At 40.3% G+C, this 278753-nt stretch overlaps 32 protein-coding genes and 3 long non-coding RNA genes across 54 annotated transcripts in view; 18 read left to right on the top strand and 17 right to left on the bottom strand.

The window, feature by feature from the left end:
• Positions 1 to 684, bottom strand: part of LOC5515738 (amidase) — an 8856-nt gene extending 8172 nt beyond the window's left edge. For 2 of the 3 annotated variants that reach the window (XM_032385442.2, XM_048723324.1), the window contains exon 1: positions 361 to 684. In XM_032385442.2, the coding sequence (XP_032241333.2) occupies positions 361 to 472 (112 nt within the window). In that variant the 5' untranslated portion in view covers positions 473 to 684. The remainder of the gene's footprint in view (positions 1 to 360) is intronic. The other variant, XM_032385441.2, reaches the window with a different exon arrangement.
• A 949-nt stretch (positions 685 to 1633) lies between these two features.
• On the bottom strand, positions 1634 to 11211 carry LOC5515737 (solute carrier family 23 member 1). Its single transcript, XM_001635793.3, has 12 exons — positions 11056 to 11211; positions 8243 to 8347; positions 7947 to 8104; positions 7704 to 7786; positions 6402 to 6481; positions 5999 to 6155; positions 5436 to 5460; positions 4823 to 4943; positions 4169 to 4310; positions 3585 to 3838; positions 2957 to 3242; positions 1634 to 2466 (listed from the first exon to the last, which is right to left on the bottom strand). Exons 1-12 carry the CDS (start codon positions 11077 to 11079, stop codon positions 1928 to 1930), a joined length of 1974 nt encoding a protein of 657 aa, XP_001635843.2. The 5' UTR covers positions 11080 to 11211; the 3' UTR covers positions 1634 to 1927.
• A 632-nt stretch (positions 11212 to 11843) lies between these two features.
• On the top strand, positions 11844 to 39473 carry LOC5515799 (ubiquitin carboxyl-terminal hydrolase 40). 5 transcript variants are annotated; one of them, XM_048724093.1, is made up of 38 exons: positions 11844 to 12121; positions 12248 to 12312; positions 12445 to 12558; positions 13044 to 13169; positions 14518 to 14556; positions 14761 to 14907; positions 15358 to 15548; positions 15615 to 15687; positions 16301 to 16441; positions 16679 to 16747; positions 16816 to 16955; positions 17492 to 17643; positions 17739 to 17796; positions 17869 to 17965; positions 18166 to 18243; positions 18620 to 18713; positions 18865 to 18935; positions 19264 to 19401; positions 19673 to 19742; positions 20054 to 20094; positions 20212 to 20285; positions 20580 to 20667; positions 20982 to 21053; positions 21384 to 21438; positions 21518 to 21571; positions 21677 to 21765; positions 22916 to 23002; positions 23455 to 23491; positions 23768 to 23904; positions 26844 to 26918; positions 27941 to 28024; positions 35048 to 35142; positions 36757 to 36822; positions 36933 to 37002; positions 37240 to 37389; positions 38677 to 38784; positions 38920 to 39020; positions 39317 to 39473. In XM_048724093.1, the coding sequence occupies exons 1-38, from the start codon at positions 11920 to 11922 to the stop codon at positions 39390 to 39392; spliced, it is 3624 nt and encodes a 1207-aa protein (XP_048580050.1). In that variant the 5' UTR covers positions 11844 to 11919; the 3' UTR covers positions 39393 to 39473. The 5 variants fall into 5 exon arrangements, with proteins under 5 accessions (XP_048580050.1, XP_048580049.1, XP_048580048.1 ...); XM_048724092.1 differs by having other exon boundaries at positions 17721 to 17796; positions 20215 to 20285; XM_048724091.1 differs by having other exon boundaries at positions 17721 to 17796.
• LOC116620027 lies at positions 24232 to 27318 on the bottom strand. 2 transcript variants are annotated; one of them, XM_032385527.2, is made up of 3 exons: positions 25240 to 27313; positions 24997 to 25164; positions 24232 to 24735 (listed from the first exon to the last, which is right to left on the bottom strand). In XM_032385527.2, exons 1-3 carry the CDS (start codon positions 26120 to 26122, stop codon positions 24569 to 24571), a joined length of 1218 nt encoding a protein of 405 aa, XP_032241418.2. In that variant the 5' UTR covers positions 26123 to 27313; the 3' UTR covers positions 24232 to 24568. The 2 variants fall into 2 exon arrangements, with proteins under 2 accessions (XP_032241418.2, XP_048580054.1); XM_048724097.1 differs by lacking the exon at positions 24232 to 24735 and adding an exon at positions 24777 to 24896 and having other exon boundaries at positions 24949 to 25164; positions 25240 to 27318.
• Positions 39474 to 41877: 2404 nt separating the features above from the next.
• On the top strand, positions 41878 to 50523 carry LOC5515797 (RNA-binding protein 45). Of its 3 annotated transcripts, XM_032385520.2 has the most exons (3): positions 41878 to 42214; positions 47279 to 48472; positions 50389 to 50523. In XM_032385520.2, exons 1-2 carry the CDS (start codon positions 41924 to 41926, stop codon positions 48449 to 48451), a joined length of 1464 nt encoding a protein of 487 aa, XP_032241411.2. In that variant the 5' UTR covers positions 41878 to 41923; the 3' UTR covers positions 48452 to 48472; positions 50389 to 50523. The 3 variants fall into 3 exon arrangements, with proteins under 3 accessions (XP_032241411.2, XP_032241410.2, XP_032241412.1); XM_032385519.2 differs by lacking the exon at positions 50389 to 50523 and having other exon boundaries at positions 41879 to 42214; positions 47279 to 49225; XM_032385521.2 differs by lacking the exons at positions 41878 to 42214; positions 50389 to 50523 and adding an exon at positions 44036 to 45028 and having other exon boundaries at positions 47279 to 49225.
• Positions 50524 to 54251: 3728 nt separating this feature from the next.
• LOC116620020 lies at positions 54252 to 66587 on the bottom strand. The gene is made up of 2 exons (XR_004296969.2): positions 66433 to 66587; positions 54252 to 56057 (listed from the first exon to the last, which is right to left on the bottom strand). It is a non-coding gene; the product is annotated as an uncharacterized LOC116620020 (long non-coding RNA).
• On the top strand, positions 57558 to 59321 carry LOC5515734 (pancreas transcription factor 1 subunit alpha). Its single transcript, XM_032385496.2, has 2 exons — positions 57558 to 58521; positions 58796 to 59321. The coding sequence occupies exons 1-2, from the start codon at positions 58140 to 58142 to the stop codon at positions 58957 to 58959; spliced, it is 546 nt and encodes a 181-aa protein (XP_032241387.2). The 5' UTR covers positions 57558 to 58139; the 3' UTR covers positions 58960 to 59321.
• Positions 66588 to 66795: 208 nt separating the features above from the next.
• On the top strand, positions 66796 to 69815 carry LOC125560906. The gene is made up of 2 exons (XR_007306941.1): positions 66796 to 67193; positions 68472 to 69815. It is a non-coding gene; the product is annotated as an uncharacterized LOC125560906 (long non-coding RNA).
• A 2432-nt stretch (positions 69816 to 72247) lies between these two features.
• On the bottom strand, positions 72248 to 80990 carry LOC5515732 (protein AF-10). Its single transcript, XM_048723252.1, has 10 exons — positions 80752 to 80990; positions 80577 to 80656; positions 80134 to 80188; positions 77678 to 77787; positions 77462 to 77565; positions 76984 to 77080; positions 75685 to 76628; positions 75432 to 75520; positions 73488 to 74572; positions 72248 to 72659 (listed from the first exon to the last, which is right to left on the bottom strand). Exons 1-10 carry the CDS (start codon positions 80981 to 80983, stop codon positions 72609 to 72611), a joined length of 2847 nt encoding a protein of 948 aa, XP_048579209.1. The 5' UTR covers positions 80984 to 80990; the 3' UTR covers positions 72248 to 72608.
• A 4702-nt stretch (positions 80991 to 85692) lies between these two features.
• Positions 85693 to 94228, top strand: LOC5515796 (kielin/chordin-like protein). Its single transcript, XM_032385531.2, has 8 exons — positions 85693 to 85829; positions 85897 to 85962; positions 89040 to 89064; positions 90729 to 91040; positions 92085 to 92288; positions 92479 to 92655; positions 93255 to 93382; positions 93932 to 94228. The coding sequence occupies exons 2-7, from the start codon at positions 85915 to 85917 to the stop codon at positions 93380 to 93382; spliced, it is 894 nt and encodes a 297-aa protein (XP_032241422.2). The 5' UTR covers positions 85693 to 85829; positions 85897 to 85914; the 3' UTR covers positions 93932 to 94228.
• Positions 93950 to 97039, bottom strand: LOC116620028. Its single transcript, XM_048724139.1, has 5 exons — positions 96882 to 97039; positions 96044 to 96335; positions 95554 to 95751; positions 94529 to 94699; positions 93950 to 94164 (listed from the first exon to the last, which is right to left on the bottom strand). The coding sequence occupies exons 1-5, from the start codon at positions 96960 to 96962 to the stop codon at positions 94088 to 94090; spliced, it is 819 nt and encodes a 272-aa protein (XP_048580096.1). The 5' UTR covers positions 96963 to 97039; the 3' UTR covers positions 93950 to 94087.
• Positions 97040 to 101930: 4891 nt separating this feature from the next.
• LOC5515794 (dnaJ homolog subfamily C member 22) lies at positions 101931 to 104033 on the top strand. The gene has a single exon (XM_032385508.2). It carries the CDS (start codon positions 102012 to 102014, stop codon positions 103101 to 103103), a length of 1092 nt encoding a protein of 363 aa, XP_032241399.1. The 5' UTR covers positions 101931 to 102011; the 3' UTR covers positions 103104 to 104033.
• A 150-nt stretch (positions 104034 to 104183) lies between these two features.
• Positions 104184 to 106517, bottom strand: LOC5515731 (peroxisome assembly protein 12). 2 transcript variants are annotated; one of them, XM_048723340.1, is made up of 3 exons: positions 105437 to 106517; positions 105020 to 105092; positions 104648 to 104782 (listed from the first exon to the last, which is right to left on the bottom strand). In XM_048723340.1, exons 1-2 carry the CDS (start codon positions 106325 to 106327, stop codon positions 105069 to 105071), a joined length of 915 nt encoding a protein of 304 aa, XP_048579297.1. In that variant the 5' UTR covers positions 106328 to 106517; the 3' UTR covers positions 104648 to 104782; positions 105020 to 105068. The 2 variants fall into 2 exon arrangements, with proteins under 2 accessions (XP_001635840.2, XP_048579297.1); XM_001635790.3 differs by lacking the exon at positions 105020 to 105092 and having other exon boundaries at positions 104184 to 104782; positions 105437 to 106514.
• Positions 106518 to 107552: 1035 nt separating this feature from the next.
• On the bottom strand, positions 107553 to 119744 carry LOC5515793 (E3 ubiquitin-protein ligase TRIM71-like). Of its 3 annotated transcripts, none has more exons than XM_048723338.1 (2): positions 119302 to 119744; positions 107553 to 109974 (listed from the first exon to the last, which is right to left on the bottom strand). In XM_048723338.1, exon 2 carries the CDS (start codon positions 109761 to 109763, stop codon positions 107607 to 107609), a length of 2157 nt encoding a protein of 718 aa, XP_048579295.1. In that variant the 5' UTR covers positions 109764 to 109974; positions 119302 to 119744; the 3' UTR covers positions 107553 to 107606. The 3 variants fall into 3 exon arrangements, with proteins under 3 accessions (XP_048579295.1, XP_048579294.1, XP_048579293.1); XM_048723337.1 differs by lacking the exon at positions 119302 to 119744 and adding an exon at positions 110056 to 110777; XM_048723336.1 differs by lacking the exon at positions 119302 to 119744 and adding an exon at positions 110191 to 110777.
• Positions 113244 to 115503, bottom strand: LOC116620022. Its single transcript, XM_032385511.2, has one exon. It carries the CDS (start codon positions 114696 to 114698, stop codon positions 114102 to 114104), a length of 597 nt encoding a protein of 198 aa, XP_032241402.1. The 5' UTR covers positions 114699 to 115503; the 3' UTR covers positions 113244 to 114101.
• A 3058-nt stretch (positions 119745 to 122802) lies between the features above and the next one.
• Positions 122803 to 134539, top strand: LOC5515792 (coiled-coil domain-containing protein 177). Of its 2 annotated transcripts, XM_032385505.2 has the most exons (20): positions 122804 to 123069; positions 123177 to 123224; positions 124492 to 124604; positions 124983 to 125006; positions 125446 to 125569; positions 126152 to 126253; positions 128437 to 128560; positions 129100 to 129216; positions 129585 to 129876; positions 130148 to 130333; positions 130816 to 130935; positions 131013 to 131066; positions 131322 to 131447; positions 131544 to 131617; positions 131764 to 131871; positions 131963 to 132065; positions 132268 to 132377; positions 132879 to 132987; positions 133893 to 133957; positions 134049 to 134539. In XM_032385505.2, exons 1-20 carry the CDS (start codon positions 122991 to 122993, stop codon positions 134146 to 134148), a joined length of 2178 nt encoding a protein of 725 aa, XP_032241396.2. In that variant the 5' UTR covers positions 122804 to 122990; the 3' UTR covers positions 134149 to 134539. The 2 variants fall into 2 exon arrangements, with proteins under 2 accessions (XP_032241397.2, XP_032241396.2); XM_032385506.2 differs by lacking the exon at positions 123177 to 123224 and having other exon boundaries at positions 122803 to 123069.
• Positions 134361 to 136891, bottom strand: LOC5515730 (thymocyte nuclear protein 1). The gene is made up of 9 exons (XM_032385509.2): positions 136737 to 136891; positions 136557 to 136594; positions 136410 to 136475; positions 136251 to 136319; positions 136006 to 136101; positions 135867 to 135928; positions 135247 to 135349; positions 135062 to 135143; positions 134361 to 134725 (listed from the first exon to the last, which is right to left on the bottom strand). Exons 1-9 carry the CDS (start codon positions 136777 to 136779, stop codon positions 134679 to 134681), a joined length of 606 nt encoding a protein of 201 aa, XP_032241400.1. The 5' UTR covers positions 136780 to 136891; the 3' UTR covers positions 134361 to 134678.
• A 1295-nt stretch (positions 136892 to 138186) lies between these two features.
• Positions 138187 to 146539, bottom strand: LOC5515791 (estradiol 17-beta-dehydrogenase 8). 2 transcript variants are annotated; one of them, XM_048722442.1, is made up of 9 exons: positions 146443 to 146539; positions 144152 to 144471; positions 141592 to 141630; positions 141229 to 141285; positions 140318 to 140403; positions 139936 to 140020; positions 139634 to 139676; positions 139443 to 139517; positions 138187 to 138623 (listed from the first exon to the last, which is right to left on the bottom strand). In XM_048722442.1, exons 1-9 carry the CDS (start codon positions 146489 to 146491, stop codon positions 138607 to 138609), a joined length of 771 nt encoding a protein of 256 aa, XP_048578399.1. In that variant the 5' UTR covers positions 146492 to 146539; the 3' UTR covers positions 138187 to 138606. The 2 variants fall into 2 exon arrangements, with proteins under 2 accessions (XP_048578399.1, XP_048578396.1); XM_048722439.1 differs by lacking the exon at positions 141229 to 141285 and having other exon boundaries at positions 141535 to 141630.
• Positions 146540 to 146822: 283 nt separating this feature from the next.
• On the bottom strand, positions 146823 to 148414 carry LOC5515729 (low molecular weight phosphotyrosine protein phosphatase). Its single transcript, XM_001635787.3, has one exon. It carries the CDS (start codon positions 148381 to 148383, stop codon positions 147910 to 147912), a length of 474 nt encoding a protein of 157 aa, XP_001635837.2. The 5' UTR covers positions 148384 to 148414; the 3' UTR covers positions 146823 to 147909.
• Positions 148415 to 148427: 13 nt separating this feature from the next.
• On the top strand, positions 148428 to 158057 carry LOC5515790 (histone acetyltransferase KAT2A). The gene is made up of 18 exons (XM_032385504.2): positions 148428 to 148664; positions 148773 to 148948; positions 150364 to 150550; positions 151028 to 151401; positions 151666 to 151815; positions 152084 to 152148; positions 152348 to 152422; positions 152749 to 152822; positions 153066 to 153277; positions 153731 to 153857; positions 154618 to 154728; positions 155289 to 155369; positions 155432 to 155494; positions 155666 to 155780; positions 156457 to 156490; positions 156569 to 156635; positions 156818 to 156902; positions 157366 to 158057. Exons 1-18 carry the CDS (start codon positions 148434 to 148436, stop codon positions 157548 to 157550), a joined length of 2412 nt encoding a protein of 803 aa, XP_032241395.2. The 5' UTR covers positions 148428 to 148433; the 3' UTR covers positions 157551 to 158057.
• A 1094-nt stretch (positions 158058 to 159151) lies between these two features.
• Positions 159152 to 177856, bottom strand: LOC5515788 (trichohyalin). The gene is made up of 15 exons (XM_001635785.3): positions 177285 to 177856; positions 176591 to 176768; positions 176428 to 176486; positions 176235 to 176336; positions 175355 to 175826; positions 174588 to 174819; positions 173699 to 174025; positions 172942 to 173198; positions 172041 to 172184; positions 171063 to 171220; positions 163774 to 163962; positions 163245 to 163305; positions 160354 to 160411; positions 160129 to 160227; positions 159152 to 159757 (listed from the first exon to the last, which is right to left on the bottom strand). Exons 1-15 carry the CDS (start codon positions 177505 to 177507, stop codon positions 159545 to 159547), a joined length of 2772 nt encoding a protein of 923 aa, XP_001635835.3. The 5' UTR covers positions 177508 to 177856; the 3' UTR covers positions 159152 to 159544.
• LOC5515789 (transcription factor E2F3) lies at positions 167300 to 170084 on the top strand. The gene is made up of 3 exons (XM_048722428.1): positions 167300 to 167691; positions 169351 to 169491; positions 169751 to 170084. The coding sequence occupies exons 1-3, from the start codon at positions 167453 to 167455 to the stop codon at positions 169920 to 169922; spliced, it is 552 nt and encodes a 183-aa protein (XP_048578385.1). The 5' UTR covers positions 167300 to 167452; the 3' UTR covers positions 169923 to 170084.
• Positions 177857 to 178529: 673 nt separating the features above from the next.
• LOC5515726 (bis(5'-adenosyl)-triphosphatase enpp4) lies at positions 178530 to 180496 on the top strand. Its single transcript, XM_001635855.3, has one exon. It carries the CDS (start codon positions 178618 to 178620, stop codon positions 180082 to 180084), a length of 1467 nt encoding a protein of 488 aa, XP_001635905.3. The 5' UTR covers positions 178530 to 178617; the 3' UTR covers positions 180085 to 180496.
• On the bottom strand, positions 180066 to 207510 carry LOC5515725. The gene is made up of 30 exons (XM_032385501.2): positions 207379 to 207510; positions 207029 to 207184; positions 206440 to 206636; positions 205092 to 205275; positions 204844 to 204903; positions 204687 to 204760; positions 204146 to 204358; positions 203709 to 203871; positions 203387 to 203544; positions 202923 to 203150; positions 202049 to 202193; positions 200601 to 200645; positions 199761 to 199934; positions 199026 to 199177; positions 194552 to 194693; positions 193840 to 193878; positions 188623 to 188725; positions 188364 to 188557; positions 188047 to 188106; positions 187807 to 187938; positions 187319 to 187576; positions 186822 to 186984; positions 186479 to 186660; positions 186097 to 186284; positions 183667 to 183805; positions 183344 to 183508; positions 182895 to 183023; positions 182383 to 182492; positions 181830 to 182046; positions 180066 to 180952 (listed from the first exon to the last, which is right to left on the bottom strand). The coding sequence occupies exons 1-30, from the start codon at positions 207467 to 207469 to the stop codon at positions 180810 to 180812; spliced, it is 4404 nt and encodes a 1467-aa protein (XP_032241392.2). The 5' UTR covers positions 207470 to 207510; the 3' UTR covers positions 180066 to 180809.
• On the top strand, positions 189677 to 193324 carry LOC5515787 (lactadherin). The gene is made up of 4 exons (XM_032385503.2): positions 189677 to 189783; positions 190992 to 191375; positions 192237 to 192562; positions 192707 to 193324. The coding sequence occupies exons 2-4, from the start codon at positions 190997 to 190999 to the stop codon at positions 192851 to 192853; spliced, it is 852 nt and encodes a 283-aa protein (XP_032241394.1). The 5' UTR covers positions 189677 to 189783; positions 190992 to 190996; the 3' UTR covers positions 192854 to 193324.
• A 7292-nt stretch (positions 207511 to 214802) lies between the features above and the next one.
• On the top strand, positions 214803 to 215726 carry LOC5515722 (histamine H2 receptor). Its single transcript, XM_001635853.3, has one exon. The coding sequence runs from the start codon at positions 214803 to 214805 to the stop codon at positions 215724 to 215726; it is 924 nt and encodes a 307-aa protein (XP_001635903.1).
• A 1335-nt stretch (positions 215727 to 217061) lies between these two features.
• LOC116620007 lies at positions 217062 to 218918 on the top strand. The gene is made up of 2 exons (XR_004296962.2): positions 217062 to 217341; positions 218767 to 218918. It is a non-coding gene; the product is annotated as an uncharacterized LOC116620007 (long non-coding RNA).
• Positions 218919 to 219856: 938 nt separating this feature from the next.
• On the top strand, positions 219857 to 223517 carry LOC5515785 (protein Dr1). The gene is made up of 7 exons (XM_032385499.2): positions 219857 to 220006; positions 220989 to 221075; positions 221569 to 221663; positions 221948 to 222016; positions 222095 to 222130; positions 222419 to 222490; positions 222816 to 223517. The coding sequence occupies exons 1-7, from the start codon at positions 219958 to 219960 to the stop codon at positions 222966 to 222968; spliced, it is 561 nt and encodes a 186-aa protein (XP_032241390.1). The 5' UTR covers positions 219857 to 219957; the 3' UTR covers positions 222969 to 223517.
• Positions 223518 to 224297: 780 nt separating this feature from the next.
• LOC5515721 lies at positions 224298 to 229088 on the top strand. 2 transcript variants are annotated; one of them, XM_048723614.1, is made up of 5 exons: positions 224298 to 224572; positions 225503 to 225689; positions 226381 to 226723; positions 227191 to 227247; positions 228514 to 229088. In XM_048723614.1, exons 1-5 carry the CDS (start codon positions 224439 to 224441, stop codon positions 228837 to 228839), a joined length of 1047 nt encoding a protein of 348 aa, XP_048579571.1. In that variant the 5' UTR covers positions 224298 to 224438; the 3' UTR covers positions 228840 to 229088. The 2 variants fall into 2 exon arrangements, with proteins under 2 accessions (XP_048579571.1, XP_001635901.1); XM_001635851.2 differs by having other exon boundaries at positions 224300 to 224572; positions 228511 to 229088.
• A 753-nt stretch (positions 229089 to 229841) lies between these two features.
• LOC5515783 (thioredoxin-related transmembrane protein 2) lies at positions 229842 to 234125 on the top strand. The gene is made up of 8 exons (XM_001635850.2): positions 229842 to 230073; positions 231355 to 231421; positions 232548 to 232661; positions 232740 to 232816; positions 232893 to 232999; positions 233157 to 233222; positions 233620 to 233749; positions 233858 to 234125. The coding sequence occupies exons 1-8, from the start codon at positions 229921 to 229923 to the stop codon at positions 233960 to 233962; spliced, it is 819 nt and encodes a 272-aa protein (XP_001635900.1). The 5' UTR covers positions 229842 to 229920; the 3' UTR covers positions 233963 to 234125.
• Positions 234126 to 234254: 129 nt separating this feature from the next.
• Positions 234255 to 246659, top strand: LOC5515782 (protein Wnt-3a). 2 transcript variants are annotated; one of them, XM_048723615.1, is made up of 6 exons: positions 234255 to 236545; positions 236668 to 236912; positions 239737 to 240002; positions 240414 to 245634; positions 245803 to 245913; positions 246382 to 246659. In XM_048723615.1, the coding sequence occupies exons 1-4, from the start codon at positions 236478 to 236480 to the stop codon at positions 240882 to 240884; spliced, it is 1050 nt and encodes a 349-aa protein (XP_048579572.1). In that variant the 5' UTR covers positions 234255 to 236477; the 3' UTR covers positions 240885 to 245634; positions 245803 to 245913; positions 246382 to 246659. The 2 variants fall into 2 exon arrangements, with proteins under 2 accessions (XP_048579572.1, XP_032241388.2); XM_032385497.2 differs by having other exon boundaries at positions 245803 to 246659.
• A 10726-nt stretch (positions 246660 to 257385) lies between these two features.
• LOC5515781 lies at positions 257386 to 259238 on the bottom strand. Its single transcript, XM_048724347.1, is given in 2 exon segments — positions 257386 to 258284; positions 258536 to 259238. Coding segments are annotated over 2 exon segments (912 nt in total). The 5' UTR covers positions 258579 to 259238; the 3' UTR covers positions 257386 to 257415.
• Positions 259239 to 262460: 3222 nt separating this feature from the next.
• On the bottom strand, positions 262461 to 264418 carry LOC116620019 (QRFP-like peptide receptor). The gene has a single exon (XM_032385491.2). The coding sequence runs from the start codon at positions 264146 to 264148 to the stop codon at positions 263000 to 263002; it is 1149 nt and encodes a 382-aa protein (XP_032241382.1). The 5' UTR covers positions 264149 to 264418; the 3' UTR covers positions 262461 to 262999.
• Positions 264419 to 268835: 4417 nt separating this feature from the next.
• Positions 268836 to 272260, top strand: LOC5515720 (putative tyramine receptor 2). The gene has a single exon (XM_032385534.2). The coding sequence runs from the start codon at positions 269666 to 269668 to the stop codon at positions 271760 to 271762; it is 2097 nt and encodes a 698-aa protein (XP_032241425.1). The 5' UTR covers positions 268836 to 269665; the 3' UTR covers positions 271763 to 272260.
• A 5-nt stretch (positions 272261 to 272265) lies between these two features.
• LOC5515719 (slit homolog 2 protein) overlaps positions 272266 to 278753 on the bottom strand; it is a 6513-nt gene continuing 25 nt past the window's right edge. The window contains exons 1-10 of one of the 4 annotated variants that reach the window (XM_048724230.1): positions 278584 to 278753; positions 277877 to 277948; positions 277095 to 277163; positions 276716 to 276805; positions 275984 to 276147; positions 275687 to 275797; positions 275343 to 275531; positions 274880 to 275008; positions 274306 to 274561; positions 272266 to 272492 (exon numbers count right to left, since the gene is read on the bottom strand). The exon at positions 278584 to 278753 is cut by the window's right edge and continues 25 nt beyond it. In XM_048724230.1, coding sequence (XP_048580187.1) covers positions 272333 to 272492; positions 274306 to 274561; positions 274880 to 275008; positions 275343 to 275531; positions 275687 to 275797; positions 275984 to 276147; positions 276716 to 276805; positions 277095 to 277163; positions 277877 to 277948; positions 278584 to 278744 — 1401 coding nt within the window. In that variant the 5' untranslated portion in view covers positions 278745 to 278753 and the 3' untranslated portion in view covers positions 272266 to 272332. The remainder of the gene's footprint in view (positions 272493 to 274305; positions 274562 to 274879; positions 275009 to 275342; positions 275532 to 275686; positions 275798 to 275983; positions 276148 to 276715; positions 276806 to 277094; positions 277164 to 277876; positions 277949 to 278583) is intronic. The other 3 variants (XM_032385563.2, XM_048724232.1, XM_048724231.1) reach the window with 3 other exon arrangements.

Raw genomic sequence — 278753 nt, 5'->3', positions numbered from 1 at the left:
TCACACCTCGATTTCTTATAGAATGAGACAGTAAATACAAGGAAAATGCAAATTAGTGGACGGGTATTCTGACCTTTGCTCGCGTAGACACGAACTTACAAAATTGGAGTTGACCCTACAATCCGCACTGCCATTTACACCGTCCGATAAAGACCCAGTTTCGATTAGAACACACGCGCATTGAATATACAATATTCTATTCGAAAGCCTGGTATATAAAAAAAATTAGGTTTAGCTGCAGCCGATCTAACATTCAATATCCACACATATCCATGCTGTAGCCTTCGCTAGGCCTAAGGGCTGTAAGATGCTAGCTATTGCCTAGCAAAAAGGGTATTGTAGTTACGATGAAGATCTCACCTTGGTAGTCGGCTATTGCGGAATCATCTAGCTGAAATCCTAGCTTATCAGAAAGCTGTTTTACGGTTTCTTTTGTCGGTGACGGTACGGCTCGATCTCTGTATAAAGCCATGGCTCACGAGCAGTGTATCGGTAACGCATCAACACACATGTGGTCTCGTTTTACTTGTAACGCAATCACGTTACTTGTAACGCAATCATATTAGGCACGACGGGACCATGATAGCAATTAGGAGAGCTTTAAATTCGTCGTCTGGCTTCTATTCGCTGAGCGTCATGTAGGTTAGACTCCTTCGTTGACCGCTGCGAAGGAGTCTGCTTGTAGGATAATGAAGTCACTTTTCATTTGCCGAAGGGATCGCTTATTTGTTGTTTGACAGCAGGAGCCTGGGGACGAGGCTGGTGAAGGTTTATTATGCTCCCGACTCGCGCATAAATCGGGATCGCAGTTTTTTGGCAGCAGTCTCGCATGCTAATTACTGTTCTCCAAAGTCTGACGAACAATTAATATGCTTGGCTCTCGCATTTGTATCGGATTGTTCGTCTAATACCTGATTCAGTCACCCTTATCTCCTGTGTCCCGTTTGGCTCTCGTGTTCAATATAGTATGTCAGTAGTTCTCATATGCTAAATGATTATAAGCGGTTTTATAAAATGAATCAATAATTAATCAGTAACAAAACTTGTCAAGGAGGGCAGATTTTTTTGGGAAAAAATTCACGCGTGCTGGAAGCCACCCCTCCCCCCCCCCCCCACAAGAGGAAATCAGACAACCATGGTCACAGAACAAAACATATCAAGAAAATTTAGCCAAAAATTGTCATTTGTGCCAAACGCGGTCACTTCCATACAAGGAAACTAATATACTACTTCCATATAAGAAAACTAATGTATTCCTTATTTCTGGATAATCTGCATGATTGTCATTTTTAAGGTTACTGTACTGCAGGTACTTCGTAAACTAGTAGACTTGATTATTTGTTTTTAGAAGAGAAAAACACTAACTGAGACTTTTAATAAATGGAAAAAGCCTCTGAAAAGAAACTAAGATTCCTCGGTACCAGGCACCAAAAACGACAACGTTTTCTTTATATGTCCTGCAACACATTTCAGAGAAGATAACAGCATCCACACTCTTTCAATCACACTTCTTACTAAACAAAAACCTACAAACCAGAAACCGATCACCGTCAATTCGAAAGGGATGAATGGTTTTTTACCTCAAGATTTGCGACTACTGATTCTCCGAGCATGACCCAAGCAAAAGAACGCATTTGATTTTCACTGTTTCTTAATTAGAGTTTAGTACAAGATGGTGGATTTTATTATATTTTGCGATATAATGTCTGTCAGACTACAAACTGGGGAAATCTCCGTTTACAGAGCACTCCTGCTGTTCTCTCTAAGTGTTGTTTTGTACTTATCCTGTATATCTTATATCCTTGTAATGATAAAGTAAGGACAACGTGTATCCTTTACTGGTATTCGGGGTTTGTTTAGCGTAGTAGAACATTTACAACATTATACTGATTACTTCAAAGAGATCTAGAAAGTCCCGTTCAAAAGTTCAGAAAGCCGTAATATCAGCATCCACTTTCTCTTCTTCCTTAACGCCACTTGCATCTGAATTATTCTTATCATCTGCTGCGTCCACGACATCCAACTTCTCATCAGACCTAACGTAATCTTTGCCATCATGCCTTGCTCCCTTGAAATCATCCAACTTTCCGTCGAGCTTTGCGCCTTCGACTTCTGCTTTGCCGTCATGCTTCTCGTCAGGGATCGGCTCCATAACTATGGCAACGTTAGTGGCGCCATCAGTGTTGCTCTCAGGGGGATAGTAAGGAAGAAACGGCACGTATTTGGCAAAGGGCTTGTACCCGAGGCTTTTCAAGCAGCACGGTAGATCATAGACGTGGATTGGCGCAACCTGGAAGTCCTCGTCTTCGCCTCCCTCTTTCCCAGATCCTCGCTTCCTCCAGGCTGTGATCCCACGCTCCTTTGCGGTCCCCGGTATAGTATTATCCAAAAAGAGTGCAATGAGCCCACCGACAGCGATATTTGTGGTCAGCAGCACCTTGATTATTTGGTCTACCTCCATCGATCCTGAAGGAAAATGGTCAAATAATTAGGATGTCGTAGTTAGAGGAAACAAGTCAATCGCCATATTGGACATTTGTCCCTACACCATGTAAGCTAGTACTTAGTCCCCCCGGTCTGGGAAAGGCTAACCCTCGTTCCTGCTAGGGCATCTCTCGAAAGCACAAGGATTTACGGGCGCTGGAAACGAAGTTGTCATCGTAAATGCTAGTAACGAGTATCCAGTTTATGGAAATGGAGAAAGCTTTCATTCCTTTTTAAAGTCCACGGGAGGGCCTCTGACACCCAGCATAGATCATCATCGGAAACCCAGGCCGTCGAGGTCACAGGCGCGAGAATGAGGCGGAACAAGGCCAGCGGAGGGGGGGGGGGGGGGAGAGGAGGGAAGAAGAAAGCCCCCTCCCGTCTCCGCCGTCTTGCTCTCGCGCCCCCTTACGCTGACCGCGACGCCCTGGGTACCCGAGGATGGCCATAGATAGACCCAATAACGACTTACCCGTTTGGATTAAATTCTTGTCAGCTTCAAACATAGCTTTCAGGGAGAAAGGTATAGCCATCCCCGCAACGATAGACACGCCCACGATAAACATATTCCTGGCAGAAGTCATGTCCACGTACTGAAGATTAGAGATCCCCACTGCCGTTATCATCCCAAACATGACCAGGAACACGCCCCCAACGATGGGGTCCGGGATGGTGGTGAAAAGCGCCCCCACTTTGCCTACCACACCCATCACCAGGGCGACAAGAGCACCGAACTGGATCACTCGGAGGCTGCCAACCTGTGGCACAAGGTAAAACGTGGAACCTCGCACTAGGGACGCCTTATTATTAGGAAAGTCTCGATAAATGAAAGTTCCAGGAAAGTTCCTTCGATTTACTCATGTTACTTGTTGCGTGACCAACAACCGCACACAATTTTTGTTACGTATTGTGTGACTGACATCCTCACACTAGTATTGTTACGTGACAGACATCCAAATACAACTTTTGTTACGCATTGCGTGACTTCACACTTTTTGTTTCGTGACTGAGTTACTTACACCACTACTTACTACACTTCTTTTGCTACCATATTGCTTGACTGACGTATACTACTTTTTGTTGAGTGTTGCATGACTGACCTTGGTGATACCAATGGCGCCAATGTTCTCACTGTAGGATGTGGTTCCGCTTCCTGTACCCCAGGCCCCTGTGATAATACAGCCAAGCCCCTCGATGCCTATACCGCGGTTGATGGCGTGTGTGGGCGGGGGAGGTGCACCGCACATGCGCGCACATGCGTAATAGTCTCCCACAGACTCCACAATGGAAGCTATGACGCCAGCGAGCATTCCAAAGACCCCGGCAACACTGACAGTTGGAAGACCCCACTGGCCTAACGAGACAAGGCGATTCAAACACGTTGTATGAGTAAAAGTTGCAGCCCAGCATTGGCCGAACGAGGCATTTCTATGAATCACTTGTTTCTAGGATACTCACTTTAAAAGGGTATTCTGAATTACTTGTTTAATAACAAGGGTGGCTTCTCTGGACCACTTGGGTAGGGTACTCCGAACGACTAACTTACTTACCGGGGTAGGGTACTCTAAACCACTTTACTTGCCGGGGTAGGGTACTCCGAACGACTTAACTACATACCGGGGTAGGGTACTCTAAACCACTTTACTTGCCGGGGTAGGGTACTCCGAACCACTAACTTACTTACCGGGGTAGGGTACTCTAAACCACTTGGCCTTCTGAAGAGTTCCAACCTTGGTATCAGTCCGACCGGCGTTGCCCACAGGGAGCCCATCAGCCGCAGTAACAATGGCACAAACCATCCAGGATACACAGATAGCAAGAATGATCTGCAGAAAATGATATAAGGCTCGGTTCACACATGATACAATAACCTTAGCAGATGTTCTCCACAAGAAAATATCGATCGGTTCATCGGTTCACGGTTCATACAAAATATAAAACCCAAGTCACACAAATTGTTAGAATGATCTACACACAAGAGCATAAGGGCTGGTTCATACACTGTATGAAAACCACGACACGTTTATAGCGAAAACTACACTCAAGAAAACATCGCTCTGTTACCACCACTGGGGCGTAACAAAGGTATATTTTTTTTACAAGTACGCGGCCAAACCCCCTCCACCCCCCACCCTCGTAAAATTTACACAGCAGCTCCAAAACATTCGTTCCATTATAAATCAAAACCAAGATGATCGGATTTTGTGATTCCACCCTGAGTTCCCTGCCATAACCCTGGGAAACCTGACTTCCCAGCAGGTATTAAGTTCATCTCAATATCTCAGTCATACAAGCGAGTTTCTGATGCACATAGTGTCTGAGCTTAGCAGGCTTTTACCGGGAACAGACGAAAGACTGGGTAGAAGTTCATATGGCATCCACGCTCTTTCGAGTATCCCGGAAACGGAATCTTAATATTCTGCAGATATTGCGAGAATAAAGCTATCAAAACCACAGTCCTAGAAAAAAAAAAAAACAATTAGGCACGGTAAGAAAAAGCATGGTTGTATATTAGGTTATGCACTAGTCATTTGAAACCCCCACCCCAATGGCCCCGGGGAAGTGTGGGGTTAAGGTGGGGGTTTAGAGCCCTTTTGAACGAGAATCTGTCCCGAAAGGTGATAGCCTGCGAGCCGGCTCTCCAGTGGGTTAATTCGGATATTTCGGTTTTCGGGGTTTCGGGATTCCTGTGGCGAGCAAAAACAGCTCACCACAGGATTCCCTAAACCCCGAAAACGATCATTACCCCGAAAACACACAGGAGAGCCGGCTCGCAGGCTAAGGGGACTGGGGCTTTTCTTAGTTTTGTACAGGGTCAAAGTCTAATCCCCCACCCTTCCCCGGGACAATGGGGTTGAAGGTTTCAATTGACTAGTGCATTACTAAAACGTTCAGCGGCCCAAATCATTCCGTATGTGTCCTCTCCGGTTGTTAATATTTAATTAACTTACATGATCGCAACTCCCCATTGCTTTGCTGAAAAATAAATATAAATAAAAAATAAGAAGAACATAAAGCAAAATAAGTACCGGAAAAAAGTAACTAAACCATAAAATGTGATATGAAATTATTTCTTATATTCTTTACTTTCCCTCTACTAGTTTCTTTTGGATAGCGCATGACAATACTAAAGAGACCAAATATTTTTACAAGATTAGGAAGAAGCTAGAGTGACATAAGATGCCGGTACTAGCTCCGGTACGAGGAGCTATTACCTATACGACAAAGGTGGCCATTCCCCTTAAATTCTACCTTTCCTTTAAAGAAAGCCAATCACGCCGCCATTGAACAAAGCATCCATTTCCATCGGCTCATTCGAGCGAGTAAACAATATATTTTCACTCAAATATCGTCAATAACATGTCAGACTTCATTCGTGGATTGTTATTTTGAAGTTGCCTTACGAATAAACCGTTGTATTTTCAATGATAAACACTAACAAAGATGTGGGTGATCGATATTCTTTAACTCTCACTAAACGCTAGATCCGCCCTTCAGTCACGTGATCAGTCACCTGAGTGGTACGCTGCGACCTCGAAGAGAGCAAGTCCAATCAGCGTGATGGTGGGCGCTATGGCAACGGGACCGATGAACCTCAGTAACACACCCATTAGGCCAGTCACACCGATAAGGACTTGAAATAGGGACGCGACCATTATAGCACCTTGGATCTGGAAAAAGAAAAAAAAAGGTCGCTAACTAATAACGATAGTGAAATAGTGTGCCTGTAAAAATGATAATATATAATATTACCTATGATGCGGTTCCCATAACGTTCCTTAAGTAACGTTGGGTCCCATCTCAAAAAGCTCTATACAAACGCCTTAGACAAAGTGGGCATTCTCGATCACTTTTAGATATTAAGACCGGTTAATATTATCTGCAAAATTTATAGCCTGGGTTCCTGGATGACGTACCTCGAGCATGCGCGGTTTCCATATCTCGTTCATGTCTATTGCAGTCTCGTTAGCTCCCAATGTCGCATTGGAGGAAGGTTCTTGGAGAAAAGATATAGAAAACATGTTACAGCACGACTGTAAGGTCATACATCTCGGCACACACTAGTACCCCGTGGCTCTAAGTTTAACCCGAGGCGCCCAAAGGGTTACAGGAGATCACAAAAGAAATAAGAAATAGCTACGAATCCTAATTACATCCTCCCCAGAAACATTGCGCGCCACCAGAACGGTCTTTCCGCCCTACAACCCCTCTGCGAGGCAAATGATATAGTGACAAGATAGCATAAGATGAGAGAGGGACACTTTAATATTATTACCCGCGCGCCATGTCGATTCCCATCCTGGCTATTTTTAGTAACCATCACCCCACCACTGCGCGTGAGCATTTTTACTTACCCTATACCCCCGCGCTTTGCCATTTCCTGTATCAAGGATACAGGAAGTTGCGGTTTATTAAGGGGATGTAGTACTTAGAGAATTGCAATATTTCGAAAACGTTAAAAAAACTTTATTCAATGTCAAGAGCGGAAAACCTTGTGCTTCAAACACCGCTTCCGCTTTAACTTGTTGCTTCTTCGTGGTTTCTCAACATTCATTATCTTCCTAATGGTCAAAAGAAATCTGTAAGTTGGACAAGATATTGATTTTTGGGAATATTCCAGTGAATTGAGAAGGAATCCAAGAAAAAATAGATTTCATCTTCGCCGCTCAGACAAACAAAACGTCCATTTAAAGATTCATAAAACTATCCTTGTAGCGAGGGAATGCATTTTGGTGATGATCAAAGCCAGCAAGCTTAAGTGTCTGAGCTTCTCAAATAGTGAGAAAAAAAAGAGGGAGATATTACTGTACTTCTTCGATGTTGTTTCTAGACATTTCTATAACTATTAAGTATATTATAAAAGCTTGAGTCGGGATTTGAATCAAACGCGGCATCACAGCCATTTTATTATCGCTCTTCGCTATTTTCTTTCTTCTTCACTTGACTTCGCCCCTCAGACAAACAAAACAGCCAAACTATTAAGGGATTTAGCTTTCTGAGAGTATATTTGCCAATCATGCTTACTTACGTTAGACTTGTTTTCTTCTTCCGAGATGATCTCTTTTCATTCAAAGTGTCCCTCTCTTATCTTTTTCTCTTTTGATAGTGGTTAACACTTTTCCCATAACATCAAAGTTATGTTAATAGTGCCTCCTAAAAACCTCAATTCAAGATCTAATCAACATGTAGTGTTTTTCGCAGCATGCGAGCCCGCTTACCTGGACACTTAAACTTGTCGAGAGTCAGAATGGCGGTGGCTGGAGCGATAAACGTGAAGGTCGATCCCTGTACAATGGGAAGCCTACAGGGGAAGGGGAGGGGGATCCAATTAGCTTGTAAGACCAAAAAAACGAGATAGAACAAAAGGAAAAGAAATAACTTCAAGATCAATTTCAGTCCTCACGCAGTACGCTCAAAACGAAAACGTATTTTCAAAAACGATTTTGAAGAGCATCTCTTACCGTACACCGAAAGTCGTCTGCAAGAGTGTAGCAATGCCAGACGTGAAGAAAACTGTCGCTATGACTTCACTCAATGCAAGGTCGTTGGTTTCAAAGCACATGTATTTTCTTAGCGCAAGAGGAACAGCCAAGTTCGCACCAAGCATGGTCAGGTAATGCTGTAGGCAACAAAGGATAATTATCTATTGGATGAAATCTCTCTGTACAGAGTTGCACAGGTGCCGGAGGGCGTTCTATTGATCCACCTTTAACAGATACTGGGGGGGGAGGGGGGGGTTTGGTCTATGTATACCTACCTGGAAACCCAATAGAATACACAGATACCAGGGGGGCGTTTCGTTGATCATGTACGCTAACCCCCCGACGCGCTTCTTCATCTTTCGCTTCCCTTCGGTCACGGCCTGCAAGTAAAACCTCATCAGGGTAACGATGTTGCGTGACTCTATAGCATAATGCCTGGTAGACATTAGTGACATAACGACATAATGCAAGAGACCATGATACAAGAGAACGAATCCCCGTGGCCCATGTCGTCCATGAAAGCTATTTTTAGATTGCGCGAGTTTGTCAATAGCATCCATATATGGTTCGTCGCGCCATATTTGGTTATGGGCACCACGAGCTAGTACAATTTCACAAAATTTTTTTCCCTCTGCACTTCTTTACTTCGTTCGCGACCTGTTTTTATCTTTTTAGCTGCTCTTCAAGGCTCATGATCACAATGCTACTCATAGGGTGGTGTCCTGGTATCTGTTAAGTTATCTAATGTCCAGTTATCTAAATGTTATAAATAAATAATTGAACGGGGAGACGGTGAATTTGGAGTTCATTCAAGATGCATAGTGCAGACTCCTAAAACGTTCTTTTTCTCTGCAATTCGGTGAGATAGAATACCTAGGCATTCTCAGAGTCTATGTTAGGTATTTTAATACAAGAATGCCTTTATTTTTCTTTGATTTACAACATTTTTTAGATGAATGAGCTTCAATTCTACACGCAAATGTTCAGAAATCATGCTGGAATAAGATTTACTTCATTATATAGACTTGAAATCTTTTATATGTGAAATACCTGTCTTAATAACCACAGTATCGGTGTGAATATAATGGTAATAAGTTCTGGATGTAGAATTGTGTTTTATAAACACAGATTTATGATTTGATTGCTGTGTTATAATTTGCGAATCAGCAGTGAAAATTTGATCCCAGAGCCTAAAATCACGCACTCTACGCACTTCAATGTCCCAGAAACGGTGATTGGATCCAGCGTACTCTATGGAAGAATATTTTCACAGCATTCGTAAAAAAGGAAGGTATTTTCGGTCAAAAAGATTTCCAAAACAGCCTTTGCCGGTTCACATTGCTCAAGATGTGATCGCGCGTAGACTCATGTTGCTAGGAAACGTGATCGCTAACCAATCAGAGGTGTATCTAAAAATAACTGCTTGTTCTAAAAATAGCTTTCGCGGACGTCATCATTGGAACATACCCTAAAGCTCCATCTACACTACCAATTTTTAGTTAACAATTTTTATGTGACAATTTTTATTTGCTAGTGTAGATGGAGCAAAGTTTGCAATTTTTATGTGGCAACTATAGTTGCTCAAAAGCTAGCAGGTTTGCTTTTTCTCGGCAATTAAAGATTGTCACTCATGAAAAATTGCTAGTGTAGATGCCAACAAATATAGTTGTCAATTAAAAATTGTCAACTAAAAATTGTTAGTTTAGATGGGGCTTAATACGGGGGATTCGTCGTTCTCTTACATCATGGTCTCTTGCATAATGACATAGGCGCGTGCACCCTTATCTTCTTATGTTCAAGAGTGGAGGGTTCGACACTTTGACATAAGCCCAACTCAACGACATGAACATAACAACACAAGAGAAAAAACATGTTTTTTTTTTCTTTTATGTCGTGCGTGCGCCTATGTTGTTATGTCGTTGTGTCACTAGTGTGCACTAGGCATGAGACTGCAAAGCGTGACTGATAACTTGCGTGTCGTTTTGCGCGTTTTTTTATAACTTGCGTGTAGTTTTGCGCGTTTTTGATCAAAAACTCATTAACATACTTGACAAATCTCATCCTCGGGGACCCAGGGCGTCGCGGAGATTGGGCACACAGGGAGCGCTTGAAAAAGAAAGAGCACTGAAAGACGTCTTTCAGCCTGTTTCTTTCTCGCGCCACGCTCCCTGTGTGCCCAATCTCCGCGACGCCCTGGGTCCCCGAGGATGAGATTTGTCAAGTATGTTAATGAGTTTTTGACGGAAGTTTTAATGTAATACCAGATGTATGTGGCACTTCGGTTAATTTCTTGACATCGTAATGATAGCCTCGCGAACAAATAACACATGCTGTCTACCGCCTATTAGAGGTAGCCCCAATAACAAGTCAAATATCGATATGAGCCGAAACGAAACATGTTTTTCGTCACCGACATCAAAGAATTTGAAGTAATCTACCAACCAAAATTTGCAATTAAAACATTGAAGTAAACAAGCAACCGAGTTTGTTGACTCTTAAAGCTGATCACAATTCAGATCACGAAAAGGCCCAAAACAGATAGACAGCTCCATAAACAAACTAGCTATTCCATTTGGGTTCTCTATTTTTAGTTGAAGTTGCTGTTAGTTTTTTTGTGAGTTTATGTTGTTTGTCGTAGATAATAGGATAAATAGTTAATTCTAAATAATAATAAACATTCAAAAGAGAAAAATGCTAGCCCTCAACCCCGCCTTTCGTGTCGAATAATTCGATAGAAAAGATAGAAGATGAAACCATTACCGGTTTGGCAGTAGTCTTTAGTGGTGTGAGTTTATGCACAAAATTTGTTTGTTGTACTGCAGCGATGGAATGCAAACTGTATGCATGTGTACCGAATAAATAAATTTTAGCTCCTTGACTTAGATCTATCTAGCACAATTTTTCAGGGGTCAACTTTAGCCAATACTAGTATTATTCTCTTCCAACAGCTCCTATCCCTAGTGAGTTTTGTGGGTTCATAGGGATGATCTCCCTAAAGGGGAGTTTCTTGTTTGGAAGCAAAGTTTGTCCTCATATGGCATACTAATATTCTAGAAGAGCGGCAATTCTGGATATTTCAAATGCTCACCTCGATATCAGAGCTGCAATCCATATTCGTAGTTACTCCAAAATGAACATGAAACCTTGTGCTTCAGCAGAAAGCGTGAACGCAACGGTAATCCCTTTTCAGCTTCTGTGACGGTTGGCTGATAAGAGTTTGTTTATGTGACGCCTTAGCAGCCGGGCCAAGTCCTCTTGACCTTCAAGCATTCAACCGCAGCGAAAAAAGTTTATTGTCCCGGCCCGCATCCTTTTTCGAGGTCGCATCAACAGATCAATATATATTTTTATATTTTATTTAATTATTTCTGCTGCTTTTTTATTGTTTGTTCGCCAGAAGTTCAAATTTCGTGCGTTAGCGGTGCCTGGGCATTGAAATAAAGACAGACGTTCCCGTTTCAAGGCTTTTCCTACGATTTTTTTCATCCGTTTGCAACATCGCGGGAATTTCCTTTGTGAAATAAAAAGGGCCGCATGCTTCCTGCTTTGATCTTATCAGGACGATTAACGTGTTTTTATTTTTACTTGGCCTAATATCACCACTCATAATTGTCATCTTAGTTCTAACATACGCCAGACCAATTTCAAGGTTTGCTTTAATGTTGAGTGATAATAACGGATGAAACAAATTTAAAGATGAACCTTTCCTAGTATAAGATGTTTTTATTTTCCCCGTTTTCTCTGGGTGAAATAAGGCGAATCATAGTTATCGTGTTCCCCCTTATAAAGCCTACCTACCCCCGCTAACCAATACCCATTTCGGTCCTTGGTGGTCAGCCTGTGTCCTATGTCTCCCCAGCCCTTTGCCATATTCATTGGAACGCCTGGAAGAAAAGTGATGTTGGCAAGTCAAAACACTGATTGGAATAATGATAGTTTGGTATAGTTTCTGATGTTCGGAGATTTGTTTTTGGACGAAAAGCCAAATGCATCGTGCGAGGAGAAACCACCAATCTCCAAGACAAGTGACAGCACATCAAATAGCCCAGCCCGTGAGAGAGGTTCTACGGGCTTCTGTGGCCTTCAAAACCAAGGGGGGACATGTTACTTGAATTCGCTTATTCAGACACTTTTTCTTACTCCGGAATTTACAGGTATTTTGGCTTTGTCTTTAATGATCTTTGAACCCCTTGTAGTAGTGTAGCTTACATTTTTAATTATCTTATTTTTTTCCTTTTTTTACTGCGTTTCCTGTTTCTTGTTGTTCTTGTTTTCTTCAGAAAATATATTAAAACTTGAAAAAGACGAACTCCTTGCTAATGATCAGAGCAAACTTGGAGTTAAGGTAATGATGATTGTTTTGCAGTGCAGTTGATCGCGTCAGATTATAATTTTATTGTAAATACTAATTGTAAAAAGAATAATTGTCATATGCCTAATGTCACAATGTCAATGTCTTCATATTATTTTACCTTAGACCAGGGTTATACCCCTTCAGCTACAAAAAGTGTTTGCTAAACTGCTGTTACTAGAGCAAGAAAGTACAAGTACACAGGATCTCACAGAAAGCTTTGGATGGTCTACTGCTCAGGTAAAAAAAACAATAGGTAGGTGACGACATGCTCCTTATCAACAAGTTATTTCTTCATGTGATGGATTTTTGTATGATAAAGCAGGGCAGATGATAATAGATATTTGATAACTTGTCTTCAAAATTGCTATCATTAACTTTTCCAACAACAGTGTTTATTTTCACCTAACATAATTTTTTTTCCATATCTATTCTACATATAGCCTACTTGCAGGAAGTCGGGTTCTGTCTTTAAATTAAGCTAATTGCAGTCCCGCTGGATGGAGAAAATAAGAGAGGGGGATTTTTCTCTGAGACACAGTTTCCGCACTGTATTTATAACCATTATCAAAAAGTGTTTCTGTTTGGTTCTAGTGAAATTAGATAATAAGCGAAGAGTAAACTGCACAATCTATGCACTCCCTTTTTCTAGAAACACCTGTTACACAGGCAACCTGTTCGTGGTCTGTATATCTGATGATGCTGGATGATTATGTTTTCTCTAGTCAGGACAGCAACATGATGTTCAGGAGCTCAACAGAATATTATTCAGTGCCATTGAGTCTTCACTCATAGGGACTTCAGGAGAGCATTTGATCCGCTCCCTTTATCATGGAACATTTGTTACACAGGTATGAGCTACATACACTACTATATTTTGATGTGTGCAAGATGCCTTGTGCTCTGTTATTTTGAGCCTGGGGTTGTCCTCAAGCTTTCGCTGCTATTTAATTTTGCTGACTGGGAAGTGGTAACCACTTTGTAAACTTCTGGCTGGTGAACACAATATGGTAGTTTAACACATTGACCCCTCAACCGGTTTGTAGCTCAGGTTCTTTGACAAACTTAAAATCGAACAAGAAAAAAAAAAGCAGAATCACCCCTCAACAAAACGCTCAAAATACCACACATGAAAAAGATCAGCATACACAGCCCAAGGTATACATAGATACCTTTATTCTGATCCTCTGATCCATTCCCATGGCCTCAAAACACAATGTACACTCCTTGAAGTTTTGTGAAACCACCTGGATGCCATTACGGATTACAAAGCATTCTGGGAGATCCAGGGAAAAATTTATGAGGGCAGGGCTCGTCAACACCCCTCTCCCCAAAGTCGGATGGTTTTTTCACCCCAAAGCAAAACAAATCAATTCCAGGTCATAACAGGCCCAGAATAGCAGAGTAAACAATTTTTAAACAAGTTGGTTTCAGAAAAGACAGCATTTAGTAGAGCTGTGATTAATTAGAAAATTATTTTCTCATCCAGGCAAAGCCAAACAAGATTATATAACTGAAAATATGGGGGAGGTATCTGTTTTCAGCCTGTTTTTTTTTTTGTAAATTCAGCTAAAAAATTGTTGCAAATTCAACTCATAAATATAGGAGTCAATGGGTTAATGAAGAAGTTTTTTTTGTTAGGCTCAACTTTTTTAGCCAACATGCAGAGGAATTTCTTACAGACAGAGAAAACCTTTGAAAACCCACAAAACCTTTGTTTTTATATTTTTCTATTAAGTAGAATTTTCTTGAAGGCAGAAAAAGATGGTCAAATATATGCCTGTCACAATGCATTCTAAGAAAGGTGGTCGATGAAGGTTTTCTTTATCCTATTTTTTGGATTGTTATCCTTGAGTCCAGTCCCTTGAATTTTTTACCAAGAAAATGATATTTATCAATATCATTTTGACAATCCTTACTCCATAAAGTTGTCAGGACAGTTTCCTGAGGCCTGGGTTGAGAAGTTATATTTTGTCGACATTTAAGCTCAGGAGATTGGGTAACCACTTCCCACGTTATCGAAATTAAATGAATTATAGTATTGTATTGGTGATTGACTTTAAACAAGCTGCTGTGTAATATTTTCTTGGTACCCAGTAAACAGAGCTCATAGGCAAGCCTTTGGTTTCGAGGAGTAAGGGGAAAATGTATTATTTACAGTATTATCAGAATTGTTTAAGTTGAAAACTCTTGTTGCAGGTTGTTTGCCAAGAGTGTCAGACAATCAGTGAAAGAGAAGTATGTTTTAGTGCCTTTTATCTTTTCTATTTGTCTAGAATAACAAAAATTTGATATTTTTTCAAACAATTCACATTTTTTTCGAGTACTCACAAGGTTTCAGCTTTTTTCAACAACAACATTTTCATTTCAAGTTCATTTAACTGATATTTGATATTTTTTCATAGCTGACAGTTCCATACATTTTGTTGTGTGGCTTTTCAGGAAGACTTTCTTGACCTCCAAATGGTTGTTTCTGGTAGTGGAAGTCTCGAGCAAAGCTTAAAGTTCTCATATCTTGATGCTGAGATTCTTTCTGGTAGCAATCAATACAGATGTGGTCATTGTGATAAACTTGTTGATGCAGCCAAGGCAAGCCACTGTATAAAAAGGATTACAATGAATAAATAACTTAAGCATATATTAATTTGATTTGTGACGAAGATTATGATACTGAGAGAGGTGATGGTGATGATAATGATGATTATGTTGATGGTTTTGAAAAAGGCAGATGACGATAATCATGATTGATATACTATGATGAAATGACGACAAAAGCACTGATGGTGATGGTGGTAATGTTGTTGATGTGATGATGATGCTATTGCTAATGGTAATGCTAAGAGGAGCGACGGTAATGATAACAATGTTAGGGATGATGGCAATGGTGCTATGAGAGTAATAGACAATGAAGATGGTGATGAGAACTAACAATTATTTGCAGTGATGATATTGATAGGTTGCACTGATAAATGACTGATGATGACAATGATGATTGTAATAATTATGAACCCTAAGAGTCATAGCTTGTTGTACTTTTAGTTCTCCAGACTGAGGGCTCTTCCACCAGTCCTTACATTCTCCTTGTTGCGATTCACTTACGACATTAAGACATTTGACAGAATCAAGGATACAAGAAAGTTTACATTTCCCATGCTACTTGACATGTCTCCATTCTGTACACACCCAAGCGAGAATGATCTTTATGAGCTGTTTTCAGTTGTGATTCACAGGTATGCAAAGTCTTAAATAAATTATAGGGGATCTTTTTATGAAGTGACTGGATGTTATTTTATCAGGGGGAGCTGTCACGGGGGCCACTACCATGCCTATGTCAGAGATGATATTGGACTTGGCAAATGGACTACACCAGTAAGAGTTCATTAAAGTATTCTTCAAGGCGATCATCAGGAAGGAGGGTTTAATGTGCACTAGGAATTTTATCATTTTAAGAATTGTCATCAAAGTGTACAGAAGTACGCAGTCTACCCCCTTCAGATGCCTGCACAATATTGCTGGGAGTCGATGATAATGAGGTCGATCAAGCAATTTCGGTCAACTTTGTTTTTTTTCAGGTTATAAGTTCTTGCTTTAAGAATAGAAATTTTCTTAAAGTGCAATCATTAGTGGCTTTATTAATTTCATCCTACATGTTTTTTTTTTAGTTTCAGTTATTTTGTCTGTGCAAAATGTAATTGTTAAATAAATAGAAAAAGAATTAGGAAGCACTATAACTGTTACTCAGTTTTAATTTGAGCTTCCCTCTAGCTTTCACTCTTTCCTCTCTACCTTGAGAGTTCAAGTTAACAGGATTCCATTGCATAACAAATTCATGGCACATAACTAATGGTAAGGCAAAACGATTTCTAAGAATCTCAGTCAGTATGGACTACTGCATGGAACATATTTACTTTTGAATGAAAAATAGAACATCATTTTTTGATAGCTAAAAAAAATTGATTGGTGTAAATCATTCTATTTTCAGGAAGAGGAAGAAATTCATTTGAGACCATCATCAACTGGTACTAGTTCTGATGATGTTGTAAGCTGTTCAGATCCTGTAGTGCTGCTGATGCGTTTGCTTCAGAGAGCTGGTGGGAAGACATCTATCAACAGGCTTTGTCAGGTAGGAGAATATTGGAAAATGGTGCTTTGGATAAAAGAGAAATATAAGCACATTAATGAGACTAGCTGCTGGGATTATCAGGAAGGTGGCAAATGACGAGGAACTGTTGTATGGAATGATTCTAGGAAGTCACTGCACACATGCTACACCAAACGATTGAAAAAAATATGCTGTTGGTTTTGTTAGTTTGAGAATTATTACTGCTATTGACTTAAAAACATTGTAATTTGGTTTTAGATTTTGCTCAAGGAAACAGGGCGAACGTGGAATAAGCGTTTCAAGACCCAGTGTGGACCAATTCGCAAGGTAAGCTGCCAGTAATAAATAACAAAATCAATGAAAGTTGTTGCTAGTTTTTTCTTTTTCCTTTGCAGTTTCTTGTTAGGTATTCCGACATCTTTGCTGTTAATGATGGCGAAGTTGAACTGGTCAGTTCTGACTATAACCCAGAAATGTTTGAGTGTGGAAACACGACACGACAAATGACAAGAAATACAGGTTCTCCACCTAAAAGGTAAAATTAGAAAAATTACCAATGCAGGACCACATATGTATTCTCGTGACAGAGATATATGTTCTTAAATCATAGTTGAATGAAGGAGATAGTTACAAAACCCGATGAACTTCAAAGGGTATAAACAACAGGTACTCCCTGCCTTGTCGCATGATCACGATCCTGCAAAAATCAAGCCAAGAAAACATGTGTTGCGGCATTAATACAAAGAGCAGAGGTTACATTCACTTATATTATATTATCTCATCCTGTACCCTCGACTTGTTCATTTACACAAGCACGTAACAGGGCAAGAAAAACAAGGGCAAGAAAAACAAACAAACAAATAAACAAAGAGTTCGACCTTTGAAGTTCGCCGAGTTTTTCGTAACCATTCCCCTCTATTAACTATTCTTGAATGTAGCACTTCTAGGGAGTTTTATTACCCAGCTACTTTCAGTAGCTATTTTTCGACGGCAGAGTCAGAATTTCATTTAGTTAGAAGTTCGGTTTTTCAAATTCAGCTATTACAGTCAATGCACTCAATGTTCTTATAGTTCTGATGTGAACGGCAACTGGTTTGACTTCAATGACCATCGAGTATGGTGCATCAACCAGTCTGATATTCAGCGACAATTTGCAGGGAAGGAGAGTGCCTACATGCTCTTCTACAGAAGAAAAAGTACGCACTCAACAGCGCCCAAAAAAGGTAAATTAAACGATTTCAGTATGACACTTTTCATACGCTTACAATAATACTAGCTTTGGTTTATTTCCCTCTAACAGAGAGTTTGCTGTCCTTAGTGCCACCCTGGCTGTTAGATGAAGTCGAGCAGTTGAACAAGGAGTTACACCATGCAAGGTATACAACCATGCGATGGATGAAATGCTTGATGTTTTACTCAAATTAAAGCTTACCAACCTTACTTTATAGGAAGGAGTACGACATACAACAGAACCTTATCAACGTGGCCGTTCACTTTGCTTCTGATTTCGCTATTTCTGATGATGGGGTTTTGACCCGGAGACAGGTAAACAGTCAATCGGGCTAGTACACTAGGTGCATAAATCACCATCGCAAAACGTGAAATAACCATGAACATTATGAAATAAACAATAGCCAACTAAGTGGTTATGGTAGTAACAAGAAAAGATTTATTTACTGATTCTATTTTGCTACAAACGACTGTTATCTTTGCAGTTTTATTCTGATCTCTAACTTTGCACCTAGGGTCTATCTGTGTCAGATGTTGTCACCGTTGACCGAAGAAAACTGGTCAGTGAGTTTATCAAAGAAGACGTTTACAAGGTAGGTGACTATCGCATCATACCATTCCTTGATCTACCTTACCAATATCAATAAACTATCAGTCATTTGAAATGTTGATTGTTCCATCTTAAATCAGGTGTTGTGTGAATATATGATTGTCACACAAGCTTTTATAAGATGCTCCTAAACTTATAAAATCAACATGACTTCGTTTAAATGCTTTCCCTGTATTCAACAAGCTTCATTGATGCACTTGGTTCTCAAGGGTTCCGTTGTAAGATATGTTACTACAAGTGTTTCTCGGCTCAAGGAGAACGTTTTTGGCTTCAGTCCTCTAGATATAACTCACATATCTGCCCCGTCAACATTTCCCCGAAACATTCAGAGAAGTGGTTGATACCAGCTGTTACTTTAGGTTTGTACGAGATCAGGCAGGGTGCTCGATCGCTGCAGAGTCCATTCAGCGAGAAGTCTTCCAGTAGGCCTTCATTTATACGAAGATGTGACCGGTATGACCCTCCTGAATGAAAACTAGACAAACATTTATCGCTGTTTTTAGGTTGCTTAGAATCTACGTGTTCATTAGCACAGATAATCGAACGTGATAATATCACAAGGTTTTTGACAATCGCTTATGCACGTTTTTTTCTTGTATGTTAGAGAAAAATGTTTCGTTATCAGAATGTGACAGCTGCAGTGAGTTGGAGGTGTTCGTATGGGATGGCAAGCAGGTTTGTAAGCAGGCGCTATTTGGGTGTAATTCACAAACACCATTGCAATATTTACTGGCGTACCTTCCCTTTTAATCCTGTTTTCTTTTTCATTTTGTATACTGGTATTGGTTTAAAATATCTTTCTGACAAGCTGCAGGAAAACTAGGTCTGCGTAGGCATTCTGGAGATATGAAAAAAAAACCCACCCCCACTCCACCACCCCCTTTTCTGACGTGCTTGGAATTGGCAAAGCATCGTCCATGTTGTCTGGGCGTCTATTGAAGTACTATGGAGCTAACAGAGAGGGTAAACTTTCGTAACTCGAAAATACCTTATTGTATTGTAGGTTGATGGATATACACCTGAGTGTGGGCTGGGGAACGAACCGGTTCTTCTTCACTTTGTCCACTGCAAGGAAGGGAGTAAGGAAACGTCGGAGACAACCAAAGCTTTCAAGAAATGTTCTACATTCATAGATCTCAAGGTAATACTTGACTTGTATCAAGTTTGATGGTTACGACAATGATAAATACTATCCATTAAATTAATTAAGGAACTGGCAGGACTACTCAGAGTTCACAAACTTTAGGGCTTTTTTCATTTCATACATTTTCAAATTCTTCACTTGCCGTGAACCTTTCTATGCCCTCCTACTAAATATCCCTATAAGAGTCATTAGAATTATCTTGCTCTCTAATCTTACGTCATAAACGAGAGTTTTTTGACAGGTTATTCAGCTGCCTTTTTATTTATAGAAATTTTCCAGTGATTTGACGGGTATAGCTTCTGGAAATCTCGATATTTCCTTGATCACATCTTCAGAAGGTAAGAGCGTCTGCTATTTTTAAGTATAATGATATGTTTGAAAGTGAAAAGGACGCCTAGGGTTTTGAGGTTATGTATCGGACACTCGGGGACCAACTATCCCGACACGTCCGATATAAGGCGAGTAAAAAGAGCTCCACTTAACTGGGATGGTTATTTTAGTTATTCCGCATGATATCGAGCTTTCTGAAATGTAGTCACTCTTAAAACGTGCAAGTGCTCCTTTGAAATAATGATGATGATGATGATGATGATGATGATGATGATGATGATGATGATGATAATGATGAAATGAGTATTTGTGTCTTCAGGTCCTGTAATAAAGAATAAAAAACTTCTGAGTAACGCTGAGGTACGTTACCGCGTAACTGTGTTTGTATTTTCATTCTATTCTCGAAAAAGATAAGAATCTTTGCGTAAAAATGCTTTATAACTGAAACTTTGTTTTAGATGTTCTCTTTTGAATCAGCAGAATGAATCCACAATCAAGGATTTGTTGCTTAGCAATGGGAGCCGACTGTTCATAAAGAAAGATATTTTAAGGTTTGTCTTCATTTTTCGTTTTTTGTTATAACTATGCTTTTGTAGCGATACTGCGCTTTCGGTGCTTTTTTAGTATCTTCAGGTCCCCCTTTACATTTGCCCGGAAGCCTGGATTTTTGTGTCGTTTTTATCGCGACAAATTCAGCCTCGAGGTATCGTAGCCTCCATCTTGGATTTGGGCAAAAGAAAAGAGCATAAAAGAGAAGAGGGAGGGGAGGGGAGGGGAGGATTAAATAACTCGCATAAGATGCGTCGGCCAATATAAAAACTTGGCTGTGGTGATGTTATTTCTAGAGAGAGTGAGACACAAGTGGGACCGTCACAGTCAAACTTTAACTCATCTACTTCGCATCTCACACTTGTTGTGGAGAATCGCTGTCTGGTGAGTGATGAACACCTATTCACTTCAACTAGCTGATAATGTAGATGTAGTACAAGTCCGCCTGGACCAGCTCTGATGCTTGTTATGTACACCACCATTTAGTGCCAGTGTAGGGTTAGGGTTATTTACACTTATGTCATCTTGTGGTAGATCTGTCGCATTTCAAGCAAACTCCTCTATTTGAAGTTGGCTTTACCTTGCCTGTAATAGTGATTTGGTTGTATCGTTATGATTGCCAAACCGAAAAGGGCTTGTGTGACGAAACACATGACAGGTGAACGTCCGATTGGTGGATTTTTCTGTTTTTTCAACAGGGAGACGTTTTCAGTAAAGTTCCTGAAAGCTCGTCTTTCCCAGTGATGTCTGTCGAATTTGAAAATTGCAAGGTTAGTTTCAAAGAAAATCCTTTGGAATATAACTCAGAAACAATTGAATCGAAACAGCGACACAGCAGAATACGCCGCCTCAACGTTCCCACTTGTAACCCGCCCGAGCTATGCTCGGTGCTATATTAAAATGCACTTCCGCTTTGTTCTTAGCTTAAAATCTAATCAAAACCAACTGAAATTTTTTAGTAAGTCAATTAAAAAAATTGAAAGCGTAAAAATACTCCAAATCGATACTTGTAGGTATACTTGTAAGTTTGCCAATGGATCAAACTGTCCATACTTTTGGTTTTCGCGCTGTAACTATCTTTTCATGCTGATTCTGTTTAGACGGTTTTCGAGTTGAAGCGCAAGATTGTCTCAACGATCAACGTCGATTTGTCAGGTAGGGTCTCCCTAAACGTTAACACCGCACAAGAGATGAGAGTATGGAAATACTTACTCCCTTTATGATTTGATTACAGAGTCCGAGTGTATACTCCGATATGACGATACGCCACTGGGGTGTGGCCGACCTGGTGAGTCTGATAGACCACACCTATAGTTATTTCGAATTCATCATCACTCATCACTTGAAATTAGTTATATTCGAGGTCCTTTTCTCAGTGTACTTTCTTCTTTAGTGTACGAACACGAACTAGTCGAGGAGGCTTGTATCTCTGATGGACAAAGGCTTCTGTTAGAGCCAGGGACTCCCCTCCAACCCGACCAGGTGACTATAGGAGGACCACAGTCCTAGCTATAAACAATAGACAGCGGCGTAGCCAGGAGTTTTAACAGGAGGGGGCATTTTCTCTTACATGATGATAATGTCTCATACATTTACAGTATGTTTGGCTGCTAATAGGGGGAGGGGGGGGGGCAACGTCCCTGATAGACATGCATTGGTATCCAGGCGCCTACAACCCTCTCCTTGGCCGCCAAAAAGTTGGTCATTTCTTATTGAAGAATCGTCCACTATTCATTTTTCCAATACCTTAACTACCCCCACCCCCTAAGGCGTACACGCCTGGGTATCTGTGATAACGCTCAGGGATTCCTTGTGCCAAAATCTAAGTTATGCATTTGCGTACCCTTAAAATGAGTACCCTCGAAAATAGCAAATTAACTTTTTTAATACAGCTCACCTATATACCCGCATCTAGTCTTTTGTACTTCTTTCCAGGCAAGCTGATATTTACCATTATTAGATGACATTTTATGTATTATGTATGGTCCATTTAAACACGAGGTTCCGCTATAAAAAAAAAAAGCTCCTCCCACCCCCGGGCTCAAGAACAATCAGTTGTCAATCAGCCGTCAATGAGTCAACATGTCAGGACAATTGCCCTTGAGCGCTAAATTCAAATTTCATATTCTAAACCAAAATAAATATAATTCCTAGAGTTATCTATCTAAATATGTTTCTATCTATCGTAAAATAATGCTATACCAAGCTGTGTGCGCTCTAAAATACGAGCATTTTCATCACAGCGCGAGAATAATTTATGCAGGTACGATAGATTATGGATAGCGCAAAATTTAAAATTTTGCACCAAAAACGTGAGTGGACAGCAAATAACAAATTTATCAACCTATTAACACAGCTGTCTTGTTACCTGTGCAAAAATAGTTTTATTCAAGCCGACTTGGGCTCAGAGATAAGCAATTTTACAGGAGACTTAAAATATGTGACCGTTAGCGTGGCAGTGTTCTGATTATAATTGCAAATTTGAGCCCAGGTGTGGGAGGAGCTTTCCCTTTTATAGCGGAACATCGTGTTTAAGGCCCGTAGCAGGGAATGGGGCAATGGGGGCACGTGCCCTCACTCATTTTCAACAATTAGATGGTATTTTATTATGTACGATCCATTTGGCTTTCAGTTAGCCCTGAGGTTCTACGTTATGGCCACAGGCCACCCACGGACCGAGCGAGAATTCATTGCAAACAAGACGAACACAGTCAAGCAGGTAGCCATCATTACATTGATTCGTTTTTTGGCACTTCTATAGACACCAAGCAAGGGCGTGTCTAAAGAAAAACGTAGTGGGGGGGGGGGGGGGGGCAGAGTAGTAATTCACTGACCACGGATAAATTGAGAAATTGAGTTCAAATCGTCATCCTTAGCTCTGGTAATATTTCACTAGAACCATCTAGGAACCTTTTCTATCCAAATGCATTCATCCATGCACTATCTTCCAACTACCAACAAAAGAGTCAACCGGAGGTGTAATCATCTCGTCGCATCAGCGGGGTGGGGTTCGGACCCCCTGGACCCTCCCCCCCTGGACACGCGCCCGCCAAACCCTTTCTAGCCATCTCACGTTTGACGCGTCTCTCTTTGGCCTAGTTATAGCGCTTTTTTTATCTCATTATATTTTCTCACATACTCAATTTTTTATTCTGTCAAATTCCATTTCAGTGTGTACAAGGATTGATAAAGACGACTGAACTTCAAGGTAAAGTAGTAGTTCTCATTTTAAAAACATGGTCAGATCTGTAAAGTGAAATGTTTCATTCAATTGTCTGGGGACTGGCGGCTATGAAAGACTAATTGGAGAGATCTGCGAAAGTGAAATGTTTTATTCCGTGGTCAGATCTGCGAAAGTAAGGTGTTTTATTCCGTGGTCAGATTTGCGAAAGTCAAGGGCTGTATACCATGATCAGGGGACTGGCGGCTGTGTAAGACTTATTGTTCAGGTCTGGAAAAGTGAAATTCTGTATTTAATGATCAGGGGAGTGGCGGCTGTGTAGAACTAACTGGTACGGGGAGCTCGCGGGTGAGCTGGATGACGAAGACGCCTCGCTTGAGGAAGAGAATATCAAAAGTGGTGACGCAGTGGTACTTGCAGAGGGAAAACTCCTACCGAAGGTAACGCAGGGCAGGGGGTTGGGGAAAGGGGATGGGGTGGGGTTGGTTAGGGGAGGAGGGGGGGGGGTCGAGGCAGTATTCCAATGGCACTGTTCATTTTTTTTTTCAATTGTAGAAAATCCACAATAAAATCACGGAGCTCTCCTGGCTGTCAAAAGTAATCACTGCATCCCCCTGTTATTTTTTTCTTAGAAATTCTTAGAATTTTCTTAGAAATATGCGTTTGTGGCACGCGCACAGGGGGCACCAAGGTATAATGTCAACTGCTCTAAATAAAATACATTTTGTTAAAGTAGATTTTTTAGAACCAGAAACATGACGAGCGAGTGAAATGATTTGCTTTTACTAATTGGTCACCGATCACTTGTTTGATAATGGTGAGGCAATCTAACATTATTAATATCCATCTCTGAAGCTGATATTTCGTGTTTTTGTACTAGGGTTATTATAAAAAGGCACCTATATGTTAGTGCCTACAATTAGGGTATTTGAAAGCGACAGCAATTAACGCTAGATCGGTGTGCATGCACACTAGCTCAAATGTACAAAATGGTTGGTAGTTCTGCTCGAATTGTCTGTATCATTTTATACTGAGAGTTACAAGGAAGTGTTGCAAAGTCTGTGGAGAGTTGCTAAGACCAGTTGCCATGGTGATGTCCACTTTTTAGAAGTCCAGGGCATCTTTGAAGTCCTCTCCGCCGTAGATGTCATCAGGTTTTGGTTTCCCCTGCGAGCCCTCAGGCTGGTCAGCGGTTGCCTTCGCCTTGTGTCGTAGTTTGTCGAGCCTCTTCTTGCGCTTTGACAGACGCTTCTCGTGAGCATCTTGAGATGCTATGCATAGGGAGACAAATACAGTGTTGTTGGTTCTGTGCAGTGATTGTCTTATGCTTACATATCTATAAGGAGACAAATATAATTTGACAAATAGACGGAAGGAAGGACGGACGATTAGACTGACAACTTGACACGTCAATACAACTACGACTTGACAACTACGACTTGACACGTCAATACAACTACGACTTGACAACTACGACTTGACACGTCAATACAACTACGTCAAAAGATCCAAAAGACAGGCAGGCCACTCACGTTTCTCAGCGAAGTCGATCTCCCACATGACGGCGGACTTGGCCCCGTTGCTGCGCAGTCTCTCATCCGGCAGGTCCGCGGTGTTCTTGCTCCGCTTGAGCTTTTCACGGAGCTTCTGGATCTTGCGCTGTTTTCTCTCTTGGCGCCGACGGTGAGCAGCTTCATTTGCTACGACGGAAAATGAATTGATAATAAATAAGATGCATGTTTATCACTCCGTGTTTTGTCGATTATTTGACTTACAGCTCTCGCCAAAGTCGACCTCCCAGGAGACTGGGTCGTCAATCAGGAAAGGTGCGGCATTCCTCGGCAGCCGTTTCCCTTCAGACGTCTCATTGTCCTTTGCCATTCCTTTGTTGAACCAGTTTTCCAGCACGTACTTCTTATCAGCTTGTTGCCGGCTGGTGCTTGCATAACCAATACCAGCTATACCTAGGTCGGGGGTGGGAGACCGGGCTCTGTCCCCTATTTGTGACGAGCTGCTGGCGTTCTCCCCGGTGGGGAAGGCAGCTAGAGCGTAGCTAGGAGAGAGGACTCGAGTAGGGCATGGAGTTGAGGTGGCGGGAGCATCACGTGGCGGGGCAGCCATGCGCTCAATGACGTCTTCCCAGTTCTGAACGCCAAGTAGTGTTGACATTGCACCTTCGCGCTGGTACGCACTGACGCATTGTGTCACAGGCGAATCATCCTCCGACCTAAACCTGTCAAGCGCGGATTGCATAGCCGAGACAGCTCTCGATACCGCTGGCGAATAGCCTTGCTTCTTGCTACTGACCAGACTTGTGGGACCTTTTGGTAGGCTAGGAAAGATCCCTTTATGTGTCTTCTCGTCCCGATCATCTGCGCCTTTAACCAAGATCAATTGCCCCTTATTAGGCTTGCTGAGTCGCGGGTACTTCTTGCTTTCACTCTGCTTTTCCACAGCATACACGGAGTAGTCAGGCGTTCCCTTCCCGGCATCAGGGATCTTCATATCCGAGGTGCCGACCTTACGGCTCGCTCTCATTTCCATTAGTCCCGCGGGTTCCCCCGCTGCTTGTCCCGGGGCTTGCGGTTTCTCACCCGCAAAACCGAAACCAGGGATACATGCCAAACAATTCGAAAAAAACTGACGCAAATTTTCCATTACGAATTTCAAAAGCTTACAGTTTACGTGCACACAAAACTACAGCGTGTCTAAAACGTTCTGTCGTTTGAGCTAATTTGCGCTACGTGACGTCACAGTCCATTATGGATGATGACATTCGTGTTCGCGCGCTCTCGCACTTCGCGCGCGGACTGTCAGTGTTCCTTTGGATGTCCGCGCAACAGCAAATAACTGGGTACGGGTTTTATTAAAGACGAAAATTTGGCAGAGTCGAATACCAGTTTTTTGTGCATTGTTCTCATAAGGATATATACACTGAATATCTCTTATTGACCGAATGCGTAGGCCTTACGGGAGCTTATGGACCTTAGCTCGCGCCGAGCCATAAAACAACGGAAAAATTCGAGGCTCCATTAGTTCACCAACAGCCTAAGCAATCGGATTCAATTATATTTTTATTAAACAGTTGCGTTGCGGTGTTTCTGAGCGGGTCTTGTGGATGTACGGTCTGCTACTCAGCCAAAGAGAGCGCACACCGTAGCTGTATTATAAATATTTGCTGTCTACTGGATAGGAGAGCCCGTATTCGAAAAAAACTGTGACCGAGGTCTGAAAAACGTTTACCGAGGCCTACCTTGTTGATAACTTGTATTTTTTTCCGACATTCAAAAGTTGTTTAAAGCGAAGAGATAGGAAAATACGGTATGTGGTATAAGTAAACGTAAACATTCAGTTTATCAGGTAAACTGCTTTTTTACAGGGTTTTATAAGATTATCGCTTCGACTGTCACCAGAAAATGAAGATAGTTCTGACGGATTGCACCGGGAGAGTCAGGTAATCGATCAAACGGCATCGAAGCATGACTGTTTTTGCGACCATTTCTGATTACTCCATGTATAAAGTATGTCTCACACATGAAATATGGCAAGCTTTTGCTGTTTGTGATCGTCCATTATGCAACGTCGGATCCAGGGGCCTCGTGGGCTCAACTGGCTTCTTGCACTAAGAAATCACGTGACTTTTTGTGTGGCAAACACGCGCGAGCTCCGGCTTTTGGCGGCAAAATAGCAACATCACAAAGCAACTAATTCACGCTTACGAATCAGCTAGAAATATTTTTTCCCAATAAGGCTTATTCTCATTGAAATATTTCGCTTTTACACCGCTCTCTGGCGTGACAGCACACCCATCTCTGGCTTTAGTTTGGCTTGAATTTGCCACCTAGTGACAAACCGACATGGGCGCGCGCACTCTGTTTAGCCCGACATAGACAAAGACATAACGACGTAAGAGAAAAAAACATGTTTTTTCTCTTATGCCGTTATGTCCATGTCGTTATGTCGGGCTTGTGTCAAAATGTCAAACCATTCATAATTGAAAATAAGGAGGTCAGAGTGCGCGGGTCGTTATGTCACTAGTGTGCACCAGGCATTAGTGAAAATCGCCTATAGAGGACTTTAGATGACTGTGTTGTTGTTGTCATAGATTGAACCTTTGGAAAATAACATAATCCGCTTTAGTGAAGAAGGTGATCGTGCCTACAAAATACAAAACTGCAGGTTTTGTCTTGTGACACATTGCCATCCTGAATAACAGTATCAGCTTTCCTATCATAACAGTCTCCACCTAGGCGCAGGCATTCCACTTTGGGTTTTGTGTTGGCCAAACGACAGTAGAGCCCAGTATGTAAATACAAGAGGAGAACATTTTATCACAATGCCGTCTTATTGGGCGGTCGGCCAAATGCAATGTTAGCTTTTTAACTGACAAGACGTTTTGTTACCCTCAACCAGGCAATAAGTGTGCCGATTTGTACTCTCTACAATACAAGATTTGATATTTCTGTCTATGTTTAGTTTTCAGGCTCTTTAGGAGATGTCGAGATCTCTCAAGATAGCACGTTACTTCAACTAAAGGAAGAAATAATGCGCCTTACACAGGTACAGTTCTAACTAACCTATCTAACGAGAGACCTTGCACATGTTCCTATCTAACGAGAAACCTTGCACATGTACCTATCTAATGAGAGACCTTGCACATGTACCAATCTAATGAGAGACTTTGCACATGTACCTATCTAATGAGAGACCTTGCACGTGTACCTATCTAACGAGAGACCTTGCACATGTTCCTATCTAATGAGAGACCTTGCACATGTACCTATCTAATGAGAGACCTTGCACGTGTACCTATCTAATGAGAGACCTTGCACATGTACCTATCTAATGAGAGACCTTGTACATGTACCTATCTAATGAGAGACCTTGCACATGTACCTATCTAACTATGATCCTTGCACATGTACCTATCTAATGAGAGACCTTGCACATGTACCTATCTAATGAGAGACCTTGCACATGTACCTATCTAACGATGGACCTTGCACATGTACCTATCTAACGAGAGACCTTGCACATGTACCTATCTAATGAGAGACCTTGCACATGTACCTATCTAATGAGAGACCTTGTACATGTACCTATCTAATGAGAGACCTTGCACATGTACCTATCTAACTATGATCCTTGCACATGTACCTATCTAATGAGAGACCTTGCACATGTACCTATCTAATGAGAGACCTTGCACATGTACCTATCTAACGATGGACCTTGCACATGTACCTATCTAACGAGAGACCTTGCACATGTACCTATCTAACGAGAGACCTTGCACATGTACCTATCTAATGAGAGACCTTGCACGTGTACCTATCTAATGAGAGACCTTGCACATGTACCTATCTAACGAGAGACCTTGCACATGTACCTATCTAACGAGAGACCTTGCACATGTACCTATCTAATGAGAGACCTTGCACATGTACCTATCTAATGAGAGACCTTGCACGTGTACCTATCTAACGAGAGACCTTGCACATGTACCTATCTAACGATGATCCTTGCACATGTACCTATCTAATGAGAGACCTTGCACATGTACCTATCTAATGAGAGACCTTGCACTGGTACCTATCTAATAAGAGACCGTGCACATGTACCTATCTAATGAGAGACCGTGCACATGTTCCTATCTAATGAGAGACCTTGCACATGTACCTATCTAACGAGAGACCTTGCACATGTACCTATCTAATAAGAGACCTTGCACATGTACCTATCTAATGAGAGACCTTGCACATGTACCTATCTAATAAGAGACCTTGCACATGTACCTATCTAATGAGAGACCTTGCACATGTACCTATCTAATAAGAGACCTTGCACATGTACCTATCTAACGATGGACCTTGCACGTGTACCTATCTAATGAGAGACCTTGTACATGTACCTATCTAATGAGAGACCTTGCACATGTACCTATCTAATGAGAGACCTTGCACATGTACCTATCTAATGAGAGACCTTGCACATGTACCTATCTAATGAGAGACCTTGCACATGTACCTATCTAATGAGAGACCTTGCACATGTTCCTATCTAATGAGAGACCTTGCAGGTGTACCTATCTAATGAGAGACCTTGCACATGTACCTATCTAATGAGAGACCTTGCACATGTACCTATCTAATGAGAGACCTTGCACATGTACCTATCTAACGATGGACCTTGCACGTGTACCTATCAAATGAGAGACCTTGTACATGTACCTATCTAATGAGAGACCTTGCACATGTACCTATCTAATGAGAGACCGTGCACATGTACCTATCTAACAATAATCCTTGCACATGTACCTATCTAATGAGAGACCTTGCACTGGTACCTATCTAATAAGAGACCGTGCACATGTACCTATCTAATGAGAGACCTTGCACATGTACCTATCTAATGAGAGACCTTGCACATGTACCTATCTAATGAGAGACCTTGCACATGTACCTATCTAATGAGAGACCTTGCACATGTACCTATCTAATGAGAGACCTTGCACATGTACCTATCTAATGAGAGACCTTGCACATGTACCTATCTAATGAGAGACCTTGCACATGTACCTATCTAACGAGAGACCTTGCACATGTACCTATCTAACGAGAGACCTTGCACATGTACCTATCTAACGAGAGACCTTGCACATGTACCTATCTAATGAGAGACCTTGCACATGTACCTATCTAATAAGAGACCTTGCACATGTACCTATCTAACGAGAGACCTTGCACATGTTCCTATCTAATGAGAGACCTTGCACATGTACCTATCTAATGAGAGACCTTGCACATGTACCTATCTAATGAGAGACCTTGCACATGTACCTATCTAATGAGAGACCTTGCACATGTACCTATCTAACGAGAGACCTTGCACATGTACCTATCTAATGAGAGACCTTGCACATGTACCTATCTAATGAGAGACCGTGCACATGTACCTATCTAATGAGAGACCTTGCACATGTACCTATCTAATGAGAGACCTTGCACATGTACCTATCTAATGAGAGACCTTGCACGTGTACCTATCTAATGAGAGACCTTGCACATGTTCCTATCTAATGAGAGACCTTGCACATGTACCTATCTAATGAGAGACCTTGCACATGTACCTATCTAATGAGAGACCTTGCACATGTACCTATCTAATAAGAGACCTTGCACATGTACCTAGACCTTGCACATGTACCTATCTAATGAGAGACCTTGCACATGTACCTATCTAACGAGAGACCTTGCACGTGTACCTATCTAATGAGAGACCTTGCACATGTACCTATCTAATAAGAGACCTTGCACATGTACCTATCTAATGAGAGACCTTGCACATATACCTATCTAATGAGAGACCTTGCACGTGTACCTATCTAACGAGAGACCGTGCACATGTACCTATCTAACGATGGACCTTGCACATGTACCTATCTAATGAGAGACCTTGCACATGTACCTATCTAACGAGAGACCTTGCACATGTACCTATCTAACTATGGACCTTGCACATGTACCTATCTAATAAGAGACCTTGCACATGTACCTATCTAACGATGGACCTTGCACATGTACCTATCTAATAAGAGACCTTGCACATGTACCTATCTAACGAGAGACCTTGCACATGTACCTATCTAATGAGAGACCTTGCACATGTACCTATCTAATAAGAGACCGTGCACATGTACCTATCTAATGAGAGACCTTGCACATGTACCTATCTAACGAGAGACCTTGCACATGTACCTATCTAATAAGAGACCGTGCACATGTACCTATCTAATGAGAGACCTTGCACATGTACCTATCTAAAAAGAGACCGTGCACATGTACCTATCTTATGAGAGCCCTTGCACATGTACCTATCTAATGAGAGACCTTGCACATGTACCTATCTAATAAGAGACCTTGCACATGTACCTATCTAATGGGAGACCATGCACATGTACCTATCTAACGATGGACCTTGCACATGTACCTATCTAATAAGAGACCTTGCACATGTACCTATCTAATAAGAGACCTTGCACATGTACCTATCTAATAAGAGACCTTGCACATGTACCTATCTAACGATGGACCTTGCACATGTACCTATCTAATGAGAGACCTTGCACATGTACCTATCTAATGAGAGACCTTGCACATGTACCTATCTAATTAGAGACCTTGCACGTGTACCTATCTAATGAGAGACCTTGCACATGTACCTATCTAATGAGAGACCTTGCACATGTACCTATCTAATGAGAGACCTTGCACATGTACCTATCTAATGAGAGACCTTGCACATGTACCTATCTAATGAGAGACCGTGCACATGTACCTATCTAACGAGAGACCTTGCACATGTACCTATCTAACGAGAGACCTTGCACATGTACCTATCTAATGAGAGACCTTGCACATGTACCTATCTAATGAGAGACCTTGCACATGTACCTATCTAATGAGAGACCTTGCACATGTACCTATCTAACGAGAGACCTTGCACATGTACCTATCTAATGAGACCTTGCACATGTACCTATCTAATAAGAGACCTTGCACATGTACCTATCTAATGAGAGACCTTGCACATGTACCTATCTAATAAGAGACCTTGCACATGTACCTATCTAATGAGAGACCTTGCACATGTACCTATCTAATAAGAGACCTTGCACATGTACCTATCTAATGAGAGACCTTGCACATGTACCTATCTAATGAGAGACCTTGCACATGTACCTATCTAATGAGAGACCTTGCACATGTACCTATCTAACGAGAGACCTTGTACATGTACCTATCTAACGAGAGACCTTGCACATGTACCTATCTAATGAGACCTTGCACATGTACCTATCTAATAAGAGACCTTGCACATGTACCTATCTAATGAGAGACCTTGCACATGTACCTATCTAATAAGAGACCTTGCACATGTACCTATCTAATGAGAGACCTTGCACATGTACCTATCTAATAAGAGACCTTGCACATGTACCTATCTAATGAGAGACCTTGCACATGTACCTATCTAATGAGAGACCTTGCACATGTACCTATCTAATGAGAGACCTTGCACATGTACCTATCTAACGAGAGACCTTGTACATGTACCTATCTAACTATGATCCTTGCACATGTACCTATCTAATGAGAGACCTTGCACATGTACCTATCTAACGATGGACCTTGCACGTGTACCTATCTAATGAGAGACCTTGCACATGTACCTATCTAATGAGAGACCTTGCACATGTTCCTATCTAATGAGAGACCTTGCACATGTACCTATCTAATGAGAGACCTTGCACATGTACCTATCTAACGATGGACCTTGCACATGTACCTATCTAATGAGAGACCTTGCACATGTACCTATCTGACGAGAGACCTTGCACATGTACCTATCTAACGATGATCCTTGCACATGTACCTATCTAATAAGAGACCTTGCACATGTACCTATCTAATGAGAGACCGTGCACATGTACCTATCTAATGAGAGACCTTGCACGTGTACCTATCTAATGAGAGACCTTGCCCATGTACCTATCTAACGAGAGACCTTGCACATGTACCTATCTAATGAGAGACCTTGCACATGTACCTATCTAACGAGAGACCTTGTACATGTACCTATCTAATGAGAGACCTTGCACATGTACCTATCTAACGAGAGACCTTGCACATGTACCTATCTAACGATGATCCTTGCACATGTACCTATCTAATGAGAGACCTTGCACATGTACCTATCTAATGAGAGACCTTGCACATGTACCTATCTAATGAGAGACCTTGCACATGTACCTATCTAATGAGAGACCTTGCACATGTACCTATCTAATGAGAGACCTTGCACATGTACCTATCTAACGAGAGACCTTGCACATGTACCTATCTAATGAGAGACCTTGCACATGTACCTATCTAATGAGACCTTGCACATATACCTATCTAATGAGAGACCTTGTACATGTACCTATCTAATGAGAGACCTTGCACATGTACCTATCTAACTATGGACCTTGCACATATACCTATCTAATGAGAGACCTTGTACATGTACCTATCTAATGAGAGACCTTGCACATGTACCTATCTAACTATGGACCTTGCACATATACCTATCTAATGAGAGACCTTGTACATGTACCTATCTAATGAGAGACCTTGCACATGTACCTATCTAATGAGAGACCTTGCACATGTACCTATCTAATGAGAGACCTTGCACATGTACCTATCTAATGAGAGACCTTGCACATGTACCTATCTAACGAGAGACCTTGTACATGTACCTGTCTAATGAGAGACCTTGCACATGTACCTATCTAACGAGAGACCTTGCACATGTACCTATCTAACGAGAGACCTTGCACGTGTACCTATCTAATGAGAGACCTTGCACATGTACCTATCTAATGAGAGACCTTGCACATGTACCTATTTAATGAGAGACCTTGCACATGTACCTATCTAATGAGAGACCTTGCACATGTACCTATCTAATGAGAGACCTTGCACGTGTACCTATCTAATGAGAGACCTTGCACATGTACCTATCTAATGAGAGACCTTGCACATGTACCTATCTAATGAGAGACCTTGCACATGTACCTATCTAACGAGAGACCTTGTACATGTACCTATCTAATGAGAGACCTTGCACATGTACCTATCTAACGAGAGACCTTGCACATGTACCTATCTAACGAGAGACCTTGCACGTGTACCTATCTAATGAGAGACCTTGCACATGTACCTATCTAATGAGAGACCTTGCACATGTACCTATCTAATGAGAGACCTTGGACATGTACCTATCTAATGAGAGACCTTGCACATGTACCTATCTAATGAGAGACCTTGCACATGTACCTATCTAACGAGAGACCTTGTACATGTACCTATCTAATGAGAGACCTTGCACATGTACCTATCTAACGAGAGACCTTGCACATGTACCTATCTAACGAGAGACCTTGCACGTGTACCTATCTAATGAGAGACCTTGCACATGTACCTATCTAATGATAGACCTTGCACATGTACCTATCTAATGAGAGACCTTGCACATGTACCTATCTAATGAGAGACCTTGCACATGTACCTATCTAATGAGAGACCTTGCACGTGTACCTATCTAATGAGAGACCTTGCACATGTACCTATCTAATGAGAGACCTTGCACGTGTACCTATCTAATGAGAGACCTTGCACATGTACCTATCTAATGAGAGACCTTGCACATGTACCTATCTAATGAGAGACCTTGCACATGTACCTATTTAATGAGAGACCTTGCACATGTACCTATCTAACGAGAGACCTATGATGAAATCCACGTAAGAAGCATGCATTGGGCAAATTTGGGATCGGTCAATGGAATGCGGTAGATAACAGGTTCTTTATGTTGTTCAATTTAACAAAATTAACAAAAAAAATAAACAATTTATCCCGCCCCGACTTGCCGCGCTAATTTAGGAATGTCTACGTATACTTGAAAAGGAAATAAATTTAGATTGAATTATCCTGTCATCGGGAAACGGCAGTGATACCCTTCCGTCTGTAATTTTAGAGTATGAACATACCTTCACCGCATCACCTCAGAGTACAGGAAGTCATACATGGAGTACCCGGCCGGGTCTTGCGAATGCCTGGACACACCTTGAGGTATCTTGAAACGTGTTGACATAGACATCTTTCACCGGAAAAGGGCGAATATCTGACATCTAGAAACACGAGGCATCAAAGCAACGCTAAAGCCTAGGACAAACATCGTTCTTTTATGTACTGTTCCAATACTGCACAGAGCAAAGGAACATTGAACGAATTGATAAATTTTACATGCATTTATACAAAAAATGGTGTCTTAACTTGGCCTTACAGTCTCAAAAAATGGGAGGGGTCTGTACAGGACCCGAAATGATCCCAGGACCTGAAACGATCCCAGGACCCGAAATGATCCTCAAAAGTACCCCAACTGATACCGGGACCCGAAATGATCCCCAGGAGTCCCCGAAATGAACCCCACGGAATTGCAGTAATAGACAAACAAAAGGAATGTGGAAGGATTGGCTTTCAGTTTTAAAAACATATGAAACATTTTAGCGTCATTTTTGTTACTATCCACCATAGTATTTAGATTTTTATATACGACTGCGCTGGAAATACAGCTTTCGACAGCTTGGTTGAGTCAGCAATTGGGGCCAAATAAAAATTCTCGTGATGGTAATTTGAAGAACCAGGCGTGAATAAATCATTTATACATAACAAGCCATAAAAGAAAGTCTCCACAGATAAGACATGCCTCTGCTTCCCCGTAGGAAAATGTTTGTTTGTGTTCGGTGAATGAAAGACCTATCATAAAGAGAGATAGAGAGAAATCATGCAGTGGTGTACGCACTACTACATAAGGAAATTCAAAACTCACATATTGCTTTCAACAAAATCTCTTAATATTTTGTAACGGTAGTGAAAGGGTTGTTCGAGTGCATTACTCAGTGTGCTTTTGTCATTCCATCTTCTCGGCCAAACCGGCTGTCGGTAAATATTCGCTCGTGTGAACATGGATTTCGTGATGAAATACACGTTTGGTTGTCAAATGAATATAGATTTTTAGGGGAGATGTTTACCGGAAACGAGATTTATAGTGTCAGAGTCATGTGTTGGAACTGCAAATGTTTCGAAGGTCAAAAGTTTGGTTGTTCTGAGCTAGGCTGTGCTTTGGCTGTGCTATGTTTATGTTGTACTTCTTTCAGTAGCAATGAAAAGTAGTGTATTTGTTTTGGACTCTGTTTATGGGTTTACCGCCGGGGCAATGTAATAAATAGAAGTATTGTATTGGAATTTAAGTTTTTTAAGTCATGTTATTTAGAAATAGATTCGCTGTCAACCCTTAATTATGCTTTAAGAATTGGAAGTGCTTTCTTCTGCTTTCCCTTTGTCCATTACCGCAATTCCGTGGGGTTGATTTCGGAGACTCCTCGGTATCGTTTCGGGTCCCGGGATCAGTTGGGGTACTTCTGGGGATCATTTCGGGTCCTGTACAGGCCCCTCCCATTTTTTGAGACTGTAAGGCCAAGTTAAGACACCATTTTTTTGTATAAATGCATGTAAGAGAGAGAGAGAGAGAGGACCCTGCAAATGGCTGCCGCGCCAGAGGGGGTAAAATACCTGGACATACATTGAGGTGTCAAATCATTTCAGTCATTATGCCCTAGGGAGCGAAAAGACCATTTTTCGAAAGGGATTCTTGTACTTTTACCACTATACTTCTTGTTTCAGATATCATAAGCTGAAGACATCAAGTGAGCTCAGTGTGCAAATACTAAAAGAGGAAGAACACTTAAGGTACACTTGTATTACTCTCAAATTATTTAGTGTATGCGGTGAAAAAAGTAACCTAAAAACCTTTCGCTGGATGTCTTGTACTTGAATACTTTAATTTTGAATACTTTCAGCCCGTCAGCGATCCTATTGAATTTGCGGAGACGTGTACCGAGTACAAGAACTTACTCACGATCAACTCAGGTATGTTTATCTTCTGAATTCCATGTATTTGCATTTAGGACGGTACATGAAGGTATGATACCTAATCACATGTCCTAAGAAGTCACGAGGGAGTTGCATCATCTTAGCCGATATTGGTGTACCCAGGGGATGTCTCTAGGCCCTCTCAAACATTCTGTGTAGAGCCGATCAACTCATTCTGAGTATAATGTGAACTTGTGTCTGTTTATTTTCTACACTTCACCTCGTTATCATCAGGTGATCTTCGATCCAAAAGAACGCGCCACACCGCAAGCTCTTCGGCAGTACATCGGAAGTCGACTCGCCCTAAATCCAGACAACATACGATTTGCCAAGTACTTAAGGCAAAAGCACGAGTGGCTGGAGCTCAGTAAACCTCTCAAGAAGGTAAATTATCTCAGGGTCCGGTATCCATCGTATCACGTGCTCTGATAGTCTCCCATGAGCCCCTACGATCAGGACCCCGACCCTAATCCCTATACTACGATCAGGACCCCGACCCTAATCCCTATACTACGATCCGGACCACGACCCTAATCCCTATACTACGATCCGGACCACGACCCTAATCCCTATACTACGATCAGGACCCCGACCCTAATCCCTATACTACGATCCGGACCCCGACCCTAATCCCTATACTACGATCCGGACCACGACCCTAATCCCTATACTACGATCAGGACCCCGACCCTAATCCCTATACTACGATCCGGACCCCGACCCTAATCCCTATACTACGATCCGGACCACGACCCTAATCCCTATACTACGATCAGGACCCCGACCCTAATCCCTATACTACGATCAGGACTCCGACCCTAATCCCTATACTACGATCAGGACCCCGACCCTAATCCCTATACTACGATCCGGACCACGACCCTAATCCCTATACTACGATCAGGACCACGACCCTAATCCCTATACTACGATCAGGACCCCGACCCTAATCCCTATACTACGATCAGGACCCCGACCCTAATCCCTATACTACGATCAGGACCCCGACCCTAATCCCTATACTACGATCAGGACTCCGACCCTAATCCCTATACTACGATCTGGACCCCGACCCTAATCCCTATACTACGATCCGGACCCCGACCCTAATCCCTATACTACGATCAGGACCCCGACCCTAATCCCTATACTACGATCAGGATCCCGGAACCAGACCGATCCTTGCGTATGATCTTTTTCTATTTTGACAAAAAAAAAATGATGATAAATGTGTTATTTATACCAGCTTAATTTGGGTTTATATCGGGAAATACTGTGACCTTGCTTGGAAATTTTTTATACGTATTCTGTCGTACAAGTCAACGCAGTACCATCTACTGAGAAAAGCCCGTGAACCGTTTTTTGTCAGAGACAGGATAACGATATAACAATCTATTTTAAATATACTTTGTTTATTCGAATATTCTTACAAGTATAGTTCAGTATTCATGATAAATAAATAAAAGAGTTCAGCACAAGTCCGGTTGCATAAGTGTTGTAGAACGTATTGTTCTTGAAAAATGCGCACTATCAAAAATTCATCTTGAAATATTAGTTTAACTATTTAAACTATCTAAACAAGGCACCGGGTAACTATTTAAACAGAAACATAGGGACAATCAATTCCGTGACAATGATTAACTAGACCTTGACTTTTTATTACCACAACAGGATTCTTGTCTTGAAGCAGATGGTGAGAAGTATAAAAGAAAGACAAAAGAAGTCAACCTTCGCCACTCCCCGTTCCATCTTCAGGATGGTGACATCATCGGCATCAAGGCATGTATTTATTAGGAGTCATTTTTTTTCCAAATGGCTTGAGTTACCTGCACGCGAGTTATTTGGTGCTGATGCCCTTCTTATGGTACTTTAGGAATATCAAGGGAACTTCTACTATCGTATCTTTCTTTTTAGGAAATCGGACAATTCGGTGATGACAATAACGATTTCAGCACTGCAGAAGATGACGATGCAAGAAACCGACTAAGGCATATCGAAGAAGAAAATTTAAAACGGTGAGATATGCCCATTTCTCCTTGGTGGTAGCCATCACTGCTTGATGTGTTTTACATCAAATTGACGGGAATGCTTAACATTTTAAGTCTTTAAAAAAGGAAATTAAAAATATGTTTTTAGCTAAACGGTACAGGGAAGTGTTCTGTAGCTCCTTGTCTTCGAATTCCGAAAATGACTTGAAAAGCTTATTTCCCTTGTATCCCTGGGTTTTCATTTGATAACAGATGAGTTTATTTCCTGCGTGAGTATAGGGCTTATACAGGTCTTTACTGATTGATTTCCTGTTCTCATCTAGACAACGCGAGAGAAGGTCAGGTCGGTCAAGAAGACAAGAAGAAGTTCTTCGAATACACGTAGATGACTTTTCTTAAAACACAGCATTGTCACTTTGGAACATGATTTTGATGTTAACACGAAAATTATAATTAATAAATTTTATTTTTTCCTCCTTATCTTAAGGACTCCAATTTTCCTGAACTTTTGCATGCCCCCTCCCTTCCCCTCTGAGGACTCCAACTCCTGAACTTTTGCATGCCCCCTCCCTTCCCCTATGAGGACTCCAATTCCTAAACTTTTGCATGTCATTCCCTTCCACTCTGCGGACTCCAGTTTCATGCCATTCCCTTCCCCTCTGAGGACTCCAATTCTTGACCATTGCATGCGACCCTCCATCCTTTACTCTGTAATTTTCCGATGTCTCCACCACTCTCTAAACATGAATTTATTTTCGGTATTAATGTGATTGTTGTTGTTTCTTTTGTTGTCTTCTCCGTCACATGACTTTAGTATGTCCTTATTATGCAGTTTTTGGCGTCATGATTTTCACTTGACGCCTTCCAGCTCACTGAACTAGTTGTCCTTAGATCGATGATTTTCGCCAATTATATTGTATATTAACCGCCTATACTGTTATTACTATTATTACTCAATAAACTAAACCAGCTGGATGGCTATCCTCCTACATGTTGTCTCTCTTATTTTATAATAAAGACAATAAATATTTTGGGTATTCCTTGGTGTTACGGAGAGCTTTGTTTTTGGTGCTCAAGGCCTTTGCCTTTGTATTTCATTGTCTCGTTCTAAGGTCTTTGTTTTTGGCTTTTGTTCCATTGTGTTTTTGGTGCTGGTGTTCCGTAACATCAAGAAACTACCAATATTTTCTATTCGGCTGAACGCAGTGAAAAAGAATAGAATTACCAGCCTTACCTCTGTGGGTATAACTCTAGCTTCTTTGTAGTCGAAACACACACCCAAGAAGACTTTGTGGTACCAGTTTCACAGAAGCATTACGAAGAACTAAGACACTCGAAGCTCCGCCACCCTTGATATTATTTTAATGATGGACAAATCGCGAGCTTTTCTTAGTCTTTCTTCCATGTTTATTTGTCCTGTCTATTGTACACAAAAGAAGTCATACGCGCGTGTATTACGATTAAAGCACAATATTTGGAGCTCAAAGACCTGATGTGTCTAGATAGACCTCGATTGCTGTGCGTAGCGTTGACAGGGCTAAGAACCTGGTTATTGTCGCTCCCTATTAATGCACGGTTGTCTTTGCAGCCTTTGCATTGCACAGTTAGCAGCTGTAGCCAGGATTTTTAGCGGGGGGGGGGGGGTTGTTTACCTTTTTAGCGTTTTCTCTTAGGTAGCTCGCTTTTGTACTCAATTTTCCTTCATTAGAGCGGGCCTTCCAGTCAAGTAGGGGGGGGGGGGAGGGGGTTCTTCGGAGCCCCCTGGCTACGGGCCTGGTTGTTAAATTGCGGTGCTGGGACCGAAATAGTCTAGTCGTGGAGCTTTTAGTTGTCATAGGATATTTCAGCGCGTGCTTGGGTGTGTGGTCTGCCTTTCATCTAGGTCCTGAAGTGGCCAAGTCCGAGTTGTATAATTCGGAAACCTAGTTTTTCTTCAAAGCTTTCTAATTTTCTGTTAAGGCCGGGCCATTTTTATTTGGGACATGTTAAGGCTGAATATGTTCTTAAAACGGTGTTCTTAAATATATAAAATATGATACCAAATTACTGCTTATTAGGCCAAGTAAAAAAAAGACATGTTTATCGTCCCCGCCCGCATCCTTTTTTCGGGGCCGCATCAATATTTTATGTTATTTTTATTTAGCTATTTCTGCTGCTTTTTTTTATTTTTTGATCCTCAGAAGTTCAAATGTCGTGCGTTAGCGGTGCCTGGACACTGAAATAAAGGCAGGCGTTCCCGTTTCAAGGCTTTTCTTACAATTTTTTTTCACCCGTTCGCAACATCGCGGAAATTTCCTTTGTGAATCGTACAAATCTTTGATAACCCAAGGAGAAAAAATTAATAAAAGATAATAAATAAAAAGGGCCGCATGCTTCCTATTTTGATCTTATCAGGACGATTAACATGTTTTTATTTTTACTTGGCCTTAGGAAGAGAATTATACAAATGATCAATAGCAATAATATTTGGTTGTTATTATGAGCACAGTTTGATTCTGCATTTTAGAACGCATTAGGACTAGAAAAGCAATACTTTCTTGCTATTTGAGCCTCGGCATATTCTTAGCATGTTCTTAAAATTTGGTGAAATCTCAGGCTGGACGTTCTTATAAAAAAAAGAGTGTGTTAGACTTCTGGGACAGACTCTTGTGGTTTTTCTCACAATGTTGCGGAGCTCTCCAGTCCAGCTCTCCAAAATGTATTAATTCTATTTCTTTACAATAGTAACAGATAAGGGATTGAATTTGTTCATGCATTGTGATTTCTTACTACCAGAAAGAGACCTCTCTTGCTACCAGATAATACATTAAACTCTTGCGAATCTGTTTGGAAGAGAACTCCCTGCTTGGCATGGGCTCCCTGTGGCTCCCTTACTCCCAGAAGTCCATGGGGTCATAGTCCGTCTTGCAGTCTTGCAGTTGCCGGCAAAGATGGCTTCGAGTCAAATGATGGATACCAGCTCAAATTCCGGCCGAATAGACGTGGATAATCCACCTTTTTCTAGAGTCTTTATCGTTTGTAGTAAGCGACATAATGCAGAGGATATAAGATCAGCTTTCGAACAGTACGGGACCATTGAAGACGTGTGGGTTGTAAAAGACAAAGCCACTAAGGAAAATCGCGGAGTTTGCTATGTAAAGTTTGTAAAGGCATCGTCAGCAGCTCTCGCTTGCGAAGAAATGGACGGACGAAACATTGGAGATGATCCCAAGCCTATTAAGGTATTGACTGGAAGAGAAAGATCTTTTTCACGTATTACATATTGTGGTTTAGAGTAGTTAAAATTTGTAAAGGAACGCGTGTTAATTTACGCGTCTCTGAGTACCATGTGCCTTGTGGCGAAATTCGTTAAAAAAAACTTGTTACAACAGATTAAAGGAGTCGTGCGTCGGTGTCCGTAGTTATAGAATGCTTGCTTTCTGTATTTTTATTTTTTCGTGAACTTGTCGAATATGGAAGTCTCGATGGCTAATGATATAGCGGTGTCTAGATATTCGCCGTCAACACCAAAGATTTAGAGAGTTGAATTATTCATGTTCTACCAGCTGATCACTTCTAATACCTCGGCGTAAATTATGACCAAGAAAAACTGAATATATTCTTAAATTGGTGATGATCTACTGCATAAGTCGGCTTTGTTTTGACTTTGGATTATCAGACAAGAGGGAAAATTTGTTTAGGAAATGTTACAAGGAAGTCCAATCTAAAAACACAATGTAATCTTTTTATCAACTGTTTTAAACACCAAGGACCTGCGAGCAGAAATATTATCTGAAATAAAGTATCCACCGTAGAACTGTTACAATTTAATTCTGTTGATACCTTTATTGCATTTTCTTAATCCTTCAATTTTGATGCTATAGTTAAGATTTGCTTTAAAGTTATATTTTCTATAAAGTGTCGCTGTGACATGTGAACAAATACAGCCATATTATTTGTTTTCCTTTTCTTTAAAAACTGCTTAAAGGTTTATCCAATCGAATGAAGATTGATAAGCATTGTCACATTTTTTTTGTTTCACACTACTGTAACTACTTAGTAAATAGTAAGTCTCCTAAATCATCAGATAGAGCAAGTTATAAAGCAAGTTGGCACTCAAGGATAGAAAGAATTCTCATACTGCTACACTAATTATCAAGCTACCATTCCTTAATTTTGATATGCCCCCCATAAAGCCAAGCAAAACTCCCAAATTACTGAATTCCAAAGCAGCTGTTTTACAATGCAAAGATATTTACAGCTTGGAGCCATCAAATGAAGAATACCATTTTGAGTGGTGCTACATTCATCCCTTGTTTATATTTATTTATGAATGTGCTATTTTGTCTTGAACAAGTTGTACCTTCACTAGCAGGCTTTGAGTCTTTCTATATATATTTTTTTTCAGGCAACATATTGTTTCTTTCTGTTTTCTGTAGTTGCACATGTGTTCAAGGCTCCCCATTTTGTGTAAATATTTTAAAGAGAACTTAAAAACATTTTAATGTTAATTTTTTTTGCTGATTCCAAGTAAGATAATCCTGAAACAATTAGTGCAAGCTTCACTTTGTAAGGTAAACCCTTAATAATACTGAACTACAGTATTTCAGCTGTACTTTTAGCTAATAGTGAGATTCAAATAACCATGTTGCTGCCACTTAAGTTTTCAAAAAAATGATAACTGTTTAAAAAAAATGTGAAATGGAGAAATATCAAATTGATTGTAAGCATAATTTTGGTTCTCACACAAATAATGCAAAATTAACAATTAGTTCAAATATATTTTGTTTCTCTGAATGCAGTAGACTGAAAATTTGAGGCCCCTTCAGTAATATTCTATTGGTGGTACATGCCTTTACATCAATGGAACACCAGTAACGGAGTGGTAGAGATAAAAAATCTTTTGTCCTTCCTATTTGATTTGAAATGCAAGGAAAAAATATATTTATAGCTAGTTGTAAGAAGCTCTTTCTTTATAATACAGTACCCTATGCTCTAAGTTTCTAATTGATCTATTATTTAAAATAAGAGAGCTTGTATATTTGTTTGAAGATGTTTGGGTATACAGTTTTTTCTTGCTTCTCTGCTAGTTTTAATTGCCTAGAGGTTATCTTAAATATCCAGTTGATTAGCACATAGAGATTGTCACTGATAAGATTAAGAAATAGAACAGTATCAAACAATTACTATTTAATTGTGTACATCTACTTGAGGACTTCTTACACAATTAATTCTTTTTCAATTTTCTCCATTCTTCCTTCTTGGGTTTACCTGATTCCTCTGTAACACTATACTTTCATTTAAGTGGAATACCAGTTGTTAGAGAAGTAGATATCCGATTTCTAAATTCAGTTTACAGGTGCACCCAGATAGGATCACTTCACATGGATTTTCTATGATCTATGCATTTCTGAATTATTAAATTGCTTCTGGGAAAAAAAATAATTAAAATAAGACAAAGTGCAAAAAAAATATGTGTGAGTTTCTTCACCACTAATTGACTGCAATAAAAGAAGCTCTAGTTTGTCAATTTTTATTTCTGTGGAGAGGTGTTTCTTAAGAGAACACCCAGCATTTAACAGCATACCAATGAACCACGGTTTTAGAAGACTCTTCAATGCTTTCAATTTTTTATTCTTTTCTCCTCTCTAAACAATAATAATTCTATCTTCAACAGTTTTATTGTGTCTTGTTGTCATGTTTTATGAGGTAGCTATTTCTACAAACATTTTACTCAAAGCACAGTTCTATATATTGAATGAAGCTCACACCACAGGTATGGGTAAATCGGTTATAAATACTGCATTCTTATTGGCTGGTAGTGTCAACATCATTTGTCAGTGACCACACAGGTGTTCTGTAATCACTATAGATACCCTGTAGACCTTGAAGCAAATCAGATCCGCAGTCCCTGTTAATCAGAGCACAGGTTGTTGGCACCCCAAGACCTCTAGTGAGACATGATGCTTACTCCTGAAAGTATTCAAAATTTAGTCACCTTTAGAGACATTGAGTTCTATAGGAGACAGCAGCTTGCCTTACACTTCCGTCTCAAGGTAAAATATAGACCATTACAACAGAGACTATACAGTTACATAAAGTACTGGGCTACTGAATGAAGAGGGGACTTTAATTTGTTCTAGATTCATGCGATACCTGATTGATAAAACATATTTTCGTTACTGAGATGTACAGTATTTTTTATGTCTAGTAGTAATACTGGTAGCTTAAACTAGAGTTTTTCAGATGGTTGACTTGTATAAGTTGTGATTTTCAAGTGTCACTATTTTTTTTATGTACAGGCTTGTGATGTAGTGTATGAACAGGTTTTGTCTTTCACTTAAAAGTCTTATTTCCCAGAGATTCCATATTGATGTAAGGATCTCACACAAGCTATTTCAAGGTGTATTTGACTGGTATGATATTGTGTAGTGTGTGGTAACACACAAAGAAAACTACTGTAACTTATGTCTGTCTCGGAGGTATAAGATATATTGTCCTTTAGGGGCATTTTACAAGCACATTTTATTATGGACTTTCTACAGTACAAATTGCTTTTTTTTACTTGAAAGACACACCTGATTTTATGAATTTATGGTCTAAAGTGCTACGGTGCTCAAATGCACTATTTGCATTGGTCAGTTCTGCTAAGTGAATTAGCAGATTATCCCAATAATGCTTTTTCTTTCTATTCGATCCATCACAGTTTATTTTCATTATGCAAATCCCTAGACCAACATTCTAATTACAACATGCCTGATAATCAAAAAGCTAGAGAAAATAAATAGGGTACAACTTTAATATTTTCTGAGAATAATAACAGGATCATTTTTGTATGGCTTTTGATTACTTTCTCAAAATTCCCAACTTGCTCAAACTATTTTTTATCATGTAGATTATGAACACAGTTTAGTAAATGCATTCTTATTTTGAATAAAAAAATCTTTCGTGCCCTGTGCTATGGAGTGCATAAGCCACAGTTTAGTAAATGCATTCTTATTTTGAATAAAAAAATCTTTCGTGCCCTGTGCTATGGAGTGCATAAGCCTTTCTTGCTGCTTCCTTGAATGCATTTTTGGTGAATGTTGATGTGACAACTACAAGAAAAATATTGTCTTACATATACACCATGAACAGTACACCACAAAACAAAGTTACAGTGACTAAAACAAGCTCATTGGCTTAACCAGCTATGAACTATCTACTTCAGGTTTAAAGAAGAATGCTAATACTGTCAAAAACAGATTTATTTATAATTTACATTATCTGTATGGATTTACTGTTTTGTGACAAAATACTTCAGCCCACTATGGTGAAAATGACCGAAACTAAAGAAAGCCCTAATTTTATACTCAGACCAAGCTGAATTCACCATAAACATGGGTTGGAGAATAGAATGTTGTGTTTTAGTCTCCAAAAGCAAGGTCTTGTTCAAATTTCCTTTTCCTCTCTGCTGTGGTTTTCTCAAAAAGCCTTACCTTGATTTACTGTATACAGTTAGAACTGCCTTGTAAGGTATGTAGCTAAGGATAAAATAAGGAAATGTGAAACCTAGTTAAACAGCTTGTAAAGACGATTCATTTTTTGGTATGAGTAGGGTGTTACGTCAACAAGGTTTTCATCTCAATCATTTTTCATTTAATTCCTTTATCACGGAGGCTGTTATTCGAAGGAACATCCTTTAACAACAATAACCCATTAGCAACTTCTTGGATGATATATATAATCTATGAACGCACCATTCAACTTGTTTGCATCAAGACAGAGTCAACTTGTTTGCATCAAGACAGAGCACAGGGCACAGACACAAGTACTCTACTTTTGACCGCTTTTCGCACAAAATCATTAAGGGATGCTCACATGACTCGCAGATAACATGAAGTGTATCAACGGAATCGTGCGGCTATACATATATGCCGAGTGTTCTAGGCTTTCCTGTGCTGTATATTCCTATACTTGTTCCACACTCACCCCATTCACGTTCTATGATTTTATGTATCATAGACTTCCGTAGATTTCCAAGATGATACTAGAAAAACAGACAACGCAGTATTTTTGCTTGTGTAATTCTACGAACTAAAGGATTACAGATTTTATGAGATTAGGTACCCACAAACAGCTTCATATAGCTTGTAGACTGTTTTTGGGGGCATGATATTGACTAATTCCATCCACTTCAGCGAGAGAGCCTTAATTGTGGACAGTTTTAAAATAACCGACAAGAATTACTATATTACTGTCAACCTAACATCATGACACACTTGTTCTGACTTCAAACTGTAACTGAATTTCTCTGTTCATTCCAGGCAATGATTGCCCAATCTAAACACTCTGGGGGGAAGTCAGACTTTCAAGACCAAACGACTATGACAAGACTGTTTGTCATCTGTCCTAAAGACTTTAATGACGAAGACCTACGCTCAAAGTTTGAGAGCTTTGGTGACATTGAGTATGTGCAGATTGTGCGTGATCACAAAACTCGAGAAAACAAAGGCTACGGTTACGTGAAATTCCACAAGTCTTCAACAGCGGCTATGGCACTTGAGAACTGTGATAAGTCCCTGAAGGCAGTGTGGGCAGAACCCAAGTCTCATAAGATTGCACGGGATGCAGCCGCTGTAGCGAGTGCCACGCCAGCCTTTGGCGTACCTCTCAACCCTTTTCTTGAGCCGGCCATGTTCCCAGCAGCCGCTATTCCACAGCCCACTGTCCAGCCGGCCATGCACCAGCAAGCTCTGGACTTCTTCTCAAACCAGACCCAAGTCAACCCGGCCGCCGCACAGGTAGCAGAGTCCATCGCCAACTCGCACACGCCCATGCGACTGTTCGTCATCATCTCTACAGCCGTCACGCAGGAGCAGGTAGTTCGCCTCTTTGACATCATCCCGGGCATGCAGGTATGCGATCTGAAGCGCAATTACAACACGGGAGAGTCCAAGGGGTTCGCATATGTCACCTATAACAGCGTTGGCTCTGCTATTTACGCCAAGGAAAAGCTCAATGGCTTTGAATACCCACCGGGCAATAAATTAGTGGTAAAGTTCGCCGAGGATCCGCCAAGCGGTCGACCGGGTGGCAATGACACGAGCATGCAGCACATGTATGACTCGAAGAGTTCTTTGCCAAGTATGGCGGGGTTCAGCATTGATGGTAGCCCTGTGTACACGACTGCCGCACTGCCCGCCCCGGCCCCCCTCGCCGATCAGAATGCGGACGTCGCGTCGCGTCTGTTCATCGTGTGTAATCCCGCGCCCCCGCCGGACCACGTGCTAAAGGACGTCTTCAGCAGGTTCGGCAACCTGATCGACGTGTGGATGATGAAGGAGAGGAACTTTGGCTACGCGAAGTTCGCGGCCAAGCAATCTGCCGATGCCGCAATACAGGGTTTGCACGGTCACGATGTCCTGGGCATGAAGCTCAAGGTGATGCTCGCCGATCCACCGCGGAACGAGTCATCAAGAAAACGCCCCCGCACGTAAACAACACCCGCGTCACCCAAGGTAATGTACATAAACGCGCTGGAAGTTTGCGCTACTACGTACATAGCGGACAACGGCACGAACTGCACAATGCGTAATAAAAGAACTCAAATGATCACACCTGGTCCCATGAACTGACAACACACATTGCGCCCCCTCTTGACATGACGGAGTGGAATGGACTACACGGAACAGCGGACGTGCTCTAACGCGAACTGCTTGTCACTTCCACTCCCACGATAACAACGCATTGGACGGAATGGATTTGGGAAAGGAACGGAACAGTACCACCCTAACGTTGGACTGAACGGAGTGAAGATGACGAACCGGCGAACATACCACAAACATTGGACATAACATGGAGAGGGGCGAGGGACATGTTCTTAACAATAAGTATTGGGATCTAAGTCATTAGACCTAGTACGCAGTGCCATTCTAGTTCTTTCATTAGAGACAAGAGCTTCTTTATTGCTCCCTACTGACAGGGAAGTGTGTGGGAAAAGTGGTGGAAAAGTGGTGGAAAAGCATGATTGTGTAGAGGGCGAAGGTAGACTCTCCGGCTAAATCCGGTACTTTCCAATTTGAGACATTTATAAGGTCGATTTCTTTAAAAGTGAGTTCATATTTGTTTTGTAGAAAGCAACTGCTATATAATTTTATTGAAATATGAATGGTCGAAATATTTTTCTTTCGGCAATCTCAAAATTTCAGAAATGTTTGATGTTAAAAAATGCAGCTATTATTCCGCTCGCAATAAAGTTCTTGTTATTAAAATGTGTGAAGGCGCAGTTTTTATCATCACATACGCTATCAAAGAAGGGGGTTAGATGGAAACCAGCTGTTACGTTTTTTTTTTTTTACCTTCCTTACACCCGCGCGCCCTGTTTGGTTTATTTGCTTATTACATGGAAATGGGAAAAATCATTAATTGCCCAAAAATCTGACAAAATGGACAAAGCGAAGCGAAGATTTTGTTTTTATTCATTCGATCATCGAAATGCTGTTGGAGAAAAATCCTCCTGATTCTGTTGTGTGGTCATTTGAAAACAACAAGCTCAATACCACCACCCCCTCCCCCCCTACCACCACTTCAGATAGACAAACTTGGGAACGTGAACACACAGGGAACTGTAGAAGGGTTCAGCGGTAAATCATTACTAAACATGTGCACGCAAGCCACACTACCCATGTGCCTTGCGAGCCGAGAGTGCGAGAGCGTAACAATCCCACAATGCAATCGTACTTGTGTTCACGGAGGGAATCTGGTCAAGTAGGGAATTTAGTCAGGATATTCCCCCGGTAATTTTAACCAAATTCGTCATGATTAGCACCTCCCCTATTTTAGGCTTCCGCTAAATTGTTGCTCTTATTAATGAAACGCGACGCATGATAAAGAAAATGACTATTTGGTAATATCTACGCCGGTGTAAAGTTAATGTATAAACTAACTTTTAAATGCCCCGGGTCTTCAATGTGAAGATTTCTCCATGCGCGCCCCCAGTATTGGCTAAGGGGGGTGCGCAGTTATGGCTAACATATAAAAAAAGCATAGTATTTAAAGATTCATTAATAAGAAATAACCCACTTTATGGCCGGATGGGGATCATTGTCGGGATTTTTTGAAAACAAAACATGGTTATATTTCAACCCTAAAAGATACTAAAGTGGGCGTGGTCTGGTAATATTTCAACCCTAAAAGATACTAAGGTGGGCGTGGTCTGGTTATATTTCAACCCTAAAAGATACTAAAGTGGGCGTGGTTAGGCATGAATTTACCCCCTAAAAGATACCTCAAACTAACGTAAATAATTTGTAATAAAAACGTTTATTTAAAACCGACTCTAATAGAAGATACTTTTTAACGCTCTTCCATGTGTACGCGCCTGTTTTCGATCGTATTATACAACCAATTATTATGAAAACGCTTGTGTTTCCAGGGGCAACGTCTAGACAGAGTGAGAAGCTTCCTTTCCGAGTGGTCATGTCTAGACAGAGTGGGAAGCTTGTTTTTTCCAGTGATCATGTCTAAACAGAGTGGGAAGCTTGTCTTTTCCAGAGGCCACGTCTTGAAAGTGAGTAAGCAATGTATCACGGGCAGGGTGAGCTAGCAATGCACCACGGGTAGGGTGAGTAAGCAATGCATCACTGGTAGGGTGAGCTGGCAATGCACCACGGGTAGGGTGAGTTAGCAATGCATCACGAGTGGGGTTAGTTGGCAATGCATCATTGGTAGGGTGAGTTAGCAATGCATCACTGGTAGGGTGAGCTGGCGATGCACCACGGGTAGGGTGAGTAAGCAATGCATCACGGGTAGGGTAAGCTGGCAATGCATCACGGGTGATCAAAGGTGTTTGCCTTTTTAAAAACAGCTATTTTTGGCTTTGTTCTAGCTCTTGGTGGCACTGGATCTCTTTGGTGACCCCTGATGAGTACACGAAAAAAATAAATAGCCAATTTCAAGGTTAATGCATCGCCCGAAGAACCCCGACGAGCTCCGTAGAGTCATCGCCCAAACAGCAAAAATCATTACGGTAGAGGCAGGATATGGCAGACAATTAAAAAAGTACCGTAGAGTTATCGCCCAAACAGCTAGTCAAAAATCATTACGGTACCGTTGAGTTATCGCCCAAACAGCTAGTCAAAAATCATTACGGTACCGTAGAGTTATCGCCCAAAAAGCTAGTCAATAATCATTACGGTACCGTAGAGTTATCGCCCAAACAGCTAGTCAAAAATCATTACGGTACCGTAGAGTTATCGCCCAAACAGCTAGTCAAAAATCATTACGGTACCGTAGAGTTATTGCCCAAACAGCTAGTCAAAAATCATTACGGTACCGTAGAGTTATCGCCCAAACAGCTAGTCAAAAATCATTACGGTACCGTAGAGTTATCGCCCAAACAGCTAGTCAAAAATCATTACAGTACCGTAGAGTTATCGCCCAAACAGCTAGTCAAAAATCATTACGGTACCGTTGAGTTATCGCCCAAACAGCTAGTCAAAAATCATTACGGTACCGTTGAGTTATCGCCCAAACAGCTAGTCAAAAATCATTACGGTACCGTAGAGTTATCGCCCAAACAGCTAGTCAAAAATCATTACGGTACCGTAGAGTTATCGCCCAAACAGCTAGTCAAAAATCATTACGGTACCGTTGAGTTATCGCCCAAACAGCTAGTCAAAAATCATTACGGTACCGTTGAGTTATCGCCCAAACAGCTAGTCAAAAATCATTACGGTACCGTTGAGTTATCGCCCAAACAGCTAGTTAAAAATCATTACGGTACCGTAGAGTTATCGCCCAAACAGCTAGTCAAAAATCATTACGGTACCGTAGAGTTATCGCCCAAACAGCTAGTCAAAAATCATTACGGTACCGTAGAGTTATCGCCCAAACAGCTAGTCAAAAATCATTACGGTACCGTAGAGTTATCGCCCAAACAGCTAGTCAAAAATCATTACGGTACCGTAGAGTTATCGCCCAAACAGCTAGTCAAAAATCATTACGGTACCGTAGAGTTATCGCCCAAACAGCTAGTCAAAAATCATTACGGTACCGTAGAGTTATCGCCCAAACAGCTAGTCAAAAATCATTACGGTACCGTAGAGTTATCGCCCAAACAGCTAGTCAAAAATCATTACGGTACCGTAGAGTTATCGCCCAAACAGCTAGTCAAAAATCATTACGGTACCGTAGAGTTATCGCCCAAACAGCTAGTCAAAAATCATTACGGTAAAGGCAGGATATAACAGCAAACAGCTAGGCAAAAATCATTACGGTAGAGGCAGGATATGATAGACAATTAAAAAAGTACACCACGAAGACAGGTAATCTATGTAATTCTTCAGACTGTAGAAAGTTATAAAATCTTGAGTTAAAATGAGTTATCGCCCAAACAGCTAGTCAAAAATCATTACGGTACCGTAGAGTTATCGCCCAAACAGCTAGTCAAAAATCAATACGGTACCGTAGAGTTATCGCCCAAACAGCTAGTCAAAAATCATTACGGTACCGTAGAGTTATCGCCCAAACAGCTTGTCAAAAATCATTACGGTACCGTAGAGTTATCGCCCAAACAGCTAGTCAAAAATCATTACGGTAGAGGCAGGATATAACAGCAAACAGCTAGGCAAAAATCATTACGGTAGAGGCAGGATATGATAGACAATTAAAAAAGTACACCACGAAGACAGGTAATCTATGTAATTCTTCAGACTGTAGAAAGTTATAAAATCTCTTCTTGGTATTTATCAGTCACAACCAGACCATACTACCTTCCAGATGCTTTCTAGTAGTAGAAGTCTAGAAGACGTCTTGTGGTGAAAGCTACTCAAAAGAGCCGTGTAGGCAGGTACAACTAGGTTCTTTTGCCGCAGGATGTAAGAGCGGAATCAACTTTTTTTTAGACCTCTTATAGGGTTTTTCTGGGCCGGGTTCCTAGAAAGCAGGTTAAGGCTAATCCAGGGATTAATGCCCTGTTTATCCAATCAAATGTCAAGAAGGCCATATTTATCCTTGGGCTAGCGCGCTAACCTGCTTTCCAGGAACCCGGCCCTGGTCTCTAAGACCCGGACGGCTCTAAGTTATAGACAGACCTATAGACAGACCTATAGACAGACCTATAGACAGACCTATAGACAGACCTATAGACAGACCAAAGCGCTAAGCCATAGGATCTCGGAAAACGCATTCCCTAGCTTTCGAACGCCTAAAATGCTCCTTTTGTAGTTTCGCCAAATCTTTAGCATATAATATCTATGCCTGCGCCACTAGAATCTTTTAAGATCAGGCTGAATAGGGTTCTTGTAGCTGCCTTTGACAAATCAGGTCCTTAATTTGTTAATATTTTTCATATACACCTAACAATAACAAACGAACAATAACAAACAATGCTGAACACAGCATATAAGCCCATGTTGTATTTAACTACATTATACAATGTACCAGACATCTATGAAAAGTATATTTTCTCTCTTGCTATCAACTGTAACTCAGAAGTTCGACAAAAGTTGTGAGTGATCTTTCAAATAAACGTATTCTTCCCCCACCAACTGATAAGATTCTTAAAGAAGGTGCTTAAACTTAGCTTTGTGTAGCTGGGTAGCCGTGGCTTTTCTAAGTACACGATGCACGGCTGAAAACTACCCCCTCCCTCCCCCCACAAATAGAAATCTATTAGCTATGTGTACGTAGATAGCCGTGGCTTCCCTGTACACTGTGTACGCCTGAAAACTACCCCCAAAGAAATAGCCATTTGCTTCTTGTAGGTAAGCGTCTTGAAGATCTCTTGACAGGTCACGCAACACGGATATTTTTTGTTCTTTTCTATTCTTGAGATTAAAAGTCAACACGTGCGAGGTTTGCCCTAATCACTTGACCGTCACTGTGATAGCTGTGGGGCCGAAGCCTTTCTCTTGTGTTAAACATTTATTCGCTACTAGAATGACCCGGAAGCTAGCTGTTGTCGTGTTGCTCGGCGTAGTGACTGAGTGTTAACCACACGGACAGTACTCGATTTTCTTCCGTGATTAAGACCCCGCAAAGTAAGGAATATTGGACGGTGTATGAACTTATTTTACTAACGGTTGGACTCGTTTTAACTTTCACTTTCGTAGATAAAATGCAGTAGCGAATGATAAATAAGATATATACGAACCCAATGAATAAAACTTGTTTAAGAAAGCTCTGCTAACACGGAAGATAAAATAAATTAAAAGTATTAAAACAACTACCCCAAATATTACTACATAAGAGTCGTGACAGGATTTACAACCTTTCTACATTAACAACAAGGATTTCTCTTTTGTTCGGCATTTTAATCCGATAAAATACCAAATTATACAATGGGTAATTTCACAACAGCAGATTCTTAACAACACAAGACCTGTAGTGCTCCAAACACCTGTTTTAAGAAAAAGAGTCCGAACTTTTTCAAGTGGAGTTTACAAGTAGAATGTCACCATCAGTCTTGAAATTGCTCTCATAGTTACCTTACCTTTGCTTTCATGTAAGACGATTACCTTTGATGCGATAATTATCTGTACGATAATATCCCAAATCAACTAATTATACCAGTAATTGCAATAAAATATGGAGATGCTAAAAACGGAGTTATGTTAAATGGTATTTTGATATTTGTAACTGAACGCAGGGTAGAATATTCTAGCTCTCTGATTAAATGGTAGATGGTTATTAACCCACATTATTTTTTATGCTTTAAAGTTTGTGAAATCTCTGAATACATATTGATGTTTTGTTTACGAAAGAGCTTCTGGGGATAGCGTGGGTTATTATTGCTTCGACAACGTAGTGCCATTTTCAACTAATGGTAGGTGTAAACTAGAGACAAATTGTATCTGTATATGAATTATGACATAACAATACGCACGGTTCAACTTCAGTCATCTAACACGTCAATGAAATTAATTGTCTGTCAAAACTGAATATCAGTTAATTTAGTACCTTGAATAAAAACCCCATTCATGAAGAGTACTACAGTTGGCCTTTGATACCCTTTGAGGGGTATGTGAAGCGGTATCGTTTGCTTTATGTTTGGATTTTTGTGTTCTTCTATATAACGTGTGAGATCAAAGTGTGAACGAAAGACAAATACCACAATAGAATTGATTCCTCCGAAACCTAAAGCTAATGAGACTTCTAATTACTCAAAGATACTTCACCCATTGTGAGCACTAGTTCGTTAAATACAACCAAGTTTATTTGATGAAGCTCAAAGCAATTTCATTTGCCGCTAGCAAACTGCCAGCGTTCATTAGCTGTGTGACGAACAGACGAAATGAACAGCTCTGTGTGTGAGCTGCGAGTTGTACTTTTCACTCTCCCTTTAATTAGCACATGGCTCGATACATTAAGCCCGTTTCATTTGCACGCACCGTAATTTGGCGTGAAATTAACGTACATATACGGGCGGTTCTATCTGATTACGGGCCTAATTACGATCCACTGATAACGAAATAACGAGTAGAAATTGATTAGACGGAAATAATAATCTTCTCCGTGTACAGCCAATACTTTCAGTAGCTTTAAACACGCTGCAAGCACTCAGCAACATTTTGTATTGCGTCGTCAAGTCGGTGCAAGTCGCTACAGTCACTATCGTACGGATTAAGCGCTCGAGCCGGGAAAGTGGCGCCTAGCCAATAGTCCCACTAGCCCCATTATCGCTAATAAGAACCAGAACAGTGCAAAAAAACAATGTGTATTGTCCCCCTTCCCCTATTCTCGCGTCTAGTTTTTCGTTACCACCGCTTTGTGCTCGTTTATATTGCAAAAGTCTTAATTTTCAATAAGTAGTCTTGATCACGGCTGAGAGACCGCTTGTTAAAGGCTAAGTTTGTCGCAAGTAATTAGTGTGGCTGTTACGTGCTTGAATAAGCGGTGATTTTATCTTGTACACTCCACTTGTACTTCCGTCGTAAAGAGATCTCCCTTTTTATCAGAATGAGGTACAGGGATGGCGGCGTTATCTTGGCCGTGCGCGCAAACTTCTTGTTATTACCTCATTAAGTACTCTAACGTAAAGAACCACAAAGAGAGCAGATCCGAAGCTATAAACAACCCAAGCCTGCTTGAAGGGCATCTTATCTGAAAGAGCAAAACAGGAACTGTTACACCTTAATGTGCGATAGACACTAAACTATACAGTCACGGATATATTTGAGATTAAAACTTAACTCCACCAAACAATCTGAAGTTAAAAAGATACAAATGTATTCATGGAAAATTGTCATCTTTTTGGTATCTAAGGTGAGCTCGTAAAATGTCAAAAAGACGTTTTTAACACGCTAAGTATAGTATACATATAATCTTTTTGAACAAAGGAAAAAATATGCCAGATTTGCCACAAATGTTGGAGTTTGTATTGATATTGGCTGACCTATTATGAGTCGCATTTGACGTAAAACAAAAGACACGAACCGCGGCCACGATATTCTTCTATAATTATCGGGGGAGCGAGTTATTTAAATTTTAACGATGCACGATAGGTTGTGTTAATGAGAGAGTATTCATGAAGCGTTCTCTCTGTCGGGTTTCGCACTTTCCGCGCTTGTCAGTTGGAATAGGGATTCGAGTTACTTGAAAAAACGTACAGATTTTCTCGCGAATCGTCATTGCCTTGGGACACATGAAAATAGTATCGAGAATTAAAACGTATTACTTCTGCATTCTACACTAAGCTGGTCTATTATCAAGTGTTTTTTTGAGTACGGAATATATATTTTGCAAAAGATGAATACCCGCTGTGCTCTTAAATAAAAAATAATTAGTAGTATTCTGACGAAAAGTATACCCTGAAAAGCCACTTACTAGCCGTGAAAAGGATTTTGCCAGTTTTAGATGGTTATTATACAACACTCTCTAGCCTCGTCTACAATGCAACAATATGCTTTTATTTACCTATCTTGGTGCGTCATTTAGCCTGTAATATGTTGAACAACAAACATTCCAAAATGATAGACGCGTTTACTTAGAGCGAAAATTCAATTCAGGAATTCATTTATTTATCAAATCTCGCCACGTTCAGTTCGGCGTAATTCTTTTTCTCGAAGCTTGCGGGTTATGCGAGTTTTAATTCCCAACATTATCTTTTTATCATGTCTATTGTAGTATTCAAAATTACTTTGCTTGTTTGAGCGGAATTAAAGAAATAAAAAGATCAATTCTAAAGGGTTTAGATAAAAGAATACTGGACGAAAAACGTCGTCTTAAACTATTGAAAAAAGGTTGCTAAAAATTCCACACAACATAACTACAGCTTTAATCCAAACAAAATTCTCAACCCCCAAAATTTTAAACTTTGATTGCAACTTATTTTGTAACGTAAAGAATAAATAGCTCCTAACTATCGAGAGTTTGGTTGTACGATCTTCCAGCTTTTAATATTTATTATTAAATTCGCGAATTGAGTAACGGGCCGAAAAAAATTAAAACAATTAGACTTTTTGTCTTGAGAAAGATTCAGAGCCGTAATTTAACATTTTAAAATTAGATGTTGAAGAGGTTTTTTTGCCGGGAGTTGTAGCATTGTGATTAAAACGTGGTATCATTTTAAAGCCAAAATGTAACAAAGTTGATAAAACCGCCATAGAACAAAATATACTGTTATATGGCATTAACTAGGCACACCGTGTAACGATAGCGTTTGGCTAGTTATCATAAGAATGGACGCACTGTAATTGTTCATTTAATGCTCTCGGAGTTTTAAACATGTAGATGCTATATTTTATGAAGCGCCTTCCGTTTATGAATGGCGATAATGTAAAAGAGCTTGTGGCAAGTGGTGAAAATATGAGCATTTCCCTACAAACTTTGTTCTGATAAAAACACGTCCCCAATGTTTCTCTAGTACTCAAGAATGGAGAGCGGCATTGTGTTCGGTTAGGGTGGTGTTTGTCATTGTTTATTCGATACAGTTTTGTTTTTTTGCTGATTGCACTGTCTTTCTTGAACCGAGCATTCGTCAGGATATCTTACAACAATACACAGTGTCGGCCGCCTAACACTAATTATTCAAATGTTCTGAGCGCTGATTGGTCGAGCACCTGACCAAAAATGGCTAAAAGCTCGACTTGTTATATTCATGTGCCAGTTACACTAGCCGATAACTAAAGGGAGAACTTCGCGAAAATAACGTGTTAACCCTGTCTGGTCTTGGCTCAGATAGAAATGGATAAAGCAGCGTTTTTTGAAAGCTCAACAAAATTGTCAACTCAATTCACGTATGCCATTCAAACTCAAGATGAGAAAAATCTCAAGAGAAAACGAAGAAGAAAATCCCAAAATCAGCAAATTGTGCAACGACACGCGGCAAACCTGAGAGAGCGCAAGCGGATGCAGAGTATAAACGAAGCATTTGAGGGCCTGCGAAAACACATCCCTACGTTACCTTACGAAAAACGGCTATCCAAAGTTGATACTTTGCGGCTAGCAATTGGTTACATCGGATTTTTGACTGAGATGATCAATTCTGATATGAGTCATAGCCAGGCCTTGCAGCCTTCAAGGACAGAACAGCCGAGAAAAGTCATGATTTGCCACCGAGGATCCGGTAAGAAACCTGCCATTTCACGCCATCTCTCTACTGTGAAGTTTACATTGTTTTACTACAACCTGCAAATAGCTAAATAATTTGACTCGGAATCTTATCTGAGTAAAACAAGTGATATTAGGTGTGTGTGATAGGAATTCCGTAATTTGTGGTCATTTTGTTCCCTTTTCTGTGCTACTCTTTTTGGGGGGAAATAGATAACGTTGCGTTGTTTGTTAGTTGAACGAGCGCACAACCTTTGCTCATTTTTGCTTTGTTTCTCTATTGTAAACAGGATCACAAAATGAATACGGACTACCGCCTCTCACAGGTCATTCTCTTTCGTGGACGGACTCAAAAAAGAGCAAAACCGTAGCAGCGACGATGACTGCCAAGATTTGGACACCAGAAGACCCGCGAGTCGATAGCACCGATCCCTACCCACACACGCCATTATGAACACTGCTCAAGTGAATATTAATTGTATTTTAACAGAGATAAAATTATTTTTCAATGACTAGAGAGCGTTGGACGCTGACAGGAAGTAGAAATAGAGACATTTTTGGGTGTAATATTAAGCTTTCCTTGTTGTTGGTTTGAATTTCCTCACGGAGGGAGTTTAAGTTTACTTTCATGTTTTATTAATCACGTTAGGAATGATGTTATTTCAACAAAAATGACTCCAACTAAGATAGATACCTCCGAAAAATGTACATAAATTTTTATACTTTCTTTGTATGGCAAAAGTGAGGATGGAAAAAAAAAACGCTTCACGAATAGAAAATATGTATATAGTGCAATTAAAGACTTGTTTAAGAAAATATTGTGATGATCCTGCTATTGTTTTGAAAAAGTGTTGATTTTAATTTATGACGTCCGCTTGGTTTAGCCCAGAATTCAATGGTTAACGAAAAGAGGCAAACAGCGTTACACTAAGGCGGCGCATTACCATAAACCTGTTTCACTACGAACGGGCTCATGCAAACACACATGCAAATGAGCTGGGAGTGAGTAGTTATTCCAACTCTCTTTTGTTCAACATAATTTGAGCTCTTGGTGCGAGGTGTAGGATTCAAGAGCAGAACCACAGAGGACACTTTCTCGCTATTATCATCTTTAATTTCTCCTCGCCGCAGTGTGAGGCTTCCTGATAATGTCTACGCATATCTCATCAGGATATCGGCTTGGTTTCCTAACGTTGCTTATTTAAGTTTGCACGCTGGCGCAGACGTTGCGGCACCGGGCCTATCTGGCGAATCACTGGAAGGGGCCATTGCTTGTTTCCTAAGGGGAAGTGTGCGCGGAGAAGCCTCTGATTGATATTGTGTTGTCACACTCAACGTCGTTTTGCTGTTACTAGCGTTCACACGTGCAGCATATTTGAAGAAAAACAAGTGTATTTTTGTTGGGAGGGGTGGTATTCGTTAGATTGAGTCTTTCTGGGTATGTGGACGTATATGGATAAGTGCTGTTAGACTAAATATACAAGTTTACACGTTATTAATGGATGGCGGTAATGATCATCCATGTCTCATTATGGGACCACATGAAAGAGAGGCACTTCTGCTGCAGGCACGTGCGAAGGCAGTGTGCAGTAGTGTCTACCGGGGGTACTAAAACTATTATCCTACCCATTATCAACACTAAAATTTAATGGCAAATGATTGGCCTGGTGTGGATACATTCATGGATGTAGCTGCTAAGAGGAGTTTCTTGGCGCTTAGCACAAAACGCCCTGATCATTGGAACAATCACCCGTGCCTGGATGTTAGCACTGGCCTTTTGCCCAGATTACGTGCACGTCTCATTGTTATTGGCGGTTGGCTCTTTTGTTGAGATTAGATTTGATGTGCGTTGCTGAGTCCAGTTACCTCCTAGCCCATCCCAGCTGCAAATGTGTGATTATAAACTCTTAAGACACCGCAGCTGGCTGGTGTCTAAGGGAGCATCAGCTTCATTGATAAAAAAAAGTCGAGCAGGTATTATGTCCACACACGCTCTAGAAATCACACAATTGGCAACAACCTGTGAGCACATCAATACTGGCTTATTCTCTCATTAGTGGCTGGACCCTGTGGAGACGGTTTGCCATTGGTTAAACCACGACACATGAGGTTTGTAAAGAGTGTCTGATTGGGGCCTTGCCCGACTGATAGTCATTCTTCTATCTATTTATATCATTGTTTCAATTGTCGTTCCGGTTTTCTATTCATGCCATGCATGCAACAAGGTGAAAAGGCGAAAAACCCTATTCTCTTTTTCCTGAGTATTCCCCTGACATGAAATAGTGGACTAGTCAAAGTGTATTTTCATCATGTTTGACCCCTTTTTGGCGAGTAGCGTGGCCGCTCAGATGCTAACATACCTTCTGGGCTTTATTAAAGGTGTTATCCACGCCATGCAGTGAATTAGATTTCTTTTGTTTGTAGAGATTTAAATAGGTAGGCAGATGTTTCTGAGCTTTAAAATACATTATGAATGCATAATCAGGAGGGGAGGCGAACGCCAGCGCTGGTAAACCTCTCCCTCTGTCCCCTGTACACACCCAAACACCCTTCACACCCTCCCCAAGGAATGTGACAACTCTCCACGTAATTACAGACAATTTGGGCTCAATCTAGAAGGTTTTTCGACGAAAGGTGTTTATAAAGTGAAATATTTTAATTAACGGTGGAACACTAGCAGTATTGTTTGTGATAATGTCAACACATTGACTGTATCTCTCCAAAAAAGCTTTTAATGCCTATCGAAAGACACAACTATCTAGCACGTTGGCCTCGTTAAACTTTTAAACAATCTAATTTTTTCATTATGGCGTTGAATAAGATGAAATGGACCGAGTCGTTAAGCTTTTAGATAAAAAGGCTACTTCCCGCCGGTGGGAAATTTCCTTAAACAGGAGGATTTTCCCATTGTTATGACCAAGTCCTTGTATTTATGCAAAGAGGGCTCCAGTGTAAAGCACAAATCACGACTCTCAACACGAGCAATGTCGCGTGTACTTAGCACACAGCGTGCTCAAGGCTGCATGAGCATTTTGGCCCTTGCACGAGGCCCGCGCGCACCTCAATTCCTGCACAAATCGCCTCAAACAAAGCCTGTATTCTGCGCATGCGCCGCACTACAGCCTAAAGTAAAGCAATCGCAGCAAATAGCCCGCGAATCACCCGAGAGTTCGCTACAAACCCTTCTATTATTTAGTTCGGGTGTTCCCTGATGCTTTTCCTAAAAGGCCGAGGCAAATTCGCCCACTGTACGCTAGTCCATGTACCCCATTTTCCCTTATTTTAGCGTCTCGCGTTGTTATGAATATTTAATTAATTCAATGTTTTTCTTTGAAGAATAGTAACTCTTTAGGGCAATAAGCCAGTGTATGGCGCGAGAAAATAAGCAATTTAATTACTTTTACACATTAATGATGTACCACCTCGAGCCTTGGCATCTCTTCGCAGGATTCCGGTTAACAACTCCTAGTCTCTGATTTCCCTGGTTTAGCTTTTATTTTGCTTTTAAGGCCAATATTAGAGATAAGATTTCCTACATAGAGTATCAAGATGGAGACAAAAAACAGCCGGGGCGAAATTTCCCTTTCTTGTGCTTTAAAAAGAGGCAGGGTACACAAGCAATTAAGGGGGTCTAGTCCAGGTTAGGTAATGCACGATTTCGCTCGTTTTTGCATTTTTGCTTTTAACCGCTATACTGCAAACATAGACTAGCATTACCACAGAGAAGAGATACGGTGGTAAATGATAACCAAACCACAAAGTTGTGTCATGACAGCATGGAGAGGTTGAATTGAGGTTGAAATGAGTCCTCCATGCTAGATGCCTATATTTCGTAGCGTAGCGTCGATAAGGGAGGATTATTCTACCACGTGCTTAACGGGCTTGTATCAATGCCGTTGTGTTAGCGTCTTTTTTATGCATTCGTAATATAGCGAGGATCGGCAAGGCCAAAGGTGAATACTTCTCTAACTCATTAGTACACGCTAGCTTGGGCTTGGAAAAAATACTTCTCTATCATAAATAGATTCTATGACAAGATGGGCTGGCCGCCTGAGGTTTAGTGAATAGAAAATAAATGTTCCCTCTTTGTGAAATACCAGCTATGAAAATCTTGAAAAAGGAGTTCGGGTTGTGATTCGAGTGAAACCGAGAATCCTTCCTGCATAGATCAAGCTTGCTCCCGTCGATAATAACAATGTGCCCGGAATCAACTGTCTACAAGTTATTAAGACTGGTACGTAGAAACACCAAATAAAACTTTTACCGGTTGAGAGACAAAGGAAGTATTTAGAGGTTTGTTGAAATAAAATCGCTTTTTAATTTGGTACAAGAAAAGAAATAAGTGGAGAAAGGGTAAACATGGCGATGTGTGTACTCGGGACTTCAAACTTCGCGTCACTATCACACAAATACAGTGTTTGAGCTGCAAGAAAAAAACTGTGAAAATCACTTTTGGTGAAAATCTGCCCTGTTGTTACTTAAAAGTGGTGATGATTTGTCGGACCGTAGAACAAAAAGACGCGAATTAAAAATTGACAACAAGCGTGTCTTTTATCTCAAAATGAGTAAGAGTAATTAAATTCTTTTACGCATGACGTCTTGTGTACGTCTTTCTTAAAAAAAAATGTGTTTTTAAAGAATGTACGACGGATAGACGAAATAATTCGAGTTTTCGTATCGTGGCATTTTGCTTTGCAGTGATTTCTTTATACAAACAGTATGAGTTGTTTCTTTTGAGAAGTATCTGACGACCTAAGTGTTCACTGTGGTCGTGTCTTTGTTTGATAAAAAAAGAAATCCCCGCTGTGTTCCATTACCGTCCGCGGTGAACTATGTTGCAAGCTCGTTGAGTTGAAAAATATGGTTTTAGCACTTCATTGAATGAGATCTTCTCCCCTGTTATAGTAATCTGCCTATCTTCAGAGATGTGTACTATAAATAAGAACAGTTACAAAGCAAAATACGGCACGTCAGTCGAATCTATTGTTTCCTGCTTCCAACCATTTAAACTCGTGAATGCTTCGATATGCTAATTAGTTCTAAATGCTTAAAGAATAGAATAAGGGGATTCTTGTTATTATAATGTTTGGTTTCTACACTTATTTGATAACTTTTTATTCGGATTACCACAGCTGCTTGCTGTGTCAAAGGACCGTGGGAAATACGCAAATGCTACCACGAACGGATCATCACTTCAGGTTTTTGCTGTGCAAAACGGGTTAACCAGAGTTAGAGATCGCATTTTCTAAGCCCTCTAAATGCGGTTCACTATCATGCATATATTCGCAAAAAAAATAAAATAATAATTGCTGCCCCTTTTACAAATCTGGGGATTATCCCGAGCGTATTTTTGTAGGGGTGTTGCTCTCAATAGCGTAAAATATTTTTAAAGTTCCATTGCCTAACCGTCAGTTCAATAGGCTGATAGTTTGTCGGAAGTCTTTCCTCAAACAAAATGAGTTTGGGATTAGGATCTCAATTTGATGACAGATTAACAGAAAATTGGCGGATGTTTAAATCAAAAAGGATACATATACTATAAAATACATCAAGTAGTTTAAAAGAGTTTTTAATATCATAAGAGCACAAAAAAGTGCTTTGATATTAAGGCTTTTTAAAAAGAATATCGGCTTAGTCGTCTATTTAAAAAACGCACACAAAAAATGAAATATAAAAAATAAAACTTCAAATAGAGTTTGCGGGCGAGCATGCCGACTGCTGTGCTAAACAAAGCATTGTTATGCGTTGATTCTAAAAATAAAAGAAGTCTTAAACTTTGCTATTTAAAATCTCACTAGTCTAATAACTATCGCTTCCGCAACATGACCACAATCGGCCAAATTAGCATATTTGAGTCGTTTCCGAGTTTTGAGACGGTGGTATCGCTTGCACTCATTCATACCCAAAATATCGTATCTTGCACGGTGGACTTTAAACCTAGATCAGATAAGAATTCGCGCATGGTATCCAAACAGCCTCAGAGAAAACTGCCAAATTTGACTCCCTAAAAAAGTGAAAAGACAATTAAATGGAATGAAATATGAACAAGATTCAGGGAATCTAGAGTCCTTTCCACATGACCTTTAAAGAGGGTCTGTAAGCTATTTGTTTGTTCGTAGTATTAGTTTTAAAGTTAGTCTTTCCGGCAAAAACTAGTTAATAACGTTTGTATCTATCGCGTAAGAGGGGGGCAGAATGACAATTAAAAGACGTAGAAACTATTACATCAATAACTACAATGATTTAAACAACAACACACAATATCATGATATATTCATAATTGTAAAACAACCGAACGAGAGTAAAAAATAAAACTAACATCGAAATAAAAAATTTTCATCATGCATGGTTGTGACAACTCGGGTACACGTTAAAGTTTCTTTATTCACTTCGGATATTTTTATCCCTTCCATCTTCATTTAAATCCGGATCACTTATCGGCAAATCGGTAACACCTTTGGGTACAAACGCTCTCTATATGTATCAAGAAATATCTTATCAAACACTTTCCTGTCTTTTCCTTATTTTCCTCATCAAAGGAAGACTCGCGCGAAAAGATAAAGAAAATATTTTACACAGTCATCCCATGGTATTGATACAGCGCGCATCTACAGATGGTCGGTTCTCATGGCTTTTGACTTAAATATGTATTCCCATCTATTTGCTAGATGCCGAACAAATGGTATTTAACAACCCATAACAATGTACTTAGAATACGATATTTCATTCAGAAGCTTTTAATCTATTTCCTCAATCTGTCGTTGCCTGTTTATCACCTTTTGTCGAATAAAATCGGCTCGGTTATTCTCAGAATTATGACGGGGATTTATTTTGTCATGAATGAAAATAAGAATTCCATGGTATTAAGATAAGGAATTGAATTTGTAATATCAGCTGTTTGTTAAAAATACCTTGGCTTCAAGACTCCTCCAAAATCTAACTAAGTTTTAATTATTTTTTTAGGTTGACAAACAACCTATGCCATGAACTGCTTAAACAAGAAAACTGTGCTAGCTTCCGGCTTTTGTTTAACGCACCTGCCTAAAGTTAAGGATAAATTGGTAAAAAAATAAAAAATAAATAGAATAAAATAAGAACGCGGCCTATGTGCCGCCCTTATTCTGTAAACACCATTTCAAATCCAATTTAAAATATAAAAAAAACTCAATTGAGCAGGCCTCTTTTACTAATTGAAAAAGTGGAAATTGGATTGAATTTATCTTTCATAGAATCTTAATTAGTTAGAAGGGGAACATCATTTTAAAGGTCGTCTATTTTATTTTTCTCCTAACATAATTCATTTTCTTACAGTATAATTTTGTGACAAAATAAATAAGTGAATTAAATTATAGTTTAGTTGTATCCCCGAGGAAAGTCGACTCAAACCTAAGAATTGTGCGCGAACCATTAGCGTAATAAACTAGACAAAATATCTACCATCGTCTATTACTAAACTCTGAAACTAAAGAAGTTTTCGAAAAAATAGGAATTATGTCGACCAAAAGTGCTATGATATACGAACAGCACACGAAATAGAAAATCTGATAAAATTATGCATTTCTTTTTTTTATTCCATATATAAAAATAATTTCTAATATTCCTTTTCACCTATCAGTCGCACTTGTTATCGGGAGATCACGTACTTAAAATAGTTGTCACCATACGATGTCTACAATACAAGCAAGCCACGGCATTAGCGAAATATAGAAGCGAAGAAAACACACACCTGCCTTGCAATACGAAGATTTCGGGCAAACAGAGAAATGGGATTGGAAAACAACAAGCTTAGATGGCAATTAAAGTTATGAAATCAAATTTATCATTGGAAATGCAAGCCAAATCTGTAAGAAATAAGTAAAAGAATTCGTATCTAAATATTAAAAATAATGGAGAATAGAAGTATCGGTACCCCTGTTAAGAGACAAACCTTAGGAGCGCAGCATGGAGTAAAGTCTTCTAGGACTCGAAAGATATGCGTCCTCACGTTTACAGCGTTTTGGTTCAACTGCCGACCTACCACAGACCCGAAATCATTTTATCTGAATTTTGCATCAGCCCGTGAGAAAGTCTCGAGAGAAACCAAAGGGACATACAGTTATTTTCTCACGGCCTGTTAGGTATTCCACGGGGAATATTCAAAAGTCGAGTGTAAATACTGACCACGGGCGACTGTGTATGGCCCGCAAAGTCTATTAGCGAAAAATAACTACTACTTTATGAGTTCCAGCATTTCATAAAATAATTTTCCCACTGTAATAAGACGGGGGTACTTTGGTCAGTTTTAACTTATTTTTTGATGGACCATGTTTCTATTTGTTATGCACTAAATTGAATATTCAAATGCGCACTTTTAAAAAATATTTGGCACCTAAAGTATCGCCAAACCAATTAACTTGGTGCAATACTGGTGAGCCTATCTTTTAAGTAAATAATTTGTGATACAATAATTAGGTTGGTTGACTCGAAACCAATCTAGGAATACAGCTGGGTAAACAAGCAATTCCTATATTTCTTTTCTTTACTAACAAATAGCTATGCTTATATCAGCCATTGCCGCTACACTACGACTTCCGACTTCGATTGACAGGATAGAAACATATTATCATCACATCTATTTTTGATTCTTTAATCTGACGATTCAGGATTGATTTCCACCTAAGCAGTTGAGAGTCCAAGCTAGTCGGCTGGGTCAGTATCATATAATTTACCAAAAAATGATTACGAGGTCTAATTTGCTGACTAACCGAGTTTTTAATGACAAGCTGTTAGTTAATTACTGTACTACGACTACTAAACATCTTCCTTGTCATCCTAATCAACCAGGTTTGGTCTCCGGCAAGTTTGGGCGGGAAAACTGTCGCACATTCGCACGCACATTCTTTCCCAAATTAAGTAAGGGTGAACAAATAAAAAACCACTTCCAAGCACTACAACCATAAAAATTGATTCATAACAAAATAAATTGGAAAAAAGAAAAGGGAGGAAGGAAGGAATGGAGTCTTTTCTAATGGAGTTTTCGAAATGTATCGAGAGTAAGGAAATAAGAAATATGCAAATGGCACCAATACTGGGAAGCGAAAAAAGTGTCCGTTATATGGAGGTGTTAGCTCAATGGGTTTTATTTCATTTATAGAGTTTAGCTGCATAAATTTAAATCGGGAAAGTGTCCATTTTATGAAGGTGTTCGCTCAATGGTTTTTTCAAAGTTCAATTACAAGGTTTGACTGCATAACTTTAGGGCTTACGAAAGTGTCCGTTGTCTCCCAACATTTCGAACTCCCTATCCATCATCAAAATCAATTTTCCTTGGATTTGCACAGAACATTTACCGTATGTTTACCCTATTAAATTGGAATGCATTTGTGATCTTCAGAAATTACTTTGATTTTCCATTTGACATATGAGTCGTGAGATTTCGCCCTACCATTGGTAGGGCCCCCAAATGGTCCCCTGAAATTTCGATGTGCTCGCAGTTTTCGGCTAATGCTCGCGTGCTCGCGCAATTTTTCCGCCGTGCTCGCATTGTATATTTCGATGCGCTCGCTGCTCGATTTATTCAACAACTAAAAAAGTTCGGTCTCGCATAAAAAAAAACGGGGTGTTTGCAAGCTTGCAAGTGCTCGCCAAAGACCATTCGGGGCCCTAATGGTACACAATGCTATGAATTTTGATCCGAGCTCGAGTTTTGCGCAGAACGAACCGTTTTGTTTGAAGATGAAGGAGTTACAATTTAGATATATAAGTGATGAAAGCCAGAGGGAGAGTCCAGCTGAATGGCTACCCAAATAAAAGCCACCATGCCCACATATTTGAGCTTATTATATACCGTTCATTATTCTGAATCCAAATGCACTCCGTACATGCGGTTATTTGAGGTACAAACAAGGCAAATGACGTATGGAATTCTCATGCTTGTCGGCAAAGCACATTCAGCTAAGCAAACTCTCTGTCATCGTATGTGTACAGGTCTCCAGGGGAACGAACGGCGAAGCGCAATAAGCCACGAGATCTTTGGCAGCATACACCGTTTGATCAGAGAGCAATGGAAAGCTGCATGTCCCAAAATGCTCCAAGAGTAATCTGCCCACGAAAAAGAGCACGAGACTAGCATGTTGTCATTGAAACAATGTGTTAAAAAATGTAGCGTATTTGGACACGTATTTACGAGACAAAAGTTCAGTCACCTAATAAAACTATTACGGACAATTACTATTAGGGGCAAGGGCGTTGCCTCGGTGCTGGTGAATGTCAAAGGCGTTGCCTCCAGCTGATTCCACACACTTTCACCTACACAAGACACTTCAAAGCTTAACAAAACCAAGCGACACACTGTTGCTGACATAGTGAATAGCAATTCGTCGCAGCTGAAAGGGACTACATGGGGTTATTTTTAACATTACTATAAAGGCAATAGTTCAAAAGGACAAAGAGGCAATTAGCTAACAAGAATAGCAACTTTAAAACTCTTTGTGTTGCTATGTTTAAAGAGCTTACTCGTAGCAGGTATAGGAATGCTTCACCTGTGTGTCACCTAACGGGTAATTGTCGGCACATAAGACCCAATAATTAATGACCCTGCAATGTTACATGGCAAGAATGACAATGCTCTATTAATTTTGCTATGAATGCCTGTGATAACTACCTTTCAATATCAATCCCTCCTTTTTAGTTTATTTTGCTCAGGGGGAGGTTATCAAGGTGGTCCTCCAAACCTTTATTCATCTGCATAATATTCTCTTTTTTATTTTTTCACTGCCAATGGCATACACGTGGCATTTTTTAACGACTGCTAATTACTGGCATTTACTGTTGCTTCCGAGAAAAATCCAATATCGCTTTTGCCAAAAAGAATTTTTTCTTATACAGAACATAAAATGAAGTAGATAAAGTAAAGTACCACTTAAACTTTTGGTTTGAGAGCAGAGATAATTCAAAAGAATACACATGGCAATTTTGACGGGTAGCTTCCGGTGATTGAAATGTCATTTATTGCCGGGTTTATTTATCATCCGTCAGCCCAAAAAAGCTTTTGACAGCCTTGAAAACTGCGTAAAACTGACTTTTCTTTAATAAGGGTACTGAAAACTTTGGTATACTTCGAACGCAGTTGTGTCGCATAATTTTACAGCCGCGTCCTTTTCGAGGGGTTTATTTGAATATTGCTAGCAGTTATTAGGTTTCTAGGCACCGAAAAAACTAGCAACAAATGGCAAATGCGCAGAAAATGTCATACAAAAACAAACTTAAATAACACTAGTCCGTGATTTACTTAATTATTATTTTTTTGTGCGAATTGCGATCTCTAACAGCCAGTTCGAGAGTCTTGGGGTTTGTTTCTTTTTTAAAAAAAACTGTCCATTTCTGATTAACAACATTTTCGAGGAAGGAATTATATCCTGGCGGCAATGCAGCAATTGCTTCCTTGTTACTTAACCAGCATGTGTTTCATGGTGCATTGAAGAGTGATATTGCATTCGAGTATTATGCATGCGTCCCCTTAAAGAGCTCACAACGACTCTTTTGTTGGCCGAATTGTTCAATAAAGGAGTGCTCTCAAGTGCAACAATGCCACATGCAATTAGTGCTTTCCGTGACCAATTCAAAGAGATGTCTTGTATTAATAAGCTAACCAGCGTTTGCGTTATCGCTTTAACTGCGCTAACGACGACGCGCAAGCGGCATTCTGACAATGAGTGCGCCGAGAAGAGGGTCGAGTATCGCTACAAATAGATAATAGAATATTCCTACTGTGAATGAACCCTTGGCGATTCTTCACGATAGTCAACTAAATTTGTGTTCGCTAATTTATTTTTATTACTTGATTATTTTTTATTATAATTTCCTTTGACCATGTTATAATAAGAAAGACTACAGACAAGCTGTAGAAAACATAGATGGTCTGCATAGGCGGTGTGAAGGCAAGGTATGAATCAACACAATGTTGAAAAGGTCTGTTTGAAACGCCTCTAAAGAAGGTCTAACGCTAGAAACGTTAGCCTGTGTAGCAAGCGTTTCTGTGGAGTTTTAACAGGAATAGAGAGCGAGCGAGGAATATGGCCGCCCCATTTTTCGCGCATATTCCTCACTCCCTCTCTATTCCTGCTGAAACTCCACAGAAACGCTTGCTACGCAGGCTATCGAAACGTCAGCGCAACTACTCTGTTTAACAGAGGCGTTTAACATACCTTTTCAACATTGTATTGATTTATACCTTGTTCCTTTGACCGTGACTCAAATAGAAATGTAAGTATAAGTAAGAGATACTGGTACCTAAGCGGTCGCCTTCGGACCAAAAGACCGCTTATGAAGCTTGTGCCGACATCTTTGATGAACTCAGCAGTAAAACAATCATCAAGTTAGATTAGGGGCAACCGTACGCGTCTCTTCGACCATTTTTTTTTTTTAACTTCTGTGTTAAACCATTACCCCCTGGGGTTCATAGGCCTGATTATTCTCGAAAAATGCCTAAAATTATTTCCGGTACTGCCAAAAAAAAAAACTAAAATTATTTCAATATGCCTAAAGTTTTTTGAAATTCGTAAAAAATTCTCGAAAGACATATGACATGAATCATATGACAAATGTTAAAATTAGTGTAAATGAAATCGCAAAGCTTGCAAATAGAAGGGTGGGTTGTGTACTTGTTTGGTGTGTTTATTTATAGGTAGAGGGGTGGTGTACTTGTTTGGTGTGTTTATTTATAGGTAGAGGGGTGGTGTACTTGTCGGTGTATTTATTTATAGGTAGAGGGGTGGTGTACTTGTTGGTGTATTTATTTATAGGTAGAGGGGTGGTGTACTTGTTGGTGTGTTTATTTATAGGTAGAGGGGTGGTGTACTTGTTGGTGTATTTATTTATAGGTAGAGGGGTGGTGTACTTGTTGGTGTGTTCATATCTTTACAGGTGGAGGGGTGGGGTACTTGTTTGGTGTGTTCACATCTTTACAGGTGGAGGGGTGGTGTACTTGTTTGGTGTTCTCATATCTTTACAGGTGGAGGGGTGGTGTACTTGTTTGGTATGTTCATATCTTTATAGGTGGAAGGGTGGTGTACTTGTTTGGTGTTCTCATATCTTTACAGGTGGAGGGGTGGTGTACTTGTTTGGTATGTTCTTATCTATACAGGTGGAGGGATGGGTTACTTGTTTGGTGTGTTTATATCTTTACAGGTGGAGGGGTGGGGTACTTGTTTGGTGTGTTCATATCTTTATATGTGGTAGGGTGGGGTACTTGTTTGGTGTGTTCACATCTTTACAGGTGGAGGGGTGGTGTACTTGTTTGGTATGTTCATATCTTTATAGGTGGAGGGGTGGTGTACTTGTTTGGTGTGTTCATATCTTTATATGTGGTAGGGTGGGGTACTTGTTTGGTGTGTTCACATCTTTACAGGTGGAGGGGTGGTGTACTTGTTTGGTATGTTCATATCTTTATATGTGGTAGGGTGGGGTACTTGTTTGGTGTGTTCATATCTTTACAGGTGGTAGGGTGGGGTACTTGTTTGGTGTGTTCATATCTTTACAGGTGGTAGGGTGGGGTACTTGTTTGGTGTGTTCACATCTTTACAGGAGGAGGGGTATCTGTTTGGTGTGTTGATATCTTTACAGGTGGAGGGGTGGGTTACTTGGTGTGTTCATATCTTTATAGGTGGAGGGTTGGGGGTTCTGCTTTTTTCTATATCATTTTCTGTTTGTGACTATTAGATGTTGACTAAAGAATCATTATCTTGATCTAACCCTTACTACAATTTTGTAAAGCATCGCTAAGCTTTATTGTATAGTAACTATTACTTTTATGTTCATATATAGGAAGATATCTAATATACCCCTGTCCTTCTATAACGTAAATGTACATATAAAAAGGATGAGTGATTTGAATGAATGCAATTTTGTACATAAAAACGCTAAAATAAGGCGAGTGAGAAATACAGACTTAATAAGACGGTGTACTTTGCCGGTCGTTCGGTAAGTGGATCGAAATAATGAGGTTTCTGTGGTATTTTAGCGCGAAAGCGAAGCTTTGTCAGGTTGGACTCTCTTTTACAACCGTCTTTCAATGGACTGGTGATAAGCTAGAGGCCCTCTTCACGTCAGCATAACAAAGTGGAGCTATTTCTCCGTTTTGCCAGAATGACCGCTCTTGTCTCCATAATTAATCACCTAAAAAGGAAAACAGTGTGGAGTAAATACGCTATGTATTGCTTTATCAAGCACTATGCATGGAAAATTAGACAACCACTACTGATGGAACAAAATGGGCATCAAAGAGAGTATTAGGGACAAGGTACCCTGGGTACAACAGGCTCGAGCTTCACTCGTTCACTGACACATGTTGTGAAGCTTGGAGCCTCTGGTACCCAGGTCAGCACGGTCAGGCTCTCGCGTACAATCCCACACAACCTGTTCATTATCTTCTCTCTTTTTCGCCTATCCAAACTAGGTTAGCGTCTAAACAACCACATATTCAACAACCAAACAAACAGTATCACTATTTCTTGAAGATGCTGCTGCAACCAAAGTTGAGTTTTGAGTCTCGGTACGATAGTTCAAAGGACCATTCAAACTCTTGATTTGAGTGAGTTTCGAGTCAATGGTCAATGGTTAATAGGATCTCCAACACAAGCTTGTTAGGGTGAATATTCCCTGTATCTAATGTTAAAAACAATAACAACAAAAGACAAAAGCTTTTCCGATGTATTTAAACACACACTATAAAGGTTTTTCACCAATCAACGGTACCAGCAATTCAAAGGCAAAATATGTTTACCTTATGCAATTATTCACCAGATTTGTTGGTCGAGCAATTATTTAAGCCTTTGTTTCGTTTTCACGTGTTGCTAAGCATAAAATGTGAGCAAACACGACAACACAAACAAAGCATGCTCCAATGAGAGATGGAATGACTGCAACCCCTTTGGGAGATGGAAGACAGCAACTCCTTGTTGCTTTCAAGCTGTAACATGACAGTATATGATCAAATGCACAAACCTTAGCAGTAGGATTACTATTGATCTGCATGACAGGCAGCGTTGACAGCACCGTGGTTCCTGAAGAGAGGCCTTGTGCAAGACCGAGCTGCTCGCTGAAGGTTACAAACCCTGCTGGGTAGCGCACAGGAAGAAACTGCTGAGGGATCACAGTAGGTGTGGTTTGATTACTTTGTGCCTGTGAAAACACCAATTCTTTGGCTTTCTCTTGGTCGTGCCTACTAGCGGAGCTCCGGTTGTCTTTTAGTTGCTGTTGTTGCTGCTGCTGTTGTTGTTGGATGACAAGCATGAGTTGCTGGTGGTGTAATTGCTGCTGTAGTTGGGCTGACACCGGTTGCTGCGGCAGGATTAGTGGCTGTTTGCTGCTGCTGTGTTTGCTTGACAAGTGTTGGACTTGTCTTTGTTGCTGTGGGGTCAGAGGTAACTGCTGTTTTGGAAGGAGCTGGCTCTGCTGGGAGACTGCTATCTTCGCTTGGGATACTGGTAGCATGGTCACTGCGCCTTGGGTCATCACTGGCTTTTGGTGTTCCACAGCCTGCTGCACTTTTTGCTCAGGTTTCAAACCAGCACCACCACCGACATGTTTCTTTTGGTCAGTGACTATTGGAGACACTTTCACCGACTGAGTCTTGGGGGTTTTACTCGTCTCAGCTTTAAGGTTCACACTCACTGCTGGAACTGTCTCCCTAACTCCCGTTTTCCCCTGGGCCTGCTGTATATTGTACTGGCTACTCCTGGGTGCTGTCTCCGAAACGTTACACACAGTGGGTTCTACCATGGCAACAGTGCTAACTGACCTTGGACAATGGAATCCACTATCTCTGTTAGATGGGGATAAAACACCAGTAGTGCTCGACATAATGCTGCTTGTTTGCGTCGTTACAAGTGAACTTTTAGACGATGCATCCCTCATTGTCACATCAGTTGGTGTGGATGAGCTGTTTGTTGGGGTGCAAGACATGGGTGCCGACAGGCGGGCGTTCACTTGCAACAGCTGGCTTCGTCTTGCTATCAGGGCATCTAGACGAGCCTCTAGTCTGCTGTTGTCTGCCTTGAGTTGGTGTAGACTTGACATCAAGGACGCAACTTCAGGTACAAACAAAACAATGATAAAACACAGAATGAGCAGTTTAAGACAGCTGTAAAAAATAGGTTATTAGTTTTGAATTGATCAGGCAGTAAATAGAGTAATCAAATTCCATGAGTTTAAACTCAATGATTTATTTTCAGATAAGTCATGCTCTGTGGTACAATACCGTAAATGATCTAATAAACGCCCCTATCTAAAGAACGCCTCCTATCTAATGTAGCCCCCCTTAAAGCCGCATTTTCACAAATTTACTTCCGGTCGATTACTTAATAATTTCCGGTCATTTTTAACGGAAAACCCGAAAAATATTTCAAAATATTGAAAGCAGTGTGTCTATTGCAAGTTTCTTCGAGGATGTGATTGATAATTTGGAGCGGATGGCATGTTAAATATATCGGATTCTTATAGATTCTTTTGTCTTTTAACGGTCAAGGTTTCTGTCGTACCTCCGGAAGTGAACTGGTGACAATGCGGCTTTAAGCTTATAAGTTTGTAATGAACGCCCTTCTCTAACAAACGCCCCCTCTCCTAGCTTAAAAACAAATGACATAGGAATTTCGGTAATATAAATCAAAATTAATTATCTAAGTTTGGCTTCTAGTAGGTAAGACTTGATCAAGTGTCAAGAAATGCTTGCTACGTTAGGCCTATAATTTTACATGATCCTGGCTGAGACTAGAACCCCACTGCACTTGGATTTTGTTATATTGTTAGTTTACAAAGAATACCCCCCTCTAATAAACGCCTCCTATCTATTGAACGCCATCCCCCCCCCCCCCCCCCCCCCCTCGGACCATCGAAATTTAATAAACGCCCGGTGCGTTTATTAGATCTATTCAAGATTGACTTTCGTACCATCATACTGTGAAGCCTGCTGCATAAGGAACTGAGCCCCTTGCTCCCATTGGTACTCCAGCAGCTGTTCCAAACTGCTAGGGAGTTGACTGCAAAGTAAGAGTTTGGAAACATGAGGAACTGCTGACTAACAAGTGATTTGATAAAGTCTTCCACCATGCTACATTCTGACAAAAGTATGACTTGTGTTTGAACAAATCTTGCCACTGCAAAAGCAGAAGGCACTACAGTCTAACATAAGAGTATAACTTACAGTGGGACGTTGTTGGGTGGAGTCTGCTTGTTGTGCTGCTCAGAGACATGGTTCCCATTTTCCAGCAAGCCAGCGTGCCTGGGCTGTGGGGTGACATATTGTCCAGGGTTACCTGGAGGAAGACCATTCTGGATCGGAACAGGGCTTGAATGAATAGAGGCTGCCCCACCACTATAACTCGGATGAGCTGAGCTGCTGGAGACTGGAGAAGGGCTAGATGCAGGTATGGCACTGTTAAGAAGTGATTTCTTCCTTGGTACTTTAACACCACTTTGTTTGTTTGCTTGTTTTGGTTGCTGTTTTGCAAGCATTTTCTTTGTTGGCGGCCTTCCAACTTTGCGCTTAGGCTCTTCATCATTCTTTGTGCTAGGACGTTTCTTGTTCACTGTAATAGCCTTAGACTTGTTACTGCTAGATGCTACATTGGCTGCCTGATAGTGGAGCTTGGGCAAAGCCGTGCTTACCAAGGGCGGGGTCGGGGTTGACTTGGCTACACTGAATAATTGCACTGGCTCATGTTGTGCTTTTGTAGTTGGTGGGCTCACATTAGATATACTCGGAACATATCCACTCTCCATTGGTTTTATACGAGGTATTGGAGAAACAGCATCTTGTACAGCAGTTTTTGATGCAGGTAATTCGACACTCATGTTGACTTCTGCATTGCCCTGCAAATCAGGTCCTTTTTCGTTAGCAACAGGTGGAGTTTTCACACTAGCTGGCTTTTTCCCTCTTGGTTTGGCATTGCTTGGTGTTGCTGATGCCGTTTGGTTTAGTTCTGTCTCTTTATCTTGGGGCTTGCTGTTATCTGGTTTAGTTGCGGGGATGGCCCCAGTTGAGTTTGTACTGCTCTCACTGCTTGTACGAGATTTTTGCTTCCTAACGTCAAACTTCATCTTGGCTTTCTCTTTCTCTGGAGTCTTGTTAAATAAAATTCCCTTTGCCTTTGGACAAAAGAGGTGAGAAAAAAAAAATATTATTACAGGCTTATATTGGCAAGAATGGCATAAATAGTATGATATACTGTATAAAAAGAAAATTCATATATGCAGTTCATGTGTATAGTTTACTGAGTAACCTGTCCGGTGCAGTTGGCAGAGCAAGACCTGTGTGTCAACATTAGGTTTTGGGTTTGGTTCTCAGTGTGAGTTGGATTACAGTAATTTCTTCTCGCCTTTGTTCTCCACAGAAAATAACAATCATCAGCCTGCAGCACCTTCTATTCCTTTGACGAGACCTGCACTTTCTTACTGAATGAACTTGGGGATGATGAACATCCAAAATTTATTATTTCAATACCTTTTTGTTCCAGTGGAACTGGCAGTACCCAACGTATTTTACCGTTGGCCCAGACTGACCATCATTTTCTTCACATAGCAAGCCACAGCTCTGAGCACTGCAAATCACAAAATTGATTGCAGGGAGCAAATATGGTAAAAACCATGGAGTCAGCATAGTTCTTCTACATCTTACTCCATAACAAGGAAACCCACAGTATACTGCATTGAAGATGAAAAAGAGCTGGGATCACTCAGCATCATTGCAGTGTTTGCTTTCTTGAGCGTTTGCCAGGTAAGGAGATTAAACTGGACATCTAGTCTCTTATTTTGTACTAATGACTAGTCTGAAAAGTGGTACATGTCATTATGTGCATAGAACAGAACATAGAATATTTCTACAGGCTACAGTATAAGAAATTAATTCTCATTTAGGTCACCCAAAAAGAAAAGAACACAAGGTGTAATGTCTTTGTTGTAGGAAATAGTAGGGACCATACCATGTTACATGGAATGTTTGTTTGCAGCCAAGCTTGTTACAGTTCATGCAGCCCCCGTGAGCTGTTCTACTTTCTTTCCCTCTTTCCTCACATATATAGCAGGTCTGAGAACAATAACACAATGCTGTCAGTCTTAGTACTTATCAACTGCACAACCACTTCTCATTGGAATGATGAACACTGAGTTCATCAAACAAAACAATTAATTATGTAAACCTTGAGGTAACGTTCATGGGGGACTGAGGCCAGCAAGATGGGTTCCATGGTACTGACATTACCAAAACGCACTTCTGGGATGTACAGTGCACAAACGACATGTGCCCAACCTAAAAAAAAGATAATACATATAGGATACAATAGCGGGAGGTAAGGGGAGATGTTCAAAATGTCAGTTGCTTTACATTCAAATACCTGTCAGTTGATTTACAGACTGCTACACACATTGTAAGATCACGGGAATTAGGATACTTTGTCAGCGATTTCTTAATAAAATAACCAAAAATGCATTCCCAATTCGCTGAATATTGTATTCAGCAAAAAAATATCTCTAACCTTGGTGCGAAATGTCTCCTGCCTCCCGATTCAGCGATTTCTCTTGTCTAAAAACCCACGCGATCGTTGTTTTCAACTCTCGAAACATTTGAACAGTACAGAGTAACCATAGCCTCTTGAGTGTTTGTGACTAGCCCGAACGCTCTTCGAACCTAACTTCATATTTAGGTTCTAAAAAAAATAGGAAGGGAGTGAAACAACGCTCGATTCCATTATTCAAAAACCTGCCTAGTTACGGCCAATGTTGTGATGTTGGTATGAGACATGATTTACGAGTGACAGCTCACTTTCTCTTTGAACTTATCGCAGGGCCGACACACGCCCGGGCATGCGGCAAGTGCAGGGATCGGGGTTTATTTTTAAAAATGTTTCTACGGACCGTTGCATTTCTTCATCCAAAAAGTTAAATGGCATCCGATGACCAGATAATAATTTTATTTGCTCTTTCCAGTTATATGACATCTTTCGATATTTGAGCGGGAAAACATTTCTTTTTCCTGCCTAGACAAAATTAGCCCTGATCCCTGTGCTTGTCGCCTTCCCCTGGCGTGTGTCGGCATTGCGATAAGTTCAAAGAGAAAGTGAGCTGTCACTCATCCATCATGTCTCATACCAACATCACAACATTGGCCGTAACTAGGCAGGTTTTCGAACAATGGAATCGAGCGTTGTTTCACTCCCTTCCTATTTTATATATCACCTAAATACGAAGTTAGGTTCGGAGAGAGCCCGGGCTAGTCACCAACACTCAAGAGGCTATGCTGTTCAAATGTTTCGAGAGTTGAAAACAACGATCGCGTGGGTTTTTAGACAAGAGAAATAGAAATATAACGAGAAAGGATTTCGCTGAATCGGGAGGCAGGAGACATTTCGCACAAAGGTTAGAGATTTTTTATTCCTGAATACAATATTAAATACAAATTGGGAATGCATTTTTGGTTATTTTATTAAAAAAATCGCTGAAAAAGTATCCTAATTCCCGTGGTAAGATATTGAGTGTGGGCTAGTGTTTAAACACTGTCGCTTAAGGGCCTATGGTACTATCTTTTGAGTCTGTTGCTAGGGAAATTTGTTTGTTTTATAAAAGCTTCTGTTTTTGTCAAATCTCTTGGAACTTTCATCATAAGTGTTTTAGACATAAATGACATAAGTGATGATGACATCTGACCCCTCCCATGGTCAAAAGTTTAAATTAATCTCTTGGGGAAAAAAAATAAGTTGGAACTGGAGTTTCTAAGAAAATAAAAATAAAAAAAAGACTTGACCAGGGATTGAACCTGGAGCACTTGCTTATGAGTCAAAGGTGCTAACCACTGGTCCATGGAATGAAGTTGTAGGACGCACGGCGATCTTAGTCTATTTAATCAAATGAAGCGCTTTTCCCTTTCGTACCAACGGTGTTTGGTAGCAACGAGATAGTACCATAGGCCATTAAATTGTAAGGTTGTGTTGGCTTACATTTGCTTGATTTTTTGCCTAGAGGTTCTTTGTGTAATATAAAACAAAATAAGCATTATTAGTATTTCTGGTAGATAATTCTTGATATTCTTGAATAGCTCATTCTTGAGATATTGAAGATTGTAAGACTCTTGATTTGTCTGAAATTACTTGATTTGCCTAAAAATTACTACTTTTTCATGATTAAAGGTACTTTGCAGAATCAGATCTCAAGAACAGATTATCCACACAAAAATACTAATGCTTGCTTATGTCGGTGGAGATTGATAAGTAGGGGGTGGAAGTTATTTTATTTTATTAGTTCAAATAAAACTAAAATCAATGTTTATAAAAAGGTAGCTGGCGCTCAGTGGAAAATAGCTGGTGTTTCCGCCAGCCGCCAGGGCCTAATAAAACCCCTGCTGTATGCCAGCACTATTTACAACTTCATACAGTATATAGGTTAATGCAGTGGGTTTTTAATGACAGGATCTCTTTTTTATGTTATTACAGGATAAGACGAGAGATCCACAGTTTCTAATGTAGACAGCAGGGTTTATACACCAAGCCAACCTGGCCGAGCCATAAAGCTTGAGACATTCTATCTTTGAATAAACCGAGTTTTAACTGCCATTTAACTGTTTTATCTGACTAAAATGACAATTGCTATATAAATTTCATACCTCCATTGTCAGTGCGTTTGAGAGCTCCAACCTTTGAAGGACATAACTCACATTTCTGGAGATAAGAGTAAATAGAACACCTGTTGATAATACTTTAACAGATTCTGTAAACGATCTTTTCTGCAGAAGAAATCTAAAACTCGAAATTTTGGTACCAAAACAAACTTTGATTGATAGTTCAAATTGAAGAAAATTCTACTTAAGTATACTTACTCTTATTTAAGCTTAAGTTATATAAGTTAACCTCAAAAAAGACACGTGGAATAGTATTTTGACATTTCAATGCAAAAAAAATTGAATTCGATACGGTAAGAATTCTATATCGATAATCTAACAGCCGTACTGACATTATTTTTAGGGCTTGTCAATTGTGTGCGGCATGTTTCAAATGACTACAATTATTTTGTTCTTGTTTTAAGTTAACATAACATTCGCATGCTTACAACTCTCGCGATTCGTTCTTGAGACTCGCACTTCCTACAAAACCACGGGCCCTTCGGGACTTGGACTATACCATAACAAGCTGTAAATACATCAATGTATACACAGCATAAGAAGCGGAAATGACAAAATATCACGTTAAGTTGTCAGTGAATGGTTTCGTGCTTGTTGTCAAACCTTGATGCACAGCTACATTGCACCCGTGACCGTCACAGTAAACCAACGGGTTCTCGTCCCATCCTCGCTCATCCGAACATACACAACAGCCCCCAACCATCGCTTTTACCATATCTGACCTACAGAGATAGTTTTTTAAGCGTGGTAGCACGGTCAGCTGGTTTTTATCGGTTGTTGTTTCATATTTCGGCGGGCGAAATGCGAGGGGTAAAATGGACGCGCCAAATAACATTGAAGTGCGCATGCACTTAAATATATATCGCAGGCTCAGAAAATTCCTCCAAATAAAAAATGGCTACCGTAAATGACCTAATAAACGCCAGGGGCGTTTATTAAATTTCAATGGTCCGAAGAGAAGTCAGAGAGAGAGAGGGGGGGGGGGGGGGGGGGGGGCTTCATTGGATAGGAGGCGTTTATTAGAAAGAGGCGTTCTTTACAAACTATAAAAATATATTTAATTTACGGTAAACTAAAAAAAAAAAATTCGAACAAGCAAGCAGCCGCCCTTGGCTAGAAGGCACATCGATATGTTAAAGTAAAATAACACTAACAAGAGGCGACGTGCACTAAATACTTGACTTTTTGGATGGAAAACTCGCGCGTGAACGGCTTTTAGGGAAGGGTCATTATTATATGCTATGTTTGGGTAGGAGGGTTGCGATTTTTTGAGCGTCGATTTGGGGGAGGGCCTCAAATTTTGAAACAGGGTTTAGTAAGGAGGGCCTTATTTTTTAGAAAGGTCTTCTGATCAATTTCCGAGCCTCCTAAAAATCTGGAATTGTTAAAGTTTACTGGGGAGACCCCCTATACCCCCTACAAATAGATGAATGAATGTGATGCACTTGCACTTTCATGACTTACGTTTCGCTAGTGTTGTAAGATATTATCCCCTAAAGTGTGGCTTCTCCATTTTTTTTCTTTTGCAGTTTTGGTTTATTTCCATCACTGAATATGCAATTTTAAATTCATGTTAAAGTCCCCCCTTACTAACTTTTCAGATTGGTGGTACAAAGATATGTAAAATGATACTTCATTTGGGAATTTCATGAGGGAGCATGCCTTCAGGAGACTCCCTTATACAATAGTATTGACACCCCTGAAAAAAGAGCTTGAAACAGCACTTCTCCTGGCTTGATGGTGTTTAAGGCAAGCTCCTCCGCCCCTACTTCATGGGCATGCCTAAGTCAGTGTCCCTCCCCTCCACACACATCGATTTGGCATGCGGGGGGAGGGAGCGGCGTCTGTTTCCCCACTATTTAAGTTAAAACAACGACACTCAGATCATATTCTGGTTAACAAATTATAATATTCTTCTTGGCAAAGTGCCCAATCCCCTTTCTTTGTACTGCGCAGATTTTAACTGTGTTAACTACATTTGTGGGCAACTTCTTATTACAATTGTGGGTTTATTACATTTGTGGGCTCTGCACTCATACGTGCTCCTGAGAAAACGTGCCGTACGTAGAGCATCTCACAACTAGTGTTTTTGCTTTAGATTGGCCGGGAAGGGTGAAAATTTTAGAACCAGAAAAAAAAATATATTTACCAGCCCTACCCCCCCCCCCTAATAAATAATGACCATTTGCTTAGCAGCACAATCTCGATAATCATTTTACTTTTGCACTAATGCAGTTTCACATAATGGATTTGGCAGATTAGAAAAGATTCATGAAAGAAAATTCGGTTATGAGATTAGCGTGCAAAATGGGCGACAATGCTTGCAGAACAGATAGGCTGAATTCGGAAGTGCAAAAATGTAGTGCTCCTTTTTGTATTCCTGTTTACAGTTCGTGTACTTCCTCTCATCCGGGGGTATATATGGTCTAGCGTGTCTCCCTGTTTTAATGGCCAAAATTGTAATGGTCAAGCCTCAATTGTTATCATAGAGACATTATTTTTAGAGTTATTATTACCTAAATTGTAATCTTCATAGATTGCTAGATTAAAACATATTACTATTTACGATTGATTCTGTACAGGTGCATTCCAATCCAAAAAGTAGAAAGATCAATATAGTGGCTCCAACTCACTTCAGAGGGTATCAGGCATTCCTTCAGTAGCCCTTTGGTGCACTTACAACCTGGGACCAAGAGAGCATAAGATATCTTATGCTCTCTTGCTGAGACATAATACAAATGGTTTTCTGTACAAAGTATTTTCTGCTGTTTCTTTTCAACAGTGATGCACTATAAAAACAAAAATTGAAACATTTGTTTTCTTTTTTTTTGTATGCCACTCCCTTGTTTGGCTTTTCCTACGCCACCGATAGCGATTCAAGTGTAAGAATATGAACGCCTGAATATTCCACTTCTTGTCTTTAGGTACGGTAATACGAGCAGCAAAATCGTACACTGATGACGAAATTATCACACTACTACAGCAACAAGCTTATAATTATTAACCCTGCGAGCTGTGATTTCCTATTCTCTATTATTCTCCTCTATTTTCGCCAGCTGCGAGGGCCCAAAACAGGAAATCACTTGTCGAAGGCTGCTTGTTTATTGTAGATATTGTGCCTCATTGATTGTTATTGATTGTTATATGTGTATATTTTACTAACAGCATTGATCATTTATAATTGTTTAGGTACACATTAAGGTTATTTTACCTGTGATGTTTTTGTAACTGCGCATTTGCTTTTCTTGCGCGCAAAATAGTCTTATACACGTGCATCTCAACGATAGCATCAATGCTCAATGCTGTAGGCTCAGGGGCAGATCCAGTTACTGATCCAGTGGTTCTTGGTACGTCACATAGATCTAACAATACTTCACGCTGAATTGAATTTGTCGCGTCAGCAAAGTCAAGCAGGCGATGGCTCATAGTTTCTTCAAACGAAGTGACTTTTTAATTTTTCTGGCTCAAAAAGGGGGGGGGGGGGGGTGGATATCCACCCACCCCCCCCCCCCCACCACCACCACCACTGTATCCGCCCCTGAGGCTAGCGTTGGAGGCTCAAGAAACCAAATCGTCCAAGACCTCGATCGATATGTCACAGTGAGCTATACGTGGCGTATAACCGACTCTTGGTTATTGCCTTCCTATTAATGCGCGGGTGCCTGATATGTCTTTGTATTGTACAGTACGTGATAAATAGTATTAAATCTCATCCGTACCATCCATACATTGGATGTATGGTCTTCAAGCCGTAGATTACTTTAGCTAGGTTGTGCTTATTGATCCAGCGCCAGAGATAAGAGCCACAGGTTTTAAGCAGTTGTTTCGGTTACGCACCCTTGGATACCTGGGCCGTAGCTAGCAGCGAGCTGCACCCCCCTTTTCCAAAGTAGAACCGTGGGGGGGGGAGTGGAGGAGGTTAGGGGTAGCTGGGTGAGATCAGTTATTCCTGTATTCCTAAGTATCCATGTATTTTGATATACCTAAAATATTCTTGCATTCCGATACCAATAAAGTGGACATATGGCAGTACTACACATATTTTTGGCTTTTATTGCGCGCATATGAAGAAAACGTTGTCGTTTTGAGGGACTGGTACCTAGGAATCTTAGTTTTTCTCAGATACTTTCCCCATTGACCAAAGATGGTCACAGTCACTGTTTTTCTCTTCTGGTTACAATTCATAAAGTTTACGAAGCACCTGTGGTACGGCAACCTTTAAAATGAAAAGAATCATGCAGTTTTTCAAAATAATGAATATATTAGTTTCCTTATATGGAAGTGACCGCGTTTGTCAAAAACGACAACTTTTGGCTAAATTTTCTTGATTTAAAAAAAAAATGCTTTTCAGAGAAAAATAGCCATCTAAGTCATAAGTTTATTGTTTCGCAGTTTGAGTCCCGACAACTCGAGTCTCGAATTGGAAACTAGTTCGAGCCGACTAGGACCAACAGTATCCTCCAAAACAGTATCCTCAAAAAATCTCCTTTCTCCTTTTTTAACTTCATCTCTTGAGATAAAAGTGTAAAAAAAAAAACACATACAATATAAAAATATATTGCGTAAATAAAATCGCGTGTTCCACAGATTAAATTTAATAGTGGACTTGGTCTAAAAGATCACATGGCTGTTTGAGTGGCGAACTAGCGCGCAATCAGGTTTTTAGCGGCAAAATAACAGCAACTTATTTAGTGCTTACGAAAAAAGCCAGAATTTCCTTCAAAAGGGGTTTAGTTTCATTTATTTTTTTTTATTTTTCGTCGTTCTCTGGTGTGACGGGCGCAGTCATTTCTGATTTTTTTTTTATTATTATTTTGTTTTGAATTTGCCACTCAGAAAGTCACGTGATCTCTTAGCGCATACTCCCCTATTATTTGATTAATAACTATCCCATGTAAATCAAATACCTTGCGGCTTTAGTACAATACCACGGAGAGTGAGATGGTATTATTACAATAATAAAATAAAGCAAAGTACCTATGTAAGTGTTTTTCGGTTTGAATTTGGTAAACACTTCATCGTGTCCTTTTAACCAAAAAGTTTTTAATCAAGTATTTCCTTTTATTGCTTTTGACTTTAACATTCTGTTTTAAAATCACCGATAACTTTTTGTTTATTCTTATAATATATCTGCTCTCCTTTTATTGCTTTTGACTTCAACATTCTGTTTAAAAATCACCGATAGCTTTTTGTTTATTCTTATAATATATCTGCTCTCTTTTATCCACCTTTTTCAATGTAATGGCGTCGGGGTTTCCGGATTTCGTTTGAGCGCGAGATTTTTGTTTGTTTCACCCATTGGCGCTGTGTTTGTGTACGTAGGAAATGTCAATAACGGAAGTCGGACTATCCAGCGAAACGAGATCCTTTCTCTGGGTAATTGCCTCAACTGTTCACCTAAAATATTAAGCATACCATTTGAGTGCACGCATATCCATGGATACTAACCCTTCAAATTCACGGCACTGTCACGATCCGTCGCAGATCAAGACGGGATAGGCAGAAAGCAGGTAAATATTAGTCAGGAGGGATTGATAACTTAAATAACACCCTGCTTGATTGGACTTGTCTTTGTTATTTTGAAAGGCTTATTTCAGAAGGCTTGTAACAGTTCTTTACTCTTTCTTGCGGTTCACTTGCAGGTTGTGAGAGATCTCAGGCCATACCCTCGTCTAGGACAGGAAAGTATGTGAGTCGTCTTGACTTGCCCTTAAACACAGTGCCTCATGTTTGTTTCTATCTCCACAGGTATTGTGCAGTGAAAAGATGTGGTATTTTCAGTTGGTGTGTGTTTGCCTGTTGGCTGCCTTTTCGGTAAGGGTCAGGGCGTGTTCATTCAACACAAAGGACTGATGCTTTCGGTTTTTTTTTCTGTTGTTGCGAACAGCCTGTTCAGAAAGGTTTAACTTTATACCTCCTTGGGTCATACATCAAAAGGAGTAAACTTGAGTATGTATGTGTAGGTACCAGGTACCGTCCTCATCATGGGAATACAATTGATTAGGATTTCTCCGTTCTCCGCTTCGCTTTGATTCCGAAGAAAACAGTAAAAAGGGGCCCCCAGCGGCTAAGGTGGGGGAAATTGTAGCAGTAAAGTCCTAATGATTTTTTGTTTTGGTTTGAAATTTCTTTCTGTAGTGCTGTAGTAATTTTGTGGTTTAAGATTTTACACGTCAATGAATTGTCTGTATATAATGCCTCCTGTTGTAAAGAGGACGGAAATATGGCGGGAATATTATTAGGATGAAAATCATCCAAATCACTGAATAGAAGACGTGTTTAAAAAGGGTGGAGGATTGAAAGTCGCGTATACAGGTATTTTGAACAAATTGCAAATAATTTTGTGAGAGAGCTTGTTTAATGTCTTTTTAATAAAATTGCTTCTGCTTAAAACATTGCATCGCATAAAGCGTGGCGTCCCGATACGTTACTTTTGCTCGTTTTTGACAATGCCTTGTTAAGAGTTGATTATCTTTTAATTTTTTTTTTGCTAATGGTCGGATAAGTGGTTTGCGCTTTCAGCTAATTAGCTTCTGCGCGCGAATTTGACGCGTGTCATTTGCCATAGCAGCGTGCGTATGCCTGCTAACATGTATGCACACTCCCACTTTCTTATTTTACCTGTTTTTTATGACATTTGATTTTACATCCAAAAGGCTTTTGCACTTGGTTGTTAAATTGGATTCAGCTTTTACCGCTGTCCGACCCACATTGATTATCACCATCTTACCCATATTACTTTGAGTTCCGCAAAGCAGTAGACCTTTCGGGTGGAGTGCCAGCAAAGACCGTCGGATTATGGGGGGGGGGGGGGGTATTTTTCTGGGTTTTATCGTTATTTTTCTGTTAGTTCACATGAATTTATGGTTCCATAAAAGATCCGAGAAAGTGGTAGGAGGTTCTTTTATGGATAAAAACCCTTTGTTTTTTTGGCCAAGAAGTGAGGGAAAACGAGGCATGGTGGTGGGGTGAAATCTCCCCTTTACCCGGCATTTTGTTGATTCAATTAAAACAATACGCTTACCGGGAAACAACCCCTACTTTTGAAGCTCGGATTTAACAGTAAGAGTAGATTTTTTGGGCCGCTGCTTGGGCTGAGACATTCCTTTGCGTTTGTCAATTGCCAGGGGGTGACTGCGGATAGAAGCAAGGTTTATGGTTGCGCAAATTACCAAGAAAAGCTTCCAGAAGAATAGCGTAAAAGGATCTAATAAACGCCTGGGATGTTTATCAAATTTCCATGGTCCGAGATGGGGCGTTCAAAAGATAGGAGGCGTTTATTAGAGAGGGGCGTTCTTTTCAAACTAAGAAAATATAACAAACCCGAGTGTAGGGGAGTTCTAGTCTCAGTCAGGATCACGTTAAATTATAGCCTGCGTAGCAAGCGTGTTTCTTGAAATTAGGCCTCACCCAGTAAAAACCAAACTCAGATTAGGGAAGGTTCATTTATTATCCCGAGGGGGGCGGGGGACGTTAGGATGCTGTGGTGGGGGAGGGGGGGGTCGAGAATTTCCGATGTCTAAAGGGGGGGCATCGAAAGTGTTTGGATTTTAAAGGAGGGCTCACTGATTCCTTTGGGTGTTGTCTCTACTATATATTTTGACGAAGTGTCAAATCAGACTTCTCGGTTTAACTTGTCTCGGTTTGGGGGCAGTTATTTGGTATGTACAATCCAGAAGTCCAGGATACATATTAAGCCACATTTTATCTATGCAATGCAAGCCTGTATACACCCTAAATACATCTTTTTATGGTTTCCATTATATAATATTCTTAAGTGCTTATGTTCCATATCTAAAAAATAAACAAAACGTTTTAATGCTATAATCGCCCAATCTCTACCATCAAAATCCTCGCTCATATCTGATTCGCTGTCTTCCTCGCTGTTTTTCTTTTCTCTTTTCTCGTGCTGCGCTTTTCTTGCAAGAAGATCGAAAAGCCTTTTTGCTTTTTTACGTCATCTATAGCATCAACCATTATTAGGTTGCAACCTGGAGTTAGTCGAATCCTTGAGAAATTGAGTGCTTTTACTTTTTCTCAATTAATGTTTTCAGCTAATTCCTTCCCCTCTACTTTCTGTCCAGCTTGCAGCTAATCTCTTGCTCGCGTTCCTTTGACATTGTCATTTCTGTTCCTCATCAACATCCGTTCAACATCCTTCCTTTGCTGGCTTTCTTCTTCAGTTTTCGGGAGGGCGGGGCACCAAAAATATGGGGGAAACGTAAGGGGGGCATGGAAAATTTTGTTCCTCCTGAAGGGAGGGTCAAATAATTTTATCCCTTACTTTTATCAAAATCCTCACGCCCTCCCCCCCCCACCCCCCCCCCCCCCCCCCCCCTCAGGCCCCCTTGGGATAATAAAGGAATTTTCCCTCAATTGAATTTGATTTAATTAACGAAATTCCTATGGCGCTTGCTTTTAAGCTGGAAGGGAGGGTAGGGGAAGCGTTTATTACAAACTTGTAACTTTTAACACTCTTTTTGAATATAAGAGAGGGATATTATGAGGTCTTAGGCATACTAGGAAAAGGATATGCAAAGCGAATGCATGTTTTGTTAATCAAGGCGGGATTTAGGACGGTATATTTCGGAATACTAGAGATGGAATACCAGAAATTAAATTCGGAAACGTCATAGTGGCCAAGCACCGGAAATGGCATTGTGAAATTATTTCTTTTTTTATTGCTTTTTGCAAGAACACCCTTTCTGTATTATCTATACGGAAATAGCTATAATTGTTAAATCCTTGTATATATCGTGACTAAAATAAAGCTATATCCATATGGCTAAATGGCTAACGTAAAGCCCACCACCGGTTGGTCTAGTTTGTTCATTCTTTTGTCAATAAATTATTCCATCAAAGCTCAGTTGCTGTTCTTTGTTTTCTTGCAGCACTCAATGGAAATCGTCGATAAAGGTATGGAAAGTGCAGATAATCTGGATACACTCTGGATACATTCCAGAGCTACACGCTAGGGCAAAACATACAACACACATCCTAGGGCAACACATACAACACACATCCTAGGGCAACACATACAACACACATCCTAGGGCAACACATACAACACACATCCTAGGGCAACACATACAACACACATCCTAGGGCAACACATACAACACACATCCTAGGGCAACACTTACAACACACATCCTAGGGCAAAACATGCAACACAAATCCTAGGGCAACACATACAACAACACATTCTAAGGCAACAAATACAACACACATCCTAGGGCAACACATACAACACACATCCTAGGGCAACACATACAACACACATCCTAGGGCAACACACACAACACACATCCTAGGGCAACACATACAACACACATCTTAGGGCAACACATACAACACACATCCTAGGGCAACACATACAACACACATCCTAGGGCAACACATACAACACACATCTTAGGGCAACACATACAACACACATCTTAGGGCAACACATAAAACACACACCCTAGGGCAACACATGCAACACACATCTTAGGGCAACACATACATACTTTTTTCCAGGGCAACACATACAACAACACATCCTAGGGCAACACATACAACAACACATCCTAGGGCAACACATACAACAACACATCCTAGGGCAACACATACAACACACATCTTAGGGCAACACATACAACACACATCCTAGGGCAACACATACAACACACATCTTAGGGCAACACATACAACACACATCCTAGGGCAACACATACAACACACATCCTAGGGCAACACATACAACACACATCTTAGGGCAACACATACAACACACATCTTAGGGCAACACATAAAACACACACCCTAGGGCAACACATGCAACACACATCTTAGGGCAACACATACATACTTTTTTCCAGGGCAACACATACAACAACACATCCTAGGGCAACACATACAACAACACATCCTAGGGCAACACATACAACAACACATCCTAGGGCAACACATACAACACACATCTTAGGGCAACACATACAACACACATCCTAGGGCAACACATACAACACACATCCTAGGGCAACACATACAACACACATCTTAGGGCAACACATACAACACACATCTTAGGGCAACACATAAAACACACACCCTAGGGCAACACATGCAACACACATCTTAGGGCAACACATACATACTTTTTTCCAGGGCAACACATACAACAACACATCCTAGGGCAACACATACAACAACACATCCTAGGGCAACACACACAACACACATTCTAGGGCAACACATACATACTTCATTCCAGGGCAACACATACAACAACACATCCCAGGGCAACACATACAACACACTTCCTAGGGCAACAATACCAAAAGCACATATCCCAGGGCAACACACGCTACACACATCCCAGGGCAACACACGCTACACACATCCCTGTGCAACACACACAGGGCTTGAGTTAAGTCGTCAAGAACGTTTTTGAAGATTTGTATGTGTGTGTGTTTGTGTGTGTGTGTGTGGGGGGACTCTTATCGAGGCATACACATAAATTAAAACAAATTACAGTAAAAACTATACAAGCACCTCGAATTTCGGAGTCTGATAACCGTTATTTGTTTATTCAGAGGGGAATCGGGTTGTAAGTCTAGGATGCTACAGAGATATCGAGAAATCTCGAGCCATGGGCATTGAACCTTATTTCAACGCACGAGAAAAAATCATTTGGAAAACTTGGCCTGACCTATCTTACATCGTGAAGATCTGCATGGAGGAAGCTCTTGCACGGAATATTACCATTTTTGGAATACAGAACTACGGAGAGTGCTGGGGAAGCGCCGACTCTGCGCCAGATTCTTATAGCAAGTATGGGGCGTCCGGGGAATGCATCAATGGAGTCGGACAAGACTTTACTAACCAGGTGTACAGCATTGTCCCGGGTATGTGAGTTAGTCATCGTCAACTGTACGGCAAAGGAGGTCCTTGGAGGTGGCTAGAAGTCACTGTCAGGACTTTGGAATAAAAGCTTTAATTTTCTCTGTTCCCGGCGCTTTTGGTTTGGGTGGTTGACATACCAGCCCGCAGGGGGGTGGGGGGTGGTGGAAGGGTGGGACTCAGATAAAAACAGACGTGTGATCGTCGGCAAAATCGGTTTTAACCCTAAGGGATAGCACTTTGGGTGTGGTCAACAGAAATTCTTACCCCTAAGAGGTAGCGAATTGGGTGTGGTAGAAGGAAGGAATGGCAGAATCGAAAAGAAGGCAGTGGGTCGAATATTTAAATTATTAAAATAACCAAATAGATATCAGAATCGATCGAAATAGATATCAGAATATATATCAGAGTTGATCGAACTTTTATACCGTAAAAGATATAGGACGATCACCCTCGTCTACTTTTCTGGAGAGTTTCCCAAACCATTTTAAAGGTTTGACATCCAAAGATGAAACTCGTTTTTGATAGAAAATGAGAATTTAAGAAAGAAATAATGATAATTAAAAAAACTCGTATCGTTCACATCTCTGTAAAAACTTCAAAAAGCGCTCAAAGCAATGACATCTGCTGGTTGCTGTTAAATGTCTTATAAGAAGTGGATAAGAGGAGGGCGGGAAACTTTTATTCCCGCTCTTCGCGTTTCAGACCTCTATTCGGCTGCTTGTAGAGAATGTACAATAATCTCAGCAAGCTAAAAATATATTACTTAGATAGCAAGTGCAAAGTCTCTTAATTATCTGTTGCATTGTCAATATTGCCTCCCGATTTCCAATTTATGTAATTAAATGCATTTTCATGGCAACGACAATTTAATCTGCTGTAAGTTACCACGATGTACCGCTTCGCCAATTTTATTTCCATACCATGTTTATTTTGCGAGTAATCGAAGAAAATCATGTTGTTCCGCGTATAAGCTCATAGTTAAGCCTTACTGAATATATTCTTCGCTTGGAAAATTCAGAAAATTGCAAATGTTTTGTGTAATTCAGCGTCCTGTGAACTTGGTGGGAAGAAGTACCCGGACAAGAGCCAATTCTACGTGCCTCAGAATCCAGTGAATCAGAGACATCCAGGCTGTGACGTCTGCACGTGCAAGAGAGGCAGGAGTGATTGTAAACAAATCCACTGCGATTTGTTTTTCCCGTGTGATAACTTATTGCCGGCTTCTCCAAATGAATGCTGTCCGAAATGCGGTAAGTCACGCAAATAAAAGTGACTAGGTGTCATGCAAGGGCGCCTTGCCTGCGTTAGTCGTACTGGGCCTAAATAGATATGGGACGTTAGCAATGACAACGGTATCATGTAAGAGAACATGTTTTACGCTTTGAGGTCTAAATGCTTTGGTTCTAAATGTCATGAGTCCAACAGTCCAATTTCTTTTAGAGTGCTCGCATCGCGGCCAGAAGTACGCGAACGGAAAATCATGGACTAACAAACCGAACGAAGACACGTGCTTCCAGTGCCGATGTATTAAAGGTTTTGCCCAGTGCACTCGCACAGAGTGTTCTCGTGATTGCCCCAACCCGGAGCCCATTCCAGGACAGTGCTGTCCCATTTGCAGTGAGTACAAGACATCAGATATCAGATCATGGGGGAGGGGAGGGGGGACACGTGGTATACATCCAAGGACAAGTTATCACATCTGTCAAATGTAGAAAAGAAACTGATACCTAGAGAAACGTGATGGGAGACTTACTAAGTATACCACGAGACTTACCAAGTATACCAAGTATGTTTAGGTTGTTAAGACCAAGACATGGCTAAGGCAGATACTTGGTTTGTTGCTATAAAACGAGGCCTGACTTAGGAAAGTATTTGGATTTGGTCATTATAACCGATGCATTATAGACGGGGCACAGGCCGCGGAGGAGGGAGGGCATGGGGAGAGGCGCTTCTCTCCCAGACTTAAAAGATTTTTACCATAGTACTGTACTAAAATGATCAAAAGTGTGAGGGGATTCATTGTACTCCGAACAGTTGGTCAATTATCAGCCTTCTATGTACACCAGAAAACTTTAAAGGTGCCTCCCGGAAACGCCTCCTCCGCCGATCCGCAGTCCTTAGACATGGTGAATGTAATAACTTACTATAAAAAGACGCAAAGAACCGCGGTTCGCTTTGTTTAACCGAGATATAACTTTGATAACACTTGTTCCAAGGACCTGGTGCCCCGACAACTCGACCCTGGGAGATCCTCCCGCCCACAAAACGACCCCACCCAACATGGCCCATGTGGGGTAAGAGGAGCTACAAAAGCGCCAAGAAACGACGTGCAACTAAACAGTAGGTAAGCTGAGAAGCGATTGCAACTAAACAAATAAACATATAGGTAAGCACGCCTAGAAACTAAGTGCAAATAGCCATATAGGTAAGCACGCCAAGAAACTAAGTGCAAATAGCCATACAGGTAAGCAAGCCAAGAAACTAAGTGCAAATAGCCATATAGGTAAGCACGCCAAGAAACTAAGTGAAAATAGCAATATAGGTAAGCACACTAAGAACAAAGTGCAAATAGCCATATAGGTAAGCACGCTAAGAACATAAGTGCAAATAGCGATAAAGCAAGCTAAGAAACTAAGTGCAAATAGCTATATAGGTAAGCACGCTAAGAAACTAAGTACAAATAGTCATATAGGTAAGCACGCTAAGTAGCGACGTGCTAATAACCAAAAGGTAAGCACGCTAAGAACAATTTTCGATTAGTTATAGCTAAATACGCCATGAAAACGAGACACAACTGAACGACAGGAAGCATACCTAGAAATGACATACGAATAAACAATAAATAAAGAGCTAAAAACGATATATTGCTAAACTTATTTTTTTTCTTTTGTAGATTGGCGAAAGACTTGCATGATTTTAATGGATTTATTTGCCATTCATAGAGCCAGACTTTATAATAAAGGTCTAATAGGAAATTTTTGAACCACCAACACTTGCGTAATATATAATCCAAACTCCCCATAGTTGGTGGAATACTCGACTCGAGTATTTAATGTCGGTCTTCCTGTGGTGGAGGCAAAGTTAGCTTCGGTGTGGTCGTTTCGCTAATTGTAATTGTAACCGGAGCTGAAAAAAGCAAACAAATAAAACATCTGTAGACAATAAAACATTCAAGGGTACTATATATCAACCATGTCTACTTGCTATTTATCCTACTGTTGTTTAATTTACTAATGAGACTGTCATATGGCCCAAAATACAAGTACTCTATTTCTGATTAAACTCTCCGTCTGATCCGAATTTTTCTTAGAAAGTGATAGAATGGGGCCATAATTTTGTCTGCTCGGTAGCCTTAGGTTTGCTAGATTTTTTTTCCTTGCTGCTCAAAGCTTTGTGTGGGTAAGATCGGACTGCACGAATACATTTTTTGCCTTGCACGATAGCCCGCCCCCCTCCCCTCCCTACAACAATCGCATAAAGCTGTACTCACCACACGCACGGCAGCACTGTCCAGACACTTGTACGTATGATTGACAGGTTGGACAGACAGGTATAACACAGACGGGTTTGTCATTCACGCATGTACACGAGAAGCAATTTGAGCCATCAATCAGCTGCCAGCGGTCGCCATTGCTGTATGCTCTATTATTGTGGTAACACGCTGGGGAAAAATGCGTAACAAATGAAAATTAGTAAGCCATCTAGTCACACCGACAAAAAATTAGCTAAACATACCTCCGCCCGACAGTGCTGAAAAACGCAAGACTAGTTCCATTACCGCGCGGTTAAACCAGACTTTTTGTTTTGAAATGGCGGCGTTTTACCGGCGAACTGTCACATTTGTGCGATAGCTAAGAAAACTAGACCAAACCTAAGGCTAAAATTTTCTTTATGACTCCCTCATTATAAAATAAATCTGTCATCTTTTGTACAGTGTGGTTTTAATGCTGTACAGTAAGTCGAAAAAGCGACCGAAGTCAGCCTTTCGTACCTTTCCTCGAATGATTCAACACTGAGATTTTGTTTGTTTTCGCCAGAACACGCGCATGCGCATACGTTATTCAGCCCTGTCACCTCCGCCCAAGTTGATTGGAAGTATAGAAAAAAGGTCAAAACAAGAAACGACAATCAAACAAGCTAGCCACGAACAAGAAAACAGAAATATCAAAACATATTAATTTTTTTATCTTTCGATTACCATTAAGTGTATCAGTAAAGCCCAGTGCAAAAAGCGTCAGTATTATAGGGGAAAGCTGTTGTTTGGACATCATGCAACATAAGGCTGCGAGGTCATTCGCCAACACTTCCTTTTCATTGCGGATAATCGTGAGGAACCTCGCTAGCAGTATAAGCCAATCTAATTACTTCTAGACTATAATGAGAAGAGTTGAATGACCAGCCCAACAACAAACGATATTTCGCCACCATTTTGTCTCCACTCTGTAGTCGTCTCTAAACTATCTGTATTTCCCAAACAGGCGTAGAGCTTATCTAATTGCTAATACGCAAGCTTACCACACGCCTTGCAGCATGTTCCAGGAAGGGTGAAGGTTTTCTGGCAGTAGGAATCCACGGGCGGACATCTATTCTTATAACATTCGAGACGACCACCGTAAGTGCATGAGCAAGATTGACAAGGGTCGTCCATATCGTCCGTCTTTATCGGTTCGCCATGTTGGTATAACGAGTTTTTCACCACACAGTAGCCGTCCACTAAACGTACGAAAAGTGTCTCAAAATTTGGCGTTATATTTTTTGACGCCCAAAAATCGCTACCAAGTCGTGTAAAAGCAGCAAGAGACCACAATAAAGTGAACATGATTTTATGCTATCTCGCTTGCCCCAAAAACCACCCCTGTTTACCCAATCCCCCCCCCTCCTCCCCTGGTTAAGCTTCATGTTTACCCGGAACTTCCCTGTTTCCAGAGCCTCGAACGTCTCTCTATTTAGTGGCAAGAATAGAGAGACGTTCGAGGCTCTGGAACCAGGGTAACCCGGAATTTACCTTTGGTAATGCGGTACACAGACATTAACAGTGGTCCTACATCCCCAAACTCGCACTGAGTCGATGACACGTAACGCTCGTACGCAACGCGTCCTTCCCCGCCCCAGCAATCATTTCCATTTTGCACACCGAAGATCACGAACCCCTTAGCGACCGCAGCACGTGCACAGTCCGTGATCACTGCGCCGGGATTGGCAGAGATTGTAAGGTAATGCACAGGAAGAGCACGTGATGGCAGCTGCTCCCGAAAGCAACCAATGTATTCGTACTCGGGCGGAAAGTCGCTTGTCAACTTTTATACAACAATACATCAATTATTATACTTTGAGATAAAGATATCGGAAGTTAGAAAGAAAGAAGAAAGAGCAATGATAACAGGCCCGTACCCAGGATTTTTCTTGGGGGGGGGGGGGGGGGTGCGAAATCCGTTGTGACGCCGTATCGTTCTCTGGGTATAGGAACCCGATAAAAACAAGACAACTAACATAATCACTGTGTATTCAACCGCTTTTCTTGCACACCACTCACACGTGGTATATCGTGACCGCGTCGCGTTACACACGTTACACCCCTCCCCCAAGAAAAATCCTGGGTACGGGCTTGTGATGGTATTAGGTTATTCTTTATTTAATAATAAGAATATAAAGATTTGAACGTTGCGTTTATCATCGTTCAATGGACGACTTTTCCGTGACCATAAAATTACATACTGAACTTCGCTATTAAAAAAGAGTGTGTTAAAAAAAAAAATGTTACAACAGATTCGGGAGATTATTGTAAAAAAAATGAATCTTTTTGAAGACTATTTGGTGGATTATTGCGTCAGGGCATTACATACCTGCCTGTAGACCAGCCTTGCTTGAGCACTGACCAGTAACAATAAGAACATCATCTCTAGTACAAGCTGAGCACACTTCATGTTTGCGCCAGAGATGTTGAGAGAAGAGCAACTGATGGGAAATACGAGCAGGAATAGGGGATGGTCTAGTTAAACGTCCGGCTAACTTCTTGGTATCACTACCAGTGATCAGGGAAACGAGATATCAATAGACGGGCGTACACCTCCGGGTGTCAGTTTAAATACCGGATGGGATAACATCTCAAGGAAATAAGATATAATGACTAGCAATTACAAAGCGTTTGTAAATATTCCTAGTATCCTAGGAAATATAAACATAGGGTAGTATGTAAAGCCAGTAATATCCATTCTCTGTTGCGTTCTTTTCAATGAATACGATTTGCACTTTCTATAGTCTTTCATAAATAATACCTTGAATTAGTCCACGATACGGAAAAAAATGTCGCCGCGCGTTGCATTCTGGCAAAATCGACCAAAATGTAAACACTGAGTTTTTGTCGGTGTTGCTAAAAAGGAAACAAAATGTAAGTTTTTCGCAGGAAAATAATGCCATTTGCGTGCGTTGTCGGAGGCTGTAGCCTCACATTTTAAAGCTTCCCAAAAGATGTAATAATACTAAAGCAAACATAGATTAGAAATATCAGTCTGAGGACAAAGAATTACAAGTGGGAGCAAAAACACCGGGTTTGCAGCGCACACTTTCACGGCGGCCGTAAACTTGGATCCAACAAGATTCCGTCGATATTTTCTCGCCGGTGACCCAAGAACCAAAAAGATTGTGTGGCCGCGTAATGTGAATTCATTGGCTTTTTGAAAAGACTGCTAAGGATATGTTTGTGTGCTTGTTTCTCAATATTTTTGAAAACGACGAACAATGTTATAAGAGTAGTTTGGTTGTTTCGATGGGTCCTCTGACAACACAATCACTAAATTGCTAAATACCAGTGCGTAATATATGCGATTTGAGATGCACAAATGTTTCACAGTTCGATTAGTTCCGTGCGTATATGATGCGTATTATGCGTAATGCGAATTCATTTGTTTTTCGAAAAGACTGCTAAGGGTATTTTTGTGTGCTTGTTTTTCAAAACTTTTGAGAACGACAAACAATGTAATAGGCTCGCGTATTATGCGTCATGCGAATTTGCTTTTCGAAAAGACTGCTAAGGATATGTTTGTGTGCTCGTTCTACATTACTTTTGAGAACGACAAGCAATGTTATAAGGGTAGTTTACTCATTTTGATCGGTCATCTGACAACACAATCGGTAGTGGCATACAAAACACCACTTGTACGAGTGGTGACCCATTGTTCCACCACTCGTACCACTGGTACCAATGGTGCAGTGGATAGCCCAGTTGCTCCAATGGTGTCATGCCAGTGTATTTCTAAGTGCCCCTTATCATATGCAAAACACGTACCACTGGTATTTTATCACAGGATACCCAAACACCACTAAATAACTTTTACAACACAGGATACCCCGATACCCAAAACACCACTTGTACTGGAGATTTCTGCTTCACGACTCGTACCACTGGTATTTTATCACAGGATACCCAAACACCACTAAACAACTTTTACAACACAGGATACCCAGATACCGAAAACACCATTACTTGTACCACTGGAGATTTCTGCTTCACGACTCGTACCACTGGTATTTTATCACAGGATACCCAAGCACCACTAAATAACTTTTACAACACAGGATACCCAGATACCCAAAACACTACTTGTACCACTGGAGATTTCTGCTTCACGACTCGTACCACTGGTATTTTATCACAGGATACCCAAACACCACTAAATAACTTTTACAACACAGGGTACCCATATACCCAAAACACCACTTGTACCACTGGAGATTTCTGCTTCACGACTCGTACCACTGGTATTTTATCACAGGATACCCAAACACCACTAAACAACTTTTACAACACAGGATACCCCGATACCCAAAACACCACTTGTACCACTGGGGATTTCTGCTCCACGACTCGTACCACTGGTATTTTATCACAGGATACCCAAACACCACAAAACAACTTTTACAACACAGGATACCCAGATACCCAAAACATCACTTGTACCACTGGAGATTTCTGCTTCACGACTCGTACCACTGGTATTTTATCACAGGATACCCAAACACCACTAAATAACTTTTACAACACAGGATACCCAGATACCCAAAACACCACTTGTACCACTGGAGATTTCTGCTTCACGACTCGTACCACTGGTATTTTATCACAGGATACCCAAACACCACTAAACAACTTTTACAACACAGGATACCCCGATACCCAAAACACCACTTGTACCACTGGAGATTTCTGCTTCACGACTCGTACCACTGGTATTTTATCACAGGATACCCAAACACCACTAAACAACTTTTACAACACAGAATACCCAGATACCGAAAACACCACTTGTACCACTGGAGATTTCTGCTTCACGACTCGTACAACTGGTATTTTGTTGGTGTATCGGACATGTATGGATTGTTGAGATTGCGAGTGGGTTTGCTGGAGAAGAATTTGGCCGATCGGTTTAATGTTTCGCAGCAAAAGGTGTCCGAAATTGTTGCAACATGGCTTGACCGCGTTTGTCATTGCTTGGAGCAAATAACATTTCTACCAGACCGTGAGCAAATAAGAAGAAACCTCCCCAGGTGCTTCCAGCCTTGCTATGAGGATGTTTTCCTCATTATTGACTGTACTGGGTTATTTATAGAAAAACCTAGCAATGACAATGTCAAAGAAACGCGATCAAGAGATTAGCTGCAAGCTGGACAATGTGGAGGGGAAGGAATTGGCTGAAAACATTAATTCAGAAAAAGTGATTGCGACTAACTCCAGGCTGCAACCTGATAATGGTTGCTATAGATGACGTAAAGAAGCGAAAAGCGCAGCACAAGAAAGTGAAAAGAAAAAGAGCGAGGAAGACAGCGAATCAGATATGAGCGAGGATTTTGATGATGGAAAATGAGCGCTTATAGCATTAAAACGTTTTGTTAATATTTTAGATATGGAACATAAGCATTTTATACTATTATATAGCGGAAACCATAAAAACATGTATTTAGGGTGTATCCAGGTTTGCATTTCATGTAAAACGTTTAATACGTATCCTGGACTCCTGGATTGTGCATGCCAAAAAGCTGCCCCCAAGCTGAGACAAGTTTTAACTTTAAAAACCAAGAAGTATGATTTAACACTTCATCAAATTATATAGTAGAGCCAACACCCAAAGAAATAAGTGGCCCCCCATTTTAAAATCCAAACAATTTATCGACGCCCCCCTTTAGTTCTCGGCAATTTCTCGAGCCCCCCCCCCCCCTCCCACAGTATCCTCGCCCCCCCCCCCCCCCCCCCCTAGGGATAATAAATGAACTTTCCCTAAGACAATCACTCCTATTGCACCTTTCAAAAGACTGAATGATTCTTTTGGACAATTTTTCTGGTGATGTCTGTCTGGTGATGCACCAAAACGCTTGTCGTTTTCCAAGGAAAAACATCTCACATTCACTCACATCTGCACCACTTTCATCTTTGAAACACTCACCCGCACGGTATACCATTGACGCGTCATCAAGTTTATTTTCTATTTGTTTATGTTTTGAATACACTTTCATAAGACTATTTTTTTTTTCACAAGAACGTCCACCCCAAGATTTCATCAAGTTTTAAGAACATGCTTAAAACATGAAAAGGCTCATATTCTGATGCGTTTTAAAATGCAAAATCAAATTGTGATCATACCTAATAACAACATTAAGTACTATTGTTATTGGTCATTTGTGTAATTCCTAAAAATTTATTATGGTATTATACTGTTTGCACCCTAGAATCAATGTATCCGTTACCCGCAGTGGTTCATGGGTAACGTATAAATGACTGAATCCTGGTCTTCGAAAGCCGTTAGAAAGGCTTACATAGGTACATAAACAAGAATACTAAATTTCCTATCCTAAACCTGTGTTTACTATTTCTGCCTATTTCCTTATTAAAATGCTCCAAAGATAAGAACGGCACAGCCGCTTAAATTGATATCTCAAAAAAATATTTTATAGTTTCCAGTGTAAGGGTTTCAGTGGAATACTAGCTAGGTTTGCTCATGATCGGTCCCCAAAGTGTATACGGATATGGAACTCTTTATAAGATCGTTTTCCACCCTAGGGAAACAACGGGCGCCATCCTCGTAGATGCGAAGACCGGACCCCATGTCGCTATGGATCCCCGAGAATAAACGGGCGTTGTTTTACGCTCCCTTGTCTTGGGTGGGCCACTATGGGAACGTGGTCCCCAATATTCTGAGGAAATGACTTTTAGAGACGTGGCTGTACCCCATTTCTCTCTTAATGTTTCTGTGTATCTTGCCCCCTCCCAAATATTTGAGGTCTTCTAAAGTTCTGCAATAAGAGGCTACCAGAGGGTCTCAATGGGACTGTTAACCGTAAAATGGCTAAAGAAACTTATTAAGCATAAAGGTTTAATTAAAAAAAAAAAAAAACTGACCATTAACCGTAAAAACGGCGTTTTTTTCAAAGGTTAATAAAAACGGTTAATTTTTAACCGTTAACCGTAAATCAGGTACCTCCATTGAGACCCTCCTATCAGAGTCTCTGCGGAATACAAGCACTTCGAACCTAATCAGTGGAATTATAGGACAACGTTTTACAACACTTGTCACTCCAAGGAGCTTCGGTTCCGCTTCTCCTATTTCACAGAGGTCACAGCGACCTGTAAGGTGGTGCCAGTGGTACTTTGAATATTTAATAAAGCTATAAAATCTATTGTCTTTGAGCTAGTGATTTACGTTTATTTACTCAGGTGCACATTGATCTCTTTCAAAAACTTAAATAAAGCAAATGAATTCTAAAATGTAATGGTTGTTTTGACGTCATTTTCGCTATTTTTCCCGCGAAATGATCCCCCAATAAGAGTTCCCCATGTTGCAGAACCTCAGCCAATAAGAGCTCGCCCCGTGAGACCGAGGCCATAAATTAGTTAGCCGGGCGGTCGCTCAGTTAATGTTACTCTGAAAGGTTTCGGCAAAAACTTATATCTTGTGCAGAAGTTTAACAACAATCGTTCAATCATGGTAGAGAGAAAGAAAAGTCTACTTCTTACTTACATTATTTGGTTCAAATTAGGCTGGCTTGGTTTACATCATTTTTATCTTGGTCGAGATATTCAAGCTTTTGTGTGGTGGTCGACGTTTGGCGGCGTTTTCGGACTCGGTTGGTTGCGCGATCTTTGGCGAATTCCAGAATACGTAGAGGATGCGAACGAAGATCACTACTATATAGAAGAACTTAAACGCAAGATTAAACTCAGGAAAGAACCGCCATTCAGTACTACTCGATTTGCCGGGCAAATGCTTGTAGGATACTTTTATGGTATTCTAACACGCTTAGCAATTCCTGAATCGGCCCCCAAGTGGACGCCTGCTTTGTGGGTCCCCTTAGCTGTTGCTTCGGGGATCTATCTCGTTGGGAACATCGGAAGAGAGAGGGGGGACTTCAAGTATGCGCTAATTGGCTGTCTAGTATCCTATGCATCTATTACATTTATCAATGGAGACGAAGCTGGAAACATGTATGTTGCACTCTTTGGTGCAATGTTGTTCCAATATAAACGTGAATACCGGAAGGAAATCAAGCAAGAGAAGAGATCTCTGTGTAGACGTGTGCAAGTATTAGCCCTAGGAGGTTTGATCATGTGTGCCTTGTGGGGATCATTTATTTATTTCAATGCTGAGGTCACAACTGAAGATGGGGAAACGATCAAACTGAGGGATGCAGTGAACCACTTCTTTAACTCCCCTGTGTGGCTAGAATTCAAGGATGTTCTTTGGCAATTGTACGATGAAGGTCAAAAGAATGGATGGCAGAATCTCTATGACGACTTTGTCAAGGCCTTGGACCCGAGAGGAGAGAAAAACTCATATCGTGTGCTTGGTTTAACAGAGGATGCAACCCAGGAAGAAATAAAAAAGAGATACAAGAAACTTGCAATGAAATGGCACCCAGACAGACATAGAGATAACAAGGAAGAAGCTCAAAAACACTTCATGGAAATCCAAGAAGCCTATGAGATTCTCTCCAAACTCAAGACTAAGAGAGCTAGTAAAAATACACGAACTGACTCGGACTATAATGCATCATCAAGAGAGAAGACAGAGTTTTAGACATTCTATAGTTTTAGAAATTAATAAATTAGTAAGTCAGGAGGATGAATGGAACAGTAATTGAACCTATGTAACTAAGTTTTTCTCTTTGGACAGCTGTTCAAATTAGAAATCAAATTGAGCAAATTGTTCAATGGGCTAAGCCTTCAAAAGCAAACATGGCTCTCAGTGTCACTTTCTTATAGTGAAACAGTAATAAAGAGCATTAAATGAAAAATTTAAAAGAGCCATGTGTCAGTTTCTCTATTGACACAATTAAGTGTGAGTATTTAATAAGCAACCATATGGTACTACACCAGGGATGGCAAACTATGGGATAGGAAAAAATGGTGAAATGTTATCTAAATCCAGGAAACTTCTTGTCAGAGTTGGGAGAACCACAGTTTGTTTTTTACTTGCTAATTAGTAAGATTTTTAGCTGAAAATGGGTCACTGGAGAACAAGACCAAAATCCATGGGACCCCTACAGGTGATGTCCCTGGTACATTGTGTTTTAATTACCTTGCCAACATGGGGATCTCTTAAATATAATTGGGGGCAATGAGGGTTGATGAATCTTGGATTGGTAAAACAGGGCAGTGATTAAGGCTGCAAGCAACCTTTGATGTGTCAAGCATTTCACTTCTCTCCCAAACAGAAAAGTGACACTGGACACAGAGGCTACTGCTTGGAGTCTAGCAGTGACTTAGATCAATTTGAATCTTCACAGTGAAACATGAACCTATTTATTACATAAATTATATCTTATAGATTTTCTTAAACTTTTGTTTTAAATTGTATATAACTGATTCTATCCACCAAATGAACTTAGTTTAGTATTCCAGCATCTGTAGAAATAGTAAACAAAAATTTTTCAAATTTGATAGAAAAAATAACATTGTTGATATCTACCATCTCTACATTGACTTCAATCATGAACCTAAAAACCAAGGGACTATGTATGATTTTTTCCCCTGGGGTCCAAGAGTAATAAATATACTGTACATTCCCACACGCTGCCTTGTGCCACCCCCCCCCCCCCCCCTCCCATCCACGTGGCACAGGATTCCAAATATCCAAATCATGACTGACAACCTTGAATAATGTTAACTTTTTTCTATTAGTCTTCAGATGTACAATTTTGATGGAATGACAATGTATCCAACAGGTATATTCCCAACATCTAATTTATAATATCTAGAAATCAAATGTTATCCCTTAAAAATACCCATGGGCTCAAGGCAAGTCAATCAGCCAAATCCCATTCGGGGGCAGATCTAGGGGTGGGCCGAGCAGGGCCCGGGCCCATATTTTCAGATATTTGGCTTAAAAATGATAAGAAATATAAGGAAATCCATGGAAGAACAATTAATCTGTGTCCCCCTTTTTTTAACCCTTGCTTCGCTCCCCCCTTTTCCAACTCCTGGATCTGCCCCTGTCATTAAAGATTTGAACAAGTAAATTGATAAAGTACATTATTCTGATCACATGTCATCGCTGACATATATTCTAACAAGCTGCTGCTGTGTGCTTGGCAGGTGAGTGACAGGACAACAGCCATGTTGACCAAGGTAGCGGTAAATGCAAGGATAGCAGAATACATAGCCACAGGTCGACAGGGCAGTGGGGTTAGTCCTGACCTTCGCACAAAGAGGGCACTGCGCAGGGTGACTAGGCAAGGACAAGCCATACTCTGCAGGCTGGAATTCACAGAAAATATAATCATAAGTGAGCACAAGGGCTATAAACAGCAGATGACACTAAGTGTCAATGTGACATGTATTAGATAACCGTTTGCTTCTCATGTAAAGAAAAGTCAGGAAACAAGAAGACTAACACTGTTCTAGTTTGTGTCAAGTTACCTTTGCTTAACATAAAAAAAACATCTCCCATAAAAAATCTGAAGTATCACTAGTTCATTTAAATGCCCCACTTACTAATTAGTGCAGGCACATTTCCAGAGGAGGGGTCCAGGTTCCACCCTTCTCATGTGTACTGGGATGTTAACCACTGAAAACATTTGACGCCGACAAATTTGTCTGTTAAGAAGGCATTTAATTGTTGGTGCATTTTGGATAGAAAAAAGCTCCTAGATGGATCTAGTGACCTATTATTGGAGCTATAAGGATTCCATTTTGAGCATATGTAAGAGTTCAACTTAGAATGATTTATTGCTCTGGACCCAACCCTGTGTTTTTCTCTAAACATGTCGCTGTAAGTGAATTCATTCTACGTTAATCAATTTGAGTCTTGATCTCATATCACAAGTTAGATCACAACCCAAAATCTCAAAGGGTCCCAAGACAAGCATAGAGGTGGAACACCTTATTTAACATAAAGGCCAATAATGTTACCTTAGGTTTGGGTGGAGGTGGTGGAATTGGCAGCTGTGTAACCATTGTCACAGTCTGTGAATTCTCGCTAGAATACCACCACTCCATGAACTTTAAGAAAAATACTAACAAGGGCAACCCATTTGCTAGCATCTTTGCAAGTATGTTTGGAATTGCCAGAGGTAAAGATATGATTAAGTCCTTCCATTTTTTTCCCACAAAGGGAAAGAAGATGTCCTTGTGAACTACTTGGGCGAGAATATCCTCCTTTGAAAGTCTTTGTAGCTTTAATCCAATCCAGTGAACAAGGGGCGAGTGGGAATCACAACGTGAAAACATGTAGAGCATTTGGTAACCTAGAAAAGTACTCTCCCATACGCAGTGAAGAAATGGGTACACAGAAAGTAAGATCTTTTTTATGTGCAAAACCAGAGCTTGTCTTCTGGGAGAATATGCAGTATTCGCATGTAGATTCTCCTCCTTCAGTCTGTTAAAATACTGGTCCATCTTTAACCTAAGGTACGGGACTACAACAAGTGCAAGCAGGGATAAGTATCGTTGTTTATCAGATAGTATAGTTCTTGCTGTAATACTTGTGGTTCTAACAGGGAATGTCCAGGGGTGGCTTGCTTCACATGGAGCTCGTTTCAAACCATAGAAATGCTCCGAAAAAGAACCACCATATTTGCGCAAAAAGTAGTTCTGCACCATCAAGTCTAGTGCTGTGTAAAGTTCCTCTCCATAGCGCCAAAGCCATCCTAATCGGTCCGGCCTAGAGCTGGCTATGATCTTCAAAGCGTAATTTACGGCAGGACGTAACACGCTTGTCATAGATTCCTGAGCGATGACTTCAAATATTGTAGGACGTTCAGAGCTTGCATTTTGATTTAAATGCGCGCCAAACTCTGCCATTGAGTCTAAAGCTTGTTTCTCCCGCTTGAAGTTATTCAAAATGCGTTAAATTATGAAGAATGCTAATGGTCTCGCCTGTTTCACTTTAACTTTTCATCCGCCATATTGGATTTCCGTCGTTCTGTGCGGGCCGTTCTGTGCATGCTGGTCGATGCACACAGGAATACCGACACGCACTGGCAACCGCTGACCTTCGCGAGTAGTTGGGTCCGCTGACCAGCAAGGTTTTTTGAAGTTCTGACTATTAAAAAGCTCTTAAAAAGCGAAAAATTTTATAGATTAACAACGTTTTCAGCATAAACAAGAAGAGATTAGAAAAATCCCGTTAAAGCACGTCTATTACTGTTCCCGGTCCGGTAACCCTAATCCCGTTTTCCCGGCCTATAACCCTATAATAAGGCGAATCCCAGCTCCCGTTTTACCCCTTCAGGATCCTCCTGGGTGGATCGGTCAGGTGGGGGTATTTGAATAGAAGGGCAATAATTTGAATAGACGCGTTTGTTTCATAATTCATGTAGGCGCGAAACCTCGAAACTCAATCAGTTTAAAAAAAAAATCGAAGCGGGATACTTATGTTTCATGCTTTCAGAGTGGAACTTAACTAAATATTGTTGGCTCATGACGGGACTTGGGCTTCAGCCACTTCAGTAGGACAAAAGGGCAGCTATATTTTCTTGGTTTTGACTTCGGGAGAGAATAATTCTGCAAACATAGTGCAAACATCGGGTAGATTATTATGTGAACTTTCACAAATATTTTCTTGACTTTAATGGTTTGTATTCCTTTTTTCAAATATATCATTTTATGAATGATAAAAATCTGTTAATTTATGCACATTTTTGCTATCGATTATTTTTGCACTTTGAGGTGAAAATGTTGGCCAAAGTGTCGCTCCTTAAAATTCAAAGACAAACAATTGTTATGAGAAGTTTACTTATGGAAGCTTGATGTGTAAAAAAATACGACTTTTCTGAAAATGCATACAAATCCATGGATAAAAAATAAGGAAAGAAAAAGTACCTAAGTACTTTTGTACTTAGAAATAAAATGACTTTCCAGGCCCGTATACAAGGGAGGGGGGGGGGGGCGAAATCCGAAAAAGTGGACCTAATTTTTCTGGGGGGAAGGGGGGGGGGGGGGGGGGCGAAATCCGAAAAAGTGGACCTAATTTTTCTGGGGGAAGGGGGGGGGGGGCTAGTTTCTGATAAAAATCTGACCAATATGATGCGAGAAAGTCCCGTGATTTCTCATTGCAAATCTCCATAGTACATGATTTTGGTTACAAGATGACTACTCTATGATTATCACTATCTACGAGCACAATTCGGCCTTCAGGCGTGACCGCAAGGCCCTTCGGATAACACGATTGGCCCGGGCCCTGAAGTCCCGCGGTGATACTCGTGACTAGCTCCCCCTCTAAGTCAAACACCTGAATCCTGTGATTGTATTGGTCCCCAACGAGCACGTGACCCTCGTTGTCGAGCGCAATGCCTGTCGGGTACTTCAGCTTAGCGTTTTCGAGCGCGGCGTCATTTCCAAAATTCTTGATGTTATTGCCGTTGGAGTCAAAGACTTGAACCCTGTGGTTATTACCGTCTGTTACGTAGACGGTGCCATCGGCCGAGACAACTGCGTGGTATGGGTTGTCCAAGTGTCCATCACCACTGCCATGGCTACCGACTACCTTAATTAAGCTGCCATCCTCTTTAAACACTTGGACCCGACTATTAATGCGATCTGTCACCACCACGTGACCATTGCTGCTTATAGTAATCCCCCATGGACGCTTCAAACATCCCGGCTCGTCGCCATATCTTCCAAACTTAGATAAGAAGAGCCCCTCCTTTGTGAAGCTCTGAATTCTATGGTTGTCTTTGTCACATACAAATATATTGTCATTCTTGTCAACACATACATCCGTTGGGTTGTTTAGTTGTCCATTCTTTTCTCCCAAGGAACCAAAGCTTCGTAAATACCGCCCTTCCTGGTCAAATATCTGAACTCGGTGGTTATGGCAGTCTGTTACAATGATGCGTCCTGACCTATCGACCGTCACACCACACGGCAGCTTAAACTTCCCTTTCCCCTCGCCGTACGAACCGAACACTAGAAAAGGTCGCGCGATCGAGGCATAATCCCGTGGGCTTGCTACATGCACAAGAAATGGGCTATGCTTAATCGGCTTTTTGTGAATCTCTATGGCGACCTCGTGGTCTCCGCTTTCGCTTGGAGTGAATGAGGCGCAGTAGGTACCGTCCCCTTTGTCCTCTACCGGGGGCTGGAGTTGACGGGAGGGGCTCTTTACATTGACAGTGACGGTGTCTCCACCGTGGAGCCGACGCTTCTCATTGAAGTCCATAGCAGTGACGACAATATCGGCGGGAGCGCCAAGCTTCGCCCTCCTCAGACCCTCACCTTCGGCCATCGATAACTCCGCGCAGGTGTCAGACACTATAATATCTCCCATGGATTCCCTCACTAATGAGACCGCATCCTCGCGCTCTGAATAATGTACGCTGCGAAACTCGGTCGAACTAAAATCACGTCTTGTGTTTTTCACCTCGTTTAGTTTCCGCTTCAGATGTTTTTGGATTACTAACATTTCCAGCTCGTTACCGATTTTGATTGCTTTCTCAGTACAATGACAACTGCCGTTTAACCGTTCAAGAATCAACTCCAAGTGCTCCTTTTCCTTGCTAAGAAAAGTCTCTTTATTCTGATAAGCCGAGTCGACAGCCTGGAGAAGTTCCTTTTCCCTATCAAAAAGTGCTTGAGTTAGTCGCTTGGTGTTCTCATGAATCGCGTTTTCCATCGCTTTTTTTCCGTCGTTTAAAGTACTCAAGAGTGTTTTGACCTCATTCAGTGACTTCCTTGTTGTCTCGATTTCTGTCTTACCCTGGCTTAACAGAGTACCGAGGTTGTGTGTTTGTTTGTGGTAGACATCACTCAGATAACAAAACCTGTGTTTTCTATGATCCGCCATAGTGCAGTCCAAACATATCGGCTCATCACAAGTCTCGCAAAAATACTTCAATACCTCCTGGCTATGATCGGGACAGTTCTCCAACATATCCGAGAATTCCGATTGCTCTTCGGGAATATCCTGTAGTGCATTTTGAAAGTTGTAATAACCCAATTCTTTTTGAGGCTTATGTGATTTTTTGTGCGAAATAGGGAACGAAGAGTGGGATTTATGAAATCTTGAACTATTGGTGTTACTAATGGCTACAAACTCCGCAATATAGCCATTAAGAATTCCTGGATCTAGTGACGAAGGTTGTGTTTTGCTCGTAAATATACAGTTCATAACATTGTCGTAGAATTTCTTTCGCAGCAGTTCTTCGTGTAAGTCGACGTAGCGCTTTTTGTCCATACCTCTGATTTTTAGATCTCGAATTACGACCAGGTCTGGCGGTAAAACTGCGCTTGTAAACATAAGCAAGCTGGAGTACAGTAATGGCTTTTGGCTCCAAATAACTAACAGTCGTTAAACCCGTGCGGGAGTCCCTTTGCTAAAGCCCCTAGTGGTCCGTTAGTAGATAGCCTAGAACCTCTCAGTGTTCTGTCCACGGTAGCAGTGGCTAGCGGTGGTGCACGGAGATCGTATGCTTCCATTTTAGGTTGCTTTGGGGCCCCTTCAGTCGAACCTAGAAATCGTACAGAAATACAAAATCACGCGTTAAATGCAAATACATTAAATCAAAAGAAAACAAACCTCGTTGGCATACATTTCAGTGACATGAACCCACAAAAGGTTGTCAAGCAGATGTCAATTTTAGCTTAGCTACAGAAGACTGTTTGATCTTCTTTTGTTACTGTATATTGCGGTTACAGTTTGCCGTACAAGTGCACAAAGAACTTACACACTCCCGTATTAATCGTTAAAAAATCTTAAGGACGCCTATCTTCCACCCTTCTTTCTTTGCAGGAGTTAACTATAGAACAATAAGGATCACCGCAGTGTTAAAATGTTCACTGATCTCATAATTACAAGGCGCGCTTTTTTGTTAAGCGAACATTGTGATGCTGCGATTGGCTGCATCGTTAAAGGACGCCGCTTCGATTCTCGTAAAGAAGCCCGTTATCGACCATCCACTTGATAAAAGCGTAGAGCACTTCTCGTAAAACACGTCGCACAAGTAACACCTAATAACGGATAATTCGCGTTACACTACATTCAGAACATTACATTGAAAAGTTTCCACTCTCAGAAGAGCGATTATTTGCGTCGAAAACTAGCATTCTTTGTCAGACATGGTAATCCCAAAGTTTTCTAAATTATCCCAATCAATTCATGTCGAAAGCCTGTGGGTTTAGTTGGGTTTACAATCTAGTATATATTGTATTCCGATCCTCTAGGTTTATCCGATAATCGCTCAAAGAAGAGACATGACTGCTGAGGGTAATCGATGGCAAACGAAACTCTGTACCTTCGTCCTTCGTTTGCCCGTAAGAATGAAAGCGTTCGGACTGTATACTGTCAAAAACTATGTTGACAAGCAAAACAAAATAAGACAACAACATTATGTTAATTGATATTCAGTGGCAATACACTGTTTTGTACATTTTTGTTCGGTTGTTTGTTTGGATATTTCTCTAATATAAATTTTATAAGTCGAAAAAAAGTGATCACTGGGTGACGTCATTTGGGCTATTATTGCATTCTCGACGATAAGAGTTCATACCTATACTTTAATAGTTAATAGCTACTTTTCTGTTTTGATGTCAACTTGAGGTTTCGAAACACATGGTTCATTTGCATCACTAATATGAATTCCTCAATCGCCCCCATCATGTAATGGCACGCCTTTTGATTTCTCTGTTTGTTTTGAGAAATCAAGAGTATCTTTTTGTACATACAAAATGACTTTACAAGTATCGGGAAAATAAAGAGGTCAGCCCAGGAATGTACTAAAAGTAGAATGCGGTTTTGTTAAGGAACAAACACTTAAGACAAACGGCAGATTATAGGCAACAAAAGCATGACCCATGATCCACTGCCGTTTTTTTTTTTACATTGGATATAATTGTGGTGATTATAATTGGGGTGATTGTGGTGGTGTAAGATACAAAGAATCAATAATAATAACGGCAAGTTTGAGAATCTACCCTATCAAGGACGTATTTTAGTTTGATAACTTGCAGAATTATAATATCACCGGCAGTTTGTCTTGGCGATATAAAACAATTTTTTTCTTTTATTGAACTTTGACCAAGATTTCGTAATTGTTAGCATTCCAAGCAAGACTCTTGTGACAGTTACGTTTGAGTCTCTCATGTCAAACAATATACACGAACAGCGGTGTGCTATAACATTGCGCAACTTTATGTGGTCGGGGTCTCAAGTTAGCGGGCGGGCGGGCGGGGGGGGGGGGGGGGGGGGGGGGGGGGGGGAGGGGGATTACCTAGACTGAGGAGCCTGAACTTAGAATAGGAAAAAATGTTTTCCATTCATGCGTAGAGCTACCATAGGAAAAAAAATGAAGTTGTTGCCACACAAATTACAACGTCTGACGGCCCATTTTGGCAAACATGGCAAGAATCAGAGAATTGCCAAGAAGGTGCACCGGTGGTCAACGTGCGTGACACGCCCAACAATTGTCATTTTCATGATCAACAAAAAGGAGGACACATCATTAAGATTTAATTAAGTAAAATTCAGTTTTAAATTAATGAAAAATTGAGAGACAGAGAGAAACTTGAATTTCTTTTTATGTCTCTTCCGCCAAAAAAGCTTAAAAGCAAACATAATAAAGAAGCGATTGAGCGTAGGCTAGACATGTGACATTGCACCTAGACAATTCTTGCTGTGTTTAATAGTTACTTATACCAAACAAAACTCAATTTCGGTACCTTAAACGAAAACAAAGATATAAAATATTTAATTACAAGAATAAATATTGCTAGTTTGAGTACTATTAATATCCGATGGGTCGAATCAATGTTATGGAAAAGTAACGAATAAATTATTATCATACTGCGCTTGTGTATTCGGGCACTTGGCGGTCAAAAGGTTGCCCTTCACCAGTCGGTTAATACTGGTTATTTCCCATGCCAGCAAAGGCAGACATTCGCCGCCAAAAGAAAAGGATCGGATTCTTTTATAAAACACAAATCAAGAGTGCGCACTTGTACATGTTCCTTCCGCAAAAAAGAACACTGACAACTAAGCCGATAATTGCCGCGTCTCGCTTTGATCGAGGATAAGCCCAAGTAAATACATCCCCTCATCTTTGTACGAGGGGGATTTTCAATAAAAACCTAAGTTAAGAGAAGTGTTCAGTTTCTTCTTTAGTACGACTGATTTCCGCCTTAATTCACAACTTTATGAGAGAAATCATTGCCGCTTCTGTCTAATGCGCTAAATTAGATTTCATCATTTTTCTGTTAACAAAACTTTAAATGGTCTAAGAAATTGTATTCGAGAATTAATCTAAATACAAACTAACTTACACTTCAAATAAACTAGGTGTAAATTTGATGAACTTGAAAGCTAACGAGCAAACTATAACCCATTTAAAACAGATTTTTTTCTTTTGGCTGATAAGGAAAGCAGGTTGTGTTTCATTAACGCCGTATAGCTAGCGTTTACCTGAGTAAAAATAATGGGACAAATCTATACTGAGGAGATCTATCAGCAGAACCAAAACTGTAAAATGGTGTGCTTGTGTTTGATAATGGAAAGGTCGACATTCTCGGCACGTTTCGTTATGTGCCCTCCGGCTATGACGGTTCATTTAGAAGCAATCCTATTAGAACTGTTATCCTATTTTCACTTCGCACTTCAACGCTTTCGCTTTAATTAAAACATAGAAGACAATTCTTTGCGCTTCTAAAAACGGAAATAACACCGAACATTGATATTTCCAGTTATTGACTATAGTCAAGTTCGATCACAAAAAGACATTTCCGAACCAAACATCATCGTTACTTTATTTACTTGCTAACGACCAAAGTTTATATACAAAGTTGGACTATTTATATTTTTGTATGCATTCTCTTGTTATGATTTTTTTTGGATGGCACTTTACCCAGTGGGGTAGAAGATAAAATGGAAGTGACCTGAGGCGAGAAGCAAAAGAAAAACAGACATACTGCGATGCACGTATAAGAAGAAAATCCAAAAACATCACACTATTAAACTAACTCATATTGATATATCGCTTTTAGGCCACAAGATCCGCTTGTACTATTTAAAAGCGATAGCGGCCTCCTTGTTCATTAATGAAGAATAAAAGCATTTTGTCGGGTTCTCTATAGCCCGCTAGGTCTAGTGACTAGTGAACTCCTGTCATTCCTACTCCTAAAAGTTTAATAATCATTGAACCTGTTAACCTAGTATTGTTCTGTGTATTGTTCGACCCAATTGAAGGCGGCATCGTAACACACTTGAAGGGAAGACCCATTAGGCCAGGAATATCGTCCGTAAATGTGCTAATTGACAGCGATTCTTGACACCAAACTATATCTGGTGGTTGATATGCATTCCTTGGCTATACGAAATTTGACTAATAGATCAAATAAACCACATAATGATAAATCTAAACAGATGTCCTTAAAACAGCACGACTTCACCTTGCCTTCGAGTATCACTTCTTTGTTGTTCTAGGTCTTTTCGGTGGCTTGTATACTATTCACTAGTTTAATTTACGATCTTTTAGACGGACTCAAATTCTGTCGAGAATGAAACAGATCTCCGTCGATTTCTGGTTATCACCCCTTGATTTTTTTAATGTTTGTCAACCCATTAAGTTTTAAAAACCTCTCTATTGCTTTAGTCTTCATTCTCTACAGTCTTTGAAATGTTCGTGTACGCTCCCTTTGACTGAATAAAATCCTTTCCCACCCACGAAGTCTCAGCGTAGATGTGCGTTTTCGGAGCTTTTTCCTGCTCGCCTGCCTTTGTCACCTTGACGGCCACCACACAGGACGCCGTGCCACTGTCGCGCTTATTGCCGCCTTGACACGGCGTGAAAACGCTCATTGAACGGCTTCGCCTGGAGTAGAACCCGCACTTACAGAGGTACGAAACAAGGGCGACACTACCTAGCGCGGCGAACACCACTATGCACACGACAAGGACGGCGATGATGGCGGGGCTGAGTTGCGTGGAGGATGTAGTTGTGTTAGGACAAATGGTATTAATGCTGACGCATTTGCCATTGCAGCACTTCTCCTGAAGGCTATTGGGGGAGCCACAGTCGTTAGAAGTGGTGCATGACGTGTTACATGTCTTCTTGCAGTGACCGTCGCAACAGTGCGGGTAGACGCCAAAGCAGTCGGTCTCTTGATGACAGTAAAGGCAGTCTGCAAGTCCAGCTAATATCAGCAAAGTGCCGATGATCGCGATGTGTTTAATAAGCGCCCTCATTTCACCAAGCGAGTTTGGAGAGCGCAGAGCATAATCAAATCTTGGCTGGTGTTATGCGCACTTTCTGTTTTCTGGTGACAGAACGCGGAATAATAAAAAAAGAACCGTCGACTTCCCGCCTCTTTTGCTTTCCGACGCGAATCTAATTGCTTACTCTTACTCAACACTGCGAAGAAACTTTAACTGATATCCTGCTAAGAGTCTTCCCCAAATAAAGGCTGGTACGGTATTGGCTGTTGGTCTCTGCTAATCAGTTATATTCGTAGATCCGTGAACTTCGCTTCTTTGATCGACTTCGCCACTTATAAGCGTCTACGCCTCTCTGCATGATCAAGATATTTTGACGCTAGATGAGCGAGGATCCTTTCACTCTCATGTCACATATACCTTGCAGGTTTTTTATAGCCACCTTGATGCATTTTGATGCAGCGGATGGCGATATGAACGCCATTACGAAAGCTTAGACAAACAATTTGAGCTCCTCTTATCACCACAGTCTTGATTTACGTTGTTATGACTTCACAGAGATAGGCGTACACGCGAAGTTTGACGGCCACTGAAGAGGAGGTTTAGTGCAGATGCCCTTCATAGCCGAACATAAAATAATAACACATTGATTGATCTTTACTGGAAGCGAACGGCAAATGAGGAATAACCTGTGTTTTTGATCTATAAATTACCATGAATACGAAATATTCTCCCTTTGGACTTGTGAATACACCAAAACACCAATAAATTATAACCTTCAAGCAAAGCAGGAAACAGTAAAATCTGCTTGAGAGCTTGGGGCTTTACTTGGGTTGGGTTTCGTACACTCATCAAATATGGTATTTCAAGTGGTTTAGATCGGAAAATCATTTTTTACTTAGGTATTATATAACTGCTTTTAAAAGTATTAACATGAAAAAAATGAAAACATTGTGTAAGTTCAACGTCACTTCATTTATTGATTCAATTTTCCTTTAGGGTAGAAACAGCTAAGCATACCACTCCTAAGAATGCCTACGGTACCTTTGTATCAAATATCATGCCATTTGTCATGAAACACTTTGTTTGAAAAGATACAAGTTTGATAGGAAATTGAAAAAAAAAAGGTTTCGCAAACATTGTCAATTTCTATAGAGTGATCATACATCTGCATAAGCGTGAGATGTTTACAGTTGAGTGAGTGCTAGGCTGACACAGTGATCAAAAAGCTCTCCTGCGCATTCACCGGCGTTTTGAGGATTATGGTTTTTGATTAAGATTTTTCATGAGATGCATTCTTATCTTTTTGTCTAGGGCAAATAGAGTTATAGTCAGTTTATCGGCATTTTATTTGGGTTCGGTTCAACATCTTGGATTTCGATTCTTAAGTAGTTTAGGTTCATTTTTCCAAAATATTTTATTTCTATTTTTCTCTTTCAAATACAAGGCAAGAGAAGGATATTACATTATTAGGGAAACCATCTTAAAAGCACACAGAGCAGTCATAAGGACCAACACGAAGATAAGTTATGTTTTGAACTAATGGAAATGTCGGTTGGTCATTTCTTCTTATTATATCTTTCGATAAACAACAAATCAAGATAAACAAATAACAGAGCATCTGTCGCAAGATGGCGGCTTGTTCAAACACTGCTCCCGATCTACACTCGGTGTTCACCGCTGTCACCATAAATGCGGGCTCGGATTAAGAGAAAGATGACTTTGACGCGACCAGAAATAAATACCAAAATGATTTTCAGTGCAAAAAGAAAATAATAATAATACTAATAATAATTATAATAAAAATAAATAAAAAAGAAGGGAAATCAATAGATTAAAAATCCATTAGGTGACCCTTGTTAAGCGGAACATGGTTTAGGCTGTGCTACTTCCCGATGTGACAATAGGGTGGAACATGATACGACTGGATGAGGTGATTACCAATCAATCGACACGAGATTATCTCCAAGATCAAAGATTCAACTGTCACTATAAGAAGACCGAAGACGAGACGAAACACACGATAAACGGTGCACAAAATTATAGTTAAATAGTTCTTCTTGGTGTGAGGAGAGGGCAAGAAGTTTAAGCCTGCTGAAAGTAAAACTTATAGATGAACTGCCCCCCCCCCCCCCCCATAAAAAATACATTATTTACTCACACAAATTCACACGAGGCTTTCAGACAATTAGAACGCCTCTAAGCGCCTTGAACACTATCCACACGCTTGGTCGCGCGTTCTGACTTCCAATATCCAAAACAAAAACTTGAAAGAATAAGGAATATATGTTTTACTTAGAGGGTAATTTCACCAAAAGACTTGTCATTATTTTTTTTCAATTGTTTTTTATTTTTAGTACCTTATCTTCATGTGAAGAGAGATGTCATTTTCCTAAGGTTATTCTTTTGAGGTCCAATTCACTGCTCTCACTGGGAAAAAAAGGCAGCTTATGCAATATCAAGACTCCAAATCCCTAAGTCTCCTAAATCATAAGGGGGGGTTGAGGCATGAACGCCGAAGAAGGACATAGACATTTTTTTGTCCATAATGTTTTACTTCACAGTCTAAGAGGGTGGGGGAGGGGGGTTGAGGGATGTTGTTAAGGTAGCCCTAGCCCCCCCCTCCCCTCTCGAATACTATACATACCGGTGCCGTAGCACGGTCATAAATATTAGGGGGTTTTTGCAAGGGTGACGGCTAAAGGGCCGAATACTTTTTGATAATGGACGGACCATTAGAAAAATGAAGGGGGGAGGGGGTGGTGTGGGGAGGGCTCAGTCGTGCATGTTTTTTTTTCTTGTCTCCAAGACGTGCATGATTTTTTTCCGTTGTGAGAGCTTGCATGCTTTTTTTTTCAGGTGCTATTTATGTTGACAAGGATTTAGACAGTTATCGCATGTTTTTTTTTTGATAATGCAGTCAATGTGGAATTATCTACTCATAATATACTTATTTAGTATTTCCAATATCAGTGTATAGCGATTTTCGCGCGCTATAAAAATATTTCGAATTTCGCTTCTTGGGCCAGCGTTAGAGTAAATGTCAGACGCTTTTCGGAAATATTTTAAACATAATATTTTAAAACAATGATTTCTGATTTTATTCAACTGGACCTCAGGGTCCATGAACAGCGGCAGGATATATTTAACCTGAAAACACAACAGAACTACCTTAAAGTGGACCTGTGGTGGGACACCCCTGAAATCTTCGTTTGCGAAGCCAAGCCAAAAGAATACCTAAGTCTTCCTGAAACTTTCAAAGATCGTTGTCAATATAAGCATGTTATATACCACGAAATTATATCGAAATTACTAGAACAGTCCGAGATTACTAGTATAGTCCGAGATTCAAATCTCGCACTGTAGATGTCCTGTTATTGTTTATCTCTGTGTTTGTAAGTTTCTTGCAAAACCAAAAGTAGGAAATAAAGGTAAATAAAGCAAAACAACAGAAGCCCCCATTTTAACTACATAAACTTCTACCTAGGCAACAGAAACAGGGAGGACGGAATGAAAAATCTTGTCGAGACAGTCACACAAGACTTTCTATGTCCGAGTTAAAAAACATAATGTAATTAAAAGCTTGTTTAGATGGAATGAAATAAAATGTGACTAAAGATTAAAATCGGGACAAGCTCTACGCTAGAAAAAAATTGCGTCATGTGGCTGTATCTCTAAACAATTAATTCACCAATAAACGAAAAAAAAAGCCATGAGACAAATCGACCGCTTTCGTGTCAGGATTGTCTGAAGTGAGTAAACAAGGCTTTACTTTCTAGCATTTGTATATCTTGAGTGTCAGGCCTTTTTTGTTTACTATGAGACCTCTAATAGATAAATTCGCCTGTGACATTCAGGGTAGTATGGCCATAATTTGCATTTCTTTTTTCTATGTTTAATTACATTAATTTTACCGTAGGGTCAAATATATACTATACACTATTTTAATTTCTTTTTATCGGTAGACAGCCTTTCTCTTATAGCACAAGATAAATAATTTGCGCAGTCTTAAAAATAATAATAACATGGAAAACATAAAAGAAGCCCCCTCTATAATGTCACCTGCTTAAGAAATCGTGATTGTCTCTCAATTTCTCATGCGGACACAAAAAAAGCGAACGCGAAAGAACAGAGTCGCGACACGGATAGGTGAACTGATAGTAACAGACAGGAAGAAAGCCAGGAAGGGTGCCGTTATTGGATGTGGTGTATTTTAAAATATCGGGTTAAGCTACGTTGAATCGCTTTTATTCTGCGTATACACGTACTTCTCATCTCATCTCGTTTTAATTAATCCTTATAAAGGCTAGTATATCGACTGTAAAGGATTCTTACGTATTGGTCAGTGTTTTGTTCTATTTATACAGCCCATAGTGCTTGCAAGATTACTGACAAAAGCCTTATGAAGCATACCGGGCGTAATAAAAAGGCTAACTACCCAACAAGGGTCTTGATTTTATTTCTTGAGTTTAGGCACACAGTCCATCTACAATTCCCCCCCCCCCCCCTTTCCAACAAATACACTGTTAGGACTTACTGCGGACGAAATTACTTGATAAATAAAGCAAATAATAACAATGTTAAGTTTTCAATAAAGCTATAAAAGATTGTAATGGGACGAAGAGAGGAAACTCACCATTATCGAGTCCACGCTGTAGCACGATAATCTTTTTCTTTTGCTTGTACGTTGCTCTTTCTTGTATGCTACCCCATAAGTGTCCTACTCATTAAAGTCGTAATTAAAGAGTTGTACCGCATCAGTATCTTGGTGTTTTAAAGACTTTATCTTGCACTATCTTTCGTGTGCTTTTACGGGAGTTCTCAAACACAACACTCTCCGAGTTCCGTTTGAGTGTATAAGCACTGTTTTGTAAACGCACTTGAGGGAGGTAATTCTGTAATTGGACTAGAAGTGTGCCACCCTAGGCTGACAGAGAATAAAGTCGCCTCGCTGTCGTGGGCAAATTCACTTAGGCAAGTCTGTCGCTACGGCGTTTTGTCCTCGAAAATATAACCGTCATTATATAAAACCGGCCATATCAGTTTCATCGGAATATTTGATCTCAATAACCACGACTTTTGACCCAATCTCTAAATCACGCATTACTTGGCAACAGAATTTGACACTTGCGCGTCGTCTATGTCTAATGTGAGTTTCACATAATGGATTTTTCTAGTAATCTCTTTTATATGACTAGCTAATCACCTCTAGCGAGTGGGACAGAATCCCAAAAACAAACACTTTGTAGATAAGCATTCTGTGGAGCCGGGTATTTTAAAACGATCCTTAAAAGGATCGTTTTGCACCGAATTTAATCTGTTTTCGGGTTTCCGCGATCTTTGTAAGCAGACGCTTCTTTTTTTCATGTCTCTTTATTTTACGAACGTCAGTTCAGCGTACAATACATTAAAGAGCTCAGTACTACCAAAAGCATAAAACAGAATCCTGGAGGATATCATTTTTTTTACATAAAACGGGTGTGAATCGAACAAGCGAACAAAATTACACCGACGTTGGATTGTTGAATTTATACTCAAACATTTATATTCATTCTTCTTCTGAAGATCCGGAATAGTCTGTCTTTCTTGCGGCATTCTTCCGTATAATCTGTTCAATATAAGTTCTTTTATCCCCTCATATTGGCAACAATATTTGTATCATACTGTTTAGCTTATATTGTCAGTTCTATTTCCTTGTTATCTTGCCATGATGTAGCCAACAGCATCTGTAGATTGACCTTTCTCTGGTCAGGTGACTATCTGGATGTAGTTGCCTTCAGATGGTTTGGGCTGATGTCACAGCAACATAAACAATAAATACAAGCTGTTTTAAACCATATCCCGTCACTGCAAGCCGCCAAGCTTTGTTTTTAGGAAGTACATACCTTTCTGAAAACAAATGGAAAAAAACTATGAAACGAAGAGAATGGGCTGCCAATAAACATATACCACAAAATGAGAGCTTATTTCATACATTACACGTTTCATATTTTTAAAAAAAGGTTGTAATGGAGAGTTCAAGTGTTGTAACCTACAGTGTATAAAAATGGGAGAAAATCAGCATCATATTTATTGAAAATGAGAGAAAATCAGTATTCCAAATTTGACAAAAAAAAATGAAAGAATTGATTTATTCAAGACACTTTTGTGACACTTTTTAGTGCAGTGAAAGGGTTTCCTGAACACAAGTTTCGATGAATGGGCCGATTTGATGTCTATCTTTCACCATTTCTTGTTATGGAAGAAGGCAAAACGGAAAACTCACATGATTCTAGAAATTTTACAGAGAAAAAATTATTTAAAGAAATAAAAAAAGTCGCATGCTGCTTAAATTCTGGATGTAGGGTGGTGACCAGAAACCACAATATTTTTTCATGTGGTCTAACTGACTGACTGTATTGACCTTTATTAGCAGTATCGATAGGCTGTTGGGATAGTTTAGCAGAATATTTTGTATGATTTGATGGTGTTACGTTTTTTGGCTTATTTAGTGCAGCTGTGGCACTAGTTTTTGAGGCCATTTCGATTGTTCTTTTTAGGTATTGTTGCTTACTCTTTACAGTTACCTAAGAGAGCATTGCAACTTTTGAACCTTTGTTTATACAACATTTAGGTTAAGCCTTAACCTGCCAAAGGGGGGGAGGGGGGGTGAATAGGTTCGGGGATCGGCGGATTCGGCCCTGAAATGCTCACGGAATACGGATTTTGATCATTATTTCAGCGGATTGGCTGATTTTGAAAATACGGCAGATCACGGATCTGTTAACAATTTGGGCGCGGGTTTCGGATTTTGACTGCTTTGACGGTCGAATTTCAGATTTTAAATGAATTTCAATCGATCCTTTTGTTTATCTGTCAAACCATGCGGATCTAAACATATCTGCAGATCCACGGATTTGCCCCAAAAATTTTGCGGATCAGCGGATTTACATACCCCTATTCACCCCCCCCCCTAAGGTCAATAAATAAGCACTTTTGGCCCTCAAGAGAAGAGACGGGGTGGGAAAACCAGAGCAAGTTCATCAAATGATCTCCTTTAACAACCTTGGCAGCTCCTTAGGGAAAGTGGTTTTTATTGAACTCTCAGGGTTGGTTAAATAACTATGGGTCTAACCTGAACATTGCAAAAAAAGGTCAAAAAGGGTAAATAATGGTTAAACAACAGAATAACAGGCCCGTACCCAACGGGGTGCAAATGCACCCCCCCCCCCCCCCCCCACATCAGCCGAAAGTCCACTTTCGGTTCACGATAGACGTACTCGCTATTTGTAGACTAAGCTATAAAGCATAAGAGAATTAGATAAAAAGGCACTTTAGATCTCTTTGGTATGTCATTAATCTATGTCGGCCTTTATTGTATCGAAACCGAAAATAGACGTCCCGTGAGATACTGCAAAGGCATAAAAAATGTGGTGGTAAGATTCTTATTAGAAAACTCACTCATCCCCCCAACTTCAAAAGTCCCCTTTTTCGGATTTTGCACCCCCCAAGAAAGTTCCTGGGTACGGGCCTAAATAACTTTATACTGTACCATATGCCCAGTGGTATCTGACCAGTAGAGTACGGGGCTCAAGTTATTACAAGCTGAGTTTTTCATAGTGTGCAGTGCGAGTTACCAGTGGCATAGCCAGGGGTGGCTAAGGGGGCCTGGGCCTCCCCTTTTAGCAGCCAAAAATACAGTAAATGTATGAGGCATTATCTAAAATACAGGAGAAAATGCCTTGAAAGTCCCTCCCCCTGTTAAAAATCCTGGCTACGCCGCTGAGTTACTGAGCATTAAAGTCATCGAATTCACCTGTGACATGAAAAATCCAAGGGTTTGCAGCTTGATAATACAATATGATGTTTTTCGGTACCTTACCTCATATTGGTGAGTTATTTTCTCTACTTCAATTTCGTCCCTCTGTCTCTCGAACTCTCGTCTGATTTCTCTTTTGTAATAACCTTGATTAGTCAATCGTAGGGATTTCCCCTCTCTCAGTAAAGATCTATACAAAGAGGAGACCATCTTAGTCCATTCTGGAGATGGAATCTTCATAGTTTGTCTAAAATATTCAAGTTTTGGTGTGTTTCTTCCCAGAGCGGTGATTGTAGTTTCTCTCAACAACTTACACGGACCAACTTACACATGTATCGCGGGCGCGAGTGGGACTGGTAACGATACATAGGAGGTGTTGCTTTTTTTGAATCAACAACGAGGACTATGAAAGGTCATACCAGACATGGCCTTATTGCGACAAATCTCACTTCTCGATCAAGCATACATCTTGACAGAATACTACCTACACTGATACCAATTATCTAATTACAAATTTCTTGGGGCTAATGTCTCGAAATCGCGAGTATATTTGGGCGGAAACTCGCGACGAAACTGACGACTGGCAAAGGCTATTTGACAAGTCGGGTAAGTAAACGCTTGTTTGGACCTGTTGAATTGTCACTTGTACGATAGCACGCAGGTATTCGATTGATTTGATACTAATGCATGTATTTCTGCCATTTTTACACTAGGAGAACGCACACCAAGCCCCACACGACAAATCCAATTCGATATAAAAGGTAGCAAGAAATAAGTAATATCAAGCCCATGCATGACAACATAAACACAACATTTGTGCTTTGCAATGCCGTTAAAATTTATACTCTTTTGAGCGGTTTGATATTACTTATACATTTTCTTGAAGAGGTTAAAAAAGCTGTCTTCCATGTGCGTTTTCTAGTAAAACAATCAAACACCATAACTAGTGTATAATTCATAACAAAAATGATTTTCTCGTTGTGTGGAGACCTTTTCATTGTTATTATCGGAAATTCATTTTTTTCCGGAGGGCAGTACTGTAGATGGTCGCGTTTTATAGGATTTACTTTTTCGAATAGAAATGTCCAGTAAATTTGGAGGGCAAAGACAAGTCTAGTTTAATCTAAAAATCTATGTTCTAGGTATGATTAAAAAAGTAATATAACTTAAGTAAAATATAAAAGAAACATTTAGTTCTATAAGTGACAGTATACAAGTTAAGTAATGGTTACACCATGACTGCTTTTATGGGGGTTATAATTATTCAGTTCAGATATTTCAATTAAAGCATTTTCAATTAAAGCATTTTCATCATCTTGCTTATCCCCCTGTTTTTTTTTTTTTTTCACTTTTTTTTAAAGATGAATGTAATTTCCATTTGACATTTTGAACTGACAAAAATGTCTGGTACTTTCCATTAAGAGGTTTTATATCAGCAAAGCCTGTCGCATAAATGAGTCATTAGATGCTATGTCATAGCATTTTATCTCTACCACATCAGAGCAATAGCGCATTTGATCTGAAAACTGGAGCAATTAAAATTTACATGGTTGCATAAACTGAATTCCATGCCCTTCATAAGGGGGAAAGGAGTCTTGAGTACTGCAACTGCAGTTACTGTAAGATCATATTAAAAACTAACGTACTGTATGTTATACTGACCGCAAAAGCTGCAAATGCACAGAGTTCACTACATTAATCATGTATTTATCAGACCCTAAGTAATATTAACTTAGTGATGAAGTTTTTTCTGGGATAAAAAAATACATGCAGACTCTTATGCCTCCTATAAGTCAGAATAATTTATATCAATGAAAATACTGAAAGATGCCACTTAAATACTGAAAGATGTCACTTCTTAATAAAAGGATTTATATGAGCAATGATTAAAAATATGAGCCTAATGGTCGTACTGGGAAAAATATGTGCTAGATAACCTCTATGTTACATCTTTTTATGGAAGAACTTGCTTTACTGTGCTTTATACATTTGAATGTTGTAACATTTTGATTGTTTATTTTGTCACAGAATCATCAAGACAAAATAAGGCAGCTGCCCCAGACCACCTCGACTTGTACAACTTTGATGAACCAGGGACAGAAGAAAGCAGATATGTGTTGACAAGCCCAAGGTCTTTAGAGGTAACCTACAGTAAATGTATTTTGATTGGGCCCCTGAATGGTCCCCCGAAATTTTGATGTGCTCGCAGTTTTCGGCTTATGCTTGCATGCCCGTGCAATCCTTTCTGCCTTACTCGCATTGTATTTTTTAAAGTGCTTGCTGCTCGATTTATTCAACAACTAAAAATGGTCGGTCTCGCATAAAAAACGGGGTGCTCGCGAAATACCATTCGGGGGCCCTTTGATTACACAATGCTTGTTGTGTTTGTGGGGGATGGGGATGGGGGGGGTGTGAGGGGAGGCGATGGGTTGGGCTGGCACTTAGCTTATACAACATTATTTATTTGCTTGCCTATTTTTTTTCTTGTACTCAAGTATGCCAATTTTAATTTGTTCCAGGCGTGTGCAAGGTTTGGCATCAAGGTATGATTGGTATTTCTGGAAGAGTTAAAGTGGGGAAAAGGGCTTTTTGTAGCTTTGGCCCACAAAAATAAACAAACTCCTTCCCTTTCCCTGTGCATAGGAGAAACGAGGGCACTGGTGTCATACAAGTGCCCTCATTATTTTTTTACTATTATTATTATTTTTTAATTTAATTTATTAATATTTTCAGAAATTAAGGATATGACCAGTTGGGGTGTGGCTGTGCCCCCAATTTTCTTTTTTTTCTGAATCCCCCCAACCCCTCTGATCAATTTTTTTCCCAATGGGAGAGTTTTGTGATGTTGTTATTTGTAGCCTGTCGTTATTCTAGCCCAGCCCCTCCCCCCACCTACCACCCCCACCCCCTCCCCCTACCTAACACCCCCTCCCCCTACCTACCACCCATGTTAGGGCTCTATCATTTCCATTGCCATTGCAGCCTGTTGAGTTACTTCACAAGTCTTATGAAGAGTTCCTGGATGAGTTCCAAGCCCTTTATGACACAAACTACTCACATGAAGCTGTCCATGAAGTATTCCAGGAGCATGAGAGGCAGAGAAAAAGTATTCTTTATTTTGATTTTGTCAAGCAACATCACCTAATCCGCCCCCTGGATCCGTCCATGATATTTTCTTGTTGTGTGCATTTCATTGTGCTTTTGAACCATGGTAATAAATAGAAAATCTTGCAAGCAGTAGATGTACTCATAATGTCACAGTGTGCATCGACAAAAAATGCAATTAGATAGATTTAAAATGCAATAATTTCAGCAGTTGTATAACTGTTGTTCAAGTTATACTCATGTGACATCTTTTGAGAATCTAGTCTGTGAGAGTATAAAAAAGGGTATGTCTAAATACGCATATACAACAAGCGAAAAAATGATTTAAACAGGATATTGTGCATTTCAACTTGAGTTTTGCAGATCTGATTATATCAATCATACACTTATTTTTTAAACAAGTTTGGTGGTCATCATAAATAACTGTTACTAAAAGCCTTGAGTCATCTAAATTACCTACAGTATAGTCATTCTTGTGTTTTATTGATAACTACAACAACATTTTGCAAAGCATGTGATTCACTAACTATCTGACATATCATTCAGTAGAGTGGAAGGCTGATTCTGATTCCAATTTCTTTAGGGAAACTCAAGTTGTGCAGGGAAGAAAGAGAGAGAATTATCCAAGAGCAAGGAAGAAGAGACAGTGATGCCGTTATTGGAGAATTTACCAAAACAAGTCCAGGTAAAACCATTTGACACTATTTCTAGCAGGTACTTTGATTTTTTATGGTTTTCATTTTAGGTTTACTTTCTGTAAAAAAAAAACGTGTTAGTAGAGGAGACTTCTATATACAGTAGAGTGTGCTCATAGATATGAATCTTGTTTGTGTTGTCTTATATATACTAGGACAAAAACATAGAACGTGGCGGATGTTGGATTTACGTGAAAACTGTTCTCGAAGTTCCAACTACTTTATTAAAGACGTGAAAAGGTGGCGAGCCTCAGAATATTTGGGGACCCGATAAAAAAACTTTTTAAAAATATTGCGGTCATTCCCTTATAATTTTATATTGATTGGGTGTGTGTGTGTGTGTGTGTTGGGGGGGAGGGGGTGGGGGGCACATGCCACCAGTGTCCAGCCCCCTGCTACTACAATGAAATAGTTTTTTTATTTCTACCATAGCGAACAATGAAAGTCTTCCTTTGAAGCATACACATCAAGTTCTCGTTCTAGACCATGAAAGGAGAACGGCTAAAATATATTAGTCAGAGTCCATTTCATAGTGCATTTCACTCTATGTTTTCTATTCTGTTTCTGCCTTTTCTTTACGGATGTCTTTTTTTCAACCGGAGATTAACCTAAGAACACGGAGTCTCCAGGGGCCGGTTCCTGAAAGGCTGATTAACTTAACAGCGCCTAATACTGGGTTAAAATTCGCTAATCGTAGGTTAGCTAACCTTCGGGTAACTCGCCGTTCCCGAAAGCCAAGTATTTTCCCGATTTACTAACCCTGAATAACGCGAGTGAAAAACTGGTTTATGACGAGTACAATTCACACAGGATACCCAGTAGATCAATAGAGAATAACTCAAATTTACCTTTGGTGGTTTTATTTTTGCAGAGAAGCCCCAAAACACCTACATCGCCTGTAATTACCTCCATTTCATTGCTAAAAATGTCACTTGCAGGATTCGATTTGGTGCGTGAGACACTAGCGAGACAGATTCATTTCAATTACAAATTTCATGTAACTTTCTGTCTGTCCCAGCACAGTTTTCGAGTCAGCATCGCAACGAAGGTCGCATATAACAAAACGAAATGTTAGGACATTTTATCCCTATACATTGTTTTTGTGTAAAGTCGTTTTTGTCGGCAACTTCATTTTAGGAAACTTTACTACAAAGTTTGGGAGGCCTGTGTTACGCCAACTAAACCGTAGATTAGCGAGTTAACTCACCTCGCGAGCAGGTTTAGATTTTACCTCCAAACTAACCCAGAGTGAGCGCTAACCAGCTTTCAGGAACAGAACTAATCCTGGGGTAAAAATTTAATCGTGGGTTAGGGCAAATTTAAGCCTGGGTTAGCGCTAATCGGCTTTTCAGGAACAGGCCCCACGTGAAAACCGTAGTGTTGGCATGTATGCCGAAATAGTTGTTGTGCGACCTCCCAGATTCAGAAATTCCTTTCTATTTTTCGGAGTAGCGCATTGTCTGTCAATCCAAACAAAGAAAACCAGGCAAACCGCCCCTTGTGTCTGATCTGACTACGAGACAATGATTTTGGATTCGCCGAGGTCGCGTAAAAACGAATTTGACTGTAAAGGTACTTTGTGAATTTGTTCCGGGTCAAACTGAAATTGTACTCATCTCGGGTCTAAGGTTCTGACAAAGTGCCAAAATCCATTTGATATTCTTAATATCCATTGATCTCGTTGTGCGAGAATTTAGAAGGGGTAGAAAGGGTGGCTTTGGTGCGTTTGCGGGGTGTCTGTAAAGGAACTTAGAGCATTATAACATTTATCCTTGTGCCAGAGAGTTTACTTTACTACCTCATTAGCTAATTAGTGTATAACTAGTACTTATATGTGTTAATGATTATAGAAGGGTGATTGTCTCGCGGCACACGTGACAAAAACTCGCACCTTTCGCTATTAAAGAGACGCTAGACGCATTACGTAGTTAAACGTTTTTAATAATTTATATCACACTCAGAAATAAGTTCTTAATGGCATCACAACAACGTCTTTTTAATTTAAAAAAGACTTGATTTGTACTTTTATAAAAACTGAATCTCTCGGAAAATAGAATAATATACGCATTCTGAAATATGTCCTCGAGAGTTTTTCCAGCCTTTCCTTCCACGAGATTTGATTTTAGTGATGTTTTCTGTTCTGATACGCATTCGTTGTTTCTTCGTGGGATAGCTGACAAACACAGAGACAGCAGAAGTACCGAATCCCCCGTCGGACGGGAGCAGAAAGAAAATAGATACACGAGTAGTGCGAGCATGCCTGTCAGCCATTCCACCCCTGATTTGCACCAGGAAAGGTGAGCTTCAAATGACTCCTTGAATCAATTTTCACTATTTACCTAAAGTAAATTTTCCTCCTAATTCCTGGGATCAGATTTGTATGTACGAGTATGGTACTCGTTCTCGTCTGATCATCGTTCCTAACGCTCACTGCGCGATTGGCTGAAAATTTGGAAATTAAGTAATTTTAGTCAATTTTCCACTTCCCTCCGCGGGAATTATTATTATTTGTGTATCGGAAAAATTGGGGAATCCTGCGAACTCTTGCCCAACGTTTTCCATCCTCGCTTTCGTTAATAAAATTTCAAATAACCTTTAACTTAGTATTGGCCCATCAATTAGATCGAAGGCTTTTTGTTTTACGAAAGCGGTTATTCATTTGTCGAGTAAAAGTTCACAGAGTACTAGTAACAAAACATTTTTGGTATTTCTGAGCTGCCCAAGTAAATGTTTTGGAGAACACAGTTCGTTGTTGTGTTTTTTTTTTTCAGCCTGCTTTCACTGCAGTACAGTAGCATGGATGGAATCTAAAAAAAACTTTATGATACATCTCTAGGGTAACAATTTCTTACGACGAAGCACCTGTATCCTTGAAGGAGAAATCTGTCAATGGACAGGGGACTAGGGAAAGATCGGACTTTGCAGGTCGCCCGCCATCTGGGAAAAAAATTGGGTAAGGAAAGATAGCTTTAGTATTTGAAAAATATGTGCCATATATTAGGAAGCTGAAAAAAGAAACTAATAACATGCGTTTATAACATTAAAGAAATTAAGCTTGCCCATAATGCCTCAGTTTTTGGATTTGTTCTATTTTCACGCGCTTTTGTGATTAGTGTTTATATATATCAATCGTTTTAAATAACCAATTGCAGTCGTAACTGAATTACAGGTTGTCAGCAACAAATAGCAACTACTAATAATAACAACACGATATTTATTGATACTTTACTGTAATAAAGTTATAATCGCTCTGATCACAGTGTAAAATATCTTTCATGCGATCGAGGCGATCAGTTCCATGCAAGCTTGTTTCCTCTGCAGAAAAAGCAACAGTTTCAGTCACCGCGATGCGAAAACAAAGGGCGAGGCGTCTGACTTGAATGTTGGCGACTCAACATGCATGAGCCCGCAGGTTCGCCGTGTGAGAAGTCAGTGGTCTGTTCCCTCTTCCCCAGTAATATGTTCACCGGCAACGTCGCCGCGACCTTCTCGACGTGGAAGCAATGTCTCTTGCAACTCAATGTCCGGCGCGTGGGGCAAGAAACCGACCAATAGGACCATGTCGACTGAGTGTGTGTTGACTGCAGTTAAAGGAAAGCGCATGTCGAAAAAGGTACATAGTGTATCTCCCGCATGCAAAGCCAACGACAGCGAGGAGATACAGTACGTGTACTTCTATTAGGTTGCAACAAAGCTAACAAAAAACAAATAACGGTTAACGCCGGTTGTCATACGTTCTCCAAAAAAAGCCCCTAAATTAATCCGCTTTAGGGTCCCTTAAAGTTCCATATGGAGTCAGCGTGGACCTTTTTTTTTTACTAATACCAAAGTAGATGCGTGTTTCGCCGTCTTTTAACATCTCTGATTGTTTCTCGATGCTGCAGGATCAGCGTATCATTGACTTGATGCTGTCTCGCCACGAGGAGGCCGAGCAGCTACGCAAGGAGCGCTTGATGCTGGACCTCGAGTGGGACGAGCAAAAGCAGCTAGAGAACGACTTGAGACAGGCACGGGAAAAACAGCGACGCGCTGAGATCTACGAACAGTACGCGGCCAAGGACGCCAAACAGGTACATACTTCCTCCCTCTATACGATCAGGGACACGAGAAAGGAGTTGTTAATCATAGTCCATATGCACCCAGCGCATGTCACGAGTTGTTGTTTTATATTATTCATTTATTTTATTAGTTTTGCCTGTAAGGCAGGGCTCCCACAAAAGCGCTAAGCCAATTACAGTGGTCCCTCAAGAAAAAAAATAATAAATAATAGTAATAAACATGACAATATATACAATTATATTACAACAAGTTAAAAGCAGCAGCTCCATTACCAGCGTGAGACTTTATTTCAAAGCTTTAAAACATCTTTTACCCGTACCCCACTTATAGTCTTGGCAGAGATGTGGCATATTCTTGCTTGCTCCCTGTCCTGGGAGGAGCAAAGTGCTGGCTTCAGCTGGCCACCCTTTTTCTCTTTTGCTCTCCTTTTAGTCTTCATTCGGTTCTTCTGGGCTGATTGTAAATTCTCCATGAGACCTTTCTTTGATTTTAGATGCAAGCCCGTCTACGCCGAAAAGAAAAAGAAGAAAGACTGAAACAAGAAAAGCAAGAAGCCATACGATGTAAACAGGCTCTCTGGGAACAGGAAAAGCAAAAACAAGAGCAAATTAAGGTATGCTAGACATTTGACAACCATTCTTCCTGAAATGTGTGTTCTTCACATTAAAAACACAATTATTTCTCTCTTAGAAAAACCAGATGCAACTCAAACGGTTATCTGAAGCTGAGAAAAAGCGGCAGCAAGTATGTATTTAGATGCTTCCTAAGGCAGACACTTTTGGGAATATCCACCCTCAATCTCTTTTTATCTAACTTGAATGGTTTCACGGGTATTTTGTTTGAGATATTGACAATGATTATATACACAATAAAGAAACAGCTTGAAATATCGTGTTTCAGTCTGCCTTTATTTCATTTTTCCGGGTATAATTCTCATATAGTAAGTTTGAAGCCCGCCAAGAGTTTAAATATACTAATAGATGTTATTATTTTTTTTAGGAACAGAACCGACGTCGAAAAGAACGAGAAGAAGAAATGACGCGAAACATGAGCTACCTGAATCTGCTGGATAAACACGAACGTGCTTCGCGCGTGCGCAATAGACAGCTAACTCAGGAACAAATGGTGCGTAATTATCCTTAGCATCAAGTTTTACACAGTATTACTAACTTTGCGTTGATATGAGAGAAGAAATGTTGACGTTTATTTTGTCCGTTTAAGAAACTGAAACTTCGAAATGAAGAGGAAAAAATGAAGGTGTCTGAAATGAAGGATAAAGTGGTTCAGAAAACGCAGTGAGTAAAACACGTCACTTAGTAATAGGCTTTGTTATATATGGTGTTCATGAGCAGAACTCGAATGCTTTACTAGCCAAAATATCTGCAAGCATTTGATGCTTGCTTGTAAGTGATATTCCAAAACTATGTGTTCTGTTGCGCAGAGAGGAGAAGTTGAGCATCCGACAGCAAATCACAGAAAAACACCTGCGAGCGCTGGAGAACTACGAACAACAACTAATGCAACGGGATAACGAACTGCGGAGCAGCAAGTATGACATGTATTTCCATGCGTCTGTTTGCCGTCTGGCCGTTTTTCTACACGGCCGAGCACTTCATTCCTACTTGTCCTTACCTTTCCAGGCGCAAAAAACTCGAGAAAGTAAGTCGTCAACGTGAGGAGCTGGAGAGGATGGAATCGGAGCTAAATGACTGGCAGCGCAATCTCAAGGCCTACCAGGAGGAGGTACTGATTCTCCTATACCGAGAGGTTTCCAACCATCGCCCTAATCTTTTCTTTCCCTTTTGGTTTTACGCGTTCACCCTGGCTTTTCAAGCGTTTATATTCGACCAGGTTCGATCAGGTTCGATGCGCCCCTCTAAGAAGTAAAAATCTTTGTAAAAGTATTTTGTTGAGAAGAATAATTTGATAATCAATTCTTTCGCAGAGTTTAAAGAGGGCAGAGGTTGTTGCGTCAATGAAAATCGCCAAAAAGCAGCAGAAAACACGGACTCAACTTACCGAGAAACAGCTTGAACATACAGAGAATCTGCAAAGGTACGACTCTTGCATGAAACTTTAGATTATAGTAGGTGTTCTATAACCACTCTTTTGGGCAAATCCCTTATCCTCGACTGGTTCTATGTTTCTATCTTTTTTTCTTGTCACCCTCCCCCCTATTTGAACGTCTAGATCCGCTACTCTATGAATTGTGTTTATATTATCAGGGGCGTGTATAGCGAAAACCACAGGGTGGAATCTAGAGTGGTGTTCACTGACCACGGATCAATTAAGTTCAAATCGGCACCTTAGCTATGGTAATAGGTCACTAGATCCATCTAGGAGCTTTTTCTATCCAAATACACACATCAAATTAACAGTATTCTTAGCTTCCAACGAAGGTGCCAACCAGAGTCGAACTCATCTTGGCAAATGAGCAGGGTGGGGTCCGGAACCTTTTGACTTCCCTGCTGGACACGCATCTGATATATCAGCAAGAGAACCTTTTAGTAGAAGTCAATGCCAGTTTTTTTTTTAAGATTTAATTTTTTCCCTCAGAGTAAAAGAAGACGAAGAACGTCGAAAGCGGGCGGTTGAGCAGGACATTGAAATAAAGAACGAGAGAAGTGAGCTGGTCACTATAGAAAAAGAACAGATTCGCAAACTTGTAAGTAAAGGTAAATTCATATAATTATGTTAACTCTTCAATAGCAATCGCCATTTGAAATCTGACGGGTTTGTTTTGATATTTCACCAAATAAATTTTAACAAGCCAAAATTCGCCTGAAAAAAAAATTGAACAAATCGAGCATGAAAATAATTAGTTTTTTTTTTTTTACTATTATCAGTATTTTTTTTAGTTCTATACTGAATGCCTGAAATCTCTTTAATTTAATTTTCTGGCTCTAAATGGCTCTCCATCTGTAGTCCGTCAGAAGGTTTCAATAGCCTCTTTTCTGGTTTCGGGAAATCACAACAACGGATTTGTTGAAATGTGTGTGAAAATGCTTTCCATCTAATTTCATTCATGTGATGTCTTTGCAAGTCCGAGGTAAAATTTCAGGGGCCGGGGAGTTTATAGAATTCGTACGGATAAATTACTACGAAATTCTGAGTTTAATTGAGAGAAACCGATAAAAAATTGTGTCGTGTAATAATGCGCAACGATACAATTGACTTTGCTGTAACATTCTGTTGTCTTTATATTTGCAGCGTAAGTTCCTTAGTGCTTGCGCAGTGGTCTTTCTTCTCTCAAATTTCTTTATTAATTGGTTCTGGCTGACTTCATTTGTTTAGTTTTGGATCTGGTAGCAGAACTACGTAGTCGTCTTAGATTAAACGACGTGCCAGAGTCACAGAGTTCTGGTTTGACCATTTACCGGTTCCACCAGTAACCGTGTGGTTCCATTGGCTTATTGATTCACTTTATTGCACAAAAACGCTGTGCTAGCGTCGCATCATCTGACGAACCTATCTAAAGTGGCACGTTAAGTGAAAGTTTGTGATGCCATGCTAAACGAGAATCGCAACAGGACTTGCCTACTCTACTTATCACTGCCACTTGTGTTCTAGAGCCGAGAAACAGCTGTGACGTCACAAGCTGTGCGGGATCTAGTGAGAGAGCAGACTCTTAAAGGGTAACTAATTATATTAATGGACCTTATACTTCTGTAGCTTATAATTTATTTGAAAAAAAAAACAACTATGTTCCTTACTCTATTTTCTCAGCTCGTTCGATAACATGGCCCACAAGGCACAGGTAGAAGCTCATGTTGGTCGAGGCCCGCAAACTGGACATAAGAACCAATCACAGATTCGCCTTGGCTAACCTGACACCATATGCTAGAAATAATAATATTTATTAAATAATGTAGTTTAGCCCTTTCGATGTCTTCTACCTATAATTTATGAATGTCCACACTCTTTTTATTCACTCGCAAAGGGAAAGACTTGGGTGTCTTCTATTAACTTTGTATTTATTCAGAAATTGTTTTTACATTTAGTACCATATGTACAACAAATATACAGTACACCAAAGAATAGTTCAGCAGCAATTATTTTATAAGTGAAAGTATCATATCATCTTTTATTAAGTTCAAACAACTGTGGAACCATATAGTAACAGATTAAGTGTAAAATAAAGCTCAAGAGTGTAAAAATGGTTAGAGGTCCAAATGATATTGTATATCTTAAAGATAATAAAACTTAAATTAAATATATAATAGGCTCGTGGTTTATTTATGCTTTCCATATAATCATGATGTCAGAACCCAAAAAAATATGAGAAATAGTTCATTTGACGTTCAGTGTCCCTTGTTTGTCTGTCTGTCATCAATCTGGAGTCTTTTCAGCATATTACTAGTCTAATTTCTTGTCTTCCAAGCTCACAATGAAATCAAACTCATCTACATAAAGTAAAAAGGTAAGTTTTAAATCTATATAGGAAGGAAAGGAATTTTATTCAGGCTATATTATGAAACTAAAACGTCCTCTCTAGGGAAGAGCTGAGGTCTTGGGGTTACAATTTTTCATGGTTACTTTAGCTCCTAGCTACCCTGTGCAACCCACTCTGATGCACATGTCTTAAATTAAACAACATATCTATTTACAATATGTAAGAATTTCTGTAGACCACGCCCAAAGTGCCAATTCTTAGGGTTAAAATCGATTTTGCCGATGATCACCTGTCTGTTTTTATCAGAGTTCCCACCTGGGAGCCCTGCATTAGTGGCATCCATTACCTTCTGTTAGTGGTTGCACAGATAGTCTTGCCCTAGTGAATAATGCCACAGATTTCAGTGGCCCACCAGATAACTTGTGGTTCTGAGATAAAAATGTCAGTATAATCAGTGATAAACTAGGAGAACTTTTACTAAAGAGGAATTTATGTTTCACTTTCCTAACCCTGGCAGTGTCTTGTTCATACCTCATGGTATGTTTTCAGCTCAGAGAGTGGAATAAACCTCTTCATCATTCGGACAAACTGCACATCAACCATCTGCCACCTTGGACTGTCTTTCTTGGATTTCCTGGAAAAAAATCATCTCAAGTATGCTAGGTTTTTTTTACATATACATGTTAAATTTAATTTGTGAACTTGGCAAATGCCAACAAACTTATTTATACTTGGCTTAGCAAGGGCATAGGCCAAAGAGCTTCCCATATATTGGAAACAGGGAACAGATGTTGTTGAACTTTTAAGCAAAATAGATGGCGTAAATATTTTACGTGGAAATGACAAGCGTAAGCAAGACTGTTCTGTGTTAGGCGGCACAACATTTTGATGTGATGGTTGTATAATAAGAGTCACACCTCATTAAAGTTTCGTGGGTAGAAAACAAGGGGATAAGACAGGGCTAACTTTAATCACAATCAGGGCCAGTAATTTCTCAACCATTTTGGAACTTTCTTTCATAGAACAGACTCCCAGGGCATCTTCTCCTTTCTCCTCTCTCCCACCCCTACCCCCCCTGGCCTTGTTCCTCCTCACTCTTGCATATTATCACAGCAAAGTCTACAACCTGGGTTCCCAGGAAGCTAACTTACGGGTCGTAATGTGGATCTTTTTTGTCAAATTGAGTGTGGTCGTCATACCCTTCTTTTACAATCTGTATTGTAAACAGTAGTTAGAAAATTACCACAACTAAAAATATATTCGATATTTTATGAGAACACAAAGACTGACCTTTATAATCCCTGCAATACCTGGGGTCTTACAGTTGCTGTGATAGAAAAACCCAAGCTGGCCAACCTTCATCTGGTCTCGCATGAAGTTCCGGGCCTGAGGTCCATTCAGAAAAATAAAACAAAAGCATACTCTTAAGGCCAAGAATAAAAAAGCTCATCTTGCACCAAGGAGATTTGAAAACTTAACATTAAATCCTCCTTGGTTGTATTGATTCACATTTTCTTTGGGGCTTTATAAAATACCTGATAATTCCTGACACCATCCCAACATGACGTCTGCTTTGGCTCGCTCTTCAGATCTTCAATTCCAAACTAGAAATATTTTCATGAAAACTTGATCACAAACACTCTAAAACACTTTTTATTGGTGCTCTTAATGATGCTGCTAAACATAAAAAGTACCTTAACATCAACTCCATTTTCAAATCTGCTTTCTGGTTCTGATTTCATTAGCCACCTTGTGTAAATCTATGAATAGGGTAAAAAGCTAGTAAAAGACACCAGTTTTACAGGAGTTGATCATTTAGTCCCTCAGTTAACTGATTTTACCTGGGGAGATTTCGTGGCCGTGTCCTTAGTTTTGTGCTCTGGATAAAAAGACAGAATAGAGTACTTCAATGACAAAAATGTTTTGGCGAGTAGTTTCACGTGGGATCATTTTCGTAAACTAAGATGCAACTTAGTCCAAATAATTGAGCAAAATTGCATTTCTTTACAAGTGTAACTAACCTTTAGAAGCCACTTCAGTCTTGCGTTTTTTCCTTGGAGGCATGGTAGCTTAGATTAAATAGCTAATTATGAGAAAAACATTAGTTTACACTGACATCGCAACAACAAGAGAAGCAATGGCGAAAAGAGGCAGGCGTTACTAAAGGCTGAGCCTTCTCTGAATATCAGCGGCAGCACTTTTTCATTTCATTTTTAAATGAAATAGATATTAAAATATCTATTTCTTTATCTAGCCTCGCTCCCTGGCTGAGCGGCTTGTCGGTTAAACATCACTTCTGATTTGCCGCTTCTAAGGCCCGTCCGGATTTCTGAAAAAATTGGAGCGGGCGGGCAGCTTTTTATTTTATTTCTTGTATTACACTCTTCCCAAGAGATAGTAGGAGTTTTGTATGATTCTAAGGTGAAATATTAAATGTTTATAAATAAACACAACTCGCAAGTCATATATTACCGAACCAAAGTTTTTAGTTCTTCTGCAGTGTTTTCAAAACCAGTAGCACTGATTCTTTGATAGGCTTTTGGATAAAAATAACAAATAAAAAAAAGACACGGGGAGGGCAGGGACGGGAAACATTTGTTTTCCAAAGGGGAGGGGGAGGGGGGCGTGAGGATACTGTAAAGGGGGGGGGGGACTCGAGAAATTTCTGAAGTCTAATGGGGGGGAGGTCGAAATTGTTTGGATTTTTATGGGGGGGGGGGGGGGCTGATTCCTTTGGGTGTTGTCTCTACAATATAATTTGACAAAGTATCAAATCAGACTTGGTTCAACTTGTTTTGGTTTGGGGGTAGTTATTATCCATGCTAATTCCAGAAGTCCAGGATACGTATTAAGCCACCTTTTATCTATGCAATGCAAACCTGTATACACCCGTGTTGTGTTTATGTTCCATATCTAAAATATAAACAAAACATTTTAATGCTTTAATGGTACATTCTCCGTCATCAAAATTCTCGCTCATATCTGATTTGCTGTCTTCCTTGCTCTCTTTCTTGTCTCTTTTCTACAGGTGGAGTAGTCCCAAAAGTTGGGGGAGGGGCCCTTCCTCGCCCGCCACCCCTGCCTACGTATCACATCGGGAGGTTAAAAATGCAATGCAAGGTACTGCCTTAGAGCGGACATAGGTTACTAACGACATCCAGGCTTGTGGGGTCGGGAAAGGGTAGAGAGAAACTTGCTTCTCGCTGTTTCGCGGGCTCAGTTGTCGTAAGCTATTCGCCGTCGCTCGTGGGGGCCAAGAAACGGTGACACCAGGTATTATAGTAACATTCGACCGTGGTCGCATTTGCACTTGTACGATCGAACACTTTAACCTCGTTAAGAACGAGGTGCACATCTCGTCCCCCCCCCCCCCCCCCCCCCGACAAAGCAGAGAGCACTTATGCAACACCCAGGGGAAGAAGTAAGAAGTTTAAGAAAGGAGGAGATTGTTTTTTGTATGGTTTTTTTTTGGGAGTTCTTCAGCAGGGGCGGAGGACGGGGAGGGGCAAGGAGACGGATTTTTTTTTTCATACGAATGTGAGGTTTACATGTTCTAAATACGTAAAAAAAAAAAAAAAAAAAAAAAAAAAAACGTCCAGTTGATTTAAATTGGCTGCTTGATAAAAGACAACATCATACATTTAAACTGTTTGTATTCATTTTTAGTGGTACTCTACGTCAAACCAAGCCCCCCCCCCCCCCCCCCGAAACCACACAATCCTGTAACTTTTGGGACCATTCCGCCGCCCCTGATATTTTCAAACAAAATATCTGAATATAGGGGGCCATGCTCTACTTGGCTAAAAGTTTTATGTGGTCGTGCCTGCACTACTGAACACTGCATCTGCTGCATCATCCTTTCTCATAAATGAGTCGTCCACATGGTTTACTTTAGAGTGACAATCCACCTGTAGACAAAATCATATTTACTAGGTTATGGGAAAGGGAAATTGGGTAGAGCAGAAGATTTATGCACAGCAGAAGGTTTTCACTTCATACAGTAATTCAATTTGGTTTTGCAAATTATTTTAGTCAAAGTAAAACAACAGTCAAAGGTCAAACAACCATAAGAAATAAAACGACAGTCAAACTGGGGCCAACACATTAAAGCGTAAAAGTGAAAATTTCAGCATTATCGTGCATATTAGATGCATAATCTTATTTTATGAGAATTTGATGTGAGAAAGTCAATACTTGGCAAAAGTTTTGAAATAGAGTCGCACTGTAAAAAGTGTTGTATAGCTCTTGTTATATTAAAACTGCATTGTCACCAGTTTACTTAACAGATTACGTAACAATCTCCGATGATTTTTAACGGAAAACGCAAAAAATATTTCAAAATATTGAAGGCAGTGTGTTTATTGGAAATTTCTTTGAGGATGTGATTGATAATTTAGAACGGATGGCCTGTTAAATATCTCGGATTTTCATAGATTCTTTCGTCTTTTAACGGTTGAGGTTTCCGTCGGACCTCCGGAAGTAAACTGGTGACAATGCGGCTTTAAGGATAACACTAGCTTCGGCTGCCTGCGAAGCAACCACTGCTCCACAGCTGAAGCTTTTGACCTGCATCTCCAAATATCTCACTTGTCCGTCGCATCTAGATTTTTTTGTTTGGTTTGATTTTATTTTGGTTTTGGATTTCCAAATACCTGCGGTGGAGGTAGGGTATCATATGAAAAAATCTCAGACTCCAAAACTCTTAGGTTAAAACATACTGTTAGTACCTGTGACATCAATACTGGCTCCTGTGATGTAACTGCTCTCATCACATGCTAAAAAGCTCACCACATCTGCTATATCTGATGTAAAATGAAGAGAAATAATAACAATAGGGTGCATCCCATGTTAATGTAACACGTAAAGTAGCTTAGTTGATCAGGAATTTCCGCGTAACAACTATCACCAATTTACTTACTGGAAGGCTGTCCAAATCGACCCAAAGGAATAAAATGCTTAATCTAAAGAAAGAAAAAACGTTTATTGGTCTGACATAAAGCAATTCATTCGACTTCCAAATGCACAAACATACATAATATATGAAGCTTCGTGTGCTTAGGCAGAATACCAGACAGTTATAGATAATCCAATACCACAGACTAGACATTAAAGACCAGTTTTTTTCCCAGCCTTACCACTTCTGTTGAAAGTTACAATATAATGCATACAATATTTATTATCTACAATACATCTAATACATACAATTATACAAGTGATTACCTGTTCTGTTATATGAGCAGGGACCTTTCTGGTCATTGGTGTATCAATAAACCCAGGTAAAATTGCATTACATCTTATTCCAAACCTGTCAAACAAGAGGATTACCATCAATCATTGGGACTCACTGTAGACACTGGCTAGCTAATAGGTAGCTGCTCAAGAATAGGCTACTCATGTAGGCTAAGGCTGGGTAGCGTATGTATATAACTGCTCATGAATAGGCTATGGCTCGGTATAATGTGTGTAGCTGCTCACTTATATGCTAAAAATGGGTAGTATATGTGTAGCTGCTTATGTTTAGACTAAGACAATCTAGCGCATGTGCTCATGTATATGCTTTAGTGGAGATTACTTAAGTGGGCTTTACTTTAGTTGGCTTTACCTGGCAAGTTCTATAGCACAGACTTTTGTTAGACCCTCAACACCAGCTTTTGATGCTGCATAGTTGGCTTGTCCCATGTTACCACTCTTCATGTGGAGAAAGAGCAACAGATGTCAGGAGTCACTCCAAACATAAAAAGATGCGAACTAAACCCGGGGGTACTCAGCCTATGTTTTGGTATAGGGTTGCGGCTGAGGGTTTTGAAACCTGACCCTGTTTAGGGAAATTTTTTTTTGAAAAACCATACCCTGTTTAGGAAAACACCCTTGATTTTAGGACCCTGTTTAGGACAACACCCTCAATTTTAGGACCCTGTTAGCATGTGAGAGCAAGCAAGGCAATCAGATTGGCGGCGGGATCAGCGGTTACGAGTTTTAGCAAGGCAACCAAATCGGTACCCTGTTTAGGACAAACTTTCTTAAAATTATATACACTGTTCACGACAGAGAGGCCTGAATATATACCCTGTTCAGGACAGAGAGGCCTGAAATATATACCCTGTTCAGGACAGAGAGGCTGGAAATGTATACCATGTTTAGGACAAAGAAGTAAACAACCATAACCTGTCCAGCGGCACGTCCCAGTATAGCCCATATAAGGGAGTACACCCCCCCCCCCCCCCGGGAACTAAATAAGTCATGGCTTTTTTGTTATGGCTGTCTATATCCTTAATTTTGTCAATTAAAAGGCTTGTGATATTCTATTTATCAATGTCAGCCAACTCAAGGTTGCTGATTATTTTTGTGTTAGTTGGGAATGATAATAAGTAATAACTTTCTTAGAAAGTTTTTCTTTCTGTTTATTTTGTTTTCAGCCATTGCTTTAGCTGTTGTTTGGCACATAATAAGAAATGTCCCCATGAGACAAAACCATATACTACTTACAGTAGTGAATATTTTTTAGATTCCTACCTTTGCTACAATACTTGATATATTGATAATAGAACCGTTGTTTATTTTGTTTTCGACCATTGCTTTATCTGTTGTTTGGCACATAATAAGAAATGTCCCCATGAGACAAAACCATATACTACTTACAGTAGTGAATATTTTTTAAATTCCTACCTTTGCTACAATACTTGATATATTGATAATAGAACCGTTGTTTTTTTTGTTTTCGACCATTGCTTTAGCTGTTGTTTGGCACATAATAAGAAATGTCCCCTTGAGACAAAACAACCATATACTACTTACAGTGAATATTTTTTAGATTCCTACCTTTGCTACAATACTTGATATATTGATAATAGAACCGTTGTTTATTTTGTTTTCGACCATTGCTTTAGCTGTTGTTTGGCACATAAGAAACGTCCCCTAGAGACAAAATCAATAACCATATTTAGTGTATGAAAGTTGGTACAAGTGCTATACTAGGCTTGTGTATTGAAATATGTTTGTGGGCAAAAACACTATATTCACTCCTCCATTTCCTAACAGTAAGATAAAAAAGTACACACCAGGTCTACAAACAAGTACTGCTAAGGAATATTTTCTAGGAAGTCTGGGGTTTAGCCAAGGGGTAACTAGGGGTGCCAGTTTCAATGAGATTTTAGCAAGTAGATATGTCCTTACATCTTTTAAGGCAGGTAATACCCCCAGAAACAATACTTTTTAGGACCTAAGGGAAAGTTCATTTATTATCCCGAGGGGTAGGGGGGCATGAGGATTTTGATAAAAGTGAGGGATAAAATAAGTTGACCCCCCTTCAGGAGTAACAACATTTTTCATGCCTTCCCTTGCGCTTCCCCCATATTTTCGGTACCCCCCCTCTCCCGGAAACTGAAGAAAAAAGGAGCAAAGAAAGAACGGCAATGGCAATGTCTAAGGAATGCAACCAAGAGATAAGCTGCAAGCTGGACAAAAAGTGGAGGGAAAGGAATTGGATGAAAACATTAATTCAGAAAAAGTAAAGGCACTCAATTTCTCAAAGATGCGACTAACTCCAGGTTGCAACCTGATAATGGTTGATGCTATAGATGACATAAAAGAAGCAAAAAAGGCTTTTTCGACCTTCTCCTTGCAAGAAAAGCGCAGCATGAAAAAAGAGAGCGAGGTAGACAGGAGAATCAGATATCAGCGAGGATTTTGATGATGGAGAATGAGCGCTTATAGCATTAAAACGTTTTGTTTATATTTTAGATATGGAACATAAGCACTTTATAATATTATATAGCGGAGACCAGGTTAGGTTTGCATTGCATAGATATAACGTGGCAATCACACCCAAACCCAGGATTTTTCTTGGGTGGTGCGAAATCAGAGAAAGTGGACCTAATTTTACCCGGGGGGGGGAGGGGGGGGTTGGAGTTCTCTGACAAAAATCTGGCCACCCCCGAAAAAACAAATCAAAGGGCTCTGTGAGCCAGCTCATGAATGCAAAATTAATTTGTTTTTCTAGTTATTTTCTTGTGTGCATACAACATATACAGCAGGAATTTTTAACAAAGGATGAACACATCCAAGATGCGGGGAGTACCTTTCTTTTCAATGTGATGAAACACCAAGAACAGTTTGATTATTTATTATTATCATAAAAAGTAAAAAAAAAATTAGACGTCACAAGTAGGTATAGAACCTCCGGTCTCTGACATCTTAGACAAGCGACAGAACCACTATACCACCGAGGCATTGCCGAAGTAACATCTGAGTAAAATTAGTTTTTATCCTAATTGGTATCTCACCGTTCGAACTGCCTTTGCTAACATATCAAATTTCGCCCTATTCTCTCCGGAAACAGAAGTTATATACCCGGCATAATTAATGAAGCTACAGTCATACGTATTTTAAGCATGTCAACATTCTAGAAATTCACAAAATCGTTATTGATTGTTTCTTGATGAATAAGCGTGTTTGAACGAGTTTTGTTTGATATTTAGCACTTAACTATTATTGATAAAACAACCTATGAAAGTCCATACTATTTTTTTGACCTGCAAACAGAGGCTTTTTTTTTATTACCCTGCAAAGAAAGGCCCTACTAACAGAGGCTTCTCCCTTGTGTTTCTCTGAATTCAAAAAGTGCTTTGACTATCCGCTCTTTCAACACAAAATCACTCTTTCAGCACAAATTCACACAAATAACGCGAAAACCCAGAGACGCGAATAATCAAGTACTAGAAGAAGGAGAATTTAAAGCTTTGCTAGCATTTTACTTGTTTTGTAAACTAACAACTTGAATTGGACTGAACCGTAGAAGATCAATTGACGTCAGTGACGAAGGCGCATGCGCACGCTCAACCCACATCGAAGACTTTTTTGTAAAAACTAGCTTATATATACTTTGCGGCTATAACACGTAATGACCATAACGGTCACAGGTCGATCTTTTATAGTACTCAGCTTTAACCAGAAGTTGGTCACCAGAAGTTTACAGGGAGACCTAAAAATTGCTGTGTTGCGAAAGCACAGAAAAACCACAAAAAGTTTACGGATGATCGATCCAACGATCGAGTGACACAGAAGTCCCTCCAATAACTCGTGAATGCTTGCAAAGCATTTTTTGCCAAGGATTTTTTTATGCATTGCATGTAGCGAGACTTGATCGATCAGTATAGGCTGTGAACTTTATCACAAATTTACTAGCACAATCTACACATGCCTAGAGACAACACCCAAAGGAATCAGTGACCCCCCTTTTAAAATCCAAAAACTTTCGACGCCCCTCCCCTTTAGACCTCGGAAATTTTTCAAGGCTCCCCCACGGTATCCTTAGCCCTCCCCCTTCCCAGGGATAATAAATGAACTTTCCCTAATTTTTACTTTTTACAACACTTTTTAGGACCTACAGTATATAATTAGACATCTTAATCTTAATTTTCACTTTGAAACTGTGTACCTTCAGGTTAACATCAATAACATCATCAAAATCTTGCTCTTTCATTTTCAAAAGTAAAGCATCTTTAGCAATCCCTGCAGAGTTTACAAGTATGCATGGTGCTCGTTGATACTCTTTGTGAATAGCCTGTAATAAATCCTTCACTTCTGAGGAAGATGCAACATTGACAGCAAAATGAGTGTGCCGTGTGGTATCATTGTGTGTTGCTAAGTTTTCTGAAGTCTCTTTTGCTCCCACACCATGAAGGTCTATCACAGATACTGATGCACCTCTGTTTGCCAAGGCCTCACAAACAGCTCGTCCGATGCCACTCCCACCTCCTAAACAGATATATTAATAGAGCATTATGCCATTGATATCTTTTGGCATTGCAGCAAGAGAGGCCTAGGCCTGAAGTCAGAGGGGGTTCAGTTCAGAAAAATCACCTGTAAACTCTCCCGCATTAGGCGGGAGTCTCAAGATTTTGGACATCTTTTCCCACTCTCCCGCGTGGAGCACCAACTCTCCCGCTTTTTAGAGATTTTTATCGCTTCCGAAAATTATTTTATATATTATATATAATTATATTATTTATAATCAGCCACCACAATCCAGTGGCGGGTCTAGGTGGATGGTCTAGGGGGTTGAACCCACTTAATTTTCCCTTCGAAGCATGCTCCCACCCATCCCTTATTTAAAAAAATAGATCTAATTTTTGTGTGCGTCTGTCCTCTAATAGATGGATAGATGTCATAATGTGTCATGAACAAAAAAGTATGCAATGAGATGCAGTCGAGTTGCGTGAGTGTTGTTTGTGACACGCTGCGACGTCTTGCGCGCATGCTGATGCCAAGCATGCATGTTTCCTCTAATAACACGTGGACTCTTGACCAATCACATACCTGCCAACCCCCAGACTTGAAAAACCGGGAAATTATTTTAAGGGGAAGGGTTGGGGGTATGGGATGAGGGGGGGGGGGGGGTGGGGGGATAAGCAAATCACAAGAGTTTTGCTCGAAGATGTGTGTGTTCCTTTGTTCTCTTATTGTTTTTGGGTACCCTGTGGTGAAGCGAATGAAAAAAAATTTTAAAGCGTAAAGAGTAAAGACTGTTTTCGAGAAATTCCTTCATACATTCAACTTTGTAACAAATATTCAGAATAATATATTCAATCGATAAAGGAAACTGAGAAAGGAATCTCAGTTTCTATCTATTTGATAAAATGATAAAATGGTGAAAACTTTGATCGAAATTTTCGAGATGTTCCCTCACGAGAACTCTTGAGAACTTTTGAAATTACTTGTGTTGCAATTACTTTTGGGTAAAACACTTTATTGACTGGACTAATGGTTCGATGTCAAGAACATCAATTTCAACTACTTTTTGAGAGGCCATCATTTTAAAATCATTGTATCCGGACCACAGAGCGCCTAAACATTCTCTCTGATAAGCCTTGAAGTTTGTAGCCGGCATGATTTACAACGCCAACTTAAAAACTGGCGCAAAAACGGCTCCAAAGTATGAGCCAAATTCTCAACAATTTGCACGAAAATGGTCAAACTTGATTGGTCCATATCTGCAAGCATTTCAGTATTGCGGGAGTAGTCCTGTGGTTTACAAAAAACGCCTGGAAAAGGCTCATTCTCGAAAAACCTGAAAACATCATAACTTGAATACAAACTATAAGAATTGCATAATTTTGTGGCTAAAATCCAACTTTTACTTCAAAAACTTCTCGACTAATTAAAATTTGGTCATAAACCGGGAGATTTAAGGTAAAACCGGGAGATTTGATAAAAAACCGGGAGTCTCACGGTAAAACCGGGAGAGTTGGCAGGTATGCAATCAGAACATGTGATTTACAAGTGTAGTTGTATAAATCTTTTAAAGTTGACATGCACTATGAAATTATTTGACTGGCAGACTAACACCAAAATAAACACAGAGATGACTGTGGCCATCACGCCAGAGACATATAAACTTCTGATTCATAAGCACTGAAAAAGTTGCTTTGTGTTGTTATGTTGCTGCAAAAAGATTACCACAAAAAATTATATGCCTTCTTAGTGAAAAAAAGCATATTAGTGCTCAGAAAATGAGCGAGTTGGAGATTCTGGGAGGCTATAGGATAATGCAGTATTTCCTTCTACGGGATGCATGCCCAAAAACCACTAATTGGTGTGTATTTGCGCGATGATAACAGTTTTGGAATGGAGAACCAGAGTTTTACACAATAGAATAAAGCACCACAATCAGGTGCGATACGGGACGATCGGCGTTTTATCGGGTAAAAAGACTAGGTTATAACATACCAGTCACTAAAGCTAGCCGTCCTCTTAGCAATCCACCGACGGCCGCCATTTTGGGACGAAGTGTTACCACAGCCACCCCAACAAGGCAGAATGAAAATAAGAAGAGAGGAGCGAGGGGGATTCGGATTTCAGAAGTGACACCAATGAGTCTTCCTTGAGAACACAAACCAGTGAAATGCATAAAAAGGAGCCTCTCATAACAGGAACGAGGAAGTCTAGTAGTATGTAAAAAATATGTGTTTTTTTGATAGTCTAAATTTAGTTTCATTAATAATTAACATTCAGATGGAATTGGCCTTGAAGTCAGGATCAAGCGGCTTGAGAAGAAGTAAGGGTGATGGGGGACAATTGATGATGGGGAAAACACGACGATTCGACAATTACATGAGGGGGCTCATTTATTCTCATAAAAGGAAGTTTATCTGCACAGTTCTTCTATACTTTTGAGACCCAGAAAAAAATGGTTTCATAAACTATGTTTGATTAGTCAAAATCTCAAAGGTAGTGGTACCTATTATCGGACAGTGCCCTATTATCGGACACTCGAAAAAAATCCTAAATATCTCAAACAATAGGAAAACACACAGAAAAATGACCCATCAAGTCGAAGAAACAACGTTCAGAAAACATGTATTGCGAAGCTTTTAATGGGTGTTTGTTTCGCAAAACTAGAAATAATTTACTCTCATGCATCGCAAAATGGGGACTGAAATCTTCTCTTTGACTTTAATACGCGAGGAGTCGTAAATAAGCCATGATTTACTGATCGTGATGAATCCGCCATTTTGTTGTTGATCTCACAGGATGCTATTTGGGCACTGTTTCCGTAGACACACCAGGATAGCTCGAGTTGCTTGTAGCTAGCCTCGGTGCCCTATTATCAGACAGCCTAGCAAATGCCGAACAACTCAACGTAAATTTGAGGAATCGCCAAGTGAAAGCACATTTCGCCATGCAGTTTGTCATGCGTGCCATGCATGTGTTTTGAATCGCTTGCTACAGCAGAGAAAGAGTCTCAAACTAAATTCTACCATGACATTGTAAAGTACATTCGTCAACAATTATTGTCTGCAGTATTTAAATGAAGCATTATTTTTCCTTTTTTTTTGCGAAGAAATCTGCTGTGTACGATAATAGGTAAGAGCATCCGATATTAGGGCTTCACAACACTTCTTGCTAACGATTGTTTTCTCCCGAATTTAACTGCCAAATTTTCGTTATTTAGGTGGAATTATTATGTTTAATAGTCAGTGATTTCTAGCTGTAAAACCTAAGATTCAATTGTGTTTAGTAGGCGATATATAGGTACCATGTCCTTATGGTATAAAAGAATCTATTGCGCAGAAAACTAATAGATTGGCTTCTCACATCCCTCTGCCATCCAACACCAAAAAAAAAATTCACATCCCAAAGCTAATATTTTTGAAAGCAATGTTTATCTTTCCACAAACATCACACACTCTGGTTTTAGGCAGAGCAGTTCTTTTTCAGGAACTCTTGACAGCAGCGGTAACAGTGCTTGTACATAACTTCAAAGTCGTCTTCATCGCCATAATATGGGTCTTCTATAATAGTGACTCCGTCTGGGTCGTATTTCCCAAACAACTCAACTTTCGCCGTCCCGTCCTTCGGCCTAACTTGCTCAAGATCTTGTACGTTTTCATCATCGAAGGCTAAAATCAACCCGAATTCTCTGAAATCCTCCTCGCAAACCTGTCGCGCGCGGTGAGTGTTTGGAACGCCTTCTCGCTTCTGGATAGCCAGACCTCTCCTATCAGGTCGTTTTCCAACATGCCATGGCCCAATTGCAGCGCTGTCTAACTTCCACTGTTTATCAAGTCCTTTTTGAGCAAGCAGATGTCTAAGAATGGCCTCAGATGTGGGAGAACGGCAGATATTTCCTAAACAGACAAAGAGCACAGACCGGCATTCGTCCGCCATATTGGAGACTGCGAAGGACTGGGCGCTTAGTGGTGTACTGCGCATGCGAAATGCGAAATAGGGTGATAAACAAAAAATCCAAAATGGCGGCTGTGATTGGCGAGACTACTACAAATGGAGCGAGCGCTGATCCGTCTAGAAGGGCAGCAACACAGCAAATGAATCCTTCAGAGTTTAGCCGACCGGTAAATCTACAGAGAATAGCTCAAAGAAAGGCTCAAGTCAAGACATATCCGCGTCGAAAGAAACTGGAAAAACTAGGGGTCTATTCCAGCTGCAAAGTAAGATCGGATTTATTAATTATTCATGAAAGATCCCAAGTATGAAGTGTTATAAATGAAATAAACGTGATATTTACTTGATACCTGTATGTTTTTCTAATGTGCCAGGGAGAGGATACTTGCAAATGTAATGGATGGAAGAACCCCAACCCCCCACCCACCCCTCCCCGGCTAGACCTGTCTCAACCGCTGGCCAGCCTGAATGACCCGTGTCGCAGCTGTGGACACTCTCTGGGACTCCACATTTCCCAACTGCAAAGCATATCTGAGGATGAACTTGACAGGTAAAGTCTGAGTGGTATTTATCTTGAAATCTTTATATAGTTCAATTGCCACTGAGCCTACCCTGGGTTCCACAGGCTGAATAACTTCTTCACCCAGCATGCTAGGGGGCAGGGAATCAAATGGGTTGGCAGCAACTTCTTTCGTTGTAATTCTCGCTTCCCTTTAAAAACTCTCGCTTTGCTAAAAAAGCTCTTGCTTTGTTTGAAAATAAACCCTCTCGCTTAGATTGAAAAACTCTCAGAGCCTCTGGTTTCCAGGGTACACCGAGCCCCACTACCAAGCTAAATACATATAATGGGGATACACTGAGCCCTACTACCAAGCTAAATTAGACTATCATGGGGGTACACTGAGCCACACTACCAAGCTAAATCAGACTATAATGGGGATACACTGAGCCACACTACCACGCTAAATCAGACTATAATGGGGTACACTGAGCCACACTACCAAGCTAAATCAGACTATAATGGGGTACACTGAGCCACACTGCTAAGCTAAATCAGACTATAATGGGGATACACTGAGCCACACTACCAAGCTAAATCAGACTATAAAGGGGGTACAGCGAGCCCCACTACCAAGCTAAATCAGACTATAATGGGGGTACACTGAGCCCCACTACCAAGCTAAATTAGACAATAATGGGGTACACTGAGCCACACTACCAAGCTAAATCAGACTATAATGGGGTACACTGAGCCCCACTACCAAGCTAAATCAGACTATAATGGGGTACACTGAGCCACACTACCAAGCTAAATCAGACTATAATGGGGTACACTGAGCCCCAATACCAAGCTAAATCAGACTATAATGGGGTACACTGAGCCTCACTACCAAGCTAAATTAGACAATAATGGGGTACACTGAGCCACACTACCAAGCTAAACCAGACTATAATGGGGTACACTGAGCCCCACTACCAAGCTAAATCAGACTATAATGGGGGCACACTGAGCCACACTACCAAGCTAAATCAGACAATAATGGGGTACACTGAGCCACACTACCCAGCTAAATCAGACTATAATGGGGGTACACCGAGCCCCACTGGGATGGTAGAGGTGGCTCACCCAGAGACAGGCGATTGATAAAAGATATAAAAGTAATAAATTATTATTTTCAATTTGAGGGCTAAAATTGTCAGGGAAACTGTGGTACCATGTTTTCAGCGATGTGTTCAACAAGTTTGACGAGAAAAACAACAGACAAGCTGTACAATATATCAATAATTTGGTGTACTATTCCAAGGAGACAGTTGGTGCCCTTGGAGAATGAAAAATGAAAGGGTGAAGCAGCCAACCCCATGCTAGTTCTGTCACAAAATTAAACTTCTGATAACTCATCACAAAAAAAACAAGCAATATTGTGTAATTATATTAAAAAGTATCATAAATCGTTATCATTATAGGTTACTCTGTATGGTGGTGGATGTTGAGAACTTGTTCATGTGTGTTCACAAGGAAGAGGATGCGGACACAAAGCAAGTTTACTTCTACCTGTTCAAGCTTTTACGAAAGTGCATTTTACAAATGTCAACGCCCAATGTTGAGGGCCAGCTTGGCACACCTCCATTTGAAAAGCCAAGTATTGCCAAGGTAATGATTTAAGTCTTTTAACAAATGAGTGGATTTATTTCTCCTGTGTTTTCATTTTTTTTAAATAATAATAATAATATATAATAATAATTAAAAAAAAAGAATAATATAAAAAAGGAAGCTAAAAGAATGACAGGGGATGCATAAACCCTCTCACAGTGACCACCCCTCAGTGACATTATGAATGTACAGTACCAACCATCTACTAAGAAAAAAATATGAATTCTTATTATGAAATCTTGGAGGTTCTGGGGGGTACTTTGTACTGTTAATTTGCCCAAATACGGATGATTTAGCATAAAAAGCATGATTTTAGCAAAAACAAGTTTGTGGTGAAATTTTCTGTCTCTTGTCTGCATCATCAAGGATGCTTAAGCTTGCTATAATATTAATAGCACCTCATCTATCAACACAATGTAAAGTACATTAGACGCTAGTACATATTTTGTGTTTAATAAAACAATATTTATCCTTTAGGCTGTTATAAATTTTGTCCTTCACAAGTTTGGCCACTTGCCTCAGCGGGAATGGCAAATAATGCATGATTTGGCCAAAATGTTTCTTCACTGTTTGAACCACTGGAAATTAGAGACAGTAGCGATGCGAAAGCAACACGCAGAGGCTGAGCACATTGCCGCATATAAACTAAACTACACAAGATGGCTTTGTTACTGTCATGTGCCAGTCTTCTGTGATAGCCTCCCAAAGTGTGACACAACAGCAGTGTTTGGGAGGACCCTCTTGAGATCTGTGTTCTCAGTAATGAGGAGTCAACTCTTGGAGAAGTTTAGAGCTGAGAAGGACAAAATGCCTGCAGACAAGAGGACTATTGTGCTCACTCATTTTCCAAGGTGACTTACAGTAAAACTATTTCTGTTACCATTGATAAATATAAGAAACCGTCTTCACCTATATATATTTTTAAAAGTAGTTCTCTTTATCACTTTATCTCCTTATGGATAGAAGAACTGTTCTTTACATGTAACAGCTCCACCTACAAGAAAATAATCCAGATCACTTTTCGGTTACTGCATGTTTAAAAAAGAGATTCCACCTTTTTTGAACAGTTATTGAAAATGTTCAAATCTATAAAACCCCCCCTCTTTTTATCCTAGGTTTTTATCCATGCTTGAAAAGGAAGTTTATGGTGAGAGTTCTCCAATTTGGGATGATGACTTTACAGTTCCACAGTCTTTGATGGCAGCCAGAGCATCTTCAACACCTGTTGTCACTATCAATGCTGAAAGTGGGGATTCACAAACTGGGTGTGTTGCTGTTCATTTTTACTTTTTACCAAAAAAATATAATGTTAATCATAAATTCGAGGAATCTTTGGGGATTGTAAAATCTTTAACATTTATTACAGAGAGTCTATGTTGGTTCAGTAGTAGTTATTTACATGGAAGGTGGGGTTAGTAGGTTTCTATATTAAGGTACCTGGTGAAAATTGGGTTCCTAGACAGGATGGGGGGGTCTAGTGTGATACTGTGAAATGTTACACTACTTAAAATAATTTTTGGTGATTATTTGCAGTTCATCAGCAGCAACTTTGCCATCAGGATTAAATATTTTGTCTTCAAGTTCACCAACATTCGAAGGTAGTTTTTCAGTGTTCTCATATTCAATTCTCAAGTTTATAATAAATTATTCCAATTCAATTCCATCTTTTATAATCATAATTTTCTTATTCTGACCTTAAAGCAATCAGTATCACATCAGGTCAAAAACGTTTAGGACTGACCTCCTAACATGTTTGTTCACTAGTAATTTTGTGTTTGTATTGTGTGTTTATCGAAGAGCTCACTTGTGTAAAGAGATCTCATGATGAGGATGTGACTGCTGCCCCTTCAGAGAAGAAGCAAAAGCTTGCGGGTATGATCTTAGGAACAAGACAAAAAGCCCCACTATGTGACAAAAACTGTATGCCAGTTACAGTAGAGAAAAAATATTTTTGGAGAAATGCACACCCTTTCCTGCTCTCCTCCTGAAGTTAAATGGCCAAACACTTATTAGAATGCTGTAAAATAAACATTTGTAATTTGCTGTTTTTCCGGCTAATTACCACAGTTTTTTGAGGTTGGAGCATCTGACCGCAGAGGTGTGACTGCAGTTAGCACGTTTTTTTACCAGAGGTTACTGCACTCGAATGTTGCTATAGTTTTTGACATCAATGTAAATAATGTATATTTGATTGATAGGTGATGTACCTCTTGATGTCCTAAAGCAAGTTGTGGAGACAATAAGTGACCCTTCGGCTATGATAGGTCCAGAGGTATGGAAAACAAGTACCCTGCTATTAATCTTACCACTGTAAATAAAACTACAATTTCTAACCAACAAGGTTTAACATCATAAAGAAAACTACTCCAGGAATATTTTGAAGCTTGATTGTTCCTGTTGATCGTATTCCCCTATACTTGTATGTCTGCTAGAATGGCCTGAGAAGGTCTCACCTTCTCTTATCAAGTGCTCAGGTTACCTCTTGCCATGCTTTAGACTCTCTCCTCTCTTTCAGAGTGGCTTATACCCGGGAGCCCATAGTGCACGTGATGAGCATGCGCGCTGCGAGGAGAGACGAGGCGTTATTGAGTTTCATGTTGTTGGCAACTCCCTTCGGCGGATGCCTTCTCGTCTGACCCAACAATGGCTGGTTGGTTTGCAGAATGTCTTCTCATATCAGCTCCCGCGCATGCCCAAAGAATACATCACAAGACTTGTGTTTGACCCGTGAGTCTCCACAAAAGGACCCTATTGACAGTGCTGAAAAACTAGTTCCAATAACCCATGGTTAAAACAGCCTTTTTGTTTAAAAAAAAGGAAGTTTTTTACTGATAGACATTCACACTTAGAAAAAAACAAGAAAACTAGAGCAAACCCAAGACTATTATATAATATCTGACCTTGTATCAGCTTACTGCAGTATGTAAATTATGTTTTAAAAGCTGTTGAAAAGAGTGACTAAAATTAGACTTTTATAGCTTTACTCAAATGACATGATTACAATTATGCTCATTTTGCTGGAGTATGTCCATAAGCATTGTTATCCAGCGCTATCAACTCAATTTGGACTTGACTATAGTACTGTAAAATGTACGTAACTGGACAATTTTTAAACTAGTGTTGATCCCGAATCGCTGGGTATAACGCAAATGTGTCATTGAGCTCCCTGTGTAATTACAGGAAACACAAGACGTTAGCTCTTGTCAAGGATAATCGTCCGATTGGTGGAATTTGTTTTCGGATGTTTCCCACACAAAACTTCACTGAGATTGTATTCTGTGCCATCACTTCAAACGAACAAGTCAAGGTAACACTGTGCCACCACCGGGTTTATCCTAATGCATGTACTGTAGATCAATCTATCCTTACTTCAAGAAAAGATAGTTGTCTTCTTTAAGATTGTTGTCTCCTATAAGATAGTTTTCTCCTATAAGATAGTCTCCTCCTATCAGATAGTTTTCTCCTATAAGCTAATTTTTTCCTATTTGATAGCTTTCTCCTATAAGCTAGTTTTCTCCTATTAGATAGCTTTCTCCTATACGTACTTCAACTTGAATGTTACAAAGAGGCTTTTCTTGAGAAGATTTTGAGGAGTTTTCCGACTTTAGTAGAAATCTTTATCAGCTACTGTTTTTCATGCACACGAAGTGCAAAACAAACATTTTACGAGTGTTATTAACCACATTTTACATGGTCTTATTTGGCGGAGATATAGATTTGATTGTCATGTTTTTTGTTTTTGTTTTGATTGTTAAGGGCTAGGGTGGGTAGAGGCATGGTTTAATTGTCGGGGTAATTTGATTGTTATGGGCTAGTGTTGTTAGAGACATGGTTTAATTGTCGGGTTATTTTGATTGTTATGGGGTAGGGTGGGTAGAGACATGTTTTAATTGTCGGGTTGTTTTATTGTTATGGGCTAGGGTTAGTAAAGACATGGTATAATTGTCGGGTTGTTCTCATTGTTATAGACTAGGGTTGGTACAGACATGGTATAATTGTCGGGTTGTTCTCATTGTTATAGACTAGGGTTGGTACAGACATGGTATAATTGTCGGGTTGTTTTGCAGGGTTACGGCACACACCTCATGAATCACCTGAAGGACTATCATATCAAACACGGCGTACTGAACCTGCTAACCTACGCTGACGAGTATGCCATCGGCTACTTCAAGAAGCAGGTTCGTGCTAAAATTTTTCTGTTGGAGGAGTTCCTCCTGCTATTATGGATATGTTTATGGATACGCAAAGGCAACTGCAGGAGCTTCAGAGGCAAGGCCAGGAACGTCAGCAAAATATGTCAGCGGAAGAACCGGAAGGAGTTGCCAAGTGGGGCGTTCCTGAACCGTCCTGATCCGCAGCCACCCAAATTTGTATTTCGGGTTATTTACCTTTTAAAGAAATCTTCCCAAAAAATCTTATGTTAAGCCATGGCTGAACTGGCCTGTTAAGGCAGGCGCGCCCCTGGGAGCATGAATACGCGGCTGATTACTACAATGGATAGGTAAATAAGCGGAGCAATGGCTGGATGGATGTTAGTATTTAGTAGGTGAGCGAAGTATCAGTAAGTATAAGCGAAGTAATAAGTAGGAGCAAGGAGAGTAAAGAAACGTTTGAGAACAAGGACATTGATGGATTTTGGTAGAACAAATTTAGGAATTGGAGAAAATGCACATAAAAATAATGAAAAATAAAATAAAAATCCGATCAAGTTTGACTTTGATTATCAAAATATTCTCAGGGCTTTAGCAAAGAGATCAAGATCCCCAAGGCCTCATACACGGGTTACATTAAGGAGTACGAAGGCGCCACACTCATGCACGTAAGTTCTTATTCACTTAGTCAAAGTCGCCTTCTACCATGACATTGTCTTGTCTTTTTCAGTGTCAGGTCAACAGCTGTATTCAATACACCGAGTTCTCCACCATAATACGAAAACAGAAAGAGGTAAGCTATGTCACCGTCACATAATACGGAAGGCATAATGTTCCACAAGGACCGCAGTCAGAAAGAGGCAAGCTAAGTCTTACATGGAGGACAATAATTCTGGTAATGCTTAATAAGAAATTGATAATTGCATGATAATAATTGCACATGATGTGTCTTTGTCCCGGACAGATCGTCAAGAAACTGATGAGCCGAAAGCAGGAGCAGATCCGTCGCGTGTACCCAGGGCTGACGTGCTTCAAAGAGGGAGTCCGACAGATCCCAGTCGAGAGTATTCCTGGAATAAGTAAGTGATACTGATGTAGCCTTCCTCACAGGCATTGCTTTATGCCCAAAAAGCACTAGAAAAGAAACAAGGACGCTCGGGGGTCCTGTGACGATTCTTAACCACAGAAATCCCGCGGGGAAATTCGGATCAATTCTACCACCATCAGGCTAGTGTTTATTATGATAGTAATTATGATGGTGATTATAAAGTCGTTGGTAGTGATGATGTTACTGTTGATCTACCCACGTGTTTTAAAAAGCTTCTGTCACCCGCCATTTTGTCATCCTAGCAAAATTCCAAGAGTAAGAAAGCATCCATTTCCATCGGCTGGTTTGGCAAAGCTGTTGCGATATTTTCCATTGAATTTGGAAGATGAAGAAGATTTTGTCTGTAGGTGGTTATTTTGGGGTTTCTTATATTGGTTGAAAACAATAACAAAGGTGTGGGAGACAAAGGGCTCTTTTATGCCTCAAAAGATCAATACAAGCGAGATGTGCATAGCATACTAAATCCGCTTGAATCACTGTGAAATTTGATTAATGTTGCTAAAGTGATTGTATTTTGCAAAAACCTTTGCAAAGTTTTTGTTGTCAATTGACAAAAGATATGTATTTTTTTATATTCCACGACGACTTTACTGGCTGATTTTACGCTTTTTACTGGCGTTTTCCTCTTACTAATTAAAATCTTACAGGTGAGACTGGCTGGCGATCGAGTATGAATAAAAGGTACACTCTCGCAGATTCTTTCTCTCTGATCCAGGAAAACTACTTTGACGTGGTAACTAATCTCATATTTTTTCATAGCGTCACCAAAGAAGCAGATCCATCAGTTTTACAAACGCAACTCAAGAACATCCTGACGCAAGTCAAGGTAGATGAAACGCAATAAAACATTTCCCCTACGAACATGAAGACCATGGATATACTGTACACATTGCTAGACCTTTTTGTTGCTTTTGATTTACTTGTTCTGTTTTGAAATATATTGAGGCGATAGATGCTCAAATAAAAAAGCTTTTGCGCTCCTATTAATCCTTATGATGTGCTCCGCAGAATCACGCCAGTGCCTGGCCGTTTCAGAAGCCTGTTGAACGCGCGGAAGCTCCGGACTATTACGAACACATCAAGTACCCCATGGGTAAGAAAGCATTTTGGCCAAAAGTGCCTATAAGGCATGCGGCTCAATGGTTACAGTCTCTTACGCAGGGAACGAGGAAGTTAGTAGAGGTGTGTGCATTTCTGCGTTGAGCTCAAGCTGAAAGAGGTGTGAACGACTGCGTATACATAAGTCAAGATACAGTATAAGACCTAGATATATTATATCTTATTCTTATTCACCAAATACGTTCACTGCCGTAATGGCTTGATTAAGGGCCTGGCAATTATTTAGATTTTAATGTCCCAGGCCAGGCGCTTATTCTTATATCCATTTCATCTCTCGTTTAAAAATGCTTTTTACCAAACGTGCAAGGATTAAAAATCCTCAAAACACCCTAGTAAAATAAGCTCTCAATAATAAAATGTTTTGGCAGGCAGTACTGTCAGTTATCGTCACCTAAAAGGAAGGTAGTGTCTAACTGCGATATTGTTATGATCTACAGATTTAAAGACGATGACAGAGCGCCTTAAAAGTGGCTATTACAGTTCGAAGAAGCTCTTCGTAGCAGACATGCGCAGAATCTTCCAGAACTGTCGCACGTACAACTCGCCCGATACGGAGTATTACAAGTGCGCGAACACTGTTGAACGGTTCTTCCTTAGCAAGATAAAGGAGCCGGGAAAATGAGGGCACCGTTGAACGGTTCTTCGTTAGCAAGATAAATGAGCCGGAAAAATAAGGACACTGTTGAACGGTTCTTGCTTAGCAAGATTAATAAGGAGCCGGGAAAATGAGGGCACCGTTGAACGGTTCTTCCTCAGCAAGATAAGGGAGCCGGGAAAATTAGGACACCGTTGAACGGTTCTTCGTTAGCAAGATTAAGGAGCCGGGAAAATAAGGACACCGTCGAACGATTCTTGCTTAGCAAGATTAAGGAGCCGGGAAAATATGGACACCGTTGAACGGTTCTCTCTTCGAACAATCACAGCCGTTTTTGGTTATCCAAATATGGAAAGTGCAAGTTTCTTTTGGAGGCGGGAAAACTGTGCGGACTTTTTAAACTGTTGATTCAGATCGGAAACATGATCTTACTCTATAGAGTAAGAGACTCTCGAGTCACGGGTTGCGAAATCGCAAAGCAGATTTGTGTATTTATTTCAAAATCAACTTCAATAAAATAATAATTGGAAGGAATGTTTTCTTTCCGAGAGAAGGTTTAAACCCTATGTCTATCGCTAACCACGTTCCCGCCCCTTCATCCCTTTCCCATAACACCGGCTAACTGGCCGCCGTACATTAGATTAAATTCAATATTTTGTGAAAATTCTTTCGCATCATTTTAGTGTGATCCTTTTCATCGCCTATAATAACAATATTTGAATTCTATCCGCAAGCACGAGAGAGATGGAGGTCAACAGCCTAGAGCGCGTAACTACTGGGTCCGCAAGCACGGGAGAGAGACGGATATCAACAGCGAGTGGCGCGTTACGCCGGGTCCGCAAGCACGAGAGAGATGGAGGTCAACAGCGAGTGGCGCATTACGCTGGATCCGCAAGCACGAGAGAGATGGAGGTCAACAGCGAGTGGCGCGTTACATTGTCCGCAAGCACGAGAGAGATGGAAGTCAACAGCGAGTGGCGCGTTACATTGTCCGCAAGCACGAGGGAGATCAAGGTCAACAGCGAGTGGCGCGTTACGCCAGGTCCGGAAGCACGAGAGAGATCAAGGTCAACAGCGAGTGGCGCGTTACGCTGGGTCCGCAAGCACGAGAGAGATCAAGGTCAACAGCGAGTGGCGCGTTACGCTGGGTCCGCAAGCACAAGAGAGATTGACGTCAACAGGGAGTGGCGCGTTACATTGTCCGCAAGCACGAGAGAGATCAAGGTCAACAGCGAGTGGCGCGTTACACTGTCCGCAAGCTCGAGAGAAATGGAAGTCAACAGCGAGTGGTGCGTTACGCCGGGTCCGCAAGCACGAGAGAGATTGAGGTCAATAGCGAGTGGCTCGTTACGCCAGGTCCGCAAGCACGAGAGAGATCAAGGTCAACAGCGAGTGGCGCGTTACACTGTCCGCAAGCTCGAGAGAGATGGAAGTCAACAGCGAGTGGTGCGTTACGCCGGGTCCGCAAGCACGAGAGAGATTGAGGTCAATAGCGAGTGGCTCGTTACGCCAGGTCCGCAAGCTCGAGAGAGATTGAGGTCAATAGCGAGTGGCTCGTTACGCCAGGTCCGCAAGTTACGCTGGGTATACAACATTGTCCGCATATATTGTAACAGTCTCTATAACCCTTAGGGTTCTAATAACGACAGACGTCGTTATTAGAGGTCTTTTTTTAATAATAATAATAATTCTCTTTTGATACACCGCCTTCATACAAGTTTCTTTTGTTCCATCCGCCAGCAGAACACAGCACTAGACTCTTTGAACCCCCCTTGTGGTAGGAATCCGTAGAATTTTGGGAATATTTATGCCTATTTTAGCGAAGAAAGCGTATGAAATTCCGGGCAAATGCAACGAAGAAGGAAACGCAATTGTTCATATTCCTCCATTGACTAGTGAAACATGGTAAGCACCTTGTTTTTTCTTTTTTTGGTTCCGTTTCCCACAAGGCAAATCGCCCTTGCCCTCCTCGCGACCTTGATTGAATGCGGGACGCCTCGCAAAACATATCGCCCTCTCCCTCACGTACTCTCTATAGTTTTTATCAGTTCATTAAGGCGATCTATTTCTTGTTGAATGCGGTCAGCCTCGTCAAAGTCCTCCATGTCTACTACTGCCTCGAGTTTCCCCTCGAGCTCATCCAACTGGCCGTGAAGCTCGTCCCAGGTCAGACCACCAAGTCTTGTAGTTAACTTCTTATCAATAGTTTCTATTGTATCATTTTTTTGGCAGTTCTGAAAACGACAAAACACGCGGGTCAGACCATTTAACGTTGGAAAGGGAAGATGCAGATGATTTTCACGGGGACCCAACGTGCGCTGTTTTCACGGGGACCCAACGTGCGCTGTTTTCACGGGAACCAACGTGCGCTGTTTTCACGGGGACCCAACGTGCGCTGTTTTCACGGGACCCATCGTGCGCTGTTTTCACGGGACCCAACGTGCGCTGTTTTCACGGGACCCAACGTGCGCTGTTTTCACGGGGACCCACCGTGCGCTGTTTTCACGGGACCCATCGTGCGCTGTTTTCACGGGACCCAACGTGCGCTGTTTTCACGGGACCCAACGTGCGCTGTTTTCACGGGACCCAACGTGCGCATTCTTACCTGCTCGCTGCCCATAGGATTTTCCTCTTCACGCTCATCACACAGCGAGCTACAATCTGCCTCCACGTCGTGTTTACTGCAGAGCTCGGCTTGGATGGCCTGTTGCCAAAAGAAGAATCATAATAATAATTTCGACGTCCTTGGCGTATTATGGGGAGTGAGTTAGCCTTATCACCCACCCGAGGCACGGCATGATTCGTGACACGCGGTACTGCGCATGCTTACCTGACATGTTTTCATCTCCGCTTTGACCAGAGCACTAAGCAAAGGGTTCCCACACAGACTGAAAAAAAAATGAACTATTTGAAAATAGGAAATTACAAACTCAAACACTGGTCATAAAGGAAGACTATCACCGCGGCCGTTTGCTGAACTAACAGCTTAACCTGTTGCGCATGCGTGGTACGAGATATTCCCAGTGAGAGGACGTGCTCTAATAACTAGATACGCCTGCGAACAGAGGCAAGTCTAGAACTTAATACGCGTGGGAACAGAGGCAAGTCGAGACTTGCGCCCCTCGGAACGGAGCAAACTACACCGCTGCATACAACTATTTCAACTTTTTCACAGCTGCATATATCCTGGTTTAGTAAACATCAAATCTAAAACTAGATACCCCTGGGAACAAAGGCAAGTTGAGAACCAAATACGCCACTCGAAACGGAGCAAACTACACCGCTGCATACTATTTTCACTGATGAATATGCCGCGAGATGCAACTGTGCGTGAGTAAGTTTGGCGTCTAACTCCCTAAGGACATTCCTGGGTATGGTATGCAGATATTTGTCAAGTATGGGCCTATTTAAGAAACATCCGACTGAGCTTCGTGGCTTTTAGACACATCCTCGGAACTCGGTAAGTCAGGCAGAATTTTCGCCCCTCCCACCTCCCCTTTCGGCGAGGTAGCGTCCTTGCCCCAGCTCGATCTTTGGGCCTGAAGCCGCTTATTGCCTCGGCAAAATCTCTTCACATAACTTAATGACGCTGAGTCAGTAAGCGGCGTATTCTTTAGTGAAAATGGTATTTCACAGCTGCATATATCCTGTCTGAGTAATCATTAAATCTAAAACTAGATACCCCTGGGAACAAAGGCAAGTTGAGAACTTAATACGCCCCTTGGAACGGTGCAAACTACACCGCTGCATACTATTTCACAGCTGCATATATTCTGCTTGAGTAAACATCAAATCTAAAATTAGTTACCCCTGGGAACAAAGGCAAGTCGAGAACTTAATACGCCTGGGAACGGAGCAAACTACACCGCTGCATACAAGTATTTCAACTATTTCATAGTTGCATATCTAAAACTAATACCCCTGGGAAAAGGCAAGCTAGAATTTGATACACCTGGGAGCAGACTTTCACAGCTGCATTAAAAAACTGTTGTCAGTGCAAAAGGCAAATGCTGATTGGCAGTTCTACGACCGAAAGGAACCATGGGTCCATTGGATTTCAACGGAGTGCAGCATGGATCAATCATGTTAACTATATACACCTATTTCAAATAACGTTGCACCCGAGAGTCTAATGGTTGAATCCTTGTATCCGAAAGCCATGCGAATAGTCAAGAGAACACGATCAATAACTCTTCAACTTTTGAAGCCTGAACTTGTATTATATGCACGCTTATTTGCTTAGTTACTTGATACCCATGAAGCACTGCGGGTTACGGTACACAGATTTTTTTTTTAATTACGGTCGTCCGTTATCACCCCTTCCCCCCACTAAAACATCTTTTTCTTAAAAAAACCCTAGCACTCCGCTCGGGACAACCGATTGTTTTCGGAAAACTAACACACGCATCGGCAATTCAAACCAGATTTTACCAACCGACCAAAGACGGCGCGTGAGTCTTTCAAATGAAACAAAATTGTACACATCCACAGATTGATCACTTAGCTCATAATTGTGCTTCCATTTCTCCCATTGACAAAAAGCAAAATCTCCCTTATTGAAGACGGGATAACTATTTTTCCGCGATAAAGAAATACACACTTGTGCACATATGCCACTGCCCAAGCTGCTCTCTGATTGGTCCATTCACTGCATGATATTTTGTACTACAAACATAGCACACTAGAACAAACACTTAAGAAAAGAAAACATACACGAAAATGAACTGTTTCAACTTCCAGTCTTTGATAAGAAACACTATCCTTATAATGCCTTAGAGCGGCTACAAATTATTTTCAGTTCAGTCTATCCATGTGATGACCAGAAAAAAAAGCTTATTTCTTCATCCAACTATTATAAAACAGGTTTTTTTAGAGAGGAAATAATAACAATCAAATGATTTGCAAAGCGCCACAGATTGCCAAATAAAAAACGCGTAAAGGAATTTGGTTGACAGCGAAGCTTGAAAGATTTAGGTAACTATTCGTGAAACTTTTCAAGTAATCAGCCGTGGTCTTCAACGGGAAAATACGAGGATTTGAGGAAAGATCAGACAACGAAACGAAAGGTTCAATTAACCAAAACCATACCGGAATAATACACAATGAAGCATTTTCTATCGAAATGTATTACATACTTTCGTAGTTCATTGATTTTGTAATCCACTAGGACCACACAGGCCATCGATTGATGGCTCTGGCTGTGGTATCACTGGAGTTATCTATCCCTATCTTACTAAATTAGTACTTATCCATAAGCCCCTTTCGGTCTTGGAACTGCCTTTGGTCATTTGTTTTTTAATAGGGTACATCCTGTCAGAGAAATCATTACCAGCTTATAAGAAACTAGAATTTACGAACCTGATTGAAACAGGTTTTCATTTTAAAAAATGAACCTTTAAGATCTCCCAGCAGTGATGAAAATAATAATTCTCAAGCAGTAAACTAAAACATTATTAAATCAATATTTTAAGCATGCTAATGAGAGTTTAAATATATTTTAAGTGTTCTTGACCACATATTGTACGAAGACACTGGGCAGGTATTGACATTTCATTAATATATATACCGCACTTCTACCCATACATATATAAACTTGTCTTTAAAATTAAAGAACCTAAGTAGCCTTCAATTTGAAATATTACCCGTTAAATAAGAACCTATTTAGACTAACCTGGAAAAACATAGGTTCTTATAGGCGAGTAAGAACAGTAATACTCATACCTCGGTAAAATATTTTCTAAGTTGTTTTTTACTCTAGTAGCCGCAGTCAGAAGCTTCAAATCTAGCGAGACAGAAAAAAAGCAGTAACATTAATAGAAAGCACTTGAACCTAACGACCAGTTTCAATTACTATAAGTATATTGATATGTTGTATACAAATCAATCAAAATACCCAAACAGTCGTGTTCTCCAACCATATTCGTTGTTGCGCGACCGCCAAGAATTCAAATCCATGTCTCATCTTGGAATAGCGCGTAGTCAATCATATCACCGTGACCAATCAATTTCCTTGCTGTTTGCGACAGTCAAATTGCACGACATTGTCATCGATTGGTTTAGACTGTTGATTGACTACGCGCTTTTGCCGAGAATAGGAGGCGAGGATTTTGGATTCTCCTAGGTCTGGCAACAACAATTCTGCTGTAATCGACAAGTCCATCAAAAACTGGTACTCGACTCGGCTAAATCAAACTCCTTCACGGCAGACTGAATGAATAAAAACTTGCTGATTCGTAGAAGTACAACGTACCATTTTCTTTCTGCATATCGTGTACATCGACTAGGAGTTCATGCTGTTCTCTCTCACACGACTTCAGCTCGCTCTTGTCGTTCACTTGTTGTTCAAGGAAGTTCTCTAGTTTCATTTGACAATCGCCGCCTTCGCCTGCTAACTGGTCCCGCTCTTCTTTAAGACGTTTTGCTTCCTTGAAATTTCTTTCTGTAGGGACAAAAGTGATGTAAAAATTTGCCCTAGTGTCAAGCCCTTTTATCTTTTAAGTATATACCGGGAAACGATAAAAAGAGGGCCTGATACAGTAAAATCTTCATGTTTGGGGCTCATATTTTGGGCCTACTCTGATTGGCTCGAAAAACAATGCTAAAAAGAAAGCACGCTCTGATTGGGCGAGGGCAGACCCCTTTCTGGTGAGTTAATTCGAAAGAAGTGATAGATTCGACCAGCATCTGAACATGACCCATGACTGCTGAGCGCACTCTGGGCTTGGGTTACCCTGTTTACAGTTGCCGTCGTCAGTCCTTTGCAGCACCGGTAGAGTAATCTCTTCTATGGATGATCTTTCGTCTATATTTACAAACCTCCATTTGAACACAACCCAGTCTGAAAGGGTTTCACCAGTTCAGTCAACTTGTGGGAGGTACTTTCAACAAACCCAAACAATCATCCGTAGCATGGAATAGGTTACTTTACCGGGTTCATTGTTACTATTGTTTTACTCAAATCTTACATGTAACACCATTGTAGTTTTGCTTTTACATAAATACTGTTTATGATTTGATTTGTGCTTTTAATTGTGATTGTACCACGCCACATTGAAGCGCAGCATTTAAAAAGACGATGTGTTTTTGTCAGCGTCGTGAAAAGGGGCGAAGGCGTCGCGGCTAGAATTTTTTTTTTTTTTTTGCCTTCCCAACTTTTGAAAAATAAAACCGCCTGATTCTCGGGTTATGTAAAAACTGACGCGCGTTAAAGTAAAAACTGACGCGCGTTAAATCAAAAAAGAAACCCCATGAGTGAATATCGTCAATGTTTTTAGAAAAACTGCTTTATTGTTTTATCTTTGCCGTGTATTTAGATCAAAATATCTCTATCTTATTTTGCACAGTATGTTTTTATTAGCACGGTAAGATATTGAAATACACTCTTTTTTTTATATAAAAACCTTTTTTATATGAACGTCCTGTCTAGATTACGCCGATGCTTAGATAGCAGAAAAAATGTTCTTTTTTAGACCTGATGCGTTCTTAAATGCAGAATCAAATTGAGCTCATATAGTAACAACCTTATCATTGCTATTGATCATTAGTGTAATCCTCTTCCTAATAATTTATTGGGTATTCTTATATACACTAAAATTTAAGAACATCGTTAAGAACATATTCGGCCTTAAAATGTCCCAAAAGTAAGAACGGCCCAGCTATTACGATATTTTCCATTAGATTTGGTAAAAAAAAGTACTAGACCTTATTTTTTAGACGATTATTTTAAAATTTAATCACACTATGCACCTTCCAATATTCAATAAAAACAAAAACAATAACAGGTGTGTCCGGCCAGCGCTCTTTAAGGTTCTCATTACCCCGATAAGGAAAACTGCTGCTGCTGCTTTTGGTCTTTTTATTGCAACGGATAAAATCACAGCGTTTGTATATATATATATTTTTTTCATGCCACGGGAAGTCCATGTAACAAAACATCTAAAGCAAACTTTCCCACGCTACGAACCAGTAGGACACTGATTTCGAAATCTTGCCGAGTATTCAGATTTTACAAATACGCTCAAACCGAATTGATTCATGCCCACTAAATGCACTTTCTAGGGTAAAGAATCTTTTTCTAAAAAAAAATGTCACACTTTGGCAAATCTACTGTCCTCATAATCATCTGCTTTTGATAAGATATTCTAATAACTACAGAGCGAAAAGATGATTAACTTTGGACTTTACGATAGCGTACGTGTTTGGCTTTCACAAGGCTTAAAATAAACATAGCTTTAAAATCTTCCAGAGTTTGCTGAATAGGACCTTTCCCACGCCCCAACCCAGTGGGCCTTTTATAAATACTAGGAAAACCAGTGTGATACGATAATGGTTATGGTAACGGTAACGGTAATGGTGAGCTATCATATTATTATGGTAAGCTATAACATGGGGCCGTCGTAGACCTAAGGGATCACACACTCAGTCGTCTTGAGTTTACGTTTTTGAGCATGATATACCGGCTCTTTCCTCACGAAAAAAATAGTAACCATATCCCCCGTCCCCTTTCATTCACACAAAGAAACTCTGACCGGTTGGTTTATCTTACTAGCTTAAAAATATTTTATATGAAATCCCCCTTTCCTTATCTTCCCCCACTACCTCGGGCAGAAACTGATGATTAGGCGGGTTATCTTAATATTTTAAAAACGTTTTCTATCTCATCATTCTTAAACAATTATTTCAAATTCCCCTTTCCTCATATTCACGCAAAAACCGCTGATTAGGCGGTTCGTGTCAAGAATCAAAAAGCTTCTCAATTACACCAAAAAGATACGTTATTAAGTGCTTAGCCACCTGGTAATTGAATAGCAATTACATTAGTAAGTTGCACTAATTATGAGACAGATTCTAGCTGTGAGAAAAAAGCCACGCTGCCGATAGAGCTCACCCGCTGTTAACAATTGGAAACAATCGATGACATTGTAAACAAGCTTCTGCTTTAACCTATTTTGCGATTTTTTCGTATCGGTTCAAAAATTGTAAAATTTGCATCGCAACTCCCTGTAGACGTTTTCTGTCTACAAAAAACTAAATTTTGCCTTCTCGTGGTTCTTATTTGACGAAACGTATTGCCTGCGGTCCCGGTATTGAAGGGAAACTAGTTTCATTTGATTTGCAGGGCGCCTATTTAGGGTATTAACCAAGGGATGACAGATCTGTCCCTCGGGTTGAGAGAAACTTTGGAAGAGTTGGTTTCGTTAAAAAAACATCAAACAGCACTGTTTGATATACAATAGCACAACTTAGGAATATAGCTAAAAGAACCACACACTTGAACAACTGCAATATATATTTTTGCAAAGTTGTCTTTGTTATAACCCAACCCAAATACTACCTAACAGGTCATCTTGCTGTAGCACTAGAAAGTAACCCTCTACACTACTACTCAATATATCCAGGAGATCTGGGCTGTTAAGTGGTTAAGAGAGCGGTTAGGGGATAATGAAAGAAACAGACACGGATAAAATAAAGACTCTAACGAAGAGTCCCAGCTTGAGCCCGTCAAGTCATATCGGCTTGATCACATTCTCAAACACGTATACATTGACTGTCATGTGCAATGGAAAGCTGTTCTTTTCAACAGTAGTACTCCCCAACAAACCTTCCATCGGACGGAGCTCAGGAGGCCCGTTGCAGCTCTCGTTCGGGCGATCCACGAGGGACTCCCTTCTGAGCGAGCCCTGTTGGAGCCCAGACGGTGTTTTAGAGAAACCAAGAAGCCCAGACCAGGTAACCCTTTTCAGTACGCAACTGTGATAAGCCACCGAAGAATGCATAGGCCGTGGAAATATGCGGTGCTGGAAAGCCACATTAATCCCGCAAACTGTGCACCGGCACCAAACAGAGCTAGGTCACCACACTTTCACGGCGCACTCCGCGTTTCACTTGTTTTTATCCGAGTCCGAAGGAAACACTCAACGTTCAGCTCGATGATGAATGTTCTCCACAATTTCCAACATCCGTTCTTGAAGACGGGTAACATTTCTCTAGTGGATATCACGCGTAGCTTGGTGAGGGAGCTGAAAGGAGCTCCTGCCCAGACGGTCGACTTGAATGAGCTAGCGGTGCGCTTCGCCGTGGACAAAAGACGGCTGTACGATGTTGTAAATATCCTAGAAGGGATCTCCCTCATCAAGCGTCGTGCTGCTCAAAGAGTTAGTTGGAACAGGTAGGTGTGCGGCGAGTGTCTCCGGGCTCAGTGAACTAACCTTCCAAGCGCTGCAGTATCCACCACTAATCCGTAGACTCCGACTGGTTTACCCATTCATCCATTGATAATACTGGATTTATCTGTTGGGAGCATATTCAACAGTCGCATTTGAATGTACGCATTTCGTAATGTTCGTAATGGGCCCTGCTTGCTGCGCGTAGTCGACACCACTATTGCTGTAAAGCGTTTAAAATATTCCCATTCCAGTCATCGCTTTTACTGGTGCTTGATATCTATCACTTTCACTCATTTTATAATCTGAAACCCAGCGATTTTGGGTTGACGTTTTGCACAATGTAAAGTGCATTACATATAGTCAAGCAAATTATGGTGTACATTCTCGTTTAATAATTCAGGATACTGTTATCTAAAAGTGCCTTTAAGCATTGTTGGCTAAACAAAAAAAGCAATTGGTTAACCATTTCCTGAAAAGAAAGTTGACATCTGAACTTGATTTTAGTAAAGTCGTTCACAAAACAAAACAAGAAAGTACATTAGTCATAAGGAATTACCAATGGGTTGGCCTGTGCGGGCCATGTCTACAGCCTCGTCCGTAAAATTGTTTAATACTATTGATTGAATCGTGACAGAATCCTACCAAAATGAGAAGAACGTTACAAACGAAACAATGTAAAATTTGGTTGTGGTTTTCGACGCCGCCTTTTTTTGGCGACGTGAACGAAAACAATGATGACATATTTATACGGTCATCAATATTCGGTAATTAATGAATTGAATTGTCTCGTTCATCAAATAGTCTGCTTCAAAATTCCCTTGAGGCAAAAGCATTGCATAGCTACTTTAGTCCCTGCTTGAGAAAACTACTGCTTGCTTACGATAGCTACTTTCTACTTACAATCTTCCTGCTTACGACAGCTACTGCTTGCTTACAATAGCTTATCCTTGCTTGTTACTTGACAGAAATGTATGTTTATTTTTTATAGAAAAATAGAATTTATGTATTAGAGCTCATAACCAACTCTTTCTAATAAAGGTAAATAATATCCTGGAAAATAATATCCTGGGCAGGGTGTAGTAGTTACTGTTGTATTTTGATCTACAATAGAGTCATATTATATAGTAATTTGAGATACATATACTATTACTATTACTATTACTATTACTATTACTATTACTATTACTATTACTATTACTATTACTATTACTATTACTATTACTATTACTATTACTATTACTATTACTATTACTATTACTATTACTATTACTATTACTATTACTATTACTATTACTATTACTATTATCACCGCTTACATTTGTCCGTCATCGTAATTGCAAGCATTCGTTGATATTTTTTTGCTCACGAGTTTTATAAGCGATAATAATAATAAAAAAATAATCGAACCACTAATACCATATGAATATTCATATCCGGCGACCCTACACTTAGAGAATACGACTTGATATATGTTAAAACACTTTACAATGTGTAAGACACGTTTTTCACAGTGAGGCGGCGCCATGACAGCAGTAGTCTAATTCCCAAACAATGTCATGAATCCTCGTCGGCTTTCGGAGCAAATTCACAGACGGCCCTCTAATCTAAAACCTAACCGCTTTACAATCTGTCTGTCTTACAAAAACACGCTTTTTTTACAGCGACACCGGGAGAGGGAATCATGCGCATGCATTGAAAAGCGACCTCCATTGGCTTGACGACAAAGAGCGGGAGCTAGATCGACTCATTCACATGGCGAAGTCAGATATGCAAGCGATAACCTATAGTTCGGAAGCCGATAGGTATCCTTGAATAGCAAAATAATGTTGTCGGGCTCTGTTAAAGCGCATGTATGAAAGGTATGAGAAAACACGCGCATTCGAAAACAGTTTCGGCGTTTGGAAGGGAGTTGTATCAAATTACACCCATCGCATCGAAATAAAGAATTCGGATTTGAGTATCAAACCGAAATATGAATATGATAAGAATCATCATAATAGACATTACGAATGCCATATTTGTGTTCATTTTCAACTTGTTGCGCCTTGACAAGTATACTAGGTATGCATACGTCACCGAGAAAGATATCAAGGGGATAGAGCGTCTTCTAAGCGACACAGTGCTGGTTATCAAAGCTCCTCCGAGGACAACTCTTGAAATCCCGACACCGAATAATGTGAGTAACGTGCTCAATTCTAGGCATTCAAAGCTTAGAAATTACTCACAACCATGACTTTTTATGTCTTTTAGAACCATGCTCTGTTGTGGCTTAAAAGCCGATCCAGTGCCATCCAAGTAAACGAAATACGTCGAAATAAGGACTCCACCACAGCAGTCGTACACACAAGAGACACGAATGTCGATAACAAACGCGCGCGACACGCGAACACTGATGCTCACGCTGATGCGCACGCTGATGCGCACGCTAAAAAGCGAAAGTCAAACAATAACAGGGCATGTACAAAACACACATGCACACAGGCACTAAGACCGCTGACAGCAAATGGTGGGCGACAGTCAGATAAAAAAGGAATTTGCGCACAGCCTCAAAGCGCACATATCGGTGCGGTAAGACCGCTGAACACTACTTGTGGGCGGCAATCGCATCAAAAAAGGACATGCGCAAAGAACCCCAAAGAACACCGCGATGTGTTAACACCGCTGACAACAACTAGAGAGCGACTTGACGCAGTATTCGCCAATCACTTACAACAAGCATGCAGAGGGAATAACGATGGGAACGCAGAGTGTTACTCTGCAACAAACCAACCTGAATACTGGCCTAACGACATGGCTCGAATTGGAATAATGGACTATGATAGTGGACTCCTGGAAACAGGGAGTGACCCACTCACTATGAACTACTTAGAACATTTGCTGTTGGGAGAAAACAATTGTTTCTCCCCCTACACCGCCCCAGGAGCGTACTTTGACTTCCACGCCCAGATCAGCTATCCGAATGCGTACCCAGATGGGCTAACCACAGGCAACCCGGATAAGCTGTCCTCATGTTGTGATGACATAGATGATGACACACTGTTCCCGCTCTTTCCGCCAATTACGAGTGAGATGTACTGCTTGGCGTTACAGGAGTGTTAAAAAGTTGCATAGAAGCGTGACATGTATATTACGTCATACTCATTACGTCGCCTCAAAAAGTGTTTATGCAACATAGTAAGGATAGAATAGATAAATATAATCGAAAGCATCAAAAAGAATAAAAGGGATTTTTACTTTAAAATGACTCCCCATTTTCACAGTTTAGAAAATAAATCATGCCAGAAATGATGCAGAAAATGGAAATAAAACTGAAATTGCAAACCCTGACTCTTTTTTTAAGGAAGGTAAATAAGAGAAAAGAAAAAAATCAAACCTTTTTTGGCGATTTCTTTGGCCTCATCTCTCGCTGAGACCAACTCTTCGATTTCATTGACTCGCTTTCGAAGAGAAGTGGCTGTCTTCTCGGACAAGTGAAGGCGAGTCTTGAGAGATTTGATTTGAAGCGCCAGCTTTTTCGACGACTTTCTCAAACTATAAATGTTAAAAAGTCATAATTTTCAATGATATCAAGCCGTTGTTTGCAATCACTTAAACTGTCATACATAGATTTCAGATTTCGTTTTTTGAATATAGATAGTTTTTCTAATAGATACGCCAACGACACCTCAAACCGCCCCTATTACCTCAAAAAGAACCCCCCTTTCACAAAAAAGAAGATTTGATGATTCCTCTCCGAGTCTCACAGAAATAGATATGGCTTCGATCGTAGTTGAGTCGGGAATTTGGATTTTAATTATTCTGAAAGATCCGGATTGTTTATTCAGCCCCGTGCAAAACAGTGCCAACATCGACTCTGTCTCGCTAGGCTGAGTTCAAAACAAAGGAAATGTTGGCAAACAACATCGCAGCTCTTCCTAAAGGCCCGTACAAACAGCGCTCGTATTGCTGGCGAGATGCTGACCCAGAAAAGCTGGCGCTGTAAAGCGGTTCGCCAGCAATGCTGGCCTTTGTTGACGCTGTTTACACGGCCCCAGCCAGGTGTCTAAACAGCGCCGGCCTTGTTGGGTTTTGCTGGGGCTGTTTACACGGGCCCAACATGGTGTCTAAACAGCGCCAGCCTTGTTGGTTTTTTCTGGGGCTTTTTACACGGGCCTAAACTAGTATACAAACAGCGCCTGGCTTGTTGGGTTTTGCTAGTGCTGTTTACACGTGCCTCAACATGGTGTACAATCAGCGCCTGGCTTGTTGGGTTTTGCTAGGGCTATTTACACGAGGCATTATAGACACTAAATGTTAATCATTTGAGGTGTGGCAGCACTCATGACCTGAGCGTGGGAACTCAGCCCAGTACCTCTCAAGCTCGGAGTCGACGGGGAAAGTAAGGTGTTTGCATTTCATAAAGAGTTCCACCTCCTTCTGCCTTCCCTTCAAGGCTTTGATGGTCTGCTTTGTTTTCGTTATGCTGCCTTTGACGTCACTTAACAGGTCTTCGAATCTAAGAGGATAAACAACACAATATGTAAGAAATAGAAAACAGGAGTTATATTATTCAATGCTGCACCATACGAAGAGAGAATAGCGTTGCTAATGTCGAGGGTACAGGATTCGGTGTGATTAGTCATACCCGATTCAACATCTCATTCAATAAAATAAACAACTTTAAGAAAGCATCACTATAAACGCAACGCGATGAAAGGTGTTTTTTTTTTTGTCAGATACTTTTCTCCTATTAGTCAATTCGCTATGAGATCACGTGACCTTTCTGGGTGGGAAATTCAAAACAAAATAATCAAGCAAAAAAAACAGCATTGACTGCGCCCGTCACACCAGAGAACGACGAAAAAATAAAATATTAAAATGAAACTAAACCCTTTCTGAAAAAAACAATTCTGGCTTTTTTCGTAAGCGCTGAATAAGTGGCTTTTTGTTGCTGTTATTTTGCCGCTAAAAGCCTGAACGCGCGCTAGTTTGTCACCCAAACAGTAACGCGATCTTTAAGCGCAAGTCCCCTATTCCAACCATCTAATTTCATCTTATTTTACTCAGAAGAGCATGAGCCAGACATGAAATGCACTACGCCTGATATATGTAATCCCTTCCCAAAAACTACGACCATGCAACACCAGGACAACACCAAGTTTCATCGGACAACAAGGGCAGGGACGTTATAAACCAGACTATAATAGATAGGAAACAATGTCCTATAAGCTTGAATACATAGCATGAATTTCCCTAGTATCTAAATAAATTACCGTTGATTTTCCCTTTGCCATTCTTTACTGGATACATCAAAGCTTTCTTCTTCCCTCGCCAGTGATTCTTTGTCGGTCTCTAGCTGTATTTGCTGTATCTCTAAATGGCACTGCTGGTCCTGAAGAAGGGTTAGCTGAGGGGAAAACTCCGCGACAATCGTCTCGATCCTTTCTTCCTCCTCTTTAATCTCCTGCGTGAATCGCATCTTTTGAGACCGCAAAACGTCTAGTTGACGCTCTAGCTCTGCGATTTGTTCCTTGAGAGGATATCAAAGTGGATTTCAAGTAATGAGCACTGATATACCATTCACCGTCTGGATACACCTGTTCCAGCACTCAAAACCCTCACCTCTCATTTCTATATGCCCCATGCCTGAGGCCTTTCAAGATTACAATCTTTACAGTATATGCCTTTTCATAAAAGAAGATTTAAAAAAATGCAGGCGCTCAAATGCTTTGCATTGGACAGCACGACACCTCTACAACTCGAGTCGTAGAAAGTTAATCAGCCTACGACTCTGCTATGATGCTCGACAATGAAAGTCGTAGTCTGTAATTCAGGACTAAGAAAAGTTGTAGGCGGGTCGCATACAACTTAGTCGTGCTGTCTGAATCAGCCTCACTCCAGGTGAATGATTCTAGTTTTGCTTATACTATTGACATACTGAAGTTTAGTGCACAAGGAGTTCCCTGTGTATGTACATGTGTCATCAAGGGACTCAGGCAACGGTGGCCGCGTTGTCAAGACTCTCCCTACCTTAACGTCATCCCTCTGCTGCACCAGCTCGTCACGTCTGGCTGTAAAGCCTTCCGTCCTTTGCCGAATATCATCGCGAATCTGTTGCTGTTCTGTGGAGAGGTGACCCTTATCTAGTTCCACGTGGCCTAAAGCGCGCTGGATTCTATTTCTCTCTGAATTTAATCGCTGTTTTTCTTGTAGTAGCTTGGTGCTGCTGTCGTGCCTCCTTACTGATAAGATCTTTGCTTGCTCATCGTGTAGCGTGTGCATGCTCTCTAGCACATCTTGGTGGACAGAGATGGCATGTGAGGTCACTTCGCGGCGCAGCGAAAGTGCATCTTGGACCTGAGGTATATCGCATGGTCAACGATACCAGACTAAAACTAAAACTATTTACTAAGACTAAAACTATTTACTCATGCCAAGCTTACAGACCTTTCAGCTGTTAAAAGGCATAGGTCACAGAACACTTTAACTTCTGTATATTTAGTGACTTATGTAAAATCATAATTCCTTTGACCTGTAAAAAGCCATTGGCTAGTAACAAGGCTCAGATCTTGTCATTAGTGTTTCTTAAAGCCGCATTGTCACCATTTTACTTCCGAAGGTCCGACGGAAACCTCAACCGTTAAAAGACAAAATAATCTATTAGAATCCGAGATATTTAACAGGCCATCCGCTCTAAATTACCAATCACACCCTCAAAGAAACTTCCAATGGACACACTGCTTCCAATATTTTGAAATATTTTTCGCGTTTTCCGTTAAAAATCATCGGATATTGTTAGGTAATCGACCGGAAGTAAACTGGTGACAATGCGGCTTTTTTAACCTCAAGCTGCAAGAGCCAAACATTATCATGATGAAGAAATATATTCCTTAAAGCCCATTTGCACACTAAGTCGTACCTTGTCATCAGTAAATGGTAGCTGGTATTTGGTGGACTCTATGAGGCTTTCCAGCCCTTCAATCTTGGAACTAATCTCTTCAGCCAGGTCATAGTTGTCATTAGCTAGTGCATCTATCTCTTTGTTGTGAAGATCCTGCAGCTCCTTTCGGTACTTGTCTAGCACACACTCTGAGTTGGAGTAAAGGGTGACTAGCTGGCTCTCCATGTCTTCTATCGCAGTCATCTTCTCCCTGAAACCATGACAGAAAGTATGAGTATTCGGAAGCCATTTGGATATAAGGTGGTAATTCAAGTATGCAGTCTTCCACTGCATTCCTCCCTCTCTGAAACTATGACAGTTGGGAGTATGTGGAGGCCATTTGGATATGAATGAAATTTAGATGCAGTCTTCCACCACATTCAACTTCTCTCTGAGATCATGACAGCAGGGAGGATAAATATGGGGAAGCCATTTCGATATAAGGTGATAATTCAGGTATGTATAGTTTCTAGCCTTTCATTGGCTCCCTACTTCCACATGAATCAGAGACTTGAGTGCATGAGAGAAACCATACAGAAATGTTGGGTGAGAAATATCGAGAAACATTCTTTTGTGGAATTTGGCGGTGATTTTTTCTTTATAGTCATTTGTTGATGGTGAAATGTGGGTATGGATTTTTATAGATTTTCTATATTTAGCATAAAAATAGAGCCCTGGCCTAATATATTAATAGTAGCATTATTTTAATAAATAGTAAATTCATTTTTGTGTTCAGTGTCACACACCTTATAGAAGAGATTTTATGTTGCACACCTTCTTCATGGATGGCAAACAGTTCATCAGGACTAAGATCTATTTCATAAGAGGCTAGAGACTTTTTAGAGTACTTCTCATGGTCTTCCACTCTTAGTGATTCTGTGACATCTTCATCCGAGGGTTCATCATAATAAACAAAACTAGTATTGTGCCTGTTATCATAACCATGAATGTTGTCCTCATTATTTGTTTCATCAACATGATGAAGATCGTCACTATCATCATTGCAACTGACATCAGATGTGGCATCTTTATTTTCTACAAAAGTTCCTTCTTTTGATGCATCACCAATTATTTCACCCTTTTTAATGACATTATTCTCAAGATTTGCAGTTAGCTCAGGGCAAGCACCAATGTCCAATGTACCTTCTTCATTGGTTTTTGAGATAATAGATTTGTCAAATTGCTTATTATCAGCTTCAACATCTTCAGGACCTTGATCTAGAAAAAATAATGTCATTTCTTTTAACAAATGAAAACATGCTATATGCTCAGGGGTGGATCTAGTATTTCTGAATCAGACACACAGACACAAATACATAAGAAGGAAGTATTGTTGTCTATAATATGTGTACCAATGAGGGTTATTTTCCAAGAAGGAAATACTTTTTCACTTTATAATGGTCAGGTACTCTAACTTCTTTATTTTCTGGGCACTTTGTTAAAAAAAAAAAAAAAACACAGACACAGCAAAAGAGATGTGTAGGGGCAAGAACCTTAGAGGAAGTGCTTCATATGCATATATCACATAACAATTTCCTTTTGTGGCAGTCCAAAGGGGAGAGGGTTAAACTCCCTAAACCGTCACCCTCGATCTGCTACTAATATATTCTAGTTTCAATTACTTACAGGGTATATCTTGCTCATCAGGCTTCACAAGTTCATCTTCTGATGAAGATGGTGTTCCAATAGAATAGAGTCTACTACTGCTATTATCCTCTTCAGTATTTTCTAGAACAACATAAAAAAATGAGATCCTTGTCATACTTCCAAAATTAATTACATAAAAAAAACATATGAATTATGCTTGTCTTTGAACTACCTCTAGTTGATGGCTCAGTCAATGATTCTTTCTGATTACTTGTTGTTATGGAAGGCACACTAAAATGGAGAAAGACAATATTAGCAATATAGCAATATAGCAGTATAGCAGTATAGCAATTGATTTGCCATACTGAATTTAAATCAAAGCATTAATCACTCACTTTTGTGAATCAGCTTCTCTAGCATAACCTGGTCGCTTTGCTTGGCTTCGCTTCTTCTTGCGTGTGGTACAACTATGTACAGCAGTTGATAAAGTTTCTGAATCCTGAGCAAGGTGAGGCTTTGCATCATTGGTACTTGTGGGAGTTTTTTCAAGAGTTCTTGGTGGAAATGTGCTGTCTGTAACACAATTGTAACAGAAGTAAAGGACAGCTACGGGCATATTGTACCAGTTTCGTCAAGTACAGATGCCTAGCCGAGACCCTTGTCAACTTTCAGAATCCAAGCCCAAGCCTTTCCGAGCTTTTTTTTTGGATAATTTGCTTGAGGTATGTCACAAACATCAGTTGAAAAAAGGATTAGTAAAGTTACAATACAATCTTACGACAAGGGAAAATCTGTAGCATGGTAACATCATAAAACATAAGCATTTAACAAAATCAGGGACTCCAAGATCGCGTTTAAAAATCTGAGACTCCGAGACCATGGTAGGAAAAAAAAACAGGCTCAGAGACCCTAAAATTTTGAAAAAAAAAGAGACTTCAAGACCTATAAAAACACCGAAATCCCTAGACTCTACGACATTTGCAGTACTTTTGAAATTTCAAGGTACCCATCGCTACCCCTAATAATGATTTTTATAAGGGCATAGATCCTTTGAACCACTACTACACCCAGTATGCTATTTTTACATACCTTCAGTTGATGATCCTGTCTTGGTTTGAAGCACTGTTAGACCTGCAAACACTTCCTGAAATTCAGTAGATAATGATCCAGACACTCCCTCTGATTCCTGTGCATTCTTGCCTACACCAGCATTGTCTGGCGTATCACTAAAAGTCCCCATCAAAGTCATACCACTGAACAAAGACAGCTCCCCTGGTACTGGCAAATCATGTTCCTCTTGTTTTGGTTCCATAATAATTATTTGTCCCTCAAATGAAACTTGAATAACACAGCCTCAATGTGTCCAATTGTTAAGCAAAGTAGTATCGACAGGAGGAAATTTTAAAAAAATGTCAAGATCTTTTCACCTCTCTGATGTCGTTAATTTTGGGTTTCCATTGTTTTGACGCTGTTTTCAAAACTTCATATTTTTCTTCTGCAACTTACAGTACATCTGATGTATTTTTCTATTTGCAGTTAGGAAAATCCTTACTCGGGTAAATGTATTCCCATTTGCGATCCCAATCCTCGAATTAAATAGTACATCCTGCATGATTGTTTTGTTTTTCCTTTCTGACCTTTGTGAGCCCACTGTATGATGGGTCAGCGTCAATGGCTACACAGGTATCCCAATGAAAGTTTTATTTGGTTGTTTTCCTCGCATAACTTTCCAACCCGGGAGAGCGGGAGAAGGGGTCCAAATTGTTTACAGGTATGCTAAAGGCGTTGGAAATATGGATGTCATAGAAGCTGCCCTAATACTACGGATATCATAATTCTTAGACAGACCAGGCGCCGAATATTCAAGAAATTGTCTGTGAGATCGGAGAATGCTTGGGACTGTTTGCGGTACTTCCCGCGAGTTGATACAGTGAGCGTATGAAATGATGAAATCTGCGTTCAAGCAGAGTTCCACAGGTAGCCCAACCTCTGTCAATGAGTGATTTCAGCCTCCTGCGCGCTCTACGCGCCCGCTCTTAGACCCTGTCCCCACGTATCCGTTTTCGTTTGAAAACGCAACATTTTTGTTCCGTTTTCAAAAAGATCCGCGTCTACACAGAGCGTTTTCATTTTGATACAACCCGTCTGTAGTTTTGCTTTACATAATAAATACTGTTTTTTGGGGGCATTTGATTGTGCTACCACAAGAGTCATTTTAGCGGTTGAAAGTGGCTTCAAAACGGGAGGCAGGAGTCGTGTCTAGGATTTGTGTCAGGCGTAGTTTTATTTTTCCTCTCCAACTTTTGAACTCTCCAACTTTTGGGTTTCCTGTGTGCCATCTGTCTTTCCGATGGCTGGTTACCCTGTGTTATAAAGATGAAGGGACGCAAAATTTTGTGACGTTACAAAGGGAAAACAAAGTATGTCGCTAATTTTATATCTGATTTTATGCAGTTTATCCTCTTTGTATGCCAGTAAGCCGCAGCCTGTTGTGCTTCTCGTCTCTCTTGATGGCTTCCGCTACGACTACATGGAAAAGCACAAGGATAGTGTTCCGAACCTTCGCCATCTTGCTTCTCAGGGAACTCAAGTTGAGTATGTTAAAAACGTCTATCCCACTGTCACATTCCCAAATCACTATTCTATTGTAACTGGGCTATACCCAGAAAGCCATGGAATAGTAGATAATAATATGTATGATCCCGTCTTCGACGAGCATTTTAATATGAGTACGACCGATCCAAAATGGTGGGAAGACGCGGAGCCCATTTGGATAACAAACCAGAAGCAAGGATATCCAAGCGGCATGTGTTACTGGCCAGGATATGATGTCAAGATAAAAGGGTACCTAGCACATTATCGCCCCTTAAATGCAAGCTTTAATAAGCCGTTTGTCACCGACGAAAACGTTCTCCCTTGGCCTGATAGGGTTGACATGGTAGTTGGATGGCTGAACCAAACAAAAGACATTCCTTCTTTTGTCACATTGTATTTTGAAGAACCCGACGAAGTCGGTCATCGTTATGGTGCAGATGCTATCGAGACAGCTAAAAAGCTTCAAGAAGTGGACAAGACAATAGGCTATCTTATGGAACAATTAAAGAAGCTGACTATTTACCCCCAAGTCAATATTATTATCACCTCAGACCATGGCATGATGAACTACTATGCCAATACTGTCATTAATATTGATGATTATGTAAATCCTGACAAGTACGTGATGTGGTCGTCTGCAGGGACTGAGTTTCAGTTCACAAACTCTAGCTTGTCCACGCTGGATGAGCTTTATAAAGACTTTAAAAAAATGGAAAAAGGCACTAAAGGAAAAATAAAGATTTACAAAAAATCAGAAATACCAGATCGTCTTCACTTCAGAAATAATAGAAGAATAGCTGATCTGGCTGGGTTTGTTCAAGGAGGCTATTACATCAATGCATCTGGTTATACAAACTTCACAATGAGGGATAATGAAACAAGAGGAACTCATGGATATGATCCAATCAACGCAGAAATGCACCCCTTTCTGATAGCATTTGGACCAGCTTTTAAGCAGCACTATAAATCAGGGCCTATTGATATGCTCGACATCTACAGTTTGATGTGCCACATCATTGGGATTCACCCAAGACCAAATAATGGCTCACTGAGTCAAATTGATCATCTTTTAAAGGGGTCCCTTCTGGCCTATTTGCACTCTGTGTCTAGGACTGTTAGCATTGTCATTGGGTTTGTCATTCTAGTACTGTTATGCACCTTGACATGTGTGTTTCTAATAAGGAAAAAGCTCAAAGGGAAGAGCCCATCTGTCTTGTTCAGGAATCAGAGGTCAGAGTGGGACTACCCTTTAATGGGGACTGAAGGAGACGAGGATGAAATTGTCATCTTTTAAGCATTCATTTTAAATTGTAATTTGCCTGTTGGTAAGCTACTTAATACTGAGTCATAACGCACCATATAATCTTATCATTACAACAATAACTGCAAATTAGCACAAGTGGAAGGCATACCTGTCAACTCTCCCTCATTAGTCAGGAGTCTCAAGATTTTAGACCTCTTCTCTCGCTCTCCCGGGTGAAGCACCATATCTCCCACTTTTTAGCGTTTTAATCACTTTTTTACCACTTTTTATTATTGACTAGAAAACCAACATTTTGCCTTTTTTCTATTGAATAATTAAAGCAATAATTCCCTTACGAGCACAATATATCTAACATTCTTGTGAGATCTATAAGTGGATTTGTGCGTGAGAGCCTTCTATATGGCAAACGCCAGTGTGGGTATACCCAACCCACCCCTCCCCCCAAAAAATTCTCAAGCCTTTAGATTTTTGGAGAGTGACAGGTATGGGAAGATGTTGGAAAAGGCAATTAGAAATAAATAATTATATAGAAATAGATAATTAGATAAATAGAAAATTAGATTAGAAATGACATAGTTTAATTGATAGCGACTTGTGCCCTCTGCTAAAAGCAGAGGCCTAAGAAGTGTAATTGTATTGTTAGTGCTTTTTTTTTGGGGGGGGGGAAGTTTCTTTATTGTAAGTAGTCTTTTTGTAAGTTTGTCTTGTAATCTTAGGTGTGTGGAGATAAAATGATTATTTATTGTGATAGCGACTTAATTTAAAATCAAAAGAAGCAAAATTGTAAAGGGAAGGATAATCGTATTGTAAGAGCTTGTTGGTTTTGGGCTGCTGAAAGAGTGGTCTGCTATCTTGGATGGGCGTTCACCCGCTGGGAAATATGTTGTGTTCACTGCTCCTGTAAGAAACATAATCAGTTGAATCATCAAAATCATCAGTTTTGTTAAGGTTTTACTACTCATTGTATGCCTAGCCATGCTTCCTTGTTAAAAGCTTAAATAAACTTCCAAAATGAGTGAGGCAAGAGTATTAAATATTTATTAGCACGAATTATATCCCGGATGTTATACAAGAAATGTCAGGCAAGACGTTTTGGCTTTATCAAATGTCTTCTTTTCAAAAGACCAAATATATAGCTCTGTGCATAACAGATACATTAGTATTAAAATAAGGCATTACATTTTTGTCCTAAAGTTCCCTACACTACATATCATATGTGAAAATCCTTAGATTTGGCAATTTTTTAGTCAGAAATGAACCCTTTTAGGACTGGACGCGCCCCTGCTTCCAACCTAGACAAGCGCCTGAACATGACGATACAAATGACTTATAAAGTGACGTACAACAGATACAATATAACTGTCGACAGAGCAAAAAAAAAATGGCATGAAATTTTCCAATTCCCAATATATAAGCTCAGGATTCCGCATACAAGGAGTTCCTCTGACAAAAAGCTTAATTCCAAATTTTGATGAAATTTAGATATTATCGAGCAAATTTGGCTTAATTTCTGATCAGAACCCGACTTCTCCCTAAAAACTAGGAGAATTCATACTTTGAACATTTGAAAATTGCACTTCGAGCCTCATGCCGAAGACGAATCCATTAGAAAAAAAAACACTTTTTGATATGTTGGTTTACATAACATAAGAAACCTCACTGCAAAAATCCAAGCTTACCGAAGTTAACCAGACCTTATTTTGGGAAAACTTGCTATCTTTTTTGTTCTGTCATAACTGTCATGATAAAGAATTACTTCTACAACCTGTACATACCAGTCTCGCGGACGCTAAGCTGCCAAGTCTTTTTGGTGATAGCAGGCCCAGAGCTTATCTCAAACGTGTACTGTGCCGTGTCGGTTGCTCGGAGCTTGCTGATTTTCAGTACAGAGAACCAGTTACTCTGCTCATCCAGGGTAGTAAACAGGACGATTCGGCCACTGTATGAAGCAATCATCTTATTTTCACCTTTGCGCCAAGTCATCTCTTGCATCTGGAAAGCGAGTAAGCTATTAGAGAAGGCCTCTACAGGCCCGTACCTAGGATTTTTCTTGGGGGGTGCGAAAAAGGGTTTTTTATGCCTTTGCAGTATCTCCAAGGGGGACGTTTATTGTCGGATTTGGCTACGTACCATAGTTATCTAGCTTATGCTTTATAGTTTTGTCTACAAATAGCACGCCCATTGGGAACCGAAAGTGGACCTTCTGCCGTCGTGTGTGTGTGTGTGGAGGGGTGCGTTCGCACCCTCTTCACCCACCCCCCCCTGGGTACGGGCTGCTCTAGTAATTTTATCATGGTAGAAAGATCTGAAAACGATCGCTGTCTTTACCTTTGGTTTAGGGTTGCCGCCTTTTACCGTGGCGTTGAAGATTACTTCTTTGTCGTTTACCTTGGCAACAACAAAGTCGGCTCGTGGCAAGAAAGTCACCCTGGGAACGACTGAAATAAAACTTGTTGGTTGGTTTAGAGGACCATGCAACTCAGAGTTCAACTAACATATTCAAAACCCTGGATGTGTTATTTCTGATATATCTGAATTCTTTGTTGCGCGACCACCGTGAATTCAAATCCAATTCTCTAAGGGACATAAGAGCCATCGATTAGTTTAAAGGTAGATTGACTACGCGATATTCCCAAACCAGACAAGGATTTTGCACTCCTCGAGATCGCGCAACAACGAATTCGGCTATAACATACAATGTTAGACGTTGACCAAGCTACATAGAAAAAGTCGTTCCATTTAAATGACTTATCCCTCAACAAACCTTCTTTTCCCTATACGTGCATCAATAAATGCATATCAGAAAATCCTTGCCCTTGTTTAGAAAAAAAAAGGTTTACCGATGACTTTGACGTGGATGCTCCTTTCAAACTGGCAGTATTTGCCGGTGATGACTACTTTATAATTTCCTGGCGTCTTCTCGTCAATTGTGACAAGTTTGAGCTTGGTGCGAATACCCGCTGTTGATCCTTAAACAGTGAACATAAGACCTATAATTAGTGATCGGGAACCTCGACAACTCTTCGTAAAATCGCCCACAAGATATATACTTGCTTGCTGCTTTTTTATTCCCATCGCAATTCCCGGAGAGATGAGACTACGAAGACGAATATGATACTATTTTACGCAATCCCCCCCCCCCCTGCTTATAATATTGATAACTCCTGGCTACACGAAGTGGTTGCCGTACCGTCGTCCGTAAGGCCAATTCGAATAAAGCGCCACGATAGTAAGTCCTTTCCAAAGCATAAAAATCTAAGTGATCTCGGGATTCAGTGGCGTGGCTTACCTGGGAAGGCGTAACGATCGGTCGCGACTTCAATCGGCTTGTCGTCGTGAAACCATGTGACCGATTCGAGTTGTTTGTCGGATCGCAGCTTGACCTCAAGAAGCTGAGAGAAACCGTCGATAGCCTGGAAGGGGGATGGGGTCACCCACTCTGGATACGGTGTCTCTAAGACAGACAACATCAGGATATCACGATTTTCTTTATCGTTATTGTGTGTAGCCCAACAGCTGTTTAAGGCAGGTTCTGTTTCAAGGTTTTTGTAAATAAAACTGCAGGGAAAGGCCTATTTTGTTCCAGACTATTTTGTAATTATGGCTATGTACCGTCCACTGGAGCAACTTCGATCTGCGCAAGAGCTGAAGCCATCCCGTAATGATTCTTGACAAAAACTTCAATGAACTTTCCGTTGTCGATGGGGAGTGGATGAGTCCAAACAAACTTTTCTCTCCACCTGCCTTCCCACTGAAATGCAGAGGTAATCACACTTTTTTAATTCACGAATTTTATTTTGCAAACTGCTCGAGTTGCTTCTTAAGCACTTCGCAAAAGGCTGCTTCCGTTTGTGTTTTGACGCTTTTCACTATGCCTGCCAATTCCCTATATCCGCTTGAAAAATCCGCAGTGCGTTGCCCCAATTACCGACGGTACCCAACTCTGCCCCCCGTCCCGACATCACTGCCTCATCCATCCCAGGTCTTTCCGCTCCCCGTCCTGACATCACTGCCTCATCCATCCCAGGTCTTTCCGCTCCCCGTCCCGACATCACTGCCTCATCCATCCCAGGTCATTCCGCTACCCGTCCCGACATCACTGCCTCATCCATCCCAGGTCTTTCCGCTCCCCGTCCTGACATCACTGCCTTGTCCATCCCAGGTCTTTCCGCTACCCGTCCCGACATCACTGCCTCATCCATCCCAGGTCTTTCCGCTCCCCGTCCCGACATCACTGCCTCATCCATCCCAGGTCTTTCCGCTTCCTGTCCCGACATCACTGCCTCATCCATCCCAGGTCTTTCCGCTACCTGTCCCGACATCACTGCCTCATCCATCCCAGGTCTTTCCGCTCCCCGTCCCGACATCACTGCCTCATCCATCCCAGGTCTTTCCGCTCCCCGTCCCGACATCACTGCCTCATCCATCCCAGGTCTTTCTTCTCCCCGTCCCGACATCACTGCCTCATCCATCCCAGGTCTTTCCGCTCCCCGTCCCGACATCACTGCCTCATCCATCCCAGGTCTTTCCGCTCCCCGTCCCGACATCACTGCCTCATCCATCCCAGGTCTTTCCGCTCCCCGTCCCGACATCACTGCCTCATTCATCCCAGGTCTTTCCGCTCCCCGTCCCGACAGCGCTGCCTCGTCCATCTACTCTACTTTACTCTACTCTAAGTTTGTGTCCGGAATTGGAGCCAGTTGACCGGGATCAGGGCAAATTAGTGACACATACTTTTCGAGCACAGCGCCCTAAACTTATATTATAAGTATTTCATCAGGTTAAGGTCCAATCTTGTTACTGGCAAAATATCAAAAGTGTTATTTTTATTGCTAAAACGTTATGGTACTAAATGCAAAAACCGCCCGTAATTGGGGCAACCGCTGTAGAGATCCATCTGATATTAATGAGATATGATATACAGTCGAAGCTCTCTGAACGACCGCTCTCGTAAGCGACCAGCTCCGATAACGACCACGATCACGAATCACCGATTGAATTGTCACACAAACTCTGTAATTCTAAGCTCTTGTTAGCGACCAACTTATCGGTACGACCAGCTCCGTTAACGACCACAATTTCAAACCACCAACTGAGATTTTTTTTATTTTTAAGCTCTCGTAGGCAACCACAATGAATTTTCGCTTGACAACATCAGTCAACACCTGATAAACATCATGTCAAATGCATGCTGAAATCACATAGATAGCGAAATGTTGTAATGTTTCACAATAGCTGCCTTTCCAGTACGGAGTTCGACATTCCCCTTAAACAACCTGAAATTGCAAGCGCCGAAGGTTGTCTTATCCATGTTAATAAGTTATTGAACTTTTCTTTGTGGCAAAACAATGAGAAGCTTACTGCGCTCTTTGTAGCCGCCAAAGATATTCTCATTGGCGAAAAGCTTAAGTCCTCGATGCAAACGAGCATAACGAGCTTCTTTGCGTAGAATTAATTGATGTTAAGTATAAAAAACAACTCACTCTCATGATGAGAACAATACCTCGTTTTGCAAACATTTTCCCTACATGGTTCCATGGATTTATGAGTCTGTTCTTTCAAGTTTGTTTTGTTCACAGTTACAGTTATTAGTGATTGTATAAATAATAAAGAAAAATGAATCTGTAGAAAAATGTTTGCGTGCCGTTGAAATGCACTTTCTTTGTAGATGTTTTCATGCAAATTTTCCCATTAAAATCAAGCGATAAACCAAAATATTACAGCGTTGTTATTATCATGAAAGCTTTTAGATTCAATTTTAATTAAGCTCCCGTAAGCGACCAACACCTATTGTTCAAGTTTTTGGCGCCCAGTGGTCGCTTATGAGAGCAAGCTCTCGTAAGAGACCAGCTCCATCAACGACCACAATTTTTATTTCTCAAGGTGGTCGCTTATGAGAGCTTCAACTGTATAATGAGACATGTTGTGTTTTCAGAAGGAAGAATTGGTTAGTCTTGGGTTTGTTATCATGCTTATCTGATGAACCGGAATTTAAAACATGGGAAATCAGACACTTTTGAATGCCTACCATGGTTCGCTTACCTTGAATGAAATATCGTCCGTGGTTGTCCATCGTTGCAGCTCCTCCCCAATCAGAAACGAGAAGTACCAGGCTTGTACTTGCAGCTCTTCTGGCTCTAAAAGGTTATCCTCTACAGGTTTGACGGTCAGCGGCCCTGGGACAGCCTCGCATGCAGAGTAACGCTCAGGGAGATCAATGGAAGGTCCACCTGTCAAAGGGGATGCATTTCAGATCACAATTCGCCTTAACTGATTATGATAAAGATATTCATGATAGCGCTGCTGATGATAACAATGATGACGACGATAACATAAACAACAATGATCAGGATAACCGAAATGGAATAGATTGACGAGAAATTAAGGGCGACCCGCTGAGTATTGCCGCTAAAAGGCTCTTTACCTTCGTGTTGCAACAGTATAATGGCCTCATTTCGGACCCCCCGCGAAGGCACAGTAACTTCAAACTTGTAAGCCCCAAGATCTTCTACCGTAATGTCCCGGATGTCCATCACATGGCTTCCTGTGTATGTATCACCAAAGAGCGCCTTGTCGAAAGTTTGGAAGTGTCCCCCATATGAAAAACTAAGACAAAAAATACAAATTGTTCAAAAAATAATCTCATTCTTTACCTCCCCACCCAATCACATCACTCCGCAAATACAAAGAGTGACTGCTCCAAATCCTCCCCCTCGACACAATTGTCTATGGGTATCCTTGCCCTGTTCAGCTTTCTGGATACGTACGGCCTCACTCTCTCTTGCAGTATATGTCCATTGGCCGCCACCGAGAAGATGTGAGATGAGGACTTGTCCCGAGGTCTGATGGGATATGAGAAGAGACGCTTCCAAGGGTATTTATCGTCTTCGATTCTTTTATACCAAGCAATGTTGTACTCCTCGAAAGTCGCTGTAAAAATTGATACACTTGTTCACAGACGTCATTGCAAATCTGCTATCAAAAGGTACTTACGGTACTGTCGATCTTGTGAACTTAAAAGATGCTAGTAATATAATACATAACCGTAACAACATAAATAAAATGAAATAAAGTACATATGTTACCTTTCGAAGTTAAATTGACAACTGCAAATTGATAATACCAGGCGCGCACATAGGCGACCCTTGTCCGCCAAAAAATTGGGTCATTCCTTATTGAAGGATCCTTTTTCCATATCGATGACTGTGCACCCGTTCAACCAATCCTGGGTACGCGCCTGAATGCAGTGACATTACCTTCTTACCTTGAATGAAATACGCCCTCGGTTCAAGCCTGCACTGCCCTTCATCTCGGAGCCTGTGAGCAGATGTAGCCAGCGGCATGTACCAGCTTGACATGCACTCTGTCTCAGCTAGGATTATCATATACTCGTACCCACGTGATAAGGCCAGTCGTGCGCATGCTTGCGTGTCATTTCTTGCGACGGTGCCAAGATGTGTGAGATGCCAATCGGAGAGGCGGTTCTCCACCAAACAGTTGTGAATAATCATCGGGTAATATGCTATAAGAATCATAACAACAACAGTGAACACTCACCGGGTAATACGTTATAGCGGAGCCAGAGCCGGCCCAAGGATTCTCCATATGAAAATATTGTAATAAAGCTGGCTCCGCTTTTAGTCAGTGACTAAATCTATATTAAGTAAGATAAACAATGTTTCGAACAGAATAATAGTGCGCGTTTGAAGTTAGATAACTTAGAGTAGTACGCCCTTACTTTAAAACACTTACGTATACCAAGGACAAATACGGCTAGCGAAGCCGTGTTGCCAACCGCTTTGACGACTGCGGGCTCAGACCAGACAGGAAAACCTCCGTCGTACGTCGGGTCGAACCGCTGAATGACAACCACTTGAGGAATAACTGCGGGCGCGGTAAATACGAGAAGTTTGATAGGGATTTAGTTTAAGGTAGAGTAAAAACTAATATTGCCGCATCTGTGTATTTTCACTTTTTGAAGACAACACAAACCTGATGACGGATTGGTTTTCATGTTCTCGATGGGTGTGAGCCATGATGCTTTTCTGGGTCCTAAACGGAAAAAAAATAAAACGGTTAATAATTTGCCTCGAGTCTGAATTGGAGTAGCATTGTTCTGTATTAAAATTTCGAATCTTAGGAGGACCTAGTACAGATATGTCAAAAAATGTAAAGCTTTTTTATAAGCCCGTTCGCTCCTACAGCGGCCCAGAGGGCAATCAGGTTTACAAAGGATTTATAAATACTTATAAAACAGCATACAACCTTGTGCGCTAAAATATTTTTCACCAACAAAGAAAGAACCTTACCATCAGGAACTACAATCAAATGCTGATGGAAGATGTCCATTCCGTCTCGAGTGCGCCCACGGCACATGAAGTGTCTGCTACCAAATTCGCTAGGAAACTGGTTAGTAGCGAGCGAAAGCGTCTTCTCCACGATAGGAAAATCCCGACCAAAAGCCTTCTGATACCAGATGCTTTTCTCGCGATCAAGATTTATCCTAGAAATAATCCAAGCAAACGATTAGGCGGAATTCTCTAAGAAAATAACGTAGTCTTGCCTTACTTGAGATAGTTGGTTTTTCCCCATGTTTCGTAGTCACCGCAGTTGAAGTGAAGTGGCGTGTTAGGTGTTAAATGCGCCAAGAACAATTTCTGTGTCTCTAGATCTATAAAAAAAGACAGTGTCAACATTCGAAAGGACGGATCTATGTAGGCAATTTTCGTTGTTTTGAGTTACTTATGTGTCCGATTTGAAATTGAATAGACTGCTGTTAAACATTTTTTTAAAGAAGCTTGCCAGATTTCTCTTTTTCTTATAATCAAAGTATAGCTGGATCCCCCCCCTCCCCCCTTGGGTACGGATTTGTTCAAATTTGTCAGTGGTATCAGCGGAGTAGCCAGGATTTTTAACAGGAGGGGCCCAAAAGGCACTTTTTAGGCATTTGACTCTGTATTATGGATAATGTCTCATACATTTACTGCATTTTTGGTTGCTAGAAGGGGGGGGGGCCTGGGCCACCCCCTGGCTACGCCCCTGGGTATCTTGGCAGATAGAGGACTGCGCTAAATCGAAAGAGATATTCTGCTGAGTAAATTTTATGATTGGCTAAAGCAATTAAGTCTCTGGTCACCACCGCGACTTCGTGTTGGTCTGGTTCTTTTCATTTGATATCATATCATTTAATTTATTATTGGGATATCAACTGAAGTTATTAGATAAAAAGATGCATGATGGTTCTTGGCAATTAAAAAGGCCTTCGATTGGCAATAAAACACAAACAAAAAATGTTGCAATGCAATGTTTTTGCAAATGATTACCTTTTTTGTTAGCAACTTTTTTGACAATTTATTCGTCGACGTGTGACAAGACTTAGAGCCAAGGATTCTTAACGAAAATAAACAACAATCCACGAAAAGATCTGGAAAATATCCACAGAAAAACAAATCTCTTAGGTTTGTGGATGTTTTGTTACTATGACTTTTCTAATTTAGACTACTCAGTAGGAATTATTGCTAATTGCTCCATCCAACATTATCATTAAAGTTTAATTGTAATATACGAAATGCAGATCAATATATAACATACATTACTGTCTACATTATTATATGATCACTAAAGAGGATCGAAGAAAGAGATATACCCAACGGCGAAGCTCAGAAGATAGAAACCGCTTTTACCATCAACACACAGAAAGTTAAGCAGATGACTTTAAAGGTTTTTAAGGTAAACTACTACGTAATTTACTTACTTTTAGTAAGAATTGCTGTTTAAAACCTGGTGCCTTTATGAGGGTCTCAATATAGGTAACCGTTGAGAATAACCCTTGAAAATAAAGATGCCAAAAAAAAATAAATATATAGCCGTTAAAACACCCATTTTTCCAACCGTTTAACCGTTAACATTAAATCAGGTACCCGAAGTGAAATTGAAAAGTTGACAAATTGAGTAGCAAAATCCAGTTTGTTTTTTTCCTGATAAAACCTTTCGATTATTCGTTCGATTATCTTTTACGCACACAAGCAAATATTAATTCATTTATTTTTAAAAGAACATAAGTTACCCTTTTTTATAACACTATATTATGTTTTAGTAGTCGTTTGACGAAAGGTTGTTGTCAACCGGCTTCGCGACTGCGCGACAAGCCCGCATGTAAGAATGGGAAATAACCACAGAAGCGCCAAGCTGCATATAATAGCCACCGCTACCGACCGCTATTGCGTCAAAGGGCGTGTTTTTCCCCTATCATTCTGGAGTGGGAATTGTTGGTAGAGAATGTTCAGAATGGCATTCGAGTCATTCTCTTACAGGTAGCAGAATGGTTAAACCATTCCGGAATGGGAACGCGGGATAAACGAACGCGCTTTTTCTATCCTAATCATTCTCATTCCGGAATCACGAGTAAAAAACGTGCCCTAAGTCTGAAGTTATTCAGTGGCTGATATATGAAGCTAGGCGCTTCAGAGGTTTTTACCCATGCTTACATGCGGGCTTGTTGCGTAGTCGCGAAGCCGGTTCAAGACAACCTTTTGTCAAACGACTGTTAAATCCACTCACGTATCACGAATCTCGCAATTTGATTGGCTCCCGTACTCACTATCTATTGAGCCAAAGAAAGTGAGTAGCGAAAAAGCCGGCGTTTTCGCGCCAAAAGCGGTTATTTATTACTGAGAACTATTAAAATCGTAAATTTTTCGAAGGTAGTATGTGAATGGATTTATACTTAAACAATTAGACTACTCGTTCTCGTTGACTATCTATTGGCTCATAGAAAACTCCCAGTCTAATTGTTAAACAGAAAAAAAAAGCATATGAAATATCAGAAATCTTAGCAAGTTTTTAAAAAGTTCAAATCTTTAAAAATATTTAAAAGCCATGCTTTCACGGAATCGTAAACAATTTTTTATTAACCCTACCTTTCATTCTTTTTGTAGTAAATATGTCGTATTTCCGCGCTATCATACTCATGGCGTCGCTAAAAGTAACGTTGACAACCGGCCTATCTACCAATAAAATGCAAGGAAAAGTTCTCCGGAATCACGTGATCGAGACAGTCCACGGAACCTGGGGCACGTGTCTGACACGTTGCAGTCAACTGACGGAGTGTCGCAGCATCAACTTCTACCGCCATCACGACAAGTGTGTCATGAGTAACGCAACGCACCTGTCACACCCGCGTGACATGAAGAAAGTGCCGGATGGAGATTACCTACACTACTTTCTCCACCAACACATGTGCGCCCAAGACATATGCTGCTCACCGCCATGTGATCAGCTCTGTCGCTTATATGAGCATCAAGATCGGATCAATACGCGATGTACGTAAAACGGATATAAATTCTGAAAAATTGACCTCATCAATTACGACAAAAAAGCAAGTTTACTTGAGGCGCGTTCCCAGGATGGTTGAGGGGAGGGGGGGGTTGCAGTCATAGGAATCATATGGAAAAAAGATAGTAAAGGCTTTTTACCTGCCGAGGGGGTTGCATGCGCACCCTGTACGCGACTGTTCTTAGTGCGGTTTTGAATATTTTGTGGGAATTCTCGCTGACAATAACTAAATCGCCTTCTGACTTTCGTCTCTCAAAATCCCTGAAGGGTTTTTCTTTGGATAGTACTGAACTGGTTTCCAATAACATCACTTCATTTGCAAGGCAATAACTAATCAAAAGTATAAATCTTGCGGCCAAAATGACAATATTTGGAAGGCCCGTGGTTTTACAACGAAGACAGGCTCAGACGGGCGTGCCCGTTTCTTCTTTCCCGCCAAAAGCAAGAAAATAACAGAACATACAAGAAGGCAAAATTCCGTCCAAATAAATACTTTATAGCATTCCCGCCAAAATTTGCCCGTTTGAGCGTCGGTGTAAAACCAAACCTTCCAAGCATTGTATTTTTAACCGCGAATAGGTCTATGCCTTTTAAATGATTAAAGTTTTAAAGAAGGTCTATCCCGTTTGAATGGTGAAAGTTTGAAAGAAATCTAGCAGTTGGAAGTTATTGAAGAGAGTTCACAGACCATTGAAATTCAATCCCAATAATCAATTTACTCAACCGAAGCATCAGACTGAAGTTTACATGCAAATTTACCGTTGTATTTTTAAATGTAAAGAACAACAAAGAAGTCAGGTTGATCGAAATCTTTGAAGTAACCTTTCAAATATATCATTATATTCAAGGTATACCTTGTAACGATGAGCCATTTGGAGTAGAGGACGGCAGAATAGCCGACCACCAAATGTCAGCTTCATCTGAATATCAAGGTTCTGTTTTCATGGAGGCACATTTTGGTCGCCTTAACGCTGAATACCCTTCCTGGGCGGCAAAACATCTTGTCGAGGGGGAGTACCTACAGGTTGATTTAGGCCGCGATGCGCGGGTCGGTCAGGTTTCCACACAGGGTAGTCCTAAATGGGAGTTGCAGCAATGGGTGACGTCATACCGGCTTGCTGCGAGTGATGACGGGACTGTGTGGATGGATTACCAGAGAGATGAAGGCCCTGTGGTACGTGATTTGTTTGTATTTTTGTTTTATGTGGTCTAGAGGGGTGCGACACCCTGGGTCAAAGATCTGAAAGTCTTGGACTAGCAATAATGCCTCTGTTTGCACGGCGCTTTACTGTAAATTGTGTTATCCTTGTACCCACAGGTGTTCCAGGCAAACCAAGACCCAAATGGCATAGTGACAAATACGCTGAGACCCCGGATGCAAGGTCGCTCAGTCAGGGTTGTCGTCCTCACTTACAACATCTTTATTTCTCTGAGGATCGAGTTGTACGGCTGCTATTTACACTAAGTGATCGATTAGTGACAGTAAATCGAGTTGTAGGCTGTTAGTGACAGTAAATCGAGTTGTACATCTGCTATATACTATTAAGTGTTCGATTAGTGACAGCAAATCGAGTTGTATGCTGCTATATACACTAAGTGCTTGATTCAAGGGCGTAGCCAGGGGGGTGGACTAGGGGGACGCCCCCCCCCTTTAAGCAGCCAAAAATACAGTAAATGTATGAAACATGATCTAAAATACATGAAAAATGCCTTGAAAGTCCCTTTTGGCCCCCCTCCTATTAAAAATCCTTGCTACGCCGCTGAGATTAGTGACAGTGAATCGAGTTGTACAGCTGCTATATACACTGTTGGATAAGTGACAGTAAATCTAGCATTTACTACTGGCATTTTGCAAAATGTTATACCGTAAAAAGGGGGTACCGGTTGCCTCCCCTCATCATGTTCACCTTTTTTTCTCATTAAAGCTCTTCTTGGAGTTGAGGGGTTATTAGCCTTGTTAACGTTATTGTGATATTTAGAGAAAACACTCTCTGTTTTTTTCACAAATGGATTTGAAGTCTCGGAAGACAGTGCCATTAGCTCGCTTTTTTCATATGGGAAAACGAGATTTTCCCTTATACCCACAGGTGTTCCAGGCATACCAAGACCCAAATGACATAGTGACAAATACGCTGAGACCCCGGATGCAAGGTCGCTCAGTCAGGGTTGTCGTCCTCACTTACAACATTTTTATTTCTCTGATGAGGATCGAGTTGTACGGCGGTTATATACACTAAGTGTTCGATTAGTGACAGTAAGTCGAGTTGTACGGCTGCTATATACACTTTTCCCGAACAATCACTTTGAAAAATACTTGGGAGACACGAATTTGAGGAATGCCCCCCTCATAAATACCTTTGAAAAATCCCCTAGGATTGATGAGGCACTAAGATTTTAGGACTATACATAAACAACCATTCTTAGTACACGCTCAATGGGAACAAATCGTACCTCTAAGCTTCTTAAATAGTCTTGACTTGTATGAAGTTCCTGAAACAAAGACAACAAAAGTTAACCATTCTTACCGTAAATGATTTAAAAAAACGCCCCCTATCTAATGAACGCCTCCCTCCCTAAGCTTACAAGTTTGTAATGAACGCCCCTCTCTAACAAATGCCCCCTCAATTCAACACCCACCCACCCCCCCCCCCCTCCCTCCCTCCCAGTTTAACAAACAACATAGAAATTTCGGTAATCAAATTTTATTTACTGGGAGAGACTTAATGTCAAGAAATGCTTGCTACGCAGGATATAATTAAACATGATCCTGAATGAGACTAGAACCCCACTGCACTTGGGTTTGTTATATTTTCAAAGTTTGTAAATAACGCCCCTCTCTAATAAACGCCTTCTATCTATTGAACGTCCCCTCTCGGACCATCGAAATTTAATAAACGCCCAGGGAGTTTATTTTGTTCTAGCGTATTATAATGAAATGAGCCGAGGCAAAGTATAGCAACAGTTTTTTCATAACTCTATAAAAAAGGTGAAAAATATTGCCCCTTTTGAGTAACATGCTTCCTAAGGAAAATTAAAAATTGGAACGTTCCGATACGCCCAAATTCTTCAAATACCATGCATTTACCATAACTTGAAATCCTAACTATTTTCTCATAGAATGGCAATTGGCAACCGTGTTCTCCCGTGGCGTGGGTTAACTTACCATCCAAACAGCCGTAGATCTCAACACGCATGCACGGCCACGTGTGCCACGCCACGGGCACGAACCGCACGTACCGCGCGCGCACGCGAGGGTTCAGGTACTGGCGCACTACCCCGCAACAATCAGCGTTTGCGCGAAACACCTACAATATACCAGAATATAAGTTGAGCACACATCCCTGATGTACCTACGATAGCTCTGTTTACACGAGACACTTTGAATATACTAGAATATAAGTATAGCACACATCCCTGATGTACCTACTATAGCTCTGTTTGCGCGAGACACTTTGAATATACTAGAATATCAGAGCACATATCCCTGTTGTTATTAGCTACTATAAAGCTATGTTTGCACGAAACACCTAGAATATAAGTAGAGTAACACCCCTGTTGTTATTAGCTACTATTGCTCTGTTGGTACAAAACACCTAGAAATGTTCAAGAACACAAAATCCTGTATTATTAGCTACTATAGCTATGCGCGAAACACTTACTAATATATACAAGACACAACACACACAACCTTGTTGTTGCAACTTCTGTATCATTGTTGTATTATTGTTGCCGATATTGCCACTCTTGTTTCAGAGAATGTATTGCTACACTAGTGGTTGTTGCCTATTTAGCAGATTTTGATTACGCTGTTGTTGCGTTATTGTTCTCATAGTGCTGGTAGCTACTGGTTGCCGATATTGTACACTTGTTTACTGCTTCTCTTGTATGTGTGGTTCCTGTTTGTGTTACCAATATTGCCAGAAATCCCACCACCACCCCCTCCTTGGCGCCAAAAAGCGGTATTTAAGAATCGCTAAAAATCCTATGCTGCATTCACACCAAAATCATGTTTTTCTTTGCCTGATAACTTGCCATGTTTCTCATTGTGTTGAATTCTTACTAGCTAAATGATTACTTAGTAAAATGTATAGCACAGTCAATTTAGTATTGTTTCTGTTGTTCTTCTGTCCAATTTTGTGAGATTGAGATTTAAACCAGTTTAATTAAACCACCTTTAAACTGGTTTAAGTGCTGGTGTGAATGCGGTATTAGACTGTTTGCATAATATGACTGTGTTCCTTCCCCCACCCCCTGAGCAAATCCTTCCTACCCTTCTGATTGTTGCTTATGTAACGAGAGGTACCAAGTACCGGGATCACTGATGTCACTGATTTGTTTGAGTGATGGTTGAGAAGAAGTAGTGATGAGTAAAGATTGAAAAGATGTAGTGATAAGTGATGATTACGAAGGAGTAGTGATGAGTGATGATTGAGAAGAAGTAGTGATGAGTAAAGATTGAAAAGATGTAGTGATGAGTGATGATTACGAAGAAGTAGTGATAAGTGATGATTGAGAAGAAGTAGTGATGAGTGATGATTGAGAAGAAGTCGTGATGAGTGATGATTGAGAAGAAGTAGTGATGAGTGATGATTGAGAAGATGTAGTGATGAGTGATGATTACGAAGAAGTAGTGATGAGTGATGATTGAGAAGAAGTAGTGATCAGTGATGATTGAGAAGAAGAAGTGATGAGTGATGATTGAGAAGAAGTAGTGATGAGTGAAGATTGAGAAGATGTAGTGATGAGTGATGATTACGAAGAAGTAGTGATGAGTGATGATTACGAAGAAGTAGTGATGAGTGATGATTGAGAAGAAGTAGTGATGAGTGATGGTTGAGAAGAAGTAGTGATGAGTGATGATTGGGAAGATGTAGTGATGAGTGATGATTACGAAGAAGTAGTGATGAGTGATGATTGAGAAGAAGTAGTGATCAGTGATGATTGAGAAGAAGAAGTGATGAGTGATGATTGAGAAGAAGTAGTGATGAGTGATGATTACGAAGAAGTAGTGATGAGTGATGATTGAGAAGAAGTAGTGATGAGTGATGATTGAGAAGAAGAAGTGATGAGTGATGATTGAGAAGAAGAAGTGATGAGTGATGATTGAGAAAAAGTAGTGATGAGTGATGATTGAGAAGAAGAAGTGATGAGTGATGATTGAGAAGAAGAAGTGATGAGTGATGATTGAGAAGAAGAAGTGATGAGTGATGATTGAGAAGAAGTAGTGATGAGTGAAGATTGAGAAGATGTAGTGATGAGTGATGATTACGAAGAAGTAGTGATGAGTGATGATTGAGAAGAAGTAGTGATCAGTGATGATTGAGAAGAAGAAGTGATGAGTGATGATTGAGAATAAGTAGTGATGAGTGATGATTGAGAAGAGTAGTGATGAGTGATGGTTGAGAAGAATTAGTGATGAGTAATGATTTATAAGAAGTCGTGATGAGTAATGATTGAGAAGAAGTCGTGATGAGTGATGATTGAGAAGAAGTCGTGATGAGTGAAGATTGAGAAGAAGTAGTGATGAGTAATGATTGATAAGAAGTCGTGATGAGTAATGATTGATAAGAAGTCGTGATGAGTAATGATTGAGAAGAAGTAGTGATGAGTGATGATTGAGAAGAAGTAGTGATGAGTGATGGTTGAGAAGAAGTAGTGATGAGTGATGATTGGGAAGATGTAGTGATGAGTGATGATTACGAAGAAGTAGTGATGAGTGATGATTGAGAAGAAGTAGTGATCAGTGATGATTGAGAAGAAGAAGTGATGAGTGATGATTGAGAAGAAGTAGTGATGAGTGATGATTACGAAGAAGTAGTGATGAGTGATGATTGAGAAGAAGTAGTGATGAGTGATGATTGAGAAGAAGAAGTGATGAGTGATGATTGAGAAGAAGAAGTGATGAGTGATGATTGAGAAAAAGTAGTGATGAGTGATGATTGAGAAGAAGAAGTGATGAGTGATGATTGAGAAGAAGAAGTGATGAGTGATGATTGAGAAGAAGAAGTGATGAGTGATGATTGAGAAGAAGTAGTGATGAGTGAAGATTGAGAAGATGTAGTGATGAGTGATGATTACGAAGAAGTAGTGATGAGTGATGATTGAGAAGAAGTAGTGATCAGTGATGATTGAGAAGAAGTAGTGATGAGTAATGATTGAGAAGAAGTCGTGATGAGTAATGATTGAGAAGAAGTCGTGATGAGTGATGATTGAGAAGAAGTCGTGATGAGTGATGATTGAGAAGAAGTAGTGATGAGTGATGGTTGAGAAGATGTAGTGATGAGTGAAGATTGAGAAGATGTAGTGATGAGTGATGATTGAGAAGATGTAGTGATGAGTAATGATTGAGAAGATGTAGTGATGAGTGATGGTTGAGAAGATGTAGTGATGAGTGATGATTGAGAAGAAGAAGTGATGAGTGATGATTGAGAAGAAGAAGTGATGAGTGATGATTGAGAAGAAGTAGTGATGAGTAATGATTGAGAAGATGTAGTGATGAGTGATGATTGAGAAGATGTAGTGATGAGTGAAGATTGAGAAGATGTAGTGATGAGGGAAGATTGAGAAGATGTAGTGATGAGTGATGATTGAGAAGATGTAGTGATGAGTAATGATTGAGAAGAAGTAGTGATGAGTAATGATTGAGAAGATGTAGTGATGAGTGATGATTGAGAAGATGTAGTGATGAGTGAAGATTGAGAAGATGTAGTGATGAGGGAAGATTGAGAAGATGTAGTGATGAGTGATGGTTGAGAAGAAGTCGTGATGAGTGATGATTGAGAAGAAGAAGTGATGAGTGATGATTGAGAAGAAGAAGTGATGAGTGATGATTGAGAAGAAGTAGTGATGAGTAATGATTGAGAAGATGTAGTGATGAGTGATGATTGAGAAGATGTAGTGATGAGTGAAGATTGAGAAGATGTAGTGATGAGGGAAGATTGAGAAGATGTAGTGATGAGTGATGATTGAGAAGATGTAGTGATGAGTAATGATTGAGAAGAAGTAGTGATGAGTAATGATTGAGAAGATGTAGTGATGAGTGATGATTGAGAAGATGTAGTGATGAGTGAAGATTGAGAAGATGTAGTGATGAGTGAAGATTGAGAAGATGTAGTGATGAGTGATGGTTGAGAAGAGTAGTGATGAGTGAAGATTGAGAAGATGTAGTGATGAGTGATGATTGAGAAGATGTAGTGATGAGTAATGATTGAGAAGATGTAGTGATGAGTGATGGTTGAGAAGATGTAGTGATGAGTGAGAAGTAGTGATGGTTGAGGAGCATATGAAGGTTGAGGAGTAGTAAATAACACAGAGCGTGCAGGTCCTTTTTATAAGACTCGGCTCGTGGTGGTTCTCACGGTTGCACTCGGCTTATTATGTCCTGTTTATTGGGGATGTAATTTAGATTAGAATCTCTGGGACAGCGGGGAAGAAACGTTTTGGAGTGCCGTGGGAATTCCATTGAGCTGAGTCTTTCACAAATATTGATTAATATGATAGAGCTGACGCAGGGGAGTTTCCTACAAAAACATCTTTTTGCAGACGAGACTACAAGGCTAACTCTATGTTTCCGCTAGGGGCTACGAATAACTAAAACTAGCTTCGTATATGATAGAGGGTAATTACGGTATTCCCACCCAGTCATTCTCGCTTGATTTGATGATGTCCCACGAAGCTCCATCTTCGCTGTAGTGGACGACGTAAGCCATCACCCACCGAGGGTCATCCGTTTTCATGTGACCTTGGCTTGCAAACCCGTCTATGATGTACTCTTTTTCTAAGTCGATCTCTATGTCCAGATAGACATAAAAAGCAAAAAGATACAAATTGATATCAATAAATATTTTATATACTATCTATAATGTGTATACAAGCTTGGAATTCACACTGATCACTTCTGTTAACATAGGGACCGCCCTAAATTTAGTGATAGTCCTGTATTATTTGGTTGTTGAGATTGAGTTGTGGTTCGGAGTTTGTTTGCAAATATGTGAGTTGTAACTATCTTCAATACAGCTAAAAGTCGTTTAAATGCATCCTCGATTTTTTGTATTTTCGAGTAGGAATGAAATGTAATACTTTTGTGAAATACAGAGATAAAGTCGTTCTGCCAGAGCCTCGCTTTCGCGCTCGTTTAACCCGTATTGCTACGTCAGACGCCCACACTAAGCCTCACAAAGAGAGTCTCGGAACAGTGCTATCAGCAGCAACTGGTTTTTAAAGAGTATCTTTCAGCCACCACTTTTGCAGCCAAGCAAAATACCAAGTGTTAGGGAGCACTTGATTACATCGGCAGAACTTTCATTACAAATTGTGGCCTTTCTCAAAAACGTCTCACCCTTTGCCTGAGTGAGTGCACCAGAAGTGCCTACCTAGAGAGTTGTTGGCTGCCGTGTACGTGTGCACATGGTGAATCTTGTCTGGGCACCAGGCCCCACCTCCGTTAAGCCTCCCCTGGGAAGGCTGGGCGCCAGTTTGCGATGACGTAGCCGAGATCTTGGAAGCCTTGATCGCGCCATTCTCCATGCCGAGGGCATCGTTACAAGCTGTAAAACCACGAGATACGCAATCAATAAGTCGAAAAGATGGGGAATGGAATTGTTATATGACGGGGTAAGGGAGCCGGCCGATTCCCTAATAAATAGTTTATTTTTACAGCAGATCACTCCGGAAGCGTAAAACGTAACGAAAGTATGAACGAAGACTTGAATTTATCCAAACTATAGCCCTGGATAAGATGAGTAAAAGGATGTTGAAAAATCACTTCTTTGTTATTGTTAATTCAACCACAGGCTTGCCATCCTCCCGTTGTTATCATCAGAATTATTTTCTGTAAATTACAAAATAGGTCGAATGAAATCACATAAAGTTGTCTTTGATGTCAATAAATCGTATTCTATTGACATCAAAGACAACTTTATGATATTTCATTCGACCTTTATTTTGTAATAGATCATTTACGGGAAATAATTTTGATGATAACAAAGGGAGGATGGTTAGCCTGTGATTCGACTGAATTTTTTACAAGAAACCGTCAGAGAACACTCTACGAATGATAAGTCTGGTATGTTATTTGATTAAAAATACCATCACGGGTTCTTACTTAGCTCAATATAATAGCGATGGAAATATGCTTTGTGTGACTCGGTAATGTGCGGGACCGTAAAATGGTGGCGTGGTCGGGCTTCTTTAAAGTGAGTAAACCTCCTTACCGGGATTATTTTTTCTCGGTGTTCGGGGCGGAATTGGCTGCACACCTATGTGTAACAAAAAAAGGTTAGAATAACAAAATAGAGCACAGAGGAAGTGATCGCAAAAAAACCTTTGTGGTAAACTTGAAGGTTAGAATAACAAAATAGAGCACAGAGGAAGTGATCGCAAAAAAAAACCTTTGTGGTAAACTTCTTGAAGGTTAGAATAACAAAATAGAGCACTGAGGAAGTGATCGCAAAAAAAAACCTTTGTGGTAAACTTCTTGAAGGTTAGAATAACAAAATAGAGCACAGATGAAGTGATCGCAAAAAAAAACCTTTGTGGTAAACTTCTTGAAGGTTAGAATAACAAAATTGAGCACAGAGGAAGTGATCGCAAAAAAAAACCTTTGTGGTAAACTTCTTGAAGGTTAGAATAACAAAATAGAGCACAGAGGAAGTGATCGCAAAAAAAACCTTTGTGGTAAACTTCTTGAAGGTTAGAATAACAAAATAGAGCACAGATGAAGTGATCGCAAAAAAAAACCTTTGTGGTAAACTTCTTGAAGGTTAGAATAACAAAATAGAGCACAGAGGAAGTGATCGCAAAAAAAAAACCTTTGTGGTAAACTTCTTGAAGGTTAGAATAACAAAATAGAGCACAGAGGAAGTGATCGCAAAAAAAAACCTTTGTGGTAAACTTCTTGAAGGTTAGAATAACAAAATAGAGCACAGAGGAAGTGATCGCAAAAAAAAACCTTTGTGGTAAACTTCTTGAAGGTTAGAATAACAAAATAGAGCACAGAGGAAGTGATCGCAAAAAAAAACCTTTGTGGTAAACTTCTTGAAGGTTAGAATAACAAAATAGAGCACAGAGGAAGTGATCGCAAAAAAACCTTTGTTGTAAACTTAATGATTTGAATGATGGAGGATGGGGGACCCTAAGGGGAGGGAGGCACCAAAAAAAGGTGGGGCTGAATTAGATGTTAGCTTCTTCTAAGATTCTTCTCTAAGAAAGGGCGAGTGGCCCTTTCTTCTAAGGGCCACTCGCAACTAACATGTGTAAAATGAACACACTACAAAACCTAGTTGCACAGCCAAAAAAAGTGTTCTCTAGCTATATATAAATATAGCAACATATCAAGAAAATTTAGCCAAAATTGTCGTTTGTCCAAGACGCGGTCACTTCCATATAAGGAAACTAATATATTCCTTATTTGGAAAACCTGCACGATTCTTGTCATTTTTAAGGCTGCCGTTCCGCAGGTGCTTCGCAAACCTTTGTGAATTGTATTCAGAAGAGAAAAACAGTGACTGTGACCACCTTTAGTCAATGAAGAAAGCTTCTGAAAAGAAACTAAAATTCCTCGGTACCAGACCCTAAAACGACAACGGTTTCTTCATATGGTTCTCTAGCTATTTATAAGTATAGCTAGTTTTCTAGCTATATATAAGAAAGTTGCTCTCACCTGGCTCGAAGCCCATCATTTCAATTTTCCAGCACTGGAAGTGCTTATCGTAGTGCCCGGGTACAAACTTGAAAAAGCGGCCTACTGCTACTGGGACCACGTGGACGGTCGCTACCTGGCACTCGCTCTTAACGGCGGGATGGACCTTAGAATGGTGCCGCATGGCGGAACAAGAAATCGTGAAGGGGAACAAATAGCAAAACAAAAGAAATATAGATAACACATCATTATAAATAATAGTGGTTCAATAATGACCCTTTTACTGAGATGTAATAAGCGCTTTTGGGTTTTAACTCTCTATATAAATCAGATATTATAGACGGCGAAAGAAGGGTAAACAATAGGCAGTGCCGTACATTACGTTATATCGATTTACCTACTTATTATGCAAATATTGGTTAATCAGATTGTTTATCAAATATAACCAAAAATGGTAATGTTCCGCACTGATAGGGCGCACTTTAGAAGTAGTATTGGAAAGGAGCACTCTGTTGTCAAAATCGCCAGCATCTTGGCCCGAAATTGCGTCTAGATATGTGGTATCTATTCCACTAGTTCAGGGGCGTAGCCAGCGTATCGAACAGTAGCAAGTTTGTTGTACTCCCTTTGGGCATTTGAGTGCGCTGCAGCCCTGATGCTAAGGGAGTATTCATGGTTTATTGGTACTCCCCTTGGAATAACATCGCTGAGGGGTTTGATACCTTTAGCCTTAGTTAAAAAGGTATCCTATCTGCGGCAGCGATAGTACAAAAAGCGTGATATAAACAGAAAATAAAGTAACACTCTTACACCGAAGAACAGCCAAATCAACTCAGACGAGAGCAAAACTTTAATCTAGCATTGAATTATTTTGACCGAATCCCAAATAATGTACCTTAATTCGGAGCCTCCAGTCATTCTTGCCATTGTAATACCTGACCATGGTCCACGTGGTACGGTCCATACTGTACATGATAGCCATACTCTTGACGTATGGACCGCATTCCTTGGACGGACTGAGGTCACCCCTGATGATGACTTTAGTTAAGGCAAACATCTTCTTCATGTCGAACTCGACACGATTGTACGTCGGTTCTTTGAAGGAGGGATTGCCAAAATCGAACTGATAAAGGAACGTCCGTTAGTATATAACAACTTTAAGAATTCATAGTTTGTCGTGGTAGTATTTAAACACTATGTTTGGATGAATGACATCGTCTATGTTCTGCCGACATCATACCAACGTATATGTTGCTGGTCTTGAAGTAGTATGCCATTATTATGAATGACCAAACACCCACGTATATATTTTGCTGGTCTTGAAGCAGTATGCATTATTATAAATGACCAAACACTCACGTATATTTTGCTGGTCTTGAAGCAGTATGAGAGATATGGATCTTCCCCCATCGCCATGTAGCGCACATCCTTGCGGTCCCATGTACCGGGCGAGATCTCGATATGTGGCTTGACTCGAGCGATCAATGGCGGGAACCAAGACAAAGTTTGGGTCTCCGCTGCAAAAGCATAAAAACATAATTTGGCGGTATCAAGAAACATGGCACATTGTTGCTTTTTTGAGATACTTATTTGGAAACCTGTTGGCGGTTTCGGCAAGAAAAAAATCTATCACCGGAAACAATCACCGGTAGGTGACATTTAACAGAAAGTGACGTCATACCTGAACATCCAAACACTTCAAACATGGCGCACGCTTTGTACGGCCCGTACCAGTCCCTCTTGAAAGCGAGTCGAACGTAACGGACTTTGATCACTGGGTAGATGTAAAATTCCTCGTGGAATCCGCAACACAGTGTCGCAGAAAAAAAACTGCGCGACCGACTCTACAAAAATAACAGAACCCCTTTAATGTGAAATAAAAAAAATTGTCAGGACTGGTGTGAATGTTTGCCACACTCAGTGTCTGGGTTGTCCTCAAAATTATCAATAACAATGATGAACACGGGAAAAAACGTCATTATAAGTTATCACCACAATAGTTTCTGGGTATGCAGTAGGTAGCACTATAGCATTTATACGAGAAAGTATGGAAATTCAATGTGTCACTCTCGGTGTTTTTTGCATAAGCGTTCACTTTTCGCAAAAATGGACTACTACCTCGTACTTGGTCCAGGTTTTCCCGTCTAAGGTCAACTCAATGTCCACTTTATAGCCTTTAATCTCCCCTTTGTAAAGGACTTTGGTGAGGAACCTTGATGTAGGAAAGCCCACCATGATCCATGGGCTCTTGTCGTGTGATGTATTGGCGCACCATTGCATTTGGTGAGGGTTGTCCCAACGTGCAAATCCGGGGTATGAATAGTGGTCGAACTATGGGCATAGGCAATGGTTATATGGTGAAAATAAAACACAATCCAGGGAAGGAAAAGTGTGAAACTGTGGACATATTTGAATGAAGTACGGGGAGGATGAATGAGAAATGCAAAGTAAGTGGGTGGAAGATGAAGGACATAAGACATTAACAAAGCTCTGCTTCTTTTTGGCAAAATTGAATCAATGAACACCTCGCAACAAGACGAAAACGAGCCACGGTTTATCAGCGATCCTACAAGTTTTCGGCCAATAACGCGCACCAAGAACGCAGTTTATAATACAACTTTGAAAACAGGCCATTCTGACATTTGAGTCGACGACTTACCGATGATGCTTCAATTTGTCCGTCGGTAATTTCACCAGACTGCATCCCCAGAGTACTGACATGACTGCATTCACCTGTCATTTGACCATTGCATCAGCATAACTACGATATAATCATTAAACCAAATGCAAACAAAAACGAAGAAAGAATCCCTAACCTCTTTCAATCTTAGACGGCTCGGCCACTTCCACGCGCTGCACGTTGTTGGTAGACAAGTCTACAGATTATACCATATTAGTGTTAGACCATAAAGTTGGTGTAGCTTTTTCTAATATAGTCCGTGTAAATCATATCTCGCTTGGTAAAATGGCCAACTTTCTAAAAACTTTGCAGTCATAGCTATAGGATGTAAATCACTCAATTTTCTATACATTCGACCGCTAGTTTCTTAAAGGGTTGCCTTACCTGAATCACAGCCTATCACATCCACGCGCCCAATGCAGCCTTTCTTGATAAACGCCTGGACGTTGATTCGGATGAAGCGTGCGTGAATGTTAGGGTCGAATGTTTGCAGGTGAGCTCGTATGAAAATTTCCCATTTACTTTTAATGGCGGCTGCTTCTTCATAGCTTTGCGTCATTTTAAAATGCTACAAAAGTAAGAGGAGAATATAAAAAAAACGTCAGAGCGTCTGATTCAAATGAAACCGTAAAAAAAATCTGTTGGTTTCGAACTCTAGCAGCTTCAGCTATTTCTAAGCCCTGCACTATGCTCACTGCCTCGCGAGGACAAACTCGCAGCTCAAGCAGGAGATAATTTTGCCTCAGTCGCTCACGACACGTGATTTCGTTCGATCGACGTCCGCAGCACACTGTGGGTTTTTGGCTCTTATGTTTGAGAAAATCCGACTCATATTCGTCTCACCTATGATTTCCTAATTCGCCTATAATCTCGACCCCGATTCGTGTCTCCCTACTGCTTCCTAGTTTGTCCTTAATCAGTTAATCTCGACCCAATCTCGTCTGGCCCTAGGATTTCCTAATTCGTCCTTAATCAGTTAATCTCAACCCAAATTCGTCTGGCCCTAGGATTTCCTTATTCGTCCTTAATCACGACCCATATTCGTCTCACATAGGGTTTCCTAATTCGTCCTTCATCTCGACCCATATCCGTGTCTCCCTAGTGATTCCTAATTCGTCCTTAATCAGTTAATTTCGACCCATATTCGTTTCAGCCTAGGATTTCCTAATTCGTCCTTATTCACGACTCATATTCGTCTCACCCTAGGATTTTTCCTAATTTGTCCTTAATCTCGACCCATATCCGTATCACCCTAGGATTTCCTAACTCGTCCCTTAATCTCGACCCATATTTGTCTCATTCTTGGATTTCCTGATTCGTCCTTAATATCGATCCATATTTGTCTCACCCTAGGATTTCCTAATTCGTCCTTAATATCGACCCATATTCGTCTCACCCTTGGATTTCCTAATTCGTCCTTAATATCGACCCATATTCGTCTCACCCTAGGATTTCCTAACTCTTCCTTAATCTCGACCCATATTCGTCTCACCCCCGGATTTCCTGATTCGTTCTTAATCTCGACACATATAGGTCTCACCCTTGGCTTTCCTCATTCGTCCTAAATCCCGACCCATATTTGTCTCACCCTAGGATTTCCTAATTCGTCCTTAATCTCGACCCATATAGGTCTCACCCTTGGCTTTCCTCATTCGTCCTAAACCCCGACCCATATTTGTCTCACCCTAGGATTTCCTAATTCGTCCTTAATATCGACCCATATTTGTCTCACCCTTGGATTTCCTAACTCGTCCTTAATCTCGGTCCATATTCGAGAGTCGGGACTGTGCTCCACAGTGTAGTGTGTGGCGTAGTATACCCACATATCTTCCGTCCAGGGGGGTAAGGTGTCTATGTCGTATTTATCCAGGGGGGTCTCCTCTTGCCGTTTGCCTGTTACTAACACCCCAGCTATCCGCTTCATGCGCCCTGTGCCAAAACAAAGAGGGTGGTAAAGGCCTTTCCGCGTTAAGACCATGTTCACAATAAAAACGCTGAACACTGTCGCCTCAATTAACAAATAAAGACATATAGCTTATAGGTCAAAATAAGAAAGTCCTCTTGGTCAAAACTATATATAGTTCTGGATCCTCTTCTCTCCTCTCCATCTCCTGACATTACTGGCATCGCATTTTTCAACAGATACGAGGCAAAGGACAAATTTGTGTAAAAATTCGCAGCAACTTTTAACATCCCGCACAGCGCCAGAATTAACTGATATGCCCCCCCCTCCCCCCTCTTCTCCTAGCGAAGACGCCCTTCTTGACCGGCAAACATCTCCGTCCTTTCTTTTCAGCGCGGAATCACGCCAGGTCATTTACCTAAGTCAAACTGCACAGCAGTGACATTCCGGTCATGTGGACAGTATGAGCTTGTGTGAGTGCGAAGGTCCAGCGTGTAGTCACCGCCATCCTTGATAGACCACACTTCACGGACCTTGTCATCTCCACTGAGATACACAAGCGAAGACGCACAGTCTGAAATATTATAAAAGGGTTAAATTATAATAGCTAAACTATTGAGAATAACAAAGCGACTATGGGCAGTATAAAAATGAGAAAAGAAAATCCAATTCAAAAAACTAAAAGCAAGAGTCGCCAGCTGATGATATAGCAGCGTTTGTCCCTTATTACGTCCTTTTCATGCACAACATCTAGTACGAAAATCTTACAAGGAAGGTCCTTTCTGTAGAGTGGAATACTAGAAGACTTGGAAGCGCTGCAGGTGGCGAGGAGAGTGGTGAGCACTATCAATATCCTCATTAAATGAGCCCCTGACTCAAGGTTATTGCATTGCAAACCGGTTCTTGGCGTTTCGTCTATTACGTCATCTCTCACGCTACAGAGGAATAACACGCGCAGTCTTGCGCGCATGTGGAATGTACCACAAAATGGCCACAAAAAATGTTTGCTATTCATTGAAAACAGAATATATTGCTTTTTATTTCAAATGTCCACAAATTATTAACCAAACCAAATTATTAGCCAATTTTTTTTTAGAAACTTTGTTGCGCCATTTTGCATATAAAGAAGAGAAAGAGTGTAAAGGTTCGAAATCGTATGGTTCGCATAATCTTGTCCCCAAGAAAAATACTCTATCGACCAACAAACTGTGGCCCCACATCTGGCTATCTGGCTACTATTTTTTAGCACAATTGATGAGGAAAAAACGGTGATTGAAAAATGAGGAAAAACCGGTGATTGAATTGCCTCCACATTATCCAAAGACTACAAATGATTATGCTTTCAATGCCCGACTTTTGGGTTTTGATACCACATTTGCCGATACCAGTTCAAGAGACGAGGTGTTTTCGAAATCTGCGTTCCATACTTTTCCCAGGTATCTTTTTTCAGGTATATTTTTATCAGGTAATACTAGCGCTTGGGTTTTACAAACAAAACTTTTTTTTCATAAAACGAAAGTGTTTTTAAAAAAAACAGTTCAGATTTTTAAAGGCTAAAAGGGCGGGCGATGAACACTTGGCAAACACACACACACACTTTTTGTGTATTATTTATATTTCTACAAGACCACCTTTACTACGTGCTGTTTTTTTGTATCTCTCGCCGTATTTTTTATATGCTGCACCATGGAAATTCGGAAAATTTAGTGATTGAATTTTTCCACAGCCAAGTGTTAGTTGCAGATGATTTAGTTGAAGTCCTTTGTCGGTATTGTTCTTTTCACCATCTTCAACAGTACTGCATTTCTTTTTTTTTTCTTTCTTCAAAGATCATTATTAAATTGTTCTATATCTACAGAACGAAGTTTACGATATCGAACTTTTGCCTGTTGAAAAGGGGGCTTCTTTAGGCGTAACTTACGGTAAACAGCTAAGTGATGTTTGATTTATGTACACATGCGTGTCGTGAATAAAACTTCTTTTTGTAGATATAGAACTGTAGAATTACTTGTTCTTTCCCCTTATTGTTTTTTATACAATTACCTAACAAAATCGCCTCAAACATGATTTTCCAAAGACGCCTGAATTTGTTGTTTGGCTATAGTTTTATCGTAGCAAACTGTCTAATCTTTTAACGTCACAACCTTAGTACAGCCGCTCAGAGTTGTTATGAAAGGATTTTACCTTTTGGTAAAATGTCGGTACCCATGTAGTTACCGCGACATCTTAATATAGAACCAGAAATTAGGAAAAATGGGCTCATATCGTCTGCGCTTAACGAAAAGGTGTTCTACCGTTGGAAATAGCCGGAGTTTCAGGCCCATTTATCGTTTCATTTGAAGTATATACCCGGAGGCGAAAAAAGTTTTTTTCTCCAACTTTTCAAAAATAAAATCGCCTGATACTTTGGAAGTAGGAAACACCGCCACCTTTTGCTCGAACTATTAAGCCGAAGGGGTTGTCGAGGGGCTAATTGAATTACCCCACATCATTATCCAAAGACTCTCAATACCCTTATTTCCTGTTTGTGACCATATTTGGAAGATATGTTTATGCTTCTTAATGCACAACTTTTGGGTTTTGATACCACATTTGCCGGTACCAATTCAAGAGACTGGCCGGGCGTCTTGGAAATCTGCGTTCCATATTTTTTCCAGGTATTTGAGAAATACTAGCGCTTGGGTTTAACAAACAGCACTACTTTTTTTTCATAAAATGAAAGAGTTAGTTTAAAAAGAGAGTTAAGATTTTCGAAGGCTAAAAGGGCGGGCGAGGACCACTGGGAAAACACACACACTTTTTGTGTATTTTTATTTGTACAAGACCACTAGTGCAGTTTTGAATATTTTGCGACCTCTCGCCGAATTTTTTAAATGCCACACCAAGTCCAAGGAAATTTAGTGATTGAATTTTCCCACGGCCGAGTGTACGTTGAAGATGATTTAGTTGAGGTCCTTTGTAAGCGTTGTTCTTTTAATCAGACCCACCGCATTTTCACAAACAACTTTCAAATAAATAAAAAAAAGTATAGAAAGATCTACATATATGCTCTACAGTTTTTTTCACGACACGCATGTGTACATAAATTAAACATCACTTAGCTGTTTGCCGTAAGTTACGCGTAAAGAAGCCCCCTTTTCAACAGGCAAAAGTAAAAATATCGTAAACTTCTTTCTGTAGATATAGAACAGTTTAATAATGACCTTTTAAGAAAGAAAAAATGAAGTCTGGACAGTAGAATTACTTGTTCTTTCTCCCTTATAATTTTTTATAGAAAGTCAATTACCAAAGAAAAATCGTCTCAAACATGATTTACAAAAGACGCCTGAAGTTGTTGTTTTGCAATAGTTTTACCGTTGCAAACTTTATCTTTTGCTCGGTCAAAAGCCTCGCTTATGATGTACAACCTTTTGCCTGTTGAAAAGGGGGCTTCTTTAGGCGTAACTTACGGTAAACAGCTAAGTGATGTTTGATTTATGTACACATGCGTGTCGTGAATAAAACTTCTTTTTGTAGATATAGAACTGTAGAATTACTTGTTCTTTCCCCCTTATTATTTTTTATAGAAAGACAATTACCTAACAAAATCGCCTCAAACATGATTTTCCAAAGACGCCTGAATTTGTTGTTTGTCTATAGTTTTATCATAGCAAACTGTCTAATCTTTTAACGTCACAACCTTAGTACAGCCGCTCAGAGTTGTTATGAAAGGATTTTACCTTTTGGTAAAATGTCGGTACCCATGTAGTTACCGCGACATCTTAATATAGAACCAGAAATTAGGAAAAATGGGCTCATATTGTCTGCGCTTAACGAAAAGGTGTTCTACCGTTGGAAATAGCCGGAGTTTCAGGCCCATTTATCGTTTCATTTGAAGTATATACCCGGAGGCGAAAAAAGTTTTTTTCTCCAACTTTTCAAAAATAAAATCGCCTGATACTTTGGAAGTAGGAAACACCGCCACCTTTTGCTCGAACTATTAAGCCGAAGGGGTTGTCGAGGGGCTAATTGAATTACCCCACATCATTATCCAAAGACTCTCAATACCCTTATTTCCTGTTTGTGACCATATTTGGAAGATATGTTTATGCTTCTTAATGCACAACTTTTGGGTTTTGATACCACATTTGCCGGTACCAATTCAAGAGACTGGCCGGACGTCTTGGAAATCTGCGTTCCATATTTTTTCCAGGTATTTGAGAAATACTAGCGCTTGGGTTTAACAAACAGCACTACTTTTTTTTCATAAAATGAAAGAGTTAGTTTAAAAAGAGAGTTAAGATTTTCGAAGGCTAAAAGGGCGGGCGAGGACCACTGGGAAAACACACACACTTTTTGTGTATTTTTATTTGTACAAGACCACTAGTGCAGTTTTGAATATTTTGCGACCTCTCGCCGAATCTTTTAAATGCCACACCAAGTCCAAGAAAATTTAGTGATTGAATTTTCCCACGGCCGAGTGTACGTTGAAGATGATTTAGTTGAGGTCCTTTGTAAGCGTTGTTCTTTTAATCAGACCCACCGCATTTTCACAAACAACTTTCAAATAAATAAATAAAAGTATAGAAAGATCTACATAAAATGATGGTTGAAGGCTTTCATAGAAAGTGCTCAATACTCGAAAGTAGAGCGGTGTATAGTGTTGGTTTGAGAAAAATACAAACTACATAGGTTTCCCTACAGGTCTGTTTCGTGGTTGCCCACTCATCAGAAATCCCCTGATGAGTGGGCAACCACGAAACAGACCTGTAGGGAAACCTATGTAGTTTGTATTTTTCTCAAACCAACACTATACACCGCTCGAAAGATCTACATATATGCTCTACAGTTTTTTTCACGACACGCATGTGTACATAAATTAAACATCACTTAGCTGTTTGCCGTAAGTTACGCGTAAAGAAGCCCCCTTTTCAACAGGCAAAAGTAAAAATATCGTAAACTTCTTTCTGTAGATATAGAACAGTTTAATAATGACCTTTTAAGAAAGAAAAAAGGAAGTCTGGACAGTAGAATTACTTGTTCTTTCTCCCTTATAATTTTTTATAGAAAGTCAATTACCAAAGAAAAATCGTCTCAAACATGATTTACAAAAGACGCCTAAAGTTGTTGTTTTGCAATAGTTTTACCGTTGCAAACTTTATCTTTTGCTCGGTCAAAAGCCTCGCTTATGATGTACAACCTTAGTACAGCCGCTCGAAGTTGTTATAAAAGGATCGCACCTAGATGTTAACATGACTGTACCCATATAGCTATGGCCGGCAGCCCATATTTTACAAAAGGCGTACACATGCATACCTTTCATAGAGACCCAGAAGTTAGAAAAATTGGCTCAATTCGTCTGCACTGAACGAAAAGGTGTTTACCGTGAGAAGAGCCGGAGTTTCAGGTCCATTTATCGTTCCCTATGAAGTATGTACCCGGAGGCGAAAAAGAATTTTATATTTCCTCCAACTTTTGTAAAATAAAATCGCCTGATACTTGGGCTGCCGTAGGATGCACCGCCGCCCTTTGCTCGAACTATTTAGCCGACGAAGGGTTCGAGCGGCCAATTCTCTATCTCGGGAATGCTAAGCCCCGAAATTCAAACTGATGCTTAAAAGGAAATCTCTTCCAACATTGCAACAATCAAGCAGAAAGAGAATCTACAAGAAAAAAGGCGCACAAGCGAAGGCATATTTAGATGACATAGGCTGTGCGAGTCATAGCAAGTTTTGAAGTCTATTTGTTGTCGTTTTATACTGTATGCTTTTTAAATATTTTCGATTTTGCAATAAATACTACCAAGAGAGCATCTCTTGATTCTACTTATTAACCAAGCGAGGTCCGTTCTGAGAAATCTCAGCCCGCGGGGAAAAGTTATTATGAAAAGTTATTTATTATATGGCTTTTTTAAATATTCTCACGAGAAGGAAAACTTATGCTGCTGAAGTGAAAGAAGGAACCCTTTCTGGATTAACAAGCCACGAGTGCTCAACTCCAAAGCTCTAAATAACGAGTCGATTTGTAAAATGACCACCGAAAATTGCTTTTTACGCCGATTTTACCGACCTTCACATGAAAAAATCATTTATTTTATGTTATTTCATTTAGATTAGTTGTCTTTACAGAGAAACGTCTGCAAAATCCCTGTTTTCCCGCCATAATGATTTTGCAACGCGCAAGACAATTTCAAGTTTGCTGAAATTAAATTTTATTTGCGATAAAAATGTAGCAAATCGTCGCTTTATACGGGGAATAAAGGAAAATCACTCGAGGAATTTACCTGCTAATGTATCTTAATTCAAGAGAAGTATTTTAGTTAATATATCTTACTGCCTGTGGAGAATTAAAGTGAAAGAAAACATACCGCGGTGATCCTAGTTCCTAATTCCTCAGTTCCTAGTCAGTTCCTAATCGGGATCAGCGGGGGTACTTCATAAAAAAAATGCTTAAATGGTAAAAATAACTCATTTACCCAAGTTAAATCGGCTAGTATCGATAGAAAGGCATACCGCGGTGATTCTAGAACCTAATCCCTCAGAACCGAATCAGAACCTCAGGTACCTTTTTAACGAGTAAAATCAGCTAGAATCGATGAAAAGGCATTATATAAATATGGTTTCCTGAATTATTTATAACAACTTCTATAATTTGTGTGGATCCTAGACTAATGTCTGATTAGAATCCCTTGTCTGGTTTCTGGTTTTAGACGCTTGCAAATTTCTATGCAATACGCAAGGAAATAGCAATAATATGCATTTCTAAAACGTTATTAAACCGATTTAGCGCTTATTTATTGCTAATTTTTCAAACAGTAAACGTTTATTATACCACCCAAGTCACGCTTGGATCACGCGCTTGGTAGTCACGCTAGCTTCACCAATAACTAACTGCGCTACATCTAAATTACGGATAGTAAAATAGAAACTGGACCTGAAGTGACCGGGGTATAATTTCAATCATCCGAAAGAAGAATATTTTTTTCAAATTTATCAAAATTAATAGAGATTTGCATGATTTATAGACCAGTTTCTAATCGGTTTCTACTCGTGACCAGGAAATAGAAAATGGTTCCTAATTATAGAAAATACTTTCAAACCTTCCACACGCACTTTAATGCACCACACATAGTATAATACAACTGAGTAAAAAACTCAGGGGTACGAATTTGGATTTGTGTGTACAAATAGAAACGAGGTAGAAACAAGTTTATTTTTACTAAAGTAGGAACTGATACGAGTTTTTTGCGCAATTACGTAGGATCTGAAAACGCGTAATTCGTAAATAGAATTATTACTATAAAAAAAAATCAAAGAAAAACTGCACTGGAATTGACAAGAATTAAAAAAAACTTTCAAACCTTTCACGCGCACTTTAAGCCACAACACATAGTAAAATACAACTGAGTAAAAAATCAGGGTACAAATCTGGTGATTTGTTCGTACAAATAGGATCGACTTTTGAATGTTTTGCACTAGTTATAACTCAAATAGAAATTTAGCATAAATCCGCGAAATAGCGCAAAAATATCGATGTAAAAAATAATAAGCGCAAAAAATCGATGTAAAAAATAATGTTGGCGTATATTCCAGCCGTACTCTCCAATTTTATACAGAAAATAGATAATTTCGATGTTTTTGTTATTGAAAAATTACTCCCCCCTTACCATTAGGAACTGAGTAGGAACTGAATAGGAACTGACTAGGAACCAAGAAGTTTTAAGAACCAGGATCACCGTGGTAAAAAACATCTCTACGATCAATTCGAGTGGAAAGCGACGATCAATTAACAAAATTGTTGGTAAAAATCCAGAGGATGTCTTGATTCGAAGTTCTGCATTTGTGGATGATTAAAAGGAAGAAGATCATCATCATCATCATCATCATCATCATCATTATTATTATAAAAGCAGAAGAAAGCCTCACAAAACTGGTCATTTTTGTGAAAAATACATTTATTTTGTTATAAAACTATAAAAACGCAAAAATGATTTATTAATAATAGTCAAAATACACAATCTTTTAAAGCAGTCTTATTGAAAATTTTTATGTATTAAAATACATAGCACAATATTGCATTCGCCCACAGCACTCACAATAGTGATTATAACACCACAAAACACCGGATTTCGATTTATTTAAAGATTTTCATTTAAGTTATTTTTCATTCAAGAGGTTTTTTTTTTTTTTTTGCTTTTTTAGTTTACGAAACAAATGATGATCAATACCACCAATCTCAGCTGCGAGTATTCCGCAGAGATAGAAGCGATGGTCCTCTTCTCAGGAGTGAACAAGCTAACAAGAAAGAGAGTAGTGCTTGCCCAAGCTATTATACACGGGGTCTGTTGTCCCTTCACCGTCACATTAAACTTCCTTATCATTCTAGTCCTACTAAAGATTCGCTCACTCCGCAGCAACACCAATATCATGATCGGCCTTCTTGCCGTAGTTGATTTACTGATGGGTTTGATCATACAGCCTTCTCTGGTAGCAGAAAACATCATGCATTATTCGAAGGACCAGTTCTCCTGCTCAGATCTTATATACCACTATCATTCCGACCGCGTGCTATTCCTGGTCCTGCAGACCCTGACTTTCAGCTCTTTGCACCACTTGACGCTGATAAACATTGAGCGTTACATTGGAATAAGGGAGACTTTTCGTTACCCCGTGATTATCACGCAAAAGCGCTTAGTGATCGCAGTGGTTTGCGCATGGCTTCTAGCGGGGATCTTATCGTTTAATGTGATTTTCCCGGCGCTCATTCTACCGATGAACACATCCGTCCTCGCCTGCGTCCTTGTTTGTGTCTATTGCAGCTTTGTGGTGACCCGAGAGAGTAGAAGACACCACAGGCAGATTATCGCCCAACATATGGCCGTCGGATTGCCGCCCAACATGCTCCCACGAAAGGCAATCTGGGTATTTGTCTTTCTTACTGTGGTTATTCTAATCTCGTATATCCTGGCAGGGCTAACACGCTGTCTGGCCGATGAGGCAACGTCTATTTTAACACTCCCCTCCTCTCTCGTAGTATTGAATGCACTTTTTAACCCCATTATCTTCATCAGTCGAAGCAAAGAATTCCGAATTGAGCTTAGGGGTGTTCTTGGAATCCGTCCAGGGGCTGAACGGTAAAGCCACGTGCTAGTGGATAATTTTACTTCGAAATATCTTATTTCTTGTTAGTGTTGAATAAGCGCGCATTCTTACCTAAACTGGCTGTAATCCCTACGCGTTACCTCGTACCACTCTCAATTCAAACGACGCTCTCTGTAACCGTCGTCGCCTGGTAAATGAGTAACTCGACCCCCAGCGGCGCGTTTTTTCCTTCCCCACTAGAAAATAACTATTTTCTAGTGGGGAAGAGAAAAATCGGGCGGCTGTGGTCTAAATGTTTTAGTATAAATCCATTTGCAAACTTCTACCTTCGAAAAAATTACGATTTTAATAATTCTCAGTAATAAATAACCGCTTTTGGCGCGAAAACGCTGGCTTTTTCGCTACTCGCTATCTATGGCTCAATAGATATTGAGAACGGGAGCCAATCAAATGGCATGAAAGTATATGAGTGGATTTATACTAAATATGAATATATATTATACTTTGAATATATATATATCGCATGTTACAGGACGGGTTGACAGATTATTTAGGTTATAGTTAAATGGTCGTTTAATATTTCATGTTTCTATCCAGACAAAAAAAAAGTCATTTAGTTGTGTTTATCTTTCAAGGATAATTTAAATTTTGTTTAAAATTGATGTTTTCCTCAGTCTAGTTTGTGGCACGCCCGTGGACCCTTCGCTTTGTTGACCTTTTGTAACGCCGAAATCTGGCCAGGGAGTGTCCAGTTTCCTATACATGGCAGGATCGTGGTTTCTTCTTTCGTTTCGGACATTTTATTTGGCAACTAATCTCTTGGATTTTCTTGAAATCACATGCCATTTTCACCCCTTGGTTTAGACATCATTTATTTTTATCGTTATTCCATTTAAAGGAAAATGTTGTAGTCATGCGCTCTTTGAACATGCGCAGTTAACTTTTAAAAGTTGCCAGGGAAGCCCCTGAAGTTGAATAATCATTAGTGCTATCTTAGAGTTACCTTTGACTTCATTGATTATTTTGTAAATACGCAGGGACGAGATACCAACTCTCAAGCGTTTGACTGAGTGGTTAGTTTTGCCGAATGAATCCAATTCTCCAGTTCCCTTTTGAATAGTTTTACATTTATCTCCTTTCATGTGGGACTACCACAAGGATTGCTGTCTGGTCCTAGCGTATAAAGATAACGAGCCTAGTTCTGTATTTTATATTATTGTGTGTGCCGCTGCTGCTGTGTGCGAATCATTAAAGCTTGAAACATCAGCCTCGCCTCCGTCTTAAAGATCCCGGCTAGTCCCCTAACGATACGCAACAGGCGCTCGTGCATTTTAAATTTGGTCTGAGCCTCAATCTGGTGCCGCGCCATTTTGAAGCCGAGTTGGCGCTATTTTTTCCTAGTCGATAATTTTAAATAAGCTTTTGGAGCTGTTAGAATGGCAAAACATGTAAATATATCAAAATGATACTTCGTGGAGATATTGTAAATTGATACGGTTGATGGGTTTGACGATCGAAGCAAACTATATTGGAGAAAAATCCGGCAAAATTAATCGGTTGGTGATGATATGATGGCCATGGCGCCAGAAGCGCCGTTTGTGGGGTTGCAGACCTGGTTGGGGTATATCTGTTTAATGTCGGCCTTTCTGAGGTGAGTTATTATTTTGCATAGTCTTAGTAAATAGATATGTGTGCTATCAAGGGTATTCATTTACCTCTTTCAGCAATTTTCAATACATTTTTACAAAACATTGCATTTTGAAACCGAAGACGATCAAAATCTATTACAGGTGTCATTTATTTACGAATCATTTTTTTTCTCCAAAGATAAAATTAACTATTGTTCTGCCGTTTGACACCAGGACTATGAATGTTATATATATACTGTTATAAACGTGAATGATGGTGAAAACGCAAGCATGGAAATGGAAGCCGTTCGCTGTACAATTATTTTAAATTCCCCGCTTTGCTCGAAGGGTTCATTATTTAACGGCTGGGGAGGGCTGCTATTTATTGAGCATCGATTTGGGGGAGGGCCTCAATTTTTGATACAGGTTTTAGGGGAGTGCTTTATTTTTTGAACAGGTATTCTGATCAATTTCCGAATCTCCTAAAAGTTTTGACTTTCAAATTTTTTCTGGGCAGAACACCAGACCCCCGACAAAATAGATAAAGTTAATGTGATGCGCCTTCTGCTTGCACTTTCACGACTTTTGTTTGGCTGGCGTTAAAAACCATTTTCCCCTAAGTGTGGCCAATACTATTTTCATCTTTTGCAGTTTTGGTTTTATTAACTTCCATCAATGGATTTACGAATTTCGATTCATGTCAAATTCCCCCCCCCCCCCCCCCCCCAACTAACTTTTCATATTGGTGGTATTGGTGGTACATATTTAAATAAGATTTCAGTTGGGAAGTAACTAAAGATGCTGTTTTCTATCCCCCCCCCCCCCCCCCCCACACACACACACACATGTCGCCTTTTTGGTGGAGGGTGACCAATTTTGTGCTTTAGATTAGCAGCCCTCCCCCCAGATAAATAATGACCTTTTCCTTACGATGAAACATGTTCCTTTTGCCATTCTTACCTAATCAAATCTATTTGGGAAAACGTTTTACTTCACCACGGCATTCTATCATTCTCGTGAACACTTGTTAAAGTTCTTTTTTCTATTTCATACACATAATTTTACACTACCAATGATTTTATGTTTGTCTCTGAGCTGCTAAATACACTGATCAAGATCGAGACTTCCTTACTTTTAGATTATAATATATTTCCAATGTACCTATATTGAGTATTTCATCAGAAAAAATATATTTTTTTCAAACCATTATTTTCAAATTTTATCATCTAAAGTATCATAATTCCGATCCACTCGGCTCCTGGGAAATTAATCCGCACAAGGTTGAATGGTACGTGTTGTATGCTTGTTTGTAGTCTTTCTACAGTAGTTATACCACTCGGCTCCTGGTTGGTTACTTAAAGCAGACCTCCACTCCCTTATTCTTATTTGCTAGTATGGTTAGTTATACTATGTACAATATCAGTTTAGATTTTAACATTTTTTTTCAGGAATGGCGAAGCACTGGTCGCCACGCGTTTTCAAGCCCTTCCCTGCGATGGCCATTCGGAACACTGGGGTTTCCCCTGAGCTACCTTTCCCGTCCACCTAACTTATGATCTTGTAACTTTGCAAAATAAATTAAATAAATGGAAAAATAAGCTTTTTGTCTTATATTTTAGTTCAGCTGTCTTACTACTCTCGCTTAAACAAGAAAAAGAAACGCGAATAATTATCTCACTTCGTTGACGTTCTTTTTATTCCAGCAATATTCATGTTGGAATGTTGGCAGTGTTTATTGTTAAAATTAAGTGTGCATCAAAGTTGGCGAGATAATCGAGGTGCTAGCAGAATAAATTGGTTTAGTTACTATATCTATATTTTGAATTTCAGTCCCTAATCAAATTATTTCGGCGCCAATTCATCTTTTTGAAATGATAAATAAATCCAACAACTTATTACTAACAACTTATAATCAATTTTATGAATTTGAATCACTTGCACATGCTTCCTGGACTCTTATATTTCATTTCTATGAAAGAAATTTGTTCCCATGCAGTCTTGGATAAGCGCGAGAGTCCGTCTTTTGGTTAATGTTTCCTTCAAAAAATATATGCTCTTCGTGATTTGGTGAAAGCGTCCGGGTGTGCGGAAAACAGCGTGCAGAAAACAGCGCGATATTCCCGGAATATCGAGTAAAACACTCCTCGCTATTCCTCTTTACAGGAACCGGCCCCTTCTGTGCGCTGTTTTCAACGCCCTGTTTTCCGCGCGCTGTTTTTTGTGCGCTGTTTTTCTGCACGCTGTTTCCCGCGCGCTGTTTTTTCGAGCGTTGTTTTCCGCGCGCTGTTTTCCGCGCGCTGTTTTCTGCTTCCCGTTTTCTGCGCGCTGTTTTCCACGCGCTGTTTTTCGCACTCCCGGTCGTTTTCATGGCAAACTGGCTTTTTGAGGCTCCGTAGACTGAATGGGATTTTTGGCATAATATTGTTAAAGCACCTCCATGCCGAAAAAAACCGCAGTATTCTCGAGAACGAAACATCATGGTGAACAGATGTGGGTAATTTAGTATTTTGGAGAAGAATGAAGATAATGTCGAGCATAACAACCAAAACAATCAAACACGAAGCCCTTACATCACGGGAAGATTGGAACGAGCTGAGCCCGCGGTACATATAGCTTTTGTGTTATCTAAAAAGGACAAAATGGCGGAAAGAGAAGCGCTTGCGGACGACGATGTTACCTTACCACGGGGTAAGTATACTTTCTCGACTTGATTAACCCTGTTGGCATGCCTTCTCCACCATCTAGCTAACTAGTGGAGCCACTTAGACAAGATTGGCTTTTGGAGACGTAATCTTCTATTAAAATATTTTGCTCCATTCATTTTTACCACCTCACACTCAAAGTCAATTACTTACAACTTTCCCTTAATCGATATCGGTGTTTGTTGTTCATTTGTCTCTTTTGTACTTGCTTTTTCTTAATATTGGGATGATGATAAGGTTCTGCTTAAAAGTTTTCTTGGTTTGATACTTTATATAACTAAGGGACATCATTTAACAACAAGGTTCTATCTTAAAATTAGTTAAGCTTAATCGTCTACAGTACCCGACCTTTACTTACTTGATATTTATCTAATGTCTAGTATTAGATATTATCAGTTGTTTATTAAACAGATAGATCCATTTTTGCTTGCATCTGTCCTTTGACTAATAGATGCACAGATGACATCACACCATGTCACAAACAAAAAGTATGCAACAGCACTTGGTCGCTGTGATGTCATCTGCTAATCTATTAGGGGACAGAGACACAAAAATGAGATATGAGAATTATTTTATACAACAATTTAAAAGTTTTCTTATGTAACAATCTAGTTTTGGGAGCGCACACACATGCTGACGCCAAGCTTGCGTGGGTCCTTAAATGGCACATGGATCTTGACCAATCACAGACTATTAAGCAGATATTTTTACCCTCCAGCAATATTTCTTAACTTAGACTTGCTTTTTGAACTGTTATAAATATCAGATGATATCACACAATGAAAAGCAAAAATAAAAATGATCCTATGTCATTTCTTTTATATTTACAAGGGCTGCACTCTATAACATAGTTCTGGTTGAAAAATGTTTTTGGCTAATGATCTGGCTACCAACAAACTATGTACTGATAAAGTTGAATAGCTCAATTGAAAAATCTGTGTTATCCTTTTGTTTTCATTCTATTGTAGCTGCAGTTAACAAGATGATCAAGGAGATGATTCCAAACATGAGGGTTTCTAATGATGCTAGAGAACTCATTCTTAACTGTTGCACAGGTCCGTGACTACCCAATATACCCAGACTAACTTAAAAAATGATAGATAAGCTCAGCAAAAATGCCAATAAAGGTAAATGATTGGATAATCTGTGCATATGTGCAAAATGCAGGGTAATCCCAGAATGTGTCGCTTGAGTCATGAAGAAATATTTTTTATTTTAGAATAATCACCTAAAAACAAACAACAAGATATGCAATATGGTAGATGAATCCACACCCACTCTGTCTACCAGCTTGGCCTGTATATCCAGTAGGCCATAGTAAAGATGAGCAAACACTATTAAGTGATAATTTGACAGAAGTATGTTACTGTATGCTGTTTTACCAGCTAAGATGTCTGTCATGAAATACTGTGACCAAGGTTTTGACAATGCTGCCTAAGGCCAAAGGCTGTGTTTTTTTTTTCTTTTTTAAATAATTTATACATTGAATGAAATACAGGGGTATCATCTTTTAGTTCTTTGAAATACTGCTGTTATTTTTTTTTTTAGAATTCATACATCTCATATCATCAGAAGCAAATGATGTTTGCAATCGACAGATGAAGAAAACCATTTCTCCTGATCATATTCTGCTAGCTCTAGAGGTATGGACTCACTGATTTGCTGCTCTTTTAAATGTTTATGCCCTTGTTTTCTAGCCAGCCAAAGAATAGAAAATGTGACAATTTTTGGACAAACCTTGGCATTTGAAACATGAGCAATAAAAAATGTCATGTTTCAAGGGTAAAGGCAAATGGTAGTTCATGTCTTTTATGTAATAGAAGAAGTATTTTTTTTTTAGAAATTAAAATATAAAACCTTGAAACTATCATGGGCCAATCATTTTGAAAGAGCTATTTCCCAACAATAAGATGATGTTTCATTTCAGGGTCTTGGCTTTCAGCATTATATAGAAGATGTGAAGTCTGTCTTGGCCGAATGCAAAACACAAGCAGCGGTAAATAATCAATGACAGGGCATCCCTCTTACCATTTACATCATTATATGCTGAAATTGCATGTCTATTTATTTCTAGAATAAAAGACGAGCAAGTACAAAGTTGGAACACCTTGTAAGTAAGCCACAACAACAACAACAACAAAAACAACAACAACAATAAATTAAAAACGTCAAGCAACACCAGGGAAAATAATGTTACAACCAACAAATAGTAGAAGTGGAAATCTCTATTGTTGACACAATAGTGTAATTATTTTGTATGCATATAAGCATATTGATAACAACTTAAAACTTTTCTGGCTGATAAATAAATTAGTGTCAAACAATGATTAAGGTTTTTAACTTATTTGACATTTAATCTAGATGTACAGTAGTATTAACTTTTTTTTTTCTGTGGTAGGGCATTCCTGAAGAAGAGTTACTGCGTCAACAGCAAGAGTTATTTCAACAAGCAAGACTACAACAGGCCCAGGTGTTGCTTCTTATTTACTTTTCAAGAGTAAATATCTATTCAAAATGCACAGTACAACTTCCTTTTACACAACTCTCATATAAGAGATGCTCACACATAAGGAACTGGTTACCATTTCCCTTCTTATATTCCTATAAATTACCATGCATACTGCCCAGTTATTATAGCCATGTTTATGTGTGAGTTTTACATATGAACAAGTGAAGATAAAGTAAGACACTCTGGAAAGCAAGGGTTTGTTTAAGAAATTTTCATAAAAATGACCCCATTATTTAGCTATTTCTATTACCAGTGTGTGAGAGAATTTTTTTTGTACTTTCGAAAGGCTGAGCAAGAAGAATATCAACAGTTACAACAAGCTCAAGCTTTGGCATTACAACAACAACAGCAATCTGGTCAACTACAACCACCTACTGCTACTGCAACAGGGCAACCTTCTAGGATAAACCAGCCTACCCAGCCTTACGCAGGGCCCTAAGAGTTTTACATCTATTGATAGTGAAATGGGTTGAAATCTTATGTTAAAAGCATCAGTATTGCCTGGGATGCACTTATAGGCAGTGGATGACTGGAGCATTTCTTTACGCAATGTAAAAAAAAAAACCTTTTTTATCTTATCTTTTTCAGAGTGCCCTCTGGTTTCAAACTAGTTTTAAGTTAAAGGTTTTAAAATGTCATCTTGGGGAAGAGACTCTATATACATTTGAAAACATTCATTAGTATAGTACTGTAGGTAGTTCTGTGAGAATTTGGTTGTGATCACATGGACTGCAATACCTTCATCCTTCCAAATAGTGGCTTCAAATAGCCCTACGAATTTTTTTGGGGAGAGTCAACTTTCCCCCTTCAACCTCCATGTATCTTTATATACTTCCAGAAGTCATGTCATTTTCTCATATTTTGTTGTATTTTTATCACAAGAAACACAAACAGCAAGTTATTCTTGGTTGATCTTTCCTTGCTTAGCAGTCTCCACTAAAAGGCACAGCTCTAAGTGAAAATCTCTAATTACAGTCAGCTCTTCAAATCCCTGTTTTGCTCTCTTGACTGATTCTACTCTCTCCTTCCCTCCCTCCTTCCCTTCCCTCCCAGCACTCATTTATACACACAAGCACATAGTCTATAGAGAGCATGCCTCTGCTCTCAACTGCAGCATTTTGTGTAAGCCATTTTCCCCTGCCCCTATGGTACCTACCCCTTACAGTACAAACTCTGTCACTGAGTTCAGCATACCTATTCTAGGTATAAGAAGGCAGAAATGTCAGGGCCATAGCAAAGGTGGGGAACATGGGGCAATAGTCTTTTAAAAATTAAAAGCCACAATTTTAGTTTGCCAAGCAGTGTTTTTAAAGAGACTCAAGATTGAGATGTTTTTATATCTTGTTAACAGGACCTCAAAATACCGGGAGCACTACACAGAGATATAGGGGGCAAAGCCATGCTCCTACGGGTCATTCAAACCCTAGAAACAGGTAGGGGCATGGCTCCTTTAGGCAGTATGGCACTGTGTGGGGGGAAGTGGATCTATGGAAAGTTTTTAAGAATGGGGAGGCGTACTAGAGAATTTACCCCCTTCTGGCTCAAAGTGTTAGATGGAAAACAATGCCATACAGTATTTGGACATACCATCCATTTGGATATACCCCCAACGAACCCTAATGTCTCTAATGGTGCATAGTACATGGAGTTCCTAGTACATGCAACTTCAATAAACTGGTGTACATTTTTTTAATTTTATGAAACTGCCTATCTAATTTTGGTTCAAGTTTGGGCTGCCTGTGGTTATTTGTTCACCTGTCTTGGTGTCCCTGTGGAGGCCCTTTCTCGCGGGAGATTTGCATCTAACATGGCGGACAACATGGCATGCTTTGTTTGAGAAAGCACAAGGTTTCCATTTTTATCAGAATTTCTTAAAGTTTTACGTCAGCTATGATACTGTATTGATGACATGGAGAAGTCAGAAGTTCTTATCAGTGAGGGTAATGGACTTATGAGCGTCAAACACCTCGAGGAGAGCTTAAAAGCCGTCTGTTTTATCCAAGCGGTGATCCGAGACAATGTCACCAAAAAAGAGCGCCTAAGGTGATTTTAAAATACTCTTTGATTTATAAATTTACCTCTTTTTTCGAGATTTTTATTATTTATAATGATTATTGCTATTTTTGTTATTGCATGGAGTATTTTTTTTTTCTAGATTCACTTGCTATTGTGTGTCATAAAAAACGGCCGATACATCTAATCTGATGTACAATGTGCCCGTCGTAATTAATCGATGGAACCGATAATCGATAAAAATCGATATCAATCGATGCTAATCAATCGATTAATATTGGAAATCGATGGTTAATCGATGATCTGCAAATTTGTGACCTTTTATCGATTTGTAATCGATGATGCTACCATAATCGATTAATATAGATTTTCATCAATTTTCATTAAATATGTTCTGAATGATCGCAAAGAACAAATGTATCATATCCAGGCTTCGCTGGCCCACACCCTTTCCCTTTGACGGACCCTTGTGGATCTTTGAATAAAAGAACGAATTCCATTTATATTGTCTCACAAGCGTCGGAGTAAACGCGTAATTCGTGAACCGAGCTTGCGTGGCAAGATGAGTGGCCTGCTATGATCTCTGTCGTTAATCGGCTGATTTCATTGATTAATATCGATTTATCAATTGGCAAACCGATGATCGATTTTCATTGATTAATTGCGCCGGGAATGTGTAAACATAAAGAAAAATTCAATTGTGCTTCATTGTTGATGTACTTAGCTGTTTACCATAATCCTTGACATAACTTTTTTAGCATCTCCATATTTTGTACAGGGTGAAGTTATTATTTTATTACAATTCTTTTGCAAAGGAGTTATAACTCAGCCCCTTTCTCTGAATTATCTAGATTTATTTTAACTTTTGTAACTTTTGAAATTCCCTTTCCAAAAGTTCACCCAAAAAACCATTCAGAGTTTTACCCTTAGCATGTTTTTTGTTTGTGTGTGATCCAATAGGCGAGGAAGTGGTTTCTATGCCAGTGTTAACGTCATGGGGATTCAGCATTTTGGTATTTTCACCAATAATCATGTGATTGAAGCAGACCATGAGGCCCAGATGGCTGAAGCCATATTTGGTTATAACAGTAATGGAGAAGGGAGGAGTGTAAGACTCGATCCGCAGATCATATTCCGGACAAACAAGGTAATACATGCTTTTGCCAGCTGACAATATTTATTATTTATTGCTCTTTGCTTACACACACAAAAAACAATAGATAACAGGACAAAGGCTGGGAGCTGATACACAGCATAGCCAATTACAGCTGTCCCTTTTTTAACAAGACATTACAAAACAGAAAAAAAAACATTTAAAAAAATGTAGTAGCAGCATCACATTGTGCAAGTTTAATTCCACTCAGTATAACACTATGAACACTACATGACACTTCCTTATAACTTCTTGATAACAAAATATTGAATGTATCATCGTGGTATTGAAATAAGGATTAAAAGTAAGGGGGCTAGATCATAGTCCAATCAAGAAGGGCTAAATTGCTCCACTATTAAAGAGTACTAGAATTAAAAAGCCTCAGTTAAGCTATCCACCAAAACTTACTTTGGGTGAGAAAAGCAAATATTTGTAAGAAAAAAAATTCTGCTTGTTCATCTTAAGGTCAATTGCTGGTTAATTGATCAGGATTAATTAAAGAGAATACAGGGCTTCTGGTTATGGAGACCATGACCATTTCAAAGGCAAGGCACAATCCATTTCCAGTCCATCAGATAATAATCCTTTTACTCTTTTTATCAAATTCATAACCCTAAAACTTACTTACCTTGTTACAATTGTGTCAGTTAGATACTTACCTTTTTCGTTTTGCTTTGTTTTACAGGATCTTGATTACACCTTCATAGGAGTCAACAAATCTGATTTAGATTCACTAGCCATCATACCTATCCGATTTCTACCAGAGCCAGTGACTGTAAGACAAGGTGATGAGGTGTTTATTTTCCAGCATCCAAAAGGCCGACCCAAAGAGTTCAGCCATGAGAAAATACTGCACATAGAAAGACCATTTGTGTATTACAGAGCTGATACAGAGACAGGGTCTTCAGGCTCTCCTGTACTGTGGAAGCTCAAGTTGCTGGCTGTACATCAGAAAGGCAGTGATGAATTGAATTATAATAAAGGGACCCTGTGTAGTGAGATCATCTCTCATCTCAACAATGGAAAATGTAAGTTGAGCAAGTTTGTGCTGAGTAGTCAAGATCTTGAATCAGAATGATGATCTAACAAGTCCCATTGAGTTAATAATCTCTTTGGTGTACTGCACCAGATGAAACACTTCTGGCCAAGCCCTCACTTTCGTTGTATGCCAATTCCTAGCCGTTACCTCCATCTTTCATGTAAAGAACAGTGGTGTCTTTTACTCTCAACTCTGAAACATGTGGGTAACGCTTTGCTATAATACTATTCATACTCAAATTTATACTATTCATGGATAAAATACCTCTTACCTTCTGTCTCCCTTATCTGTTTCTCAATGACATACTCTGGATAGATTGTAGAAAACACCAGACAAACATGTAATGGCTACAAAGTAATTGATTAAAAGATCTAGCTTGAATAATCAGAAAAAGACCTGTGTAATTTAATTTAGTGTATTGTCAAGGGATTATATATGATATATTTTATATTCCAGATACCCAACCACAAATGGTGATGTTATCAGATAGTCAGGACAGGGAAATTGATGAAGGTATGTTGACTTTGGTACATGGGTTCTCAGTGAATAAAACTGCCCGTCAGTTTGAAAGGTGAAAAATATATGGCTTTGTAACAGGCATAAATAGATTAAGAAATGCATCTTCTTTATGTTGCATACTGAGATGTACTTTTTTTTATTTTCATTTCCCATTGATTGTCAATATGGAAGGATAATCAACTTGGTCTCAATGATCAGTTGCTTATCTTCTAAATGTTATATCAGGAGACATTTGGTGTGTAATACAACAAGTGACCTTGTTTTAGCCAAAAGGAATAGGCTTTTATTTAGAAAACCACTTGCTTTAAAAATGACAAATGTTCTTGTACATATAAATATTATAAATGTTGAGGCATCAATGAAAATGAAGCAATATTAAAATGAATATAGCAACTTCTTAATACTTACTTAATACTTAATAGATTACGCCCCTATACTTACGAAATAAAATATTCTTTGCATGCCTTCATTTGAGTTTTGAACACCAAGGTGTTTTTGTTTGTGAAAATTCGAGAGCAGATCAGTGGAGCACGAGACTGTAGGTTGAGTGCTTCACATCTGCTCGAGAATTCCCCAAACAAACACAGTGGTCATCAAAACTCAATGAAGGCACAAAAAGAATGTTTTATTTCTTTTATAAAATTATTTTCAATCCTACGCAAAAGACAGAGCGCAAAAAAAAAACAAAACAAAAAATTTCACAACAGCGCGCGCTTATGGTGTCATTCCTACGTCAACCCGCGTGCAGAAAACAGTTTCAAAAACTTGAAATTCCAAGCAATATTTACTTCATTGTTTGGTTGTTCTTCTATTTGGACTGATTTTGCAATTTCCTATCTACCTGGGACATATTTTTCTCCTGAAGAATAATATTTTAGGTAAAAGTTCGCCGGAAAAAGTTCACAGGGTTGTCGACTGATGATGCACGAATTCTCCTTACACGATTTTTTGCTTCGTCATCGCATGACCTTCATCATGTAATGAAAGTGACCAACCCCACCAATCAGAGCGCCTGTACTATCTCAATTATTTTATAAAATAGTATAAAAGTAGCTTATGCTAATACTGGGGAGGGCATGGTCAGTTTACAGCCTGCGGAGAGAGGCACCTTTAGTAGCCGGATGGCTGGCAAAGCTGCTAGTAAACATAGCCAAATCAATGTAAATATGAAGCAATGTAAACATCAAATACCTTACATAGATATCTTACTTTTCGTTTCTTTCTCAAATTCATATATGCATTTTTATTTTCTTCTAGAAGACCTACCATCTCCAGCCAAAAGACAAAGAATGCAACAAGGGAATCAATACCTTCCTGGTTCCCCATCAGAAGAAGAACTTGATTCACTGGCAAAAGAGATAGTTAAAGACTGGAAACACCTAGGAAGAAAGCTTAAAGTCCCAAACTGTACAATTGAAGAGATCAGCCGTGACCATGTACATTACCAAGGCATGAGGGAAAAGGGATTTCAAATGTTGGTTTCTTGGAAAGACAGTGAGTTGTTTAGCTATGAGACATTGGGGATAGCCCTGAAAGCCATGGACAAACACCAGCTAGCTAGGAAATACTGCATGATGAAAAAATAACATACTTCAATATAAACTACATTACAGACTTAAAAGAGTATCTATTTATTATATACATGTTTTACATGGAAAATAGGAGCTACATTTTTTTATATTTCTTAACCCATTTACTAGGAGTATGGATTTTATCGAGAGGTATAACTTGGTAGGCTCTATGGTGTATATCATTTTTAAAATATTGTAAAAATATGTAAAAACTATTATGTAAATCTATATATAACGTCTTTAAAAGATCTAGTTGCCTTTCAATTGGTATTTTTTGTTTTTGTCAGTATCAATTTTTATACTAGTGACGTCGAATATCCCCCAAATTACTGATTTCTGTTCATTTCCTTGTCTAGAATCCTCCCCCAGCTCTCTGTGTCCAATGGGCATAAGATGTCTTTAGGTATATCGTCCTTGCTACTGATATCGCTGTATCTCCCTTTTAACCATCTTCTCATTACTCCGTTTTTGCCGTAATTCAAGGTCGCGATTTTTCTCCAAGAAAAACCAAGCTTTATGTCCATTTCAACTTCGACCCGATCAAGAACTTTGCATCCCTTCTTCCAAATGATATCGATTCCAGAGATGATTCTCCGCCACTTCCGGCTAGTTTTCGATGCATTTAGAAGGCTTCCAATGTCTAGGTAAGAGAATATTATGGTCGAGACCTCAAGTGGTAGAAAATCAACAAAATCCATTGTTGTGACGGGGTTTTGAGCGAAGTCAAGTAAAACGTTGTTCACATCGTAGAAACGTTCGATTCTGTCGGAATTTCGGCTAGATGTGGAGTGTTCTTCAGCTGTTTTGCTCAAGAATAGACTTACTCTTAATTTTTGCCTTCCTTGATGGTGAACGTAGGTAAATTCCCTTTAAAACGTGCGTTTATGCAAATGCTATTATTGTAGTGTTGCTTTCACTTTCGCTTTGTTTACGATCAGCTGATACCTGCCGCGAAACCGGCCTCGTTTCAATGTCACTATAGTACCCTTTGAATCCACGTTCTCTCACGTCAGCGGTACCATTGTAATATTCTGGGCAGCGGTTGCTCTTGTAAGCAAACGAGAAGACCGCCAGCCCTTCGAAATCATAAAAAATAATGTTTTGGAAGGTAAAGGCTCGGGATCTAAAGATCATACTAACTGGCCATTATATACTGAACACGTTGGCTGGTATTTCGTATGGAATAGTCAGGAGTTTCAACCCGTTTTGTCACTGGCTCTTTCCGACAGAAGACTGCGAAATGGACTGGGTAAGGGCACATGGCGAATTAACTGTCACATGGCGAGGTCTATTATTATATAGCGATCTTGTCATTTGTAAGCCAATTATTCGTGATACTATTTCTTGTGGACCTATTCGTGATTTAGAATATGTTTCTGCGCTGTCTTGATTCCGTTTGCTTGTTATTCTTTTGGTATGATGTCACGTGTAAATATGTCTTGTTTCATTTTATCGTGAGTGATCTAATAAACGCCGAGGGCGTAAATTTTTATGGTTGAGTTAGGGCCCTCAATAGACAGGAGGCGTTTATTACAGAAAGGCATTTATTATAAAACCATAACAATATAATATGTTGACATTTCCATACCTGTCAACTCTCCCGCATAAGGTGTGGTCTCAAGATTTTGGACCCCTTCTCTGCTCTCTCACGTTGAGCACCAAACCTCCCGCTTTTTACCGATTTTTATCGCTTCCGAAAAATATTCTATAGAAAATCGTCATTTTGCCTATTTTCTATTAAAATATATAAAACAATAATTCCCTTGCACATCACAATTTATCGAACACCCTCGTGAAATCTATAATCAATAATATCTCTTCAACGACTGGAGTAAAAGTCGTCAGGGTTCTTCAGAGTAGAAGTGATAGGGATGGCCCACCAAAAATTGTTACCCTAAAATTACCCCCCCCCCCCCCAGAAAAAAAACAAACAAAAAAACAAGTTAAACGTTCAATACCATTGTATAACAAATACTTGAATGAAAAATATGTCATAGTGTTTTGTATAGAAGTGGGGAGTATTAAATAATCTAGAGAACTGGCTGGTAACACCTCTTTCTGCGAACCCCTAAAAACATTTCTAATTCCAGCTTCTTCTGGTCCCTGAGTGGTGGGGGGGAGGGGGGTATAAACAGGGGGCATTTGTTTTGAGAAGTGCGTCCAATACTTACGTCAAATAAATCCAATCTTGTATTTAAAATGTTATTAATAGGGTTCTTTCAACACATAACAATAATAATAAAGATAGTTATTATAAAAAGGTTTTAAAGACATATTGATGTGCACGGTATATCCAGCCAAACATTTTTTTGGGTTTACTCTGAGCAGACCTTCAAGCAGGGTAGGGGGGCTCGTCCAAACCCCCCTGAACCCCCCCCCCCCTGGCTAAGGGCCTGATAATTTACAGTATCTTAATGACCAGTGTAAAACAACATGCATCATTGTCATTCTTGAAGCCTGATAAATGTAGTTAGAGTCCAATTGTAGTTTGCCATCACTCGATGCTTGATAATATCCCATTATTTTCCAGAGGGACTTGGAGCTGCTTTCCTTCCTAGCTATTGTCTTGGCTGTTAAAAACAGAAAACTCAAACCAGGTAAATACTAACCACTTGTTATTCCAGTTTGTATTTTTCTGCTTATTGTTATTATTATTGTTAATTATTCTTGTAATCTGCTTTCTCAAGGTAACCTCAAATGCTCCCAGAAAGCATCCCATCACTGGCTTTTACAGGGCTATAGCAGGGGGTGGGGCACTGGGGGCATTTGCTCCCAAGTATTTAAAAAAATTATAGAAATATGAACAGTACAAGGGCGCTGGGAACAGAGGTTGTTTGATAAATTGATTTAGAAATGACAAACAACGAAACTCCCCTCTGATTTGGTCGAATTTTGTCTTGTTTTGCGACTCGCTAGGTCTTAGGTCAGGCACGAAATGTGCCTGACCTAAGAAAAATAACGGGGCATGCAGATAACTCAGAATCCATTGTTCTTAAGCGCTTAGTTACTGCGATACGCGAACACGTTGGCATGGTCCAAATAATGACAGATGGGTTGTTAATCAAGTGGTGGTCATGGCACATTTGAATAAGTGCTGACAAGTGCTTTGCGCAAAGTGGTAAACAGTATTGGGGCTTGTTGACAGATCGTGGCCGTTTTACACATATTTTGACAGCCGCTTTATAAGCGCATTGCAGATTGGAGAACAATGGATTCTAAGTTATCTAGAAGTCCCGTTATTTTTCTTATGTCGGGCACATTATGTATATCGTGTCGGGGGTTGATCGCGCGCCACGGGGTAGTAGCTCGGATTATGCAACGTAACTTGACCAGGTATCTATGTAAACACATTACAGTAGCTATCTTGGTACTTCTGATACATTCACTGTATTTTTTTCTTAAGATTTCTCCTAAAGCGAGGTTGACTGCTATTCAGTTGGGGTGTGGCTGTGTTCCCCAATATTTTCCTTATGTTTTTGTTTCATGGTGGTGGGGTGGTTGCTGGGTTTGTATTGATAAGGCTGGAACCATCACTGTCCCTAGTGACTTGTGAAGTCAGGGAAAAAAAAGATGATAGGGCAAGGGAAACCAACTCTCTTTCCCACCCTAGAGCAGCCACTATCCTACTGCCTGTGTTCCAACTTATGCTTGGTTTAAAACTTTGAAATTGAGCCCTGCTTTTTATTGTGAACATCATCACTAAATGCTTACCCTTTATTTCAGCGTCATGGCAAGAATTTGTATCAATGGCCTTCACCTTCAGCAAGATTGCCAACTTTGTGCTGTTCTCCCGTCAAGACCTGCGGCTTGGCATTTTGTTCTTTCTTGTGTGCATAGGTAAGCTCATGACTCTTTACTCAACAACCTGCTAGTTTGGTATTAACAGCCCATATCATTTGTTGTGTTTTAATTTAGTTTTGTTTGTGATATTTCCTGAGCCTTCCTACAAAGGACCTGATAATATCCGCTTCTTCAGAGGGCCGGCATTGGATGTATGTAAAATTCCTTAGAACATCTTTGTAGTTTTATGCATATTGCAAATGAACTGACACAAGCTCACCTCCACAGGATGAGCTAAAAGAAAATCCAAATGTTACATGGATTGTTGAGTTTTATGCCCCTTGGTCTCCACCATGTGTGCGATTGGCACCAATCTTTGCTGAGCTGTCTCTCAAGTAAGCTTTCCCTCACAAGGATCTTATACATATGTACTTTCTCCAGCATTAGCTATTTACTCTAATTCCCTTCATGGTTCCTGTGGGTCCTTAAAGACTCTTTCTTTTTGTGCTAATTGGTTCTAATTTCTGCTAATTGGGATCTTTCCTCTGTTAGGTATAACAATGACTTCCTCAAGTTTGGCAAACTTGATGCTGGGAAATACCCTATTGTTGCAAACAGGTTTGGTTGTTATTTTTTGTGATGCATGCATGGGTTTTCTTATAAATCCTAAGATTTTTTTTTCGAAAATTAATTTATATGGGTTATTCTCCCCCACCCCTCTTTCCAACTTGTTTATTATTGTTTATGTACATCCTGTTTCCAGGCCTGATATGTTTGTTTTGCGAGAAAGCTTGCAAAAATAAACATGTGCGATTGAATAATTTAGCAGAAAGGGGGCTGGGTATCTATACATTTAGTTGTCCATATTATCTATTATCCATTTGACCAAACCCCAAAGTCGAGTCAGTTTTAAGGTTAGCTGAACAAATATATTAATGTCACCTAGACAAAAAGTATGACTGTTGTCCAGTGTCTCCCCTGTGTTAAAATGGGGCCAGCTTCACCTGTATTTCAGATACAAAGTAGATGCATCAATAATATCTAAGCAGCTTCCAACAGTCATAGTCTTTGAGGGAGGGAAAGAGATCAAGCGTAAACCATCAGTCGACTCCAGAGCAGTGATATCACCTTACACCTTTACAGAGGTTTGTCCATTTTTTTATTTCTTTTTTGATTATGTATGTATACCCGCCTGTATAAATATTGTTATTTTTAAATGTTTTCATTGATGTTTTATTTGTGCGTTTTTCAAGGAAAAGATGATTCGTGATTTTAACATCGGTGATCTCTATGACGTAGCAAAGAAAAAGGCTGCTCGCAGTGAGAGCTTAAGGAGTGAGCAGAAAAAGGAAAAATAGAAGGAAACATAAGCATTATATGTCTGTATTTGGGGCCAAGTTTCAAAATATTATTGTTACATATTTCATCGAAAATTTAACATTGTAATATTTATTCAATGAAGATTTGATAACTTTTCTGTTGTAGCCAATTTTAATGCCAATAAAACTTATGTTTAGAAAATTATGCTTCCAAAATATCAAATTTCACCTCCAATATCTGGCGCATTCTCAACATTTAATATCTCCTCCTTCCCCCTCCCCCATCTAAAACATTTCGGCCGCTTCGCATTAAAAGAATGGCCCGGACGAGGAATTGAATAATGTAGTTCTTATTTTGATATAATTTTTTTATCATTTAATTTTTTTAAACAAAAAAAATTATAAAAGGGATAGCTCCCCCTTTTTTACACACGCTGGCGTCCTAGTCGTCAGAATATAAGAACGTTTTATACTTTCCCTATACATGTTCACCTGCTTATCAAGGACGACCCGTTTTAAGCAAAGACCTAATAACAAGATGTTCAAAGCTTGTAAAGCGTAGGATAACTGTAAATAATGACTGTTTTGTGGACACTAAAGCTGCCCTTTTAATGTCTAAAAGCTGAGATTAATTTACTTGAACGTTCAGGAATTTAAAGTAACTTATCAGAGTATTTCAAATATGATAATTCCGCTGTTTTCGTTCGTGATGTATACACGGAGTTTATTTTGCGTAACATGGTCCATTTGTTGTCGGCTGGATGTTTCCACCGTAAATATTTCACCCATGTGCTCATAGTCGCTTAAAATGCACCCAAGAAATTCTCACAAAATGGTTATATTTAAAAATCCACCATTCTCTAGCAGTGCGTTGGCTGAAAAGTTAACCGATCTTTCAAGGCTAAAGGCAACACCGCCACACTATCCTTCCAAGTGAAGTGTTTTTTCGGACTCCAAAGCAGCGCACTTCCTCCATCTCACAAAACATCAAGGGGTAAAGGGATGAGTATCGAATGTTAATATCAAAAGGCGTCATAGCGGCGGCGTGCTGTGCCATTTAACCAAACACCAGACGGTTTTTACGAGTTAATCCAAGACGGGACAACGTTATGAGTTTTTGATGATTTCTGTACACAAACTAGACCCAAGAGCTAAATGCGAGATGAGTAACGATCTTTTGGTATGTGCCATCAATTTGTGCTTGAGATGATATGGCAATGGTTTCAGGGTATCGTTAATAGCTGAGGAGGGGCGATGATAATGTCGCTAGTCCCCTGCAGTTGCCTTTTGGTTATAGAATGTTACCCTGGGGGAATTTTAAAAATACAAACGTCATAGTTGTAAATTAGATAGTGATTTTCCTCCTCTCGGGAAAAGACGATGGTAGTCTATAGGCTATTGATGACTCTGGGGGTTGCCCTATGAATCTTGTGACTTGGAGGAACAAAGTTCCTTTTGGTCCATGTCTTTTCAAAGAACCACTTCTCCAATAAGTCGTGAGCACTCAATCAAACAATTTACATTTCAATAGATTGCCGAGACCACAACGCGGTAGTTGTTTATATCGTTAACTGAGAGAAAATACAACTTATTCCTAGGTAGCATATCGTCAATAATAAACAAGGGTTTTGAATAGATTGTTTAGAGGGTTGTGATTAAAAAAAATCAAAATCTTTTTGTGCCAAAGATCTCGCACCTCGCCGTCCTTTAACAAAATGTTTCTCTATGAAATATTCGTTATCAGTTATACAAACAGAGTATCACTTAAATTAATTGATTGTGAGAGATGTGTTTTTTATTTATTGTCAAGTAGAATGAGCTTATTGTGCATTTGATTCTCGGCCGCCTATGACGAAAACCGTTTAAAATTTTCTGCTCGGCTTTACTGACCGTGTGCATTTCCGTTCTCAAAGCGTCGGTTCAAGAGCTTTATTCTTCTCATGTTAAGAGCATTTTACAAAACGCCGCACTTGGTAAACAAATCAATTGTTGATCGTCCCACTTATATTAAGAGGATGTTGACATTTGTTTAATCCGAAGGTAGAATGATATCGTTGTCGTCAACACTCTCGTCTAAACTCCTCTTCACTGTAATCATGCCTCGAGGCAATGCGACCTTCTATTTTTACTCAATTGTTTGTAGCATAACCGGCAACAACTAACACTATTGTCAAATGTTTTTTTCCCCACCCCCGAAACATCTAAATAAGATCTAATCCCCCTGACAATAGGTTTTTTTGAGCGTTTTAATATTGTAGTCATCTTTATCACCAATCGAGAAAATTAGCTTTTCAGTTGATCCTTGCATCTGAAGCTGCATTATTGTTGACCCCTGTGACCGGATTCGCTCTAATCACATCTCGTATAGTGGTAAACAGCCGCCTTGACTGACAGACCTTAAAGCCGTTGACACCTCGATAATTCTTGGGCCATCCCTTTATATTCATTTGGATTGGAGTTTGCGCTATTAGGACGTACCACAGAGACCGGCGTGCAAGAAAGTGGACTTATTCTTCTCCATCATTATAGCGGTTTAAGTGAGAAACGCGGCATCATGAGAGTAATTATCACTGCGATTGTCCCGCTTATAAGTTTGCTGGTATCGAGCGAGGCTGTTTGGTGGTAAGTTGCTATTTCTTTTGTCGCTTCATTCATTTGTCTTGATACTTGAAACATTGACCCTTTCGTGTGAAAGGAAAAAAAAAACCCGGACATACTAATAAAAATCCATTTACTCTCCCTAGGACACTAGGAACACAGCTCTCCGTCTCCTCGGACCCCGCCAAAAAGTCAATGCTATGCTACGTGACTCGGCAATTTAACTCGAGGCAGCAAGAAGTTTGTCGAAAGAACCCTGATTTGATGGAACACGTTGCGCACGGCGCGAAATACGGCGTACATGAGTGTCGTCACCAGTTCCGTAACCGCCGCTGGAATTGTTCCACAATAAGAGAGTCCGGGTCGTTGTTCGAATCAGTGCTTTCTAAAGGTGAGTAACCCCTTGAGCCGCAAATAAACGACTATGTGACTTAAATTAGCTTTACACTTGCAAAACCCGACGAAATGTTTACATTTTCCGCGTTCTCGCATTTTCAAGCGCGTGTTTATTCGTTAGAATGTCGAAAATTTGGCAATGGCCTATCTTATAATACGAATATCACAGAACCACTCATCAAGAGAGGTCGTCTTTTTAATTTACGCGAGACCTTGAGGCGTAACTCGTTAAGTGCGTGGAAAAAATTGTAATCAAAGTCTTGAACGCTATATACTTTTGTTGCCGTTTTATTTTCTGTTTAAAAACAAGGTTTCGTGTTAATTTTTTGGGAGTGGCTTGCCGTTTTAAGTGTTTCATACACGAATGGACGGGTATTCTGAAGTTTAGCCAAACAACCCAGACGATTACGAACATGGAAAACATGTATGTGGGCTTCTTGTGACAAACGTTTTTACGCCGACAATTATTTGTTTAGCAAACAGAGTGGGGAAAGGATGTTTGCATTGGTCCTTTAGTTTAGTATAACCTGTAAATTAAACCTTTATTGCTTGTGATTTTCATCGCTCGTTTCATATCTTTTCGTCTCAAAGCACAGCATCCTTCTTTCTAATAACCCACATATGTACTTATCTAATCAAGCGGTATTCTTTAGTATTTCAACCCTCATTTCTCAAGCACAGCAGCATAATAGACTGCCGTCAGACTTTTCCGACTCCCTGGAAGGATGGATATTAGAATGTCACCTTGACTAATGCGCTTTTGAACTATTGGGTCTAAAAATAATTGACGTTTTGAAATAACGAAAGTGTCGCGATAAAGATAATCTATATCTGTCCTTCCGTAAACATGCTTGCTCTCTATGCCCAACACAAATACCGTACTTGGTATGACTGAGATGTTGAGTATATAGCTATTTTAAAGCACCGGATTGCCCACATCCAGTTAATTCACACTCGATATTCAACAATAATTATCCCAATTCTGCTTCTATTGGAAGATAGAGACACAGGGAACGCTTCAAATTGGATTTCACATGGGAATTTATTTTTATTAGGGGAAAGGTAAAATTATATAAACTACAAACAGTTCTCCCCGATGACGAACGAGTTGCAAATGGATAGCGCTTGCAAGTCACGTATAAGTGATCATTGAACTTGAAGTGAAATCCGCTTATGTTCTTACGGTATCTCTGTGTGGTCTTGTAAGCAACTCGTATGACAGATGGACTGTCCGTAACACCGCTACTTCCATTGGGTGGTTTAATTGCGTTTACGACGACGGCCGATCTTCCACATTACAATGAAGCGATCTCCATCGAAGCCGGGCTTACCTCATAATGCTTTCGCTTTTGCCAATAGTTCTCAGAGCAGAGAAAAAGAGTTTAATTCTTTATTTATCTCTGTGTTACTATCTTCTTTTTTCATACCCATTACTCGATTTAAAGAAAAGCAATAGGAGACCTTTAGCACAAACCTTTTTCTGGCTTTCAAGCGGAAAAACTGCCCTTTTCTAAATTCCGAGCCCTCCTCTCTTAAGTCGAAGTTTGCGGCAAACGAGTAAAGAAATGTCGTACAAAGAATTTAACATCTGTTTGTAAAATATGCAGAATATTCTCACGGCCGTCCGAACCGGATATCCACTTACAATAAAAGAAAACTAATAAGATTCTTAGTTTATTCTGGAAACCAGACTTTCCAGCTTCCGTCCTTTGCGCCGCTTTTGCACTTCTGGTAAGCTCACTTTACGAAGCAATGTTTAGTTTGCAGGATACATACGTGTTCTGGCAGTAGTTAAATCTTATTCTTGAAACCCCCTTACAGTTATAGGAGTGGTGATGTTGGCATTGTTCTTGTTGTTTTGCAATACTCTTGGTAAAGGAAAGAAGAAGACATGTATAAAGTATGACTAATAAAGGGGAAAGCAACTGCATGTACAGTTACAATAATAAGCGCTCAGATCCTGTGCCAGTAGTTTGCAAACCTCAGGGCATAGTTACCAGGAAAAGGAAGTGGACATGGTTTGCGAGCCTAAAAATATAGTCGACGAATACACATCGCTTAGAATAGTCGTCGGATATGCTTCGCTTAGACCTCACCCCCCCTGCCCCCGGGAAAACTAGCTCAACTTTTTTGGATTTCCCCCCCCCCCCCCCAAAGAAAAATCCTGGGTACGGGCCTGGACGGGTATACTTCACTTAGAGTAGTCGACGGGTATACTTCGCTTATAGAATAGTCGACGGATATATTTCGCTTAAAATAGTCGCAAGTATACTTCGCTTAGCATAGACGACGATTATATATCGCTAAGAATAGTCTAAGGATTACTTCGCTTATAATAGTCGACGGCAGGCCCGTATCCAGGGGGGTGCAAGGGGTGCGAACGCACCCCACTTTCCCCACAACGGCCGAAGCTCCACTTTCGGTGCTAAATAGACGTGCTATTTGTAGACAAAACTATAAACAAGCATAACTGGTATGTAGCCAAATCCGACAGTAAGTGTCCAGTGGAAATACTACAAATGCATAAAAAAATCCCTTTTTTCGAAGGTGGTTAGATTTTTATTTGAGAGCTCACCCCTCCCCCCGGTAAAATTAGGTCCACTTTTTCGGATTTCGCACCCCCCCCCCCCCCCCCCCAAGAAAAATCCTGGGTACGGGCCTGGACGGGTATACTTCGCTTAGAGTAGTCGACTTCTACATTTTTTGCGCTTTAACACGACCTACGCCTTTAAAACAATCTATCGAAACCTCCGCTACACGGAGATTATACTTATTAATTCCTTTCTGTTAACTTAGTCATCGTTGGTGATGTTATGCAGGTTGTCGTGAAGCTGCGTTCGTGCACGCTGTAACCGCTGCAGGCGTCGCGCATTCCGTCACCGACGCTTGCTCCAAAGGAAGAATAGAAAGCTGCGACTGTGATCGTAATCTCAGCGGTCGATCGTCTAAAGGCTGGACATGGTCTGGCTGTAATAGCAATATCAAGTTCGGCGTGTGGTTCAGCAAACAGTTCACGGAGGCGCGCGAGAGGGGTGGTGACTTGAGACAGATTATGAACAGGCATAACAGCAGGGCAGGGAGAAAGGTATGCTAGGATTTTTTGTATTTACAGAGCATATGCGATTTCTTGGCAGGATTACTGCAGAGCCTTAGGTTTCTGGTCAGCCTCTAAAAATACGCTCTTTCTTCTTGGGAAATCGCCCAGTCTTAGACTATCCGCACTCCCTCCCCAATTACGGCCCCCCCTCGGATGAAAAAGTTATGAGTTTGTCTAAAGAAACTATCCATGGAATACATGTGAATTTGCATCCCATGAATTCACTAATAGAACTATCCATGGAATACATGTGAATTTGCATCCCATGAATTCACTAATAGATCTCCGTCGTTTACCCCGTCTCTAGTAAATGGTTTGGGGCCTCTCTCTGGCGTAACCATGACTCTGTCTTTCCCCAGGGGTCTAGTGTGAATGATGTTACTATGTTTTTTTCCCAAGGCATTAGAAGAGCTAGTCTGGCGGAAGTGCAAGTGCCATGGTCTGTCCGGGTCGTGTTCCATGAAGACTTGCTGGATGCAGCAGGCAAACTTCCGCCAAATCGGCGACCACCTCAAGGTGAAGTACGATAGCGCAGTCGAAATGACTACCAAGGTGAACAGGCGCGGGAAAAAGCGTCTCAAACCCAAGTACAGCCATTTCAAAAAGCCCTCCGATAAAGATCTCATCTACTTCGAGACCTCACCAAACTACTGCGACAAAAACGTCACCGTCGGCTCGCTAGGGACTTCGGGAAGACAGTGCAACTACACTTCGAACGGGATTGACGGGTGCGAACTGCTCTGCTGCGGGCGTGGCCACAATATCCAGCAAGCGAAAATTACCAGGAATTGTAACTGTGTATTCAAGTGGTGTTGTGAAGTCAAGTGCGAACGATGTAAAGAAGTGGTTAACATCTACACTTGTAAATAATCCAGCAGTTTGTGAGTGCAGACGCTTTGGGAAATGTAGTATAACACGGAAATTCTAGGAGAACGTCGCCGTTGGTTGTCAGAATCTCTTATCCTCGATCGGAAAGCAGCAACGCTCGATGGTAGTAGTTCTTCAAGAGAATGGAAGCCTTTTTGATGCTATCCACCACTGGGTATAAACCACGACCTGACCAGGGGGATGACTCATTATTCGCCTAGCTATCCACCACTGGGTATAAACCACGGCCTGACCAGGGTGATGACTCATTATTCGCCTAGCCATCCACCACTGGGTATAAACCACGACCTGACCAGGGGGATGACTCATTATTCGCCTAGCCATCCACCACTGGGTATAAACCACGGCCTGACCAGGGGGATGACTCATTATTCGCCTAGCTATCCACCACTGGGTATAAACCACGGCCTGACCAGGGGGATGAAATGTTTTAAAGACTGTAAACTTGCTCGCGCGTCTTTTCTCTCTAATTCTAGGCGAATATGTAGAGGGCGTTAAAAAATATCCTTTCATGTGCGTTTTCATCCGTTATTTTCAGTGATATATCAAGAAAAGTGTTTTTCGAACAGTTTGCTTATAATTATTTCATTTTTTTTAGAATAAATATAATTTTGAATCAATGTTCGGCAGGTTGGTTAGCGTCATGACATAAATCTCAATAAAACAATCAACTTGACTCTTCTTCGAAAGTTTATGCGATTTACGAATTAAGAGAGTTACGAATTTCGGAGCGTCAATATGTTAGGAGGCCTTGAAAAAGACAAAATTAGTATAGCAATCCTGGAATTGCGGTTATTGCATTTTTTAGGACAAACTATTGTAGCATCTTATTAGATAAGTTATTTATTTAAAACAACAGTATGTGTAAAGGAAGTCTAAGGCTAAGTTCAAACGTAGTATTATCCATGAGCCGTATTCAATGCAAATGCATGCAAATGAAGATGAAACAATCGACTCATAGATAATACGACGTTTGAACATAGCCTTAAATAACTGTATTTTTTCCTAGAATACTCATTTTATATGATTAATTTCGAAGTGCGAATTCGACATGTGAATAGGCGTTTTGCAGCTAGTCTGCCTGTGGTTATACTGGAGGGTATGAACTTTAAGAACGAGATGTTTCAAATCGCCCACAAAACAGCGCTACCTGGGTTGAGCACCTAGATAATTAAACAAGTCGAGTAAAAAGTTCAGATAATTGGGGTAGGTTGTTCTTATAGGTTTTTTTTTTGTCAATGAGCAGTCATGGTCATTCAATTTTCTCTTGTGAGTCTAGAGGTCCTATCAGTTGCTCTGAGTAAAAGAACAGCCACATGACTGTTAAGCTGCAAAATACCTTAAAAGAACAGCCACATGACTGTTAAGCTGCAAAATACCTTAAAAGAACAGCCACATGACTGTTAAGCTGCAAAATACCTTAAAAGAACAGCCACATGACTGTTAAGCTGCAAAATACCTTAAAAGAACAGCCACATGACTGTTAAGCTGCAAAATACCTTAAAAGAACAGCCACATGACTGTTAAGCTGCAAAATACCTTAAAAGAACAGCCACATGACTGTTAAGCTGCAAAATACCTTAAAAGAACAGCCACATGACTGTTAAGCTGCAAAATACCTTAAAAGAACAGCCACATGACTGTTAAGCTGCAAATTACCTATTATATATACGCGGATACATCCGCGCCATCTTGGCGAGTCCCGTCGTTGAAAGATTTGCTTGTGTTCTCTCTATAATAATAATAACCCCTTGTGAGCTAAGGAGATCTCGTCTTTTCAGCTGCTATTCGTAGAAGCGGAGTCTTGCAACACATACTGACTTTATTAGTTATCGTCATTATTAATAATATTTGTAAATACTTTTTTTCATACACTTCAATAAACCAATAATTAATTGCGTTTACATTGGTAAATGTGGTTGGTACTTAGTAGGAAATGCGCAGCCGTGTTCCCTGTAGTAGGGGGTATTTGTGGGGAAGGGTGAGGCAGGCATACGACACTTCTCGGGGACTGAAAGCTCAGAATAGTATATCTCTGTTATGTTATGGTTCTAGACGAACTGGGGATGACCATAGTGGATCGAGTGAATAAGGTAAACACATAATTCAGGGGCGTTGCCATGGTGGTGGCCCAGGGGGTCGTTACGTTACGTCTCAGCTGGAAGCGAATGTTGAACGTTCTTGAGAAATCCTGGCTACGCCCCCTGTAATTGATACGCGTTTTTCTGAACGGAAGCAATGAAATCACTCTAATGAATGTTAGTCTATTTGATACTATTAGCGGCAGGGTTTCTTCCCTGAGGTAGTCTTAAAATATAGGAATAACATTTGGCGGCAAGAACAAGTCTTCAGCGTGCTTGATCAAGTCTAGCTCTGAATGGAAGGGTCGGGCACTATGGCAAATTGCCCTCAATATTTTCTTAATGTTTCTGTATTGTGCCCCCATCATCATACTATGCAGTAAGCATGTACAGAGTCACTTTATAGAGCAGGGCAGACTTCTTCAGTCTGCCCTGAAGAAGTCTTATTAAAGACGAAAATTTGGCAGAGTCGATTTCCAGCTTTTGGTGTATTGTACTCTGATGTTTAAAGATAGATAAAAAAGTACAAAACATCCCACTCGCGGAACAAAAGTGGCTACGAAGAAATCTTATCACTTCCCTTATAACACTAACAAAATTAAAATTTATTAATTATTTTACAAAATTCAAACCTTTCCTAAAACCAATGCTAAAACATTACCGGATAAATCTGTGTTCCTCCCGGGCAAAATAAAATTCAAAAATCGATATCCCTGATAAGAGGCTGCTCATTCTAGACTGATCGCCGCCATGGCACTAGCGGTGTTTTCAAGGTAGTGCCAGTAAACAAATAAGGACGTAACTCATTTTAGCTCAAACTATTTGTGTTTCTTATCGCATGTATTTGTTTAAGCTTTTGAGAATTGGTCTAAATTCTAATCCAATTGTTTTGTGGAAACAACACGGGCATTTACGGTTATAGGAGGACGCCTCGTTTCCACGTGTCCCAACGAGAGACTCCTTCCTAAAAATCAGTGAATTACAGTGAGCTGGTTTGGCAGACTTGTTAAAGTGGTCCTGTGACGCCTACTGAAATAAATATTGCCACTCTTGCTATCGCCAATATGTCAGTTGACCTAAAAGATACTTCTTGATACTAAACCACTTTTTCTTTTAACCACACACAGCCTGTTTTTTTTTAATAAAGTCATCTAATCATATGTGACCCGGCAAGGGAAAACGTACACTAGAGAAAAAGCGTTCGGACTATGAACGAAAAATATCGTTCGATGCTAGAAACGCTCTCCGATTTTTAAGATCGTTTCTCCGAAGTCAAGATCGTTTGTCCGAAGGCAATATCGTTCTTCCAAAAACAAGATTGTCTTCCACTTTTTAAAATATCCTCTTTTTTAAAACAACGTCTAATTTTCAGTTGAGGCTAGGCCGTTCATATTTTTTGGACGTTTTAAGGCTGAATATGTTCATAACGATGTTCTTAAATTTTAGTGTGTATAAGGATATAATACCAAATGAATTATAAGGAAGAGAATAACACTAATGATCGATAGCAATAATTAGGTTGTCACTATGAGCACAATTTGATTCTGAATTTTAGAACGCATCAGGACTAAAAAAAATAAAAATAAACTCTGCTATCTGAGCCTCTGCATGTTCTTGAAATTTGGTGAAATTTCAGGATGGATGTTCTCATGAAAACGGTTCTTGTAAAAAAATAGTGTATGGCTCATAATCAATTTGAACATCTTACTTATATCGCGATGATCGTAATAGCAAATTAAAGCTCAGATAGTAAAGCTTTGGTCGCCATTAACATTTCGTTTTTTTAAAAAGACAAGAAAATATCAACGCCGACTCGCTTTTTTGCATACGGCATACGACGAACTTTACCTTTTAACGTATCGCGACAACCCTAATGGCAAGAAAGCTGAGTTATAGAGGACTATTTTAAAAGAGGTCTGTTTGATGCGCGAGTTTAGTAACCACCGAGAACTGTCATATTGCAAAGACAACTCGACAACTATCGCCCCCGATATCTTCATCAGATGCAGTTACTGTGTGCTTGACCAGCGGCGTAACCAGGATTTTTATTTTTCAGGGACATTTTCTCTTGTATTTAAGATAATGTCCATACATTTACTGTATTTTTAGCTGCTCAAGGGGAGGGGGGGGCTACGCTCCTGTTGACTCGCCATTGTTTACTAAATATAGACTTACCCCGATTCTCTATGTTCTGTGGAGTTCGAAGACAAAGGGACAAATACCGTTTAAATTTATCCATTAGATTAGACTTTGATAATTGATCGAATTTGTTTACTGAGACATATTTATTTATCTTATTTAGATGCTTTTATCACGCTACAAAAGAAAAAAAGAAAGTAACGTGATGAAGCAAACGGACTCAATGTCCGTTCCCACGGGTTACCTGTGCTCCAGATAGTCTGGGTTGGAGATGCATTTGAAATTACCCATAAGGCCTTCCGATTGCAAACACGCGTTGGCGCCATTTTTAAAAAGAGATTCGAGAAACGGAGAGCTTCGTGTTTGCATCAGCGTTGAAATGTGAAATTTCCTAGCATTTTTAAGCAAGAACTCAAAAGATGGATGTTAAGAATTAATTGAAACTTTCAAATGTTGTAGAGGAAGCTGAATTGTTCTGAAAAAATACCAAGAAGAGGTTGAGAGTCGTGAAGGTATCGTCTTCGATTTGCTGAGCTCAGCCGGTTAATTTTAATCTTCGAACTTCATTCCACCGTCATTTAAAGCATAAGTTTTTTTTGTTTCAACTAACTTATAGTTCAACTTGTGATATATCTTATTGATTGAAGTTTTTTTTATTGAAATAATTTCCTTCGTCGCAGTGTTCAAATTCAAGCACAGCTTTCTGCCAAGACCGCAGTAGAACGCGTGCAGACGACCCAGCTTGGGAAGTCTACTTGATGCAAAGCTCAGACCCGTTACGGATTGCTCAGGTAAATTTAACCCGTATTAGACGGTTTGGGAACGGGAATTGTCTAGATACGCGACAGCCGGAAGCGTATTATACCAAAACTTTAGACACCCGTGAGTTTTATGGTTTTGTTAAACAAAAATCGATTTTCCTTCATGATGCAATCTTAATCTAAGAGCGATTTGTAAAGAACTAGAACTATGAAAAATATGACTCAAACCTGGCGTGTTCAATAATATCTTACTATCTAAGATAGTATATTGCTCCTTGGTTTTATGCAATGAAATAACGTAAAATTTCAACATTTTCACCGAGGTAATTGCCTCACTTATTTGCCACTTGCTGGTTACATCCAGGATTGTGCCTTGGTTGTATATGGAATGTGTAGTTAAGCCAAACAATATGAATTGATTGTCTTTTATTGTTATACAGGCTGTAGTTATACAGACTGTAATTTTATTGATTAGAATCGATTAATATTAGTTATCAGTTCTATAGATTCAACATGTCGGATCAAAATCACCCCTGATGAAAAAGAGATCATAACCCACTCCAAGAGCTCCTTCCTGGTCCACAACCAAACACCCTGGCAGAAGAAAGGCAACACGATATTTGATGTTACGATGGGGAGCTTCGATGGCGCAGAAACCTGTGAACTTGTAGGCAACTTCCTTCTCTCCCAACTTCAGGACCTCAATATGAACGTAGGACTCTACCGCGACGACGGACTAGCCATCACCAACGCCACACCCAGAGCCACCGAAAACCTAAAAAAGGAACTATGCCGCATCTTCAACAACAACGGACTCCGAATCACCATTGAGGCAAACAAACAAGTTGTCAATTTCCTAGACGTCACCCTTGACCTAAAACGTAATGCACACCAGCCTTATACAAAGCCGAACTCCTCGCTACAATATGTCCACCGTGAGAGCAACCACCCGCCCTCCATCACCAAGAACATCCCTGCTGGTATCAACAGACGCCTATCTGCCCTATCTTCAGACCAAGCCTTCTTTGACCAGACCGCGCCACCTTACCAGAAAGCACTCGACGATAGCGGATACAACTACACGCTACGCTACGAACCCAACACCGTAACCAACCATAAAACCCGCAAACGCAACAACATCCTATGGTACAACCCGCCCTTCAGCAAGAACACCAGCACCAACATCGGCCACAGATTCCTCACCCTGATAGACAAGCACTTCCCGAAAGACAACCACCTCCGTAAAATCTTCAACAGAAACACCATCAAAATCAGTTACAGCTGCATGAACAACACCAAACAGATCATCGACAACCACAACAAGCGCATCATCACCGCATCGTCGGCTACCGAGATCACCAGCTCCGCCCCTACCACTACCAACAACAAGACATGCAACTGCCGACAGAAAGACACCTGCCCTCTAGACGGAAACTGCCTACAGACATCTCTTATCTACCAAGCCACCGTAACTCGAAAAGACAACAACACCTCGGAAACATACGTCGGGCTCACTGAAAACAGCTTCGAGACCAGGTACAGAAACCACACCGCATCATGCCGACACGCCAAACACAGAAACTCCACCGAACTCAGCAAACACGTCTGGACTCTCAAGGACAACATGATTGAGTACTTTATTTCATGGCGCATTCTTTCTTCCCACTCCGCCTACAACAGTACCACTAAGCGTTGCAACCTCTGCCTCAAGGAAAAGCTGACGATCATCTGCCAACCCAAACTATCAACTCTAAACAAACGCAATGAACTCGTGTCCTCGTGCCGCCACAGAAACAAAGCCCTGCTACGAAACAATTAGAACTGTTAATCCCGTCACCGTTAAATTTTCGCGCTATCAATTTTTCACACGTTCCGCACTGTTAGTTTTCGCCCCGCATATTTAATGTAACTCGCTATTGTTCCTCTTACCGCCTTAGCTAAAACTATCAGTCTATTATTATGTAAATTTCAATGTTAATAGTATATATACGATGGTAGGAATATTCTCATTAAATCCCCTGATGAGTTGGCAACCACGAAACAGACCTGTAGGGAAACCTATGTAGTTTGTATTTTTCTCAAACTAACACTATACACCGCTCTACTTTTGAGTATTGAGCACTTTCTATGAAAACCTTCAACCATCATTTTAAATAATAGTATATATAAATAACAGAATTATCAATCCTCAATCATTTCTCAGCACTGCTAAGAAGTTTTTTTCTAAGAAGGAACTGTGTGTTCTTGTGAACTGTTTTTTAGTGAATTCACTGAGACCTTACACAGGCCTTTTTCTTACATTAGGTATCAAGAGTCCCATGCTATGTCATCTCAATGCCAACTGTGTTGTGGACGCACTCTTGGTTTTTGTGATTCCACCTCTTAGGATTCATGAAATTTGTGCAGTGGAAAGGCCAGTTTTGTGATTACTGCATATTGTGCGATTGTGTCAAGGTTACATGATTTTCATTTAAAATATTTCTCTTCTAATCATGTTTGCACTTTCATCTTCGCTCTTTTTCTTTATAAGTGTTGGAAATATGAAATAGAAATATATAAAAACATATAAATAGATCTAAAAAATTGATGACCTTTTTTCTTTATAAGTGTTGGAAATATGAAATAGAAATAAATAATAACATATAAATAGGTCTAAAAAATTGATGACCTTAGATAAGTAATTCAAACTAAAGCAGAACAGCATTTCCAGCAAATGGTTAATTTGTTTATGTAGTAAGACGTTTATTGTGTCTAAGATACTCTGAGGGGCTACCATACAATCGTAGTCCGATTGCTCTAGGAGGCCGCCATCTTACTTCGCCCCAGTCCCCCTAGTCCCTCTGCTACTACAGGTAGCCAAATACTGCATCTCCCCTTTTTAACAGTAACGTAACATACAAACGTGTACTCATGGTCTACTTCTAAATTGACCTATACAAGTAAATATTCTAACATTGTTCTAACGGTAACTAACAGCAGTCATTGTCAGTCAGTATTCTTCAATGTATCTGCAAGGTCTGCGGCGCACTCTCTCTGATCGCCCCAGGGTTGGCTGCTCTGGCGTAGGGCACGGCTGTGGTACTCGATTCGCATCTCCTTGTGTGGGTCCAGACATTTCATTGAAGGTCTCTTTGTCTGAGACTGATGGTTTTTGTACCGGAAGAGGGCTTGACCGGCTTTGTATTGCTTCTGGAGTCGTGTATCTCTGGGAGTCGTGTATGTCTGGAGTTGAGGTTTCAACTCGTCAGGGTGGCACGGTACTCTCGTTTTTAGTTTGCGACCCATACTTAGCTGTGAGGGAGATAGCTGTGAGGGAGAATATCCGTTGTGAAGCGGTGTGTTTCTGTAGCTTAGAAGAGAGAGTTACTCGTCATCGCACTTCTTCAGAAAGTTCTTTATTGTCTCGACGGCTCGTTCCGATTCGCCATTTGACTGGGCGTACCGAGGTGATGAAGTTATGTGATCGAATCCCCATGTTGCCGCAAACTTGTTGAACTCTGCAGAGGCGAACTGTGGTCAGTTGTCGGTAACTAAGATATCTGGGATTCCATGTCGACTAAAGGCATTTTTCATCTTGTTTACTGTATCACAGGCTGTTACATTCTTGCTCACCAAGTATATTTCGATATCGCGCGAATAGTAGTTAATTATGTGCAGGTAGTGTCGGCCTTCATGTTGGAAGAATTCTGCTCTGAGTTTGGACCACGGTCGCTCTGGGAAATCCGTTCCCTTCATCGGTTCTATACGTTCCTTCCGATATTTTTCGCAGATGGCACAATTGCGAACCATCTCTTCAATTTGTTTAGAGATTCCGTTGTTATCTGGTTTTAACTTTTTGCAAATTCTTGTAAGAAAGCTAGTAGCACCTGATGTTGCTGCCGTGATGAAAGTTTTCCTGCCTCTTGTTTTGTGTAGCAGTAGCTCATTGCCTTCTCTCTCAGTTTTTCTAAGGTGTCTGCACCTGATCTTCTGGCTCACTTTTCGCTGGGTGTAGTGACACTTTCTGATCCTCTATTCTTTTTCGTATTCCCCACATTTTCCTTGGTTTGTCATCTCCTCTGCCTGTGTCTTATTGTTTTGGCTTCTAAACTTTTTGCATTGTCAGTATATCTGATTGGGGTTGGTAATGTACTGTAAATATTGATTTAATGAACTAAACTCCTTTCATAACACAAGCATAACAATGAACTTTGATATACACCATTAACAATAGTAAATTATATTAATTGTATCATTGATTTAACAATCTTACATTCGCCTGTGTTTGTGAGGAACAAATTGATCTCCATATGGGTGAAAAAACTCTTGGAAGCAATCAAATGTCAACCTCGATCTACCAAGCATACGATGCAAATGGCTGGATTAAGTCTTGTTGTTGAACCATGCATGTCGTCATGTATAGGTGGTTTTCTACTCTTTTAACTCTGTGTAATCTTTTCGGTGCTTGGACTCAAAATATTGTTCCCTCTGAAAGAAATGTATAATAACACCTCGAATCTCTGCATCATAGTACACAGATGAATTTTTGCCAATGAAAGGCAGAGGCCCAATCAATCAAGCCAAAAGTGCCAACCCCAATGCATGATTTTTTTTTTTTGCGACAGCAAGGCTTGACATGGCTTAATGCCACAAATGATGCACAACACCACTGGATAAAGCCATCGATAAACAAAAAGATACAAAACAAAAAAAGTATCATTAAAGGAAGGCAAAACAACATCACTTGATCAGGCTTTTTTTTTTTTTGACTGAGGGTTTATGATCTGTTAAAGGTTTTGCACACTGGTACTGTTTGAACGAGGGCCTGTTCTTTTTTTGTGTGGACTCTTTCTTTTTAAACTGCCTCAACTTGATGGAAATTATGAAAAGATAAAAGCCTCGGCAAGCATACTGAAGCACATGGTTAAATCATGAGGAAAGTGAAAGTGATTTGTTGCATGGCCAAGGGCTTCAAAGGTCGGTGGGACATGTAACCAAGATGTCCCACCGTTGATAGTTTAACAGCTCACTGGTTGCACTGGTTCCTAAAAACCTGGCCAAAACTGGGTTCACCCTACTTGATTGTCTATGCCGACGTTTACTGGTGTTCACAAGGAGTGTTTAAACATGAAAGTGGAGTCACAAGAGACACAGTGGAGGCACAGTCGCGTCTTATATATGCTAGCTAACAGAAAGCCCTTTGGTAGCTAGGCACTTGACATCTCGAAAGGCTTTCAGATATGTTTAGATAAAGGTTTATCCAATGGATGTTGCCTCAAAGCTTACCTTGGACTGACATGTTTGCCGTAATGTTTACAATGCTGCAAATAACGATGGTAACAAATTACATTCATACTGCGCTAGTGCGAGCACAATTATTAAATGAAGGCACAGACTTGTTTTAAGAACCTATTGGGAAACCACTGTTCTTGGGGTGACTCAGTAGCTTCAGATGACATTGGAATAATGCACTATGGTGCAACCTCTCATTTCTTACTACTTACAATACTATAAAACTGTGCTGACTTAAAAGGAAAACAAATGTAAACAAATGTAAACAAATGTACAGAAGCTATACCTGGGTGGACAAGCTGTAAATGTCTGGTGTTAAAAACAGGGACAAATAAAACAATGATGTAGAGTACACACGTACTACACATATGTACATACAAGTATAACATACTAACATGTGCACATACAGATATATACAAATACAGATATATACAAATACATGTATCATATATCTAATATGCTAAGGAAAAAGTGTTTGTTATCTCACACTGAGAAAAAGAGGAACTAGAAAACTCAAGAACCATACGAATGACAATCCCTAGATAATAGGGGGTATCTGGAATGGTTTCCACTTTGAAATGATAAGGCAAAATGACGCTGCAATAAAACAATTTTTCTTTGCGTCTTGCACGACATGAAAGCCATCGAGTGCACACATTTTGTAAACAATCATTTTAAAGAGGTTTTAAAACTGCCACAATATCGATTAAATACTTAAATATTAGATTAAACTACAGAATAAGAACTGATTCTAAACCACTTCCATTTGTAATTAGATTCAATTCTGATATCCTGTCGGTCCATGTTTTCTTTGTAAATAAGACTTTACTTACAAAACAACAAAACAAATATCAAGCTTAGCCGAACGTACATAAGGCCACATGACTTGGTATCACATTTCACAGAAAATAGTATTAAACCCATCACCAAAAACACCACCAAGACCGGGCCGATGAAGCACGGATTCTTGCTTTTCAATGCCCATACAAATGTGTTGGAAAAGCTTTGATTGCATTTCACTTGAATGTAGACGTGCGAACTCGCATGAATTTCCCGCCAAACACTCTGGAAAGGCGATCTTTAGTGATCCACGTTGAGGTTTTTAAGGTTTCTGAAAAGTACTGAGGTAACTATAAGTAGATGTATTTAAAAATGAGAATGTTATAGGGTTCAGTAAAGTGTATAATCTATGAAGGAGATCAGGCTGCTTCACCGGAGATCTACCGGGCGTGTCTGCATCAATCGCAGATAAAATTGTTTTTCTGACCTTATACTTCTCCAGAGGATTAGCGTGAATTTAATCCCACCGCTGCCACCACCCCATTACTTAACACTTAAATAGCAGTTTTTATTGCTTTGCCTCTGAAAGATGCATGCGAAAGGCATTCGTTCAATTAGACACATGGAAATAAAGCAACACAAGGTTTAAGGGATGTTATACGCCTCTGTGAAAACAGAATAGTTTCACTGAGATTTCGAATGTTAGCCCTTAGTTGGAGCGAAAGAATCTATAGCCTGACTGGGCAAAAGAGTGTTAAGATCTTTGATTATATGCCAACAACCTCTTACGCTGATTGGCTGTTGAGCGGTCCGGATCGACGACTCACTCGAGAAAATCAACAACAAAAGGCTGTTTTTTCTACACTGTAATAGCAATTTGTTGTCGCTTTTCTGCAACTGTGAGTTTCAATATTTATATTCAGACAGTGTTTTTTTTACGCAAGCTTACTTATCTTATTTATGGTTTTTTTTCCTCAATATAATTTCCAACTCTTTTTTCTTAAACAGTTTCTTCTGCCACTTCGCTGATATTCCTGCAGATTTTTTTCGCAATGACCATTCAGTGAAATCCAGTTCGTATTTCCACACAATTCTCGTAATCATCCACAAGTGCAGAAGTTCTAATTAAGACATCCTCCGAATTTTTACCAACAATTTTGTGAAATGATATATAGTCCCAATTGATCGTCGCTTTCTCTTGAATTCTTCACAGACAGTTAGATATATTCACTAAAATACTTCTCTTGAATGAAAATACATTATGCAGATAAATTCCTCGACTGATTTGCCTTTATTCCCGTATAAAGAGGCGATTTGCTACCTTTTTCACCGCAAATAAAATTTCAGCAAACTTGAAATTGTCGCGCGCGTTGCAATCATTATGGCGGGAAATTGTTATAACACAGGGAATTTGAAGACGGTTTTCCGAAAAGACAACTAATCAAAATGAAATAACATAAAAAGAGATGTTTTCATGTGAAGGTCGGTAAAATCCGCTTAGAAATGCTTAGTCGAAAGAAGTCTCACGAAAAACCTAAAGAGGGTCTATCATCAGCTGTCGTTTGCTTTTTTAAAATAATTTCATGAGGACTTTCAAAAATTCAATTTTCAGCACTATATCGAGCATTGTAACATTCTAAATTTGAACGCGCAGTTCTTCAAACCCCACCAATCATTAGGATGTCCGGTTTTTTGGCCCGCTAACAAGTTCTGTGCTGTTGCAATTTAGCACTTCGACCTTTATGAAGAAGCTTTTTTTAACAATTTTATCATACTATTGCAAGGTTGGAAAAAAAATTTCACCCATTCTTTGCAGTCCAGGAATTACAGCGTTGTCTAAGTTGTTACTTCTAGAACCTCTAACATTTACTTTTTGCCAAAAATTCGTACGGCGAATTTCCCTGGTGTTTGAACTTGTTGCTGTTCGACAGGACTATCTCAATCTATCTTGATCTGATCTGCTTAACACCTGAACGTATGAAGTTAAGGAGAACGTCAAAGTTTACCCCATTCCTGGAATGTATTGCCTCAATTTACGGTATTTTGCCCCATCCCTTCTATACGCGGGGAGCTCGCTCAAAGAGTTGAATCGGCAAGAGTTGATTGCAAAGTTAAAAGCAAACCCACTACGTGTGGATGTGTCCATTACCTTTAAACAGGTGCGCAATTGGTAGGCAATGTGGAGGATTAGGGATTAGACTGTTTAGACAACTGTCTTGTTGGTTTTTTTGTCTTTCTTCAAAGACTTCAAGACTTCAACTTTAATTATATCAGTTTATATTTATATCAATATTTACAGTAGCACACTACCTGCAGATAGCTAAAGCTAGTCGAGGCAGGTAGGCGAAGGACAGTACTGATTATTAGAGAAAAGGGGAAAAAACTAATATTAATACAATACTGGATACAAAACATATGATTAAAAACAGGTACACTATTTAAAGAAGATCAAGAAAAAAGTAATGAAAAAATGAGCGAATAAATGAATTAAGATAAAGGTTAAAATTTACACATGTCATTAATAATAGTTTTTGTGTCAGCATAACTATCCTCCTTTTTGAAAATGTCAAATAATATTGAATTCATTTTTTTCTTGAACATTTCTTTTGAAAGATTTCTAAGATCGGCTGGACAACTATTCCAAATTGTTCCAGGCTTGTTCTTGTGCATAAATCCTTTCTTCCAGTTTCTTCATATCACTCAAGGCAGCAGCTAAGTTTTGCCTTGTATTCTCATTATTATCTTTTTTAGCAATTTAATTTCGTCTGTATGTACGTTTGTCGGCACGCTGACGGCGTCTGATTGGTCCAGCGGATGTTTTAATCTCTTGTGAGACTAAAGCGAGTCAGATTCATTTCCATTATTCAGATTTCGGCTCCTTTTAACTGTTTATCTCTCCTCCTCCAGGCGAGGCACAGCAGTGGTTACGTTCTGCTTGGCGCAGCCAATGACATTTTGGTGCCTCTGTAATAGATAAGATATGTATGGTAACAACATATAGTGAAATGACTTCTGGCAGTGGGTTTGTTTGGATTTTTAGGGTGGTCGTGGTGATGTCAGACTGTGTTTCACTTTCCGTTGTTAGCACAACTTCTCTATGCTCCTCATTCAGATACTTCTACTGTTTTCGTTTGATACCATCACCAAAATGGCAAAGCGTAATAATAACATCTTGCACAAATAGATAGATTGGTTCTTATAATAACAGCGGCCTTATTTGCTTGGTAGGATGTTACTCTTGTTATCATTCGTTCTCCTTTTTTGGGCACTGTGTTTGGACTTACAATCTGTCCAGCTTGGCCTCGACCGGGGTGTGTATGCTGTCATGACCAGAAACGTCACCAAGCGGTCTAGTACCGCTTGATACTTTGGACTTCTCTGTTTGCTGTAAAGTAGCACACGCCACGAAGAGGCAAGTGAGAGACGAGAAATCAGTCTCAGATACTTTGGACTTCTCTGTTTGCTGTAAAGTAGCACACGCCACGAAGAGGCAAGTGAGAGTAGAGATTTAAGTCTCTATCCTATGCGCGCGCGGTTTTTTCTTATGGATTGATATGTGTATGAACCGTCATACACAAGTCGTGCCACCAGACTCCAATGCGTAGTTGGAGGTTAAACAAAGTTTTTTTTTTAAAGTACATACAAGAACCCCTTTATAAAAGTATAAAATTCCTCGTGCCTGCCTGGTCAAGTCTGGTAGCAGAATCTAAATGGTACTCGTCAGCAATGACATCCGCTACATTATCTTTTTAAGACGAACGTTCAATATAAATTTTGTCTATTAAAATCCTGTTGTCGAGGCGAATAGTTCGTCTGCCGTTACAATATTTAGGTCATCCGGAAGGATTTAGGTCAGCCGTGTTCAAGCACGTGATATCGCCAGTTTGGGGATTGCGTTGGCTGCCCTCAGCCCAGGAACCATTCCCAGTTCTTTCATTGTTTTCAGTACTTCTCTTTCTGACTGTTCCATGCCTTCAATGATCTCATTTTCGAGGTTTAGTGGCCATGGTGAGCTGCCCTCTCCCTTAAGTTGTCTCTTTCTTCTCTTCGTTTACATGTAAATCACATATCCCTTGGCCAGTGGGTGACAAATTATGGGTAACAAGAAATTATCAAATTTTTATGCAGGCCACATGATGCAAGTCACACTTGACTGTTGATTACATTTTGTTAATATTTGAAACAATTTTTATCATTAAATTAAATTTGATTTGATATTTCATAAGCGTTTTTTTTTACTGTATATTCATTAGATATGAAGATTCCTGGACCAATTTTATGCATGGAGTAATATTTTATAAGAGCTAGGAGTCAGATGGGTCAATTTGTGGATTTAAATCCATGGACTCAATTTATTCAAGGGCTTGGTCTGAGCTAGCTTGTCTCCCTATCTATATACTATATAATACGCTAACGAATGAACTATTGTTGGCGAGAGAATCACAAAGCAAAGGCGTTATTTTCAAGATTTCACAGAATCACAAAAATAAGTAATTTATTTCCCGCAGCAAAAAGGACTTAGACCTTTAGACCTCCGTGTCTCACAAGAAAAACACACTAAAAGTATACAGTAATAATCTCCAAAAATATCATCGTAGAGGAGAAATCTTATTCTAGACAACTTAGGAAGATGTGTAAACAAACCTTGCAGCGCGCGGAAAATCAAATCTTAAAAAGAATTCGAATACTTGCCGTAGTTTTATTGCACAGATAGATTAATTGTAGCTGAAAACACAACCGTCTTTTTATCGTTATTTAGAAAGGCATTATTCTTACCTCGAAAAGAAGGTAGAGTCTTTAGCTCTATCGCGCATAAACAAAACGGTTCGCAAACAAGAAAACGGAAGAGTCTCAACTGTAAGACCTTTGATTTTTGAACTTCAATTCAATCCTTTAAAGGACGGTGCATAAACGCTTATTTAATCAGATCGAGATGGTGCACGACACTTTTTATTTTATCAGATCAGTCTCGATATAAAATGCACTATTTTTTTAATAAAAGCAAAGGCCGTTTTTTCATTACAAACAGTTGGCGGTCATTTTGTATTTTCTGACCCACATACTTTTTATGTCAAATCGATTTTCATTAAAAAAATGGAAACGACCACCAAATAACACACCAAGAAGCCCAAGAAAGCCAACGAAGCAAGGATTTCACGATCCACTCTCTTATTAACAAAACCCATCATATGTGCGAACTGGCATGGTTTGAATTTGGGGTCCAATTCCAGCCAAAAATAACATGCACAGGGTTCCCAACACGGATATAGGATAAGGTGGATAATTAAAATACAGGCGGTATTTTATAGAAAGCGCCATTTTAAATTAGGTAAATTAAATAGGAGATAAATATATCGTTTACGACGACACATACTATTCCCCTAAAGCACCAGGAAGCCCATTACATTGAAGGATTGAAATATACCTTAAAAAGTTATGTACAACAAAGAATTGGTTTTTGTTTATATTTCACGGGAGCCACTAGTAGGAAATATTTACATTTATCATGCTTCTGCCTGCAGCAAAAATACGATCGTCCAGAGTTCTTGTTGGAGTTTGACACCCGCAATGTCGGGTACTCGTTGTGATAACATAGTACTTGGTTGCCACTTTTCCATACTTAGTAATTGTCTGTTCTTGCACTTTTAAAGAAGTCTCCATTGAAATGGACAAGGACTCTAGTGCAGCTTGCTTACTAGCAGTAAGTGGAAGTCCCGAATAGTTATTGTCGAATTCTTGCGCAGCACTATCAAGTGGTAGATTTGGAAAAGCAGTACAAGTAAAGTCATTTATAATGTACTCCGTTGACATTTTTTGCTGGTAAGAAAGTACAGATCCTTTCGGCACATTACCAAACTTGCATGGAACAAATGGAACATTGCCTAGTTGATTTTCATGTGGAACAATATTTGCAAATAGGGGCTGTGGGTCAAGACCATTGAAAGTTTCCTTTGTCAAAAACCCATACATAGTTGCGGGTGAGTAGAGTGTACTTTTTTTGAACTTGCCATAAGCTGCACCCATTTGAGGTTTCTTAACCAATACATCTTGTATCTGTGAAGGTTCAATCTTCTTACCACGTGGGACACTCTATCTTTGCTTCATCATTGTGCATGTGAGTTCATCTGGGATTGATTTGTGCCCAAGCTGCTTTAAAAGGGATATGTAATATAACAAACTTATGACATGGTGGCAAAATCCACCAATACCAGCAACACAGGAGCATCGTCCAGCAGTTGAATTATCCCCAGTCAAATAAATTGTAACTTCCAAGTTATGAGGTGGCTCACTTTTTCTCATTAAGCGGTAGCACTTGCTTGTAATAATTGAACTATCTCCAATATAAGTAACTGGAAATGAGAGAAAAAACAACTATGAATTTAGAGCAATGTCCTTGTGAAACCACAATTACAGTTGCATATACATACAAATTATGGACATAAGAAGAGTCTAAGTATAGGAAGGTGTATAGGAAAATTATGTATAGGAATGTATCCAATCTAATTAAAAATTGAAGGCAAAGAAATGTCTCTCTTATAAGGGCTTCTATTATAATTCAATTCCAATTTCTTGTAGCAAAATGAGAAGAATATTAATTTACCTTTAAGATCATGTAGATAGCCCGGTTCGGCCATAAACTTCATCGCCTTGGATGTGTTGCTACAGCCGGACTTGTCTTTTGAGTATGTTATCACATCTTCAAATGAAAGACTTGGGAGACGAGAAATGTCTTGTGTCTCTTGGTCATCTGTTATTTGTGTAAAAATGAATAAAATATTATCGAAAGAGCAGTATTTCAACTTAGATTACCTTCGGAAAGAGTAAGAGAGATAAAGTGATAGAGACGCTTTGCGTGCTTTATGTAACGTGAGTATACTATCTCTTAATGCACAAAATTTGTTCCCTTTTCGGGTTGTAAAGATCTTGAAACTTGTATAAATCTTTTTAGATTATATGAAGAGTACATTGCAGTAATTTCCGATCATTACACGCAATAAAACTAGCTTTATAGGTGTTTTTTTATCAACACATACCTTGACTGGCCGCCATTTTGTCCGTGGCGGTAAGCGTCGGCCGTAAAAAAAAGTCCAAAACGGCAGTTAAAATCCGCACTTCAGCCTAAATGAACTCCAAAACTATAGTTCACGAAGGTTATAACCAAGAACGGCAGATAACAGAGGGAATTAATCTTTTATAAAGCTCTAAGAACTGTTTGAAACCACACGTGCGTGTCCTCTCTTGACCTTTTGTTTACTGGAATGCTTGCAGTCCAGCATGGCGTTGCTATGGGGTTTCTAAGCACGTGACCTTTAGCTGCAAAAGGCCTATTTGATTGGAATTTGAATGTTCTACCAGTCTCGTACCCAGACGCCGCGCGATGCATTTTTGGGAGGGTAAATAAGCGCACGGTGCATGACGGTCAGGATGCGGTTTCGGGGTAGGAATTCGCTTGACGTCTTCCCTGCTAGCAGAGGCCTTTTTTCTCTGTATTTCGCTGGGCTGGAGTTCGCGAGGAAAAGATACCTCTGCCATGGGTCGATACTGTTTCTGTTGCGCATGCGTGAGCGTTAATAAGCGACCGACGTGCCAAAACCCGTACCATCGCGCGAAAGCTGTCAATATGCTTTGCATGGGTTTAGTCGGAAATCATGAATCAAACTCTGGTTAGTTCTCCTCTTCGAAAAAAGAAAACAACTCTTCAATTTCAATCACCTAAAACGTCACTAAAATGATTGAACAACAAACGCAGCAAAGACGAGTTTTGTCTTGTTTGCGGGATTAATTTCAAGACATCTGGGCAGGCGAGTTTCTTCAATGTAAATATCGCACAGTTGGATTCGAAGAAAATGTTACAAAACTTTTTGGTAAACTTAGATCAGCTATTCCCAGAAGAATATGTAAAACCTGTAAACAGAAGATTGACTCGTTAGTCAAAAGAGAGAAAATTCTGAATGAAGATAAGGCATTGTATGGCTTCTTTTATAATTCGTCGCGTGATATTTCAAAGGAGGACGCCTTAATGCGGGCTTATTATCCCGCAGCAGATATACGTTTCATGCATGCGCTAGTCATTGTTGGCTCAAATAGTGGCCAGTAATTAATGAATGGAGCATGCGCTTTGGATCTCGTCCACGATCGTGGACGGCGGTTTGATCAAACGAACTTGCGACCCATGGCAGAGGTATCTTTTCCTCGCGAACTCCAGCCCAGCGAAATACAGAGAAAAGAGGCCTCTGCTAGCAGGGAACTTGACGTCTGGCATAACTTAGGAAATATCTTGCAAGTTTTTAAAATATCTTGCAAGCGGCGTTTTTATGGCCGTTTTTTCAGTTTTTTTTGTGCACAACTCCAAGCTCCTACCTACACATACTCATTGTAAACCATTTAGTTTTCTTCTCGGCCTTTCGCTGTTCAATTAGACGATATTTTTGTTTTGTAGAATCCAAGATGGCGGACGTCACTGATGAGCTCGATACATCATTTCATGAAATGAATTTGGATGGTCTAAATGTTCTGGCACTTATTTGATCTCATATTGCTTTGGTTGGATTGTATTTATTACGAATATCTACTTTCAGAGATATAATTCGAGCACAAATTGTCTTCATGTTCCCTAGAAGAAGCTCTAGAGTGAGGAAGTCAGTATTCGCGCACATGATCGTACGCCGAATTCCAAACTCCAGGAAAGTATATAGGCTATTTCTGCAGTTATCATGTGCACATGGAATTTTATAAGCAAGAAATGCAGTATGGATGGGTCTTTCTTCGTCTGTGAAAATTTGTAACATTTGCTCGCCGATTTCGTCCGCCATCTTGGATCTGTAATCTGCCAGTCGTTATTTTTTTTCCGTCTCCGCTTCAGGGTTCCTGTGGATGTCCCCGCAACAGCAAATAACGACTGGGTATGAGTCTGTTCTACAGCTTTGAAAATTTTCCTGGCCGCGCGAAAGGAGATTGAGACCCCGTCCCCACGTATCCGCTTTCGGTTGAAAACGCAACCTTTTTGTTACAGATACGGGTATCGTCCACACGGAAATGCGTAAACGATGATCGAAAACCGAACGATTTAGAAACGATCTCCAGATTGTAACAATTTGAAAACGATACCCCTTCGTTGCCGTGGGGACGGAAGAAAACGGAACCTTCCGAAAACGATGGGGTATGAGTCTGTTCTACAGCTTTGAAAATTTTCCTGGCCGCGCGAAAGGAGATTGAGACCCCGTCCCCACGTATCCGCTTTCGGTTGAAAACGCAACCTTTTTGTTACAGATACGGGTATCGTCCACACGGAAATGCGTAAACGATGATCGAAAACCGAACGATTTAGAAACGATCTCCAGATTGTAACAATTTGAAAACGATACCCCTTCGTTGCCGTGGGGACGGAAGAAAACGGAACCTTCCGAAAACGATGGGGTTACAACTCAGGTCCAGTCCACTTGGCGCGCGAGTACGCATGCGTTGTGCAGCTTGTTGTTGTTTTCGTATCGTTTCTGCGGTTTCGTGGGGACGGGTCGTATCAAATTGAAAACGCTTCGTGTGGACGCATTTTTTTTTTTTGAAAACGGAACAAAAAGATTGCGTTTCCAAATGAAAATGCCTACGTGGGGACAGGGTATGAATCGAGTGTTTTGGCGTTTTGAGTTTTGGCGGGAAAATCTATAACAAAGTATTTTCCACTGTTAAAATTCAGAGACGACAATACCACAAAATATTGGCGAAGTGTTTTCTATTGCAATGCTACCCACAATGAAGCGAAGAATAATTTAAAGCCAAGAATTATTTGCGAGAAAAGAAAATATCGTTTTGTTGTAGGTTTCAAATACAGCGCGCGCTTGTAAAAAAAGAAAAAATAATGTATTTATGTACAATAAAGTTGAAGTTGAAATGTCGCCATTCTTGATTGCGATGCAGCGCGCGCGCACAATGCAAGTTAAATCATTAGCTGGCTAACTGGATTGTTATTGCAGAACCCTTAAAGAACTACAACAACGCATTCGCGGCCGTAGCATTCACATTGTGTTCTTGTAAATAAAAACAGCTTTTTGTTGAGCTCTCGTGCACGAAAATTATCAAAATAAATCACCCAATTCTAGGCTCACCTTATAATCTACATTTTTGCATTTTGTGTGTTTCGCCGCTTCAGTATTTGCGTGGGTTTTGGCATTTATTTTGAAGAATTCTATCATTCCGTTTTGTTTCTTGCAATTTTGAAGTCGTCTTAGAAAAAATCACGAGCATTGGACCCTCTGCAAAAAGATAGCAATTTTAATATAAAGTGATACGGAAATGGTTATCGTACTGTATGGACTTTAAGAGCGTTCTTCCGCGTTTTTTTCGAATATGAAGGGAACGAACTTACGAATTTAAAAAAAAACGTTCTTCCGATTGTGCCCCGGGAACAAGATCGTTTATAATTAACAATTAGACTACCAGTTCGAGTTTTCTATGAGTCAATAGATAGTTAACGAGGCGCGAGAACGAGTAGTCTAATTGTTTTAGTATAAATCCACTCACATACGACCTTCAAATAAATGACAATTTTAATAATTCTCTGAATAAATAATATACGCAACGAAAAAAGTATTTTACAAAATCAAAACAGCGCGAGCTCGTTTGAAATGGCGTGTTTTATAGTGCTTTCTCGAGCGCATGCAACCAGTGTTTAGAGTGCGCACAGATAAACGAAAATTGAAAACTTGATTGAAAAATTGATTGGTGATGAATGAAACAATTTCTTACTCTTGAACAAGATCACTTTGAAAGAGTGACTAACATGTTTGATCGACTAAACTAAAACGTAAAAGGTGTTTTCGAGCAACCAGTTGAAGTACATCAAGGGTTACTTAGCTTGTTAAACCTGTTCAACTAATAAGCCATTGTTACGCACCCTCTACTTTTTATGTCAGTTGTTCCATAAGGCCGTGTTTACACCATAAACCATGCATTCCGCTCTATAATTATACCAAAGTGATACCTATTTCATTGGATCTTACATGCAGTGCAGGATATTTTATGTGGCCCTGTGCCTTGTGGATGGTAAACACCATACCGTCCCGGTTTGCTAATTGCTGTGTGCTATTTCTGGAACGTTACTGGCAGTTGTTTCATTAAGCTGTTTGGATAATACACAGTATAGCTCAGTGTGCTGGGTACGTAATCTGCCATCTAGTCTCGTTGCGCTCGGTATATTTCTTCTCGCGTCATGTGCCGAGCGCAGCACACGTCTCAGACCGTGTCGGTAGTTCTCAATGAACACGAAGTACAGACAAGGATTGATCATACTGTTGGTGTAAGTAAGAAACACCACTACTTCAAACAAAACGCGCGCGCCGTGAACGTTGCTGCTCTGTTTCCATTTCCACGCAAAACTCTGCAAGAAAAGGTAGATGTTGTACGGCCCCCAGCACACTGTGAACGAGATGACAGTTAGCACAGCGAGACGCAAGAGCCGGTTGTTGTTGTCCTGCCGCCTGCGCTGTGCCGCGCTCCCTTGCTTGGATTGACGGGTGAGCAAGGCCATCCTGACCACTACCATGATGACGGTGTACATGACGGTGATTAGGACCATGGGGGTGATGACGAAGAGGATGCACGTCGCGGTGATGTATGCGCGGTGGATGACCACGTGCTGTGCGCGGTCCTTACTCCACCGCATCCGGCAATAAACAGAGTCTAGCCCAGATATACCGACAAGCCGCATTGTGTAGAACGAGGGCGAGAAAAACGCTGCAGAGAAGAGCCAGGTGAAGACTATTAACACAAGTCGGACCCGCGAGGTGATCAGTGTGCGCTTCATCGGGAACACGACCGCGCAGAAGCGATCCAATGTGATGCAGACTAGGCTGAGGATAGACACGGCTGGCGACAGATCCGAGATGAAGTAGACAAGTTTACACAGTACCTCCCCCGCCGCGCCCGACACTCGCCACTCAGGGAGGAACTCGTAACTCGTGATGTTCTCTGAGATGACCCTCGGCAACACGAACAGGGAAACAGCGAGGTCGGACACGGCCATATTGACGATGAAGTAGTTGATGGTTTTACGCATATTCGCGTTACGGCACACGACGACAATGATAAGGACGTTGCCGACTAACGCGGTGAGGATAATAAGAAAGCACACCACGATCTTGGCGATTCGCTCGCTCGCTGTAATCTCTGTCGACACCCATTCTATCGGAGTGGACTTGTTGTAGGTAAGATTTAACATCGCGATATGGCGATACCAGCCCTTACAAAACAGGGGTGAGCGACAACTTTGATATAATTCCTTACACTGCTTTCAGATTCGTGTGTTCGCTTTATACCATTACTGTAAATGAGCTTATCTAACCTATCATTCCTTACACTGCTTTCCGATTCGTATGTTCGCTTTATACCATTATTGTAAATGAGCTTATCTAACCTCATATCACCACATTAAAGCAAACTGTCAACATCAAATCTATAGTACCTAAGTAGCGGATATTGCCTCTGATTGTTTTTGAAAGCTTTGGGAAATTCGCGATGTAAATACAAGTTTAATTGAACAACAGGCACGGCTATTTAGTCTATTTCGAATTTTGTTACAGAAATTCATAATGGATAAGAGCATTCCAAGATAAGTATCAATTGAAAAACGATATTGCAGTCGTATTGAATCCTATAGTTAAATCATTTCCGATTGATTTTGGTGCGTTTTGAGGGATAAACTTTTTTTACGCGCGCGGTCCCCCTGTGTTTATATTTAATTCAATTTTATCATTGAATTCCACACAAAACTTTTAGCCAAACAGAGCGCACATAAGAAGACAATTATAGGATTCTAGTGACTATTTGTATTTGCCTTTCTTTATTTCGTAGTGGCTTAAAATATCATTGGTTAAAGCTGTCGTTTTTCTTCCGGGTCGCCCAGGATTTGTATCTATTACTTGCCTTAGGAGGTTCCTGTTGTCTAGTCAATGTAAAAGCATTACCAAATTGTACATGTGCTTTGCACCTTACTCATCTATCATCTATCAGTCTATACATCGTCGGGCCTCTACATATTGGGGGTGAGAGTGGGGATTTGGGGGGGGGGGGGGTTGCACGATAAAGAAACATTAAGGAAAAAAATTGGGGCACAGCTATGTTCCTTCTGGTTATTATATTGTGATGAAAATATTGTTGGTGGTTTGAGGGGGGTGGGGTGGGGGGCGCTACGGATTTGATTGCGAAGGAGTGTTTTCAAATAATTTCAACGACGGAGGATCAGCTGATCTGATAAGCTCCCGATAAGAAACGTCTAGTGTTAGTGCTGAGGGACGAGCGAAAGTCGAGATAACCTTTCCCTACAAAACGTATTTAGTAATTGTTTCAATCAAGTTTTACCCCTTAAATCGTTTTGGTGTTTCCGGGTGTTTCTAGTTGCATAGCGCAAATCTTGGCAAAGCGTTATAAAACTAAGCTATCGTAACAGACTGGAAAAACATAGAACAAAATCTCATAATCTATGCCCTCATAAGCTCTTATATACATCAATCAGTGTATTGCAGTCAAATCACCTATTCTCACAAATCCTTTAAGCATGTGAAGAAAAACACTCTAGAATATTTACCTATTGTAGCTTGGATCCTGTGACTACTATAGAGGCGGGAATATGTGTCTAATTAAGTTTAAAAGGCCTTCTCGATGCAATGCGGGTAGACCGCTTTTGAGTACGGCGATTCAACTTGATTGAACATTTTGGGATGTTTATATAACGGAAGCAGATACCTCTATTTTTTAGTTTTTTTTTTTTTTTTTTTTTCACAGCGCGTTAAAGTGAAATACCGCTTTAGGGAGCGGTCATTAATTACTGTGGGGGGGGGGGGGGGGGGGCGGCAAATATGTAGGGAGGGCTACGTTTTTTTGGCGCAGCCTAGGGGGGTCACATTTTTTTGGGCGTTAAATTTAAGTCTGGTTTTAATATAATACTGAGCGAGAGAGTCATTGTTGAGATGAAAATTTTATTCAGTTCACAATGTTTCCTACTATTGTATATCTAATTCCATATTGTTCACGTACCAATATTGTCTTTATATAAATAAATTTTGAGAAACCCTCTTATGGTTGACAGACGAAGAGCTGCCCCAAATCAGTTGAACAAAACGAATACTTTAAAATGTTGCAAAACCTAGACTCAAATGCCTTTGTTGAAATTCTCAACGCCGTAGTCGTTTTCTAGCGACACCAGTATTTGTCGTTTATCTCTGTGCCACTCTTAAACTAGCGGAAGTGAAGGTTCATACTTAAAGGCCCATAAGCAACCAAGCCTACATCAGACCGAAGCTCTATTTTAGCGCTGCGCTAATTTTTTTAAACTTTTTAGAAACCCTTTCTATCGTTGTTAATATAGCGTTAAAATCCCCGATATGCGGCTCAAAGTTTTAAATAGTTATGTTCTTGTCTTCCTAAATACTGTGGAAACAGTGGCTGAAAAGCTTTCTTTCTCGGCGAAAACAAGAGGAAACACGCACCTCGAGTGTCGGTAGTGAATAATTATGCGTATTATAGTCCTCCAATCAAATCGCTCGCAAGACAGGGAGGTCTAAGGAGGTTCACGATTTCTTTGGGCCTGGATTTGGGGGGGGGTTTGCAAAATTGCCAGCCCACCCTCCCCCCCCCCCCCCAGTAATTAATGACCACTCCCTTACCTAGTCAGCGGTATCCAAGCTTTCTCGTATAGTTGTGCTACGGCAAGCATAACTTGACAGTTGCTTGTATCTTTTATAAAAGATACAGCTTACTGCCTTAGGTGATGCACTGGGGAATAGCTGTGTGTTGTGCTTACGGATGTTTACAAGCACAGCTGGATTCCTGGGGATATTTTCTTCGTAATTGGATGAGAAAATTATTCTTCTAATGAATTACCACAGCTCTCCTAAATGCTGTCTTTTCTGAAACCAAAATCTAGAATTGATTTGTTTGGCTTTGGGATGAATGAAAACCCATCTAACTGTGGGTAGAGGCGTGTTGACAGGCCCTCCCTGCGTGAATTTTTCCACGGATCCCCCAGGATGCTTTGCAATTTGTTATGTCAGCAAAAGCCTTCAAGGAGTGGGCATTGGTTTTAAGGCCATGGAAATGGACCTGAAGGATCATATTAAAGGTATCTATTTGTGTCTTGGGTTGTGTTTGCTATTCTCTCTTCACTTTTGTGGTATTTTGTGCGTTTCGTTAAGATGGTACTTCTCACAGCCGGTACAGGCCGCTTGAGGCGTCATTGGGTTAAATGATTCCTGACTCCGAAACTTATGACTTACTCCTTAAACTTACTATTTTTTAGTACACTACATTCACTTGATCCATATGCCGAATCAACAACACCTTTGCTAACTCTTAACATTAAAAAAAAACTTCAAAAATAACATTCAAAATTGAAGTCCAATGCTTGAATAACAAGCACGAACATATCTTATTTATACTCTTTTGAATTAGATGATGATAATACATTTTTTTGTAAATTGGTTTAGAGTAGAAGCAAGAGAGCATATATAAGATATAGCCAGGATGGGAATCGACATGGCGCGCAAGGAGTCCCTCTCTTATCTTATGCTCTCTCTTGGTATGAGTGTAAAATGGCGGCGTGATTTGCCTTCTAACAGCGTGTTATTGTCATGAACGCATATACAGAACCTTAACGGAGTTATTATCCATTTGAATTACCATCACGCCTCTGGCGCTTTGATGAGATTAGATAAAAAATACCGGTGGAATTCGATTGCACTATGGAAACTAGATAAACAAAATACTCAATAACAGGCCAACAGCCGCTTAGTGCGACAACCCACAATGTTTAACCATAGTGCTCAGATGTTTTATTGTGCGCGGGTAGAATCGAAACACTATCGCCAAATTTCCGCAAACGAAATCCTTTCACAGAATGATCCTTTCAACGACTTTGTGACGTTTATCGTTACTATGTCCCGCTGATTCTAAACAGGAGAGCATAAGATATCGTATGCTCTCCTGGACTAAAGCAAAATAGTATTACGAATAAAACTCTGTCGGCTCTGACTATATTACAAGGGCACCTATTTCGCCATATATACGAGATAGCAAATAAATAAGTAAATACACAAGTGAAGTGTGGGTGGGGTTGGCGTCAAAGAAATTTGTTTACTAACTGACAAGTAGACAAGAGCCTAATAGGCACAAAATCAATAAAAAAGAGACATTTGAACTATTACCACAATCACTAAATAATCATGTCACATGTCTTAAGCTTTTTTTTCTATTTGCATTGATGTATCCGTCACATTACGTCAAATAGTGCGCTTAATCTATATTTCCAAGCATGGACAGGGGGCTAATGTGAGCCCCTGGCTTGGATGAACACTTTGACGCTCTCGTATTAGGCGGGTTTTCAGTGAATTGACACCTTGACAACCTTTACAATCCTTGCCCTGTTTGAATGCTACCTATCAATGGCTGTTGTTTCTCTTAAAAAGAGCCTGGGTCGAAGCCTCTATTTCAAGATGGTGTTTAGCAAAAAAATATAGTAGAGTGAATTCCTGCAAATCTACGTGGTTCTTTTTTTTTCTGACACAGAACTTTGGCATTAAAGAAAAACAGCGAGGAAATGATTTATACGGATAAGGAATTGACCTAGCGAATTGGAGTCGGGACGAAAATTGATTACTATAGATGAAACCATTGCCAAAATATCACTATGATATTTATGCCTTTATTTATATATATATATATTTTTTTTCACCTCGAATTAACACCACGCCAGTCCAGCCCAATCCTTTCCTTAACTCTAGATTCGTTGTTTTGTGATTATGGTGCAATTTTGATCAAATATAATGCTATCGGTAGCATCTAAATGTTATCATTACATTCTGAAAACCATAAAAAGACACTGAAAAGGCTAAAAAAAAACTTTGAAAAGTGTGTTCGAAATCCTTTCCATCCCCTTTTTACTATTTTGTTTTCTTTTAAAAGAAAGTAATAAGAATCAATGCCAATTGACAATCTACGGCAAACATTTAAAGCACATAAACCAAAGGTAATTGTATGGTTAATTGCCTTGCCATATAGTTTTTCAAATATCTAATTGCAGTGGCGTGTTGTTTTACAACCAAAGAGATGAGGCGAAATGGCGCCCATTGGCGGCTACCAGCTCACATCCGCTTATTTCCAGACTTAACAGTCATCAGGAAACTGATTATCATTCAAACGACAGCAGGTTTAGGTACAAAGATAGATTATAAAGGATTTGGTTGAGTGACTTAGCGGTGATAACGCTGTCTTTGCGTGCTTGTACTGTTAATCCAAACGTTGCCGTGACTGCCGCGAATCACGCCGCCTCTCCCCACGATAAGTGTAATTGATAGTCTGAACCCTAATTCTAACAGCTTTGGCGTGTTGTTGTATTATTAGCCACTCAGGCTCTGTGCTGTTATCTAGTACTGCCTATGTTAGATCCTGACAAGATCTCTTTGGTAATGCACGGTGACTAGTAGGCTATCGCCGATCAGTTCTAATGGACCTGGAGGTTTTTACCTGAAATAGTTCCCGTTAGCCGGCAAGAGCTTGTTTTCGTGCGTGTCTAAAGTTGTCTTTAGATGTTTACTGAAGTGTAACGTAACTGAATTCGTGCCATACCTCAAAGAACGTGCAGTCACCTTGGTCACGTCATGTTCATCAGCTCATAAAGCGACTATTACTTCGTCAGGATTCTGTTATTAAACAGTTTACGCAAGTGCCCTAGTAGAGCGACACGATGCCTAACATCTCGTCATGCAGTCTTAACGACTCCTCGTGCGATGCCAATTTTCCGCAAATTCTTCCATGGTACACGGACGCGTTCACCGTTACGTTCGTGATACTTTACGCACTGGTAATAACCGCGACTATCGTCGGCAACTTACTCGTCTGCGCTGCTGTTGTTGTTAACGCCAATCTTCGACATGTCGTGTCTTCGTACTTCATCGTTTCTTTAGCCATATCTGATCTCGCTACGGCATGCTTCTCTATGCCTTTCGACATGGAGTACCTTATCACCAGCGGACTCTGGCCGAGAGGGGAAGATTTCTGTATTGTGTGGACAACAGTTTATATGATCGCTATTCCTACATCGATCTTAAACCTTCTTGTACTCAGTATCGATAGGTATAAGACACTAAAGGACCCATGGGACCGGTTTAGGGAATCTCCATTTATTACCAAGAGACGCGCTGTTATAGCCATACTAGTATTATGGGGGTATTCGTTGGCATTTGCACTTGTGCCGATAACTGGGGTCAAACACTACCCTTCCAGCCTTTACCAAGGAACATGCATATTCAATATGGCCCCCATCTACAGTGTTGTCGGGTCGTTCGTTAACTTTGTTTTACCAATGCTTATAATGTGTTGTATGTACTACAAAATATTTCGAATTGCGCACACCAAATATAGAATGCCCTCGAGGCCAAAACGCGACATGCATCAGGTTATGCAGCTGCCTGCTATGAATGAGGAGTCGAAATCACCCCCGGACGCCGAGAAGGTTCCGCCCGCCGTGAATAACATCAGAAACTCGACTAAACTCAGATCACGCAAGAAGAGCGCGAAGAAAAACAACAATTCTCCCGAAAAGGCCGGTTTAGAAAACGCTGGGTTTGAAGAAAGTGAGCTGGAATCACCCCGGGTCAGCGTACTGGTGCACCGGGGCGTCACGGAGAGAGAGAGCGTAACGCAATATGTGCATCGGGACGTCACGGAGAGAGAGAACGTAACACAACCTGATCTTAACAACGTGAAGCGGGCGCAGTGTAATGACGATGATAGAGAGAAAAAGCGTGATAGAATAGATGATAAGATACAAATTGCAAAGGCAGGGGATCGCAGCGAAGGCGACGGAGAGGAAGCGACGACGCCTAACGATTATATGGAGGGCGATAAAGATAGAAGAGATACTAGCTGGTGTCAAACAACAGACGATGATGACTCCCGCGAGGTTGAATCTATCGATGCTGAAAACGCAGAAATTAAGAACGTAAATTCAGTTGCAGTTGCTTCTAATACTGATAATGCGAACGACGACGATGACAATAATGATAAAACATTCTCTAATCAAATATGCACAGCTGTTGAAAGAGAGGGCAGTGGGTTATTGAGCGATCGCCGGAGCCAAAGCGGTGGCAAGGAACGCAGTGTACATCCACTGCATAGCAAGGTCCACGCCGCTGGTCCATCGCCAAACAGCGACAATTCATCTGGAGCAGCATCTACAGGGTTCCCAGCTTCGAGAAGCTCCATTCGCGTAGAAATCGCGAACAATGACAGTGATACGTCATCCGTAGGTACTTGTGACACTACAGGTAGCCCGGTTCCTGGGATGCCCTCTAGCAAAATGACATACACCGGAGGTGAAACCCCAGAGGCATTCCGCAAGCGCTGCTCCACAATGCAAACAGACGTAGAGACTGATACGAAACGGAAATCCACAATAGAGCTCACCGCGCCAGCAACAAACCAAGAGCCTCCACCAGAACCCATGAACTTTGGCTCGATGGAAGATCTAACCATACGCCGGAAGAAGTACTTTGTGAAGAATGCCAAGGCGGCGCGCACTATTTCCGTCATCGTGGGCGCGTTCTTGCTGTGCTGGGGCCCGTTTGTCTTGTTCAGTATTGTGATGAATATCTGCTGGATGCCGTGTGCGATGGCCGTACCCTATCACGTGCACCACGTGTTCCTCTTAATGGGCTACATCAACTCCATGGTTAACCCTCTGCTGTTCAGCTACCAGAACCATCAGTTCAGAAAGGCGTACTGGAAGATAGCGATGACGGTGTTCCCATGCGTTAAACACAATGAGGTATTACCAAGGTGATATAAGAACCATCAGTTCACAGAAAGGCATACTGTAAGATAGCGGTGATGGTGTTCCCATGCGTTTAACACAATGAGCTGTTACCAAGGTGATATAAGAACCATCAGTTCAGAAAGGCGTACTGAAAGATAGCGGTGATGGTGCTCCCATGCGTTCAACACAATGAGCTGTTACCAAGGTGATATCGCACAAGTGCACGACAGATTTTCTGTCTAGTTCCTGGCATTCTGGGTCCGCTCAGAGGGCGACGACAGCCCATCATAACATCCTCTCTAAAACTTTCCCAAAGACTTTCCAATTCTGATATTGATAGATGTAAGTCGTCATTCTATCATTCTCGTCTATTTTCCTCTAGGTTTTAGTTCTGGTGCTCCAAAAGTTCAGATGTGATCGAACACTTGATCTAGATTATGTGTAACTAGTGCAGGTTGGGGGATATAAGTATTATTCGAATGTACACAATGAATTTGATTTTGATTAAAAGTTAAAATGAAAGTATGTTCTTCGATTCAATTTGCATTTCATATGATAAGATTTTTAAATCTTAAAAGGCTTTAACAAAACCCTAGCTCAAAAATCATCCATGTCGTCGACATCCTCTCCCCCTCCCCACTCGGCATCCTCTTCCTCCCCTCCCTCGGGGGTTTGTGGCAGATCCATGTATGCATAATCCATCGGTGCGGCCATAGCCATTGGTGCCATCGTCAGAGCTTTCTCTTCTTTCTGCTTGCTGCAGAGAAATAACCCATTTGTTGGTTATTTTAACCCTTATACTCATCCAAATACTTCCCACTGGTCTTTTGAGGCTACACACCAAGCAATCACCATAGACTCCACCCCATGCCCGTTCCCTTTCCACCGCACCACACCCCTCCTCCTTCAACAACCTGTGTCTACGGTCTCGAACAGCACTATGACGATAACGACATCAGAAAGACCCATCAGCAGACAAAGATGTACACGACACAGCACAACAACACCAGCACCCTACCCCCACCCCTACCCCCTACCAACCTGTGTCTACAGTACAATACATCGATCAGTACGGTGACGATAACGACATCAGAAAGACCCAGAGGCAGACAAAGATGTACACGACACAACACAACAACACCAGCACCCTCCCCCCACCCCTACCCCCCTACCAACCTGTGTCTACAGTACAATACATCGATCAGTACGATGACGATAACGACATCAGAAAGACCCAGAGGCAGACAAAGATGTACACGACACAACAGCCACCACCCCAACCCCTATCAACCCGGCATCGATCAGTACAATGACGATGACGGCATCAGAAAGACCAATCAGCAGACAAAGATGTACACAACACAACAGCCAACACCCCACCCCCTATCAACCTGACATCGATCAGTACAATGACGCCATCATAAAGACCAATCAGCAGACAAAGAAGTACACAACACAACAGCCACCACCCCATCCCCTATCAACCTGACATCGATCAGTACAATGACGACATCAGAAAGACCAATCAGCAGACAAAGATGTACACAACACAACAGCCAACACCCCACCCCCTATCAACCTGACATCGATCAGTACAATGACGACATCATAAAGACCAATCAGCAGACAAAGATGTACACAACACAACAGCCACCACCCCATCCCCTATCAACCTGACATCGATCAGTACAATGACAATGACGACATCAGAAAGACCAATCAGCAGACAAAGATTTACACGACACAACAGCACCTGCGCCCACCTCCCATCCCCTCTCCAAACCAACCTGTGTCTACGGCACAATACATCGATCAGTACGACGACGATAACGACATCAGAAAGACCCAGAGGCAGACAAAGATGTACACGACACAGCAACTGCCCCCACCTCCCATCCCCTCTCCAAACCAACCTGTATCTACGGCACAATACATCGATCAGTACGGTGACGATAACGACATCAGAGAGACCCAGAGGCAGACAGATGTACACGACACACAACAACAGCACCTGCCCCCATCTCCCATCCCCTCTCCAAACCAACCTGTGTCTACGGCACAATACATCGATCAGTACGGTGACGATAACGACATCAGAAAGACCCAGAGGCAGACAGATGTACACGACACACAACAACAGCACCTGCCCCCACCTCCCATCCCCTCTCCAAACCAACCTGTGTCTACGGCACAATACATCGATCAGTACGGTGACGATAACGACATCAGAAAGACCCAGAGGCAGACAAAGATGTACACGACACAGCAACTGCCCCCACCTCCCATCCCCTCTCCAAACCAACCTGTGTCTACGGCACAATACATCGATCAGTACGATGACGATAACGACATAAGAAAGACCCATCAGCAGACAAAGATGTACACGACACAACACAACAGCACCTGCCCCCACCTCCCATCCCCTCTCCAAACCAACCTGTGTCTACGGCACAATACATCGATCAGTACGGTGACGATAACGACATCAGAGAGACCCAGAGGCAGACAGATGTACACGACACACAACAACAGCACCTGCCCCCATCTCCCATCCCCCTCTCCAAACCAACCTGTGTCTACGGCACAGCACGGCGATCAGCACGATGATAATGACGCAAATAGTGAAGATCCCCGATCCAGCACCGACAAGGATGTACATTTTGGTGGAATCGCCCATTAGAACACAGGCTTCCCCGACCTGCATGTACCCTTCATTACATTTACACAGGTATCCCGGGTCGCCGTGGTGCTTGATGGCCTTGTTGATGCACTTGCTGTTCGGGATATCTACACACGGGTCATCCGGGCCTTTGCATTCGTCAACGTCTGTCCGATTGTAAAGATTCGCATTATTCGGTCACTAAGCGGTCACGTTAGCGGACTGCTTTACTTAGAAACCCTTGGGTGCTCAATATTTGAACTTTGTATTTATAATTCCCAGCAAGCGAACTCTCTCATAAGTAGAGAAGACACATTGGGAAAAACAATAGAGAGTTATCTTTTGTTAACATTCTAATTTTAACTTTGGCTATACTTTAGATACTTTCTAGCTTTTTAAAATATAACGCTATTTTCGAGTGTTCAATTGGACCGAAGCCACCCTTGTAGAAAAAATATCACTAGTAAAGCCAGTCAATATCGTACCTACACAACCACGCCCTATGACGAATTTGAGTCCTGCGTGACAGTTACACTTGTAGCTACCAATGGTGTTAAGGCACATGCCTAACGCGGGACCACACCCAACCGGAGGGGGTTTACACTCGTCTACATCTGTAAAACAATTAAATGCGCTGTTAGTATTAAACGGAGCTTGTTTTGTATGCTAGTACCTATATAGCGTATGCTAGTACAATATAGCGCAAAATATCTGATCAAAAATATACGCTCCGATAGCACCTGCAATACAAACCGTCGCCGTTTGTGTTCGATGATTCGAAAGCAACTACGTATTTCCCTTAACATTACTTATAAAATCTTCTGTGTTGCTCCTTGTAGTACATTTCGCCACATATATCGACAAAAGTCTTGCTTTACCAACGAGCACGAACTGACTCTATATTGTATATTGATTGACAGGTGTCTGTCACCGGTGGGTAGGTCCTACCCTTGCACACGCCCTCAGTGACTGTGAACCCGTCAGGACAGATGCATTCGAACCCCCCTGCGAAGTTCTCACAGATCTCATTCTTTTTGCAATCGTGCGTCGACTTGTCTGCGCACTCGTCAATATCTACAGACATGACAATAACGCAGTGGTATAATGTCAGTGCTTGGCTTGGGGGACTGAGTATACCTGAGGAAATAGCGAACATCGCCGTGAAACTCGTGTATAGCCCCTCCCCCCTCTTCCATCTCCCCTCACAGTTCTTCTTTACCAGTACAGAATATTTGCAGTAATTGGACTTCGTTCTATGGCGTAACGCCATTTATGATTATATTTTCTTTTACCTGCGCAAAATATACCGTTTCCCTTGTAGTTAGGCCTGCATACACACTCATGTCTATTAGGTTTCTTCACACATCTGGCCGCATCGTCACAGTGAGCGCATTCTGGGTTAACTGTCAAAGACATAATGGGTTTTCAATATCAGGCGATTATATGGAAAGGGTGGACTAAGAAGGCGGAGTAAATTGTGAAGAAGAAAGAATAAGGATTGGACAGAGCGAGGTTATAGTGAGTGATACTGGCTAGAATATTTTGTTGTTCAGTACATGCAGGGATAAAATATTATTGGTGATACGTACAGCAGTATTCATGTCTAGCCAGTTCCATTAGAGCTTTCCCCCTGAGAAGTTCGGGCGTGGCACACTCGGCAGATTTACCCAACGACTTTAGCATCCCAGTTTGGAGCGCATCCACAAGCCACTGCAAGTTACAGGTACAGTCCCATGGGTTGCCATGGAGATAACTGTTAAAGAAAGTGCATAGTCACGTGGTATAGTAGTTGGAATGGTCACAAGACGTATGGCGGAATAGAATGCTGGAATGGCCGTGTGGGTGTCACGTGGTGTGGGATGGTCACGCGGTGTGAAATGATCACGTGGTATGGAATGGTCACGCGGTGTGAAATGATAACGTGGTGTGGAATGGTCAGGCGTTGTGAAATGATGACGTTGTGTGGAATGGTCACGCGTTGTGAAATGATCACGTGGTATGGAATGGTCACGCGGTGTGAAATGATAACGTGGTGTGGAATGGTTACGCGGTGTGAAGTGATAACTTGGTGTGGAATGGTCACGCGTGAAATGATCACGTGGTATGGAATGGTCACGCGGTGTGAAATGATCACGTGGTGTGGGATGGCCACGCAGTGTGAAATGATCACGTGGTATGGAATGTTCACGTGGTGTGGGATGGTCACACGGTGTGAAATGATCATGTGGTATGGAACGGTCACGCGGTGTGAAATGATAACGTGTAATGGAGTAGTTCACGTGGCACAGTACGGCGATAATCTTTTAGGATGTTTTACTTACACGCCACCGATTGCCGCGCTCTGTTTTAGCTGTTGGTCTGAGGGGAAGGCCTCACGGTTGATAGCTGTCATTTTATTGTGTGACAAATCTCTGTGAGGGAAAGAAGGTGTGGGCCGTATTAGCTTTTGATCAAAATACCATAGGGCGAGAGAAATATTCAAATCAAACTGTAGAAGATCCATTTGTATAGCCAAAAACGTTGTCTGGAATGGTCATTTCCATAAAATCTGGCACTTTTCGCTACATAACTTATAGCTTATTGGTGGGTCAGCCAATCAGAATACAGCATATATGATGATAGGCTATCTGGGCATAGTTTGACTAACTACGGTTATGTTGTGTCGAGCTAGTAATATATCTGACTTATCATGTGACTTACATCCATTTGAGTGCGTGCCTGCTGAAGGCCCGGCTGCTGATGGAACGCAGTGCATTTCTAGATAGGTTTCTGAAATTTAAAACAGAATTGTCACGCGTCATAGTGGGTAGGGATACTTTCGATTGACAGTCGTTTGACAAGAGGTTGTCGTCAACCGACTACGCGACAAGCCCGCATGTAAGCATGGGTAAAAACCACTGAAGCGCCCCATGTCAGGTCAGTAAGCAAACAACATACACCTATTTCCCAAAAGGTTTTCAGTGCAAATGGCGAATGACAAATGCTGCTTATGTGTACTAATTCTTCGTATAATTATTCGTAAAATTAAAGGTGTTAAATAAAGCCCAGCAATGTCAGAGCCAAGCATTGTTAACCTTTTAATGGATAATTGTTTTGATTTATCCATATTGCTCGAGACGCATGGTTACTTTCGGTCATAGAACTGCCGTTTATCATTTGCACTGACAACTTTTATTGAAACAGGTGTATATTAGCTAACGCTACCGCGTCTATTCGCGTCTAAATCTGAAGTTATGTAGTAGCTAATTTATGGTGGTCTTTACCCATGCTTACATGCGGGCTTGTCGCGTAGTTTCAAAGCCGGTTGACGACAACCTTTTGCCAAAAAGACTGTATGAACTTCGTGTCTATACTACGGACACTCATTCCCCTTTTTGGACCGAAGCGTTTGTATGAAATAGGTGTCTTTAGCAGTTTCTTCAAAATGCTATTGATGATATGATCAATAAAAAGAAAATCCTAGTTGATATTTGGGTACGTACAAGCTTTTTAGTGATGGGAAACCTTCCAAGGCAGTCTCCGGTACAAACTTGATGCTGTTCTTGCTTATATCTCTGCATGAAGTGAGATATAGAAATGAGAAACAATTTTCTATAAATATGGATTCAAAACTTCTAACCTAATTTGCGTACTCTTTGTTTGCACACGGGGGGTTCTTCCCATGTCGACCTGATAGGGATAGTTCGTCCTATTTTTAGGGGTCAAAATGGGACCTCAGGTATCTTTTAGGGTTATCCGAGAAAAAAATAGGCTTTGTTCTTAGAAATGGTAATTTTAAGACCCTGAGGTATTGTTTAGGGTAGCAATTTTTGGTCGTGCAGGTATTTTTAGGGGTATTTTTCGAATTTTCCGACGAGCATCCCTATTACTTTTACCTTGAAGAACCCCCCAGGGGGGGGGGGGGGGGGGGGGGTTCTGCATTACGGTGCAAAAAAAAGATAGTACAGCTGACTATGTGAACATAAAACTACTGTTGTAAATGCTTGACCGCACATGAGAGTATCATAGATGATGACGAAGAAACCGCCTTTGTGCTTGCTCCAGCTCTAATCCGATACATGATCGTAAAATTGTAATGAAGACCTCTCTATTTACCGGCTGGGAACATGATCGATGAAAGCAAAAATAAGCAAAGCAGCCAAGTGAGGTGCATCGAAGTAATTAACTAAACTACCCAGTGATAACTTACAGTAAATGAGCATTAAGGTGTTGCGGGCCGAACGTGGGGAAATGTTCCCAGTTCTCACACTTGACCTCTTTGTTATTCAAAGAGACACATTCCTGCCCTTGACAAAGATTCTGCAGCACACAGATCAGCACAAAACTCACAGCCGCATGTTGCGGTACCATTTGGTCACG

The sequence above is a fragment of the Nematostella vectensis genome, chromosome 2 (genome assembly GCF_932526225.1).
Source record: "Nematostella vectensis chromosome 2, jaNemVect1.1, whole genome shotgun sequence".
Taxonomy (NCBI): Eukaryota; Metazoa; Cnidaria; class Anthozoa; order Actiniaria; family Edwardsiidae; genus Nematostella; species Nematostella vectensis.
Note: the sequence above shows the minus strand (reverse complement) of the source record. Positions and strands in the feature narration are given on the sequence as shown.

Excerpts from the sequence above, each read along its gene's own strand:
- LOC5515737 (XM_001635793.3), bottom strand. The coding sequence starts at position 11,079 with ATGGATTGCAGCTCTGATATCGAG. Across the intron at positions 8,348-11,055 it reads ATTGCAGCTCTGATATCGAG|GCCGTGACCGAAGGGAAGCG; the intron begins GTGAGCATTTGA and ends TTTTACTTGCAG. Across the intron at positions 4,311-4,822 it reads CAGTCTTTCGTCTGTTCCCG|ATCATTCTTGCTATCTGTGT; the intron begins GTAAAAGCCTGC and ends CATTTTCTGCAG.
- LOC5515799 (XM_048724091.1), top strand. The coding sequence starts at position 11,920 with ATGTTCGGAGATTTGTTTTTGGACGAAAAGCCAAATGCATCGTGCGAG. Across the intron at positions 16,748-16,815 it reads AGTGTGGACCAATTCGCAAG|TTTCTTGTTAGGTATTCCGA; the intron begins GTAAGCTGCCAG and ends TTTCCTTTGCAG. Across the intron at positions 20,668-20,981 it reads TTGTGGAGAATCGCTGTCTG|GGAGACGTTTTCAGTAAAGT; the intron begins GTGAGTGATGAA and ends TTTTTTCAACAG.
- LOC116620027 (XM_032385527.2), bottom strand. The coding sequence starts at position 26,122 with ATGGAAAATTTGCGTCAGTTTTTTTCGAATTGTTTGGCATGTATCCCT. Across the intron at positions 25,165-25,239 it reads GGTCGACTTTGGCGAGAGCT|CAAATGAAGCTGCTCACCGT; the intron begins GTAAGTCAAATA and ends TTTCCGTCGTAG. Across the intron at positions 24,736-24,996 it reads GATCGACTTCGCTGAGAAAC|CATCTCAAGATGCTCACGAG; the intron begins GTGAGTGGCCTG and ends CCCTATGCATAG.
- LOC5515797 (XM_032385520.2), top strand. The coding sequence starts at position 41,924 with ATGGCTTCGAGTCAAATGATGGATACCAGCTCAAATTCCGGCCGAATA. Across the intron at positions 42,215-47,278 it reads ATGATCCCAAGCCTATTAAG|GCAATGATTGCCCAATCTAA; the intron begins GTATTGACTGGA and ends TGTTCATTCCAG.
- LOC5515734 (XM_032385496.2), top strand. The coding sequence starts at position 58,140 with ATGGATAAAGCAGCGTTTTTTGAAAGCTCAACAAAATTGTCAACTCAA. Across the intron at positions 58,522-58,795 it reads GATTTGCCACCGAGGATCCG|GATCACAAAATGAATACGGA; the intron begins GTAAGAAACCTG and ends TATTGTAAACAG.
- LOC5515732 (XM_048723252.1), bottom strand. The coding sequence starts at position 80,983 with ATGTTATTTGGCGCGTCCATTTTACCCCTCGCATTTCGCCCGCCGAAA. Across the intron at positions 74,573-75,431 it reads GCAGGCTTCACAGTATGATG|TTGCGTCCTTGATGTCAAGT; the intron begins GTACGAAAGTCA and ends TTGTACCTGAAG. Across the intron at positions 72,660-73,487 it reads ATAGTAATCCTACTGCTAAG|GTGATTAATTATGGAGACAA; the intron begins GTTTGTGCATTT and ends TTTCCTTTTTAG.
- LOC5515796 (XM_032385531.2), top strand. The coding sequence starts at position 85,915 with ATGTGGTATTTTCAGTTGGTGTGTGTTTGCCTGTTGGCTGCCTTTTCG. Across the intron at positions 85,963-89,039 it reads GCCTGTTGGCTGCCTTTTCG|CACTCAATGGAAATCGTCGA; the intron begins GTAAGGGTCAGG and ends GTTTTCTTGCAG. Across the intron at positions 92,656-93,254 it reads ACAGTGCTGTCCCATTTGCA|GACCTGGTGCCCCGACAACT; the intron begins GTGAGTACAAGA and ends ACTTGTTCCAAG.
- LOC116620028 (XM_048724139.1), bottom strand. The coding sequence starts at position 96,962 with ATGAAGTGTGCTCAGCTTGTACTAGAGATGATGTTCTTATTGTTACTG. Across the intron at positions 96,336-96,881 it reads CAAGGCTGGTCTACAGGCAG|TTGACAAGCGACTTTCCGCC; the intron begins GTATGTAATGCC and ends GTTGTATAAAAG. Across the intron at positions 94,165-94,528 it reads ACAGTGCTGCCGTGCGTGTG|CTCCGGTTACAATTACAATT; the intron begins GTGAGTACAGCT and ends TGCTTTTTTCAG.
- LOC5515794 (XM_032385508.2), top strand. The coding sequence starts at position 102,012 with ATGGTAGAGAGAAAGAAAAGTCTACTTCTTACTTACATTATTTGGTTC.
- LOC5515731 (XM_001635790.3), bottom strand. The coding sequence starts at position 106,327 with ATGGCAGAGTTTGGCGCGCATTTAAATCAAAATGCAAGCTCTGAACGT. Across the intron at positions 104,783-105,436 it reads CACCTCCACCCAAACCTAAG|CCTGCAGAGTATGGCTTGTC; the intron begins GTAACATTATTG and ends TGTGAATTCCAG.
- LOC5515793 (XM_048723338.1), bottom strand. The coding sequence starts at position 109,763 with ATGTTTACAAGCGCAGTTTTACCGCCAGACCTGGTCGTAATTCGAGAT.
- LOC116620022 (XM_032385511.2), bottom strand. The coding sequence starts at position 114,698 with ATGAGGGCGCTTATTAAACACATCGCGATCATCGGCACTTTGCTGATA.
- LOC5515792 (XM_032385505.2), top strand. The coding sequence starts at position 122,991 with ATGTCTCGAAATCGCGAGTATATTTGGGCGGAAACTCGCGACGAAACT. Across the intron at positions 125,007-125,445 it reads GTGCAAGGTTTGGCATCAAG|CCTGTTGAGTTACTTCACAA; the intron begins GTATGATTGGTA and ends TTGCCATTGCAG. Across the intron at positions 130,334-130,815 it reads CGGCCAAGGACGCCAAACAG|ATGCAAGCCCGTCTACGCCG; the intron begins GTACATACTTCC and ends CTTTGATTTTAG.
- LOC5515730 (XM_032385509.2), bottom strand. The coding sequence starts at position 136,779 with ATGCCTCCAAGGAAAAAACGCAAGACTGAAGTGGCTTCTAAAG. Across the intron at positions 135,929-136,005 it reads GTATTGCAGGGATTATAAAG|ATTGTAAAAGAAGGGTATGA; the intron begins GTCAGTCTTTGT and ends TTTACAATACAG. Across the intron at positions 135,144-135,246 it reads AGCTGAAAACATACCATGAG|AACCACAAGTTATCTGGTGG; the intron begins GTATGAACAAGA and ends TTTTTATCTCAG.
- LOC5515791 (XM_048722439.1), bottom strand. The coding sequence starts at position 146,491 with ATGGCGGCCGTCGGTGGATTGCTAAGAGGACGGCTAGCTTTAGTGACT. Across the intron at positions 144,472-146,442 it reads ACGGCTAGCTTTAGTGACTG|GAGGTGGGAGTGGCATCGGA; the intron begins GTATGTTATAAC and ends ATATCTGTTTAG. Across the intron at positions 139,677-139,935 it reads CTGCTCATATAACAGAACAG|ATTAAGCATTTTATTCCTTT; the intron begins GTAATCACTTGT and ends TTCTTTCTTTAG.
- LOC5515729 (XM_001635787.3), bottom strand. The coding sequence starts at position 148,383 with ATGGCGGACGAATGCCGGTCTGTGCTCTTTGTCTGTTTAGGAAATATC.
- LOC5515790 (XM_032385504.2), top strand. The coding sequence starts at position 148,434 with ATGCGAAATAGGGTGATAAACAAAAAATCCAAAATGGCGGCTGTGATT. Across the intron at positions 155,495-155,665 it reads TAATACGAAAACAGAAAGAG|ATCGTCAAGAAACTGATGAG; the intron begins GTAAGCTATGTC and ends TGTCCCGGACAG. Across the intron at positions 156,636-156,817 it reads ACATCCTGACGCAAGTCAAG|AATCACGCCAGTGCCTGGCC; the intron begins GTAGATGAAACG and ends TGTGCTCCGCAG.
- LOC5515789 (XM_048722428.1), top strand. The coding sequence starts at position 167,453 with ATGATGAATGTTCTCCACAATTTCCAACATCCGTTCTTGAAGACGGGT. Across the intron at positions 167,692-169,350 it reads CAAAGAGTTAGTTGGAACAG|CGACACCGGGAGAGGGAATC; the intron begins GTAGGTGTGCGG and ends CTTTTTTTACAG. Across the intron at positions 169,492-169,750 it reads TATAGTTCGGAAGCCGATAG|GTATGCATACGTCACCGAGA; the intron begins GTATCCTTGAAT and ends CAAGTATACTAG.
- LOC5515788 (XM_001635785.3), bottom strand. The coding sequence starts at position 177,507 with ATGGAACCAAAACAAGAGGAACATGATTTGCCAGTACCAGGGGAGCTG. Across the intron at positions 175,827-176,234 it reads TGATGAGCAAGATATACCCT|ATCAAGGTCCTGAAGATGTT; the intron begins GTAAGTAATTGA and ends TATTTTTTCTAG. Across the intron at positions 173,199-173,698 it reads AGCAGAGGGATGACGTTAAG|GAACAAATCGCAGAGCTAGA; the intron begins GTAGGGAGAGTC and ends TATCCTCTCAAG.
- LOC5515726 (XM_001635855.3), top strand. The coding sequence starts at position 178,618 with ATGTCGCTAATTTTATATCTGATTTTATGCAGTTTATCCTCTTTGTAT.
- LOC5515787 (XM_032385503.2), top strand. The coding sequence starts at position 190,997 with ATGTCGTATTTCCGCGCTATCATACTCATGGCGTCGCTAAAAGTAACG. Across the intron at positions 191,376-192,236 it reads AGATCGGATCAATACGCGAT|GTATACCTTGTAACGATGAG; the intron begins GTACGTAAAACG and ends ATTATATTCAAG. Across the intron at positions 192,563-192,706 it reads AGAGAGATGAAGGCCCTGTG|GTGTTCCAGGCAAACCAAGA; the intron begins GTACGTGATTTG and ends TTGTACCCACAG.
- LOC5515725 (XM_032385501.2), bottom strand. The coding sequence starts at position 207,469 with ATGAGGATATTGATAGTGCTCACCACTCTCCTCGCCACCTGCAGCGCT. Across the intron at positions 207,185-207,378 it reads CTACAGAAAGGACCTTCCTT|ACTGTGCGTCTTCGCTTGTG; the intron begins GTAAGATTTTCG and ends ATAATATTTCAG. Across the intron at positions 188,558-188,622 it reads GGAAAAACCAACTATCTCAA|GATAAATCTTGATCGCGAGA; the intron begins GTAAGGCAAGAC and ends GATTATTTCTAG.
- LOC5515722 (XM_001635853.3), top strand. The coding sequence starts at position 214,803 with ATGATGATCAATACCACCAATCTCAGCTGCGAGTATTCCGCAGAGATA.
- LOC5515785 (XM_032385499.2), top strand. The coding sequence starts at position 219,958 with ATGGCGGAAAGAGAAGCGCTTGCGGACGACGATGTTACCTTACCACGG. Across the intron at positions 220,007-220,988 it reads CGATGTTACCTTACCACGGG|CTGCAGTTAACAAGATGATC; the intron begins GTAAGTATACTT and ends ATTCTATTGTAG. Across the intron at positions 222,491-222,815 it reads CAAGACTACAACAGGCCCAG|GCTGAGCAAGAAGAATATCA; the intron begins GTGTTGCTTCTT and ends TACTTTCGAAAG.
- LOC5515721 (XM_001635851.2), top strand. The coding sequence starts at position 224,439 with ATGGAGAAGTCAGAAGTTCTTATCAGTGAGGGTAATGGACTTATGAGC. Across the intron at positions 226,724-227,190 it reads TCATCTCAACAATGGAAAAT|ATACCCAACCACAAATGGTG; the intron begins GTAAGTTGAGCA and ends TTTATATTCCAG. Across the intron at positions 227,248-228,510 it reads GGACAGGGAAATTGATGAAG|AAGACCTACCATCTCCAGCC; the intron begins GTATGTTGACTT and ends ATTTTCTTCTAG.
- LOC5515783 (XM_001635850.2), top strand. The coding sequence starts at position 229,921 with ATGTTTTGGAAGGTAAAGGCTCGGGATCTAAAGATCATACTAACTGGC. Across the intron at positions 232,662-232,739 it reads GTTCTTTCTTGTGTGCATAG|TTTTGTTTGTGATATTTCCT; the intron begins GTAAGCTCATGA and ends GTTTTAATTTAG. Across the intron at positions 233,223-233,619 it reads TACCCTATTGTTGCAAACAG|ATACAAAGTAGATGCATCAA; the intron begins GTTTGGTTGTTA and ends CCTGTATTTCAG.
- LOC5515782 (XM_048723615.1), top strand. The coding sequence starts at position 236,478 with ATGAGAGTAATTATCACTGCGATTGTCCCGCTTATAAGTTTGCTGGTA. Across the intron at positions 236,546-236,667 it reads TCGAGCGAGGCTGTTTGGTG|GACACTAGGAACACAGCTCT; the intron begins GTAAGTTGCTAT and ends TACTCTCCCTAG. Across the intron at positions 236,913-239,736 it reads CGAATCAGTGCTTTCTAAAG|GTTGTCGTGAAGCTGCGTTC; the intron begins GTGAGTAACCCC and ends GATGTTATGCAG.
- LOC116620019 (XM_032385491.2), bottom strand. The coding sequence starts at position 264,148 with ATGTTAAATCTTACCTACAACAAGTCCACTCCGATAGAATGGGTGTCG.
- LOC5515720 (XM_032385534.2), top strand. The coding sequence starts at position 269,666 with ATGCCTAACATCTCGTCATGCAGTCTTAACGACTCCTCGTGCGATGCC.